At 44.2% G+C, this 288,358-nt stretch overlaps 1 protein-coding gene and 3 long non-coding RNA genes across 11 annotated transcripts; 2 read left to right on the plus strand and 2 right to left on the minus strand.

The window, feature by feature from the left end:
• Positions 1-6,955: 6,955 nt before the first annotated feature.
• Positions 6,956-165,126, minus strand: Mbnl2 (muscleblind like splicing regulator 2). 8 transcript variants are annotated; one of them, XM_034498652.1, is made up of 10 exons: positions 164,879-165,122; positions 116,074-116,679; positions 61,399-61,563; positions 52,724-52,924; positions 48,969-49,232; positions 42,391-42,444; positions 41,550-41,703; positions 34,840-34,875; positions 33,455-33,549; positions 6,956-9,734 (listed from the first exon to the last, which is right to left on the minus strand). In XM_034498652.1, the coding sequence occupies exons 2-10, from the start codon at positions 116,245-116,247 to the stop codon at positions 9,720-9,722; spliced, it is 1,158 nt and encodes a 385-aa protein (XP_034354543.1). In that variant the 5' UTR covers positions 116,248-116,679; positions 164,879-165,122; the 3' UTR covers positions 6,956-9,719. The 8 variants fall into 8 exon arrangements, with proteins under 8 accessions (XP_034354543.1, XP_034354547.1, XP_034354545.1 ...); XM_034498656.1 differs by lacking the exon at positions 42,391-42,444 and having other exon boundaries at positions 164,879-165,115; XM_034498654.1 differs by lacking the exon at positions 34,840-34,875 and having other exon boundaries at positions 164,879-165,115.
• Positions 165,127-176,193: 11,067 nt separating this feature from the next.
• LOC143441651 (uncharacterized) lies at positions 176,194-193,084 on the plus strand. Its single transcript, XR_013109209.1, has 3 exons — positions 176,194-176,702; positions 177,732-177,936; positions 192,273-193,084. It is a non-coding gene; the product is annotated as an uncharacterized LOC143441651 (long non-coding RNA).
• A 33,741-nt stretch (positions 193,085-226,825) lies between these two features.
• On the plus strand, positions 226,826-238,278 carry LOC143441563 (uncharacterized). Its single transcript, XR_013109123.1, has 3 exons — positions 226,826-227,702; positions 228,511-228,587; positions 237,894-238,278. It is a non-coding gene; the product is annotated as an uncharacterized LOC143441563 (long non-coding RNA).
• A 7,780-nt stretch (positions 238,279-246,058) lies between these two features.
• On the minus strand, positions 246,059-250,339 carry LOC143441652 (uncharacterized). The gene is made up of 3 exons (XR_013109210.1): positions 250,245-250,339; positions 250,006-250,166; positions 246,059-249,158 (listed from the first exon to the last, which is right to left on the minus strand). It is a non-coding gene; the product is annotated as an uncharacterized LOC143441652 (long non-coding RNA).
• Positions 250,340-288,358: the final 38,019 nt, after the last annotated feature.

Here is a 288,358-nt window from a genome sequence, read left to right on the forward strand (position 1 = left end):
TCTCTCTCTCTCCTCCCTCCCTCCCTCCCTCCCTCCCTCCCTCCCTCCCTCCACTTGCCTCTCCCTCCTTTTCTTCATTCTTTTGACAGGATCTTATACTGTATCTCTGAATGGCCTGGAACTCATGGTGACTCATCCAACCAAGCCTACTGATTGCTAGGACTACAGGCTTGTGCCACCAAACTCAGAGCTAAGCAAGTGAAAAATCTTCACTTTAAACAAGGAAGATGTGGTGGTAAACTCCATCATGATGTCCCAGGCAACGTGAAAGATAATTATGCATCCACATCAGAAGTGAGAAAAGTCAGAGACTGGTTAGTGCTATGAGGGTAATGCACAGAGACGAGAGGAAGTCACCTAAAAGCCAGGGTAAGGTGACATTGTCTTCAGGAGAAACTGACTTAGCATGATGAGAAAAAGACAACAAAATCTGTGAATTCAAGAGGTAGAAAGGGCTTTATGTGTTTTAAAAGTAGATGCCTGAGGGATTGAACAGCAGTAGTTTGTTTGGAATGGGAACTTTGGTGGTTTGAATAAGAATGGCTCCTATAGACTTATCCTATAGGCATGTTTAGTCTCCAGTTGGTAGCTGTTTGGGAAGGATTAGGAGGTGTGGCTTGGTTGGAGGAGATGTGTCATTGGAGATATTTGGAAAGGATTAGGAGGTGTGTCTTGGTTGAAGGAGGTGTGTCATTGAAAATGTGCTTTGAGATTTCAAAGCCCACACAGGATCATTGTCTCTCTCACTGTCTTCTACCTACATATCAGGATGTAAAGCTCTCAGCTATGGTACTAGCACCATGCCTGCCGCGCTTCTCACCAGAATAAGTGACTAGCCCTCTGAAACTGTAAGCCAGCCCCCAAATGCTTTCTTTTATGAGTCCCTTGGTAATGATGTCTCTTCGCTATAATAGAAAAGTGACTAAAACAGGGGCAAAGACCGGCATGTGGATGTTGAGGCTGCTTATGAAGGAAATGAGTGTAAGGAAACCAGGAGACAGTGAGAGCTTGCTGTTGTCACTTGCTGGCTTGTTTAAAATATAGAATAATGGCAGGCTTACTGTGTTAGATTGTGAATAGCCTAATGTCTAGTTAAGATCTAGTTACGCAAAGTAGAAAGCTTTATCTTCAGGACCTCCTACTTGCTTTCATCCCTTACAGATGTGGGAGGAGTTCATTTGGCTGGGGTGAGGCCAGGGATGCCACATTCCTAGCAAGGCCACAGCAGGCCTGTGGATGGTCTGCAATCATCGCTTGGAAAATTGCAAGTTGGAAAGTCCCAGTTATCCCTAGCCAGGCTGTGTGAGTTTGAATTCTCAAGTTAGGTAGACAAGTGGTTCTCAACTTTCATAATTTAATACAGATCCTCTTGTTGTCGTGACCCTCAACTATAAAATTATTTTGTTGCAACTGCATAACTGTAATTTCTCTAGTGTCATGATAATGCAAATATCTGATATGCAGGATTTCTGATATACAAATCTCAAAGGGTCACTACCTAAGGTTGAGAGCCGCTGATATAGACTTTTGTGATTGTGGCTAAGTTATTTATTATTAAGTTATTTATTATTAAGTTATCTATCGATAAGGATGTTCATAGAGTTTTGTGGTAATTAAATGAGACACACTGAGTTACGAAGTTATCGCAGAATACAGCCAGAAAAAGGTTAATATTTGTTCTTGTTGCAAATGTAAAGACAAGTTCACTTTCTAAGTCAAGGTCCCAGGCAACTTGTAAATGACTCCTGGAATTTATCATGTACATGAAAAGGAATAAAAAGGACTCTTCCTTATGACGTGGGCTAAATCAAGCAGGTTTAGTCAAAGAAGATGTATAAAGAATGAAATGTATTTGCAAATAAAAACTGCCAGGGAAAATGACTGTTGAATCTTTTCGAGAATGTGCTAGACGCTGAGTGATCAGACACTTGCCTGCAGGGGGAGCTCTAGATCACACAAAGGCACACCCACAAGGCCCTCCCAGGACTGTGCCTTTGGTCTTCCTATTTACTGTGTGTAAATTTACTGTGTGTGTGTTTTGTCTCCTTGCAGACAAAAGCCGCAGAAGGCTTTAGCAGTGGCATGCATTGTTACATGATGTCACCATTTCCACATGTGTTGGATTACGCTCATAGCTATTCTGGAACATGAGGCCCGCGGGCACACGAGCCTTTTCACAAAGCCGCACTACTTTGATGATTATGGAAAGCTGCTTTTACTTGAGATCCCTTACTATTTGTTTTGGATCAGAATGTGTTTCCCAAAATTTCACATAGAATTTCCGACCCCGAGGAATATATCCTTATTGAGAAATAGAGTCCCCCGCATATTATCAAGTTGATGCGATGTCATCAAGGTGGGCCTTTGTGGACAAGGCTGGTGACGTGAAGCTGATAACATACCAGACAAAGGCCAGCTGAGGCAGAGACTGCAGTGGTGGCCCTGCAAGCTGAGGATGGCAAGGATTGGTGGTGGCCATCAGAAGCTGAAAGAGTCCAAGAAAGATTCTAGCTAGAGTCTAGAGAGGAGCACAGTCCTGCAGACACCTTCAGAATAGTCAGAGAATAAATGTGTGCCATCATGAACCAGCTTCTCTGCGGGGTCTCATCATGGCTGCCCCAGGGGCAGAGCATGAGTCCTTCCCTCTCTGTGTTATATCTTAGAAGTTTTTTTTTCCTTCTCCTGTTATTTTGTAATTTATTTTTCTTGATACTGTAACCAAGTGCCTTTTAGCGTGAGGGATTTATTTCTGCTTGGCGCTTAAGAGGACGCTGTGAGAGAAGGCGTGTTGACAGAAGTGTGAGGCGCTGGTCGCATCGCATCTGCAGTCAGGAAGCACAAGCTCTCAGGGGGTGGAGCTGGGCTAGAAAACATGGAGGTCTTGTGAGCCATGTCCTCTCTCCAGCCCTCACCTCAGAGCACACTTCTGGCTGAAACACTAAGTGTTTAAACATGAGAGCCTTTGGGGGGATATTCTACGTTTAAACAACTTCCCCATGTATTTGATAAGGGTCAAAATGTATTCTCCCAAAATGCATCTTGAATTCTTCACTCCTGTGACTATGTCTATACTTGAAAATAGCCTTGCAGATGTGACCAAGTTAATATGAGGCCCTTCCCGTGGTCCTTCATTCAGTATGATTGGTGTCCTTGTAAGGTAATCTGAATCTACAGAGGAGAACATCACATGATGCCAGAGGCAGAGGCTGGAACAGTGTGGCTGTGAAGGATGCCAGTGATTGGCAGCCTCTACTAGAAACTGAACCGTCCAGAGGATTTTACCCAGAGCTTCTGGATGGCGGAGACTGGGACTTGGCTTATGCCCCTGTCCTCTGAACTGCTAAGCCACACTTAGTCTAGGCTTAGAGAGTATTTGTTGAATTGAAGTAATTAGAGGATTTCACGTTAAGAATGAGATTCATTATTGTCATTACAAATCTATAATTTGCAGGTTGGCTTCTGGCATTGTCATTGAGGAAATAGAAGAGGCATCATTGTCAATGAATGTTTGAATAGAACAGGAGGTAGGTAATCAGTGTGGGACCCACGTACTCATTTGAATACTGTGTTAGGGAAAGCGACTGTCCAGCCAGTGGTTTTCCGTGTCAAGGCCCGCTGCACAAGGTCAGCCCATAGCCTCGTATTTAGAGCTTGTTACGTCTCGGTGGAACAGACTGAATTGTGACGTTCAAATTATGGATGAAGAAAACCGATGATGCTCAGAACTTGTTTGAACGAAGACGTGAGAGTTAAACTTGGGTAGAAATTCAGCCCTTAGCCACTAAACTATTGTAACATGCAGACGCCAGTCTTTTCTTTCTGTGGATTCAAAATGCTTAACGTTACAGATGATTGATGTTTGGATCATATCCATATAAATGTGTCAGAGTCCTAGATATGCATTTATTATGCGCTTTGCTTGGCACATCTGCATAAACCTAATCAATTTACCTAGACAAAGCGAGCGCTCTGGGGATAGCGTTCTTTAAACTGTCAAGCCACTTTGGATACATTTTCTACCTTTCTAAGTTCATGCATTTCATATTTCAATGCATGGGTTTCCATTTCTCTATTTGAGGGCTCAGTGGAGGCCAGGGAAGGGGAAGCTCTGGCAAGCACAGCACTTGGCTTTTGTGCTTATAAGAGTTTTCCTTTAGTAACAGAAGATTTTTCTAGCAGAAGAGAAGAGCTGACCCCATTTCGATGGTTTTGGTGTGCAGACAAGAATCAATCTGAATGGTTTTTTTTTTTTTTTTTTTTTTTTTTTTTTTTTTTTTTTTTTTTTTTTGCTTACATAAGCAGTAAAGTCAGGACACAAAGGCAAACAAGAGCGATATCCAAGTTTTCAGCCTCCCTGGTTAGAACTGGATTTTAGTGGAATGCCTTCCATGTGTGACCTTTTGTGACCTTTATACAGAAATTTATTCTCTCTGGCTATTTTCCCCAGACTTTCAAATCACATCTTCTCAGGGACTATATATGAGTCTGGCTACTCTGTGACTTCATGAAACATTATTGGGTTAAAGTCAGTGGATTTCATTCTGCTTTATTTTAGCAGAACCATATGGAACTTGACAAAAGCTAAACAAAGCTGGGATACCCTGGAGAGAAGGCACTTCTGGTCTTAATAAAGAATTAAGCTCTGTCCTCAATCTCTAATACTACTTTGTAGTTATAAACTACAAAGTATTTCTTACAGTGTCTTATTATGACAGGGAGAAAAACCTATTCATTTGAAGTAAACTTTAAAAAAAAAAAAGTTAAGATTTCACTTTAAAGCTGCATAAATTCTGTACTTAGAATATGAAAGAACAACACAAAGTAAGTTCATTCCAACATGGCCGGGGAGTTAGGATGAAGCAAAACTTGAAGTTCCAATCCATAAAAGGGTTCCCTAATTTTTATGAGGTTTTACCTTTCCTCTACTGGCAAGTATAAGGGATCCTTTGTAAAGCTAGAAATGGCATAAAATAAACGTGAGTCAAACCAGTCACGGTTCTACCCTAGTCCATGAAAACAGCTCAGTGTGAGGAGTACAGGAAATGACCCTTACTAAAATCAAGCCCATGTGACTGTCCCAGGAAGACACCCTCAGTCCGCAGGCAATCAGTTCTTAAAGGAACTGAAACAAAAGAAGAGATTGAAGCTGTGTGCTGACTGGCCAGGCAAAAGTGCTGGGTGGAGCTGGGATCTCCTTACCTGGAAGGGCAGACCCAGGAAAGAACGGTTGATGCAGAATCACACTGTACCGAACAGGGTGCGTTCACTATGCTCCCAGTTAGGAATTGCTGCAGCAGCTGGAACCGCTTGTCAGTTATTGGCGACTCTCTTCCCCGATGTGGGGTGGATTTGATAGAAATGTACACAGTCTATTTAACATGGAGTTTAAATAGAGCTGGGACCTCCAGCCCTGCCACTAACCTCCCCTGCTTCCTCCACCGAGGAACAGAGGGAAACCATTATCAAGTCATTCTTTGTGAGTCACGTTTATTCCCAATGACTCGGTTATGTTTATGGAGAGGGAAGGCTTCAACAGCAGTAGTTACTGGATTTCTCGGACACTTGGATACTTGAAGTGGGGTGATTATTCTTTAGGGACTCAGCATGTTGAACATTTCTGACCTTTTAAAAACATCAATGTGTTGAATATTATTTCAGTTTGCATGGCTGCCCCTAATTCTATAGTGTTGCAAAAAAAAAAAAAAAAAAAAAAAAACCAACCAAACAAACAAACTACGCTTTGATTAGAGGACAAAGAAAGTGTTACTGGGTCTGAAATACCATTTTTAGGTTATATAGTCCAAAACTGAAGTAATATTTTTGACAGAGAACTATATAAGACAATTGACATTTTATACATAAATAATTTTATGCTAAAGAGATAAAAAGTAGGCTGCTTTCATATCCTCTTTGGTTTGAGATGCAACTCTTTTTAACCTTAATTTTTATTATTTATATGCATGGCTGATCTACCTACATGTATTTTCTGTGCACCATATGTATGCAGTACCTGTGGTGGCCAGAAGAGGGTATCAGATTCCCTAGAACTGAATTAACAGTTGTGAGCTTCTATGTGGGTCCTGAGCCACCATAGAGGTCCTGGGAATTGAACCCTGATCCTTTCAAAGAGCAGCCATTTCTCTTAACTGCTGAGCAGACTCTCCAGCCCTTGAGATGCAGTCTTAAGAGCACACTCTAGCTAGAATGCAGCTTGTGGACAAGAGAGTCACAAATTCCCTTCCAACACCTTCTGTTCTTAGTCTATACAGTCAGGCCTTTTGCATAGGACAGATTCGTTGTTTTGTCTCCCTTGGCAGCTACAACCAATCACTTAAGCTCCTTCTAGAAGTCTGCATCACAGGCTAATGGCCCCTCCCCCCACTTCGTGAAACTCACATTCTCGACACTGGTCCCATTTACTCACTGACTTGCATGTTTCCTCACGATTAGTCAGAATCACAGCAAAAGGACTTGGATGGTGGGATACATTGTTGCTTATTTTAAAGGATGCTGAAATCATTTACCAAATGATCACTTTAAATTATTTTTCTTGTTGTGTAAAGCCAAAGCCCAGGGCTGGAAAGATGACTCAGTGGATACACGTACTTATTGCCAAGACTGATGACATGGGTTCAATCTCTAGGGCCCACATGCGAGGACAGAGTCAACTCAAAAAAACCTCAGAGTCCCTCAAGTCGTACTTCTACCTCCAAATATACGCAGTGGCATGTGCCACCCACAAACAAAAGTGTAAAAGAAAAAGCCAAACCCAAAAGTAAATCAAATCAGTCTATCTAATCAATCTGTCTGTCTGTCTGTCTGTCTTTGCCTCTCTCTGTCCTATTTGATAAGTGCTGTTTGTTGTTTGTTGTCACTGAGTGCTATCTATACCAAGGTAAAAACATTTCTGTCCAGCTAATTATCTGTCTAAACAAGAAGGAAGACCACAACACAATCCTTTTAAATGCTTCTTTTATTTCATTGGTTGTACACTGGGTGAGTGAACTGAATATTACAACCAAAACATAGAATTGATACAAATTAGAGTCCTGTTTACACTGTAAGATAACGAATGAGGGAATTCTTTAAGAAGTGTTACAGAAAGATTTAGTAGAAATGTGACCAGTGGCATATGGCTGAAAGAATATTTCTGTGAAGTGCTGTTATATCCTGAAAACCAAGAGTGAAATGGAGTTCCCGAACAAGTGGAGTTAGTTTCCTAACTACAGTAGCTGTTGAACTGATATCTTCCTGGCTTGGATATTGGTGATTTTGTTTTTGTAATTAAACAAAGCATTTAAGATTTATCCATCATAGTCAGACTTCTGAATATAAACAAACTTTTGGCAAATAATATTTATACAGAAAAATAGTTTTAGATCCTCTCAAATCCCAGAATTATTCTATAAAATTACATTATAAATAAATAAAAAGCAAAATCTGTTGTACATATATCTGTACATCTATGCATTTGCCTTGCCTCCTCCCTATTGTAAATGGCATATTTGACTCTGCATATTATAATCACAATTCTGGAAAATGGATATCATAGTAAAAAATACAGTCATCTATATTTGCTGGGGATACAGGTCATGTTTTGATGCTCAATTATTAAAGGGCTGAAAATAGCTATGTGATAATAATTTTTAAAATAAAAAATCATGAAATGAAAGGAAAAAAGACAGTTACAACAATTAGTCTACAAAAATATTTCAGTGATTCCCATAATTTACCTTTTTAGTCTACTACCTTCTCAATGAGTTTAAATGCGTAAGTAAAGGAAAAAAAAATAAGTATGAGTGTTTTAGGCAAGTTGTAGCGTAACTACATTGTTATAGCTGAGAAAGTTACAAATATCAATAATACATAAAGATGAGAGCTCTCCAGGTGATACAAGTTAGATACAATACCTTCCCACAAATTAAAACAAACACAATACAAGCACTACGCAAGATTACACTCAGAATGTGATTTCTCTTTTTGATACAGTTATCAGATCTATGATGTAAGATAAATAGATAGTAATTAGACTTTGACCAACATGAATTAAATGCAGATTTTTTCTCACTCAAAAAAATGATATGGTTGGATGCCTCTAGTTTTTGGAACAGGCGATGATACCAAAAATTTAAAATATTTTACATTCAATCTCAAAAGTCAAAATACTTCAATCACTAAAATGTTCACAAAGAAAATGGATGTTTTAAACAATTAAACATAATATCCATTTATAACAGCTGTTTCATTTCTTAAACAATAATTTAAAAACTATGTAGGTATTGTGTAGGCTATGTGCAACATATAAAATGTGAAATATGAAATATTTGGTACGATAGTGCTTAAAATAAACTTTAAAACAAACTTTTCTGAACAAAATTTAATTGTATCGCTATTACCTTGAAGATCAACCAAGTATTTAAAAAAAGTAAACAACATTAAAATATGTTTCATCCATATATAGTATATATATGTATGTGTATATATAATATGTATGTACTTGTATTAAAGTTTTTATACTTTTGAGACATAAAATATGCTTTAAGGTGAAAGAATTAAAAGAACTATTTTTTTTCCCATGCTGTAGTTAGTTACAACCCTTTAATCCAACTTTTAAAATGCAAAAAACAGTAATGGATTTTTTAAAAAGTGAAACTATCTACTTCTTTTCTCGTTTGTTTACATGGTAATTTAGATTAAAGTCACAGTTTGCATCTGTAGTGACTAAAGTCAGACGTACTTAAACTGGAATAGTATACAGGCCTCCTCACCTACAGCTTCCCTGTTTGACTAGGTTTTAGTTTAGAAGAGTTATTCAGTAACAGGCAACCGGAGGGCGAGTTTGAAAGACCAATCCCTTAGATTTGACTATTGGCATAAGCCTTTCATTCTTGTCAAGCTGGATGAAGTCTGGCAAAATCTAGGCACTTCTACAAAGTCTCTCTTATAAAACAACTTTAAAAATATACTTGTAAAATAATACCTTCAAGACTTTGTTGGGTTGGGTATGAAGCTCATACCGTGCAAAGTTTTTTTTTTTTTCAATCTATGCAATGTTATTCTAGAATCCCATGATTCAGTGCGGCATCTCCTGGCAAAGTGAACCCCACATTCTGATGTGTCCCCTGGGCAATTGTGCTTGAACTGCCACTCAGACTTTAGACCTGCGAGGCAGGTGCATGTTTTACTTCACTTCTTGTCTCTGCTGCGAGTGTCCATCTCCTCAAGAAGTGAATCTTACCCTTTGATCCGGTCAGGAAATGAAATGGTTGTGACTGGAGTTAGAATCGAACCTGCCCTTGGAATAGGTACTTAAACTAAAGCTAACTGTTTATTGCTAAATTTGAAATATTCTGAGTCGAAATGAGTATATTGGCTGGACTTTCTGCATCAGCTATAGTTATGGAGATAAGACAATATTCCTGGGACAGAAACTATACTCAGAACCCTGTAAAAGAAAACCTCATCCTGTATGTCTTTGAACATCGCAGCTGGTCTCAGGTAGTTAACTATCTTAGGCTGGAATATACTAAGCATACCATATTTAATACTCATATATGACATAGCAGAACTAGCCTTAGGGTTGTGGTCTGTCCAGAAAAACTAAATTTAGCATGCAGTTTGTGGCAATTCTATTGAGGAGGAAACGGGATAGTATGTACAGTAACAATGTTTAGTTATTCTCAATGCAGATTCTTGGCATTCCATTCCATTTCTGTTGATTATTTCAGAATTATCTGTTAAGGAAAAAGACAAGTGCAATTTAGACCTTCTGCAGGGAAAATAGAAAGTTCAAATCTTATTCTTTTGCAGACAGATATTTGAAAGTAGAATGATCTTCAATTTCTCATAATTCTGACCCCCATCATTAACTTTGCAAAACCTGTACCCTTCATGCTGAGGATTTCTGCACTGAGCAATTTCTTCTGTGTGCCGTGGGGTTTTCTACGAGACCACGACAGCATGTATGTGGGCAGGCAGTCTGTTCCGACCTCAACCTCTTTAAGTGACGTTGCTTCATATTTCTTTGGTCTACGCTAGTATCACTATCAAAGTGACCTTTGATCTGCTGATCAGAAAGTCTAATCAGAGAATTTACCTTTGAAAGTTGTTTCTGAACTTAACTATAAATATCTCAGAGTTAATCAAGCAGATAGTTTAACTGTTCACTTACAACTCAAAGATACAGTCTTATCAAACATGACCTTGTTCCCAAGATAGAACAGCAACCAGTTTCAAATACAGGACCTGCTTAAATGTCACAGTGAAAAGGGATGACCTTCTAGGTAAGCAGTTAAAAATACTCGCAATAAACCCAAAAGCTCAGATAAAGATCAAAAAAGGCTCCTGCTAAAGCCAATCGGTGGCTCCTGGGATTAGCCACCAAGGTCCCCTCCCTGCTCTGAGCCGCTGGACTGTGACTCTACCACTGAGCTAAATCCCCAGCGCAATGGTGTCCCTCTCCAATCCAACGTTCTTGAGGTCAAAGGTCTGGGCCTATGTGGTCTAGACCATTAAATATCAAGCTTAAATAAAAGTTTTATCTAAAGTATCTGCTCTTTGCAACACTTTGATTTATCTTTATGTAACCAATGGACACAAGTTCATTTGTTAAGTAGCCAAAAAGGAATAAGAAATAACTGAAGGAACCCCTTATGGTAAACACTAGCAAACACTGGTACACGGCGGGTTTCAATCTCCATTAAAAAAAAAAAAAAAAAAAAAAAGGGTTATTTCTACAAATGTAATTTATTATCAGAGTTTATGCATATAGATATTTTTGTTTGACCACTCCAGTAGTTTGTATGTAATATTTTACTATATTCAAATGATATGTCTATCCTTTACTTCATTGGGCATACAGATGTATATAGAACTGGTCAAAAATGGAGGTGACTTACAGAAATATTTATGTGAAACGAGGCTATCACTTAAGACTGAATTACTCATCTCTACTTTATGATTGCCTGAGTGTCTGGGAGTGAAGGTGCCACACTGGGGGGTTGCCTAGAAGGGACTGTTGGCGTTGTGTTGGAAGTTCTGAGCTGCTCACTTCGGGTGCTGGGAACCAAAGTTTGGTTCTACAGAAGAGGTGGCTAACTTCAGTTAGCCACCGCACGGTTAACTACCGAATGGCTGCCCCACCATTATTCCTTGTTCTTTAAGCATTTTCTTGGAATTTGAAGCTAATCTGGAAAACAGTGACCCTTGTTTCCTATGCTGGTACATATGAATGAGAGCGACATATAATTTTTATATGTGGATTCTGTCACAGGATCGAGTATTTGAATGCATTTGTCATATTGTCTTTGAATGACATCATGACAGCTAGGTAATACTTAGAATCCCCAAATAGTTTATACTTTGTTTTTAGATTTAAGTAGTTGACTATTAAATAGGGCTTTCCTGTATTTCATTCCTACGCTTCTAAGCTATCTACACAATAGAACTATTTTCTAAGACATCAAATCATGATCTATTTTTTCCCCTATTTTCTCTTACTTTAGCAACAGGCCCTGAAAGGTATATGGGAATCCACCAGTTCCTTAGACAAACATAATAATAGTTTTTTTTTTTTTGAATGTACACAATCCTGCTTATTGGATGAAGTTAAAAAGCCAGACAGAGCAAAATTACAAACACCTGATGGGCATCCTACAGAAAACATAGTAATGAAAACAGGGGCGTTTGCGCTACGGAAACTTACAACGATGCTTTGAAACTTGTGTGTGACAGACAGACCACTGGGAAATAGCTGGGCAGAAACCCACCCAGCCTGCCTTTCCCTCTGCCAGTGAACAGAGCCAGTGCATGGAGACAGAAAGGGAGAGTGGGCTCTGGTGTTGAATTTCAAGTCATGATGAATCGAGACCAGAAAACTGGCTGTCAGGTCTGTGCCTTTGTCTACCTGTGACATGCCACCAGTGTGCAGGATAAAAGGATGAGACATACTCATAGCAGCTGTGGACTTCCAGAAGTTCTGGGATTTGACCGTAGGACTGAGTAAAGCATTCAGTTTTTCTCCTTAGAGGTTCTTTCCATTTGTGGGCAGCAATGGTTTCCACGGAAGTACCATTTACTGTTAATTTTCTCCCTGAGAACCCTAACTCACTGGGACTGTCTGGAGTACACTCTAGGGTGAAGTGTCCCTTGGAAACAGAGCATAAGGCCATGAACAGCTGCCGACCAATGCCACCCACTTCAAACTTGTCCCTTTGATCTCTGTTCTCATGTTAGGGGATATGTGACGCTCTGATCTGTAGGGTCCCCAGGGGAGCGCGTGCCAGACCAGCTAAGCAGGAGGGACAAGGGGGAGGCCTCATGTGTGTTCGAGAGAGATGGTGTCAGGAGCTTCTCTTTGGTTTTTGTCCCTCTTTCCTTTAGTCAGACTATATTTTAATTGGTACTAAAGCCATGTCATTTAAAGACAGACAGGAACATTCTGCGTGCTGTCCTACTGGCTTGCCGCAGAGACATTCTTTGTACCAGCTACACACCTCCCTGCACACCCTTTCACCCCTCTGTCTCTACCATTCTTTATGATCGTGTTTACACCCAAACGGATTGAACGCTTCAGAAGGTGCCTTAACATTAAATACTGGCACAAATCGTATTATTAAAGCACTAGTCTTACAGTTGTTATAGGTGATGTGGCAATACACTACAAATCTGAGGTACATTTAAAAATGCTTAATTACAATATCAGACTGAAGAGATGGTGCAGTGGTTACAACTCCTTCAGAGGGCGGTGGTTTACAACCTGCCTGCACCTCCAGCTCCTGGGGACCGGATGCTCTGGCATTAGCCTCTGTTAGTACTTGTTTGTGAACACACACACACACACACACACACACACACACACACACACACACACACACACACACACACACATAGAGAGAGAGAGCGCACAAACATATTTTTAAAAACCCAACTTTGAAAACAGCACATCAAAATAAGTACAATAAGCACAACAAGCTAAATGCCAGGGATTTCTTTTCTGTGTTGCCTTTGGTCCATGCTGAGGTGGCTACCCAGCATCCCTTTCCCAAGGTACTGTAGCCCACACATCCTTAGAGGACATAGTTGAAACCTACGTCACTAGGTCCACAAAGTCTACATGTAAGTTAAACAGAGAGCTAACTTGTCAAGTCTATTTTTGCTTGACTTTCGGTGTCTACCCTCTTAACTCAGTAGGCTCTGAGAGCATCTGTCACACACGAGCCTAGTGCGTGTCACAGTTATAGTCTGCAGACATGAAAGCCCGGGCAGCATTAACTGGCTTGCACTGGTCGGGTACTTATTTGCTCACTTGGCTCCTGATATGAGCATTCTCTCCAGGGAATGAAATTGGTCACTCTTCTCGGACCCATGCCAGGAACTAGGGGAAGCTGAGGTTCCAAAGCCTTTTTGTGTGCCTCTTACCACACTAGCTGAGCAGGATGCCCTTGAACCTATGAATCAGAGAAAGGGATGTTATAGGACCGGACTGAAAGAACCAGTCTGGTGCATGAAGTGGGAGACGGTGTTAGAAGACCTTTTCTATGCTCTGGAGGAGCTAGTGCTGTCCCTCAGTGACCACCCACATTTTGCCCCAGCTGAATCCCAATGAATGCAAGAAACATCAGTCACCCCATCCCTGCAAGAAAGGTCAGCTACAGTCACCCACCCCACCAGAGTGCCACTGCTCCCGTTTCCGAGAAACCTCTTCAAGCTACAATAGGAGATAAATCAAACATAGCAAAGGAGACATATGTCTATGTATCTCCCTGGTGGGTAATTGCCTTAAGTAAGTAGCATTTCCTATGAGAGAAACATGGCTGGAGAATTCTTAAGTACTATTATGGTCTGCCATGTATGGTAAATCAAAACTTTGAACTGAAAATACTGTTTTCAAATTCCTTTCCCACTAAAAGGAGAACACAAAGAAATGAAGACAGCGGATAGCCACAAAGTCTATGCTTCAAGTTAGAAAACACAGACACGCTTGACCTCTGGTCAAGAGCGCCTCCGCCAATCAGCTGTGGTCCCTCTGGTTATAGCAATATGTGTGAACAAAAAAAGTTGGATGGCTGAGATGGAATACACGTATTAATAAGTAAATAAAACTGTATGAATTAATTAAACTATATCCCTTTAATTGCTGTATTTAAGTCTGATGGTTCTCCTCAGTGTGTAGGTACCCTGTGCTATACCCTGTGTGAACATAGTCTGTGAGTGGTCTGATAGTTTTTGAAGACAGAGAATGAATGGCTTGCAAGAGCATCAAATAGGTCTTCCTATCATGCCCTGGGCAGGCACTGACTAATTCTTGTATCCTTACTGAGGTGTGTGGTGATGAGTGGCAAGAGAGATTATGAAGAGGTGTCCTGGGTTAGGCTCTTCTGAGGAAACACTAAGCCTTCCAGGGCCAGGTAGCTGAAAAGTCTGTGACTGATCCACATTTTAAAGAAAATGTTCTGTGTGGCTCGGATCCATCTCCGGGCTGGATTCAGCAACAGATTATTGGTGTGCGTAGGCATCACACTCACTTCCGTGGAGGAGAGACCCAACCACGTCTAGACTGCTGCTTCCCGAGTTGAGCAATAGTTGTAGCAAGTCAGGGCAGACGGTGGCAGGGAAGCTGTGGGACTGGGAGAGAACTTGTACTAGGGACTTAATCCTGCAGCATCCAGACATCTAGTGCTCACTCCTAGGACTAGGGCACTAGACCAGAAGAAGCCAGATGACTGAAAAGGAAATACGGTCATCCTGCCCCCGACACAATCACCGGCTATGAAATATTCATGTTGTCTCCTTAATGATGATGGATTTGGGATGAGCCATCCATCACTAGGAAGAGATCTGACCAGGATGTGAACTGCACTTGGTTGAAATCGAAACAGTTTGTGCAGAAACGGAATCACTGAGTTTGAACTCATCAGCGCCATGAAGTCAACAGCTGACTCAGCCTGTCTTCCTGTGGGAGGGCGCAAAGGATCATGGGATTGCTTTAGTGTTTCAGAGACAAGTACTGATGCCTCTGAGTTTACTCCTTGTGGGTAATCTTTAGGAACTGAATGTATACTCTCAAAAGGGAGAGTTTCTACATGGCTTCTAGAAAAATTTCCACTCCCTACAGAAAACACTCAGTGCCAAGATTCAAAAATGTATCTTCGGAGATGGCAGCTCAAGTAATACAGTCATTAAGAACAGCGTTGCCTAGGTGATGTGGAAGACACCTCAGTGGGGACATTCATGCACCCAAACCCCAAAACAACTTAAGAAGAGCAAGGGAGGTTTCCCTTAAATTTCCCCCATGACTAGCTATCAAATGATGTCCTTATAATGCTGACTTTGGAGAAGTAGATAAAATATACCTTAAAAATCTTTGTGTGGCCTTGCTGAACTATGAAAGAGCCTCAGAGGTTCTTGGTATCACAAACTTCAAGTTTTAGTGGCTATTTCCAGGCAGGTTCATTAACCAAATCCTCAGCAAATTCCACAGGAAGGGATTTCTAACTCATCTTTATGTCCCTGGTGTCTAGGACAAGGGCTGGGCACACAGGAACCACCAGTGTCTGGTTGAATGGATGAATACAGGGGAAGTAACTGAAGACAGTGCTCCATTCACAGATGACCATCAGCTGAATTAGGGGCAACAGGCAATACAGGCTGCAAATGACACTGCAGCCTTTTGTGCTATGTGAAATATCTTGGGAAAATACATTATCGCTCCAAACTGTCTTCACTTCTTGTCATACGTAGATAAAAAGAACAGTTCTCCAGGCTGGGGCCAGGATCACACAGGAAAACATGGTCAGCAAACTGAAACTGCACCAGAGGAAAATGTCTATACGTGGCAGATATGTTAGAAGACCTTCCCCATGGTCACAGGGCTCCGTAGCCATAGAAGGGCATTTCCCTATTTTCTGAAACAAAACTTATTTCCTTTAAAGTATAACAGAGACTTGCCTGTTTACTACCATCCAGTATTCATTTCTTTACTTCTTTTTCTATGATGGGGACGGAACCCATGGTCTTGCACATGCTAAAATGTGCTCTGCTCATGAGCTGCTTCCCAGTCTGTCTCTTCTCCATGTTCTTTTCACTACGCCTGTTCACACCCACCACTGTTCATCTTCTCCTCCTCTTTGCTCTATAGCCACACGTCTTTTTTATATGGCAGCTGTTACTGTCACCAAAAAATGGCATCCATTTCTGATGCTTCCAGAGAGGCAAAACCCACAGAATATCCTGACTGCAGCACATGGAAAGATATGTTGAAAGGTTATCTTAAAATTACTTCTGAGATAGGGCCTCATTCAGTCCGAAGCTGGCCTCAGACTTGCTGTACGGTTAAGTATGACTTTCAAGTTCTGACATCCTGCCTCTAGTGCAGTATAGCTGAAACAGGTATGTGCTGCCACCATAGGCGTGTGCTGGAACCACACGTATGCATTCGAGCAGTCACTCTAGCAATTCCTTTCCACCCCCAGCCTCTGAAGGCAGGTCTTACTTGTTATTTTAAGGGACCACTGTTCCAAGGGAATGCAGGATGCCCCACATTTAACTTACTTTCAAATGGAGATTTATTTATGCAGAACAGGCATAACCTGGGGTCCTAGGAACAAATTGTCAAGTCGACAGTTTCACTCCAAGGAAAGCAAACCGGGGTTGGGTGGTACGTCTCTAATATTTGGTGGTCCCCGAGAGCAGTTTTGTTTCTGCTTTGTGTCACTGCAGAAAGTTAGCACCCACAGATGTAACTTCTCTATCTTTACTGATGCCAACTTTTAGTGGCCCATTTTTGGAAAAACGCTTTCCCCCCATTCTGTTGTTAATAAGTGGAAGACTTTGGGGATATGTTTTAATATAAAAAACCGTCATGTAAAATATTAGCAACTGGGCTCTCTATATGAGAAATATTAATACCATCCTCATTAAAGATTATCGATCAAGGCCCACACTGACAGGTTACCTGGATAAAATCTGCAAGTGAAAGTTCCTGATTTGGGATCAAGCATCCATGTGTCATATTAAAACATATCCTGTGTGGAAACATCTCGACTCCTGGGTGTGTTGCAGGGTGACTTTGATCATGACCGTTGAAATCCAGGGCCCCTGAAGCTTAGCTCTGAAGGGTTCTCACACCAAGGCAGGACTGGCCCTTACATGTGTGCTCTGAAACACTCAAGGATGCCCCAGGGTGACCTCAGAGTGACCGTTTCAGTTAGAAAGTTTTATGCCAAGCCAGGTATCACAAGCTCATCACAAACAACTCCCCCGCTGCTGCTTTCCTAAATGCCATTTAAATAAAATCACTAGATGGCTTTAAAATGGTGTCCATAATTATAATGTGGTTGAAATATAATTAAAATATAATATATTATGTAGGTAAATAAGGGGCTTAAGTACACTTGATATTGCTAACCTATGCAAACCAGACAAAAGTGTCTTCCCCTTACCCATGTGTGCGCTGTCCTTAGAGGAGTGAGCTTTCCTGACATCGTGAACCCCTCTACCAGGAATATAATTCTCTTAACACACCGTTCACGATGGGGGTGCAGGGCTAGCCTATCCATGCACCTGACAGCAAGGCTTCTCTTCCCCAGGCTAGTACCAGCCTCTGTCTTCCACCTTCGTGAGAATCCCAAGGATCATTTCCTCCACTTTACTCTGAGATAGGAGGGTTATCCTCAGCTCATCTTCCACTAACATCTTATACTCCGCTGTAATTGAACAGTGTATGAAACTCTAATGTATGTCTGGCTCTTACCTACATTGAAAAGGAAGGTTCTCCTCCTCCCATTTATTTTCTTGATCTTTTCCCCTGGTGTTATCAAAAGTACTGAAGAGTGCTGTGTGTTTGTTCATAACGAATAGCTATGAGATTATGTTTGAAGCTGTGCACCTTAGACTGGAGGGGTCTAAGAACCAGGAAGAAAGGAAGCAGACAGGGCAAGCCATAACTACTCAGGAACTAGTCTACAAATGTGTGTGTGTGTGTGTGAATGTATGTATATGCATGCATGCATGTGTGAATGCATGTGTGTGTGCATTCATGCATGTGTATGTGTGAATGTGTATGGTGTGAGTACATGCATGTGTGTGTGTGTGCACCCGTATATGTATGCATATGTATGTGTGTGAATGTATGTACGAGTGCGTGCATGCGTGTGTGCGTGTGTGCGTGCGTGCGTGCGTGCGTGCGTGCGTGTGTGTGTGTGTGTGTGTGTGTGTGTGTGTGTAGGTTAGAGGTCCATACAGGCCGGGTGTTTCCTCTATTGCTCATCACCATATTTTGGGGTACAGGGTCTCTCACTGATTTGGCTAGCCTGGCTGGCCTTTGGCTCCATCATCTCTCTGTCTCAGGTTCCCCAGTGCTGGGATCATGAAGCCAGCCCCTATGCTCAGCTTTATTTGTGGCTGTTGCAGACTCAAGCTAATGTCTTCAAACTCACACGATGAGCTGTTTACTGACTGAGCCGTCTCTCCACACCCCCGGCTTGCACCACTGCACCTCCCAGTCCTATTCCACAGGCCCTTTCTTACTGACCATGCCATGAGCTTGAACAAATCTGTAAAGGGCATCCCGAAGGCCTGCTGTGGTTAAGGCTTCTGCAGAAAGCCCTGTGAGGACTGAGCTCACCTACAGAGGCTGTTTGGTCAGAAAGAACACCACAAAGAGCCTGTCTTTGAAAGACCATGTCTCCATCCACAGGAAGCTTCCCTTTCAGAGCACCTCTGGGTTAACACGGAGCCATAACCACCAGGGCCAGTGCTGCTTCTGCAGGAAAACTGAGCACCAAAGCCACGGGCCAAAGAACTTTAAAAATACACTCTCCAAATGCAGACTGTATATGTTACAGAAGGCTACATTTTTCTACTGTACCAAAATATATAACTAGGGCCATATTATTAAAGCAAATATCACAGAATAGTTAGAATATTTACAATGACATGTGTAGGAAGGGAGGCCGAGATTTAACAGACAGCCACTCCTGAGTGGATTCGATGATGCAGACCTCTAGGCACGGATGCCGAATCTGAGAAAAAAATTTACATGTTAAAGCTGATTTAGTTAACATTAAGACTCTCTTTGATGCTAGGCAGTGGTGGCGCACGCCTTTAATCCCAGCGCTTGGGAGGCAGAGGCCGGCGGATTTCTGAGTTCGAGGCCAGCCTGGTCTACAGAGTGAGTTCCAGGACAGCCAGGGCTACACAGAGAAACCCTGTCTCCAAAAAACAAACAAACAAACAAACAAAAAAGGGACTCTTTGTTATATAAATGGACAATAATCAATGTGTCTGTAATTTTTTATAGTTATTTTTGACATCAGGCTTATCTTAAAGCTGTCACATGTTACAAGTTAACAACTCGAGAATAAAACATGAATAAAAAGATATGTCAGTGTCCAAGAGGGAAAAAAAAGGACCTGAAGCAACTATTTTATTTTTTAAATGATTAATTAGTTTGTATGGCAATTGCAAAGAAATTTCAGAAAGACTTGCTCACGCAATATAGGATTCTTCTTTCTTTCTTACAATCATGTGGTTTTCCTCACAGTAATAAATTAAAGATTCATGTCAAGAAGGAAAAAAAATCCACAAAAATGAGCTCCTGCTGTACTTAGCACAAGTCCCCAATTCGGCTTCCTACCCTGCTTCTGTGTTCACTACCCTGTGTTCACTTCTGTGTCAGGCCTGGGATCCCGGGCTCGTCCTGCCTGCAGTATCTGTTTTCACAGGAGGGCGGAATGTGTAACTTAGATCATTAGGAACTGGCCTTTAAAGCACCAATGGCAGAAACACCACCAAAGGCTAAATATTCATCAGGACGAACAGGAGGATGGTGTGAAGTGTTGGATGTGGAGCTGCATCTTCCTGTGTTGGAATCAACTTGAGGGGTGGGGGAGGCGCTCCTGCACGTCAATAGCTTCCGGTCAACAGTGAAGGTCCTGAAACCGCCTTTTAGCTCTTTGCCTGTGGGGAGTGTGCATGTGTGTGTGCCTGTGCACACACATGCTTGTGTGTGTTATGTGTGCGTGTGTCTGAAAGAGAGTTTAATTTAGCCACTTGGTTGTGTATTAACCTCAAGAATAAGGGGGGAAAAAAACCCCAGAGAGTAGACGTGAGATGTGAGAGACTCTGGGGAATCTCATCTGTACCCCCAGCTGTGTTCGTGAGCTGTCTGAGTCTCTGTTCTCACTTCGATTGCTTGTGTCACACTACTACCTCCACAGTGAGGTGGGCATTTAGACGAGGTCACCACCAGCTCTCCCAACAACTCCCCAGGAAGCCCAGAAATGCTCCGCTGTAAAATGTGCCAAGCCGAAGCCAGAGGAGGATGCTTTATCAGGGCCAACAGTCACACACTCTTTATCTCCTCATTACTAAACGTCCCCACCAATGATGGGTCTCTCTGAGGTGATCTGCATCCCAATATTACTTTGAGTACAATTATTTGCACATTCCTTCGTTGCCTATACCCTTTATTATGTAAGGCCCGAGAGAAAACGGGCTGTCTTTCCACGACCTCATTCCCAGGGCCCAGCTGTATAGCTCCTAATATCCTTTGCTGAGAGGAAGTGAGAAGCCATACCACCACTGAATAAATAGTGGGCTTTTTAATAATGCCTGCTGTCCCAGGATAAACTTCACTTAACAGATTCAGTCCATTGAGGAAACCCCCACAGCTGCACATAGTCTCTGTCCTTGTGAAAACAGAACTCTGAAAGGGGGTGGGGGGAACGGGGACAGGAAGAATTTTTATCATGAGAAGAATATCTTACAGTATGAGATTAGCAGCAGCCTAGGCCCTCTGGCATCTTTAATAATCCCCTCCCCCATTTTTTGAGAAGTGTTCAGGTAGACCTGTCCATTTAAAAATGTGCTGAAGTATACATAAAACAAAATCTACTTTAAGCATTGTTGATAGGTAGCTCACTGACACGAAACAGTTTGCTCTGCAACTCTCAACACAGCCCACTTCCAGAACTTTGACTCTTAATTAAAACCTACACCAATTAAACACCACTTCTGAGTTTTCCTTCCTCGACCCGTGTGTTTTCAGTGCTGGGAACTGAACCAGGGATTTGTGCACACATGGCGGGAACACTCGCCAGCCCTGAGCTACACTGCCAGCCCTGGTTTTATTGAGACAGTGTCTGGCTCACACTGGCCTCTGACCTTCTGGGTGTTGTGGTTTCACGCTGTGTCCACAGACTGTGGACTGCCCCTGGCTCTGCAAACCTTATGCGCCTCCCACCTTTCCCTAGCTTTCACTCTTCCTGTTCCTGCCTTTAAAATGGGATCCCTGATTCTGCACCCGAACTGCCCCCATCCGCTCAGCTGACTTTCTGGTTCTGTGCCTTGACTTAGGAATAACTGAAACATTCTCACCCATCGCCTTTCTTAACTAGTGATAATTAGTTTACCTGAGGTTGTGGACAAGAAAGTTCTAAGGACAATGGAGAAAAACTACTTTTAAAAAAATCTTTGAGAGGCCTTCAGGCTGGCTCTGCTACCCGAGGCCTTGGGGCCACCCTTCCCTGCTGACTTACCACTCTGGAATGCTCTTGCCCCACAGCCTGGCTTTTGTCACTGAGCTAAAATCTGAGTTTCTTTGTCAATCTCGAAGACCCACCAGGATTTGCAGACAACTCTAATGTGGAACTTAGAGTTCAAGAAGTCGCCATCTCTGCAAAGACATCTGAAATGGTTGAAATATTTAAAGATGTACTTGGATTTCGTGTTTTCTGTTGTCTGGTACTGAGCACTGCACACATACCCCTCCCCCATGCATGCGGGGCAAAGGCTGACCCACATAACTCTACTCTCCTAAGTGTCACCGGCAGGGTTTCCTAACAGCCAATCCCTACACAGACCACAAGGCCCAGTCCCTTTCGATGTCCCGGGAAACACAGGGCTTGCAGGACTCCATGCCTGGGGCTTAAACATGTCCAGCCGCACGCTTGCTTGAGTTGTGGGCCATTCATTCTCTGTGATTTGTTCTCATCTAGAAAATGTACAAGGTAGATCAGAGAGCAATAGTGAGTGTTGAATAAAATGTCTCGTCTAAGGAGTCTGATGGAGATTTGATGAAAGGTGGGTTTTTTTCCCTAGGGCTATTATTTTAGGATTCATAATCCCTAAATCAAATTTGGTTTCAGTTTCTATTTAGTTATTCAAATAACTCCATTGTTCATTTAAATATAGGTTTGAATGGCACCTCACATGTTGAAAATATGCTTGGTTTTTGGACGAGATTAAGATATTTTAGAATATCAAATGCATTTGCTCCCTTTCTACAACACACGTTGTCACTGAATGAAGCCAGACTGAATTTCTCTGATTTTTTTTTCCATTCAAGTTTTGACTGTCGGCTCATAATAATCATTTTTGCAAACTCAAGCCTTTTATTGTAGTGCAGCGCTTATACCCCAGTGCCGTGTTAACAGTGTCCATGGTGGGCTTAGCAGATGCACACCATGAGGAAGACACGCACCCTCTTTCACTGTTGACACCCCCATCTCTATGATGGAAATCCAGTTATTCCACTCCTGGGACAGTATTACATGGTGACACTAAACTACTTTTGGCAGTAACAGAGGTTGAACCTAGGACCCCAAACATGCGAGACAAGTGTTCTCCCACTGAGCTACAGCCCCAACCTTTGACCCTGTTTTAATTTCCTAGTCAAAGCCACCAAATGTAAATATTTCCACAGGCTACATTGTTTATTAATTGCTTCTAGATTCCTGTGCTGAGAGAAAACGACTACTCATGGACACTTCTCCAGTCTTGTTTAACAAATAAATCTTTGCAGTTCAACTTTGAAGAGTTCACTTCTCATGTAGCTCCTGCATACACTTCAGAAATTAGCAGGGACTTTCCAGCTCATGCTTAACAAACTGACATAAACTTCCAACGAGCAACTCAAACTTCCCCACCCAGGGGCAGGGCACATAGCGGGCTTCTTCTTAGCCTTTACACACTTCTTAGGTCTCCCCTTCTAAACCCCTGCCCCAGTTCATGTTTCAGGGGTCAGAAGAGCTCAGAAAAGAACACGAGCAATTCAAGTAACACCCCTGCCCTGAACCCATGGAACTAAAGTTGTTTTATGGTCCCACCAGTCACAACGGCACACACAGGCAGTGGGACTCATGGAGCAGGCATGACTTAACACCAGAAGAATACGCATAGGAAAACAAAGTTCAACTTCTCTGGTATCTTTGCTTACCCACAAACCCTCCCACCCTCCAAGGAGGAAGCAAAGTTCCACATTTCAAAACAGCTTATAGCAACTTGATGTGAACCATGCTCTGGTGGGGCAGAAGAGGCCTAAGTGCAGCGTTAGAAGGCAAGTTTCTCATCAAGTCAGTCCAGTTCTCTTGGGTCTTAGTATAAAACGGAGATTTAGAAGTTCAGAGAAGTTTCAAATCTGGCTTTGCTTCTTAGCAGTGTAACCTTGGGCATGTTCCTCAGCTTCTCTAACGGTCCCTTCAGGGGCGTTTTTGCTTTCAGAGAGATGATTCACATCAAACGCTGTGCATGATGCTGGCACACGACAAGAGCTTCAAACTGGGTGGTAGCTTGAGTTACATCTGTGCTGTCTGTCTGCTCTATCATCCTTGGGGTCCTTCTGCCATCATTTAAAGCACTTTCTCGGGAAGGCAGCTGGTGAAATGGAGAAAAGACTGACTAATCGGGATCTAGGCTTGGATACTTTGTTAATTTATGGGAGTTGGGCAAGGCTGAGTGATTCCAGCTCCCGTTATAATTTGTAAGGTAACTTGTATCACATGAATACGTTATTCTAGGGCTGGGGAGAGAGGTCAGCGGGAAAAGTGCTTGTCACAGGAGCAAGGGGACTCCAGTTGGGATCTCCAGCCTGAGTGCACTGTGCTTTCATTATAACCCCAGTGCTGTGAGGGGGAGGAGGACTCCTGGGGTTAGGAGGGTGAAGGGGAAGACTCCTGGGGCTGGGATAGGGAGGAGAGGGAAGACTCCTGGGACTTACTGACCAGCCAGTCTAGTTAAAAGAGAGCTCCAGGTTCAATGGCAGGAACGGTATTTAAAAAGGAAGAAGGCAGGGAGTGATTTGGGTAGGCATTTACTGTCAACCTCTGGCCTCAACATGTGTGTGTACCTCTACATACATGCACACACACACATGAACATGCACACATACCACATTTTATTCTACAGGCATGGCATGATTGTGGTAATTTGCTCTTTGGACTTACTTAACACCTGAATGACTTAATTGAAACCGTTCTTCACCTGATGCACCCATGACTGGAGGGCACTGAGTGACATCCTACAGTGATCAATTTAATGATACCACTCTTAGAAACACCCGTGGAGAACAGCCTGTACTTGAAGCTTATCTACATGTGCTCTGTGGGTGTGGGTCTGAGTACTACAGATCAAAGGGTGGGGATAAGGCGAACAGACCGGGAATCACAGAGCATCGGACTTGACACTGAACCATGGCAGAGACCAATGGGTAGAATAGCTTGCAGCTCTTCATAAACTCTTGTCAGAAAACACCAGCCATCCAATCTGATCCAGTACAAATCAAAGTAAAAATGCCAACAGGGAGACGTCGGGAAGGAGGGCTGCAGGGCAGACGGCCTCTCTGGATCTTGTCAGTAATTATTTATCACCGAGCCCAGGGTTTCTTCTTCCCCTCAGTCCTAGTACCTCAGTAGTGGAGAAGCCACTTGATGGTGAGCTCAGGCTCAGTCCCTTGCTGTTCCCACACATTCTCCACGGACACAGCTCCCTGCTTCCTGGGACTCCCATATTCTAATCCTTCTCTATGAGTGATCACAGCATTTTCTGTTCCACGCTCCCAGCCAGTCACCCAACAGGACCAACACAAGTTTTTAAAGCTCTCCTGAGATCAACTGTTACCCTATTTAGATCTGTAACTGTAGTATCTCTTTAACAATATATTCCGTGTGTGTGTATGTGTGTGTATGTATGTGTGTGTGTGTGTGTGTGTGTGTACATGATGTGTTAGGTCTTCAGGCCTGGTCGCAAATGCCTTTACTTGCTGAGCTGCTTGCCAGCCCTGAGATCCTTTCTAAGCTACAGATGCTGCTCAGGATGTGTCTAATGCAAGGGAAATACCGGACTTGCAATGCTGTGGATCCGGCCCAGCTGCTAAAGAACAGCGTCGTCTCCAGCTGCTATTGGGCAACGGTAGGAACCTTCAAGAGGCAAATTGACGCTGGAGAATGGAGCCTCCAAGAGGTGCCCTTGAAGGGGATACTGTGACCCGTTCTCTCCTGGTATCTCTTTAGCTCCCAGGCTGACTCAAGGTGACGAGGCCTCTTAAGCCATGCACTGCCTTCATGATGTGCCATGCTGGTACAGACCCCAAAGCTAACCAACCGTGGACTGAAAGCCACCCGAGCCAAGACAAAAGTTTCTCCCCATGAAGCTGATTATCTTAGGTGTTTTGTCATGTGGCAGGAAGTTGACTGAGACAGGCTTTAAGGTCAAATCCAGCCTTTACTATCCATGACCAAACCTAAGCTTTCATTTCCTCAGACCTGGAAGTGACAAGAGAGTCCATGTTATAGGCTCAAGTGCAAAATCATGTAAAGCAACAGGCTGCTGAATTCCTCTTTAATTTGACCACACTCTTGTTTCTAGCATTTAATTAATTCATATGTATATGGGTTCCCTTGTGAATATGTGTGTGATACATATGTACAGGTGTGTGTGTGTGTGTGTGTGTGTGTGCGTGCATGTGGAAGACAGTGGTCAATGTCAGATGTCCTCAACTGCTTTTCATTGTGTGTATGTGTGTATATATGTGTGTATGTATGTATGTATGTATGTATTTGTGCATATACATGTGTTGTGTGCTATGTGTGTGTTGTATGTATTGTAGTGTGTATGTGTGGTGGGTGTGTGTGTGTTTCTGTGTGTGCACACACTCGCATGTGTGTATATACACATGTGGGGCCCAGACGTTGCTGGACTTCAAAGGTTCTATTAGACCAGACAGTCAGTGAGCTGCAGGATTCCACCTGCCTCTGTCGGGGTTCTAGATCTGTGCTGCCACACCCAGCTTTTTACACAGGTTGCTGGAAATCTAAACCCAGGTTTTAGTATTTGTGTAGCATGCAGTTTCCCGAGAGAACCAGCCTGTCATCCCTTCACCCCATGCTTTGAGACGGTGCCTTGCTAAGTTTGGAGCTTGAGTGTCTGATTAGCATGGCTGACCAGCAAGCCCCTGAGACCGTCCTGCCTCCAGCTTTCCATGGTGGGGATTACAGAGCCTTGCATCTGTCTTTTCTCTGGGCTCTGGCTGCCTGAGCTCAGGTGTTCATGCTTGTACAGCAAGCATCCTGCTGACAAAGTCATCTCCCTCCCTCCCGAGCCCTTGCCTTAACCTTTTGCATATTTTCCAGGTTGATCTGCACCTTACCACCCTCCCAGTCTCCCCCATATCCTGCAGGGATGTGTCCTTGGCTACTTTAGGTATAGAAACATACCTTGGAGCTTATTATATGCAGTGATATTTACCTAGGGGGCTTCATATTCTTAGGATGTGTTCTGATGATTTCCTATCTCCTACTAAGCCACTGACCCCTAATTACCTCCAGCATCTCTCTCAATTGGAATACACTGAAACTTCTGTGATTCTAGAAGTTACTGCCTCTTCCATTTCTGGTAAATGCAGCCAGTTTCTTGGGACCCACCCCACACCCAACACACACACACACACACACACACACACACACACACACACACACACACATGCTGGTTACTTCTCCAGCACTCAGGTAGAAGTACAAGATCGTATCCATATTTGGCTGAAGAAAGGAGTAAACACTTGCTCTGTTTGGAGAAGCTGCTATGGAGAAAAGCCCTACCCATCACTGAGCCCTTGGACACTGGCTGAGTTCATACACCATACACGGCAGCCAGTCTGCCCTTCCTTGAAAACCTCCAGTTGGGAATAACACACAAGATAAACTATGGATCCATGCAGCTCCAAGCCAGCAGCCTGACGTTAGAATGGTGGAACATGGCTTTACTAACACCTGCAAAAGCCAAAATACTCTGGGGAATACAACTTTTCAATTCAAGAACAATCCCCACTCAAAGTCCCATCAAAATGTGAAAGAGTACAGGATTTGAAGCTCTAAGGAGGACAGTGCACCAGGTGCCTCGGGACTCTGCTGACAGGCTAACTGCTTGGAACTAGAGCTGCTGTCTTCAGGTGCTGTGTACAAAAAGTCTGCCCAAGACTCTCACCAGGAGGTGTGAATTATTCGAGAAAAATTAAAACTGGATCACAGTGCTTACATAACTTACTTTCCCTAAAGAATCTGTAGGTACTTTCATTAATCAAGCCACACTGCAGGTGCCCTTGAAGCAGCTGCCGCTGAGGCCAGGAAAGAAAGCCTGTTCTCTTTTGGTTTTCTAAGAGCTCTCATGTATGCGCATGCGAGTGTGTGTGTGTGTGTGTGTGTACATGTGTGCAATGTGTATGTGTGAATGCTAGTGCATGTGTGTCGTGATGCATATGTGGGAGTCAGAGAACTTTTGGGAATCAATTCTCTCCTTCACTGAGTTATGGGACTCAAACTCAGATATTCAGACTTGTGCGGCAAATGCTTTTTACCCGCTGAGCCATCTCACCAGCTGATTTCCTGACTTCTTAAAGATAAAACAAAACAAACACACACAGAAAACAAACAAACCGATCAACCACAACTCCGTCTGTCTACCTTGCTTCTTATCTATCCAAGTTCACCTAAGCCCTGCAGTATACTTCGAAAACATTTCCCCCTACCACTAAATCTAGACACCTCCACTCTGGCAGTTAGATTTAGTCACCAAGCAGCTCAAACTAAGCGTACAAGCAAGATAGTTAAAGTGGCTAAACCAGCCAAAGCTGGAAGGCGGAGGCCTCTCTACCCAGAATGCAGTGCACAAAGGGTGGAGTCTGATGGTTTTCTACCCAGCATGCAGTGTGACAGTTTGTAGTCTTTACTTTTTTGGTGGGGATAACATCGACCTGGGACCCAGTGCTATTTTTGTTGTTTTTTTGTTTTCAGCTCTCAGGCACGGGCAGACTTGTGAGAAAGGAGTGTTTGGCAGCTCGATCCTCTGCACGGGGGGCTGGGGGGGGGGGGCGTCCACTCTGCTGTGTATTCCAGGAGGCAGAACTGACATAAGCCTACCCCTCCCACACTGGGCCCTGCAGAACCAAGATACTTTCTTGTGAGACAAACACAGGCCCTAAAATGGGTCAAGTGATGAATAGTGGAAATGCTGATGGCCTCCTACATTTGTCTGAATATAGTCCCAGCAGATGGCACTGAATAACAGAAATCCTACAAGGCCGATCTGTGATAGCGATGAAGCAGCATCCTTACCTCCGCGGCTTTTGTTATGTCCCAGTGGCCATGAGGGTGAGTAAGGCCAGGTAGGTTTTCCTTAGAAGCAGCTCTGAGAACGGCCAGTTAAAACACAATGGCTGATCCTGGTTACAGGCAATCATACTATTTTTCTGGTAGAATAGTATTGAGGTTGAATGTCAGATGTAAAGCACCTAAAACTTCGTGTCTGAAAAACGAAAATCTCCAGCCTATCAGATATTTCAGTAAAAAGATAGGGGTGGTGAGATGGTTCATCAGGTAAAGGCACCCGGTGCAGAGCCTGATGGTCTGAGTTCAGCCCCTACATCCTAGGTAGTAGAAGGAGAGAACCAACTCCTACAAGTTGTCTTTTGGTCTGTTGAGTGAGCTTAATCTTAGGAGTTACAGCGGTGTGATGAAGTGTGAAGGCCATAACCACGAACTGGCATGTTTTGGAGACGTGATTGTTCACACCACGTTGGAAACATCACGTGACTTTGGTTTTGAAGGTAGCGTGGGCACTCCAGGGAGTCCTGATATTTAGACTGTAATCCTTTTTCTCCTAGGCATCCCACAAACCAGAATGAACTGGTTTATCCTGTTCTACCCACGGAACTATAATGCAGAGCCAGAGACAGTGGGATCTCTTCACAGTTGAGGGGAGTCTGTGCACCCCTGTGGGGTTCTAGGCTGTGGCAGTTTTCCGTAACAACTATGCCGTTAGGCACACTGGATGCACGTGACCAATGAAGCCACCAAGCTACTGCTCTGGGAAGAACTCAGAGCCTAGAAGTTACTTCCTGTGGTAACCTTTCATGCCAGCCCACATCTCTTCCTGCCACCTGACAGCTCTTTGGATAGGTTCTGTCACAGTGTGAAGGTGTTCTGACATCTGTCTTTGGCTGTAAGTTGCTCTCCTATGTAACGTGCAAAGGCGGGGCTAAGGGAACCCTGGCCAGTTGCCACTGTTCTAGTTCAGGACCTTGTTAAAATGTTGAAACAGTCTCTGCAGACTCTCCCACCTCAATCCAACTGTCTGGTCTTCTTAGCTTCTGTTCCCAAGACTATTCTGCCTGAGATCCCTAAAGTGGACAACAAGGGGCAGACAGTAAGGTGAATGCCCACCTGCAGTCAGACATACTTGGGGCCACAAACATACACCGACCAATCCAAACATTGGCTTTATTCCAGCTAAGTTCTGTGTCCCTCCCCTCCACTGTACCTGTGGACTAACGTGTAAAATATGTTTGATTTTGAAAATCCAAACCCCTAAAAACAACTGGAAGCACAGTTCTGTGATCACTTCAGTTGCAGGAGTCTTAACCCACATCTGTCTTTCATTAGACAAAATGTCTATAATGAAAAAAACTAGGTAACCCCCACACTAAGTTGTTTACACTGCATCAACTCCACACATTCCAGTCCTGTGACTAGGCTGCAGCCGAGTCACTTGCACGTTATTTCACTTTTTTACAATTTCTTTTGTTGTTGTTGCCAAGCATTGTGACACTGAAAGATGTCAGTCAACACGTCTACACAGGAGAAGCTCTCACAGCCGGCTCACTGAGCCTAGCTAACTCACTGCTAGCTAACTCTGTTAGATTTATTCTTTACATCACAGATAATGCTCTCCGGTCCTAGCATCACCTAACCCTAGCCCTGGTGAGGTTTACTGTATAATTTCTACACCTGACCTGGCGTTCATCTAAGTAGCTGGCTTCTACGGCCACACTCATCTTCCCAGTTCCGTGTCCTCTTCAGTCGGAGACATCAGCCAGGCCGCTTCCTCCTCCCTAAAGGACTTGAGTTTACAGTGACCCCTGACTGACAGTTACGTTGTGAGACGTGACTTTTGAACATTCATTGTTGTACAGAAGGCAGCAAACTGTGGACAGAAGGAAAACTGTGCAGCCCAACTGCCCGCTGTAAACCCCACCAGGCCATTTATGAGCCGTGTCACTTCGGTTAATGCAGGTAATTGTTTCAGTTTTACCATCTACAAAATGACAAAGATGAACATTTTACCAGTCTCATAAAACCACAGTGAGGATCCAGGGGTATCTATTTTATACACACACACACACACACACACACACACACACACACACAATGTAGGAGTCAAGCTATGTAAAATGAGCGAACATTTAGAATCATATATGCTAGGGAGTAAGTGGTTTATATTATTATTAATATTATATATAATATATTGAGATTAAAAGATACTAAATCAGAAAATGGGTCAATAAATTTGCTTACTTTTTCTTACTATGTATTCTTAGAGCTAAGGATCTATTTCTTAAAAAAAAAAAAAAATAAAGTTCCTGGAATGTATTTATATTCTGTCTTTCTCAAACTGCTAGTCTAAGGTTGAGAAACTTTTTCCAGGCACCTAGGCTGAAGCTATGGTTACTGATTGGTGGTGTGTTTCCCAGGGCTGGTGTAAAATGCTCTGGGTGGAGGCTCCTCCCCCCACACCGCCCCCCAGAGGGTTCCGGTGGGTGTATCCTCTTTCTCCTTCAATCCCTTTCATCTAATTAGGAGTGCCTATGAAGTTTTCAGTATTTGAAATGGCAATCTGAATTAGCCAAAACACGGTTGAAACGCAACTGCATTCTGTGGCAAACACAGATGGCTCTTGAAGGACTAGAGCAGGGTGCCTGTCACTCAGTGGGCTCCGCCCTCCGCAGCCCCGCCCCCACTTCCTCCTCCCTGCAAAGGGCTCACAAATCTCCAGGTTCATGAACTTTTATTGACTTTTGTGGGTCACACGGGCCTGGTTCGACTGGCGTTTACAGAGCGAACTTTAACTGGATGATTATCTGTTATTCCAGTCATCAGCCACCTCCGAGTTTCCCCGCTCTTGGTGCTTGGAGATCTTTGGTAGTTGATTGGCTCTTCAGAGTTCATTGAGCTAACTAACGAATATCTTATCCGAAAGCTTATACTGCAGTGGTCTGCTTTTCTGTGCTTTCTCCCCATGTGTAAGCAGACCTTCACGGGAACTGACACCGCATTTCTCTTCACCATCAGTGTGCTGCACTGGGGCAACGACTGTCTTAACAAACCACAACGCTCAGAAGGAGTCTAGGACTAGGGCAGCCACTCATGTCTCTTCCAGTTTCCCTGCTCCAGGTTAAATCGAAGTTAACCTTGTCATTTCCTTTATCAATCACACCCTGAAGGGGCGTGCTTAGACTTCCCGCTGCCCTGTATCCTTTCTTGCACAACTAGATAAGCCTCTCTATACCTTTCCCACTTTAGTGCTTTCTACAAACAGCACTGAGGAATCCTGGGCCAGGTATCACTTGCAACTGCATGTACAAGTAGATGCAAGCAGGGACTTACCCTTCAGTGCTAAAGCATTTCTTTACCTTGCCTTTACCTCCCCCCACCCCCATCCCTACCCCCACTTTCTTTTAGGAAAGATGTCTGAGGATCAGAGATGCTCAACCCATCATAAATGTGGAATTTTACTGTAGCGGGCACTCCTATAGGATAACAAAAATGTTGTTTCCCTAGGAAGGGGATTTTCTAACAAACTGGATCAACCTCACAGAAACCTGGTTTTGAGAGGCAGGACTTAGCCTCACAAAGTAGGAGTCCAGATTCCCCACACCAAGTGAGTGGAAAGGGCTTTGAACCTACTTAGAAGGGTGCAGAATCTCTCTCCTGTCTCCCATCCCTGTTTAAAACCTTGAAATCAACCAACCAACCAACCAACCAACCAACCAACCAACCAACCAAATAACAAACAGATATCAGGTCTTCTGGGCTCAGGAATTTATTTGCTGCTCTTTGTGATACTGGTCTGGGAGCCAAGCTGGCACTCATGAAGACCAGAGAGGTGGTGACTGTCCTATTGTCTCTGCAGTTCCCTAGCCTTGTGCAGCCTACTTCCCATAAGTCTGCTTTATCCGGACACAGTAGGGGGTAGCGTTTATTCTTGCCCTCCAGGGCAGTCCCCCCTCTCCTTTAGAGCAAGCACAGAGCACTAGGGTCACAGACTCCTGCAGGAGGTGAACCTGTCCTGCCAGCTTGCAGGCTGAAGCTTGGAAACAGCCATCTGCACCCTGGCACAACCTCTCCCAGTGTTTAACTTACCATTTCACCTATTTGCCTGGCCCTCCTCCAAGGGTCTCAGCCTACTTTTTTATTTTTTTTTAAATAGTCCTTTTCACCCTTTCTCAGCATGGTTGAGTTTATTTAAAACAAAACACACACACACAAAAACAACAACAAACCCCAAAAATTATTCTGTGAAGGGAGGGCCTCCGTGTGGAGGTGATTTCCTAGGTGCGATGAGAGGGTAGCCCACCATCTCACACTTGTCCCTTGTGGCCGGCAAGCATGTATGCAAACTGGCTAGGCAGGGTCAGGGACACAGTCAGTTTGTGACCACAGAGCAGGAGATAGCCCACTGGCTCTCCCCAACGAGGGGCATCCCCAGGTCCTAGTGGCACATGCATTAAGCCAACATAATACACTCTCATATTCCGTTAAAGCCAGCTGTGGGGAGCCCAGCACACTGGTAGCACACTGGTCTCTTAGGGTGACGTGGCTCTTAACCAGATCTGAACACATCTTCCATGGCATTCTGAGTCAACACCTGTGACTAAGGTCGGTGTTCATGAGAATAATTCGGACCTCAAATTTGACATTTAGGGTATGGGTGGAGAATTTCCCCTTTTCTCTCACCACCGAATGAGCCGAATCAGAGTGGAGCTGATTTGGGAGCACCCACGGGAGTACGTAGTTCTACATTCCTTACGTGGTAACTCACAAACCACTGGATAAGCAACACTGTACTAAAAGGAACTTAAGCCTGTCAGGTTAATTACACAATATTAGGTACGGAAACAAACAGTGCAACACAAAACATAGCTACATCATTATTTGCAGTAAATGTTAACTCTAAATAAGTGCAACCTGTCCACAAATGCTTGCTATAAACTAATTTAAAAAAAAAAAAACAAAATTTGATGGATAAACATGAAAAAAAAATTCTCACCGAGAATTTTTTTTTTTTAAATATCAGCACTCATTTAGAGTTCGGGATTTGTGAAAGAAAAGCTTTAAAAGGAGCAAACCTGATTGGCTGTGGCTGTTGCTGCGAAGGGGACACTTGTTGCAGGAGTTGTTGCTGCAGAGACAGTGGCGGACGTAGCGCTGTGCATCATGGGTACTTTCAGGAGGGGAACCATGGGAGCAATGAACAGGAGGGTGTAGCATTATGGTAATAGAAGTGGTATTGGCATGGTGAATATCAGAGCAGCAAGCCATCATGGGTTAACCAGCAGATGGCATGCGATCACAGTGCAAAGCAAGGAAGCATGGGAGAGAAATAAAAAGGGAAAATAGCTTATTACAAGTACAATTAAAGGAAGTTTTCAAACATAATCAGTGATTCCCAGAAAGGCCAAAGCACATCGCTTTGATTGATGTATTTATAAACGTTTTGTTTTCAACAACAGAGCCATTCCCAATTCAGAGGACGACATCGTGACCATAGCTATTGCTGTTTCTCAAAGCATGATGGGTAATATCCAATGAACCAAGTGAACTGATTATATAAATTCCAAAACATCACGGGCTCAGCAGGCCTAATTTACTCATCAATTATGATTATTCGCCAATTGTGATTAAACCAAAAAATATTTTTCTCTTAAATTTGGAAGCACATCTGTAACGTGGAATTTCAGTGACCCCATGTTTTACTTCGGTCACTAAACAGTGAGGCAAAAGAAATGGCTTCAGTGTAAATTCTAGAGCAGTTACTATGAAGTAACCAGATTCATTTAGCTAGTGTTTATTTTCTGAACTGGTAAGTGAAATGGGTCAGCTGTCCTGACGACAGACTTGGGTGCCAAGGCCCTGACTTCGAGAAAATGTTCCACTATCAAAATTCCCCATCTAAGGGAATGGGGAGGCACAAAAATAAACAAAGCAAAAACAAATCAAGAAAACCAAAGCCATCACCAATAACTCTACCCTCTATAAAGATAAGTAAGCAGGTAATTCAGACACTTGGTTTCAAAATACATCCATGTATAATTTTTTTTTTCCAAAAATAAATACTTCTGGGAAACTCTGATAACTCTAACACACAGCAAAGAGGAGATAAAGGCACACCACTATGAAACTTTAAAACATTGATGAAATTAGCCTGCCTCTGCTTGCCTCATGCTAAACCAGATAAACTATAAAGAGAAACAACACAAATCATTAAAAGAAAAAGCACACTTGCACTTGTGGAATTTCGATAGTCTCTGTGGTGATCGTTCTAGCATTGAGAGGTCACATTAAAAACCATCACTCTCTTAAATACACAAGCATAGCTTACACGTTAACTCTAAAGCCATTAAGCTTTCAGATCTACTTCCTAAAGCATTTTCTACTGTCTCTGAAATAAACGTCAAACAGTGAAGGCATTGCACATCATATAAAAGACAAATAAAAAAAGGTTGAAACCTACCAATACTGGTAGCGGGTGTCATGCACAAAACTGACCCTGAAGTCATGCAATGGTGGGGAAAAGGTGAATAAAAGGGAAAGAAACAGGTTAGCGGTTTAGAGTTAACATCCAGAGTGAGATCGAAGCACAAGGAGGTTAGTTCACACAGTTTTTAGGGCCGTTCACATCGTCAGTATAGCAGATAGATCCAACTTACTTAGAAGCCAATAAGATTCCAAGCCCCACTCTCTGAGTGCATGAGCACTCTCCCCTTCTACTCTAGGTCAACATGACCCTAGGGAGGATGGCATGTGATGATACAACTGTGTCCTTCTCTGAAGACCTCAAAGGATTCTACACACATGATCAAGTTAACCCTGTCAGGTGGAGAGTAGGTATTTTACAGATGAAAAAATCTGAGGCACAGTAACTCCTCCAAGGTCAAGTGTCAGTGTGAACCACGGGCAAGGCCGGAAGTAGAGTTCCATGCTAAATCCAGGCCAGAGCTGATGCTCTCCAGAGTGAGGTACACTCCGGGGTGCGTGCGCCAGGCGCGCATGATGTTGAGTGATGAGATGTGTGTTGTGTTGATAGCAATGTGAAAAGAAGAATAGTGAGTTGAGATTTCACATCCTCTAAATCAAAGCCCTGGCGGGCAGGGCGGGGAACTCTCGAGCAACACCTTGTGTGCTAGAAATATAGATGGAGTCTTCTGGATGAAATTGCCGCACAGGCCTGGGATATATTCTGGCTGGGAGACTTGCCGTGACCAAGGGGTAGCACATAACAGTGAAGTCTATAAGTACCATACGAGCAAATGGTGGAGGTCTGGGAGCACGGTAGGACCCTGGTGAGGGATTTTGATCATGGCCATTTCAAGGAGGCTCTGAGGGATGGAAGAGTCAGGGAGTGTTGACTGGTGACTGGGCTAGTGTGAGAAGGAGAGTCAACTTCAGTGCTGCTTTGGGAAGAGCTATGTTATCCGTGAATGGTCTTAATGATGTACACGTGTCATGAAATTCTGATGCAAGTCAGGAGGGCAGAGAAGATGTATTGGGAGCTCTGAGGGGTGTCTGCCACTGACTCTGTTCCTCAGAATGTAAACAAAGGCAATATAAGGATTCTTGGAAACTCGGGGTCATGGAGGTGTCAGAGTGGTGTCCTTAAATGAAGGTAGGTGCATCTGCTGAAGGTCTCAGGACTACGAGCTGAGATGTCAGACGTGAATCTGGAAACTCAGTATCTTCATTCACATTCATAAGGACTTCTTGACTGACCTACATTTGACCAGGCTGGCATCACTGATTTAGGAAAAGGCTATCCAAGCAGGCTACTGCTGGCTTCTTTCTTTTATTTATTTGTTTTTTTTTTCTTTAAACCAGAGATGTGGCAGTATATCCAATTTGGCACACACACCGAGACACACACAGATGTGCTCACGTGCAGCTCACACAATCTCCTCCTCCATCCCCCTCTGTATACTTCCAGAAACATATGGAAAGTTCCCTGCATCACACTTTAATTTCCTTGCTCCTGCCTGCCCCTCAGTCCTTCAATCCTCTTCTAGCTGGTTTCATTCTCCATCTGTTATACCTTCATCCACAGTTTCCAGGACATTTTGCACTTGCCTACACCTTGCATACTAAGCAACTTTCTTTCTTTGAATTCTTAGACACACACACACACACTTCTAAAAGCCTGTGCTGAATTCTCTCTATATATATGTGCTGGAGTTTCTAAGAGCCTGTCCTGGGTCCTTTTTATTTAATACTTTTTTCCTGCTCTATAGATCTTCTATGAGTGTCTCAGCTTATCCATTCCAAAGCTCTCAATGATCTCAAGGTTTCCATGTTTTATGTTCTGCCAGACTGAAAGTGTCTCTACCTAACTGTTCTGGCCTCCCCACCTGGGTTCCACGAGGGTCGCCAAGGGAACATGCTAAGCTCTGCTCTTACCCTCCTGGTCTCCTCCACATCTGGAAACACATGACAGATATTGTTACATGTGTGATGCTTCAGCTCAACTGTTATGTGATGCCATTTTTGCCTCATGCTAGTCTCAGGTCCAACTCCCTGCTGAGCCAGCACAATGCTGCTTCTGAGCAGGCAAGGACCTGTCTGCCTAGCCATGAATTCTGCTGCTCTGCAAGGTCCCATCCACTACTAATATCAGCTCTGCAACAGCATCCTGTCCAGCCGTTCTGTTCCTCCCAGCTCCTGGCTCCACTCTGCTGCCACAGTCACTCTACTTCTGGGAAGGCTTTGCTGCTTTGAGGATGGAGACTCTTCTAGCCCAGGCCCTGACTACCTCCCCACTGCAGCCCTCCTCCCTGGTACCAAGGTCCGTCTGGATGGGCCTTCATTGCTTTCAACTGAATACTTCATACTTTTAATCTAATTTTGGGGCCCCCTGCCCCCAATCTAGAATACTCTTTAACCACTTCTTTCTTTCCTCAGGTGTCAAAGTATGAGTCATGTCTTCAGAAAAAATCATCTCATCTTAATTTCCCCATCTCCCCCAATCACCTAAGTCAGTTTCTGTCCACATTTCTATTTAATTATTTGAACTCTTTGCCTTTTCAGTCATACTACTCTAAAATTTAATAACCTATTTATATGAGTGTTTAGCATCTTTCTCATTATGCTGTGGACTCAAAAAGGCAGAGATCTCATTTAACTAGATGCACAGGGCACTTTGGGGTACCCCTGTTTTGGGGTCAATGTTCCAGCCCACTGTAAAAAGCACTTTTGGGGAAGCTTATTCCTGAAAGTTATTAAAGAGTCTAGTTTGTAAAATATTCCACTTTAGAGTTAACCATGCTAGGCTTCAAAGTCACTTCTGAAAAATCCCCCTTTATTATTCCTGTGTTCTGTAGTGAACAGGTTTTCTCAAGGGCTTCCTGGGTTACACTTTGTGAACCTTCAGAAACTGCTCCTGTAGCTCCAGAGAGCAGTGTGTCACTCTGGCTTGTGTTCTGGATGTGGGAAGTGCTTGACCATGCTCCTTCACTGGGCCCCTCTCTCTGCCAGCCAAAAGTGATGTGTACATGGGACACACGGAGCTTAGGACATGTGAATTGCTCTCTTAATGCCAGATTCTGGTTCTGCTCTGCTTTGCAAGCCGTGTCCCACCTTTTACCTAGTTCTACCCTCTTCTCTTCCCACAGATCCTGCGAGTAGTGTATGCTATTACTCCAGGGAACGGTGCTCCATTCTTCAAACCCTCTCTTGTCATACCTGTCCAGTACGTTCTTCCCCTAACAGTGAAATCTTACCTCCCCGCTTAAAGTCATTAGCAAATTCTTCTGCTTTGGAAAATCTCCCTGCTCTGTATTGTTCATGCCTGCATCTGCTGCCTCTCACCCTTCCTCCCTTCAACCCTCTGTCTCGTCCTTCATACTGTAGACTCTGGTTTTTACCCACCTCTGGGCCCCCTTACATTTTCATTGTGTGTCTGCAACTCAGACCATAACACATGCTTAAGGAATGCTTGCTGAACCAAATAGAGTCCATACGTTTTGAATTTAGGCAGGCAGTTTCCACTGAAGGTGAACAAACCTTTTTACAAGTGTGTGAGAAACTTTATGTAACATTTATGGTTTCTCATTACTCAGAAATGTCTGGCCTGGAACCTTCCACACACACTCCCAATGTAATGAAGTATTTTAAGGAAGGGCTCTGCCCTGTCTTTATTCTGACCTGATCAGATACTCAGGATGTATTCATACTCAGGAGCAGATTCACCAGGATGCTGACACTCTGAATAAATTAGCATCTCAAACTCGTGCTTCCTCCCTCTACTGGACAGATACTTCATCTCAAGCCTCTGTGAGTCAAAGCTAGCTGAATAATTCTTAGTTGTGTGCATGCCGCTTTGTAGTGTAAACACAGCCTCAGTCTTTCCATCTGTAAAATGCAAATAACTTCTCGCCACTGACAGAACTGTGTTGTCTTGAAGAACAATCACAGTGTGTTCAAAAATACTTAGAGTAATTCAGAATAAACTTGTCACAGAGATGCCCAGAGCTGCTTATCACATGGCTATTTCTGAGACCATGTGTGATTTTTCCACTTTCCTATCATAGCAAGGGAAATGTATAAACTTCTTGGTTAAAATAAATTCTATAATTTTTTTTTAAAAGAAAGAAACAAAAGAGAAAAATCCCACCCACCGTGGTTGTGGGGAAAAATCCCATATTCTGTATCTTACATCAAAATTTTAAAGCCTAGAGGCAGATTTCCTAAGGTCCAAATTCAAGTCATGTCAGTGGGAGGATTTTAGTACATATTAAAGTTTTGCTATGCATGCCCTTTCACTGTAGGTAACCATCCAAGAAGACACACGCAAAAAATGCTTTCGATCCATATGTATGAAAACTGCTTATGTAAAACATTAACAGAAAGATTAAAAAAAATGTTCATTGAAAATACCGGGTTAACCATCTGCTAAAAATCACCAAACAGTGTCATCATCAGATCAGCAGAGGTTTAAAAACAACCAGGGTAATTAATTATTATCGCTGTCATTTTTGATATAAAGTTGGAAACATGGTTTATAAGAAAGATTCCCTGAAGAAACAAACAAGAAAGCCTACCACAATGGTGGAGACTTTTCTGTGTGTATGATTGGGTAAGAACTGATGCTGAATTTCTTTTAATAAAATTATCTTCTCTTCTATCACTTCAGAGAAGTGTAGTGAATTTCTTGGAAGTTCAAATACCACTCCAGCACACAAAATTCACATGGTTATCCACTGTGATCTTTATAGCATATAGCAAATACGTTATAAACAGCTGTAATTCACAGAACTAACCGGGTTATAGTCCACCTTTAGGCTTCCAAGACTACAGAAAGTTGCCACCACAGTTGAGCTGTTCCCAGGGAATCCACCAGAGGGCGAGCAGACCCAGCCCAGCTAATAGGGACTATTTATCATTATGTATCCACAGTGTTGGGTCACTGCTTAAGCTATGCTAGTCACTCTCCCTTAGTAAATACTTAAGGACGGCTTTACAGAATCTTAGAGTAGGGACAATTTTGATGTATTAGCCAACCAGTCCATACTGGATTGGGGTACTCCACACCCTGTAAAGGGCCTCACTGGTATTCCCAGGAGATGGTAACGTCTGTATTACCCGTTCTTCAGAAACAGACTTGTCTTTCATAGTTTTTCATTCAGCATTTTTTTCTGTCTCTTAAAGTATATAATGGGCACAAGGTCTACAATGGGACGCTTGTAGTAACCATACAGGATGCTCAGGGTGAGCTGCCCTGCTGGTAATTATGTTATTTCAGCTGCGTTAACAATCACAAATATGGCTAAGCTATGACAGCATGGAATGCTATCAATTAAGGTTGCAATGGGGTAAGATATGAAAGTATTTTAATATAGATTCAGAACTCATGTACTTTCTGACAGTGCATTTCTATTAATATAAATAGAGTTTCTCGGTTACTAATTCATTTAAAATACTAATTCATGTAGGTTACCATTCATTTATAGTTTTTATACAAGGACTGTTACTGGAATAACTAGCTACTTCCTAAACTAGCACATCCTAACGCTCATAGGCTATGGACTCTAAGATTAATATATCTAATCACATTGATAGTGGCACTGCGATGGACAAAGAATATGGGCTTGGGAAAACCCGGTGGATGTTCCTTCCAATAAGGTTTTAGTCACAGGGACTAAAAGGTAAAGTTGGTCAAGCAAGGAGGACCATGTTCTTGAGGGTGTGTGTGGGGCGTGTTCGGGGGTGTGTGTGCATGTGGGCTGTGTCTGCCGTCTCTGAACTGGGTAAAATATGGCAGGCAGGAAGGGGAGTCAGAATGGGTAAGTGTTACATTGTTTTTCTTCACCTGATTTGATTTTTCACGCCACTTCAAAAGCAAAACCCCACTTGAATCTGATTTCGGGGAGAAGTCTGTAGACTCCATGTGGGGGCCAATGGCGGTGGTGTAATGTTGTGTAAATGGAACCAGGTACTGGAATACCAGCCTGGCGTTTGTGTCAGCTCTGCCACCTTGGAAAGTCACTTCTCATTATCCTGGGGGCCTCAGTTTTCTCATTTGTAAAACAGTCCACTGGATGAGGAATTCATGAAGACCCTTCTGCCCGTGAGACCCTGTGGTTAACAGACGGTCTCCAGTGAGTGGTAGGCTAAGGGGCTGGAGCCCCTCCTCTTATCACTCATTGGCTTGGAAACGGAGGACAGGCACTCCAGATAGTTGTGAACTTGGTGAGAGTGGAGAAGGATGAAGAGAGAGATAGAATGGATATAAAAACACGAGCAGAAGATTGCTTTCATTCCAGTAGCCTTAGAATTTTTAGTGCTCTGAATAGAAGCAGGGAAAAAATGGTTAGTATTTACTGGAATTTATATTTTTAGGTCATTGAGTGTTAAGGACAAATTTCAATTATCTCCTATAAAAAATCTTGCTTACATAAACTACTTTATGGGCCTTGTGTAAACAGAAGAGACCCAAAGCTTTAACCGGCTCCCTGTCTCTCAAGCTAAATCCCACCAAACACTTGGTTTTAGAATGCTAACTGCCTTCAGTTATCAAAGCAAGGTCGACAGGTCTAGGTAGCCAGGGCTGTGGTGGGCCAGGCTGTATTTGCACCTTCTAAATGCAAACTAGATGCCACCAAACAGCTTAAAGAGATGAGAAGAAAGCACATGACCGGAAGGACACAGGACACAGACATGGACAGTAAGGGCACGTACCTGTGGGAATAAACGCCGTGTGTTGCTGCAACTGTGCACTGGTCAGAGCCTGCTGGTAGTGCAAGACGCTGGGGTTGAAGACCGTGCTGGCTCCGTTGCTTTTTTCAAGTGCTTGTCTCTTTGGTAAAGGATGGAGAGCACCAGGAGGGAAGGCCTGGAAGTGAAGAATTCAATACGATGTGTACAACTTAAAGCAAGCCTGTGTTCCACGTCCACAGAGCTCACCAACTGCAACATTCTTTTTTCTTTCTTTCTTTCTTTCTCTCTTAAAAAAAAAAATGACAGCTAAAGAGATGCCTCTGCCATGCACCTTAATTTAAACAGCGGCAATGTCGAATGAGTGAGAATTTGTTATTGAGAGCGGAAGCATGAATTCTGTAACCCAAAAAGAGTAGCATCTCAACTAAGGAACAGAAAAACTATCAAGCAACAACAATGGAAAAAATGGCTTCAGCTTTTCTTTTTTCTTTTTTTTTTTTTTCAAACAGGTTAAACTACACTAAGGGGGAAAAAGAAGCATTTGCGTTATTATTAATATCTATTCTTTAACTGAATGGCAGTTTCTTAAATTTAAAGGTTATTAAGAATTACAATGAACATCTTTCTGAGTCACATGTTTTAAATTTGCTTCACTCTTTTGGAAAAGGTATTATTAAAATTTTGTTAGATTTAATATTTATTTCCCAGATTACATATGCAAATGAGATGACTAAACACCTTATTGAATTCCTCCATTTTAAAATTAATAATAATGATTGGCTGCAACCAGTATTTTACATACAAATCTCAGCTGGTTCTCTGAAAAGCTACATGCAAAGCGAAAGGTGAAAGGTCAAAGTACCAGGTCTACAGTTGCTTCGAGAGGTCGCTTCAGAGCTTTGGCAGTCGACTGAGTCTTTTAATAACAGGCAGCGAGCACATGATGGCAGTGGGCCAATGGGATTCAAGCGAATTAACATACAGGTAAACAGCAAGCAGAGGTGCATCATGGGAACGGCATTGCATTGTGGATAGGTGAGAAGGAAAAAAATATTCTGAATGCAATATACAACGTACAAAACACTAGGCATGCACAACAACAAAAATGTTCTCTAAAGAAATGAATATTACACCTTAAATTAGTATCGAAGCAAAAATGCATCTACTATACCTTAGTTAAAGGCATATAAGAGAGTAAAATACAGATGTTTGAAATTCAGGAAAGTTAATTAAAACAGCAGCTTGCATACACACCATAAGCACTTTTTTATATTGCTTCGGGGGGGGGGGGAATGCAAAACTTTTAAGGACCGTAGGGCTGGAGAACATCTGATAAGTTAGTTCCAACATAAAATAATGAAGAAATCAAGTACATCCCAATTTTTTTAAAAAAATATTTTTTTTCATTTAGCTATGTTTTGATTCAGATTAACCTAACAAAATGAAGTGGCAAACTGAGACAAAAAAAAATTCAGGCAAAAAATATTCAAACACAAGGTTATTTACGCAAAACGGTTTGGGTTTCGGTTGTTATTTTTTGGCTGAATCACATGGGAGATTGCCTCAGTTCCTGCCTTCATTCTGCTAGGGTGGGTCTCGGCACGTGGGTGAACATCCCAGACCTCGGACAATTTGAATTTAAACAGAAACTTTCCCAGTGTTTCACTTTTACTCTGCTTCATTTCTAAATACTAACTTATCATCCGTTCTGTTTCTACCACATTTGAAATGATAATTTATTTCAAACAACTTACCGGATTATATTAAGAAAATACCCTTTAAGAAGGCATTTCATGTCCTTGGGTATTAAAATGATCTCTCTTTAGTAATACTATCTGTACTTTTAGCTAGATCAGGGGTTAACCAGTTGATGACAAGTGGGACTTTCACTAGAACAAGCAGCTAAAATGGCAGGGAACAGCCTTCAGACAAGCGGGGTGCTGCCTTCAACTTACGACCTATACTTCTAGGAAGATGGCTTCATTTAAACAACCAAGGTAGTATTGGATATGGATTGATTTAGACCTCAATGAAAAAAAATCTCTTCTTTCTGGTTGTTAAAAGGTGGAAAAATAATATGATAGGATTCTGTGAAAGTAAAGAAGTCAGGAAGCAGTTTCAGTGCAAATGGGAACAATGACCATCCCCCTTTGATGGTTACACAATAGGTAAATCCCCAAGGTTTGTCTGACAGAATTCAGTCTGAAGTTCTGTGGGAGAAAGGTAGTGTTTGGAACAAATGGGGACGGTGCTCTGCCCTCAGGACAGGAACAGTTAATGATATTTTCCTTGGCTAATGTAGGGTTGCTCATCATTCCATGATTCAGGATTTTTAAAAAAAAATGTGAGAGGAGATAGCTTAGGAGCTATGGAACTTGGAGAAAGAGACTAGAAATAAAGTATAAAGAGCTGTAGGCACAGAATCCCCAACAGGGAATAGAATGTTTTAGAAGGCAGTTTGGATAAAGGTCATTGAATAATAGGAAACTGATTTTAAAAAAATAGAATATTGAAAGTAAAAACAGCCCAAACTCTTAGATATTTCTTTTTGTTTTGTTTTTGAGACAGTCTCACTTTTTAGCCCAGACTGGCCTTGAACTCACAGCAATTTTCCTGCATCAACCCTCCAGAATGCTAGGATTAGAAGCATGGACCACAATGTTAAGCAACTCCTGAGTATTATTAAATGTAACTTCGGTAAACGTCCATGACTCCATTCTGCTTAGAATCTTTCCTCCCTATACACTTTCACAAGGTTAACTAGTGCAGGGTCTGCTTGATTTCATTCATTTATATAAGTGTGTGCACCTCTACACATATGCAAGACGGCCCATGTGGGGCGGCAGAGGATGATCTGTGGGAGACAGCCATCCTCCCACTGTGTGGGTCCTGGGGACTGACCTCGGGTCATCGGGCAGTAAATGACCACTCACTGGGCCTTCCCGCTGGCCCTCACAGGCTTGTTGTGGTTTGTGAGCCTCAACTAATCTTGGTTCACTGAAGAGGGCTGCATGGTTGCTCTCGAAGATCACTGGGATGCTATCAGCTGGCAGAGCCCAAAATCATTCTTTCCTTAACTTTCAGTCTCAAGTTTCCCACTTTCCCAGCCCTTGGGATTTAGGAAACAAATTTCCTAGTGGGTGGGTCTTTTTTTGACTTGCCTTTTAGAAGAGTCTTCAAAGGCTGGTATAGAGGAACAGAATTTTAATGCAACAGAGAATCCTTTAATGAGTTTTCCAAGCAGAATAAGCACTGTTAGACATTTCTTTTCATGGCAGCCATAAGGATGTTTAATGGTCTGGTTTGTTGTTGTTGTTGTTTTCTTTTAGGTTGTTAAAACCTGAATTTTACACGTTAGAGTAACTTAGGAGCTAGTGTAAAGTAAGACTAGTGGCATTTCTCTCTTTTCTACTGCATAGTATATTTCTTTTATTCAATGCAATTTTCTTCTAAGATACATTGAGATTCATACATATCAAGGCTTTATATAATGCACGTACAGCACACACACAGACTGTTTTTAAACAGCCTGTGTAGATAAATAATGATGTCACCACAGGCTTGCTGGCACACAGATACCGCACCACGTGAGAATGTCTGCACTGAATGTTCACCTGCAATGAGCAACTGACCTGCAGGCTCAGACTTCAGCTCAGGGATGGAGCAGTCCTTTGGGTGGTGGGAGCCTGTTTGGCACCAGTGCAAGAAAAGGCAGTTTAACCAGAACCCTACTGCATGCCAGACACTTGGGCTCTTTTCTTGCTTGTCTCTCTATGGCTGATCCTCTACCGCCCAGGTCTGAACAGATGGACACAGGTGACAGGACTTTATGAGAAGCTGAGATTTCTTTTTCAGAGTCAAGAAACCATCACACTGCAGGTCAAGGTGAGAACAATTGTCCATGCCAGCATTAGAGGTGAGGACCAGAGAGGTCAGGAGAGCCAGGGGAAACAATCAGAAGTGCTGGTTTACTGGTCATAAGATGAAGCAGACAGAAGTGTGGGTTCGGAGTTCCGCTGATGGCAGTTTGTCCTATTACCAGTTCTTCCCATTGCCCTCCATCTTGGTTTATGTGAACAAAGACTACACGTGAAGATCAAATACTCTTTGTGTTAAAACTATCAAAGGGCACCTCCAATGAGCTCACATCGGGTCTGAAAAATTCTTGTGAGTGAGATGCTCATATTTTAAGAGGTATCACGAAAGAATAAGGCTCAAATGGTAAAAAAAAAGCTTTGCATTCTTTCTTAATGCCTGACTATTTAAAATAAGAGGGACGATCCCTGGGCAATAATAAGAACCTACAGCATAGAAGTGTGCCACCTTCGGCTAAGGGAGTCGGCTGAATGGGATGTTAACGTTTTCAGTTGCACCCAGTTCTCCATTTGTCCTCTAAATAAGGAAATAGAATAATAGACTTCCTGCACTGTTCTGGCTAATCTTGCCTGTATGGTTCATCAAACCTAGGCTGGTTTCAAATAAGCCCCTCACATTAACTCGAAAGACATGACAGATTCAGTAATCTTCCCATCACTGTCACAAGGGAGCTGGCATTGTTCTGAAACTACATTGCTTTCGGCCGCCTCTGAAGATGTTTCGAAATCCTGTGACTGCTCAGCACTCCAAATTTGGGCACAGTGTAACAATCCAAGAAACTATGGTAACTGACTCTCACAGCATCTACTGCAGTAACCTTCCTGCATTCTGATGAGCTTACGTGAGAATGTGGAGGAGGGCCCGAGGCAGAGCTCAGCTGTGCCTTCACACTGTGGGGCTTTGGGTAAATGGACACTTCTGCTCATGTCTCTACCACCCTGAGTCACCTACTGCCAACATAGATTCAGTACACTGCCCCTTCAGGACTGAATTTGGTATTGATTGTGTGTATTGGAACTCCTGACTTCTAGGATGATACCACAGCATGATAAAGTCAGGGCTGAGCATGATAGTCACCCTGACTACCGTGTTTTTAATCTCCACAGGTATTTGAATGAGAGGGGCAGATATTTCCAGATTCATCTCCAGCGCTCATCATGTGAAAGACGGCCACTGTGACCCAGGGTAATCGGCTCCTATCACTTTGACCATAGAGATATAGCCACAAAGACAAATGGCAATGATTTTCCCCCTTAATTAGAGCCTCTGTCGAAACATTGTTTCCTCTCTCATCTGTAAGAATGTATCCTTACAGATGGCTGTGTCATGAGGAGAGGCTAACCTCAGAGAGTAGAAGTAGCAAGCCAAGGGGGATGGAAGGGAGAAAGGGAGACAGATCTGATAGCTGCCCCCAGCATTCCCAATCCCCATCTTTCTCTCTTCCTTGAAGGTGTTACATGATGCAGAAAAGTCAACTTGGCCAGTTAAGCAATTGTCTCAATAGCAGAGTCCTGGTTAGGCCCTAGTCCCTAGTGTGGCTTATAAAATGAATGCCCTGCAGGAACATGACATTGCTGGCCAAGAATCAAAACGAAGAGTGGTAAGTTGGGGTTGGTCTAAAGAACTGACTACAGAGAAGACTCTCACCGAGTAAGACACTCACTAAGTAGATGGAAACCGAGTCTTCTACACTCACAGACTTAAAGGACTTATTTTCTCTAAAGATAATTTACTTTCATATAGGTTGAATTATGTGTTTTTAATTTTTGCATCCTTCTCCCTTGTTCTCAAGTATACTGAGGTTTAGGGTTTTACTTCCATTAAGCCCTTAATGGGAACATTTCCCTCTCACGTGGATGCATTTGGTCCCACGTGTACAGGAAAGGGGTGATTCAGTGTACTGTCTGAAAACTTTGAAAGGACACAAGACACTAGAGAGATAAAAGTCACTTGCAGTGCTCTCGGAGACCAGAAGAGGGCGCTGGGTGTCCTAGTACCAGAGTTAGAGATGGTTGTGAACCATGTGGGTGCTTGGGATAGAACTTGGGTCCTCTGGAAGAGCAGCCAGTGCTCTTAACCACTGAGCCATCTCTCAAGCACCTTGACTATGCTTTTAGGTGCCTTTCATCTCTGAAGTCCTATCTATTCTTGCCCAGGGCCCATTGGCCTCTGTGTTCTTCCTTCCCCCACTCAGACCCCCTGGAGCCCACCATGCTTCCCATTTTGTGGCTGACGAGCGCAGGTGCTCACACCCTACATGCCAAGCTCCTTGAGGGCAAAGCAACCAGCCTCATTCATTCACTCCACCCAGCAGGTGCTTGAGGGCTGGCGGGCTCTAAATGGGTTCTAGGAGTGGATGTGATGTGCCCACTGTACATTTAAGACTTCTGATGAGCCAGATGTCTTGCTTTAAAGTAAAGTCATTAGAAATGTCTGCCACCTAGCACCCAGGTTCTCAGCTGTGGGTGTGCACCGGAATTGAGTTGCCCGGGAGATTTAGGGCCTGGGAATGGCACATCCTTCCCAAACCCTTCAATTGATTCCTAAACACACCTAAGTTTGAGGAGTGGTCTGGTCATGTGATTCTCAAATGTCAACACGCATACAAAACACCTGGGAAGCTGTAAATGGTGTGTGTGTGTGTGTGTGTGTGTGTGTGTGTGTGTCTGAGGATGTGTATTTGCTAGGAGTCAGAACCACCCCCCCCCCCAGCTGTTGTGAGCCACCTGCTGTGGGTGCTGGAATCCAACCCCAGTCTTCCCAAAGACTGCCCACACTTAACAACTGAGCTATCTTTCCAGGCCCTAAATGGGAATTTATTTTTTAAAAATTAAACTTCTGATCCTAAGACTCTAGGTGAGACTTAAGATTCTGAAGTCTTCATAGGCTCCCAGGTGATCAAAATGACAATGCTTCCTGGGCCAGGGGGGCGGGGGGCAGCTGGAGGCTGTGAGATTCAGGAGTAATAGCAACATTGGTTCCTGAGGAACAGTGAGGAGAATTAAAGGGCTAGCCTGGGTTATAGGTCTTTCAGTTCGTTTGTTTTAGGGCCAGATAGCTCAATTCCATTTCATCCTTTCCTGAGTTGTTGCTGTGCTTGAAATCTCGGAGTTGTTAGCAGGCAGCACAGCCAAAAGAAAATGAGAGGAGAAGCTGGTGACTGAGAGGGTCACTGATTGCTGGGCATCTTTGAGGGTCACCCTTTTTTTCCCAAACTGACTTCAGCAGTGGGCTGTACCACTTGCTTTGTCTGCTTTCTGAGTTTCTGCTGGTCTCCTGGTTCACTGCAGTGAGGATGGGAGCGGCTGAGAGACCAGATTGCAGAGGGGACGGAGCTCACTGGCCGGGTTCCCTGCACCTTGGGGATTTAGTTATTGTGAAGGGAAGGAAGGGCAAAACAGAACAAAACAAGAAGGGGTGGGGGATGACAACAGAGCTTAGGCAGCGGAGCAGCGGGAATGGCAGCCTTGTCTCCCAGCTGTCCGAGGCACAGCTCCTCCCCACCCGCAAGCACCACCCGCGGCCTGGGAGGCGCAGCGGTGCGGGCGCGGCCCGCGCACTTACCATGACTGTGGCCGCGGCCGCGGCTGCCTGGGCGGCCACCGCGGCCTGGTTGGCTTGGTGCTGCGCAGCTTTGATTTTGGCCTGCAAGTGTGCAGGAGGGTGAAAATATTTGCATTTCTCCCTCATGCAACGCCCCTTTATGTAATCCATACAAACGGTTACGGTGTTGTCATTTGTGTCGATCATGGTGCTGTCTGCCGGGTGTGCAAAGCGGCAGTCTGTCTCTCCCCGGGCACAGTTTCCTCGCTGGAACTCCCTGCATACCTGAGACAAGGGGAAAGAGCAGAGCGCTGCAGAAGAAAGCCTGGTGGCCATCGCGCCAACGGAGGGGGAGGAAGGGGAGGACCAGGAGCAGGGAGAGGGGAAGGAAGAGGAGGAGGAGGAGGAGGAGGAGGAGGAGGAGGAGGAGGAGGAGGAGGAGGAGGAGGAGGAGGAGGAGGAGGAGGAGGAGGGAGGCGATGAGGAAGGAGGATAAGGAGTTCCCTTCATGCTATCTTTAGATTTAGAGGGTAAAACTGTTATGATCTAGAACCCAAGTTACCAGAATTGCTAAAGAATTAATTTGGGTTTTGTTTTGCCCCCTTTTCTAAGGTGAATATTGAAATGGAGGAATTAATCTGAAATCTGTTCTTTACCTAAAACAGCAAAGGAAAAATAATTGAACAATGACACGGCTGTTCCTGCAAAGTACTGCATATTTGTTTCCATTGCTTACTTATGTCTTTGAATGCCTGTGTGGAAACAGTTTTAAACACGTGCATACATCTACCTATCATATAGCACACACATCTGTCTATCAATGAATCAATCAGTCATCTATCGATTGTCTTCCCACCTTCCTTTTTACTGTGCTTATGTGGCCACAGTTATGTAATTCACACACGCACTATCTTTTCATTTTTCATATTTTTTTCTTCTCTCTCCTCCCCTCCTTCCCCCTTTCTTCCCTTCTGGTTCTCTCTAGTCACTCTATCCACCTATGTCTTACAATGCTTGTGTGCTGGTTCGTTCGTTCTCTCTCTCTTGGGTATCCCTACTCTGATAATATCTCTGCAGTGCTATGTACTCCTGGTACAGAGGACGGTTAGGCTGTATACAAGCTACCTCGCTGAGGATGGGGGCAAAAGCTCCTGACTGTGAAGATTCCTGACCTCCCCCATTCTACGAAGGAATCACAGGTAAAAATCACCAATCGCAGGACATCACTTAGCGCTTGCGACATCAAAACTTTCATTTTAAACTCGCTGCAGCATTCTTAATCGCTCCCAAAGAAGAAGAAAGATTAAAAAAAGAGAGAGAAATACAGAAAAATATAGCAAGAGGAAAAAAATGAAAACAAACAGAAGGAACAGAGAAGTTAGAAGCGTGGATCTCAAACAACTGGACCTCTTTATCCTCTGATCCCTGCAGTGAGCCAAGATTTTACTATATAGCTGCATTCTGTAGACATTGAGTACACTTTATTCTAGATGGTCTGAAATAAGAAAAGCCTACATATATTACTTATATAATCTTTATATCATCTCTGATATAAATATCAGCAGGAAAGAGCCCAGAGAATTGTGGAGTTGCTTCGTTTGGGCTCTAGTCCCATAACCAATAAATGTAAGCACTGGTTTGTTTCCTGGTCACCAGTGCTGAAGGGACAGAGATATGAAGGTCAAGTATGTGGCAGTCTGTCATTTCTCAGAAAGTATTTCACTGACCTGTGGCCATGCCAAGGTGACAGGTAAGTAGAGTCTGAATCTCAGACTTGTTCCCAATTTCTTCCTGTTTGGGTACTGGCCAATGTCTCGCCAACAGTTACAAACATTTCTAAACTAAAATCTAGTCAGATATTCACCTAGATTCTGGTTTTGCTCATTCTGTTTTTCAACAGAATCTCATGGAGCCGAGGCTAGCTCTGGAGTCACCATGTAGCAAGCAGAGGCAGGCCTCAAACTTCAAGGCTCTGCCGGGCAGTGGTGGCGCACACCTTTAATCCCAACTCTTGGGAGGCAGAGGCAGGTGGATTTCTGAGTTCGTGGCCAGCCTGGTCTACAGAGTGAGCTCCAGAACAGCCAGGGCTACACAGAGAAACCCTGTCTCAAAAAACAAACAAACAAACAAACAAACAAACAAACAAACTAAAACAACAACAACAAATCCCCAAGCCTCTTCCTCCCAAGTGCTGGATCACCACATCCAGGGTTATCGAAGCTCTGAGTCCTGGCTATCTGGCCCTATCAGGTATAGCTGGAGTTCACAGATGTTCTGTGTGCAGTCAATGTCCTTCCTGTTATGTAATGGACAAAGACTGATCTGTTAAGGTCATCTGCGAGTCGCAGGTGCCTTGTCTACCAATCCTGTAGAAAAGACCTTTAGTTCCCAGCCCTTTTCATTTCATTTGTTTTTTGCTGTCATATCCTGAGCACCTAAGCTTCCTCAGCCCCAGCAGGGGGAGGTCACAACACTTCCACTCTCAGAACAGATCTCAGTTGCCCTAGGCTAGCCTAAAGTTTCCCAAACATTAGTGACTAGTTTATATTCTCTTCCTCTAAAGATCCATATACTCTGGATACACTCAGTGAAAAAAAAATGTAGTTTTTAAAATATTTGTAGTTTGACATCCTGAATTCTAAAACATTTGCCAGGGGCCTAGCAGTAAACATTTCTTGCCCCGAAGATATATCTGGTTAGTTTTTAAATGAGTGCACACTGGAAGAAAATTCTTTAACAGGTCTGTATTCTAAGCATCCAGAAATTACCTAACAATTCTAACCAATAATGGGGTTAAAGGAAGCCTTTCAGAAATCTATCAGAATCTTTACATAACCAGATGAAACGCCCCATTGCCTATCACAGGGATAGTGAGGCTAGACTGATAGGAAAGCCCCTGGCTCCGATTAAAGAAACATTTTACTCAACAAAGTCCGGGATGATTTGCCTGATCCAAGTGTAAAAGTGTAAGAGTGTATGTGTAAAAACACACGCACTTCATCTTTTTGAATATTATAGAACATTCGGATTTAAAGACAACATACCAATAACCAAACTGACTCAGGTTATACTTTCTGCTACTTACCAATAAAGCCATTAAGACACACGACAGCATCCATACCTGATTCATATAACTGTTGGGGGATCAAGTCCTATTTACTTTGTTGAAATGCTCCCATCTCCCTGACCTGTTGGGCTTCTGACCATTTCCAGAACGTTCTGGAGTCCGCTAAAAGCTCGTGCTGCTAAGCACAGCATGTAAGACCAAGAGCTAACTCTATGGTTTACACCCTGATGACATCCATATTCTATTGCTGGATATTTAGAGTTTCGAGACAGGGTCTCGCTCCATAGCCCACAGTGACCAGGAACTTCTCTGTAGCCTGCTGTGGCCTTGAACTTGTGGCAAGCTTCTCACACCAGCTCCCTGTGCTGTGGTTACAGACACAAGCCACCATGTCTAGCTTAATGTGTTATTCTTACACATAAAACCTAAGCATCTGACTTTTTCTTAAGCTGTTCTTTGTCTCTGGGTTAATTTCCTTTATACGAGACATTAAGTTTGCAGCACGGAATTTTGAGTACATGGAACTGCAGCAGTGTGTGCACGCACATGGACTTTCTGCAGGATGAAGTTATTTCACAAGCATCTATCCATTCTCTCTCTCTCTCTCTCTCTCTCTCACACACACACACACACACACACACACACACACACACACACACACACACTTCTATCATCAACGCATCTCCAAACACAAACATAATTGAAATACCTCCAGTTTATCAGTCCTGAGAAGTTTCTGAGTTGCCGTTGAGCCCGGGACAGTGACTGGTGGACTTCCGGGAACAATGACAGGTGTGGTGGGTAGAACCTCTGTTGGGACTAAGCCAACTCCAGGGGTGACAGGCGCTAAGTAAGGAGCAAAACTAATGGCCGCATTCGTCCCTATGGTGGGACCTACAGGAAACGTGGGCTGTCGGAGGAGAGCACAGGAAACATGCTTTTAGTGCAAAACTTACCAGCAAGTGTCATTTGAGCAAGAATTCACAGTCATTAATAAATGCGGAGAGAAATGTATCCACTGCCTAGAGTATCCTTCATGTCAGTGACACAGTTCAGCTCTGACACGCAAATTTCATTAATCACTCCCTCTCCTATTTTTCTTTTGCTCCTCAGAAATGGAGACATTATACATCCACTCTTGACAGAACCATATGAACATATTGAAGAACATCAGAGAAATCCAATGCCGAGGAATGAGTTAAACAGATTCTTCCTGTAAAAATGCTCTCAACAAATGAAAATATTTATTTCTGCCCAAATTACCTATCATTCCAAACTAGTGAGTGTTCTACTCCCAAGGCAGTAGGACCTACAGAACATAGACTGGTCATCTATGCGTTTTCCTATAGGTCTCTACAAGGCACATAAATATAGATGATCACAGCTGATATTCAAGTTGGCCAAATTCACATTTTCAAGCAGTGGAGCTTCCTCGAGATTTATCTTGTTCAGATGTATCAACATGTTTCAGCCTTTCATCACTAACATGTGCATCCCCAACACAGAAGCAGTTTTCATGTGGACCTACTATGTGCTGCTCTGCCCTACTATGTGCCAACATATCCTTTCATTCTTCAAAGGCTGGATGGGAGAGCTTGTGATTTCAACCAACCAGTTTCACACATGACTGTTGAAACTCAGTTTTATTTCCTGGCCACACAATCTGAAAAGCCATGATAAGCACATCCGGTCCCTAATTAAATGTGTTTTTCATCACAACAGTCCTGGCTAAGAATAATCATACCATGGGCTGATACAATAATTATTTTTAAGAGTTTCATCTAATCAATAAATAAGACTGCCTTTCAGAAAAGATACGTGCACTTAGACAACAAACCTTGTTTCACATTTATGTATTTAAACAAAGTCTAATAGACAGTCCAGGATAGATGGTAGCTAGACTATGCAGCTCATGCTGCCCCAAACTCAGAAGGCCTCCTGCCTCAGTCTTTGGAGCACTGAGGTTATGAGTGTGTGTACTCATGCAGACCCTGCATTTTTATGTGTGAAAACCCATTGTTAACACGTTTCCCAAGAATAAACTGTATACTGAGCTGGTCCTAACAGCTCTTTGCTTAATTTTCATTTATGGTTTTTTTTTTTCTCTCTTTTTTTTTTTTTTTTGAAGGCTTGAGCCTAAGGTCTCATACAAGATAGGCAAGGGCTGTTCCCCGAGCTCCATCCCCAGGGTTACAAACAATTGTTAACCTATTTGTTTTCAGGATAAATTTTCAAATACTTCTAGTCACATCTTCTTCACGTGACTCTGTAGCACTGACCTATGCCATTGACACATGTCATAATATTTCTCTATTTTCACACTGCAGGTAATGTTCTTCTTGTCTGTTTAGACTCCAGATGAATTGTTTAACACAGGGGGAAGCTAACAGTCTGCATTAGTAATGCATTGTCCTTTAGGACAACGGAGCAATGACCATGTTGGGAGACAGCAAATCAGAGATTTCTAGAGAGGCTGTGAGATCTTCACAGACGTGGCCGAGAGCTGAAGGAGAGGGATTCCAATGCACTTAGAGGACATCTGGGTCGTTCTCCCACGAGGGCTCTCACATCTTATGGTTCAGAAATGGTGTTTGCTTTGGGAGAAACTGCAGCACGAATGCTGTGCGCTGGAAAGGGACAGTGGTTTGCTACGTTTTCTTCTACAAAATTTTCCACGGATGTGATGGATGAGATCCTTTACCCGCCGGAGTCCTGATTATAGAAGCCCGAGGCCTTTTAGTAACTGTCACTTTGGCAATTCGGTACTATTGACAAAAGTCAAGTAACGTAATAGCATAAGGACCACGTTACTCTAGGATTAAAAATATCAACCGTAAAAGGCCCACACACATCAGTCGCTCAATGGCCCCATTGTACCTGCACTGCCTCGGGTGGGGTGGAGTTTAAAGTGGTAAATTCTGGTGCAATACATGAGTCTCGGCAGGAACCTTGAAAGTCTCATTTAAAAGACTTAGTATGTGAGGAGTGTGTGGCCAAATATGGGGACCACTCTCGTAAATGAGGAATGAAAATGGTGCTGTATTTGTACCCCATGATTTAATTCAGAGAGGAATTAACAAAGCAAGTATTCAGAAAAGATGAACTTCCACGCACAACTTCAATTTGATTTTTTATGGCTGTAAAGATTTCTTATTTTATTTATTTATTTATTTATTTATTTATTTATTTATTTATTTATATACATGTGTGCATGTGCCTATGCCTGTGCCTGTGTGTGCCATGTGTGTTTAAAGGTACCCATGAGGCCAGAGAGGGAATCAGATCCTTGTGGAACACTCCAGTGGCCGAAGCTGCCCAACATGGATGCTAGGAAGCAAGCTTGGGTCCCCTGGGAAACCAGCAAGCACAGCAAACATTTTTAACTGTTGAACCATTTCTCTAGTCCTCCCCCGCCTTAATGCATGCAGATTCCCAATCCTCTCTTGCCACAGATGATCATGGTGTTGTAAGTGCACACTGACCTGCGACCCTCTGTGAGGCCCTCAAGAAGTATTTTTCCAAAGTCACTTTTGGTATCAACAAATTTATTCTGATAAAACACCAAATTGGGCCTTCAAGACTATGTTCATCCCAAGTAAGGTCCCGAACTATATTCAGTGTGCACTATGCGTGACAGCAGTAACATTTCACTAAGACACAGTGCCATTAACAACAACATATAGCTGTCAGATGTCGAGAAAACTATGTTCAAATCCAGTCCATTCCCACTTAGTTTTGTTTCCTGAAGAAGAAATTAACTCCTTTGGGTTTTAAGGTTTCTCAACTGCATCAGACAAGTAAAATCACTTGAAAGATAAGCGAAACAAATGTCTCTTTCTCTTCTGTTCCCCACTGTCCAAACTCAACCAGTAGCCGCTCTCATTAGGAACGTAAGTGTTCATATCATTACAGTCTTTGCCTCGACGTGGTGTTTCTCTAGCATGATATAATCAGCACAGCCACGCACTCAACAAATGTAAAAAAAAAAAAATGGAATTTAACTGCAGCAAATATCTTGTCTTCCGTTTTTAAAATGTGTGTTGGAAAAAGACTTCATGTCGTGGGAAACTCCAATGTTTAGAGTTCATAGGCCTCCTGACGACAGACTCAGTTAGACATTAGACCGTTATTATCGCTTTTTACACAGAGAGTCTTTCACTGAAGTTGTTGAGTGAAAACGCTCTTAAGGTCATTTGCCAAGATGTGTATTCTCTACTGGTAGTGTGACAAACCATAATACTTTACATCTGTGAACGGTTCTTGAACGTTCAAAGCATTGTCACACACATCGTTGTCTCTAGTCTTCCCAAACTAATCACGAGAAGCAGGCCTAACGGGGGTCACAGCTTGCAGGAGAGAGCTGATCAAAGGGTTAGCTCCTGAGAGGCCAAGTCAGAGCAAAGTCAGAGCAAAGGTTCCTGGACTCCTGGCTCGCAGTGTGGGCTGCCAGACACTCTGGTGCGGTTCACAGATCTCGTCAGTAATTTCTTAGAACAGAGGATGGAGGGGAGGCCCAGAATCGACACACCACGTCCACATGTCTTTGGAGCATAGACAGAGAGCACTGTGTGTCCTTCCACTGGCTCGTGTCTTCCTTCTGTGGATAGGATATGTCAGCCTGCCCTGACTAGTTGTATCAGCTCTTGCTGCCTAGGAAGAGCAGCTCTGAGAACCTGGATTAAAACGAAATGCCTAAGTTAGAGTCTATATCGGCCACAGATCGAGGCGTCTGAGATCAGTTTTCCACAGGCAACTGACACAGGAGTATCGAGGTCACTCTGGGGGACTCCGCTCTTAGAGACACACCAGATCCAGTCTTGATGACAAGCTTCTAGTTTTTGCATGGCACTGCTACCAAGAGGTCCAAGACACTGTCCATTTGGTGCCTGTCAGCTCTCAGTGCTAATACACGGCTGAAGAGGCCCAGGGCACGATCCACAGAAAGCCTTCCTGAAGAGAATCTCTTCAGAAGGGCTGGTCTTACTTTCTCCCTCTGACCTCCCTCCACATTCCTGCTTTCCTCCTCTTTATTTTCCTAGCACTCTATATACCAGGAGTTCTGATGTAGACAGAGAGGGTGGGAAGTGGAATTCACAAGACTTTATGGGACAGTAACATGGGGGACATTTAAGGTCCTACCTTAGGTACTGGCGGCCAACAAAAGGGGAAAAACAGAAAAGGGTGGGGCAAAGAAAGGTGATGTAGGGGTAAAGGGTGGAGGGGGAATTAGCCAAAATGAAATGCAAATGGAAATTTTTGCTTCCTAAGCTAAATATAAAACCAAGGAAGTTATAAGATCCTGTTTATGCTTTAAAAGACAACCCCCTCCGATGCTTACACAGGAGACCCTGGAGGACAGCAAGAGGTGAAATCAAGACTTGGATGAAGGTGACGAGAAGCAGAGATGCGGACAACGCTGAAGACAGACAGGGTGGGACCATCGATGACCTGCATGGCAGAGGGGGAGACACTGCTGGGCTCTGCTTGATGCTGTTGGCTGATGGCTCCATGTACTGAGACGGGAATGTAGTGGAATCAGGACTTTAGTCTTGAATATTTTCTTGCAGGAGAATTTGAGGTGAGGTTATACAAAGGCAGTGCTATGAGCCTGGGGAGATGTTTGCACAAGGAACGCGCATTTGGGTTCTTAGCCTGCGAAAAAAACTTATGATTTTTGGAATGGATTAGGTTACTAAAAAGAGGGTAAGATAGAAAGAAATATTCATTCTGGAAACTTGAACACTGAGTTGAGAAGCATGAACTAGACAAAGGAGACGGAGATGAGGTGTCAGAGGCAGGGGAGTGGTCAACAGGAAGAGACCATTCAATGCACTGAGAGCTGCTAAGATGTCCAACATGGTCACACACATGAACTTGGTCTGCCAGAGCACAGGACCATAAACCAGGTGTTTTCTACAGACCTGAAATTAATTTATCATAGGTCTAGAGGCAGGGATATATAAAGTGATGTCACCAGCATATTAAATATATCATGAGGGTTCACCTGCTGGTTCACACTAAATTGTGAGTGTCTGTCTGTCTGTCTGTCTGTACCCCCACCCCCCATGCACACATTATGGAGGATAGAGGACAACATGTGTGATTTAGTTCTCCCATTTCACCATGTGGGTGCTGGGAATCAAAGATCAGAGTCAGGCCCGGCACGGTGGCAAATGCCTTCTCCACTGAGCCATCTGGCTGCTGTTTGCCATTTGGAGGATGGTTAATATCTAGTGCCCTCCATTAGGGCTCTAACAGCCTCTTTGGTGGCTGGCCTTAGTTATCAATTTGACTAAGTGATGTCAATAACTAATGAAACACACCCGAGAGTCTGTAGCATGTTTCCAGAAAAAACTGTTACATAGGGACAGTGACTGGGCACTCGTAAGGTACCTTCAGAGTTGGGTGACACCTCCCACCGGGTGCTCCAGATAGGAGAGAAATCTGAAGCAAAAGCTGAGCAGTTTGGGCCTCTGCAGCCCTCGCCTTTCTGGGGTGCATATCACCATGTTGGAACTCTTCATTTACACCAGACTCTGGTGTCTTCTATCTTTCAACATGAGTTAATGCCCACGGTTTGAGAGCGATCTTCTAGGTGTTCACTGACAGAGAGGACCTGCTCACCCGCCTGGACTTGGTGGCTACATGGTTCCTTGCCTCTTCAGGTTGCTGTCGGAGCAGCTACTTGGGAAGCTAGTCCAATGGGTCCTTCTGTTCCTCTAGAGAGCTTTGCCAAATCAGGTCACCCGGAGTGGGTGGGGTTTCCACACAGGGCACTTGAGTAGTCCAGCATTCAAACTAACCAGAAGGAGGAGTGTCCAATGGTTTGAAAATATAGAAAATACAGTGAAGAAATCTCAGTGGGATGAATTCAGGGATGGGTGGAAGACAGAAAGGAAAAAAAATCATCATCACTGTAAAGAAACTGAGGTTGGCAGGAGGCAAAATGGAGGAATTCTTGCTCCTATGATCATCAATCTACTTGTTGCTGAGTTGATTGGAGCCGCTGAACCACACAACACTGATTTATCCTGTCATAGTTCCAGAGGCTAGAAGTTCAAAGTCAGTTATGCTGGGCTGTGACTAAGGTACTGACGGGACTCTGGAAGCTTTGGGGAGAATCCATTCCTTGTCTGTTCCATCTTCTGGTGGCTACTGAATCTTCTTGTCTTGTGATCACATAGAGTCTGCCTCTGTGGACAGGTGGCCTGTCTGTGCTGACACGCCCTTTGCCCTCTGTCAAACTCTTCTAAGGACACTTAGGACTGCATTTACTCTGAGAGAATCTCGCCATCTGTAGACTCCAATCACAACTGGCAAAGACCCTGTTTGTGCATGTGTGTGTGTGTGTGTGTGTGTGTACACTTGTGTGTGCATGTGTGTGCTTGTGTGCGCATATATACTGATGTATAGGAAGAAGCAAGCATTCTGAGGACCATTATTCAGTCAACTGACTAGGACACAAATTAATTTCTAAACTTTTGAAGAAATTTGTTGGTAGAGCAGTTGAGTACTAGACTCGGCACATTCTGCACGTTAATACATCTTGAGATTTAACAACCATTTTACTTTTGTAATATTTGTAATATTTAATACATGAATGTATTAAATTTGTAAAAATGTATAAAATACATAAAAATCTAATATTTAAATGGGCTGTTCCTTTTTCATAGTAGAATGGTGACTAACATTAACTTCTAACTAGTATTAGAGGCAAAGACATAAACATTACTTTCAAAAATAGTTCAACGAATATTTAATGACAGGAATGGATTGTTCCATGTTAAAATAGACACGACCAAGTATCAGGGTCAATTCTTATTATTTGCAAATAAACAGGAAGTGCCCAACTTAAATGACTGAGATACATAGCACCATGCTGTTATATCGACCTGGCTTATATTAAATTTATTGCCCTAGATGTTATTCAATATGTATAAGTACATTATTTTGACATTTAGGTAATTTAATAAAATAATGTATATGGGCATATCAAAATGAATCATAAATTATGTATGTGTGAAGTTGTAGATAAGGCCTCTGAGATGGCTGGTGTCTGGATTAAACTATACTGTGTTGTCTGTCTGTCCATCTGGATATATTGTGTTGTCTGTCTGGATGGATGGATGGATGGCTTTTTCTGGCCGTGTAATGCCTTCTTTGACACCCAGTTTCCTTCAGGGAACCTTTTCTTGTGTAATATCCTCCTATCTCTGTCTGAGTTATTCAGCCCTGTTCATGTATCTGTCTATCTGAAAAGCCTGTATCTGTCTTACCTTGGAATCATCTGCATCTTTTCCCACTCTGGAAAAAGCTGGATCCTGGAGTCAGGTTCTACCTGGAAGCTACCAGAACTGCTGAAAACTGTCTGGAGTCTCTCAGCCCATCCTCCCTGCCCACCCCATCTCACAGGAACACAACAGAGAAAATGGAACTCACGAGTCTCTACCCCTTTTAATTTAACTGCGCTCACTCACACAGACTTTTATTACAATACAGACTGATTTTTATATAATAGCCTTTTGTGAAAATTCGCCCATTTGGCTTTTTTAAAAAAAAATTAGCTTGTTTTTTGACAAATAATTCACATTGCAAATGAAACCCACCAGAGTCAAATGCACGCCCTTCTCCCCTAGGGCTTCAGTTCTAAAGCAGTTTCTAGACCTTTAAGACGTAGTCTCAAACACTGACATCAGGGAGAAAAGCATTACACAATACATATTCATACACACAACTCCCTGGGGCATCGACTCTCTGACTCTTGCTGCAACAGCTACCACACCCTTTGCAGGCCTGGGAGGGACAGGAGATGAAGCGACTAGGCCATTTCCTGGTGTGCTGCTTGCTTGTGACATCCGTCCTTCCATGGCTGTTGTCTCCTTCCAGCTGGAGCACGCTGTGCAGCGCACTCTGACTAATGATCTAGTCTAAGTTCAACTCATTAGCTACATGATACTGAAGAGCTCATTTGTCTCCACGTTTCTCTTCCCTCATCCTTAAAATGACTCCAGTGAGCTACATAGTATCCACTGCCAAACTTAGGCATCACAACCTCTCTGACACATAAACATTGCAAACTCTAAATAAAATGTGGACCAATCCCCACATGAAGATGGCTTAGGACACAGAGTTTGCTGATAAGAAAGTGTTAGATATTGATCAGAGGTTGTCCTTGTCCCATTGGTACACACGTATCTTTTCATTTAAATTAAGAGAAACACGTAGCCGTGAAAACACGGTTTCCAGCATCCACTGAGCTTCAGAGCTAACTGCTCTAATTGTAACCGAGATGACCAAGTAAGTGGAGGTCATTTTTGGTCACCATGGCTCTGCCCGTACCAACCCTGCCATCATCCAGCCCACCCTTAGAAAAGGCACACTCACCACAGGATGGAGCGGTGTTCCTGGGAACATAAATTGCATCTGCTGGGCAAGCATGGCTGCTGCAGTTTTCTGCTGGATCAAATTGTTCCTCCCATTAATTTCTAGCTGGGTTTTTAAGTGTGTCGGAGGATGAAGATATTTGCAGTTCTCTCTTGAACAGCGACCCTGCAAAACAGACAATCCGGGGTTAGGATTGCACTAGGGAGTCGGCAACTCCATTGCCAACAGTGTCACAGTAATTACCTTCATTCCTTACGTTCCAAGGCAAGGGCAGTGTGTGTGTGTGTTGTGTGTCTATATGTGTGTGTGTGTATGTGTGTGTGTGCATACATGTTTGCATGTGTGTATGTGTGCATATGTGTATGCACGTGTGTGCATGCACATGTGTTTGTGAACATGAACATGCATGTGTGTATACATGTATGTGTATGTGTGCATATGTGTATGCACGTGTGTGCATGCACATGTGTTTGTGAACATGAACATGCATGTGTGTATACATGTGTGTGTGTGTATGTGTGCATATGTGTATGCACGTGTGTGCATGCACATGTGTTTGTGAACATGAACATGCATGTGTGTATACATGTGTGCGTGTGTGTATGTGTGCATATGTGTATGCACGTGTGTGCATGCACATGTGTTTGTGAACATGAACATGCATGTGTGTATACATGTGTGCGTGTGTGTATGTGTGCATATGTGTATGCACGTGTGTGCATGCACATGTGTTTGTGAACATGAACATGCATGTGTGTATACATGTATGCGTGTGTGTATGTGTGCATATGTGTATGCACGTGTGTGCATGCACATGTGTTTGTGAACATGAACATGCATGTGTGTATACATGTGTGTGTGTATGTGTGCATATGTGTATGCACGTGTGTGCATGCACATGTGTTTGTGAACATGAACATGCATGTGTGTATACATGTGTGTGTGTGTATGTGTGCATATGTGTATGCACGTGTGTGCATGCACATGTGTTTGTGAACATGAACATGCATGTGTGTATACATGTGTGCGTGTGTGTATGTGTGCATATGTGTATGCACGTGTGTGCATGCACATGTGTTTGTGAACATGAACATGCATGTGTGTGTACATGTATGCGTGTGTGTATGTGTGCATATATTGGTGTGCACATGTAAGTGTGTGTGTTAACAGAGAATGAATCAACAAATCAAATATTACGTGATTATCCAGGTCCCTCCCCTTATCTTTCCCCTCCCTTCCTTCTGCCTTTCCTTCTTTTAAACCTAGACAACTAACTCATTTGAAAGAGTTGACAGCTATGAGCAAGAAGTAAGGCCTCCACAGTCAGAAGCACATGCCTATCTTGATCCGAGTCTTCCAGCTTGCTGCACACTGCTTTGTACAGGCTTAGAACGAAGATGGAAGGAAGTTTTACGTATGTGACCCAGACTGGCCAAAGACATGAGTTTGCCGCTGTTGAGAGCGAGCAATGGCTACATAACTCCTGGAATTGCTTCCTGATACGCACCCAGGTGGTCATTCCTGTGAGCTGGACAAGCACTTGCACGTTTGGCACGTACACAAAGCTGCCACCCTGTCCCTCACCTGTCCCCAGGACAGGAAACTCTGACTTAAAATCACAGATGACAGAGTAAGGCATGCTCATGACTGTGTTATCCTCCGGACATGGAAATGGGTAAGATGAGAAAAACCATTAGGTGATGAGTGTGTACGAACAGACCTGAAGAGTCACTGCATCGGGAACAGCAGAACCCCAAAGTTTGCAAAGCTACCAGTCATGTGAGCGAGTTAGGCAGCTTCCAGGGAAAGAACAGACAGCAAACTGTGGCAGTCATTTGGAATATCAACATTCCCTAAAGAATTAGTCTATCTGCAACCTGGCAAAAAGGGTTTGCTTATCAGATTAAAAAAAAAAATTAAAGTAAGTGTGGTGGATGGAGCTGGAGGAACGAGTTTGTTTATAGCTTTTCTGATGTATAACATCTGGAGCTCTCTATTTTTCTAATTCCAGCTGCATTGTTGGTATCTCTAGCTTCTCCTCTGGTGAGAATTTCCCCTTGAAGGCATGGTGATGGGCAGACCCGAGTCCCAGGCTCAGTCCTGGTGGTCTGTCCATCAAGCCGTGCCATCCTGAAGCTCAATTCACAGTGGGAGTGACTGCCACACTGTCTTGGAGTGGACAACATGAAAAGGAACTGATTTCTCATGAACCCTTAGCATCTGCAATGCCAGTTTCTCAGTCTCAAGTTCTTGTTGTGGCTTTCTTATTCAGCTTCCTGGATGCAGACATCCTAAGGCTACGCCAACCGCCAACCGTACGGGCATCAGGGTAGCTGGAGATGCTGCTACCCCTGCCCCCTCTGACGTTCTACAAATCCGTGTTTGATTGTTTTTGTCTTCACTTCTGAATCTTAGCTCTCCTTAGTGCTTTGCCACTTCCCAGGGTCCCCTGATTCTTATGGATTTATTTCAGCCATCCTTCACTTTACACCTCTTTTCTTTTCTCTCTTGACAATCCTTTCAGCCTCCTAGTTTGTTAAAATTTAATCTCCAGGAGAGCATTCAGATAGGTGCAGCTCCTTCATCTCAGCATGTGGCCAGCCAGTGAGTCAGCTGCCTTGATGTCAGATGTCCAGATGAATTCTGTCATCTGTGAAGGAAGGCAGTGACAGGATCTGAAACAGAGCTACCTCCCATCAGCCTGGGTGCAGAGGGATTAAACAACAAAAAAAATTTCTTGTATAAAAACTAAGGTAGCTTCTGTGATCTCAAATCACAGTTTCAAATCACCAGCCATATACATTGCACTGGGCACCTGACACCCAAGAAACCGTGAAGACCATACACACGTGAGTCTGTGTACACAGGTGTGGGGGTGGGCTGGATGAGAGGAGGGACAGAATCAGCAAAGTGTCTAAAATGCATCAGGATGGTAGATGGCTTGGGGTATAATTATCAATTTGATCAGTAATCTTCTAATTCGATGCTTTGTTGCTATTCATACAGATTTCAATTGGCTAGAAAATATGGTTTTCTGGTTGATGCTGCTATTTCTTCGTACAACTGAAACCCTTAGAGAACTGTATTAACCACTTTCCTGGTGATAGAAAGTAGTTTATATCATTAGATTCATCATTTATCAATGGACCTCCCTTTTCACAAGAATTAATTCAATTTCCTACTGTCCTGTCTCATACACTCTGAGTGCAGAATATTATTGATCATCAATGTGCCAGGCAATTTATACGTGGTTATCTCATTTTCTCCTTACAACAGCAGTGATAATTCCCTTCTTCAGAGAAGAGTAGATGAGACCTGAGGAATGAGATAACACTTCCCAGACCATCTGTTCTAAGGAGTGGGCTGTACTGTACACCCATGTCTCTCTAGTCAGTTCTACCAGTTCACTGAGATATTAGCAATGGTTAAAATCCAGGACAGAAACAAATCTAGTGCTATCCTTCAGAGAACAACAGGATGCAGAACAAACGTTAAATGTCCTGGTATACACGTGTGTGAGGATGTGGAGCTGAGAGACAACTACTCGTTTGGCCTATGCATGGACGGTGCATAGGGGTCAGAAAACGCACACGCTGGGCTCACAGTTGAGGTCAGCCTTTCCCCACCTGTATAAATCGGACTGAGTGATGATTTTCTTAATTTATGTCCAGGGCTCTATTTGAAAGCTGCACCGTTGCTGGGCAGTGGTGGCACATGCCTTTAATCCCAGCACTTGGGAGGCAGAGGCAGGCAGATTTCTGAGTTCGAGGCCAGCCTGGTCTACAGAGTGAGTTCCAGGACAGGCAGGGCTACACAGAGAGACCCTGTCTTGAAACCCCGCCCCCCCCAAAAGAAAGAAAGAAAGAAAGAAAGAAAGAAAGAAAGAAAGAAAGAAAGAAAGAAAGAAAGAAAGCAAGCTGCACCGTTAAGCGGCTGTTTAAATTAAGACACAGATAAAGTTCACAGAGCTGTTTGGTATACAGGAAGAGAAATATAACGAGTATGAAGAAAAAGCATGTATATATGGTATTTTGTTTGGAGTAAGTGTAAGATCGCAGATTCAATACTAGTCTCAACAGTTCTTTGTTTCTCCCATTGGATAAGCTTTTGCATCAAAGAACAATAAAGACTAATTGTTATTATTCACATATCATGTCTAGAGTTCTTTTCAGTTCAATAGAACGTTTCTGCAACTGTCCCTAGATAAACAGTGTGGACTCTAGATCAGTCTGGCAACAGGGTTTTAAAGAATGATGTCTGTGGACATCTCAGACATTCTAATTCTAGCACTTTGAGACGTCAGAACCAGGATCTTAGTAAGAAATCCTATAGGACTGCAAACTCCTACAGGAAAAGCTACTGTCAAAATATAATGAGCTATCTGACACAGTACACAATTTGTAGAAAAATTCTTGTGAAGATGCAGGATTTCTCAGGACATGCATCCTTGCACAAAACATCTGCAGATTATCAAGCAGGTTGTCATAACTGACTGACGTGACCAGTGTGAAGAAAGCATCTCCATGGATCACCATGAAGCAAACCCAAAGCGTCACAGACAGCATCTCCTGTGGTTAGCGCAAGAAATAGACACAAAAATGTACTGGTAATTTTTCCCTGTGGCTGCTGGGCTTATTTATTCTTTTCCTTCATTTCAATGTCTCTTCTCCTTTGCTTCTTGGTAGAGACATTTCTCAGGAGATGCAGTAATCAAGGCCCTGCCCTGGGAAAGTGGTGCAGGATGGAGTTGGGGGCACACCACTCAGGGCTCTTCGAGGGCCTTATAGTAACTGGAAGCTGGAGCCCAAGCTGAAGCCCATGAGGTAGGCTTATACTGAGGACTAATTTGGAGCCAGCAACTCAAATCTATAAACTTATTTCACCTCTTGTGAGGGGGGCTTGCCAGGTGCAGGGATGGGAGACAGTTGTCGGGTTCCAAGCCAATTCCTGGATCCACTCAACTGATATTTACTGCTAAGTATTATGTCTAGTGCACGCCAAAGGTGAGCACAAAACACCACACACCGTCTTCCTCCATGAAGCCCGTGGGCTGGCGGTGGAGATGATGCTGACCCAAATTTGTGTGTTACACATTTTGAGATGTGTTCTAGAGGGAATGCTGAGGAACCGTTGCAGAGACGGCCAGAAATGATAAGTGTTCTCTGAACTGAAAACGGAAAGGCCAAAGGGCATGTGTTTGATGTGCTGTGTGAACTGTACATGTGTATGTTGACTGTACGGTCGGTGCACATGTTCTATGGTTCTACGTGTTGTGTTTGGCATGCTCTCGTGTATTGAGTATGTGTGTGGTGTGTTGCTGCATGTGTTGGGGGAGGAATAGGATATAAGGACACCAGAGAAAGAGAATATGCCACGGGAGAGAAGTATGACCCATCTGGGGACATGCGTGTGGCTTCCCAAGCTGGAGCCCAGCATGAGTGAGTGAGTGAGTGAGTGGGAGTTGAGAGGTGAGAAAAGATGAGGCAGGAATCAGTGGGTAGAAGGCAGATAGGGAGAACAGCAAGACTGCAGTTAGGGACACGGTCTTCACCATCACGTGAAGAGACTAACATGTCTGCTTCATGTGTGGCAGTCCGATAGGTGCCACCCTCACCTTCCAATGCCACGTTACCAATTTTACTGTTGTCTGTATGACTTGCTCAAAAGTCCTAGAAGAATTCTGAGTGGATCTGTGTGGCTCAGTCTGCATTCCCAAGCAATCTCTACTCCAGGAAGATTTAGATTAGGGATGGTGGTTAGGATGTGGTTTAAATTTTCAAGCAGAACTGAATTTATTAAAATAAGCAACCACGGTGGGTTTCAATGCGGAGAACCCACGCCCATCTGCAACAGGGTGAGTTAAGTCACCGAATGAGTGTACCGTGTCTTCTCAGACCAACAGACTTGAGCTATCAGAACCAAACGGTCACTGAGTCATAAGACAGGGGATGGAAAAACTGTAGCTTTGGCAAAAAGAAAAGACTACAAAATCAGGTTAGGTCAGCCTGATGCTCGGGGCAGGCAGTGCAGAAGGCAGGCAGCCATCAGGGCAGAGGGTCTGTGCTCTCAAAGTGGCCGTTGGAGACATTTTTGCATCTAGAGCTGAGTGGTTCCCAGGGAAGTTGAATGCTCTGGACCCAATCGATGGGCAGGAGCTAGCCAAGGAAGTCTCTCAGATTCCAGGCATTCCACAAGCTTCCTGAAACCTGCAGTCAGGAAGTTTGCCCGACCCAGGGTTGCATTCCTGAGTTCACTATGTGGCCTGGAGAAGTAGTTTAAATTCAGGATTAAGAAACAGACCCAGACAGGGAACCAGACCACTAGGCTTTCCAGTCCAGATCTAATCTTGTTGTTGGAGGCACTTAGAAAGTGTGAAACACTGCTTCCATTAGTCCCGCTGGCAAACTTAGATACTGTTGCTAAACTTCATAGCTTCTCAATAAAAATTCAGAGTTAATTCATACGCAGTGCTTGAATAGCGCCTTGGCGTAAGCACTATCTAAGCTTTATTATGATAATTGCCACCACCATCATCATTAACCCCTTCTTTACTCAATGGGTAATGATACGTATTTTAAAATGGCGCCCTACTTCGTGAGTAGTCTCTCCGCAGCTGTGATTCCGGCTGGGCTGTGCTCCAAGCTCTTTAACCCTTCGTTACTCCTGTTCTCACACCCGGTGCCAACTTTGGATATTTATCTTTTCAAAGGGCCTTAGATCTGTCTCTCTTTAATATCTGTCTCCTCTGCTGAGACTTGTCAGGGCTGGTCCACACAGCGCGAGTCACCCAGAGTTAAAGCAGTTAGTGTTACAGTTGGAAAGTCCTGACTGTAGCTTTCTCCCCAGACGGCCGTGGGAACTTTTACTAGTACCGTATAAGAGGCTATGTCTTGGTTTTCTCATCCATGAAACGAGAGCAATTCTATTCTCCTGTGTCAATGTCTTCTAACAGTTGTTAGAGCCTGGGGGACAGCAGACGTTGTTCCAGAAATATACATAAAAGGCTGAGTACTGATTTTCTAAATCTCTGTTCTCCAATCCTCCCAATCTGGTGAAAACATGGAGTCACATAAACCAACAGTTACAGTAAAAATTGGCTTTGGGGACATCTGCTGGCCATGGTCCAAAAATGTGCGGAGGATTATAAGAAGTCGGTCTAGCCAGGTGTGAGGAGCATCGGCAAAGGGTTGAGTTCAAATTGATTAGCACGAGGAGGGTTTATTAAGTGCTGACAATACACACAGCTCAGAATTGAAGACCCTCATCTGACAGACCACCATCTTAAGCCTAGTACTGCAAGTGGCTCGGCAGAGATTTTCAATGAGGCTCGACTGGCTGGGTGGGCCAGATGTTCTCAGCCTCAATTTCCCAGTAGTTTCAAAATCTGTCAAGGTTTGTGAAGCAGGGGTAGCATGGGGTGGGAAACTGACTGTGCTTTGAAAAGGAAGCTACATTTTTACAAGTTCATTATTCTTAGGGTTCAGAGTCCGGTGGGCTGGACTTAACATTTGACTGGAACTCTTGCAGGTAAAAGTGTGATGAATGGCTTGGTTATTTATATCAGAACTTAATTTATAACATTAACGATGGCCCAGAAACAGCTCTGCTCAAAGCAACTGACACATCAGGCTTTTAGCCTTGTTTTGAATTTAAATAAAGTAACTGAGCCACACGAGTCCTTGTATCATTAGCTCCAACCACACAACCCAGCAGATAAAATACAAACACACAGGGGCTGGGGCCAGAGGATGCTGGAGGTTTGGGAGTAAATGATAACCAGCTCTTCCACTGACAGGGACAATGGTCCACGTTGCTGGCATTGGGCAGACCTGAAGCAGGTCTTTCTGCTCATTACTTGGTTTAATTTATAAGGCCATTCATCTTCTACAGACCTTCTATGCACAAATTTCCGGGTAAATAGCAAAACTGTTATACTTGTTAAAGATATTAAAGTGGAATATTTGCAGGTGTCTCTCTTCCCAGGAGTGTTCCTTTCCCTCTGTCGCTTCTCAGGTGTCGAAGAAATCAGCAGGAAGCTCTGAGGAAGATTCACAACTGAGGCTGATGTGGAACAAAGGAAACCACAAACTCCAGATGTGCCTCTACCAGTGACAGCACAGCTGGAGCTCAGCTGGGACACATAGGTGTGTGCACCTGCTGCCCTTGGGGACACATAAGAGTGTGCACTGTGCTGCCCTTGGGGACACATAGGAGTGTGCACCTGCTGCCCTTGGGGATACATAGGTGTGTGCACATGCTGCCTTTTCTGCCCAGAAAGCCATCCAGGTGTCATTCTCCCACCTATACTAACTGTGGCATACAGCCAGGGTGCTCCATAGGGGTGAAACACTAACCTGGAGAGAGCAGACTGACATGGCTGCTTCTCTGAAGCTGCATTTAGGGCAGATGTCCATATTAGAGGGCTGGGGGAAGTGAAGGCTGCCTGTCCCTGGTGTGCGCTTTAGGCAGGCTGTGGCAGATTCACTGAAAGCCAAGGAACTGCCTGCCTTTTTGGAGACTAGTGGTGTTGGCACATGCCTTTATTTTTGTGACAATTTTAAGTAAATGAACAAAAATAAATGGAGGAGAAAGGTAAGAGTCAGCCCCTTGCGTTTGCTATCTCAAAGCCTATGTGAGCACAAGTTCTTGAAATGAAGTGACTGCCTGGCAGCTTCAATGCCTCATGGTGGGGAAGGGTGTTCACTGTTGTCTTGATGGTTGAGCTTGCTTCTCCTCCCTCCTTCCCCTCCTCTTCCTCCTCCTTCTCCTCATTTTATATGTTAGAACTGGAAACCTGCCAGTCTGGAGAAATCAGTGAAACCAAAAATAACGGCCAAATTCTCTAGAGAGTTAGGGAAACAAATTTCTGGGCAACAATTGCCTCATTTGAAAAATTTTCCAAATCTATTTTTTTTACCACTAAAATATACATGTCTTCCAAGTCACATGGAGTGTTTGTTAGTATAGACCACACTATATATTAACCTAGCAAGAAACCTGCCTAGTAGCCAACTGTCTAGTGGTGACGCGTGGCTTTTTCTGATGCAGTGTTCAAAAATGTGTGCAGTGCCGGGGGTGAAGATGAGGTCCATGAAATATTCACAGCGTGGCTCTGGGGATCTTGCTGTGGAGGAGGGGAGGCCTCTTTTGCTCCTTCATTTGCAGAGCCCACAGCGCTGACCCCAACTGCTCACTCAGTGGCATGCACTGAAGGTCACCAATGGTCTTCCTTCCCACTTTCCACAAGAATGTGCTAACCCTATCATGTGCCACACTCTATGCCATGAAATGATAATTAAGAGTCAGAGTGTTAAAAAGCCAGGCACAATGACACAGACTTGTAATCCCAGTGCCTGGGGACATGGGGACAGATGAGTGGATCCTTGAGGCCCTATGGCTAGCCAGCCTAGACTAGTTGGAAAGTTCCTGACCTATAAGACACGCTATAACAAAATATAAGATAGATGGCAACTGATATCCTCTGGATTCTACACGTACACATACACATGAACACACATGAGCAGTCCTACACACACACACACACACACACCCCACACGCACGAACACACAAAAGGTTCAAAATGGTGAATGTCACAGTGGGTTCAATACCAGGTGCCATTCAAACACACTTCCAGGTGTTTGCCAACCTCAGCAGAAAGGGTTAGGTATGACATCACAGTCTTAATCAGGTTATGTAGTTAAGGGCACAGGGTCCTGATAGGAAGTAAAAAGTGGCTATTCGGAGAATAAATGTTTAGCTACTGCTGGCCACCATTTTATCACCAATTACTACCAACTCCAGAGGCTTGCCAGTCCCCAAGGATGTGCTGTCTATACAGAGATACAGTACGCTACCTTACAGCACAGCCCCTGCTACTGCAGTGGTTTTCAGACTGAACTACTGTCCGGTGAATTACCTGCCTCGGGATGGTGGGAAGGGTATTTCTGGAATTCATACACAGATAGACAGCCTTAAAGGCTGACATTTAGCAAGTATGCACTGGTGTGTCTGTACCATTTATTAAAACAGAAGGAATACGGTTCTAAACAGAAAATAGCCACACTCCTAAGCCTGGTGTTCTCATGTATCTTTGCCACTCTTCTGTCCGCACACACCCATGTTCAAAATGGTACTGACTAGTGCAGGATCTCGGCCATCCAATAGTTAAACTCAACCTAACAGGGAGCCTCCAATACGAGCTTCCTTGCATCCTGATTGGCTGGTGTTTGATAGATAGGTACTTGAGGTTACCTCGACTGAACAGCACAGCTGGTGATGAGCGTTTGTGATGAAGTCACAGGGCACGGCTGTTCCTTGTAGAAGAGATGGAACGCTTTGTGGAAGGGGAAGGGAGAGGCTTGAATGTCATATGGATGGTGCGAAGGGAAAGAGCAGGCTGTTGGGGGTGGGGAGAAAGATGGGAGAGAAGGGAGAAATACTGGAAAATAAGAAAGCAGGGAGATGTTCCAACAGTGCAATCATACTCAATCACAGAAGGAAAAAAACCATTCTTCTCAGGTTGCTTTGGAGCATTCAGTGGTCTGGGAATGACCTACAGATCCAGCTGAAGTAGAGGGAGCCAGTGCTTTGTTCAGAAAGGCCAGGCTAGGTAGGTGCAGGGCAGGCCTGGCTGGCATTGTCTGGAGAAGCTGCATAGCAGTTACAGGGGACATGGGGGGGTGGGGTTAGTGGTGTCTCCATTTCTTTACCCATCCCGCAGATGGTTCCTGAGCATCTGCTCAGTACCAGAAGCCGGTGTGGAACGGCACACAGGACGGGGCGCTGTGGCCTTGCCCTTGACGGAAATAGCAGGGAGTTATGTAATACTGCACCTATCACGTAACACGCAGTTTCTAAGCACTTTCCAAAGATCATTCCTACTTAATCTTTACTACAATCTCTTAAAGAGGTACTGTTAATAGCCCTGTTTTATGGCATGGAACAGAGGCACGGGAGGTGGGGGTAACAGCTTCCCAAGGCCGTGCAGCTCTTAAGCAGCAGACCTGGGCTTCCATCCATCCAGACTGGCCTCAAATCCCTTCTGTCACCCCCTCTGCAGAGCCATTTTTAAAGAGACTCACAATGAAACGATCACATCACACCTTGCAGAACAGTCTTCACACACTGCTACACTATTACACTGTTATTACAGCTTTGCAACACTCCTGGGACTGCTACCCCAACTATAGAGGAAGGAAGGAAGGGTTTCGGAGAGACTTACGGCACTTTCCAAGGTCATGTCAAAGTCAAACAAGGATGTGTTTTGACCCGCCATTACTAAATCATGAACCCTGTCCACTGCCTCTTGGGGACAGTGGAAGAGCTTCCCAAGTAACAGATTTTTGGCTTCACATTTGAAATTTAGTTTAAGAAGAAGAGATGACCTAGTATTATAACAAACTTTTGGGTGGGCATAATACTGGGTGACCAATGTTCTACATTGAACTGTGTTTCCATGAAAAAGATACACTGAAGTCCTAATACCTGCTACCTCTGAAAGCTACAGTGACTTAAATGGAGCTCACCGAGAACTAAATGAACACAAGGTCCTTAGGTGAGATGACCCAGCGTCACTGCCTATGGCCGGAACTCCATATATATATATGCATATATATATATATATATATATATATATATATATATATATATATATATTGCACCTGTGAGAACTGTGCTTGCATATACTAGGCAAGTCTAGTGTTTCAGCATCAAGCTACATCCTCCCAGACCTCCTTACCTGGCTAGCGTTCTCTCTCTCTCTCTCTCTCTCTCTCTCTCTCCACACACACACACACACATCTATATACACATACATACATAAAGCAAGCATGAGAAAAGATATCATCTCACCAAGTTATCTGTCTGCCCTAGCAGGCATTGAATTTGTGATCCTCCTGCCTCAGCATTCAGAGTATCTGGGAGTACAGGCCCATGCCATCCGATCCAGCTATTTACCAAACGGGAGATCTGCACAGAGGGAACATGATGAGGCACAGGAAGGAGATGGCAACTGTAAGGCAGGGAACATCTGAGGTCTCCAGATAGGCGAGACGCAGGAAACTGATTCTTCCTGGAGACGTTAGATGGACCATGGCTTTGCTCCCGTGACTGTGTACTTTCAGAGTGGATTTCCATTGCTCTAAGCCATCCTCTCTCCAATCCTGTTACAGCAGCCCCAGAATCTAGCAACATCTAAGAAACATATACTTTGTTTCTGGGAATGGAGATCCCACCGCTACAGTGTCTGGCTCCGTGGACTCCTTTCTTTAATTAACTTGGGTAACAAGATGACCTTGCTTGTTAGAAATAAATGACCACTGTTTGTAAATCTTTATCAAGCCCAGTGGTTTTCTACCAACGAAAAAACTAGTCTGTCTAAAAGCTACTCAACTTTTCATATGGAAAATCCAATAGGGGAGATTTATTTTAGGAACAGACAGAAATGTTTCACTGAGGAGCTCATTAGCAATTCAGGAAGGCCTACTGAGTCTCTGAAGATCTATTCTCCAAGAGAAATGTTGGAATAATTCTTAAATTCTGATTACAGACAGTGACTTGATAAAAAATGGTCCTTGGTATTAAAATTGCATGGGGTGGGGGAGGGAGCCCTCCAGTAAAAAAAAAAAAAAGGAAGGGAAAGCGAACAGATAAATCTGGGCAACATTCTGCAGTGGTTGGGCTCAGGGAGCCAGGCATTTGTACAATCTCATCCTTGAGGTGAGGCCACCTCCAAGGGTAGTTTGAAACAATAATGGCAGTAGGAGAAACGGGAAGACACTGCTTAGGCACCACCTACTGCTGTGGTCACCTAACTCATCGATTTCTCCTTATCCTGACCAAGATCCAAGTTCCCAGGACAGCATGACCCAGAAGTGACCCTGAATCTCTGTCCTGGATACTTGGTACCCCAGTGTTGAGAACCACAGGGCTACTCTCTAAGCCTCACTATTCTGCCCCCATCAGCCATGTTTACATATTGGAGAGCAGAAAGCTCAGGTCTGAACATTCCTCTTGGCCTCTTCTGTTTTGCTCTCAGGTGTGGGGAGCTTGCTTACTACAGAATGCCTGGCTACATGCTAGGTTTTCTTTCTCAAAGCCCATCGAGACTCCTCTCGCTGTGGCCCATCTGGACACAGCACCTGTGACTGTTTCTCAGACTTCTTGCTCTTCAGTATTTCTCTGAGATGGACAACTGTGTTCACCACCAGCAGCTGACTTATTTTGGTCCAGGTCAGAACTAACTCCTGATGGAATCCAAACAAACACCGAGCAACACATCACTTCCCCTCCCTCTTCAGACTTCTGGGTAAAGTGGAATCAATCTTCCTAGCAACCTCTAAATGTGACCCATCCATTGTTAACAGTTGGATGTTTGATTGAGAACAGTTCAGAAATTGCCTGTCAGATTGATCTATTTGCAAACTGAACTGATCCATTATTAAAGAGAATAATAATGAAAAAGAGCATTGTACATACATTCATACATACATACATACATTCATACATACATACATTCATACATACATACATACATTCATACATGCATACATTCATACATACATATATTCATATACATACATTCATACATCCATCCATACATCCATCCATACATACATACATACATTCATACATTCATACATACATTCATACATACATTCATACATTCATATATTCATACATTCATACATTCATACATACATATATACATACATACATACATACATTCATTCATACATACATACATACATTCATACATCCATTCATACATACATACATTTATACATACATACATTCATACATACATACATTCATACATACATATATTCATATACATACATTCATACATACATACATACATTCATACATACATACATCCATTCATACATACATACATCCATTCATACATACATATATACATACATACATACATTCATTCATTCATACATACATACATACATTCATACATCCATTCATACATACATACATTTATACATACATACATTCATACATACATACATTCATACATACATATATTCATATACATACATTCATACATACATACATACATTCATACATACATACATCCATTCATACATACATACATCCATTCATACATACATACATAAACGTATGTATATAGTAGTGATACTTGATAGTATTTGTTGACTGAATATACACCATTTTGTTATTAATCAGTAAATGGCTCTCTTCAGCTGCAGGCTAGAAATTATGTTAAATGTTTTGCTTAGTAATAAGAGAGATGGAGTCGCCTCCACCAGACAGATGGCAGAACAAAGTCCTGCACAGACTATGGCTCACATCCTTATAAATCCAAGTAGCAAGAGGCGAAGCCAAGATGTGAGCCCAGCACAGTGACCCCGGAGCCCCTGCCCCGAGTTACTGTTCTTCACATGTCCGTATCATCATTAGGAGTCACACAGGGTCAAATCTTGCAACACACCAAGCACAGTGCGGAGTGCTTTACAGAAATGATCTTTGAGGTTCACAAGTAGCCTGCGTGGTGGGGCTTACTTTTCAGTTTCAAGTATAGGAGTCAAGATGTATGGAGGTTAACTTGCCCAAGGTCACACGCTGTAGTGTGTGTAAGGGGAACGTCCCAGATCTGATCCCACTCAGCTCAGCTTGAGCACCTGCTGTGAATATACATCACTGGCTCCTGCCAAGTGTCTGGAACCACGCTAGGCCCAAGGGCAGACAACTATGAAAAACAAGATGCTCCCACCCACGAGGAAGTCTAGATATGCAGACCTGTAATCTCTAGACATGGGGACAGAAAGGACAGTGTAATGATAAGTTATATGTGAGTCTGACATTAGCCAGAAGGGCCCATGTAATATTTCATAAATCATGCATCTTTACAAATTCAATTAAAGTGATGGAGTACATTTTATAAATCTGGTTGGATTTTAATATATCAAACTAATCATCAGAGAGAACGACCCTAACAGGCTGTTTTGTCTTTTTTATTTACTGGAGCTGAAGGTGCTGGTAACAGGCTCTGGCCTGCCCCGTTAGGGCAAAAATGAGGTCCTAGATTGCAGGCATGCAAACCTGGAGAAATTGCCTAAAATACTAGTTATCTTGACACTTGTACTTTTAGACATCCATCAGTGGGTTTTTTTTTTTTTTTAAGTAATAACTAACACCTAGAAGGAGGTGTCTCTCGATGAGTGCAAGGTGACAGTCCCCTCTGTCCTTCCTCCCATTTTGAACTGTCTGCCAAAGTCTAGCTCAGCTGACCTGTTCCATTTGATTGACTCCCCACCCAATCCCTAGGGTTCTTGAGCAGACAACTTGTGTTTCTTTGTACTTCTTACTTTGCATGTCTGGACAGCACTTGACCCGATGGTCAGTGTTGACAAGGGTACCATCAGTGTTGATGCCGGACTCCATCTTGAATGTACGCTCTAAGCTCCTTGCAAGCAGAAACTCACTCAAACTTCCATGAACAGCCAACAGTAAGGAACACACAGCCCCAACAAGTCCTAAATCTGCGTTTGATGAATGGATGAGTCTTGAAAGACAGATTTCCTAAGGCAGGGGCCTTGTAAACGCTGGGGGACGAATGAGACCAACGGATAAATGAAGAGACCATGAACATGACCTGAAAGCTCTGTCTGCACTTGGCAGCCCTTGTACTGTGTATAGGAAGATCTGTCCTACATTAAACCAAAGGTGCTATTGCCAAAAGGTTAGTTTAAAAAAAATAGATTCAATGTATTCCCTCAAGTGAAACTGCCAACAAGGATAGAGGTTCCCACTTGATCAGCCATGTAACCATCTACATATTAACACAATGGCTTTTAAATAGGAGCATGGGTTACACTTCAGTAAAGGCCTCCTCTCTGTCCAGTGTCTTACATAAGCTGCTTCTGTTTCTTACAACAGCCTTGGGACCCTGTTTTCTCATCTCTGTTCTGCATGTGGAGTCAGCCAAAGTTGGGAGGGAAATGGCCTAAGGTGAATAGCTTATTAGTGACCCCAGAGCTGTGAGTGACAGTAAAGACTCTGATTCAGTTCTCTACAAATACAAGGGCAAAAACTTCCTTAGTCTCTGCCTCCACTCTCCACCTCCTCCCTACTGCCCGGAAGCCCCTAGATATTAGAGTTTGAGCCCAGCCGGGATGTTCATGTTGCTAATTGTTTCTATAAAGGAAACTCGACAGCAAGATGATTCCAACAGCAGTGCCCTTGCAGTGACTACGCTACCAGTCCACCAGTTCATCTGTCTGACTATCTATCTATCTATCTATCTATCTATCTATCTATCTATCTATCTATGTATCTATCTATCTATCTATCTATCTATCTATCTATCTATCTATCTATCTATCTATCTATGCATGCATTTATCCATCCATACACCCATCCATTAATCCATCTACCCACTCATTTATTCATCCATATATGCATCTGTCAATCCATTTATCCATCCATCCATCCATCCATCCATCCATCCATCCATCCATCCATCCAATGCTCTCCTACGGTCTCTGCACATAAATGTATGTCCACCTGCACACACATGTGTACACACAGACACACACACACACACACACACAGTGCAAGTACAGCAGCAGAAAGTACTGAGGAGGAAATGCAGTATGAGGGGCCTAAAAGGTGAATGGAGATTGTTTCACTTTAGGAGGCTCTGCCCAAGGAAGCTCTCATGTGAACAGCCTAGGCTGCGTGAGAGGTTCAGGAGGCAGAGCCCCACTGTGCTTGGAATAGCCGCCAGGGTGCATCACTGGGCCGATGTGTGAGGCGTGAGAAGAGTCAGGTGCACAGAAGGTGTGGCTCACCCGTCATCAGGAGGTCTTGGCTTTCACTCTGGTGAGATGCAAAATCAATGGAGGGTTAATGCACTGCACTGAATGACCGAGAGGCTTCCATGTCCCTCACATATTTTTTAAATGTATTAGCAACTTTAATAAATTATGAGGAAGTGCATTATGTCAAACTTGCAATCGCTAAATACTGCTGATCTCATACAGAACTCCATTTAGCACTGCGCTTGTGATGGGAGAGCGGGTCGGAGCTGAGAGAGTCTGGAGGGCTTAGATACAAGGAGCTCAGAGGTAGTGGGCTTCCTGTTTCCAGGATGCGAGCCCTCCAGCCCCTCTATGTCCCCTCCTGGAGAAGAACAGCCTTCCCAGAAACCTCATCTCAGCCTTAAGATATGAGCATCTGGGAAATGACCAGGTCACTGCCACAGCCACCACTGGGAGCTGCACGGTGCGGACTGAACCATCCATTCGTGTGGCAGTCTCAACTTCTCTATAACAGAGCAGAGGAGAGGCCTGGGCACACCACCACCATCCCAGTTTGAAACTCACTCACAGGAGAGTGTAGTCCCCCCCCCCCCCCCCGTGCCCACCACTCAATCTCAACCTTCTGCCGAACCCTCTGTTCTTTTCTTCTCTTTCACTCTGGGTTTCTTGTCTTGAACTTCCTATGCTGCTGAAGATGACCTTGAACTTCTGATCCTCCTGCCTCTACCCCTTTCCCCATGCACGGTTAAACAAGTGTGCAGGCCACACCCTGGTCGAATGTGTCTCTGGGGATGGAAGTTGGGGCTTTGTATGAGCAAGAACCCCAGAACTCCAGAACTGAACAATATCCCCAACCCTTTTCAAGTTCCTTTGTCTTTTCAGTTGCCACGGGGGCCCCATTATCTGATTATCATGTCTGTTTTTTTTTTCCTGCTCTGTCCCCCAGGCAGATACAAATGAGCCCCAAGGCGACAAAAATGGGTAGGGGAGAAAAGCAGGGCCACTGAACACAGCTGCCAAGTACTTAGACCGATAATTTAGCTTCTGTTTTTAAATTTTAAGCTAATACATGGGATGAGCCCTGAGCCGGTCAAGCACAAGGCTGAGAGGGAGCCACCGCCCTTGAAAAGTGGGCAGGACTAAAACGTCTACTTTCAAGTCCAAAGTCCCGAGGCATGGGCCTTTACATCATTTTGCCATGTGTGCATGTGATTTCTCCTGGGAATTTTCTAGAACTTCTTCCTGAGCTTCTGCTTATTCTTCCCACTGAGCACTGCTGCCCCATTGGATGGTGGTTTTCCGCCAGGTCTGCGTGGTCACCCATGCCTGTGTAGACCAGCTGTAAACAAAGAGCTATTTGGAAAGACCCATGTGACAATTTCCAGAGTTATAAATCCTACCGTGAGATACACAGAACACAGACACCAGTGTAATCCTTGTGGTCTGAGTAGGTATGGTCCCTACAGACTCATGGCTTTGAATGCTTAGCTGTAGAGAGTGAAACTATAAGGAGGCGTGGTCTTTTTTATTGGAGAAAGTGTGTCACCATAGGGGTGGGATTTGAGGTCTTCTATGCTCAAGCTACACTACGTGTGGTACACAGTCTTCTTCTGCTGCCTGAAGATCAAGATGGAGAACTTTCAGCTCCTCCAGCACTGGGCTTGCCTGCATGATGCCGTGCTTCCCGCCATGATAAGAATGCACTAAACCTCTGAAACTGTAATCCTGCCCTAATTAAATGTTTTCCTTTATAAGTGTTGCCATGGTCATGGGGTCTCTTCTTCACAGCAATGAAACCCTAACTGAGGCAATCATTAATTGTATGCACAGAGATTTCTAGAAGGGATGTTCCCCTCTAGAGATGGTGAAAGCAGAGGGGAGAACATTTAATGTTTAAAGATATATTTAAAAATTTCAAAAACCAAAAAATAATGTCAAAAATGGAATGTCAGTTGCAAGTTCCCTACTGATATTTGAATTCTAACCTCATGGTCAGAACAAATCACACACCATTCAGACAATGTGACGAGGAGACATTGCAAGGGTCTCCCACAGTGGACTCATTTCTCAGTGGTGTTTCCTATTTTTGCTCAGGTTTGTTGCGATTCAAACAACTCAGAAAGCATTAAAACTGCAGTACAAACAAATCTGTCAGTCTCCAGCCTCCAGTAAAAGATGGCAGAGTGAAAGAAAATAGCAGAACCCTAGACCCAAGGAGCCCGAGAAATCAGCAAAACACTCAGAAGTGCTGAAGGCAGACGAGAAACATCTCTGTTGTGACCATGAGAGAATATTGGATATTTATCAATGTCTTTTTCCTCAGCGGTGGAGGTGACCTGTTCCCCCGTCCTCTTACTGTGTATGTCAGTGATCTGTTTCCATGCGTTTGGAAGGACTCTGCCCACGTCTGGGGCAGTTTTTGACAGGCACACCAGAACTTTCCCTTGTGTGCCATTTCTTTTCAAGCTATTGCCTAGGCTAAGACTTTTCTAGGATGTTCTTCTATGACACAGGGGTTAGAAAATGCAAAAACTTACAGTGTTTCAGCCCAACACTAAGCATGGATAATTGGTCATAACTGTTTGCCATCAATGGGTAGAAGGGATAGAAAGACCTTTTCCTTCCTTAAGAGAAACACGGGCGTGCACAGCACACAAAGGGGAATGGGTAGGTTAGCCTCAAGGAGAAATATTGGTACCTGGAGCTTCCTTTGAAGAGCCTGATGCCAGGTGTTGGGGCTCAGAAACAAGTTAAGGACAGGGACCACTGGACCCTCCACATGCTTGCTTCAACAGCTCCAATGACCTCAGGAACAAACAAGAGGCTACCAGTGTGGTTACCATTCATCGACCTGATTTTGTATTGTAGAAAGACATTTCTGAAAACTCAAAGCTGTTTGAAGAAATTCAATAACAGCACTTTACAGGTAATATAATTTCAGTTTCCTGTTTTTGCCTTTCCCAAATGTTTCTCTTTGTCTTTAATTAAAAACATAACTCTGTAAAGCATTACTTAAATGGAAAGCTTAAATACATGAGCAGGTTCACTTTCTAGAACTGGTTCATTTTCTCACACTTAACTGTAAACATTACAAAAACAGGAGAGTAAGGTAAGTGGGGAGCAGCTCGGCTTGAACAGCACAGTTTTATCACAATTACTGCCGAGATCAGGATGCGTCTGATTCTGCTCATACTTTATACAATGATGATCTTGGTCAACAGACATTTCTACCTCCTGACTGGTGTATGTGTGTGCATGCGTATGTGTGTGCATGCGTGTGTGCGTGTGTGTGTGTGTGTGTGTGCGCGCGCGCGTGTGCATGTGTGTGTGCATGTGTTTGTGTGTGTGTGTGTGCGCGTGTGTGCGTGTGTGCATGTGTGTGTGTATATGTGTGTGTATGTGTGTGTGCGTGTGTATGCCTGTGTGCGTGTGTGCATGTGTGTGTATATGTGTGTGTGCGCGCGCGTGTGCACGTGCGTGCGTGCGCGCGCGCGTGCGTAAGAGCAAAGGCCAGAGGCTGAGGCCAAGAGACTTCCTCTACTGCTGCTTACCATGCCTTTTGAGACAGACTCTTTCTGGCCCTGGAACTCACCAACTGGCCAAGACCAGCTGGCCAGTAAGCTCATACCCCAAAGATTTTTCTGTCAAGGCCTCCCCAGATTTGGATTATATTAGAGCAAGCTCAGCTTCTTGAGTGGGCGCTGGGAATTGAACTAGGAACATCAGGCTTGTGCAGCTGGCACTTTAATAAGCAAGCCATCTCCAACCATACCTCTTCAGACGGTTGTTAACAGGCCTCCACAAACCTAGTTTGTCTCTGTTACTACAACGACTGCCTTGTCTACAATGTCTCCATCACATGAGCTTGAACAAGTGCACAGGAGTTGAGTGACTGTTTTCCCTTTTCGGCTTCTTTCAGTTCTGCACTTTCCCAAACAATTCTGAAACAAACATCTTCACACACACAATTCACCCTGCCTCCTTTTCAAGTTTCCTCCGTGTAAGTAGAATTACTGGATTAGTGTATGGATTTCTGCATGGCTCTTAATGCATTTTGAATTGGTATATTCTTAAGTGTAACCTCATCTGAGCGCTCAGCCTATCTCTCTGTGTTTTCCTCAAGAGCTAATCATATTACGCTGATTTTTATCAGACAATAAGCACATGTTTTTCTTTTTGCCTTAACTGCCAGGAAACGCAGAGCTAAAGTTCAAATCCAATAATGAGTTCATCTCAGGTGACCTGTAATATGTTTCTCTTTTTTCCTTTGGGTCAATTTTCTACTTAGTTGTTAAAAAAAAAAAGATGAATTTTAAAAGTTGCCTTAAATCCCTTTTAGGAGCAGGTGGGCTGACTCTCACTCAGACGCAGAAGCAACACAGGCACACACTGGCTCCATCTACAGCAGAACCCATCTAATGCAGAACCTGTGTAATTAACACTGTCCGTTCTTGGTTCTGAAGCGTAAGATGGTTCACGGCTATGCAATCCTTTATCCATGGAGACACTGAGACACACAACAGTAGACTTGGGGTAATGGAAGTAGCTGGAGTCCAAGAACAAACTGACCGGAACCCAGCCCTTCCCATGTCCGATCCAGAAACATGAACACAACTCGAGTCCCTTGGCATCTCTCCTTGTCCTGACATTGTGTTGTCCAGTCAGGAAGCATCTCTCTATGGCACTTTCCATCTCCTCCCCCTGGATTCCTCCCTGCCACCATTATCAGGCCCACGTGACTCTGTTCTTGTCTACGTCAGCTCATTATACACTGTCACTCTATTAGTGACTCTGAGCTGCCCAAAGGACCACATGCCGAGTGGCTTGATCCGCAGAAATGGATAGACTGACTTTTCTAGGGGTCAAGAAGTCCAAGCCCAGGAAGTGAGTGGGTGTGTTCCGTGAGGGCTCTGAGGGAGAGGCTTCTCTCCTTGGCTTGTAGGCGGCTGTTTTCATCTATGTCCTTTCATATCAGACTCGTCTCTGTCCAAATGTCCCCTTCAGTGAGGACACTAGACATATTAACTTAAGACTCACATCAGTGACCCTCCTGCCCTTCACTGTTGCTGTAAAGATGCTGTAAAGATGTAAAGTTGCTGTAAAGATGCTGTCTCTGCTTCAGTTCTGTAGGATGCTGGAAAGCAGTCCATGCTCCCATAACACCTATCATCCTTGTTTCTGCCAAAAGCATGGAGCTCACTGGGCATCCTCCCCCAAATCACAGAGCAAAGTGCCAGGGAGAGACTCTGAAACTCCTGAACGGGAGCGGGAGAAGAGACAATATTGTAGAATGGATGGATGCTACCAAAATACAGAAAGATATATGTGTGAAGACGTCATAATGAAACCCACCACGATGCATAATTAGATGCATAATTAGCTTATGCTAATAGAGTTGAAAGAAAACAGAAAACAAAAAAACCCTGTCTCCCAGTAAGCCAAACCCTGAGCTACAAGATTTTGCACTTCACCCTCTAATGATCACAAAAGTATTTCAACTTTTTTACTTCCCTCTTCAAAATTTTCCTTGTTGCAAACATATTAATGTCCATATTCAACTCTTTGGCATTCAGGGGCTTTTCCCAACTCTATTTTAAGGTGTGGTCATCATCTCTGTTTTGAACAAGAATTCTTGGAAAGAGGCTGTGTCTGCAAAGACTGAGTGAAAGGGCCTGGGTAGAGCTGCAGTAGATGTGTGTGTGGGTGGGGTGGGAGGGATGTTACAGGTCTAGCATTTAATTATATTTTATCTTAGGCCAGTTTAGTTCCCCCTGAGAAAACATTACTGTGCCCATCTATGTCAGAACTAACATCCTGTGATAAATAGATTTTAAAAAAAAAAACTTTTGTAATCTACTTAAGTAGCTAACCACTAGCTCCCACCGACCCACAGGCTGAGAGCATCTTCAGACAGCGATCCACAAAGGCCCACAGAGGAGAAAACCACACTGGTGGGAACTTCAGAGAGGCAGACACAGCAGCACGGAAGAGTCTCCTCTGTGGGCTTTTGTTGAACCTGCTCCCCACAGGAACCTGGAACCTGGGGTATCCTAGCTCTGTGGTATCTAGCCCAGGCTCTCTAAAATTTGGATCCAGATAAACTTACTTTAAGGTGAGAGATTTTTTTTTCTCTCCATCATCAAATTTCTCCAGCACATTCTTCTCCCCTGCAGTCCTCAGCGGCATTACTCTCAAACGCCAAATACAACGAGCGCTTTTCCTTCCTCACACCAGAGTAGCTTGCTGCCTGCATTACCCTCTTACACACTACCTACCTCCTCAGCCCTACCTCCCATTTGTTCCCAGTCCCAGACTGAGCCAATGTCTTTCCCACCAGCCTTTGTCCAGCTTTCCTCATCGGTAGCTGAAAGCCATGGCCACTGTCTTCAAATCACTTCAGTGTTTCCATTTGCTGGAATCCTAAAGCCCTCGGACCTGCCATGCTTGCGTCCTTCAATGCCCTGCTTTATTAATTCTCCCCCCTCCCACAAGTGATAACCTGTTCCCTTTAGGAACACATAAAAGGGGAGAGAGATATCCCAACGCAGAGGTCGGCAGTAACATTTCAGAGCCATGTGTGGTTATTTCAGTCATGATGGCATCCGGGTTAACAATGCAACAAAACCCAACAAGGGTTAATATAAGGTCTAAGATCCCGATGTGTGGGCTTGGGCAGTGTTCAATGCATGACAGCGTCAGTTTTACTAGAACATTCCCTTTGTCTCTTCCATTCCCCCACCCACCCAAAGAAAATTCCATGAAGCTCATTTCTAAAAGAAAGTAAGTATCCAGACGGCCGGAGGGATGACCTTTCTCTAACAGAGGGGATGGATTTGCTATCCAGCCAAATGTTTGAAATTCTTCCACCAGCATGCATAATTGAGAGAAATGTGTTAATTACCCTTACATGACAGCTGGTAGGACTTCCTGAACCAACTCTGAGCAGAGCATTGATCTTGAACCAGCAGCGTAAGTAACTGTACTGTGTTCACAGGAAGACGAGGCTCCCACGGCTGGTCAGAACCGGTGCAGGGTCCCAGTGAACTTGGGCTGCAGGCTAAAGTTATGGCAGCAGGCCCACACTCTGGCGACAAAAGCACCAGTGTAGTGCTTTGTACGACATGTTAGTGAGAGAGGAGGGAAATCCCAAGGAAATAATCCCTATTATTACACGGGCTCTGTGGCTCCTGGGTGGGGTTTATCACAGTGAAGCCCAATTCCACAGGGCACGGATTTCCCCTTTCCCCTGCCCTCAGCTCTCAGCCTTCAGAGTCACAACAGGGCCTGTTATCTAAGGGGCCTGGCACTGCGTCTGGCTCAGCACTGCGGGCATTTTGAATAGGAAGCAGGAATTATGGTCCTTGCCCTACAGTACTCGCCAGCTCGGCACTGGATAGAAAATAATCTAATTCTCCAAGTTTCCAGACCCGAGATTTTATGATTCCACGATAAAGGGAACTATTTTATCTTTAGACAGAAAAATGTCATGAATATTCTTTTGTTTTAAAAAAGCAATTTATATCCACTGACTAATATAATTTGCTACACTGCTTCTACACAAAATTATTCAGTTTTTTTTTAAATCACGACTCTCTATAGGAGAGCTCTTGAATTTACTCTTTCTTCTCCAATTGCTGACTCCAGATTTTCTCTCTCACCTGGAGCCACACACACACAGGCTCACTTAACTCTGAAATCCAATATATTCGCATTTTAGCTTCCAAAGTAACCACTTGGTTGTCCGTTTATACATTTCTGGAAAAAGAATCTGGTTTTGGTTTAGTCTAGGGAAAATACATTAAATATTTTCCCCTTAAAATGTGTAGAAGAAAAATATACATTTCTTTTAAACAACTGGAATCAATTTATGTCCCTGGCACAGAGGGTGAAAAAAAATCACTGGAAGTTAAATGTTGAAAGACAAAGCATGTTTTTGCAAGGGTCCTTGAACTTGTGTCCACCAGGAGAAACAAGAGAAAGAGCTGAAGGCTCTGACAACCAGGTAGGATGGCAGGGCAGATAATCAGGCAGTGTGTGTGTGTGTGTGTGTGAAAGAGAGAGAGAGAGAGAGAGAGAGAGAGAGAGAGAGAGAGAGAGAGAGAGAGAGACACACACACACAGAGACAGAGGGAGAGAGGGACAGAGAGACACGGAAACAGAGACAAAGATAGAGACAGACAGACAGACACACAGAGAGACAGAGAGATAGAGACAGGGAGACAGACTGTAGGACAAAGCTTGACACTAGGTCTCTTCCTTGATTTCCTTTTTTTTTTTTTTTTTTGAGACAGGGTCTCTAGTTGAACCTGGAGTTTACCAGTTTGGCTGGATTAACTGGCCTGTGCTGGTATTACAGCGCACATTACCACACCTGGCTATTTCAGTGTGGGTGCTGGGGACGGAACTCAGCTTTGTGGCCAGCACTTTACTGATTAAGACATTTTTCCCAGCCCCAAATCAATATGCTTTTGTGGAAGACATATCATGCATCAGATGCTGAGAAACACAATCTATAAGATTATGTTTCTTGCTGTCTTTTAAGAAAGTTATTAGTTGAAGTAGGGAGCTCATAGGAACACGTACAATAATACTAAGGTGCTCTACTGAGGAGAATTGAGGGTCTAAAGAGCATGCAGGGAGACCTCACAAACACTGCGAAATGTAGACAAGGTTGTACCTTCATACGTTCCTGAGAGTCCTGTGGAGATCCATTCCCAGCTAGACAGGAACTTACAGTTACCTGGCAACCAATATCAGGCATTACTGAGTACCAAGGGACCAGTGTCCAAAAGACACGCTTCTTATTTCCTCTCTCCGTTTGCTGAGCTTTGGAACCTTCCCTGTTTCTCTAGAAATGGTTATTTCCCCCTTTCCCCTCGTAAACGGTGCAAGTTAAGGGGAGACTCCCAAGGAGTAACACTGGCACTTGGCGCCAGCATTTACTCTGGCGGCCGAGAACCAGCCTCTCATCTGATCTACAAATCACTGCAATTAAGCACAGGATACCCCACTCCAGTTGCAGAGGTGGCAAGACAAAACTGCCATCAGTTTGTTCCCCAGGTGATACTGGAAGGTTTTAGAATGTCTATCAGGAGAAGAGAAAGCCAGGCTTTAAGACAGAAAGCCCGAGCCCTCCCTCAGTTCTGTTAAATAATGCAGAGAGCTCAAGGAAAACAGAGGACCACACGCAGTAACGATCAAGTCCATATTGGAGATCAGATCAAAGGCAATATCGGTAGAGCTGCGGAGCAGTAGGAAATAAGGTTGAATGGTTCTCTCATCTGAAATTTCCCATTAAATCAGATTCTTCTGGCCAGAGAGACGGGAGAAAAGTGGATTTTAATACTATAGAGAAAAAAAATGTCCATTTTTCAACCTTTCCTGTGAGTGAGTAAAAACAGGGAGAGACACAGGCTAGCCACAGGGGCTGCTCGGTCAGGGATAACCATCGTTCTCCAGAGTCCTTCAGTCTGTGCACACACTCAGGTGTGCGTACACAGGTGTGTGCATGCACACGCATGGACAACAGCATCTCTTCTATTTATTATACATTTTTCTCTGAACCCTTTTCCCCCTTCCCTCCTGTCAGCTCTCATTAGAAATACTTATCTCAAATGCATTGCACTTTTCCTGTGAGAGCCACCAGAAGAATACACAAGAAGTGGAGAACTTGGATCTCCAAGTAATGAGTTCGGCTTTCAAGCAGTCGGTCTAAATTTATGCCAACACAGCATTGGCTGAGCGCTGGGGACCAGTTCACTTGCTGATTTTATATTTATGTACATCTTAGATTCCATTCTCACCCAAGCATTAGGCGGCACTTAGTTAAGGAGGAAATTCTCCTATTACAGGAATTTCTTAATTACACATAAGAATAGAGGAAGAATTTGAGAATAGTAGTAATTCATGCAAAAATACGCTCTAACTATTGGTATTAAATTCAGCTGAAGAATGTAGCCAGGGCTCCTGAAGAATGGAAGCAGGAAGCTAAACAGAATGTTATCTTTCTGACAGTTCTGCCAAGGTCGGAATGAGCATTTCCTTGCTCTCAGAGAAAGGAAATGGTAATTAAAAGAAGGAAGAATATGGGTGGAAAAGCCCAACAAGCACAGAAGAGCGAATTTCCCCTGGCGCCTCAGGTGGGTGATAAACATGCAGGTTACACAGAAGGTATGAAACCCAAACACAGCCAAATTAAGCAGAGTTGACTTCCTTCCAAAGCCCTCTTCCCAAGAGCAGGCCACAGAGCACATTTCTGTAATCCCATACACTGATGCATCATGTTAAGGTAAGATCTATGGGCCAGTGAAGGCACCAGAAGATGCAGGGTAACCCGAGCTCAATCTTGGGACCCATTGAGTCCTGAGAAACAACGAACTCCCACTGGCTGTCCTGTGACCTATATGGCACACAAGCATGTATGTATACATTCATACACATACACACACATGAACACACACATGCATGCACATGCACAAGTGTATATATACACACACACACACTATTTTTTACATAAAATAACTTTAAAAATGTTGAAAAGGTAGGTTTAGGACTCAGAACCAACCATTTAGAAAGCTAATACCAGAGGACACAGGTTGAGTATGACCTAAATGCTTCAGACCAGAATTATTTATTATTTCAGACATTTTTTATACTCTAGATTACACGGACTTAGGACTCAAGTGTAAACATGAACTTCATTGATGTTTTTTATATGTACCTTGTATACATAGCCTGAAGGCAGCTTTAGACTAGAGTGGTAATTTTGAGTATGAAACTAAGTTTCATGGTGTGGGGTTATCCCCTAGTCTCTTCATGGGCTACTTGGAAGACTTTAGGTTGTTTGTTTGTTTGTTTGTTTTAAACTTTGTAGATGTGGGACTTGGGAATTAGGGAAAGTCACCCAAGGCTACAGAATCCTTCACCCTTCTGATCATTATACTTGTAAATGGCTAACAGAGAATTCAGAAAGCATAGAGTGTTAGCAAATATTATTACATGAAAAGTCATCAAAGTAAATAAACTAGCCTACACTGTTGACATAAATGGGTATGTTTTAAATATAAATTTTAACTCAGACAAAGGGGCATCATAGGCCAGAAGGGACAGCTACACTGCTTAGTCCCAGTGAGCGGCTCAATTCCTGAGACGTATAAGAGGATAAGATATATGACAAATCTTTCTCCCCTAAAGCTCTTTCCAATCAAACTAATAAGAGGAATTTGAAAAACACAAATTCTTACGCCAACTATTGCTCAGTCAGTAGAATTCACCAACCCACAGCTCTGGAATCTCACAGAGTGCACCAATCAACAGATCAGAAATCACACAGAGTACACCAACCCACAGCTCTGGAATCTCACAGAGTCCACCAATCAACAGATCAGAAACCTTAAAGAGTACACCAAACAGCTCAGAAATCTCAGAGTGCACCAACCAACAGCGCTGGAATCTCACAGAGTCCAACAATCAACAGATCAGAAATCCCAGTGATTCTTAGAATCTGGGCTTAGCTGTAAGAGACACTATTATACCAGTTGGACAAGGGCCTCAGCTTCCCCTGTCACTTCCTGAGAGAGGGCTTCAAGTTTTGGGAGAGGGCTTTTCAGGTCATAACAGTAGAATTTATTCAATTATGGCATCAAATTATATCCCGGTGACCTGAAGGAGCTGGTGCATATCCAATTATGCCTAATTTGTACCCTGGGATGTGCCGATTCGATCTCCGTGTAAAATCCTGGTAGAACTGCAATTTAACAAGCTTGACAGGATATCAAAATTGCTATGTTGTCTCCAAACCTCATTAAACGGGAGTCTGTGCTTTCCTATCATGTTCAGTGGGAGTATAAACTATTATTATTTCTTCTATTTGTTTATGTAAGGCAAATGTGCAAGTTACACTTTATTAGAAAACAATAACCAGTTAGAAGACGCTGTCGTGAAGCAGGGCACTCTGTAACCGCAGCAGTGATGTCTGGGAGAGTAAATACTTCACTGTCCTTCATGGTCCCAACATTTACCGGAACATAATATATCCCTAATAAGTTTGACATAATCTAAGGCATCATGGCAGCATCCTAAGCAGGCTAGGACGAGCTGGCAGCTGGCCGAGCTTCAGCTCTGAGACTTGTTTATGTGGCCTCTACCTTGAGTGTCTTTGACCTTGACTCCCTCTTAGTTCCCCCATGATGTCATCTGCCCATCCTCCATCATCTTCGATATTTGCTGATATCTGTGGTTTCTTCTGGCCTCTATTTATGGGCACATCTTGATCTGCCCAGCTTCTGGTGCCCTCTACTTGTTGGCCTTGGTCTTGGGAAGCTGGTGCCTGTCTCAGGATGTTTGTCACCCAAATATGCTAAATTTTGTCCATGTATACTTAGAAAATTTCTATACCTCAGTCCCAGCACTCTCAAGCACTCCAGGCTCACCACCCAGCCCAGTTTTCTTGTTCTGGACTCTAAGCTTGAAGCTACATTCAATGCAGTGCAGCAAGGTTACCAAGTTCTCCAGACTCGGGGGACCAAAGGGTCAAACCCCTTCTCAGTCACCTAGGAGCTGTGGTTATTTGCAGTCTGAACCTGTCTGCTCAACTCTAAAAGTAACTTTCATAAATAGGAACCTTTCCATGAAATCGCTGTGCACGTTGAGGGCATGTCACTTACGAGACCCAGCCTGGCCCTTGGTTAATGTCCTCTGAAGCTCAGCCTGTGGCCTTTCCCTGGAGCACCCCCATCCTTCCTCTCAGCTCTGTCCCTGAAGCCAACAGAGTCTGGGCTGGGCAAGTGGACAAAGCCCATGACTGCTCCATGTGAGGACTGCCCCAAGTGTCCGCTTTATCCAACTGTAGTGGGGAACATTAGGTATTTGCCTACACCATATTGGAGATGGAGTTGTGTGAGTCCAGCGGCTCTCTACCTCTCTGGATTTCAGATGTCTAGAAATGGGAATGATCTCAGAGTTGGCTATAAAGATTACGTGAAACAGTGCCTTTCAAGAGCTTGGCATGCTACGGGCCATATGCCAGTACTCCATAAACAGCAGTTAAGAGACTTTCCACCTGAAGCCAGTCTGTGAGTAATGCCACTCACCATACACAGCAAGGCTCTTCTTGTCTCCTGCCACTCTGCTCAACGGCCTCCAAGGAGTTTGCTACCCCACCTCAATCAAATCCTTCAGAGAAAATCGCTTCTGGCATTCAGCTCCTTCACATTACAGAGAGCTTTGAGTATTTTTCTGTAACCCTCCCCCTCGTTTGACTGAACGAAAGAAACTGGAGGGAAAAGTCCTTACAAGACTGAAAAATTGCTCATGGCTTGGGTGGGAACAAACAGCCAACACACCAGGAAACCTTTGGTTCCGGCTTTCCACAGGAGAGGAGTTTCATGGGGAAGAGACGAGGCAGAAGGCTGATGTGCCAGGAAGCAATGATGACCTCTGAGTGTGCGTGAGGGCCTGCGAAAACAGCCCTGGGGAAATCGTGAGGACATGAATGCTAAGCAAAGTGACCTCAGGGAAGATGGAACCCAACCAGAAGAAATCTGAGAGGTTCAGAGTTTGCTGCTGGGAGGTCAGGTAGTTCTGGAAACAGGAAGAGTAAAACTGGGCCAGGGAGCTGGACTGACTTACAGGATTACTTTTCCCTGGGGCTGAGGGAGAACACAGCACCAGGTGCAGCCTGATACAGCACTTCCTGTGGGTAACTCAATCTTCCTGTGCCACAGCACCTCAGACACCAGGATGACCTTATCCTAAAAGTCCTTGGTGACACCCTGCCATGCCTTCTTTTCTGTCCGCTCCATAGTCCGTGGCATCACTGCCGGTTGTCCATGCTGAAAAGCTCCAAGGCACAATGAGGTAACTGGAAACCACACAGCTCCAGAAGTATCTATATCTTTGATCTGGATCCAAATCCTGCTTCTTACTTACTTATGTAATCCTGAATCATTAATCTCAGCCATTTCATCTATTAAAGTTTTAAGTTGTATTCACTTTGACGTTATCCATATGGGTGTTTCACCTGTACGTGTGTCTGTGCACCACGTGCATGCAGTGCCCACAGAGGCCAGAAGAGGGTGTTAGGTCCCCCTGGCACTGGTGTTACAGAGGATTGTAGAGGCGACATGTAGGCGCTGGGACTTGAACCTAGGTCCCCTGGAGGAGCAGCTAGTGCTCTGAACTGCAGAACCATCTCAAGCCCCGTTGCTTAATTTTCTCTATCTGTAAAGTCAGGCTATCAATTCTAGTGATGTTTTGAATTAAGTATTCCTGATACATATTACTTTATGGCTGAACAATTCCAGCCTCGTCTCCTTAAGGAACCCTCAATGAAGCCTTCTTTTCGTCACCATTCTGAAGTCTCACATAGCTTAATAGGTTGAGTCTTGACTTGGGCACATCAACTGACACAGACGTCTTGCATTGGGTAGGTGATAAGTCTAGCTTCTCATTCTGTCTATCACTGTAATGAGTGACTAGTACAGCATGTGGGAGCTAAGAAGTGAACAGAAAGGCTCGGGTAAGAGCAAGAGGTTAGTGGAAACCTGGCTTCTTAGTGGTCATAATCAGGTACTGTTGAACAGCCAGAATTTGGAGCATCTCAGTGGTGATGAACATGGAAGCGTGGAGTAAAAATATTGTAAAGATAAGAGGAAGGGAAAGGCTGTGCTTGCAGAGTCAGCTGGAAGGTCAAATGAGCTGCACAGAGCTGCCGCACTCTGTATCACACAGGAATATAGACAGGTGAGGGCATGGAACTCAGTCATAAACGCTCCTCATCACAAGAAGTGATCTAGAGAAGACAGATAAATCCAAGTTCTCCTTGTTAGCACCTCAGAATACAATCCCCTGTTCCCCTTTATTTTCTCTCTGTGGCTATGGGAGAAGGGAGAACAACTGATTTACCAAGATGTATTCTCTTTTGTTCCTTTGATAATGCAGGTGTGGTTGTCCATGTGGTCATTTTGCTAGAATTTCCAACCTCTACTACAAGGAAGTGTCCTATGGTCTGAAGAGCGTCGGAGCAAGAATGTGGCAGGAACCTGGGTCTTTAGTGGTGTAACGTCAATCATATATCCTGTGATGACAATGGAAAACCTTCTTGCTTGTTCATGTACGTTATATGATTAAAAGCTATATAATTGTTGGATCTCTGCTACTGATGTATATAATGTAACTATAACTAATATATGCAGCTATAGCTACATACTTTTTTGCATTTTAAATACAAACATAATCAACGCAACCTTGTAGCAAACTTTATATTCTTCCTAAATAATATATTGTGGCAGTATTTTTTTCTGGCCATGTAAGTATATGTTTGCTGTAAATGACAGAAAAATACGTAAGTAGATGTGTTGAATCAGAAAAGATGAATTTTGATATACTATTTCTTTATATTGATGAGCCAGCCATATTTCATCTAAATACTCCCTTTGTGGCCTCCTCCACTGACTGGATCTGCTTCTCAGTGTTACAATACTGTAGTTATGAACATACATACGTTGCTTCTCTGTGCACATATAGAAGTATTTCTCTAGAATAAATCTCTAGAAGTGAGATGGATGAGTTGAACAAAAGGAATATTTGATGAAACAATGTGTTTATAGATTGTTCTACTATTGTAAACCAGTTTCTACCTCTATGAAGGTGAAATAAATAAATCTACAATTTCATATAAAACTTGATAATTCCCCTTAACACAGCATATTAAAAATCTTCACATTTTTCAGTCATAGGAAAACAGAGAAAAGATGTTACTAAACAATAAATAAATTAAAAAATAAAACTAGCTAAAAGGTATCACTATAAGGGACCTAAGCTATCCATGTCCGTATTTGGTCAAATCTGGAGTCACTCGAACCATTTGGAAAAGCACACAATTTTTCAACCCCGCCCCATCATTTCTCAGGATGAAAACGTGTGGGACCGTGAAAGGATAACTTGGTCTCTGGTGGAGCACTGGCTAGAGATGGCCGGAGACCCAACAGGTATCCCTGCAAGGGACAGCTTACGTTTTGCCACACTCCCAGACTCCAGGCTCCTGACAGGAGGCCAAAGACCTCCATTGATCTGTGCCTTTCAGTCACATAGGGCAACGCCCCTACCAGCCCCTCCACAGGTCGAGGGTGTGACTACAGGCCACAGAGCCCCAAGAGCTCTCTATATTAATGAGATACCTAAAGGCTAGAGGGCATAGCCAATTAAGCATTCCTTCCCAGACCCTCCTCCTTACAAATGGTATTTAACCAAAAGCCCACCCTGGGAGTATGGGGGCACAAACACATCTATTTTCCACCATGACAATAAACCTTTTAAAACCATCAACTTCCTCGTGTCTTTGGGGCCCCCGCTGTGGGGAACGGTGGAGAAGGCCATAGAGGACTTCTTTACATTCCCACCAAGTAAGCTAGCTGACCCAGCCAAGGGAGGGCCGTAACCAAGAGCCTCTACCCTGTGGGGCGCTCGGAGCTTCTCCTTCTTGCCCCTCTCGGCTGCAGGCCAGTCCAGCCTGTACACGTCTCAGTTCTTCCACATCTCGTCTGGAAGCCCAAGGATAGAGACCACTGGTCTCCCGGTCAGCCGCTTGGGTCCAGAGACCCCCATTCAGGAGCTCTGCCCTCGCGGGACTTCAGGCTGAGACCTCTCTACGCCCAGGCAGAGCCCCACAGCTTCTCAGCCCAGCATCTGTGAGTGAGTGCTTGGAGTGAACTCAGTCAAATTCCCACGCTTCTGCCTCCCTGAGCCATGACAGACACGTGGGAACTGCAACACAGCCCAACAGGACCACGCCCACGCGCGAGCTACAGTCCCACAAAAAAAAAAAAAAAAAAAAAAAAAAAGGTCATTCCCCAAACCATGCAGGTACCTCTAAGTTCTTTACTGTTCCCGTTCAATACTACAAGATCGCAGGGCATCTACACACTGGTTCCTCAGAACGACCTTGGGCAGTCGTGAGGATCAGCTCTCCTGTGCCAGTGAGCTTGACTTTGCACTGTGAAGAATAAGCACTCTCATGTCCTTCCTGCTACAGTGAGGCTATTCAGTCTGTCTGGCCTCCTTCAGCGCACACAGGAAGAGTATCGCATACGTATCCTTCCCCACTGTTACAGGCACGTGGTGAATGGACACACTGCTGTCCTGTGAACAGAACCTTGTCGGCAAGTTACAGAGAGACAAAAGGAATCTGGATATGAGGGTGGCCTGGGAGAGCAGCTGTGGAAAGAAGGGGCCGTTGGTGTTTGGCAGACGGGAAGAGAGCATGGGCTGACTTGTCATCAACTCAGAATCATCCTGGTTCTTGGGCGATTTTGCATCAGGTACTGAATCTTGTTAAACTTTGTCATCTTTTAAGTAAGGCAGTACCATTAAGTACTGATCTTATGGCAGCCCTCACTCCAGGTGCCTACACTTTTGAGAAACTTCTATTTTAGGGGAGCAAGCCTGGGGCAAGACATACTTAGAGATAGATAGATTCATTAATTAACTCAAGAAATTATTACTGAGTTAAAGCTCTGTCTTAGAGTGAAGAGACATCATGACCATGACAGCTCTTACAAAGAAGAAAACATTTAATTCGGGCTGCCTTACTTACAGTTCAGAGGTTTAGTCCACTGTCATCACGACAAGGATCATGCAATACGTAGTCAGACATAGTGCTGGAGGCGCTGAGTGTTCTACATCAGCATGCAGCAGGAAATGAAAGACACCAGGCCTGGCTTGAGATGTGAAACACCAAAGCCCACCCCTAGTGACACACTTCTTCCAACCAGGGCACTTCCTGATAACTAACCGTTCAAACATACAAACCTCTGGGGACCATTGGTATTCAAACTAACACACCCTGCCAATTTCCAACTATTATTCATAAAGCTGAAGTTTGGTTTTTGTTGTTTCCTTGTAGTTTGGTTTGATCTAATACACCATCTTCCAGAACTGTTTTTGAAGAATTACATTCCATATACCAAAAAGACTCCCTCCCCCCCACCCCCCCCACCCCCCCCACCCACCCTTCGCCAGGTCTGGCATCAACTCAGGAAATAGCATCCGTACTAATGGTTCTGTTCATTCCCTGTTTCACCTGTCAATAGCAGCTCTGTTTATCTACCTGCGTGTTGACTTATGTGTTTGACAATTTATTTATTTCCGTGACTCTGTGGCCAGTTTAGCATTTTCTTTTCATGTGGTTCTAAGCTCTACGGCTTCTTGGGAAAAACATAGAGAGAGAGCCACAGTTTCTTGGAAATGGGAAGCAAACCTCAGCGGGGGAATGGATGCTCTGCCTCCTCTGTAAACCACAGCACATCCATTAAGCAGTGCCCCATTTGCACTGCTGCATGATGGTCCAAGGAAGGTCCTCTCATCAGTGTTACTCCTTAAGTGAACAACAAAACAGGGAGACGTGCAAGATACAGGAGACAAAACACGGAATGGCTGAGGGCAACAAGCAACCTCGTAAGATTTCTACGTCGTCCTTGAATTCACTTCTACCTTATTCTCCCAGTCAATCTCAGTGAGACATTTCCCCTGATTTCTCTGACCTCAAGTCAGAGCTCTCCATGCTCATCCATGGGCTTCAACAGCGCACTTTTGATCTCACCGATACCTCTCTCGGTAGCCATCCCCCTCCCAGCTGACAGTTACCCGATACTCGATACTCATCTTGATCTCTTGTCAGACTGTCTGCAACTGTAGTATCCTCACTGCTGTGCCTTTTATCCATAGACAGGACTTCGCACACATCAGGCACCTAATAAATTCCCACTAGATCATGAAGACGCAGGTAAGGACTTGGGAAGTCCACAGGGCAAAGGCCCCGAGATAAGACACAGCAGAAAATGAATCTGTGAAAGATATAAAAAAGCAACCCTGACCTTCAAATAACTCGTATTCAACAGAACAGAGCACAGAGACGAATGGAGCTCAGAATGGGATTCCCTTTCCCATCAGAGAAAATGAAATTGGACCCTTGTCCTCTGAAATCCACTTATCTGTCCCTTCATCCACTCCATGTCCAACCAATTAAATGGACCCACGGTTTAAATGACAGTGAGTTTACTTCATGCCACGGCTCACCCAGTTAACCTTTTCAGCTCTGTGCCTGCATGCACTGCTTCAGACCACAGTTCTAGAGCTTGTTGGTAGAGTTAGCTTTCTTCATTTTCCAGTATGGGGGTGAAGAGTCTCAAATAGACCATCTCCACTAAAAATAGCATGTGTTCCTCTTAACAGAATCCTTTGCAACTACCTGCAAATTTAAATGGGGGGGGGACCCTTTCGATAGCATCACTTCTAACGTCTTACTCAACCATAATTCTATTAATGATGAATCACGGATGGGCCAAGAATAGACATATGCAACCTTCTATAGCAAGTTAATATATTAAGCACCATGCCACTAAGCTCCTAAGGTAAAAATGTCTCCTCTGGGTGGGAGGCGGGACATTTTCATTAGATTCTTTTTATAAAAGGCACCTTGAAAAAAACTTCCTTATATTCAAATACCAATCTTGTTCTGTTGTTCCCTTGTGTATATCTGATTTAAAGGTTAATAAGTAATTAGGAAAAACTCTCATCCCCAAATTACCAATTAATGTGCCATCATTTTCATTCTAAAAAAAATGTGATTAATTATATTGTTGCACCAATATCTTGGACCGGCTAATAAAAAGTTACCTAGAGCAGTTCTAAATCTTTCAGGGAAAGAGAAAAATTACTCAAGAATCATTCACTTTCTAAAACTAAAATCTGTACCTGAGAGATCACACAAAGGAACGGAAATGAGTGTCTCAATTATTTAGTGTGGATAGACTCTGACAGGGTTCCATGGTTATCTTATGTACTGAGTCATTATTACTAAGGAAACCTAATAAGGTATCTTGGCAGATGTTTAAATGTGCAAGTATGGCAAATCGCAGTTCTTTGCTTCTCGTAACACAAAGCAGCTGTTTACAAATGAGATCAAACTCATAAACGGTCCAGATATGGTTTATTGGTTTCCTAGGAAACCGTGAATGGAAAGTTACAACTACAGCACGCTGTGCACTGAAACTCTGTTCTCTATACCTTAAATGCCAGTGTGAGTCACGTATTAAATATTCACAGGATTCCAAAGTTGAGGAGTTCATGATTCAACTTGTACCTCCAATCCAAGAGCTTGTCTAGATAGGACAGCTCTATTCACTCTGTTGCTGCTTCCTCAGCGCTGCCTGCTTGGATCAAACATATTCCTAATGGGTGCTCGGTGGCTAAGCTGATAAACATTAGGACTGTACCAGTCACACCTCAACACCACTTTGATACAGAGCAAGCTCTACTGAGATTTGACAGGATTGAAATGAACCAGTGTGGTGGCAGGAACCACACAACTGAAATAACCATTTTCGGATGCGTGGCAGATGTTTACTAGTTGCTGGGCAACCAAATATTTCGACAGTGACGCCAGAGGAAATATGTACTGCCAAGTTAGGATCGGTTGCTTTAGCAATTAGCTCTGCATGGAACTGTCTCTTAGTGTCCCTGCTGTAGAAAGAAGTACCTTAAAAAGACACGTAATCCAGAAATCAATCCCAGGGGTCTACTTGAGCTGTGTCTGAGGCCACAACATTCAGCCCTTACGAAACGCTTACACACTTCCTTCTCATATTGAGCAAAAATGTATCTTCCTACAGATCTCCCCCCTTTGGCCCGTTCTTCATAGAGACCAAGCCTCCTTCCTCCACTACATGGCGACCATGAACATTTTGAGGGAGCTATTATGTTTTCAGAGTCTTTCTTTCTCTGGAGTAAGCATATGTAGCGTACCCCTTCAATATCACATTTTTTTTTCCTCACGGTGAATGCTCTCCCCTCAGGATGAATGATACAACTGTTATTTCACACTAGTCACAGCTAGGATTGGATGTTGATGCTCATAGTTTCAGCAAGTGGGTTATGGACCATGATTAAAATTGACAGAAGAATAAGAAGTTAAGGGGCTTGGTGCTTGGGCTTTTATTTTTTATGTTAACATGGAAAATGCTGTCCTTTTAAGATAATTATGTTGTGTCTTACATGAACCTTGTAAGACAAGTGGAAACAGCTAACAAGAACACACATAATAGATCTATACCCAATAAAAGCAATATCAGAGTCTGCGATGATAACATGCACTTGCCAAATGGCCATGCATTGAAATCACAGGGACAGGAGGAAAACCACATGTAAACAGAGCCCTAGAATCCATTCCTGAACCTGACCAATAGGCAACTCCAGAGCAATGGCGTTGGGTGGCTATTGACATGGGGTCAGTGAGGTCATGGAGTCAGCATGAAGATCCTCGGCTAAAATCTGCCTAGTCCATAAAGCTTTCTTCAAGGTCAGTCTTTGAGGACGGCTGAAATTAATGTACCTATTTCTTTTCTTGAAAACCTGCTACTAAGGATGTGTATCCAACAGTCCTACAAACAACCACAAACAGTTAACAGGCTTTCTAGCCGATGTAAATCACCAAAGGTCAATGAGTTACATCTCTTCGGGTGCAATCTTTTCATCTGATACAATGTGGCAAGGACTCACCCTGTAGGTCCCCGATAAAAGTGTACAAGTAAGAACATAGGGGTGTCTCAGATTGTTCTGCAGCCTGACATCACAATTACAGCCAGTATAAGACAAATGACCATGTGTTGACTCAGGATCAGTCCCAATTTTAAATGTCAGATTCAAAGAAAGAAAGCTCACATGAGCTAAAAGTCAAAACAGTCAAGTTGGAAATATAAAAATGGAACGAGATACATCAGGAAAGCATGACTTTTTTTTAAGGCAGTAGTTATAATCTCATGTCATGGCAGTGGATAAACTAAAGCAAATACCATGCTTACTTTGATGTAAGGTAGAACCTGAACAACACCGGGGGAACAGGGAAATGGCACGCACAGGATCACATGGTATCTATTACTCCATGAAAAGTTAATGTTAGATAGAAGAAAGCATGCATACAGGAGATAGTAAAATATATTTTAATACTGTAGCTCTCTGGCTGGTCTCACATACAAAGATAAATGCTTGTGAACATAAAGTACTTGAATTATTTAATGACTGACACATTGGCATAGATACATCTTTAGAGCAGGAAACGTACCTTCTCAGCTATCAGCTGTCATGCACAAACACCAATTTTAATCTGCATGGAAACCACTTGAGTGTGTTTCTGAAGTAAAAGGTGTAGACTTCTTATCTTAATGATAAAGTGTTAGAAATTAATAGTGCAACTTCAAAGGAAAAATATCCCAAACGGCTTGCATGTTTTAGAAACACCTGCTTCAGTAATGAGAAAGCCACACAAATGAACATATCACAAATTAGAGAATGTTATTTAGCCAAAGTCTGTGAGGTACGGCCAAAGCTGCTGTATGTAGTAGGTGTGTTTTAAATAATAAAGAGTGGAAAAAACTACTCATTCTATTCAGAATGGGGCAGGGGATAATACAGGAGGAAAAAACAAGAGTAGAATTATTTAAAACAAAAACTTCATAAGAAATAAATTTATCCTATTTAGAACTGATAATTAAGACCAATCACAAAATCTTCAAACAAACAAGCAAATTAAAAAATTACAAACTTATATAAAAAAGGTTTCTGATTTAATTATAAAAGGGAGATTAAAACTATGTCAATTGCCAGGAGTGGACACAGAAGAAATTGTAGTGCTGTAAACTAATGCTGAGATTACTTCATTATAGGTGATCAATGAAGACTGGCAGAGTTTGTAACAACTATTTATGAGAAATTAACAACAAATATCCTTAATATAGAAATTAAGCAAGTGACTTCAGTTTATAAAAAGAGCTAACTGTATTCTCCTGTGTATAGTAAAAAGAACACTAACCAATTCCTGAAGCGCTTACATTTTATACTAATGCAAATAAGTTAGGAATGGCTAGTTATAAGTAAGAAAAATGAAGCAAAGTAATTCAAAGCCCATATGTTTCAGTTTAAAAATCAAAGTTGTATGCAATTCTTATGGTATTATTAGATTTTCCCGAATCTCTTAATATAATTACTGACTCTCAATATGCAGAGAGAGAGAGTTGTTTTGCATATAGGAGCTGCTGAATGTGTTCCTGAATTAACTTTAATTCAGAATTAACTCATCTAGGCTTGCCAGGTCATTAGCACAAGGAAATGAAGAAACTGACTAAACATTAATAGGAACTGTGTTAGAAGCTTCAAATTTTCATGAAAAAAAAAAAAAAAAAAAAACCCACATTAACAGTAAAGGCTTAAAGAAAAAAAAATTTTTTTCCTACCACCTAAAACAAGCCAAGTGAATTATAAGAAAATGTCCTACTTGTTCTTTATGTAACCAAATTCCATCACCAGCTGGAAGTAACCCTGGTCATACCAAAAAAACTGAAATCTGGCAGATAGATGTGGCTCATTTGTAGACTTTGGGGTACTAATGTTCACACACCACTGATACACACCCAGGCCTGGGCACAGGGCTTGAGGGGCTCCAGGGAGCTGATGTCCACAGTGCAACAGTGACTGCCGCTGGTTCTGTCTGTTTGTTTGCTTTCAAGACAGGGTTTCTTTGTGTAGTCAACATCTTGTCCCCAACACCTTCTGCAACTTTCCCAGACAGAGTGGACCTCCGCAAGCTCAATCAAGGCCGACCACCCTGCACTCAAATTCTCGTGTCAAACTGAAAATGTTAACTCCTGCATGATTTCACTCCTTGTCTATGTATCTATCTTGTTCCCAGGTGCTGGCAAATACTTCCATCCTGTGCTGGCCAGCTCCTTTTCTCTGCACCTGTAAAGCCCCTCTTCACAAGGCACCCTCCTTCTCTCCTCTCCCCCTCCTCCCCCTTCTCCCCCTCCCCTTCCTCCTACTGCTCCTCCTTCCCTTCCCCCTCCTCCCCTTCCCCTCCCCTTCCTCCTACTGCTCCTCTCCTTCCCCTCTGTGTCCTTCCCTTCCTCCTCAGCCTCCTCCCCTCCTTCTTCCCCTTCCCCCTTCTCCCTCCCCCTCCTCCTCAAGGTCTCAGCCCTGAAATCGAGGCCTAGAAGGCAGCAGCTCCCCAGACATCACTTGTACATAACACTGTCCCTAACGGTATTATTTCCATTGGAATTCCTTGCTTCTTTTCCGTTGTAACAGAAGGTGGGAAGCAAGAAATATATTTTTGGAAGGGGAAGAAACCTGTATCTGGTTGACTTGCATGTTGCACCCCATCCCCCATCCCCAATAGAATGACAGCACATGAGGTCAACAAACTAATTTCTAATGCCTGGCTCAAGGGCACTCACACTGTGGACACTCAGTGTTTTATGAATGAATAGCGCCTTTGACAAGTTGCTGTTATTTTCTTTTGTTAAAATGTAAACCAAGGGACAATAAAAGCTTAAAGAGTTTATTTGGACAAAGAGCAATAGTCACTGGGAGCTCGGGATTGGCTGCTCTTGGGCTCCCTTCTGTTTTAGTGGAGGCACTTAGAAGGGCTAGGGAGTGCTAAGGTCTGCTTCTGTTTGCAAACCAAACAAAGCCAAGGTCAAAGGGAGGGTGGACAGTGTGTCTGCTCAGCAGCTCTTCTGGCCTGGTGTCTATTTCAACCTGTTCCGATCTTGTGTTGGGCTGGGTTGTCTTGTTTCTCCAGAACAACAGCAAACTACCTGAGAATAAGCCCCCCCCACCTCTCCCCCCCCCTTTTGTTCAGGAACACAATACAGTGTTTGACTCTTCCTGGGACTACATGATTGTTTGCAGAACACTTAAATGAATACAGGTGTCTGACCTTTCTCAAGGAAGTGAAGTTTCTTTGCTCCTGGCTTCGAATTCCAGTTAGAACACACTGGTTTGACTGGAATTCCTCATTAAGAATGCTGTTATCGGCCGGGCGGTGGTGGCGCACGCCTTTAATCCCAGCACTTGGGAGGCAGAGGCAGGTGGATTTCTGAGTTCGAGGCCAGCCTGGTCTACAGACTGAGTTCCAGGACAGCCAGGGCTACACAGAGAAACCCTGTCTTGAAAAACCAAAAAAAAAAAAAAAAAAAAAAAAAAAGAATGCTGTTATCCAGCAGTTTCCAGATGTTGCAGCTTCTGTGAAAAGCTGGGTGCCCAGTGGAAATGAAAACAGGGCTCCGTGAATTAGCAGTCTCCAGTGAAGCCTGCAGATGATTAATTTTAGATTCCAAGCATCTGGGTCAGAGCTGAGTTTCACGGCAGGTGTGGAAACAATCTCTTTGGTATCATTAATGATTTTCCTAAGGGCTCAGAGCGCCTGAAATACGCTTCATATGAGATTTGAGCCTGAGCTGGATGGATATTTAATAACAACTTACATATACTGCATTCACCTCCAGAGAGCTTCCTATTTTTAAAATGATGATAAATGTATCTTTTGGGTGGGGTGGACGGTGCATGTGTGTGCATCTGCCATACAGGCAAAGGCCTGAAGTTAACACAAAGTAACATTTCTCAATCATTCTTTGACCTTAGTCATTAATTTAACTTAATTTATTTGAGATGGGACTTCATAGCCAGTCTATTGAGCACCTGTCTAAAAATAAATAAATATATTAAATATTCCTGTTTCTGCCATCCCAGTGTTAGGCTTGTACATGCTTATCACACCTGACTTTTACTTGGTTGCTGGGAATAACTCAGACCCTCCTCGTTCAGGAAGCACTTCACCCACTGGGCTGTCTTCCCAGCGCTGGGTCATTCGTGTGTCTGAAGTAGCTAATAACCCTTTCAGTCAAAAACCAGATGCACTATTCTGGTTTTTAAAAGAAATGTCCTGGGAAGCTGATAATTCTTTAAAGGGGGTGAAAACAAACAGAAAGCTGACTCTGGCTTAACGAGGTTATGGTCTTGGAAGCATTTTCTCGTCTTTCACCCGCTGGTGATATATTTCATCTGCTATAAGGCCTAATCTCCGTGTGGGTGTTCAGCCTCTGCTTGTGAGAAACTGGTCTTGTCAGTCACAACACTAAAATTCTAGCTGGTGGGGCAGGGTGGCCACCCTAAGTGTGACTACAAAGAAACAGGCCAACACCTCCTCACTCCTGCTTGGGGAACTTGGGAATCTCAGAAAGGTCAGCTCTCAGGGGGCGGAGCTGTCCTCAGAGTGCCCTGTTGTTCTCGATTGTGACAGTGCTGAAAAGGAGTAATGCATCCTGCACTGTAACCTTCGAGCCGGAAGACACTGAATCAATCCAAGTGGAAAGAATATGCTATATAGTATTAGCAGAGTCCGTTCATGGGGAAACTGCAGAACAGGTGAAATTCATTGTTGACGTAGCCCCTGCTGAGCAAGCCTGGTCTCCAGGCTCCAGGACTGTGCCCCTTGGCATGGTATACACCTGGCATTTTCTGACAACTGCCTTAGGTTTCTTGGGCATTTGTTCCAGGATACAGGGGCAAATACACCCCATGTCTCAGGTCTCTGTAGTGAAGGAAGGGGACCAGGGGCCGTCTGCCTCCCATTCTAAAACAGAAATTTACTGGTTTGATGGGTCAAACTGTCCTTATCTACTAACAGAAAACAGCCCGAGAGACTTCTAAAGTCCTCTCACGTGACATGGGGTTTAACAATAATTTTTTTTTTTAAATATCGGAACACTTCCAGCACGTGTGACACACAGAAGAGAGCTAACGGTGTAGACATTTCACGGCAGGCCGAACAGAAAGAAGGACAGGCCCCCGCCTTTGAACTCACGGAACAGTGATCTTTATGAAGAGCTGGGTGTGCCTTCTGCCCCGGCAGGGCACTGAAGAGACAGAGCAACATCATTTAAAGATAATAACTCCATAGAAGAAAAGAGAAGTATGATAATTGGGAAAACAGGAAGAAAAATAATATCTCAGAATTAAAAAAAATAGTAACGTTTGAATTGAATGAATTTAACTTCACATGAAAAACATAAGTCAGTGTTCTAGTTTTAGAATGACTGGTAAAAAAAAAAAAAAAAAAAAAAAAAAAACACGATTAAATGCCAGCCTCAGTCTGTAACAAGTTTGGATAACTGTACAGAAGCCCCACTGTGGCCCAACAAGAACCACTCACTGCCCCCTCCCCACCAGTGTGTGTGTGTGTGTGTGTGTGTGTGTGTGTGTGTCTACGAGTCAAACCTTGAAGTCATGTGTGCTGTATGTACAAGGTCGCCACTACTGAGCCACAAACCCAGCCCACTCCATGCATTTTAGTAGCTTTTAAATGACACTGGAGGCAAGTCTCCATGTATCCTTCCTGTTGGAACAGCTACAACCACTGAACATGACATACAAATGTCTTTTGGGATGTAAACCAAAGAGCCATATTTGTGCAGAGCCCTTAGTGCTCATATTTATAACAGATTATGGGGAAGCTGGGAAGCAGGTAACCAGAAAGGTTGTTTGAATTTTATCAGAACAGTTATAAGTTTAAAACTCCAGGATATTTTCTTTATGTTCTTCTGCATGTAACAGCTGTCAGTTGGAATAGAAGAGTGAGCGCCTACCTCATGGCTTCTCATCCTCATGCAGAGAAACAGGTAACAGACAAACAGGAAGCACCACTTAGGGATAAGTTCTGTGTTCCTGTGGGTAGGTCTGTGATATTCAAGTTAATGTCAGACTAAAGGGAAGAACCAGGCTACAGTTGCCTGGCTGAAGACCATCCCAGGGGAAAAGAAGAGTTGACTTAAAGGTCTTGCAGTGCAAACACACTTGTGTGATTGCAGAGTCAACTGGGCCAGATATACAGCAGAGTCCAGATCACCATGGATTTCAAGGGGCTTCTGACTGCACGACGCAACAGAAAATGATTGGAAACGGGCTGACTTAAGCTTTCGGTAGTAAGTGAGTGTCGGAGGCAAGCCCTCCCATGGCAATCATATAACACATGCTAAGAAGACAAGGAGAACAGGTCTTGCAATGGACTGGACACGGCAGTTTCTGTCTTAGTGTTCTAACGCTGTGAAGAGACTTCAGGACCACGGAAACTCTTATAAAGGAAAGCAAATACCTGGGCTCATTCTCATCATGGCAGGGAGCACAGCAGTACACAGACAGACGTGGTCCTGAAGAGGGAGCGGAGAGTTCTACATCTGGATCTGAAGGCAGCAGGAAGAGAGACACACTGGGCCTAGCCTGGACCCTTGAAATCTCAAAGTCAGTGACATACTTCCTCTAACAGAGCCACGCCCACCCTGACAAGGACACACTTCGTAACAGTGCCACTCCCCGATGACTAAATATTGGAATCTATGTTCCTATGGGGGTCATTCTTAAGAACAGATTCACGTTGGGCTTACATTAAGGTCCTTAATTAATCGACTGAACAGATGACATCAGCTGTTGAGAAGGAGAACAGTTGCTGGGAACAGACACACAATGTGGCTGAGGATCAGCTCAGTGGTAGAGTGTTGGCTTAGTGTGTGTGGGATCCAAGTTCAATGCCCCCCCCCAAAAAAAAAAAAGGAGTACAGGGAATAAGGAGGTTGTAAAGAGACAGCGATACTGAGTCACTCAGACATCTATGTGGAGAGTCAGGTAAACAGTCGACACCCAGAATTAAAGTAGAAATGACAGCTAGATGTGCTCAGCAATATCTCTGGGCATTGTATCGGACGAGGTCATATCAGGAGTCAAGATTTCTGGCAGATGGGTGCACAGGAACAGGGCTTTAAAGGGGAATGCTCATTTGGTAAGTTATGAGAGCAGTTAGCATCTCTGACGGATGTGAGGGAATGCATGGGTGACTCCCCATCCGGAGGTGAGGAGGACTTCAAAGGAGGACAGAGGAGTGACCACTGCAGATGGGAAAACCCGGCTAAGAGAAAAGGAAGGAGGGAATGGCCGAACAGTGCTGAAGTCTCTCATGCATAAGGGCGACTCCCAAGCTGTGCTCGCTGCTCTCTGGACAGAAGGTACCAAGAACAGCATTATCCTATGTTCTGCAGTGCCTAGCTCACACTCAAGGTCAGTTAATTCAGAGGCTAAGCAAGACAGTCTCCTGGTCGAGCACATCCTCTCGGGTCTGTTCTGTCAGGACTCCATGGTCTAAGGCTACTTCACGGATTGCCACGTTTAGCCAAACCTGGTTCTTTCAGTTACCCGGATCACCACAGGCCAGCAACAGTGTCCCTTTCTGGGTGGCAGCTGTCATCTTTAGAGAGACTGTGTTCTGGAGCCAATGTCTGCATTCACCCTTAGCTGCCTGGTCTCTGTAGCACAAAGAGCTGAGGCATTAGTGTGTGTCCTGTTTCTGGTTTCAGTTCAGCTTGCACATCTGGCTAATGTCTGAGAATAAGTGAATGAATGAATGCATAAATGAATGAACCATCCCTCAATGCATGAGGAACAGATTTCAGTACCCCCACTGGATATTAAAATCCCTAGATTCCTGAGCTCCTTATATGAAAGGCATAGCATCTGCATCTGAAGCACCCACATCACTTTTTAATACTGAACCTCTATACTTACATACATATCACTGCCGTCCTCAAAATACCCCATGGAACCAAATGTTAGGCTCACACTTGTGAAACTGTTGTTTAGGAGCTGACAGGATAAAATGGTTTGCATGGGTTCAGTTCAGAAGCATTTTCTGTTTTAAAAAACTCCAACCCGTGGTTACTTGAATGCCCCTGTGGCTATGGCAGGCTACAGCAATTAGAAGTAAATTAGATGACAATGTTTGTTTGTTTTCTGAGACAGCGTATGTAACACAGGCTCGATTTGAACTCATTATATATCCCAGGTTGGCTTTAACTTTGCAACTATCTTCCTACTTCAGGCTCCCAAATGCTGGGAACACGAGGATTTCAAGCAGAAGCCACGATGCCCAGCTGGGCTTTCTATAGCTTTTCCAGTTAAACTATGCTCTCCCAAAGTATGTATCAAAGCCATAATCTCCAGTCTCTCAGAATGTGACATTATTTGGAAAGAGTAATTTCTGATTTAATGTGTTAAGAAGAATCCATGCTGGAGAAAGTAGAGCCCACAGTCTGATATAAGGGAGGGCGAGAGACACTCAGGAAGATACCATCACAAGAAAGTGAGGGAAAGAGCATGTCACAGGCCTGGCAAAGGTCTGGACTTCCATTGGCAGAACTGGAAGAGACAATGAACCACTCCACTCCGATGGGGACTTTTAGAGTCACATAGGAGCCACAGAGGGGGCTGATGAGGTGCTCGCCTGGGGTTCATTGGAAGAGGTGAGAAGTGAACCCCTAGGTGTGGACAACTTCTGATAGCCAATGCCGGAGTCTGAAACAGGAAGCAGCCAAGCCCAAATGCTGGCATGAACCCACAGTCAGGGAGCAATGGGCAGATGAGGTGGCACCAGAAAGAAAAGAAAAGGCAGGAGACTGAGGGCATAGAGTTAGGAGAACAGAGTGGCAGAAGAAAATTCTAGCGTGACCAAGGTTGAGCCTTGGTGACATTAAAGACAATGATGACATTGGGAATGTCAACATTGACACTGAGGTCACCGGTGGACACCCCTCACACAGAGTTCCCTTTGTTAGTGCACGCATCCTCCACCTGCTATTATGGCATTTCTGCTCGGCACCAGACAGAAACCACACCAGGAACTGGGCACAGAGAGGATGAAATATGCCTGACTGTAGTTTGGGAACTTCAGGCTCGTGAAGCACTGACTCTCAGGGTAGAGATTACTAAGGGGCTGTGCACAGGGTAGGTATTATATTATATAGGGTTTATCCACCAACACAGAAGGCAGGTGACAGATGAGTGGACCTTTTATAAAGACATTGAGTGACATCTGGAGTCCCTAAAGCATGATTTGAAGGGAACCCCGCGACAGTAACAGCTTAACCTTATTTTTCTAGAATCATACAGCTTTCATATACAATGCCACCCTGAGACAAAATCATTTTTGTGACAGCAATCTAGTGAGTGCTAACATAGTAAGTATTTGCAATACACAAAGAAATACGACCAGGTGTGATAGCAGACACCTTTAATCCCAGCACCCAGGAGGCAAAGGCAAGATCTCTGTGAGTTCAAGGCCAGCGTGGTCTACAGAGTAAGTTCCAGGTCAGCCAGGGCTGCATAGTCAGACCCTGTATAATAATAATAATAATAATAATAATAATAATAATAATAATAACAATCAAAGATAAACAATGTGTGTAGTTTACCTTTTTTCCTTATGATTCCTCTCGTTTAAAATTTCTAATAAATAAACATGTTTATTCCTGGGGGTAGGCATGTTAAAAATTTTTTTCACATCAATGTACTAAACCCATTAAGTATGAATACTGTTAAGACAGTGTGAATTCTAAGATTAATTACACCAAATTCCACAAGCTGAGGAACAAGTGGATAAATATTAATCTGGGAGTCACCGCTGAGGTCAGGTCCTTTCTCCTTCATTTTTAAGTTTGGTGGTCACAACTGAAATATTCAATTTTTGTATCTATAGCCACAGGCACCACACTGACCTAACATATCTGCCTAGCAGGGCCATTAGAAGGTCTAAAAGGCCTATAGCTGGTGCTTCAGGACTAGAATGATCACTACTGAAAAGTTTAGAATGTCTGAGATGGTATTTGTAACTCAGGTCAAAACTAGGCACACCATTTGCTGAATCTGAAGTAATTACAGCAAACAGGTAGCCTTCACTTAAGATTCTGGCTGCGATTCCATCTCCCAAGCTTCAGGTCAAAGTCAGTCGTATATTTTGATGTGTTTTAGGTGAATTCTCACTTTTTCATTCTGAAATTCTTACCCATGAATTGTAAGCCTGAATTGCATTTGCCATCAGCTAGCTTACGGCTGGTACCCATGGATAAGGAGATTGTTTTTCCTTAGAAAGATAAGAGGGTTAGGACAAGGCCGTGTATCGACAACACATGAAGCCTGAAATGTCAACGGCTTGTTAATGTGCCAATGAGAAGTTGTATGTCCACAGTACACGTCTTCAATTTCCTGCAGAAGGACTCCTGTTCTTAAACCCTATTGTGTTATTAACACCTGGGCCACAAGGCATGGTACAAAGAAAGGCTAAGTACTGTATAGCATTCAGGGGATAATTCACATAGATTATAGTAAGTGCACACCCAAGGTGCAGCACGCCCTGTGCAATCAGTCATGCACTGCGACCATTGTCTGAGGGTCTGGCATGCTTTAGGGGTGAAACATGTGCTAACGGTCAACAGACTGTTATTGGTCATCTCTTACACATAAGACACCATTCTAGGTCTGAGGACGCTGCAGTGATCTCAGCAGACAAGATCCCCAATCCTAACTCAGCTCTGGTTCTCGCAGAATGGAGGAAGCAGACTGGTAAGATGCCGAAAAACAGCAGGCCTGGGGAGGGGTAGTGGATATTGGACACTGGAAATGGCAGAAAGCTTCATGAATAATCCGACATGCTTTCCAGAAGCTGCTAAGGATTGTGGGAGGACAAACTGCTCACAGAATTTGAGGCAAAAGAGCTCTAAGCAGAGCAAAGGTCAAAACCAGCCCAGAAGCAAAGCCTGCTGGGTACGGTGGGAGGTTAGGAGAGCCGGAGAGCAGACCACCATCAAAGGAAGTCAGGTGGCTGGAGGGTGATGACCTCACTCTCTGATGGCAGGCTCACTGGGATGCAGACTCATCGCAGGATGTGTGTGTTATATCTTCTGTTTGATGTGAGAAGCCACTCAGAGATCTGGAGCAGAAGTGTCATCTGACTGAGGTGCCAAAAGTATCACATCTTCTTTCTTAGAACTAGAGCATTCATGCATGTGCTGTGTGGTGTGTGTGTGTGTGTGTGTGTGTGTGTGTGTGTGTGTGTGTCCCTGCGCGCATGTGTGGGCACGCATCGGTGGGATGCCAATATATTCGTGTCTGCACGGAGCTTGCCATTTCAACCAGGTTGGCTGGTGAGCGAGCCCCACCCATCTCTGCCTCTCCAGTGCTGGGGTTATGAGCCACGAGGTCACACTCAGGCTTGGTTTTCATATGGGCGCTGAACTTCATACGGGAATCTGAACTTGAGTCCTTGTGTGATACTCACTCCCCAGCTCATCAACTAATTTTTATTTAGAAAGGTAATATCTAAGTCTCTAAAAATTGTATAAACAAAATTTCCCAAGTACTTTGGGAATATTTTCACCCAAAATTAGCAGCACGATTTTATTAGCTGGTTTCCCACTTAAAAGCTCAATTCAACTGTTTAAGAAAACTGAAACCCTTACTCTCAATAGATATTAAACTTTAATTCATATATTTCTTTCCAGATGTTCCTATTTGCAAAATAGCCCAGATTGATTCCTGACAGTTGCAAGGAAAAGAATCTGAATAGAAAATTCTCAGGCATTGCAGCCCTGGGGGAAAGCAGCTCAAGGATCACCAAGTTAACCCCCAAAGGTGGGTTAACCTGGTCAAGGCCAGAGCCTGGCAGTAGATGAATTCTCTGCCCATAAAATAATTTTGTCCAGCCTGGCTTTTATGGAGTCACCCTAACTGGTGAAACAGTAATCCAGAATAGAAACTTTCAGGAAAGCATCCGTGAGTGCGTGCATTCATTCGACATCGGTTCAGAGCTAATCTGGAGCTTTCAGAAGGAAGCCACAGCTGCTGGTATACTCTCACATGGACAGCAGCCGTACAACACAGAAACACCACTGTCAGATACACCACGACGTGTTTTTCCAACACAACTTTTGTTAGAGCATCTTTTTATAGGTATGGCTTTCCTTCCAAGCACCTCAGCAAACTTTTTTTTCAATGCCCACACATTTGTTTCAGTGCGTACTTACGGAAAGTTTAGCCATATGTGCGAATATAACAACAAGAAATAAAAAGTATGTGGTCCCTTTATTGACACAGCAGCAGAGATTCCTCTCATGGTTACAAACACCCCACGGTGCTTATAAAACACCTTCTAGCAAATGGCACCAAAGTCTCCTCTTATTATTGTTGTTTTTTAATGCTGTGACTGATACATAGCACTAAGGAGCAGCCATCCCTCACCCAGGTGATCCTGATTTTAGACACAATGTCCCTTTGAGCCCATCAACGCTGAGAAGAATTGGGAAACTTCTGGAAGGCAGAGGAACAGCATTGCTAACTTCTGATATGCTCAGCCCTAGGTTAGGGCATAAGGATGTGGAAAATCAATCACGTTACCTCAGGAAGTAGGAATGGCATCAACTCTAAACGAGAGGAAACTGAGTCAAGGAGCTAGAAGAACCTTCCTGAAGAGAAGCATGGGGGCAGGGAGGGGTTGCCCAGAGCTTCTGCCCACCATTTGTGATGGCATCTCTAAACACACTGTTCCGTTTAACACAGATCTTGAATACTCTGTACCCCAAATGCTTCAGTCTACAAGCACACTTTTAAACCCTGATTTTAAATCATTAAAAAACAAAAACAACAACAAAAAAAAAAACACCAAAAAAAAAAAACCAAAACCAAAACAAAAAACACTCTGACTGTACCTCATCCTGTGAAGTCAGACGTAGAATTTTCTACTGATGGAATTATGTCCGAGATTAAAACGTTTCGTACTTTGAAGGTCTAGATAAGGGAGGATCAACCGGTGTCAAAAGAAAGAGAGATAGGAGCTCTGGGGGGATTAGCCTCATCATTTTTTGAGTTACTATTTTCTGCATCTGTAAGCTGTGCGTCCTGTTGTAGGGACTTCTAATCTTAAAAATATGAGCACACCAGCGTGCTGGCGGCAGTGCAGATCTCAGTCATTTTCACCAGCATGTATTCTCACTATTGCTGAGAGCAGAAAGTTATTAAGTCATAAATAACCCAGGGAAGGCATGGAGGGCGGTGGGCAGGAGTTTAGACAGAGGCCCATCTCACACCTGTGTCTGGAGGGCGCCTTTCACATTCTTCACGGTTTGGTGACTCTAACGTATATGACATCACATTCAAATGAAGTCTCCTCCAAGTCCACAGTATCCTGGGATGCTCCCACACTTGAAAGAGGGTGTGCCAGACACTTCTGAAAATGAATCTGAAAGCTTCCTTTCACTAACGCTCAACAGACTCATGGCTTCTTCCTTGAATTTTGTGCTAAACCTAGCGTCCTTCATGATTCTGGACCCCACTGTATTCTGATGAAGCCACAGTAATGCGGTGAATTGTAAGGATTAGGGACCTGGCTGGGAGACTTTACTCAGAGGTAGTCAAGGGACACTACTATACCTTGGTAGTCAGGAATATTTCCCCTACATTTCTCTAACTTTCAGAAACTTACAAAAACAGTGATACTTAATCTATCTGTTCAACTAGAGAAGGCTAAATTAACAAAAGGAGTTAGAGATGACCTTAGCAGTTAAATGCTCATCTCCGACCCATTTCTATAATCCGTTTGCTCCTTCACTGGGTATTTTTAGTAGTAACATTAAAACAAACTAGCACACCTTGACTTAAAACAAGTAAAGAAATGAAAACTAACAAAAACACCAAAAAGATGTCAGGAAGGCAAAACCAACTACATTATCCAAGCCAGAAATGATGTCAGGAGGGCGTAAACAATTATGTCACGTACGTAAAAAGTCACTATAGTTTTCTAGATGCAAAAGCCTAAGGTGGAGCTCTCCTCTGCCACCGGCAAGGTGGATGACCTTGGGTGACTCACTGGTTGGGGTCCTTAGCGATACCTTGAGAGTGACAGGTGTCTTGTGCATTCGTTAGAACCCTTCTGAGCGTGCATTTGATATGACAGGTTTTATATGCACAATGTCATCAGCGGGTATGTGGGTGGTGTCATCTCCCCTGGATAACTGAGTGATATTGTCTCATATCTGAAGCTTTCATGCGGCAGCTTTAAATCCCCACTCCCTTTATAGGAAACACTTCCATTGATGAAGAATGAAAAGATAAGTTCAGGTTGCCTTTTCTTTTTCAATGAATGAAAAAACAAATAAATACAAATACAGAAATGGACTTAAATTACTACAGTTCAAATCAATTATAATTTATCTGTCTAGCTTTAGGTTAGTCTAGTCAGAAAAGCCTTTTCTGATGAAAGGGTCTGAAACAGTGGTAGCTTATATGGAATTCCTGTCTGATTTCTCAAGCTTTTCTTGTCTTGGGATGTAAATAGGTTCTTCTGCTTTTAGTATGAAGACAGAGTTTCCCTTTTCAAGATACATAAATATTAACACTGGTTTGGAAATGTATTTACAAGAGTGATGTTAGAATTATAAGTCTTTTAAGAATTATAAGTCTTTTAATTTGTGTGTTTGTGTGTGTATGTGGTGTGTACTTATGTGTATATAGTGTGTGTATGTGTATGGTATGTGTGTGTGAATGTGTATGCGGTATGTATATGGTGCATGTGTGTGTGTGTATGGTATATGTGTGTGTGGTGTGTGTGTGTGTATGTGTGTGAGTGTGTGTGGTGTGTGTATGTGTGAGTGTGTGTATGTGTGTGTGTGTGTGGTATATGTGTGTGAATGTGTGGTGTGTGTATGTGTGTGTATGGTATATGTGTGTGAGTGTGTGTGTGTGTGTGGTGTGTGTATGGGTGTGTGTGTGTGCGTGTGTGTGCGTGCGTGTGTGTGCTGTGCTATGCATGTGGGTCCAGAGGACAATCTGGAGTGTTGTTCCTTGGATGCAATCCAGCTTCCATCGAAGCAGCAGTCCTCATGGCCTGGAACCTGCTAACGAGCTGTGCTGGCCACAGGCTCCCCCTCTTAGTTTCCAAGCATTGACCAGGATGAGATGTACCTCCTTTCTCTCCCCTCATGTGAGTTCTAGGCATAAACCCACAAGGTCCTCACAAGGCCTTTACAAACTGAGCTATTTCCCTGCTTTGAGACATAATTTTTGACATACAATTTAATCACCTTAAGCACCCAGTCTCTTCAACACCTAAGAATGGGGTCCAGTCACTTCCACAAACTCATAGCACCATGGTTTCTCAGACAGGACACCAAGAGTACCCGTAATATTTTTTAAAACTGGTGAGCATATTGGGGCTTTTCATAGTCAGAAACATCAAGCTGCATGTCTTAGCCATCTCCGTTATCAACAATGTCACTATGCCCTTAAGACGACCCAAGCCGACGGCTTGGAACCCAAAGCAGCAGCGTGATTTGGGGTTACAATAAACCTCAGAGAGCTCTCAGTCAAATCATCCCACTGTTTTTCAAGTGTAGGTTCTCACTGACTTCTCCCATTTCTTCAACCCAAACTCTACCCAACCCAATATACGACTGGGACAGGTCAGCCCACAAGCGTTTCTTGTCAGGTGGAAGCCAGCTCTCTTCTGAGGTCCCCCATAGAAGTGTTCCACGTGGATCCCTGCGCCACAATTACTTGCCACTGTGCCCTACTTTCCCTCCAGACATGAGCTCATCAGGTGGACAACTGAATCACACTGGGTTCTTCCATAATGTGCCTTACAGACAGTAGGTCCTTCAAGAACCAGTTTTGAGTGTGCACGCAGTAATTTCTGCTAGCCCTGAAACATTTTTAAGAGAGAATGAAAACCCTCTCAGGAAGCATTTTAGGAAGGCCCTAGTCAAGAATGGAAGCCACAGAAGAGAAACAGAGATATGAGCCAGAGTGACTGTCACATGAGAATGACAGGGCGAGCGTCTTCACCTTCATGTAACCCGGAGAAGATCGAGTGTTAATAAAACACGTACTGCCATTGTCAATGGCCTGACTTTGATTTGAAACTCTTGGGCACCTGAATGTCAAACCAGACCAGAAGTACACCACCATGTATTTTTAATTTAAACACAGGTACAAGGAAAAAAAAATCCTGTATGCCTGGTATAAATAAGTTTCAGTGAAAACAAAACACAAACTTTCCAGTAGTCATCACAAAGGAGACAGAACCAATTTGAATTGTCAACACTGTACAGCTCAGCACCAAGTGTCCTCTTTGTGAGCCCAACTCGACCAACCTGGAGGTGACGTGTAAAATGATTGTCTTACCTTGAGGGAATCAAAGCAGGCAATTACTCTTCCATTTTCAACCTGGCAACTTTTTGGGGGGTGGGCAAATTTGCACTCTTCATCGGAGCGTGAGCACGTTCCTCTCTGGTACTGTCTGCAGACCTCCAGCGTCAGCCACTTTGTGTCTCTCACGGGGGCAACGTTCAAGGCCATGACGAGAACTGCCTTGGGCTCTGTTCCTCTCGGTTAAAGGATGAAACCAATGCAAGTCTCAATGATCTCAAAAGAACTGCTCTGAAAATGCCAGCATGTAAGTTTGAAGGTAAGTAATGAATTCCTTAATGCAGTCCAATCCAGGAAACCGGGGAGGGAGAATGTATCAGCAAGCAGGAAGTCAGTCACCGATCGATAGGCCCCACTGGAAGACTGTGAGCCTCAAGCAGTGCTTGCTCACTGTCATCTCTGGCTCCCAGGGTTCTAGTCTCTTGACTGTTTTGCAGATACACGCCTCCTTCAATATGATGGCACTCTTTGGGAAAATATTAGCGTTGATGCTCACAGTTTTGGAAGATGTGGGAAGACAACCCTCTTAGATCTCTGTATTTGAGCAGGATGGTGTTTTCCTTCCTTCGTCCTTTTTAAATTCTGAAATTAAATGATTTGTAAAATCAGATCACTTCATTCACTCAAAGGGTCAGGGTAAAGTCCATTCAACAACAACAACAAAAAAAAAGCAAGCAAGCAACCAACCAACCAAACAAACAAACAAAAAATCCCCCAAACCCCAAGAGCTAAACACACAAAGAACTCCCTGAGGGCTGGTGCCAGCAAGAGTGATCTCCAAGGCAATTTTAAACCATAAAACTGCAAAACAATACGACATCGACTTGTGTCCAAGCTCAGAGGAATCAAACACTTGACCTGCCTTCTAAGCTCAGATCTAGAGTTTGTGGAAGTATAGTTTAGACCTCGGAGCTTTCAGTATCACAAGAAAAGTGGTACAAAGGAAAAGAGGAGGAGGAAGAGGAGAAGGAAGAAGAGGAGGAAGAGGAAGAAGAGGAGGAGGAGGAGGAGGAAGAGAAAGGAGCAACTGAAACTCTACGCAGACTGATCTAGGCAACACTCCAAGAGTTCGGAGTGACTCAGACAGATGAGTGTAGCAGACACAGTAATTAGGCCCTTTGAAACAATTCCATCTAATGTGCTTAATCACCAAACAGTGTATTAGAAATGTGGTTCCCAATTAATTTCACATTTAGGTCATTGATTTTATTGTTGGGAAGGCTCTAAACAACTGTAGGGATGTGTCTCTCCTACGAAATGGAGACAATATCATTTTAGATGAAGTATGGGTTCCCTATTCCTTGAGTTCTTTTGAGTTTACAGAGATTTGATGCTGGGGCAGGTAGACTGGGCCTCCTGACATCTGTTGAACTCTGAATACTTCTTTTCTTCTGCTATTTGCTTGGTGCCTGTGTCCCCCGCCACACACTGTTAGGTGAGGACAATTCTTTGAGGTCTCTGTCTCCCAGATGTCTTAGTTCATGGCATCTTTTACGACCCCAAGAAGTGCTTGTTGACCAATAGAACTTAGGCTGGGATAAATGCAAGTTAACTTCAGTCAGGTTCAGTTTAGCTTTAGTTGAGGCTCAACCCAATATTCTCCTCTCTAGGCTGGGAGATGGATCAGTGGGTTACAACATTTACTGCCAAGCTTTACAACCTGAGTTTGATCTCTGGAACCCAGACTGTACAAGGAGAGAACTGAGTCCGGAAGCTGTTCTCTGACCTCCACACACCCTTCACATAGTGAGGCTTAAAAATGCAAGTTTATACTTTAAAAGACTGTTCTCGTGTATTTAGAATGTGAAGGTTAAAAGGCATGCCTATAACAATACTATAAGTTAAAGCTCAGATGTCTAAGATCAGCAGATTTCATCTGTCTTCATTCTTCAAAGATCATGAAATTAGTAAGACCGAAATTGAACATCAAGATAAACACAAATAAAAGTAAATTAACCATTTGCAGACACTGTATGTAACATAAGCCTTGATGTCCTTCTAAAAATGTATAGCTAAGGGTACTCCATGAAGACTGGAAATAGATTAGTCATGCTAAACCTTTAAAAAGGTTTCTACCAATGACAGGGACACATAAAACACCGTCAAAAACTGGACTGGGACTTAAAGGTTCCTGGGGCTGGATGAGGTCTCAGTCACATTCAACTGCCAAGCACAACTTTACAGTGTGATGTGTTTCTCATGGGTTTGCATGATGCTGGTACATACAAGCCCACTACGCTGCTTGTCACATGGATGTACAGCATTAACCCTTGATGGTTAGGAGAGAGTTTGTCACTGGGCTTTCTTTGTATCCACTGCAGCTCAGACCACTTTGGAGTGAAATCTTTGTACACAGTGTGACATGGAAGTTTTATGGCTGGCAGCCTCAAACATTCCGGTCTAACCTGACTCTCGATCGCATCAAGAGGTCACATTAAGTGACTGAACTACGTCATCTGGGCTCTATTGCAAGAGTACCTCTGATGATGCTTGTACAATGAGCCCACCCAAGGATTCATTTATCAGAAAGTTATCCCATCACTTGCTGACACTGACTTGTGCTTCAAACAGCACGCAACCAAGCAAGTTCAGAGGTCAGTAATTCTTAAGTGGTTCACAACTGTTCCCAGAAAAAGTGAGTCCTTTGCATTGGTGAAAATCAGTTAACCCAAGCAGACCAAGCCAAACAGACTTTCATGCAGTTGGGCTTCTCCATCCTGGAGAGAGCTGTTACGTCTCTCACAGGGGAGGGAGGGACCACAATGGTGTCCCATAAGTTTATTTGATCATTTACCTTGATTTAGCAAGATGTCTTCTCCTGGGATGGTGGAAAGTGCTTTTTCACCTGTATCGATCTCCGATTTGTTTGTGAAAGTGCTAGTGTAAGTTACGCGCGCGCGCGCGCGTGTGTGTGTGTGTGTGTGTGTGTGTGTGTGTGTGTGTGTTCATGGAAATGGGCAACGATGAAAGCTACCACTGACTTCAGGTATAAGATACTTGAGGGAGCCAGGCAGGCTCCTGCTTGTCTGTTTGCCAGTGTATGTTCACAGCAACAACATCAAGTAGCTTAGGCTAGCGAGCTTAAGAAGAGGAGTCTAATGAATTAAATCTACTCTGTGTCAGGTTTCACCAACCGGCCCGGACCTGCAGCTCCGTTACCTCCACCCCACCTCCCAACCCGGTACAGAACAAAGAATCGGAGAAGGGAAAGCCAAGAAACGTTTCTGTTCATCAGCGGAGTTGGGGCATCGGTGATAGAGGGGCCTCGGATGGTGTTCTAGACACACTGTTCCTACTCAGAAAAAATCACGCAAAGCCCTCAAGTCAGGCTGGTTTCAGGATGACAGGGATGAGGTACACGCTGTCCTCAAAGGCAGCAGAGCCCCCAACCTTCACCACCCTTCCCCCGGGCTTCATAGGTAGGACCGAAATAGGCAAACCTAGGCATTTCTGCATAGATGACAAGAATAAAGGTTCAATGGTCTTTATTCACAGAACCCACACACGGAGATGCTCTCAGCCCAGAGATAGGACTCCTGATTACGGTTTGATTAAAACACAACCAGAATTTGGGTTTACAGACTGTCGTGACAAACTGACCTCTGGACATACCTATTTTCACTGGCTAATGAAACAGTGTATTTATGGAGCATAACCAATGTATTAAAACAAGTACACACTCCAGATTGTCTACCTCAGGTGGCACTTGATATACGTCTTTGTTTCTCTGGTGAGGACACTTGACCGCCAGCCATTTTCAACTATTTTGAACATTATTCAACATTTTTAACATTATTGAACTTACCACCCTTTATCAAATTTCCCGATGCTCCATTCTAAAGTCCCTGGTTAACATAATGTACTTTTGACTCCTAGAAGTTCTTTTTTTGCAGGGGAGGGGTTAAGATTCCGAATGTAACTTTTTAAAAAGATTCCATATGCAAATATTTAATATAAACTTGCTTCCGAGAAGACAGCAAGCTTTTCGACGACAGTCGCTTTATGTCAAAGAAAAAAAAGGGTGTGCACCCTGTAACAGGAACACACTGCTATTTTAAGTCTGTTGTTGTAAATCTGTGGCTTGCGTTCTTCCAAGTACGCTCTCTGTTCTGTCCTAGAGGTTATGTCTAGTTATGAAAAGCCCAGTCTCCTTGTGGTGTCACAAGTAGATACAAGCAAGCAGCTGTGGGACCCTAGAAGACAAACTGGCCTCTGGACATACCTATTGGTTAGGTTTAGGTGGGGTTGTCATAGCTAATGAGCAATAATGACAAGAGAAGATGAAGAACACCAAGTTTTAACTTGTTATCAAGGACCAGGCTGGCTGTGACCACACAGATCCAATTCAACGCTGGATGTGTGAGGCTGCACATAGTTGGAAGAGCAGATATGTGTTGGGCTGTACCATCCAGGGTGGCAGCCCCTTCCATGCGGCTATGTGACAACATTTAAATCTTTAACCTTCCATTTATGTTCAGTTTCAAATTGACCCTCTCAATATAGCTACTGGAAGATGTTCAAGAATGACTGGGCCAAGTTGAGTATAGGAGCCCCTACCAATCTGTAAACTCTATGAAATCTAAATACACATCACATATGCACAATATAAATTTACCATTCACGCTTTTACACGACATGTAACCAGTATCCCTGACCTTCTTCTATTCCTGGTAAGTCAACTAACTACTTCCTTTATTCAGTTTCTTGTACATTTTCACGGCGGCTACCACAGGATGGGTTATAGAAATACTAAATAGGAAAGCCCCTTGTAAACAGTACAGTGTCCCAATGCAAGGTGATAAAAAACCGTCCTTCCCTGGATCCCACCCATTGATGGAACCCACTCTCAAGTCTCTTCCTTCCCCACAGAAGGAAGCCATGCTTGTGCCTGGATGGGATTTCCTAGGGCCCCAGCGCTGATTTTAGGCGGAAGACACACGCTAGTTGATGATGCATGACTGCACAAGAGACAGGGCTTGTACCTACAAGAGCCCTCAAGCCTGGCCATTTATTTTTAAACAAGTGTCCCTATTTCTTAACTCAGAACTGTGAATACAGATAAGACCACTTATAATATTAACTTATCTACCCAACTCCAGTGAAAACTCTTACGGAAACTGCTTTGTGTGTATAATGGGTCTTGGCTGTTATTTCTGAATCACTTGAATTGAGCACAACACCCGGTCTGTAGAAAACACTCCACAAATGTTTGTCGAGTGAACTCCTGATCCTCCTTCAGTGGACATCTGCATTTTGATACAGAACAAATTCAAAGCTACAGGAGTAAGGTTTTGACAGGGTCACTTGGCTATGAGCTATAGGAACATTCCAGCAGGCACCCTTATTCATTCTGCTGTGGTCAAACAAACTGAGGGTGGGCAGCTGCCCCAGGGATGAACAACTCAATCTCGATGCCTGCTCTCAGCCCAGTGACTGCCAAAGAGGACCTGAGCCAGCAGTGCTGCAGCCCCTTGAAGCCTACGAAGAAATGCAGACTGCTGGGTCCCCCCCAGAGATCTAACACTGGGAGTTCAGGGCAGCCTGCCACCTGTGTTTACTAAACCTCCTGGATGACTAGTGCCAGCCTGACCAGCATTCCTTGCTGCTATGCAATATGCTTTATGCTTCCTTCTATGCTGAAGGAACAAAGATGGCTGCTTCAGGTTACCAGAAGGATCTCTGTGTTCACAGATCCCCACAGAAGCAGCTACAGGAAGGCAGGCAAGAGAGCTGCTCCCTCAGGGGCTTCATGTCAGACCAATCAAAGCAAAGCAAAGCTAGAGGAGCAGAAGCACCCAGGAGCTCTGTTCCAGGTGAGACTTCTGAGGGGATGAGGGTTCAGACCTACATGCTCACCTCAGGGGGTTTGAAAATGTAGGCCTTGGGGGAGGGTGGGGGCTGCTTTGTAAAGGACTTTCATCTAGTGGCACAGTTGTCAAGGAGGAGAAAGGGCTATTTTGTAAAGCACAGGTGCCCACTGCCCATCATTTCTAAGCCCAATACCCAGGCTCCCTATCTTCAAAGGGAAGACTCGCTCGGAAGTTCAAAGATAAATGGCTTTCTATAGTATTTCTTGAAATTCAGAAGGCCTTTCCCATTCAACTCCACACACTAATGTCAACTATTTTTAGGGTCCTTTCCTCACATGGCACTTCCATTTTTCAAAATTTATTTAAAACTCTTCTAGGTGTTAGCTTTTTTGGAGAGCTGCGACTCTGGACTATATAACAGAATTTGCTGCTGAGATTCTATGACAATTGCTAAATTATGCAGCCACTAAGTTTGGAACGCCTGGCCCTTCCCTGTGGGAGAGGAGGAGGTGGGTGGCATCCCAATGTTCCACACCCTCAGACAAGCCCAGGCTGAGGACCCCCCAGGTGTCCCACTTTGTGGATAATTTGCACATTTCTGAAGGCAAAAACATCCATCATGTCCAATCTTGAGGCAGAGATTGATCAAAATTTAAGACCGCCTTAAGGGAAACTGCTCTGCCCACAGCGCAGCCTGCCTGGTTCACTCCTGGTCACCTGGGCTGCCTTTGCTGTCTGCCAGAAAAGGCCTCCTGCGGCACTGATTAAAGGATCCTTGAAAAACAAACCGGTTTCTGAGTCAGACAGTCAAGGACTCATTAGCCATTGAGTAATTCAGAGGATGCCTTTAGTGTTATTTTGCATACACGTGATTACAGTGAAGAGCTCTTGTCCCTTTGACTTTTTAGTTCTTATTTTTACAATCTTTGGGCTTTAACATTTAGAAAAATTAAAATGCACATTCATTTCTTGGTGGGAGAGGGGGTCTCTCTAGTCACTGTGTAGTTCTGACGAGCCTAGAGCTCAAACTGACTTTCCTGCCTCAGCCTCCTCCAGAGGGCTGAGGCATGTGACGTCATGCTGGACTTTTTATGGGTGGTAGTGGAAAGCAGGGATATTAGATAGGGTCTTACTCCATAGCCTTGGCTAGCCCAGCATACACTATATAACCCAAACAGGGTTCAAACTCTGGCAATTCCCCTGCCTCAGTCTGCCAGAACTAGAATTATAGGCTATATCACAGCACATGACTGAAATACATTAAAAGAAGATGATCTTTCCTTCCTGAGAGTAGCTTGATGTCTGAACATCCCCACCTCTGTTTCTACAGACAGCCTTGAATGAGCTCGAAGTAAGCTCTCTCCACTGATGAATGAATTAGCCACATTCCCGGCCTATCAGGTGCAGAAACAGCAAGGATAGGTGGAGAGTCTGGAGGAGCCACCAGCTGAAGTACCAGGGCTGAGAGCCACTTGACTCTGAGGAGTGGGGGTGATACTGTCCAGTAATCACTGCCTTGGAGAGGAGATGTCAAACCAGGCTTCCCTCAGACAGCTCAGTGGAGCCAGAGGCAGAGATGGTCAAAGGAAAGAAATAAAGAGCCCACTGGGCTTTTCACAGAAATCAGTAGAATGGTGCGCGTGGTTGTCTCCAAAACCATTTGTTCCCCTAAACTCCTTGAATTCTGAATTGGGTTTCTTCCTGACTTATTAAAAATTATATATACACCGGTGCTTTGAAAGCTAAGGGATGGAAACCGACTTCGCTAGCCTGGAGTCTAGTCTTCCCTCCAGATAACTGTGAACCTCTTTGAGCTCGTCAATCACGTTGACGATGACACCTAGCCCATAAATATCTCCCGTAGTCCAACATAATTAGTAGTATATTACCAGGTCTCTATGGTAGCTAATCTATATTCATTTAGATTCTTGGAGATATTTGCATTAAAATTTAAGTTTTTAATTTCTAAACTGTCTTAGTATCACTAATATTTTTAAGAATGAGGCAGTTGTATAAACCGGGACAAGGGTTTTTGCTTAGGTTTGTTGGAATGTCACCAGAATGCATTGGGAGCTTTGGAAAACCATATTATTGGGTGTAATTGTGTTAGTCAACACATGTACAGAGACACACAAAGAGAGATGGAGAGCCTGAATCTTTAACAGTCTTGAAAGCCAATGAAATATATATTTAAATAAACATATATATATATATATATATATATATATATGTATGTATACACACACGTGCACACACACATACATATAAGAAGAATTCTCTCTATGATGAGGCATATGAGGCATGGAGTCCCTTCTATAATTGAGCTCCAGAAACCTCTGACAGATCCTCCTCTGAAAGGGAGGCAGTGGGGGCAGAATTGAGTGGGGGCAGAATTCTGACTGTCAATGGTACCTCCGTTTCAGATGCTACTCAGATCTTTTGAACACACTTTCTAATATACTGCTGAAGGAATAAGAGGCAGACAACACACACACACACACACACACACACACCGAGGTTGCGAAATAGGTCACCATTATCTATGACAAGGGCAATAAAGAAAAATACTCTCAGCTAATTTTTTTTCTGCGTAGGGCGTATCTTAAAGTCTAAGTGAAACAGTCATAAAAATCCAGGGTTCATTTTAATATTTGAACATTTCCAACCTACTTTCATAGCCAATTCCAGGAACACACAGAGACAGAAATCTCATCTTTAATTAGAAGAAAGAAAAATTCTAAATATACCCCTAAACCCACAGCCAGAGAGAATATATTCAGCACATATTGTATTCAAATAAAAAAATTATTTTTCCCATTGTGTTTTCTATACAAACACAAGTAAGCTAGGAGACGTTGTGTTTGGAAAGAAAGCAACCGTATTAGATAACGTCCTGCACGGTGTTTGCTTCCCGGTGGCCCACGGCTGCAGCTAGACAGGGTTTGTTCAAAGGCTGGAGCAATGGTTAAAGAGAAAAGGAAAAACCCAGGAGACAACTCCGCTGTGGTGATGGCTGGCAAAGAATGAGGGTGACAGAGAACCACATTTCTCTTTAGAATGCCCCCTTCCCTGACTACACTGTCTGCAGTAAACAAAATGTCTTCTCAGCTTCCCTTTGTCCTTTTCTCTCTGTCCCTCTTGATGCCAGCCCAATGGCCACTCCTTCTGCCTGCTCTTATGGCTTGGCTCTGCATATCCCCTATATATTCCTGTTTTTAATGTTTTTTTCTCATCTGGTGGTGCTCTTTTGAGAAACCGTAGGACTTCTGAATCGGCTCCCAAGGCTCCTGTAATCTGAGAAGACTCTGTCACACATTCCTGCCTCCTTTAACTGTGAGATCCACCATGCTTTTCCCACCAAGATGTATTGGAATGCCTCTGGAACCATGAGCTGACATAACTGTCTCCTTCCTTAAGCTGTTGCTGTCAGGTATTGTAGGTACAGCGAGGCAAGTGAGATAAACACGCCTACACATGCCAGGGCTCCCCTTTGACATACTACATATGGAAGGGATGCCTCATGCAGCCAACAGACATGCATTTAAAAGAATAAATGCATTGCTACAGCTGTAGGTAATCAAGCTATGGCGGCACATATGCATTAGAGTCAAAAGCTCATGACTGCATGGGTTTGGCATATGTGTGATACACATGGAAAGAGGTTGTCACAAGCCTGGCCAGTGGCAGTTTTTCAAAGACTCTTGGATGTCAGATGGGACTTGGCAGCTCTGTGTCTGGAAGCTCAGGGCTGCCCACAGTAATAAAAAGAGGAATTGGGATAGAACCTGAAAGTGTGTGTCCAGCACCTGCCTGAATTAAATCCCCAAGTAGTTAGAGAACACACTTCGGTTTGCACAACTGCTGTCGTCTTTAACAACCCATAATACTAAGACATCCCAGAACTAAAGCTTGGTGTAAACAGATAGAATAGAGTGGAGGTCTCAGCTTCTATCACTGTGATTAGACTTCTGACATTATGAAACTGTCTGTCAGGACACTTAGTGGCTGTGAGTGAAAGACTGTGACCATTCTTTATGGAGTCATGCAAGACGTCAAAGCCTGTTCACTCACATCCGGTTAAGTTCCACAGTGCACCGTGGAGAGGGGTGGTCCTCATGGGGAAGATTGACATGGGTCTCAGGATGTCCAAGCATACTTGGAGACAGTGAGCCAGGATAGTGAGCACCAAGGACCTCAAACGGCACCATAAAACCAATGATGAGACTTTGCCTGGAGAAGACGCCCTAGGGAGGCAACCTCTCAACACTTATTCTGGAAGAGCATGTAAGAACTAGGGAATTGTTCAAGGCTGCGGCAATGGTTGAAGAGGAAAGGAAAAACCCAGGGGGAACTCTGCTGTAGTGACAGCTGGCAAAGAAAGACCACATACAGATCATGGGTGGTTGACAGCAAGCAGGAACCTTGGGGGAGGGGGGTGTCAGTGGGAACAGGAAAGAGATGAGGCAAAGAGAACTTCAAAGCATGTGTTCTGTGTGGGCAGAAGGACCCGATGCTGTGCTCCAGTGAAAAGCATCTATCAAGAAATCGGGGCCATTTGGAAATGGGCTATGGAAGCCATGGCCATGAGTTGGCATCCAAGTTACTCAAAATGGCAGTTCAGGCCATGGGATGGATAAGAGACATGCACACTCCCCCAGTGAGAGCAGGAGCAAATCAGACTTGTGTATGTCTCTGGCAGATGAACGGACAACTTGAACAAGATTGGGCACAGTTCACTTAACTTCTTAGTCGTGACAGAAGAAAAGCAAGGCAGACTACAGAAAAAAGAAAAAAAAAATCAACATAGGCGTCTCTCAACCATCCAGAAGGAAGGGAGGGAGAGGCAGAGGACTAAGAAGCCCGCTGCCTCCATGCCCGCTGAGGCAGGGACAGCAAGGTGCATGCGTGGACAGCTGATTCGCAGTGAAGACATTTTCCTGATCCAGTTGGCGATTTTTGTGTCTGTGGAGTGAAGACAAGAGCAGCCAAAGCACAGACACAACCGTAGACTACTTGTGGGGCACGGGGACAGCAGGACAGACAGACAGACAGACAGCAGGGCTGCAGGGGGAACGCCCATGTTCTGCACCGATGCTGGATGTGCTGGATGGGACCTTGGGCAGCTCTGTTTCTGGAATCTCAGCTCCTCAGAGCAAACAGAGGACAAGGAGTGCACACAGAGCAGGGGGTAGCCTCCCCAACTTTCCTTCCTAGGCTCCCTTCTTTTGCGGTTGGAAGGAAGGAAACAGGAAGGAGCTTGGGAAGAAGGTGGGGGAGCGTGGGAGTTGGTGAGCTAGAGATGACCTGCGTAGGAAGGAGGACAAAAGACGTCGGTTCCTGGGATGGAAAGACAAGCTGCTCAATTCTTCCTCAGGGGTAGAAAGAGGGTGGCTTGAAGCCACACAACTGGAAAATCAACTCCAGGTAGCTCGCTGTCTCGAGGCACTGACACTTCAGTCAGGTCAGCTGTCCACCCACCACACGGGAGGGGTGGGGCTGGGTTCTCGGATGCCACCGGAAGTGAGAACAAGGATTTCGGGTGGTTAAACAAAACGGGAGGAAAGCAGAGGCAGAAGAAATATGAAGTGTGTTAGACAACGGGGCTTCCGTGAGGAGGCAGGACCTGGTCCTGGATGGGACACTGGTCTTGTGTCTTTCTTTACCCGTTCCTGGCTGGTTTAGCGCAACCATATGAGAAGGTCGATGCTGGCTGGCCTAGAGCAATAATGAGAAGAGGGATGCAGGTTAAGGGTTTCGAGATGCAGTGTACACTACCCGGAAGTCCAGAGTCCGAGGGAGATTAGCATGCAGGAGGCAATAGCTGAGGTAGGTGACATGGCCATTCTCTCCCAGTAGAACTGTGTACAGCATCACAAGAGCCCATAAATATCTCCATATGTGCATATGTGCGGCAGCGTACATGCCAAGCCACAGCAGTGAGTGACGTCAGAACCGGGCGTGGCAGCCACACCAGCGAGTGACGTCAGAACTGGGCGTGGCCGACATACCTCACCAAGCATGGTCAGACAAGGGCTCAGCACACCACAATCACACGTGCTCAGAAAACGGAAGAGTCAGCAGCTTCCGTTCTACCCACTACGTGGCTGCTCAAAAAGTGCGATAAAACACACACACACACACACACACACACACACACACACACACACACACACACACAGGTGTCACCTAGAGAGAGCCAAGAGCCGGCCGGCCTGGGACGGAGCACAGCGTAGAACCCACTGACTGATAACAGCTCTCACCCTTGGGTTAGCATATTTAATGGTGAGATAAGACCGTGTAGAGCCTAGAACAAACATTTACCGAGCATCATCTGCGATAAGGCTTTTCAGGTGGAAGGTAACACGGAGGAGAACTATGACAGAGTTCATGCCTGGTGGCCTGTGCTCATTGGAGGAGGGAGCACATGGGACCCGGAAGGGCTGGTACACGAGCACCCTGCAATACCTTCTAGGCCTCTGCTTAAGCGCTCCTCTGTCCAGGTATGCGGCTTTAAACTCGGCAGTTTTTTTTATAGCTTTAGACAGTGGTGTCTCCCAGAGACCCGGTCTCTCCTCCCTCAGACACCCCGCATATAATACACAGGTGAACAACGTGGACGACCCTGCTATAGAGATTCAGGATCTGGCGGCTCTCCATCTTCTGTACTTCTCCATCACTCAAACCACCTTTATTTCTGTGTTTACTCACAGTGTACGCTCTCAAGACATCTATCCATGCTACTTCCCACCTCACCCCTTCTTCCCACCTCACCCCTTCTTCCCACCTCACCCCTACTTCCCACCCTCACCCCTATTTCCCACCTCACCCCTACTTCACCATCACCCCTACTTCCTACTTCATCCCTACTTCCCACCCTCACCCCTACTCCCCATTCTCATCCTTAATTCCCACCTCACCCCTACTACTCCTCATTCTCACTCCTACTTCCCTTCAAACAATTAGCACAAAGGAATCTAGTCAGAAATATAAGCAGATCAGCTCTCTGCCCACCTCCCTACATGTGACAGTGAAGAGTCTTGAATAGTCAACAATGGCCTTCATGGCTGGTGGCATGCTTTCTCTGACCAACAGTCTGTAACAGCCTTTGTGATTGGTCCCACAGTGTCTCTGGTAATCCATCCCTCCCTCCCTCCCTCCCTCCCTCCCTCCCTCCCTTCCTTCCTTCTTTCCTTCCTCCTTTTCTCCTTCCTTCCTTCCTTTCTCCCAGCCATTTCTGGATTTCATCAGGGTGGCCAGCCCATCCTGCCTCCAAGCTTTAACCTCGTGGATCCTTCTGCTGGGAATACTCTCCCAGACAGTCACGCCTTGGAGGTCACCCTACGGGGAAGCCTCTTCTGATGTAATATTGCATCAGTGCTCCGTGCTCGTGCTGGCTCGCAGGATTCAGTGCTCACATACTTATTCTACAGCCAGAACGTGATGACTGAAAGAAAGGAAGGGGTCCTTTTTATGTCCCTTGGCATCTAGAAAAACACCTAACTTCGGGACAAACACTGGACAAATCCCTGCTGAATGAGGAGTGCGCACATGAATGGGGAACACATGGCTGGCCAGGCTCCAGAGCTCAGTCTGCGCCTGCCCCTACAGGTTTCCATCTTCAAGATGGGGCTTGAACAGTCCTCAGCCACTGTTGTCCTTGCTATTGTTTCTGTCCCCAGGAATCCCGTTTCTGGGCTTTAAGAGGGAGGGGGCCTGGCAGTTTCTAAAGCCAGTTCTGTCCTTCAAGTTCTGTGGCTGGGTGAGTGACTGGCGAGGCTGATCTAAGTAGAGATATATTTTTAGGGACTCTTGTGAGAATCTTATCAACTTGACTTCGTTTGACCTAGATTTGTTAGCAGGCCCTTTGAGCCATGGGATCTAATGGGAGCATATGTCACTGGAAGGGGGACATTTGCAGACTGCAGACTTGGGGGAGGCTGGAGGGAGTGCAGGCAGCGGTGCTATCCTCTGGCACTGGTCAGGTAAGAAGGGTGAGGAAGGAAGAGGCCTGAGAGAAGGCGTAAGCCTCATGGCACCTCGATGGCCGAATTATCCTTCCTCCTGTTTTCTCTCCCACCAACCCAGAATACGAGCTGTTGCTGCAAGCCAGGTCTGAGAAGCAGCCACCTCAGACTTCCTTGTGGAAAGGAAGGAGATGTGGAAGACGCAGACTCACTGGAGGGTGGTGGTGCTGGTGCCTTGGGCTGTCTAGGGAACAGGCTGTTGAGCCTGAGAGGCTAGGAAGAAGTCCTTAAAAGATGGTGCTCCAATGGCCTCCCTCTTTGTCTTGTCTTCTTCTAGCAAGTCGAGCAGCAGCTCAGAATAACTCACGCCCCAGTACTGGCACATCCCTGAGGATACCTCAGACAGTGGCCTCCCGTGAGGTGGGGCCAAAAGTGTGCTTTCTAAGGTGAGGGAACATCAAGACACACCATGCTGAGGCTATTCCAGCTCTCGGCCTCTCTCTACTTCTGACCAACTTTGACTACTTGTGCGGGACACGGCAATTCTGGAACAGAACCAGACCTGTCATACAGGGAAGAAAAGTTCCATGCGTTTCTAACCTCTTAGAAAGACAGGACTCTGCTCGCTTGCTTGAACCCTGTAGGTGTCAGCACGGACAGACCTGTGACCTACACATGATGACACTTCACGAATGCTGAGCCAAGCAAGTCTTTCTCACACCCTACCGTTTGAGCACGGAGAGCAGAACCCAGGAGTTCAGGAGCTATTGACGATAGCTCAAAAAAACGATTTTTGTTTTTCAGAGATTTTACTTAAATCTAGAAGAATAAGGGAGTTGTCTGTGGGGAGGGGTGCAATTTTCAACCATATTCCTTTTAATTGCCACTGACACGGAGTAATTCAAGCCACAAGAATGAGTGGCCACATACGCGGGTTTGAGTCAACAATTTGTCTGATCTTAAAGGAAACCAAGCTGTAGGATAGTGAAATCTACATCGAATATTACCGTGTTTTAAAGTCCAAAATCTGAGGAATAAAATCATCCAGGCAATTATGTATAATCTATAATGGAGAAGCCTGGGGAACACGTGGGCACTACGAGATGACATCAGTGTTCACTGTGGAGTGGAGGTAGCGCCGGCAGCGGGCTCCTTGCAGTGGGCACCCCTGTCTCCTTTTCTTGGGCTCAACTCCTTTTGTCACTTCTCCTTGGAGGCTAATCACCACCCAGCTCTGCTCTCCTGCCGCCACCACTTGTCATCATTTCTAAGCAACTTCACCCAGTGCTGTGTCACCATGGTAACCATGGGCCAACAGTTTGCCACTGAGAACCAGGAAGAAAGGAAGCAGCTGCGGGCTGTTCTGGCCCCAGTCACCAGTCACATCTGGGTGCCGAACAGGCTTCTTCCCATTTTATGGAAGGGGAAACTGAGGAACAGGTCTGGGGTCTCCTAAATCTTGTCCATGGAGGATGAAAAAGCCAGGGCTGAGGAGTGTGCCCTCCAATGTGTGTCTGTTATTCACATTTACTTCCACTGCAGCAAATATCTAGTTCTGAGCATTAGGGTTATGTCTGGGAACCAGGAACCCTGTAGACCCCACACTACTGCTCTTGGCACAACTGTCTGCACTCTCCATTTTCCAATACACACTTGGTACCCAGGGGCGAGCATTTTGGTTTCCCAGGCCTACTGGCCAGTGGACTCTGTTTGGCCTTGGTAGGCCCTCCACCCAGGAGGCTGCATTTCTTTTTAAAAACATATCCATTTCGTTTAAGTTTTTTTTTTTTTTTTTTTTTTTTTTTTTTTTTAAAGAGACACACTGCTGAGCTGGGAAATTAATAACCCGGCATAACCTGTGATACCACCCTCAAGACAAACTCTCAAGTCACTTGTTCATTATCTTCTGAACTGATTTTATCATCCATGTTCCCATGTGCTCTTCAATTGCTCCTCTAAGCCTGCTTGCTACTCAAACTGGTCTGACCTCTTTCTCAAGAGAACCAATGGCTTAGAATCAAACCAACCCTGACAGAGGGCGGGAAGGGGGTAAGGAGGGGAGAGAGAGGAGGAGAGAGAATATGAACCTGAATAATACTTTTCTTTGATATCCAGATTATTATATAGTTACTTAGTGAGGTGTTGAATATATGTCTGGCATATTCCAAAAACCAGCATGGGATACTTCTGTCCTGTCTTGGTCATTGGCACATGTATGAAGGGTAACTTAAGCACGCATTATTCTACTGTTTTTAAAGTGTGACTTTGCTGATACTATTTTTAACTAGCTGCAGAATGTGAAGCAATGGTTATGATTACAATGCGGCTCCGGGGTGTGTGTGTGTGTGTGTGTGTGTGTGTCTGCGTGTGAGTGCATGTGTGAGTGTGTGCATGTGTGTGTGCAAGTATGTGTGTGTGAGTGTGTACCTGTGTGTTTTCACATGTGTGAGTGTGTGTGTATACACACGCGCACGCACGTGCATGTGCACATAATGGCATTTCACTTACTGAAAAGTATCTTCTTGGTGGGGATCAAAATATCTCCGTCACACTTTACAGGAGGATGCCTCTGATAGGAAAGTCACTGCTTAATTGAGTCCAGAACGCTGAGCACCAGAGACACAACCAGGAGCCTAGGACATGACATCTACCTTGATACTTCACTAGCTGAGACCTGAACATTACACTAGCCCATGAAGTATCTGGAAGACTTACAGAACACCAGGACACTGTATTGCTGCATCTGGAGCCGTGGCAGGGAGCCTGCAACACCATTGATGAAATGTTAGTTTAGGTCACTGACCAGCCCTGGAGCAGCAGGCAGGAGTGGAAGTCTGCCGGTTTCCACTTTTCCAGTAAGAATGACTCATCAGTTACAAATACCCTTTAAGCCTATCTACCAGCTCGCCGGCTGCCAGCTGCTGTCACTCGGCCTCCCAAGTCAGCCAGCAAGCATTCCAAACTTTTGCAAATTATAGTTCTTTTTGTTTTTAAATCAATCAGATAAAGCACATCTTATGATCCCAGGCTAGCCCACTGTAAGGATTCACTGCTCTCAGTCATAAACGGATGGCTTAGTTCTCCCTTCCCTACCTTCCAAACAAGGAGAGTCCTCGGAATGTGTGTCTGTGGCTGGTGAGCACTGACTCAGCCGCCTCTTCCTCCACCCCAAGCACAGCTCATTAGGTACAAGGCTCACTGGGTTCCAGGGAGGAAAGGCGGCCGGCCTTTCTTCCTCCAGAGTGCAGAAAGGAAAGGCCCTTCCTTGCTTACAAATCGCCCCCTCTGGGAGCAGTTTGTCTGTTTTGCAGAAAATGGACAGAGGTGAGAATTCAAAGAATGGAATTTTAACTTCTGTACATTACATGCCAACGAAAAGATCTGGAGCAAGTCACAATTGCCTTTTCAGCCTCAGTTTACCCCCCCCCCCACACACACACACACACACGTGATCAGTCTAGACAAAGCAGCAGCTGTCAGGCCCAGATCAAGCAGCTACAGAACCAAATGTGAACACTGTAGCCCTCAGGAGTTCTTGGTAGCCCAAGAGAAAGTGAACTACTTCAGTGGCGAGTGACTTAAAATGTATCTTAGAGTAACTTAAGATGTATCGCTGATAACTCCACAGACAGCGGTGTAACAGAAAATAAGACCTAACAGCCTCTGAAAATAAACAAGGATGCTTGTTAACCCCTCCAGCCCTGAAGAGCCCAGAGCCTCTCCCTGCTGCTGCTATGTGGATCCTGCTAGAGGAGACTTGAGAAATACTGATCAGGAAGCTACATCAGGCTCCTTCTACCTGCGACACGCTAGCAACTGTGTTTCTTGCCTCTTAGAGAGGGGTGGATCTCCAGGGAAATGCCTGTGACCCATGGGGAATCTGCTTTTCTAACCCTGGAGCAGAAGCCAGGGTTCATTATAGCTAATAATCCGTCTGACTCTCTAGCCCTCCTCGGAGGAGGTAATGACGCTGCTTCTGAGCCAGAGCCTACAAAGCACAGGAGAACACTCTGACATCACTGCCACCACCTTGGCTGGGAAACCCATGCACTAATTTATTTACTGAAAAATAAGGAAATCGTCTGTGGCTTCCACAGCAGAGCAGTGTGCTGTAGCTTTCAGTTGTAATTGCCCATCTCAGAAAGAGGCATGATTGCTTCCAAAACACCCGTCACATATTTATCTCTCTTTAAAACTTACACTGTCTGAACACAATACAGTAAATTAAAAGGAGATTGAGAATTGTACAGGACCATGTAATCCTACAGTCTTTTTTTTTTTTTTCTTTTGAGACAGGGTTTCTCTGTGTAGTCCTGGCTGTCCTGGAATTCACTCTGTAGACCAGGCTAGCCTGGAACTCAGAAATCCGCCTGCCTCTGCCTCCCAAGTGCTGGGATTAAAGGCGTGTACCACCACCGCCCGGCCAATCCTACAGTCTTAAGAGTCAAAAATAAAGCAGAGGGCACAGGGATAGAAAAATGTCAAAAGGGAAGTTCAAATTAAATGTTTAGATTTTTTTTTTAAAAGAAAGTGTTCTGGAAACACGTTTCAAAGCTATAGTAACTAGAACTGATTTTGTTTCACTGAAAATTTTCAAGCAAAATCTTTTTGGTCTAACTTCAGAATGTTGTTAAACACTTTCCTTCCTTCCAGTCGTTATAACTAAATCCTTCCCAGTTTCTTTTCACAAAGAAAAATCGTAATTATTATCAAATTTGGAAATAATTTGTTCTAGTTCGCTTCTCTATTGCTGTAATAAACATCACAGCCATACACAATTCAGAGAAGGAAGTATGGATTAGACTTACACGTTACAGTCCAGCATCGAGGGAATCCAGGCGGGAGTTCCGGGCAGGAGCCTGGAAGCAGGAACTGAAGCCCCGAAGAAGCCGTGGAGGAATGCTGCTTACTGGCTTGCTTTCTTATAGATCCCAGGCCCACCCACCTAGGGATGGTACCGCCCACAGTGGGCTGGGTCAAAAAAAAAAAAAAAAAAAAAAAAAAGGCTCACAGACGTGTCCACAGGCCAAGTTGCTGAAAATTGAGACCCTTGCTTCCCAGATAAGTATATATCTGTGTTAAGCTGACAAAGCTGACCAGCACATGGCTAAGTTTTAAAAAGGTAAAATATCTAAATGCTTATTAGCAGCGTTAAATAATTAAAGTTGGACATGTCTAGAAAAGGCTAACTGAAAATCCCCAAGAAAAATCTAACACATTTTCTAAAATGTAAGTTTCCAGAAAATATCATCCAATCATTTCTATGAACCAATATACATGTTAACGCCATCTCTAAAGAGAATGTTGTATGTCACTATTCGATAAGGTAAAGGGTTTTTGTAAGACAATTATTAAACTTGAAACTTGCTTAAGTTCTAATTATACAAATAATGCCAAGCTTTCTTCAAATAAGACACTTTGAGGTCCCAGGAAGCCAGGCCTCCAAGAAGTGAATGGCAGCTATGAATGAAAATACTTGAATTTTCTGTCATTGGTGTCTGTCTCTAACATATTACTATTAAGGGGAACCATAAGAGTTTCAGGAGAATGTATGATTTTGCTTGGAAATTCAAGACAAAAAAATTTGCAAGGCCAACTACACATCCCTAACAAGGGTAGACTAAGAAGATGTAGGATGTAAGACGGATGAGTGAACAGACAGAAGGACAGACCAATGAATGGATGGATGGATGGATGGATGGATAGAGAAATGAATCACAGCAAGAAAGGGTTATTCATCTTTAGTTTGCATGTATATCACAATCAAATTTTCTTTAAAACACAGAGTTTACATGTACCCGATCTTAAGTGTACTAGAAACTTCATTTATAACATTAAAAAAAAACTAATAAATATGTAGTGTTTAAGTAGATTCAAGATAAAAAAAAAATGTTGGTCTCTATGGTTAATTAAAAGTCTCTTGGGGACACTTGTAGCCACTATACAATGTATAAAATACAAGCTGCTCACAAATTTCCAAAAGCCAAGAACTGAGGCATTACTATGTAACAGGGATGTATGACACAGTCACTGGACAAAAGGGGCAAGTTGTCATCTGAACATGATCTGATTATAGACCCAGAAAACCCAAGAGAATTTAATTTAATCCTCTCGTGGAAAGAGTGGGCTCAGTCAGATGGCTGGAAACGAGATTACTGAATGAAGCTCACAGGCAACAGGGGCTTCTCCCAGTGATCAGGCAGAATATACAATAAAATATTCAATTTATGTAGCTTTAGAAAGATAAAAGGGCTGGGAATAATTCTAGCTGAAGAACATACTGGGCAAGCATAAGCATGAGCGAGTTCACTTCAGGATGTGACGTGACATTTGAATAACTTCCACTCAGGTATCCGTTAGCTCGCTCTCTCCTGTCTGCTCTGTTTCCACCTCCCCTTGTAGCTGAGGGACTCAAATCCAAAGCTAATAATGGGCTTGTTGACTTTTAATGTCTCTGTGCTAGGGACCGAACAGAGGGGCTCCCATTTACAAGGCAAATTCTTTTTCCCTCACCTTTCTCCAACTTTGTCATTTTTCTTTAAAATGGAGAAATGGCTCACCAGTTAAGGGAATTTGCTTCTCTAGCTGAGGATCTGATTTGGGCTCTCAGCACCTAATCTGGGAGCCTCACAACTCCAGTTCCAGGGTATCCAAGGCCCTTTTTTTGGCCTCTGCTGGTATTCAAACACGTGGGTAGCATACACTTACACACACATACTAGCATACACATAAAAAAATAATTAAAAATTTAGTTATTAATCCAAATTGTAGACTCAATGCAATTTTATTAAAATCTCAGGTTGTTTTAGTGTTGGGAAAGGTTGGTGTCAGCTTATTTTGGTATTTCTCTGAAAGAAGAAACAGAATTGAACAGAGATTTTTTTTTTTTTCTTGAAACAGTGATCACAGTACCTGGGAGAAGTCTTAGAACATGGGGATGTTGTTTAAGACAACGAAAACCACACTTGATTACTGCTGAAGGAACAGACATATAAATCAACGGAATCAATTAGAAATTTCTTAAATTTTTAAAATGTATTATGTGTGAACACGGGTGTACTGTGTGCACATGGGGTCACAGCACAGCTCGGGGTAATGCATTCCTGCTTTCACTGTGCGTCCAGGGACTGAACTCGGGCCATTAGGCTAGCACGCAAACCCTTTAGCCACTGCGCCCTCTCACCCCAACCCTCAAATAGAAGTTTCCTGAACAAGACCTTAGTGTCTCTAAGAACTAAGAATACAAGATAACAGAGCTCTGTGTGGAGAAACAATGTTTGATTCAACAAGTATTCCTCTGAAAATTGGAAAACACAAAGAGTGAGTTAACTTATGAAGTAAATGTATACTCTGCCCCAATAAGTCACCACCTGATTTGACTACAAATACAATCAAAAGAGTGGGGAATAGGACTCTCTTGTTGAAAATGGGCACACATGTCCCACTGGGATTCAAAATTATTGCAAGCGAATAAAAATGATACAAAAGCCAATGTTTACCACTGACACTCAAGACTTCCAATCACAGCTGAAGTCTGCTTGAATGCTAAGTAGACGGAGCTTGCCCCCACAGAGTCTCCAGTTCGGGAATAGCACAAGTCTTGAAGTCTCTGTGCTTCTACTGGTCACAATGGGGCAAACCCTTCAAGCTTTGTCCAGTTGCAAAGGCAAATCAAGAGCTGACAGCCTAAGAGCAACCCCTCCAAGTGGAAGAGGCAACAGGAAGGCGCCTTGTGGTAGGTGTGCTGGTAAAGTTACCCCTGACAATATCAAACTCAGTAAGGACAAGATATCTGCCTGCTGGAGACACCCGCCGGGCCACAGCGCTGTCTGAGGCTGCTGCATCACTGATCTGAATCAAATCACATCAGGGGATCACTTAATGCTTATGGGGAGATGTAAGAGGTGGTGCCCTGGCTTCAGTCCAGGGGAGGCAGGCCTGGGCAGCTCTCTTTTCATTCAGAGTGAGTGGATAAACAGAAACAAACAACTAGGAAGCTCGGGAAGGACAGGAAAGGAGGATTGAGAGGGTCCCACGGGGTCTGTTGTTGCAAAAGTAAAACTTAAGAAACAATCAGGTTGCTACATAGTTTTCATTTCAATGAGGATCAAGAAAGCTGAACTGGGGCGTCGGGGGATAAAAGGAGGAAAATAGGGGCTGCAAAGGAAACGAAGGGCAGAGCAAGCATGGAGGTCATAAGAAGGGAGAGCCACTGACATTTTGACTGGAGAATTAAACTTGATAAAATGCACTATCAATGTTGGAAGTGGAATCCATGAGATGGAGATACATAAATTTATGGACTACAGAGGGAGTTAAAAGAGAAAGAGATCAAAGTAATCCAAGAGCTACCAACTGATGTGGAAGTCCGAAGACAAAGACCCCATCAGGAACTATTAAATGGATGTTCATGGATGGAAATTAATGGAATAAAAGCACAAATTAAATCCAAGCAATGATTTGAGGAGAATCAAAGAATGTGGATACCAAGATGTAGAGAAGTGCACACGTCCTGGCAACTCCCACGCACAGTTCAGGGGGCCTGCGCTCAGCAATCATGAGGAAGGACAGTGGAAGATCTGTACATTATTGAACCCCTCTGTCCTCAAATTAACCGCAAACGAACAGTTTCCAGTTTCTCTCTGATGACACATAACAGTAGAAGCCAACAACAAAATGTCTAAGATTCAGGAGAGAAATTTAATAGCCATTACTAAATAGTCAATCACATCATAGTTCTAATGTGTAAACAAAAGTATTCCAAGATATGTCAAAGATTAAAAATAGAACATTTCCTCAAATCCCACTCTGAAGGAAAAAGCCAGAAATTAGCAATTAAAAAATTAAAATGTATATGTTCAAATTATAATCATAGCATAATATATAGAAATAAACAATTTAAACTGAATGAATATTAAGTCATAAAAACTGTTGAAACAAATGTGGTCTCAATATCTTCGAATTATAAGAACAGTATTATTAATCCCAGCACTTGGGAGGCAGAGGCAGGTGGATTTCTGAGTTCGAGGCCAGCCTGGTCTACAGAGTGAGTTCCAGGACAGCCAAGGCTACACAGAGAAACCCTGTCTCGAAAAACAAAATAAAACAAAACAAAACAAAAAAAAGAGAACATTATTATTAAAAATTTTAAAGAGGATTTTCTAACCATGTAGAATGGCAGGTCCAAATACTTACTAGATGAGTTTAAATACGTTTTTCTTACGGAAAAAAGGTTTTACTCTAAGAAAATAAACTGAAATATAAAGAATCTAAGCTTTAAAAAAATCATAAAAATTCCCCTCTGGCCTTTAAGCTTACAAACATGTTATTTTCTCATTTTAAAGTGAACAGTAGGTCAAATGTTACTAGGATCAGGGGATGATCATTTTCGAATGTGGATACACCTTCCAGAACTTTAGAACATTCTCAAATATAAGAAGGTGGAGAAATAGCGAAAACATGCTCTCACTAAGCCTGGGTACAGTTCTGTTGTTAAGAGCCATGTTCTCTTAGACATCACAAGAGGCATATTAAATATCATGGTCTGTTGTTCAAACTGTGTATCAGAAATTATGTGTTACTGAAGAAAAAAGTCATGAGGTAAAATACAGTTTAGTATTTAAACAACACGATGATAATTTGGACAATTCAGATTCACACAGTAAGTGGGTTGTGGTGGGGGTGGCCAGTGTTTAAGAGATCAAATAAAAGAAGCCAATGGCTTGCAAATTGTAGCTTTCTAATAATAGTGAAATTTGCATAACACTTTTCATAGGCTTGGCATAAAAACGTTAAATTATAACTGCTTATTATTGTTTCTAATAATAAAACATAACTAATACAAAATTAACCACTAAGACACCGTAAGTGGCAGTCGGAACATTCCATGAAGGGTCCTGCCCTGCAAGCCTGTGACTCCCCTTGATCTTGCAAGATTCCAGAAAGGAAAGAAGGACTCCAAGAAGGGTCTTATTTTGATTCTGTTATTCTCACAGCAATGACTAACATACAACTCCTGATCTTTCATGGTTTTACACAGAGATACTGTGCTGTGGTGTGGGTTTTAGGGACCAGTAACCCATGGTTTAAAGATGGGTGGTCAAGACATGTGGCAAATGCTGAACCTGGGCTGTCAGGGACCTGTACCCACTGTTTGGTGCTTCAGCCAAGTACAAGAGCCTCAATCGCAACTACAAAATATTATGAAGAATAAATTGTTAGGGGGAAAATAAATAATTACATGCTAAGTTGGGGAGTCATAAATACCAGAAGTTGCTGCCAAGAGATATTATTTCCCATGGCACATAGACAAGAACAAGGCTGTCCCATGGCAAAGACAGGAGGTTACAGCATGTGGTGAAAAAGTTGCCAAAAATATTGTTGTTTTAAATTTTGACTCAATATTTTCTAGATTTAGGTAAACTTACTTGGGAGGATAAAATTTACAGGAAGATCAATCCTACTAGCCTAGAGATTCAAATATTAGCTATCTTATGAAAGGTAAAAAAAAAATGTTCATAAACCAAAATGTGGTTTAAAATGTGGAATAAGTGGAATAAGTGGTTAATCAATTCACTCTGTCTGTCGTCTGTCTTTTTTAGTAAAGCTGTTTAATAAATGAACTAAATAAAGCATCTACACTCCCAAGCTGCCTTAAAAGCAACAGTAGCATGTCCTAACCATGACCCTTTACATCGGGACACATGTACTAATGCTTCTGCTATATCGGTACCTTCAATCAATACACAGGAGAGCAGAGTATAGAGATGGTACCATCCCTTAAAACCCCAGCAGCGCCGGCCTGCAGTGTCCATCCCTGACAGCACAGCAGGGTCAAATGACAATACAGAATTTTCACAATCGAAGTAGCGTACCCTTGAAAGGGAACAGATATTTTTCAGGGGACAGACATCTTTCAGAGGACAGACATCTTTCAGATGTCCACATATTTTTTTCCATGTAATTATTACCATGGATATCATCAGCTGATGTTTGTTTACACAGGGTTTTACCCAGCGAATAAGGAAGCTTCTAGCATGCCTATCTGCTTAAACTCCACAAGCAGACAATAGGCATTCAACAGATGGGTTGTGACACAGTCGCAAAGAATCCCAACTGCAAGCTTAATCCCTGAGGTGCAACAACACTTTCTCCCCAAGATTACCAGCACTGGTGGGTCCCACTGTGACCCTATAAGTGATTCAGATTTATGATCCACCCACCCCCGTGCTATTTTTGGAACAGCACTAAGTGTATTAGGACAATCTCCTGGCTCTGTGCTAAAAACAGACTGTTAGCAGCTCATAAAGCCAAGGTCTGTGTCCTTCAGCAGGAAGGACAACGACATTTGGAGGCCTGTCTTCAAGTGTCTGCACAGTGGGTCTTCCTCTGCACAGGGTCAAAAATTCAGCAAGAGAAATTAATAAAAAGGAGGGAGGCAGGGAGAAAGGCAGAGAGTGAAAGAGAGGGAAGGAGGGAGGGAGAGAGAGACAGAGAGAGAGGGAGAGAGAAAGAGAAAGAGAGAGATTGAGAGAGAGAGAGATTGAGAGAGAGAGAGAGAGAGAGAGAGATCACACTGCTGAACTCCCTAGTTCTTGCTACTCAATGCAGTAAATGTTCCTGCAAGAGTCCTGTTGATGGGACAGATGACATCTACTTAAATCCAAGACTTCCATTAGATTGGTTCTAATGTCAGTTCCCAGTGGGTGAACAGTCAGGCTTTAGAAACGTTTTCCTGGTCCATACACTGAGACAATAATATTGCTCTCTTGGGCCGCTGTTAGCATTATACTTTTTTTAAAAAAATGTTTTTGAATGTAAACATTGAAGTCCTAGACCATAGCAGACGATTTAAGGATACTCCCCTAGTTTTCGGTTTTACATGTTATCATTTACCTACCATTTAGCTTCAAGATGGATGAAGGTGGTGGTACTCCATGGGCTTAGTCTGATCTCCAAGTCTATTTCAGTGGAGGGAAATAAGTGCTTTCTCAATTTACCTCAAAAACTAAAATAATAATTACACTTGAATCTACTGTGAAACACTAAAACACAATGTCACAGGACACGTCTCAGGGTAACAGTCCTCTTTTACCTTAAAAACAAACAAACAAAAAGCAAGGAACAAAAACACATTCAAAAGAGTTACAAAATAATTGTGTTCCTAAAAGGAAGTAAAAATAGAAATGTATTCTATGTAGCTAAACTCAACTCAAATGTTCTTCTCCAAGGAAGACGTAAATTAAGATACTTAAATAGCTAACATTGCTGTAGAAAAAAAATAGCTATCTGTTGGGTCTTGAAGACACCCAGAAACGGTGTCAACAGTAACACATAAGTTATTACAATTTTGTAGGTAATGGAGATGATCCCGAGAGCGACTTGGATGAGACTCTGCCAAGGTTAGCAAATGAACACCACCTGGTCCTCCCATCCCCCTTCCCCTTCCCGGCAGGCATCACTAAGTGATCCCAGGTTATTTTTCCCTTCGAACTTAGACTTGGCATTCAAAGAATATCTCACAACGAATTTCCAGGCAGACAGCCACCAGAAAGTGATCAGAGTTCCCCTGTGAGTTGAAACTGCCCCCAGACTCGGCCAAAGTTTACCTCTGAACACTTACGAAATTAAAACGTATAAGGAGCTTGCCTGATGAATAAATCAAGTCTTAAATAGACATAATTTGATGTGAATATTTACCCTACTTCCAAGACCAAACTTCTCACCCATTTCATTAACATTCATTTAGATATAAATATCTTAACACCACTTATAAATCAGTCTTATCTCTTCATTAATAAGAGCTTCTTAAAGCTCATTCTTAGATAAGATACCCTTGGCTGGCTCAAATTGCTGTATGTCACCATAATTAATAAAACTGTACATCTTTATGAATAGTATATAATTCAGGTGCTTCAGTAATTAGATTAAATAAAGTTTTATCATAGTTTCCTTCCCTCTACATACATAATCCTCCTCCAGTCTATATGGCACGGATTGCCCGATTTGCCTCTATTTTTATGAGCAGTGTGAAGATGTACCCAGAACTGATTTCTTCAAAACAAGCACCATGAAACAAATGTCTAATTCTTTGGCCAACGTGCAACCAATCTCCAAACAAACAGGCCATTATACGAGGGGCAGAGAGAATTGAGATTACAAAGCCAATGAGAAACAAGGCACATTATCAGTTGGTCTCCACTGCAGAACAAAAGTCACAAAAGCACCCTGGATACATGAAAAAATCAAAGTCCCAAGTTTCATGCAACCTTCAGTGGCTTAGGGCGGTCACCCCAAATACACCTTTCTCTCAGGTTCTCTCATTTGATCTACTCAACTACCTTACTAGGCTCTGGTCTACTTCTGTCTCCTGTCCTTTCTTTTGTTGTTCTCTGGCTTACTGTAGCAGCTACGAAAGCCACGGTGTCTGAAATGCAAGAAAACACGAACTGCAAGGACTTTATGAGTCGGCTTTTAAACTTTTTGACGTCCAGTACTATGTGAATAAACTAAATATAAAAATCACATTGGAATTTTCCAGGCAGCTCTATGACCTCACCCTGTAAATTAGACTCAACCAGGAGGAGTTTTGAAACCATCATTATTCAATGTCATGTGAGACTTTTTTGCTGTTGTTGTTGTTGTTTTTGTCTCAGGCATTTCTAGCTCGAGGGGAGAGTAGAATCCTGTCCGAGGCATGGCCATGAGGGAGGATGGGCCCCCCTGCGCAAGTTTTTGCCCTGCTATGGAAGACGCAGTGTATGCCGAACAGGCAAGGATCCAGGCCCCAGCTCCCTGCGTTCTTTTCCCCACAGTCTTGCTGAACAGTGATGGGAGCAGAGATGTGGGCCAGAAGGTAAACAGCCACTCCCAGCCCTGTCCGCACTGCACAGAGCAGCCTTGTCTCTCGGACATCACCTTACCGTATCTGCTGGCAAATTTAACTCTTAATTCATGTGGTTTTCCCCTGAAAGAAGGAAGCAAGCAAGCAGGAGAAAGCAAAGCTTAATGCTCAATTGTCTATTAGTTTTAGTTTAGAGATGAGACTTGCTATGTCCCAGAAGCAAGTAATTAGAAAGAATTTGTTAATTAGAGGGACCGTAATATTGTGATACCCTTCTCCCCTTTCCTTTGATGGCTGTCCTTCAACACAGTCGCCAAGCCCCTCTTCTGAAAGAGCAACCTACTGTTTGATCTGCTGCCCAGAAGAACCACGGCCACCCACCCTGAGCCCTGTCCCTTCTAACCTCGCTCTCATCTCCTTGAGGTTAACTGTTCCGCTCTGTGTTTACGACTGGAAGATTCACCAATGGACCTCGAGGCCAGGCAGGGGCAACTCTGTGGCCCAGCACCCTGAACAGCATCTAGCCAGGCTGTCTGTTCACCTCAGGATTGTTCACTGAGAACCATCAAACGGAATTTTATAAGCAAATAAGGCCCAGGATTGTTTTACCCTCCAGGGCAAACTGAAAAATCACTGACTTCAACTGCACCGAAACTTGGTACATTCAAGAAATACTGACTGAATCAATTTTTCACCCCTACACACAGTGTCCGTGGATTTCATGGGCCACAGCTGTAGACAGTCCCTTGGGGAACTCAGGGGAGGGGACCTGACTGGGTCAGTAACACTGAGCTTCTGCCAAGCCTGGAGGTGAGGTGGAGTCAACAGGCAAAATGGCAGGTTCTCCACAGAAGGAGCTCGGCCTCCTTCTTCCTCCTCTGCTTTCATTTTCCCTCTCAGGAGCTTTCAGAGGATGATGTCAGTGGAAAATGACTCTACCATGCACGCCAGTTATAGTAGCATCCCCACAGATCTGAGCTTAACTGTACTCAAACTGTCAATCAGGCAACATAAAGGAGGAAAAAAAATAATAAGTCCTGCTCAATCCAAGCTCTTTAAAAACTATTAGGTGTCTCCAAGCCCTACCCTAAGGGCTCCAGAGACCGAGGTAATTCATGAACTGTGTTAACTGGAACATACAATTCCAAACCTCTGTTATACCTCTAGGACTGAAAACGGCTGTCTCTGTGGTTCCGGACAATGCCAGGCTTCACACTGTGCCCTATAAAATCAAATGCTCACAGTGAACTCGGCATTGCTACAGATGTCAGGTAGCAGGAGTGCTGAGACCTGAAAGTGAAGCCTCCCCGAGCCAATCGCAGGGCCTCATGTCTGGTGGTCTGACCCTCAAGAGAGAGCTCAGGCTCCTGCACAGAGGCGCTCCTGGAAGGCGAAACCACATGGAACCGGCTGAGGGACCCTAGGCAATGTGCAACGTCTAAGAGAGCAGGCTACTGCATCCAAGTACCCACTCTTCACGCAAACAGCCTAGGGAACAACAAAGGAAAAACCTTAGTAATTGTGCCTGGTGGTTCCAAGATCCAGTCTATAACTGCCGTTCTAGAAGTCTGGGAATGTGGGTGGATTTGCTAAAAACCCCACCCATTTCCTTGCAACTAAGCCCAGGCTGAGGGAGACACCATCTCTGGTCCGTGCATACCGGCCTGGCCTTTCCTTGGCAGCTCTGGAAGGCATCGGAAGCATGCGGAACCAGGCAATTTCCTTTCTGAGGAACTCCCTGTGTGTACACAATAGGAGCTCACTTCCTCCTATTGGCTTTTGTTCGAGCAGTTTCCTTTGGTATAGGATGTATTCGACCCTCCCGAACTGCTCTCTCTTCCACGTATACTACTCAACTCAAGCAGGGCCTACTCCTCCTGCAGCCAGACCCAACTCGCCTCAGGTTGGCCTCCGCTTTTCTATTCTACGTGAAGCATCACCTACCCAGGATCAACACAGACAGAGTGAGTCAGTTTCTCCATTTTTGGCACACATGCATGCACATGTACATATGTGTGCATGTGTGCACGCATGCGTTTGTGGGCTGATCTGGAGGCGTCACTTCTGACTTCCTGGTTGGCTGCGGATCATTCTGTAATGCTTCCTTTCCATAGTAACGGGACAGGAAACAAACAGATTTTAATCCATACTCTCCAAAGGGAGGGACTGGGCTTTGTGAAAATGATTCAGAATGTATTTGAAGAGCTTTCTGTTGTGTTTTGACTGGGACATTTTTTGAAAACCTTCCTCAAGTAAAAGCTGAAAAGTCTTTAGAACCCAGGCTATTACACGCTTCCGTTTTCACTCCCTTCTCTGTGTTTGAGTTTCTTTTCCAGTATTCTGTTTCGGTTTCCCCTGTTGATCAAATGGATTCTAAGCATACTTCGTTCTTTGTTTATGCATGATCCAAATAGTGTGACCCAGAGCTCCTGCAGACACCTAACTTTCCAGAGTCTCTGCTATTGAGGGGTTCTCAGTTGGTGGCAGCAGGGACTTCTTCTAGCACAGTCAACTGGGTCACCACATTCAGGAAGGAAGTGGGGTCTGGTTCTAGGACGCACCCTGGCTTATTCTTTCTCCGGGCAACAAAGCTGTTGACCTTCCTGGAGGACCGGAGTGCCAGAATAACTGACAGATGCCACAGAAGTGGTTCTTAGCCCCAGAGCAAGTGCCTCACTCATTCATTCATTTCCAAAGTGTAAATTCAGGAGTCCGGTCCTAACATGGTCCAGTTACCATCTGCTTGAACAACCTAAAAACAGGCTGAGTGGAGACAGAATTAATTTTATCTGTGCCAAAACAGCTCAAGGCACGGCCTACTATGGAGACTGTTCAAGTGCTCCATTTTCACACATGTGCTATGAGAAACCCTTCAGATATAGGCCCTCCTGTTTCCAAAAGCAACTGCCTTTCAACTATGCTAGAAATACAATGATCCCTTTAGTCTGAGATAACATGTTCCAGGGTCTCACCATTTCTACCAAATGTAAACATACCCCAAAGCCCAGCCTAAAATTCTTTTTGCAGCATGTAAGGCCTTCTGCTTTCTACAGAAAGAACAATGAGGTCTTTGTGAGGGAAAACGAGAGTTGAATTTGCAAAAATGCTTGAGCTGAAATCTCTGATCTTTCTAGAACTGCTTAGAGGGTTGTAGGTGTATACCCACCCCAGAAAACATATCTTAACTATTAAGCACGTAATTTTAAAATCTGGGTATGTCTTTTAGGTAGGTGAGCGCATTTAACCGTACTCATCAGAGAAGCAGGTAACACGCCCTATTTGAAAGATGGGGAAACTGAAGTTCAAACAGATCAGCAAAGTTGCCTGAGTTGTGCATCTGGTCTGCAACAAGGCCAGTGTTTGAACGTGGAGCTTGAATGGCTTCTCAGAACGAGAGCTGGGAGGTCTGTGAAGAATGTGTCTAAATCACTGGATTCTTCCAATAAATGCAGATTCCTGGGCCCCACCCCAGAGATCTCAAGTCAGTGTCTTGGGGCATAGGCTAAAGAACTCTCCTTTTGATTTTTTGTTTTAAATTCAAGGTTCCAAAGAATTTAAGCTGCCAACAAAACCAAGTTTGAGAGCAGTGTGATCAGATTTTTTGAAATGGGGTTGGCAAAAGTCGTGTTTTTCTTCTCCTGGGATCACTGTTGGGTAAAGTAGGTGTGTTATAGATACTTGGCCTTATCAAATCGCTTCAAACCTCACTCTGGCCTTGACCGTGATGTGCTTTTCTTTTATTTGGTTTTCAAGTGGCTAGGCTCTCAAGGGGGGGAGAAACTGGCCAATCCATTTTGTGAGTCTTGGCCATCCTCTGCAGACAAACGCATCCAAAAGTGCCACCCCTGTGGCGATTCAGCAACTAGAACGTGCTTAAAAAAAAGAAAGACAACTCCCAGTTCAGCGTCTCAGCTCCAGCCTTTCTCTGACCATTTCCCTTATCTGCCAACACTCCTCTGTCAAGTCTGAATAGATAAATAATAAATGAATAATAATAAAGACCCCTGGTTGAAGATACTAGGGTGGAGCTGGCCTCCCTTCAGTACTATAAAGCCCTGCTCCACAGAACTGTGTGCACTCCCAGGGTGACAATGTATTCAGTTTACACCACAATGGAAAGTTCTGCCTGTGTCTGCGTGGACAACGAGGCATGGATTTGTGTGAGTCTGACTCACAGCTAAGCCTCATCTAAAGAAATGATGCCTTGATAATAAAGTACTCCATTCACTCCATCTTATTCTGAAGATGTTTGTTGGGGTTGTACCAGTTGCCAGACAACAGCTTATGCAGACCATACAGGATTACTGCAAGACACACTAAAGTCCACATACACATCTCTCACGATAGTTTATATTAAGTAAGGGAACAAATCTCGGCCCCAGAGTCGTCCTTTGCTAAAGGCCAGGGAGTGAGCGAAACTCGGGGGAAAGTAACACAAGAAAGACAACTGTCACGCTGCACCGCGGTTTTGACAGCAGCCGAGTTTCTGGGTCCTGGCTAAGCCTGTGATACAAAGCTCATCTCCAATTAGAAACGGGGATCAGAGCAGCCTGCTGGCCTCTCCTCAATACACACATTCTGAGGAGCACAACTCACTTCCGACAAAACCCTGGACGACTCCTGGAGAAGCATTTAGATCTCGATTTACCACCAGCCATCAGATTTACCTGATTCCTTTTACCATCCCCACCAGGGAAGATTCAAACCTATTCCTGTAACTGCTCTCAAAACCCTTCCTTCCCTGTGGCTTCAGGCACTCCATTCATTCCCAGAAGCTGCTTCTGGCTCAAAGGTCATCAGCGTCCTCTGTCAGCCTAGCATACCTCCCCACAAGCCCCACCAAACATCTTAACCCTGTTGCCTCTCCCCTGCCCACTGCATCTCTTTTGATCCCCATAAACATCACACACTTTTCAACAGTTATACATTCCATACCTGCAGGAACTTGTAGTCCAGGGTTCCACTCAAAATTCTTCCTGATATGTTCCCAAAGGCCAGGCTTGTCTTTTTAACCCCCGCACGCCAGGACTACATGCCCGGCTCCCACGTATCTCAGACTTCAGAATCTGCCATTATTTCTCACAACCCCTTGGTTACATAAACCCTTAATGCAGGGCAAAATGTATAACATCATCTATTATACAGATTCCAAGGCACTGAGAGATGTCACAAGGCCCACACACCTGTGCCGAGGTACACTTTTTGAAATGCCATCCACCGTGTACGTGTGTGTCCCCAAAGAGCCTAGGCTAGCCTCCCTAAATATGCATTCTCTGAGGCTGTGCCATCAACTTTTTTACTACTTTTAGGTTACTTGTGTCCTTAACAAACTCCTGTTTTCATCTCAAATATCAGCCTTCTGCACATAAGTACCAAATTCACACCATGGTCTACACCCTACACAGCCTACATCCACACTTCTCAGAATACCTGGAACCCCAGGCTCTCCAGACACCGTCTCCCCATCCACATCACCGGGTGTTTCTGGTATCTCGTGTCTCCAGGTCCTCTCTGTGCTCTTTCCTTTACCCTCAAGTAAGTCCCACCCAAGCCCCTGGCGCCTGACTCTGCACCAGGTACATCACTTCCTGGTTCTTCTACATTCCAGCTCTGGAAGCCTTCAGGGCTCACCCGAGTACCCATCATCTGGGTCTAAATCAGCCTTAAGCTATGGCTGATCCTATCTCACATCTGTTCCTAAACACCTGGTGGCTGCTGCACTCTGATGAAGTCTGAGGCCCAAGCTGGAGCATTCAGAGACACCTGCAACTCAGTTCATGCCAAGTGCTCCCTGGCAGGCAGGCTGTGGTCCAGAGAGGGATGCCATGGGACTTCTCCGACACCACTGAAGATGTTGTCTCCTTCAGGAGGCTTTCCCTGCCTTGTTTGGATGGCTGAAATCTTCTCACAGGGGGCTTTGTAACATAGGTTACACACGTAACCTTTACCACAGTGGCTTTAAGACGGTGCCTTAGCCACTCACTCACCTTCCCTCTCACACACTGTAAATACCGTAAGGGAAAGGAAAAGGGAATATTCGAGAAACACCTTTCTTCTTATGCCTTTCCTGTAGTATATTGTTTCCGTAGAGCTTTTCACAGTTGACAGAAACTTCGAGAAGTAAAAAGCAATGATACTGCAATCCAAGGTTCAGTGGCAACGTCATCAGCCCCAGCCACGCATCAAGGGCTCCCACTGTGGGTCCTCCCATTCTGACTTTAAAAAATCTTCCGTGTGTGTACGAGGGGGCGGAGGTGAGTGAGTGTGTGGGGGTATGCTCGTGTATGTATTTGTGTGTGTGTGAAAGAGAGTATATGCATCTGAGTGTGTATATGAGTGGATGTGTGTGTTTGTGTATAACTATGCATGTGTATGTATATGTGTGAAAGAGTGTGTGAGTGTGTGGATGTGAGTGGACGTGGGTATGGGTGTGTGTGTGTACATGTGTATGCATGTGCATGTGAGTGTGTGTGCTTATGTGAGTAGATAAGGGTATTGGTGTATGTGAGTGTATTTGTGTGTGTGTATGTACGCTCATGTATATGTATGTGTTCATGTGTATGTGCTTTGTTGTGTGTGATATTATATGTGAACACACACACACAAAGACTGGCAATCAACCTTAGGCATTGCCCACTATTTTATTGAGACAGGGTCTCCCACTGACCTGGCACTCACTAAATAGGCTAGAATGGCTGGCTGGTGTGTATGGCCCAGGGATCTGCCTATCTCTGCTTCCCTAGTGCTGGGATTGCAAGCACACATTATCTTGGCATGTTGTGTTTTATGTGGGTCCTGAGGATCAAATGAAGCTGCACTCTTACTGACTCTGCCATCTTGCCAGTCATATTCAGTTTAATCTCATTTCTAAGATACACACTCCTCTACCTAAATAAAGTAACAGGAACTAAAAGCCACTGTCGAGAATAAAAGACAAAGGGCGTGATCTGAGGGACCCTCTCTTTTTTCTTTTTACTGATCTTAAATCCAGATAGAAAAAAAAATCCTAAAAACTAAACTTTCACATATTTGAATAAAACAAGAATGGAGAAAAGGAGATGTTTTGTGTAAAATGAAAGGGGGCAGCAGTAATAATTACTGCAGTCCTTATCATGACTGAAGGTTTCTTTCCTTTTCAAGTTTGAAATATTCATTTCCTCAGGGCTCAGGGGCACAGGTCCCGTTCTGGTTTCTGGTGAGATCAGTGGTGTTTTGAGAATGTGAACCGCCCACTAGCAGAATTCCAAGGCATAAGAAAAGACATAGATGAGGCAGGAGAAGAGGCCTGAGTGGGAGCAGAGGAAGCCAGGAGCCGTCTGCATGGGCTTTCTCAGTATTTTATAAAAGCCAGCAAGTAGAAGCCAGCTACACAATCTTTTTATTAAAGACAGAAATGACCACAAACCCTAAGTGTTTAGCCTACCCGATCTCCACAAAGGCAACATGTACCAAGACTAAGAAATCAGACACAGGCAGAGTTCCAGGGAGTGCCTCATTGTCTCCTTGGTCCTATCATTCCGAGAGGGTGACCACGTTCCTCCCGGTGAGGCTGGCTTGCTACATTTCAGGCTCTATCCTCTCCCTCCAGAAGCCTGCTCTGGCAGCAATTGCCTCTTCAAAGCAGGAGGGGGAAAATGTGTGTGAGGGAGTAATTTTGTGTGTAGGAGAAAAGTGTTTCTAATTTTCAGTCCTGTGAACGTGAGGGGAAGATGGAAAAACGTGAGGGAGGGAAAGGACTCAGTCAAAGCCTTCCTGGCTCCACTTCCCTGGCAGAGGCTGGAAGGAGTCCAGAGCCAGGCCATTTTGAGGACTGGATGCTGTGGTCCTTCCACGTGTCTGGATAAGTGAACTGGGATCAGTCAACAGCAGCATGTTCCCCAGGAACCTGTTATTGTACTGAACAGAAGGTTCATCCCCTTCGCCTTCGGGAAGTTACCAACCTAACTCCAGGATTTTCTGAGTTCTGCCAAACTGTAAGAGGAAGCTCACTTCTCATCTCAACACCTTTGGAAGTCAGGGAGGAGGAGACCAAGAGGGCCACTGGATATAGTATACTCAGGCCCTCAGAATAGCTCCACTGTGTTGTCCTGACAACATATGCAGGCCACACTGCTTTTTCATGCCTTTTAATTCCTCAAAACAGGAGCTGCAGACAAGAATAGCAGGCACAGTTCTACAGCCACAGACATTAACTTGAACATGTGCACACACCTGGGGAGGAAACTACGGCCAGGTATCAATCTGCAGGGTGTTGAACGGTGACATTTTCCTAGTCTGCACACTGAGTTCTCCCAGCCCCTCAATGGCTTTTTCTCATCAGTGATTTCATCTGGTCTGGGTTATGCAACACACCTTTTAGCCTGACATGGGGCGTGGGGGAGCGGTCAGTGAGAAGACTGGCAGTTTTCATTGAAAAGACAAAATTCCACTATGGTGGAATGTGGGTGGGGTCTGTTGTGTGTCCATAAAACCAGCAGTGGGAGGGGGGAGTGGGAGAGGAAGTGAGGGAGGGAAGAAGAGAAAGAGGGGGGAGCACACTGACAGAGGGGAGGGAAGGAGACATGAGATAACAGGGAGGGAGAGAGGAAAAGAGGCAGAGAGGGAGAGGAAAGGGGAGGTGGGGGGGCAGAGGCTGGAAGAGAAGGGAAGGATGAGGGAAAGAGGGAAGAGGGAGAGGGAGGGGAAGGGAGGAGAAGGAAGTGGGAGGGAGCAGGGGGGAGGGGAAGAGGTCGGAGGAGGGAGGGGAGAGAAGAGGAGGGAGCAGGGGGGAGGGGAAGGAGGAAATGGAGAAGCAGGCTCAGTATGTACTAGAATAGATGATCTTTAGGTTAAAATCAACCTAAGGGTTTTCCTTATGAGAGTCTGCCTCGGAGTTAGTCTAAGGGCTTGCAGCACGCCATGGTTTTCTTCACATTAACACCTGGTCTAGGGCAGGGAGCCTGCTGGGCACTCTCCTCTCTCCCTCACTCTGAGGGAGAGAACCAGAAACCCTTCTTGTTCCTCCTTCAGGACTGGAGGGAAGGTGGGCACAACTGCTGCCGACGGGAGCTGCAAGGAACTAGTTCCTTCAGTAACCTTGGCACCTATGGGTGGTGCAGGGGTCTCTGGGTGTCTGAGGAAGAGGGTCACAGAGGAGGATGGAAATCATCACCATGTGTGTTGCGGGGAGTGGGAAATGCAAAAAGACAAAGGCAACCAGAAACCCGCAACTCAGTGTTCTCCCCACCAGTGTGACAGACAGCGTGTCTTCTGTGTACACAGCTGCATCTGCTGCTTCCTCTATCATTTTTAAGCCAATGTCCAGCGAGCGTGCTAGCAGATGTCTCCAGGGGGAACAGCAGTACACTACTGGGGTAGAAGTTGATAGTTTTGCGGTACTGTTGAGTATCCATCTGCTTTTCCCATTGCGTTTAGACCTGAGCAGACTTGAGGAAACTGCTCATCCCTTTCTCTGCCTTTGCTGGCTCAGGAATCCCTAGGATCCCAGGTTACATAAGTGTAAGTACCATATCCTGAATAAGGGAGGCACCAAACTGACCCTATCAGAAACTTCCAACCTCTACTGTACAAAGGACTGGCCTTCCTTGGAGACAGGTATCACTGGGAGTGCTGGGAGCCTCACTTCCATTTCAACACAAGGGCAGTTGTCTACTCGAACACTGTAGCTTATGTGCATCCGGCTTGTTAGGGTCTACTCACTGGCTGCAGCCAATAGAGACTGCTTGTCAGAGCCTAGGGAGAAGGTAGATATGACCTCTACCAGATCAGGAACTTTTCCTCTTGGGGTCTCCTCTGATTGCTGTCTGCATGGCAGACAAAGCGCTTCCCCATTTGAGTGTGTCTCCCCAAAGCCCTTTCTCCTCTTCCAGTGCATGAGAGCTCAGAACAAGCTGGCAGCAGCCGGAGTACAAGTTCTGGGAAGTAAAGAGTTAAAAAAAAAAAAAAAAAAAAAAGACCAAAGCTGTCCTTTGGCCCTGGCAGCTCCAGAGGCAGCAGGCCCCTTTGATCCTGCCTCTTAATTGCAGCCTAGGAGCACTGAGAACTTTAAAGAAAAGGAACAGAGAGACTTAAGAGATAGGGCTTGTTTTGTTTCCGGAGGGGATGGTCTTCCTGGTGGCTGCCAGGAAGCTGGTACTCCAGGGCTCAAGTGATGGGTTTCCTAGGTAAGACTGCATCCTGTCTCTCAGGCAGGCATCTGATCTGAAGAGATCTCCAGGAATACCATACTATTGAGGCCACTTGGTAGGGATGCTGGGGCAGACAGGAGAAAGATGGCCGTGGCTTAGCATAGCAGCAGACTAAGCAGACTGCACACATCTCTGAACAGCTACAAAGGAGCAGTGAACACTCCCTTGGAGGAGGGTAGAACTTCCGGCAGGAAACACACTGCACAGGGTAGGGAAGCTGGAGATGAAGTCTTCCTAGCCAGGCCCAGTGGCAGAGGCCTGTGTTTGTAAATACTAGGAAGACTGAGGCAGAAATAGGACGAACGCAAGACCTCCATGGGCTACAGAGTTTGACACCAGACTGGCTATTTTAGCAAGACCTTGCCTCAAAACTTAAAGTAGAGAAAGAACAAAAAATAGCTCGATGAGTTTGTCTCTGGTGAGAGAGGCCCTGCATTCCATCTCCAACAATTCCACAATGTATTCATATGTGTTTCTAGGAAAGTCTCTCAGGTAGCAACATCAAAAGCATCGCAAAACTCCTCAGACATGAGCGGGCCTCTCTGTCTGTCTCTCCTTCCTCCCCCCCTCTGTCCCTCTGTCTCTCTCTGTCCCCATCTCTCTCTATGTCTCTGTCTCTCTCTCTGTGTCTCTCTGTCTCTCTCCCTCTCTGTCCCTGTCTCTCTCTGTCCCTCTGTCTCTCTGTGTGTCTCTCTGTCTCTCTCTGTGTCTCTCTGTCTCTATGTACGTCTCTCTCTGTCTCTCTGACAGACAGACACACACACACAAAGACGCGAACACACACACCATACACAAGTAACAAAAAGGCCAACTAATTCTCAACAAACAATGAAGGTGATCCCCTGACCATGGTCTGGTGCTACACCAAGTTCCTTGTGAAAAAACGTAGTCCCTATGTGCAGAGCGCACCAGTGGCCACTCCTGTCTGCTCTAACTCCTCGGGGAATACTGTGGCACGGCATTCTTCTAAGCAAGGCCCTTATGCAGTCCCCACGGAGACACTCTTGACAGAGGCACCACACTCAATCCTACCAAGGTGCGTCTGCCCTTGGTTTTGCTTCTGATTCGCCTGTGACCTTGGGAGATCACTCTCCCTATGCTTCACTTTCTTCATAAAACACTTTAGTGGAACTGATGAACACAGCTCTCAACAGAAGGCTGGCTGTAGAGCAGGCACTCGATAAACTCGATAAACATTTGCTGTTTCACTCTTAAAAGGTTATTGGTCAATTAAAAAGCATGTCCACCCCACCCCACTCATCTCTGTGTGGACTAACAAGCATCAGGCAGGAAAGACTTCCCCAAATCACTTCAGCTCCATTCCTGGCTCCAGGAGAGATCCAGAGAAAGGGAGCCTCATTGGTGACAGAAAAAGAGGAAACATCCCAGAGGAGAGAGGAAGGTTTAAGATCTCTCCCCTCCAGGAAGCCGGACTTCTCTCAGTCCTCCTGGTGATGTCTTTGTTTATGGACTGTAACTTATGGTTATGAAACCAATGCCATGCTGAGGGCATGGAACACATTCCCATGCCATGCTAAAGGCACATAACACATCCTGCTTACTCCTCATGCCCTTTCAAGAGAATGAGGAAAGCTGTTGTCTGCATCTTAAGAAATGACTGTGGCTGACAGAGTCCCCCAAAACTCATTCATTGGGTGTTTAAAATCTAAGGTGGACACATTAGGCTTCTGGCCTTTAAATCTACCCAGAACCTAGCAAATAAGTAAGCAAGTAAGTGACTAAATAAATAAATAAATAAATAAAGCAAGCAAGCAAGCAGAGGGGTATTCAAAGCTGAGTTTTAAAACATATGTTTCTTAGGAAAGAAAGGAAAATCTCTAAAGCTGATACATACACACAGAGGCCTTACTTGGGGGTGGGTATCAAACTTCTTTTGCAAGTTGTGAGTCTGTGTCCATGACAACCACAGACATCTTAGGTATAGGAGATGTCCACTGTTGGGCTTGCTGCCAACCCTGCCAGCACCTAGCCGTGATCCTGTAGACTGGAAGTTGACATTAGCATAATCTGACCTCTAAGCAAGAGTGGTATCCTGCAGAAGCTGCCTGGGCCAGTGGGAGCCAGCCTCCAAAGCTACATGGGCTCTTTGGGTGAGCTACTGCAGACCCATCACCCAGTAGCACTCACATTTCTGCAAAGCTGCCCCGGTGTTCCAGATCCTCCCCGTTGAACAGGATGAGTGGTACCATCATCTTCATCCTCTGGGAACTTGTTAGGAAAGCAGACTATTACCCCACCCCGACCTACTGAATCAGAATCTACACCCTTAATAAGATCCCCAGGTAACTTGCAGGTACATGCACGTTGGAGCAGCGCTGTTCTGGTTTAGTCCTTGGAGGCGTCAGCAGGAGCACAGCAACTACCTCCAACCACACCAAGGACTTTCTCATCCTGAGAATTGCTTTCAAGCAGTCCTTGTGGCTGGGTTCATGAGAATCTGATAGACCCTAAAAAAACAAGACACCCAGGGGCTGGTGACATTTCATTCTGGAATTACCACTCCAACCAGTCCTGCGAATAGGCATCTTAAAAGGCAGATGCAAAAGTCTTGATAATTTCGCTTTTAAGTGTTCTACCTCTGAAAAACCTACTTTGAAGTCACCTGTAGTATGAAAGACACAGCTATGACTGTTCCCTTATCCGCCCACTATTCTGTGCCTTCAAACATGACTATGAACAAATGTTGCCTCCAACAGGATCGTTGCCAGAGACTGGTGCTAAGGAGGGTGAAATACGTGTAGGAGGCTGTGATCGTTAATTTTGATTGTCAACTAGATGGGATTTAGGGTTACCACGGCAACAAACCTCTGGGCATGGCTGCCAGGAAGTTTTAAGACTGGATGAACCGAGACAAGAAGGAAGACCCACCCTAAGTGTGAACAGCAAGCTCTGAGGAGGAAGGGGTCCTGGGTGAGTAAAAGAAAGGCACTGGGCCCCAGCGTTTCTTTCCCGTTCCTCACTGTAGATGTAAACCAGTCAACTACCTCAAGCCCTGCTACCGTGAGGGACCGTGCCCTCAAACCGTGAGCCAAAGTAAGCCTTACAAAGTTAGGTGCTTTCCTTCGGTATTTTGCCCAGCTACAGGACAAGTAAACAGAAGATTCTTACGGATTTACCCAAACTGGGATGTGGTCCTCAACAGTTTGGCTTACTTATTTTTTTTTTTCAAAACACTATCTTCTTCTTTCATGTATATTTAGTTTCCTGACTCTTTGCGACCTCCTGATTTTTTCAGGGCCGCTGACTAGCTCTTTTTTTTTTTTTTTTTTTTTTTTTTTTTTTCCAAAGCTCTCCATTGGTCAACTGCCTGTTTCTCTTTACGCTAGCTTTTTCCGTGTGGTGGCAAGTGTGCATGACATCAACTGTTGTTCCAAGACAGCTGCCTCGGGCTTAGAAATTGGTAACCTGGGAACTAGGCTGGCTGCTGGCTGCTGCCCCCTCCTCTCTGTGTCAAGTATAGACCTCTATAGGTATAAGATAACTCCACAGATATATCCTACTGTTATCTAATGTTCAGTGCTGGAAGCTCATGGCTCATCGTCTTCCCCCTCCTCCAAACTGCTTCTCACCAGCTGGTCTCCCTTTCCTCCTATGCCCTCTCCAGTCATAGCACCATCAGGATTATCTCTTGTGATAGGATGCTTCGTGTATTTCTGGCACTTCTGAGCTCTTGCAGCTTCTCCTAGTCTTCCAGTGTCTTTTGGATCCCTTTCTTCTCCTCTCCCACCTTTTCCCTACACTATGCCTGGATTATTGTAATTTTTTTCTGTCCAGTGGGACATTTATTATCACTCATAATAAATGGTCTAATCTCTAACCCTATCTCAGAGATCCCAATATGTGTATTGTAGGTTATAAAATTAAACCCTGCTGCACGGCTCTCCGGCTCTACCCTGCCTTATTGATCCCAACTGTCCCATGTAGCTTGATTCCTCACTGTCCCCTAACTCTGGCTCCATGCTCTGCAGTCAACCCTCCTTGTGGTCCCTTTACTCACTGTCCCTGTTCCCTGACCCCTGGGCTCTCCATGCTTTTTGACCATACGCTCCTATTATAAAATATTCGGTAAATCAGAAACAACCACCATAATAATAACTCCTCGTTTACATGCGGTATTCTTGTACAGCAATGCCAATATGAGCTACACATCGTCAAATACACATGACAATTGACAGTTCAAAGGGATGCACTAAATAATATATAAGTTGAGCTCTCTCCTTACTAATAAATAATTTTATCCTTGGCCTGGGGTATTGACTTTTCACATTAGAAAGACCGATTTAGACAAAATGTTTGCATGTAGAGCCAGAAAAGGTAACCCTTCCTCCCTGAAGTCCTCTCTACCATCGGACCCCAACACAGCTTTTCCTTCCCAAATGCTCAGAACTTTAAAGCCATAAGCGCTAAATCATCTATAGCACATAAACTTCCCCAATGCTTTTAGTTTGATTAATTGAAGCTTGCATTCAGGATGCCAGAAATATATATATATATTCAATCTCTTAATTAAAAAACATTTCTATCCTCCCTAAATTGCCAGGGTTGAGCTCTGCTCAACTGTGCACCATACATTATATGGAAGCTTCAAGTTAGACCTTGGTGTGATTCACTTAGCTCAGTAAGTATCACATGGAACACTGTCTGTTGGTTTGGGAAGTAACTTCTCCACTTTGGGGTTGCTAAAACGTGTAGCATATTAGTTAACCTCACTCAAACCCTGCTGTCATTTGATTTGTTAAACAGGAAGTGGGGGTTCTGACCTCGAGAGAAACAATAAACAGGAAACTTAAAATAGCATATGTATTTAAGATGTCACTGTGACTATTATACTCACGAGTTTAATAGAATGACGACTACATATATCTGAAATTTCTAACACAATTGCTGTTTCTACCTTGAAACTTAAGTTTTTTCTATAAGTTACCTTCATCCCTCTTATTTATTCAGTTCAAAGCCTACAATGCTGGCTGCCTGTAGGACTTAAGGTCTCAGAGGCCAGAGTTTACGTGGTAGCCAGGCCGGCTTTTACCAAGTCTTCAGAGACTTATCTTCTACCAGCAAACCGAGAGTGCTGTTGATTGGGTGGGGCTCTCGGGACCTTCTAAAGTTCCAATTGCACAAAGTATGTGTAAAGCAGTTAGCTTGTAAGAAATGCCCCTAACATAGCCATGTCCAGTCTTCACATCCATCTTTCTACCAGTTTCAGAGAGTCAGTAAGATGGTCTCAGGAGAGCAGAAGTCGGTGGATGTTGCTGTCTTTGACTTGGTTATTCTCTGGCCTACAGGATATTATGAGGTGTTCATGAAACACCTCACGGTCATGTGGCTGGGTTGGGGTATAGGGTCAACTTTAGCTTTTCCTTGAAGCTTACCCAAGGAATCCAAGCTGAGAATCAATCTCTCTGAGGGCTTTACCTTTGTGTCACCCAAGTCTAAATGGAATACTGTCTTAAAAAGTACTTAGGCGGTGACATTACTCTTAGGTCCTCGAGTCTAGTACCTGTGACATTTACAAAGGTTTTTTTTTTTTGTTTGTTTGTTTGTTTGTTTTACTTTCAAAATCCGTGTCATTTAACCAAGGGGGTGGGAAAAATGCACGTGCGCAAGCCCAGGTTGGTCTAGAACTCACTTTGTTACAAAGCACGACTCTGAACTTCTGGTCCTCCTGCCTACAGTTCTTGAGTGCTAGCGTTACAGATGTGCTCCACAACGCCTGGTTTTACGTGGTAGGAGATAAGAATTGACAGGGGGCCTCAGGCATCTCAGGCCTATCATTCTACCAACTGGGGTATCCCCCAGTCTCCTAACAAACAAAACTTTTAAAGTCTAATAACTCATCTCTTGGAGTTTTAGCCAGACTGCCTTAAAGGAGACCCCCACTCCCCACCTCCCCGCTTAGGCTGTTAATGGAGACGGCACCAGCAAAAGCCCTTGTCAAGGGCAAGGAGCCCCACATCTGTTCATTACTCTTCTGGAGACAAGTTATGCTTTGCTCTTGTCAGTAAGGACCTTCTCTCCTGGCTTTTGTGCATTGCAGACAGCTCAGAAGAGCCTTGCTGGGTTCCAGGGCATTTCCTACTCGCTCCGGTTTCTATAAAGGTGACTTACAACCTATAGTTCTTTAACAGCCAGCTTGCCATGGATGCTTCTAACCGAGGCCCAGCTCCTTTGTCGATGGAGACACACACAGGGCCGATTTAAAAAAATAATAAAAAATAAAAAAATAAAGCTTTAAAAAGAGAGACTGCATTTCCAGCCTGCTATCTCAGGTCTGCCCTAACTGCATCCTTTGGCCTCCAGTTTGTGTTTGTTCAGAGAAGGAATGTTCCAGCAAGGGCAAAATCCCCCAAATCACCACCATCAAAACAACTTAAAGTTTAGAAGGGAAATCAAGTAAAACAAAACAAACCCCCCTGCATTTATGAAAGAATGTGGGGAAGTGTAATCCCCCAGAGGCAGCATCAGGTTTCCTCATAATTGCATCATGGGCTGTTGTGGGGCAGGCTGAAGCTCAGAAGTGTGAGCAGGTCTAAGATTTCCCTTTGTTCACCGGCTGGCATTTAGGGCTTTATAAATGATGTGCCACAGCCTTACCACTTCAGGCTGGAGCTGCCTCGGTGGCTGAGACTCTGAGCACTCCCGAAAGGCATCTAGTCTGCATGTTTCAAGCACTCTGACACACCACAGCTCACCTCTCCTTATGTTAATTAAACAACGAGAGCCTAGTGGTACGAAATATAGTAGGGGTGAAGAAACGATACATGTCTAAAAATCTAAAGATCTTTTTTTAAAAAAAATGTGTTTCATTCAGTCTTTAAACTCCAGAATCACATCTAGATTAAAATCAATATCTGATGGTTACAGTGCTAGCTTATCATCAGCCATAACGATGTCTTAAAGCCTTTGAAATTTAGGCTCTTACAAAAGGTGTGTTTGTACTCACACACGAAGGCAGGTAGTAGGGAGCCTGAAGTCCTAACCAAGCCAAAGACCCTGCCCAAAGAGCAGCCTAACAAACACTTGTTGATTGCTGTTGGACAGCCGACCCAAGAGACCTTAAACAATGCATGCTTTGTCAAAACACTAAAGCATGTTGTGGGTCCAAGACCTTTTTTTTTTTTTTTTGTCATATTGAGGGGGTGTAAGGGAAGGGCAGCTGAAAACTGCCCACCATCACAGAGCTAACAAAGCTGAGGCCTGACTGAACATACCTGTTTTGGCTCAGAGCTGCAGTGGAGGCCAGCCTAGAGCTGACAGACCCAGCCCTTGGAGGGCCCCTGCCTGGAGCAAACACTGACTCCTCACCGAGGTATTACTCTTGCTGCAAGGGACACTTTGTACACATTTTCAAGAAGGAAAACAAAACAACAACAACAACAACAACAACAAAAAAAACTGGACTGAATGACAGGAGAAAGACAAAATAAACAAACGCAAACAAAAAACAGCAGCAAAACTGATCCTCCAAGGCCGGATAAGACCCACTTCATCTCTAAAGAGGGAAATACCAAATTCCGAGCTCCACAAAGCAGCGTGTATCTCTCTCTAATTGAGTGGTTCTCTCCAGAAAGGAAGCTTGGGCCCCTGACTATTTATTGTTAGTATTATTTTCTGCAGTCTCTTTCCTTCGTGCCTCACGGGGCTTCAGGCTGAGCCTCTGCAGCTTTTGTGAAAAGGAAGAAGTGTCCTGTTCTCTGTGGGGTCGTGACCTTGGAGTCCTCGTGAGCTCACCTGATGGACTTTTGACCCGCTGATCTGTCATGACTCAGGCTCCTGCTTGCTTCCCTTTCTCTGACACACCTTGCTCCAACTGCCCACCTGCTTCCTCTTTGCCAGATCTTTTGCCTGACAGGCCAGCTGTTAACCTCCCAAGGGCCTCTCAGGGGTAGCTCTCTGTGGAGGTGCTGGAGGCACCCAGACTGTTTTCTACAACTACCCCCTCTCTTCCCTGTACCATCTCTTCATGAACTAAAACTCTTCACCCACTGCAGTGCCCCCTACTTGCTTCTGCACTGCTACCATCTCGTTATTTTGGAAAACATAAATGAGTCAGCCGGCCTCTCTTCCCACATTTGTTTTTCTTGCTGATAAGAGAATGCAAGAAGAAAGGAAGAGATAAATGTGTGTCAGGCTGACCCAACTCCTTCTCCAGGAGGAATCTGCTTGAGCTCAGGATCTAAGTCCCCTTCTCCCCATTCCTGCTGGAAATCCCGAGTACCTGCTCTTGGATCTCTATGGTGCTCCCAGAGCTTGGGACTGGCTGGGAGCCATGTGATATTGATTTGTTTTCACCATGGCAACAGCAAATTAAAACACCGAGCAGAGGGAAGGAAGGCGGTTGATCAGTAAAGCTGCATGGCCAGTATATTTCACAAGCATCTTGTCCTCCCGCCGGGTTCTCGCTCTCCTTCCCTCCGCTCTCAAAGATTTCATACAAGAGGCAAAGTAAGACCAGCACTGAGAACTCTGCCCATCACAGCTCTACCAAGCCACTGCCTACCGGTAGAAGCAGGCTTGCCCAGCCGCTTCTAGAGCATCAGGGGAGCCGGATGGAGGAAACGCTAACAACCATGCCTTGACTTCCTTGGAAATCTCATTTGTTGGCTCAGGCATCTTTAGAAAACTTATAAGAACCTGACAGAGACGAGAGGGTTTTGTATTTTGTAGCCTTGTATCTAAACACCCTGAAACACTGCCCACAGTGTCTCCACACAGAGGCCCCCTCCCTTTGTACTTCACAGTGCATTGTCCCAGGAGACAAACAACTTTTGTTATTGTTGTTTGTAACAAAACAGGTCCCTAGAATTCTAGGATAGAATGTGTAATAAGTGTTTACTGAAGAGAGAGAAACTGAGGTAGGCACTTGTTCAGGGCCACACTAAGTAAGTGGTGTGGGAGGCCAGCTGGTAATAGGGACTCTGGCGACCTGCAGTGTGCTCTAACCCAAATTCTTTCTTTAAAAGGAACCTCAATAAACACTAACCTTCCTCTCGATCTGTACAATCAAGGGTGTTACGAGAGTGCCACCTGTGACACAGGGTTAACAGCGGGCACTATTGTATTTTACTTCCTTTGAGCCATCTGCCTTAGGACACGGTGCCATATCTATGAAAGCAGCTGTCACCCACCCCACCATCCAATCAACCTTGAACTTGGTAGCATAACCTGGGCCTTAGATAATGGTTTCAGGGGAGCTGAGAATGGGCTCCCCTTGGGATAGCCACCCCCCTTGGGATGGGACCCCCTGGGATGGGACCCCCTGGATGGGACCCCCTAGGATGGGCCACACAGGTAGCCTTACTGAGCTGCCAAGGAGTTAGGACAGAAAAAAAGTGAAATTCGGCTCCCCGAGGCTAACCATGGCTTTCACTAGACAAGCCAGAAGCCTGCAGAAAACCTGAGCACACAGGCAGGTAGGAGAAGTTGCCCTATTTGGCCTGTGAAGGGGGATGGATGGGCTGTGGGTTTAAATGGGAAGACATAACTCAAGTCCTGCCAACCGGGAGTTCGAATGTTCTGGCCTGGACATAGAGAAATATTCCTCTCCACAAGCTGAATAAAAGAACACCCAGCAGAAATAGTTGGGGGATGACGTCAGGAGTTCTGGGCTAGTGTCCTGCACTTCTCCTTGAAAGTAAAAACCGTGGGTCTAGAAGAATCTACGTGGCATTGCCCTTATTTAAGTGAGCACTGCTGTCCCTCAGAATGGAGCAAAAGAGAGGAGGAAGAAACTTCCTCTTACATCGATGGTAAAAATGTCTCTTGTTTAATTTTTGTTCCTCGTTGCTGCCTAACATACATATATATGTCCTAATAGACATTTTCCTACTTAATCCTTGTCTTTTAAAGAGACAGTAAGGCTTTTTGAAGAACGTTGGAACATTCACGGAGGTGGCAGTTGGGCAAGTTTTTTTTTTTTTTTCCTTCGCTTCAGTGCTTGCTAACTATTCTAAAAATGTTACACATTTATTGTAAACACATGCTTCCAAGGCCTAGCAAAAAAGCACGGTTTCCTCATGCCTGGCAGAAATTTAAAACGGAAAAGGGCAGAAAGAATTCTTTACCACAGAGAGAGCCTTTCCTTCTCCCGGGCCAACTGTGTTAAAAATAAATCTGCTTCAACCTTTCTAGCCGCTGCTTCTCGGCAAGAAAGTTGATCTGGCTGGGCATAGTGAGAGCCCAGCTTTAAAAGCTAGCCTGCTCTCGTTAAATTACACTGCTGGCTGTGTGTTCTCATTAAAAATGCATACAGATCAGATAATTGCAGTAAGCATTATTAACCCAGCTTTACTTTTGAATATAATGGTTCCACTTTTAAGCTGGAAACAAAGACAGAGGCTGCCAGGAAAAGCAATGTAAACATTAAACTACAGTGTCTAAGACTAGCCAGGAAGCTACCTCTTCTGCCGTGGTGCTTAAAATGTGCTTTTGAAACTCAATTAAAGCCATTGCCCTGTAGCACCAGGGTGGCCCCCCCCAATTTCCAAGAAACAGACATATTTTGGTCCCAAACATCCAACCGAAGATTATTCACCATGATTTTTTTTAAAAAATTCTTAATTTCAAGTATGTTTTCAAAGAACAGGAAACACGTAAACTTTATTCTGTAGCCCAGTCTGGCAGTAAAAACCTCTATTATCTTAAGAAAATACTGGCCCGGATCTTTCAGATAATTAAAAATAAAAATAATAAACGAATCTGTCCTTTAAATAAATCAATAAAAAGCTCGGTTTTTATGCCTCACCCCAAATGGGCGGCGTAGATTCCGGCTTTGCCATTTCTTGTTCTCAAATCCGAATGTTACGTAAAACTCCAGGGTTTCCTGCGAGTATTCCGTTCGAATTAGTGGAATCGGTCTCCCTGGCTTCCCTAAGCACACACATGGAATGCAGCATACTGCAGCAAACTCTTTAAACATTAAAAAAAAAAAATGGGGGGGGAGGTTGTTTCTCCTACCTTGTTTAGCTCTGCTCGTCTTCCTCATGTACAGTAACCCGAAAAACATCTGGCAGGAGCGAGTGGCCGCGGCTTCTCCACCGCATCATGAGGAAGGGGGGTCCATGCAAATAGTTCTCAGTCCCTGTTTATTGTACTCTGCGAGCCGCCGGCCGTGGCTGGAAAATTTTACCTTCAGATGATGAAGCAAAGACAGTCTAAACTCTGTTGCTGTGAGCTGCAGCCCTTCCTTCCCACAGGCCCCGCCCAGGCGCGGCCGGCCAATCCCCGGCCAGCTCGTCAGCCCTCCTCGTCTGAAACTGGTCCTCATAGGTTGACTGACACAGCAACACGGCGCTGGCAGGCTCTGAAAACAGTGCGTCCATACTGATGGAAGAGGGATCTCCCTCTCCGAGGAAAGCAGTCATAGCTCCGAGACAAAGTGGCACATAATTGGCAGAGCACAGAGAGGGGTAGCTCAGACAAATACGCTTCGAGACACCCAGCCCGGAGCTGGGAGTTGCATCATAAACACTCCGGGAATCACGAAACTCTTAAGATGGCTAAGAAATCCAATTGGATCCCAAACTAAAAGTCTTATGGCGTTTGAGAAAGCATACGGATATAGATGTACATATACATATTTGAGACAGTAATTGAGTGTTTGTCATGGAAATTGTTACCTTAGGAAACATTTGCGTGCGATCTCCATGATCAAGGGAGGCTTTAACCAAGTTGGAGTACACACTGAAGACCAGACGGTGCTTGAAGCCCCAGCATACAGCTTTTTTGGAGAACTGTCATTGCAGTGGCTACTTACTGGAACCCATATATTTCCCATCTAAGTTTACAGAGCTCTAGAGACTTCAATTAGGGTATGCCGAACGACAGAATTGATATCTCTACATTAAGTCTTGAAGCTCTTGGCTGGCACCCACTGGGGGATTAACTGTGTCTTAACCTTCTCAGATGCCATTTGATAAATGCTCATACATTGGCCATCCTGTCCTTAGTGCCGCAATGACTGCAGGAGGGCGTTTACTGCTGAATACACATGGCGCAGACCTAAGGGACATCCTCCATTTTCAATCTGCAAAGGTTGGCCCTCAGAGGCCAGAGGTTCCCCCAAGATAAAGAAAGGAAAAAAGAACAGGAAGAGCTATTTTTTTTCCTCCCTAGTCAACAGCATTTCTGCATGCTTTGAAAACAAAAACATATGGCATTTAGGAAACACAATAAGCACACATTTTCCTTCCACAAAACACAACATTTTGGATCTTAAAAATTAAGTATGTTGGTCCCGTGACTAACTCCAGGCAAGAACAAAGATTCTATTCATCTGAAAGATTGAGCCTAACTCTCATTTTTTTTTTTTTTATGAGCAACTGTTTAATGAACACATCTGGAATGGAGCAACGAGGCAGAATGTAATGATTTTGGTGTTTTTAAATTTTGCGATATGCGTTCTTAAAACACAGCACTTCTTGTGACTTGTGGACTAATTTTCTTCAATAGAATATCTTGTTTTATTCCTCTTGATTTTAATCCTTAATGATTATTTTCATTTCCAGTCAATATTATCATTTGTAGGCTTTGGTTGAGTCTGGTTTTTTTTTTTGTTTTGTTTTGTTTTTTTCTGAAAAAATTACGTTAGCTACAGTCAAACAGGTGGAAATCCTTTTAGATAGCAGTACACTCTACGCACACGAACCTGAGTGACCTCAAACCGAGTTGTCTTCTTCCCCATCTCCTCCTGCTTTTGACACAGAATCCCTGTTTTTTACAAACTCATTACTTAAACTTTAGTTCTAGTCAAGCCCCATTCACGCCCAAAGACATTAAGCCTCCTAGATTTTTTTTCCTCCAAGCTAGGCCAGAGCCCTGACCTATTCCCTGTACGATACAAAAGCTAATTGACAGCCTTTGGGATTCATAGCTCTTCGGCTCTGGTCTTCCCTGTTGCCAGACAGGTTTTTCTGGAGTCATGTAAAGTCATGTTCCTTTTACACTCAAATCTGTCCCTCCATAAAATCCAAATTACAGACTTTCAAGGTCCTGCTAAATGTGGCCTCTACCTTTGTAGTGCACTTTATGCCTGCCGTTTTCCTAAAGGAAGCTCCCTGCTCTCCACCCCATGTTTACTTCCTCATGCACTGTTTAGACCTCAGATCACCTGCCATTTCTTCAGCTCTGCCGGCCTCACCCACATCAGCTTCTCTGATGTTCAAAAGGCTTCTGTACTGGTCGTTGTACCAGACTATTTTAAGCCCCTAACAATGCAGCCTTGTGTAGCTAGCTTGCCTGAGCTGATCTTGCCATTTTAGAAGGCTAGGTCTGTGTCCTACATTAATTAAGAGAATGTGCATGAAGCGTCTCTACAAAGGCTGGCGTGACAGGCGCACTAGAGGAGGTGTAACGTTAGAGCAATTTCTGTGTTGAACAAGAGGCAGCACACAAACACGCTGGTTATTTGGTATCACAAGAAATGACATCATACTCATTTGCAAAAGCCACAAAAACTGACATTTTTCTTCACTTCCCTCCCCAACCATAACTTGAAATCCATTGTCAAAGTCTGTTGAGTTTTAACACCTGAATATTTAGAACATTTTCCTTTGTCTCTTCTCTGTCAATGTCCCTTTGGACACCCTCTGCCTTGACACTTGAAATAGTAGCTGCTCCCCTGGGGGTTGTGTCTTGTCTTTTCCTTTTCTTTCTACTGCTTCCATTTTGTTTCCTCTTTTCCTCCCAGTCCTCCATTCCTCCTCCTCCTCCTCCTCCTCCTCCTCCTCCTCCTCCTCCTCCTCCTCCTCCTCCTCCTCCTCCTCCTCCTCCTCCTTCTCTCTCTCTCTCTCTCTCTCTGAACCTATGATGTCCTACACATGTAGAACCTTGCATATAGTGTGGGAATTCTCCAGCGCTGAGCTTTGTGTAGCCCAGTCTTCTGTTGCCTTATTAAAAACTTTTGACAAATGATGTTACTAAGTTTCCAGGCTGCGGGCACTACACTCTGTGGTCCAATCAGGCCTCCAGTCGGTGCTCCTTCACCCTCAGCCTCCAAGTTAGCTGGATTCCAGGTCTGTGTCCTCAGTCCTGGGTTCCAGGTCTGTGTCCTCAGTCCTGGGTTCCAGGTCTGTGTCCTCAGTCCTGGGTTCCAGGTCTGTGTCCTCAGTCCTGGGTTCCAGGTCTGTGTCCTCAGTCCTGGATTCCAGGTCTATGTCCTCAGTCCTGGCTGTGACTCTGTCCTTCACTCCCTTCAGGACTTTCGAAATACTTCTTACAGAGTAATAACATTTTTTTAAAAAATCTTATTTTTCATATTTCTTAACTTAAAACTTTATTAGGGACTAAAGTGTTCACACTCCCTCCCCAAGCTTTAGATGCTGAAGAGCTAGCCTTGCAGGCTGATATTTAGAGATGGGCACTTGGGTAGTTAGGTTCCTGAACACATTTCTGCTTTTAGAAGAAGATAACAGAGAAAGGGTTTTTTCTTTCCTTCTAACTTGGGAGGTCACAGTGAGAAGATTTTCCTCTTCAAGCCAGGAGGAGAGTCCTCACCAGATGCAAACCATGCTTGGACCCTCCCCCTCAGAGCTTCATTGTTTAGTTATGAGAATATAGATTTCCTTTATATAACCATGTCATTTTATGGGATTTTGCTATGGCAGCAGTCCTAAGTTCAGATACCCAGAGCCTACATAAAAGCCAGCTGTGGAACTGTACATCTACAAACCTAGACTAGTTGGCAAGAAAGGACAAGAGAATCTTCCAAACCTAGTGGGTCAGCTAGCTAGTTAGGTCTATATACACAGCAGTAAACACCAAGAAACCCTGTCTCCAACAATGGGAGAAAACTGACATGCGAAGTTGTCCTCAGCTCTCCACATGCATATTACCACATTCACATACTATACTCACACGCTTCCACAAATTCACATGCCTGCTTCGTACACACACACTATATATATACATGCACACACACACATCATACATACACATACACACATATACTACACACATACACACACATATACCCACCTCTCTTTCACATACTCCATCACCACCACCACCACACATACATACCAACACTTCCCCACACACACATATCACACACACACCACATGCACACACACACACACACCACACACAAACCATACATACATATATATATCCCTCCTCTATCTCTGTCTCTCTTTCTCATACATAATGTAAACACATATCTATATCTTTAAGATATATACGTATATATATACATATACATATGTATATATATACATATATATGTATATATATGTATATATATGTGTGTGTATGTGTGTATATATATCTTTGAATATATATATGTATGTATATATACATATATATGTATATATACGTATATATATGTGTGTGTATATATATATATATCTTTGAATTGCTCTTAAGAAAAATGTGTAAGTCTCCCTATGCCTTCAAGGACTCCATGGAGCCTCTGCCTTTCTAGTCTAATCAAAGGTCATCTTTGCAGGGGAGCATTCCTTGACCCACAGGCTGAACTTAGGACCACCTGTTGTTTTCTCTCCCAGCCTGAGAACTAGCGAGCCGAGCTGTGCCTCTCAAAATTCTATGGTGCATGCTCTTCCTCAAGGGATCTTGTTAAAATGCAGATCCAGTCTCAGGAGTTCCTGGGTGGATACTGAGACTCTTCTAACGAGCTCCCAGGTGAGCATGCTGCTGCCTGTCCACGACTTCTCTTCAAACAGCAAGATTTTACGGACGCTTCTCGCACTGTCGCTCTTACTATGGAGTGTGGTTATACATTAATTCAGTTAATTATTTATCTCAGGTTTACCTTCCCCATCAGCTTGCGAGCACCAGAAGGAAGCCAGTTTTCTCATGCATCTGATCTTTTTGTGCCTGGCACATGGGAGGAGGGCATCAAGGAGGAAGCATGTTAACGGGACAAGCTGACTACTGCAACTACAGTGGAACCCAGATGGACTTCCCCGTCTTCTGTTTCCTTCTTAACCTTTCCACCGCTTCTTTCACTTTATTCCTTCCTTTTTATAACTCAGTGTCAGTTTCTTGAAAGCGTGTAAAGAAAGTGAATTGATATGTAAAAAATTGTAGTCTTTATTGATGTGACATATTAAGGAGAAAGGAGAATAGGCAAGAAAAGAAACACAAGACAGATCTAGACGATATCAGTCCCTGGCACATGCCTATAATCTAAGCATTACGAAGGCAGTTGCAGGATATTATCAGTTCAAGGCCAGCCTGGACTAACTTTAGAATTCAAGGACAGCCTAGGCTACATAGCAAGATTCTATCACAAAATAGAAAAACAAGGGCTGATTATATATCTCATCAGTAGAGAGCTTGGCTCACATACGTCAGGTTTCCTGTCCAACTCTAAGGAAGAAGATTGTGTCCAAATTAAGAAACGAACAAAACAACTAAAATAAAATCTACCTTTGGTTTGTCCAATAGCAACTCTCAGCAGCTATGAGTTATAGGTCAGCATGCCCATGTCAAATAAGAGAATGATCAAGAAACCAAACATAGAATGAATATGAAGATGATTATTGGATACAGTGACACCTATCTGCGGTCTCTTGACACCTAGACCCCACCCCTACTTACATGTCCCAGAGGTCTCCTGTCTTCACCTTGTCCCTCCCTACAATTATTTTGATAACGTGTTTGTTAAATTAGTTTTCCTTTTATTGAAAGAAGTTTCTCTAATGCATTTCATTTCTCTGAGAGAGTGTGAGGGGTGAGTGATACATGTGTGTGAACTCTTGGCTCCTCAGTTGATGGCACTGTTTGGGGAGGTTAAGGAACATTCAGGAAGTGGAGCAGTGCAGGAAATGTACCTCACACTGGAACAGGCTTTCAGGGTTTATAGCCTGACCATACTTCTTGTCCCGCCCCTCTGTTTCCTGTTTGTGGATGAACAGCTTCCTGTTCCTGCTTCCGTGTCTTCCTGGCCACCATGGACTTTACCCCTTAGAACCGCAAGCGAAAATAACCCCTTTCTCCTCTAAATCGCTTTTTGTTTGTTTGTTTTGTTTGTTGCTTTTTGCTTTTTGTCTTTGGGTTTGTTGTTGTTCTGGGGTTTTTTGTTTGTTTGTTTTTGTTTTTCGAGATTGGATTTCTCTGTGTAGCCCTGGCTGTGCTGGAACTCACTCTGTAGACCAGGCTGGCCTTGAACTCAAAAATCCACCTGCCTCTGCCTCCCAAGTGCTGGGATTAAGGTGTTTTTATCCCAGCTGCAGAAAAGTAATGAATACAAGAAATGAGCGTGACTTTCTTGTCGGTGGCTTATCCCTGTACTGACAGTGTGCAGTTGTTGAACAAGCACTAGTGAGAAAACAAAAGATTGATGTAGATGCCACAGAGGTGATGGCTCTAATGCATCATATATGTGTGTATAGACAGACAGACAGACAGACAGACAGACAGTATAGGTTTCCTTTGAGTATCAATGCATTATATAAAGTACTATATCCATAAATTACTTATGGTACATATATATGGTACAAGATTTATCTTATGCACTTATTATAAATGAAATATATATGTATATATACAAACATATACATATAACACATGTATATATCTGTATGTGTACATATATACCTACTGTGTATATTTTATAGTTTGGGTAGAGGAAGGAAAGCAGACGCGGTAATGAAGCTAAGAGGCATCGTGCACGGTGAATTCACCTCCTCGGATGGTCAAAACAAAGTCAAGCAAGTTTTCAAGCAAGGAGAACATGAATTTTTAATGATGTTTTGAATGGTGGTGACTTCCAGAGTGTCCTGGTTAGTCTTTTGTCAGCTTGACACAAGATAGAGTCATCTTCTCTGATTCAAAATCTCAATTGAAAAAAAAAATTGAGGAACATAAGTCCATAAGATGGGCTTGCAGGCAAAGCTGTAGACAAGTTTTCTTGATTAATGATTGAATGCAGGAGAGGCAGGTCCATTGTGGGTGGTGACATCTCTGGGCAGGTGGTCCTGGGCTGTATGAAAGAATGCAGACTAAGCAAGCCAGTAACCACCATTCCTCCATGGTGCTGGCTTCAGTTCCTCCCTCCAGGTTGCTGTGCTAGCTTCTACCCATGTTAAGCTGTGATGAGGCGTGTAAGCCTGTAGGCCCTTTGTTCCTCCCCCGGGTTGCTTTTGGACATGATATTTTATCACAGCAGCAGAAACCCTGACTAAGAGAAAACAATCAAGGTTGTCTGTGAGAGCAAAATGTCAGGCATTTGAAGACGTATGAAAATATTTGTTTGCCATACCAGAAGAGAAGCCAGGAAAGAAGTTATGATCACTGTCTTAGTTGGGGTTTTACTGCTGTGAAGAGACACCATGACCAAGGCAACTCTTATAAAGACATTTAATTGGGGCTGGCTTACAGGTTCAGAGGTTCAGCTCATTATCATCAAGGTAGAAGGAATATGGTGGCATCCAGGCAGGCATGGTGCAGGAGAAGGTTCTTTATCTGAAAGTTGCTAGCAGAATGCTGACTTCCAGGCAGCTAGAATGGGGATCTTAAAGCCCACACCCACAGTGACACACCTATTCCAAGAAGGCCACACCTACTCAAACAGGGCCACACCTTCTAACAGTGTCACTCCCCAGGTTGAGCAAATACAAACCATCACAGTAATTCCCAGCAATCATAAGACAGGAAGACTCATGTGGAGTATGGCTGCTCTGTGACTATTCAGGATGAGGGTCTTCTTCTTCTAATGTGACACTTCTAGCCTGTCCCTTTTCATTTAATCTTTTATCATTTGCTTTTTGATTTACTTATCTTTGCTTGTATAAAATACGCTGTAAGCCCACTGAGAGAAAAGAACATACATTAATAACTTGTGTTCTTTACAGTGTGTAGTATGGGCATATCACTGAATATTTTGGTTGCTAAATTTCTCTTTAAAAATACGAAGAAAATTTACATTATATAGATGGTGCTGTGCTTTTTTTTTTCTTTTCTTTTTTCAATGTGTGTATCTTTGGATGTGAGTGTGAGTGCACACAGACACACAGACACACACACTTCATGAAAAAAATCAAAATCAGAGACCATAATATACAAGCAAAATATAAAAACTAAACAGTAATACCAGACAAAGTATCCCCCAAAATACCCTCGAGTGCTTTTTGTGTTGACCATCTCCTGCTGGGCACAGATTCTGCCTCTAAGGGTGATTTGTATACCCAGTGGGACTCCTTTAAGAAACTAATTTTTCCCTTTCAAGCAGTTGTTAATGGGAGAACAATTTCTTATTGGGGAAAGGAGTTTGTGTTCACTCCACATCTCAGAGCTGGAATCCTGTCTGCCTTGGGCCCATGAGGTCCTGAGCATAGTTTCTGTGAGTTCAAACACACTCAATCCTGTTGTGTCTGGAAGACTCTCCTTCTTTGGTGTCTTCCACCCCCTTTGGCTCTTACCAACTTTCTGTCTCCTCTTCTGCATAGTTCCTTGATACCTGAAAGGAAGGGTTTGATGAGAACATTCTCTTTAGGACTGAGTAGTCCAAGGTCTCTCGCTCTCTGCACATTGTCTAGCCGTGGGTCTCTGTACAAGGTCCCTTCTTCTGCAGGAGGAAGCGTCTCCGGTTATGGCTGACTGAGACATGATCTGTAGGTATAGCAGGATGCCATTAGGAATCATTTTACCTTCCCTTTAGTAGAACGACAGTACTTGGGTTTTCCCCAGGTCTATGACCTATTCAGTCTCATACTCTCTCCATCTGAGCAGTGTCAGGCTTGAGCTTTGTCTCATGGAGCGGACCCTCCATCCATTCAGAATGTGGTTGTCATTCCTACAGCTTTTGTGCTATTTTGTATCATGCAGATAAGTCGCCATTGTATACCGAAAGATTGCTGTTTACCTTTCTTCTCTGGTAGCGTGCATAGATAGCACCTTCAAGTATTATGGACACTAGGCAGTATGCATGAAGGCTCTCGATGGGTACATTTGCTAAACAGTTACAGCCTATACTTTATGTTTTAACAGTTAGAAAATTAATGCAAAATATCTGAAAGAAATAATTATTTAACCACAATTAGTTATTACTGGATTATGCTTTTCTTTTTTTTATAATTAATTAATTAACTTTACATCCTATCTGTAGCTTTCCCTCCCTTCTGGTCCTTCTCCACCTTCTTTCTCCCTGCATCCATTCCTCGTCCCTTTCTCTTCAGAAAAGGGGAGACCTCTTATGGATATCAACCTGCCTTGGCATATCGAGTTGCAGTAAAAGTAGTCCTATCTCCTGTTGAGGCTAAAAGGAGCAGTTTGTAGTGGGAAAGGGCTCCAAAGGTGAGCAACAGAGTCAGAGACCCTACCTGCTCACACTGTTAGGAGTCCCGTAAGGACCAAGCTACACAACTATTACATATGCAGAGGACCTAGGTCCCTTGTAGGATCCCTTGTTGTCAGTTCTGTCTCTGTGAGCCCTTATGGGCTCAGGTTAGTTGATTCTGTGTTGTTGATTGCTGTGTCTTTACCACTCTGGCTTCTTCAGTCCTTCCTCCACAGGATTCCCCAAGATCCACTTAATGTTTGGCTGTGGAGGCTCTGCATCCGTTTCTGTCAGTTGCTAGGTGAAGCCTCTCTGATGATGCTTATGCTAGGCTCCTATCTGCAAGTACAGAAGATCATCAACATGTCAGGGGTGGGCTCCCGTTTATGGCATAGGTTTCAAGCTGGGCCAGTCATTGGTTGGCCGCTCCTGCAATCTCTGCTCCATCTTTACCCCTGTATGGATTGTGGTTTTTCTATTGGGCATATGCTGCATCTAATTCTCAAAACTTGAGATCTGACTGAAACCAGTACTCCTACTTCTGTTCCATGCTAGCTTTTTATATTTGTCATATTAGATGCTTGCTCTTCATCTTAGCAGCTGTTGACAATCCCACTTTGCAAAGATAAAGTATCATCAGACGTAAGGTGGTATGATTCTAATACAGAAATTGCAAATCACCACGGCCTAGCAGTTGGTAGTCCTCAACATAGGTCAAGTCCTAGCTTGACCTTGAAAACAGAAAGCAGTCCACAGATTCCTATGAACCCCCAGGGTACCTGGCACCACAGCCTGGGAAACAGCAGTCAGACAAGAGCTCTAACAAGACCAGTCAATGCCAAATTGTCCCACTAGGTTTTTTGGTTTCTTGTTTTGTTTTTTTTGTTTGTTTGTTTTTTGAGGCATGGTTGCATCAGGTCTTTTAACCCCATCCCAAAGACATGTGAAGTTTCAGAGAAAAGGTCAGACCAGAGGTTATTGAACATGTCCAGCCCTGGACCTGAGATCATTGAGATTTCACAAGTTTTGAGATATGTGTGAAACTATGGTTTTCTAAAATCGCAGATGCTTGTGACCCAAAGGGAGTAGTAGACAAGAAAAAGACAGCTGGGTCCTGCCAGCTCCTATGGCTGGGGAAGCTTGTAATAACTCCACCTTCCTGCCTGGAAAGTTGTGATGGTAATCACACAGAAGCAGCAGCAGAGAGAACACTCCCGACTGACTGGCTGTTCTCTGTAGAGGGACCTTGCCCATCTTGTGGCTAGTTAGGGAGCACAAGCATCCTTCACTTACATTGGGGTGACCCTTGATTTACAATATGAATTGAAGGCTCCTTACCCCTAGCTCTCCCTTCATGTTTCTGATGAGTCATCCAATTCTGAAAACTTTGTTTCAACAGCATGGTTTCTCATCTAATTCTGAATACTATGTTTCAGCAGCATGGTTTTTCATCCTCGGGGAGGGACTGACTGGAATCATGTCTTCATCTATACCCTTTTGCTCCTTCCTAAGTGAGCCGCCAGGGTGAGCATGTGTGGACAGTACATTCACCAGGGTGAGCATGTGTGGACAGTACACTCACCAGGGTGAGCATGTGTGGACAGTACACTCACCTGTTGGAGGAAGCATTTCCTCCCTTGCTCTTCCGTGGCACTCATCGCCCTTTGCCACAACCTATAATCCGTTTGGTATTTATTGGTAACTGTCTATCTGCTTCTGGGGAAGGTCAGTACCTGACAGTCAGGGTCTTCATGCATTCTTTGTTGACATACCGTAGTACCTGACACCCGGGGTAGGCAATACAATTTGTTAAATAAGCTAACAAAATTTGAGAAACTAAAATGCAGCGTACGACTGATAAGCAACTGTGTTTGATGTACAAGCCTAGCATCAAAGCTGGACAGACACTTCCAAAGGTGACTTGGAGAGTGACTAGAGCCAAGTGTTTGAAACCAGGGTCGGGGCAGAGTCACAAGGTCAAACTCCAGGACAGTCGGTGCCGCTGGAGAATCGGGTCTTCACATAGCTCTGATATTGGTTGGATGAACAGTCCAAGTCCCTAGAACGTATCTTTCATTCAGTGAGAATAACCCATTTTCAAAAGGGTTGGAATTAAGCGGCTTTGAAAAGGGAGATGTTTGTGTGATTATGGCTGATCTCCTAGGGCACGAGGCCGTGGAGGCGTGGCCTGGATGTGGTCGATAAAGTATTGCATCCCTGTCCTCATGGCTTTGACAATCAAATTACACTTTAAAAGGCAACTTATATTGATTTAGTCTAATACAATACCCCTTCTGAAAGACTCCAGGATGTGTTTCTTCCTATCTCCAGCTCTTCTCTTTCTACCAGAATCACTACTTGGTCTTCCAGATGCCTAGGTTCTGTGACCTATTCATAATGCATGAACTCCATCTGAGACCACAGATAAAAGATGCACGCCACAGAGACAGACCCCGAGAGCCTCAAGCATTTCACAGTGGTCCCTGAGGTGAAATGGATGGATGGGCACGTGTCTCCAAACGTTCTTGCCGGGCGGGATCTATGGTAAGTTGAAGAGTTTGAAGTGATTGGTTTTATGAAACTTTTTGGAGCTTTGATTTTGGGAAAGTGCTTTGTAAATCTCCAGGAATGTGTAGGGCATTCTGACTGAGGATTTATTTCACCACAGATTCTGTTGTTCAAAATACATCTAATTACTATTGTCAAGCTGACACATTTGGGGCCCTTTTTTTTTGCACTGTCTGTAGATGCTTTCTTCAACTCTCCTGCTTGGTTCTCAGTGTGATCAATGACTTGCAAAGTATACAATATCTCAGGGGTGCATTGTCCCCATTTGGGGAACCACAATTAATCTGGAGGCTCTGTGACTCCAGCCTACTTTGTCCACCAGTCTTCTTGGTGCTGAGGGCCAATTTGGAGATTAGTTGCCCAGATTTTCTGACTAGCAAAGCGCCCCCTGGTGTACAGATAGTCAACTACACACCTAGTTGCCTTTGCAAATCATAATTTTATCTAAAATTTAGTCTTCTAATGAAAACTCCAACTTCTGAAAAACATGCCACACGCCTGTTTTCTCTGCTCAGTATGGCACATGCTGACCTCCTCTGGGGCGCTCCTACAGAGTGGACACAGGGATAGGTCGCCTATTAAATATTTACAGACCAGTTATTATGTGTCTGGCACAGCACCATCAAACACATGACCCTATTTTGTCCTTACTTTATGCACTAGAAAAATCAATCCAAGAAATTAGAAATTCCCAGTAACGTGTCACCAGCGAAAAGAGGAACCTGCTTGCTCTGGCAGACGGCGATTGAGTCGGTGCAGTCGACTAAGAATCAAGCAGTACAATATGAAAATTATGTGGCACGTTAGAAAGGACGGTGCTGAGAGAAATGGGGAAGTGGGACACAGTAAGCAAGACTGGGCATCAGAGGCGGGGTTGGGAGGAAGAGTTGCTGTGTACCTGGTGAAAGAGCCTGTTTCTGAGTAATTCTGTGTCACTTTGACCATGACACTCAACAGAAACATCTTAAAACAGGGAGTATTTATTTATTTGGTTCATGGTTTCAGTCCCTCACAGGACAGCTTTGTTTTCAGCGAGGGAACACACCATTGAGGATGTTGGTATCAGTGCAGAAGGGACAGAAAGCAAGGCAGGGAAGCAGACAGCGATAATATCTCCCCAAGACCCACCACAGTGCACCATTTCCTCCGGTTAGCCTCAACCTCTCACGGTTACCAGAACCTCCCCTAATCGGGCCACCAAGTCTTCACGGTAAGAACCTGTGGGGGACATTTCTGATCCAAATCATGGCATAGCCCTTTAATCAAAAGACTGTGAAGATGAAGATCCGTGACTCTGGGCTCTCCGAGACAGAACCCAGAGCAGCTCTGAGAGGTATCGGGGAGGGGAGGAGGGGTGTGGGGGGGGTGCGGTTATCGCTGTTCTTACTCAGGTGACAAAAATACCTGACCAGTAGCAATCGAAGGAGGGAAGAGTCTATTTTTTCTTTCCGTCCTGGTTAGGGAGGGAGACATGATGGCAGAGCGGGAGGTGAGGCACCTCACCCATTATCCCTTCAGCCAGGAAGGAGAGAGAAGGAACAAAAAGAGAGGCCTCTCTCCAGAAGCCCAAGGCGTGTCCTCAGCGGCCCACTGTCTCCGACCAGGGTCTACCTACCACTTAAAAGTTTTAGAGCCTTCACAACTAGTGTCACCAACTGCACCAAGGGTTCGAACACATCCTAGGGAGAACAGTCACATCCCAATGACTTCTGTGTTGAGTTGCTCCGGCCTCCAGTTCACCTCTAAATCCTCTTTGTGTTTTAATCTATCTGTTGGGCGTCACTGCAGTGCACGTAGAACCCTTGCAGAATCTCCGTGTGAGGGCTCCTTTTCCTTCATCGCCGATGTCCCTTGCTGTCTTTTCTGTCAATGACCATGAATTCTCGGTGTCCAGTAAAGAGTCTTATCTTGGCAGCTATTTGTGTGCGTGGCGTGTGTGTGTGACACACACACACACACACTGTTTGACTTTTCTCATTTGCTAGGATTTTTTTGTTGGTTAATTTTTCCTTTTACAAGATGTTGCCTCACTGTGTAACCAAAGCTGGTCTTGAATTTAAGCTTCTTTTTTGGGGGGGTCTTCATCCTGAGAATGCTGGAATTATAGGCATATACCACTATGCCCAGTTTGATAAATGTTTTTGAAGAATATAAAATCTTAAATTGACATGAAGTGTTCTAACAATTTTCTCTAGGTCTCTTGCTATATTTTATAATAAAAATTTTATCTTTATTTTAATAATAATTTGTGCAGTGAGACAATATCTGGCTTTGTTTTATTTGCTGCTCAAAGGAGATCATGCCATGGATATGTTCTTTACCAGGAACAGGCAATTATTCCAGTGAGAGCAGAGAGAAAAACAGGTTCACCCTAGCAACGGCATCCAGTGTGCACAGACGCGGTTACTTTGTGTCATTCTGGTCCTGTGAATCTGCGTCCCTCCTCCAAGATCTCAAACCACAGCTTCAGAGACCTCTCTGCCTTTAAGCCTTAAGGAGAAAGGAGGCTTCAGTGCATTGGGCCATTCCTGAGTCATGCTCTTTATGAGTGGGTCTTCTGGGCAGCAAAACACATGAGACATGTTCTTATGATACTTCTTGTGCTTTGTGCAGGGGTTTGCCTGCCTGTATCATGTCTCTTTCAAGCTGGTATCCAGACACTCCTGTGGTTGCCAGCCCCACCAACAAACCCAACCGTTTGCTAATGAGATAATTTTATTGTGCAAAGTAGTCCAGTCCTGAGACATGTGGAGATTATAGGCGGGTGGCAGATTATTCTCTCTGTGGGGTTTCCAGTCCTTATTTTTGAGGGCTGAGAAACAGCAACATATTCTTTGGATTACCTTTAAAGAAGAAATTTTGACTGCCTGAATGTTTGTGGTTATTTAAAACCTCCGTGTGGAATCTCATAGTGTGTCACATCACATATCCAATGTCATAGTCTCCTCAGTCCGAGCCCACTTCCTCTTCTTTCCTCTTGTCCTCCATAACAGAAAACTCTTGTTACCCAAATGATTGAATCTTAACATCCAAACATCTGTCATGTCCCAGGAACATGATGTCCTCTGTGAGTCCTCTCTGTAGAAATTCCAGGACTGGCTTTAATCTCAGAATAAGTAGTATAGTTAAAACCCACATTTGTTATATATTTCTACTCATTGGCATGTTTCTATCTACAGGAAAATATTTGTGGTCAACAAACAGACAACTATTCTCATGAGTGTTGCACTGTGGGAAAATCAGACTGAGCCTTTAGAAGTTGATGCTGGCTGAAGCAACAGGGTTCTACCTGTGTTGGGCACGCATTAATGTCAGGCTCTCAAAGGAATTCACAAAGTTCTTACTTTGCTGGGTTCCTGACTGAGAAACACAGATGATATTTTTCATCTATTTAAATCTTAAGAGTTATTTTTAACACAATTAAGCATTTATAACTCCACTTTAAAGATACACACTTTTGAGTTATGTAACTCACCGAACTATTATTTTGGACTGCACTTCAGAAAATTCTCTCACCTTAAGATTTCACACTTAGATATAATGAGAACATTTTCTCTTGGTTAGAAACCAATGTCTTTCCTTTAAAGGACTTTGAAATCTCTTATTTTACATCCATTTAGTTACTTATTTTCTGTGTGTAGGTGGGGTAGATGCTTGCTCTCACAACCTGTGCTTATGGGGGTCACAGGTTGTGAGAATTGGTTCTCTCCTTTATCACGTGAATTCTTGGGGTTGAACTGAGGTCGTAGGGTTTGGCAGCAAGAGCCTTTAACCACCGACTACTTCTTTAACCCTTAAAGGAAATTTTGAAATTGAAAACAACTACACAGAGGGTTATTAAACTTGTAGGAAAGTGTGCAATTTTACCAAGTGGGTGATGAGCACACATTTTTTATCCTGAACCAACTAATAAGTGCTTATTGCTTTAATTGGTTGATCTGACGCCCCAATAAGGAACATGTCACCACTTTCAAAGGGACAAAAGTGCTAGCTGATTTATCTTCAGATCTGCAATCCTGGGAAGATTACTAAGCAAGCATTCATTACACACTCAGATGCACTTTACAGTAATTTATTGCTTCCTAGCGGATCTGGGAAGTGACTTCTTTTAGGTGTGGAAAGGGAGGCATAGCTGACTGCAGATAAATCCCAGGTGTCCATCCAGGGGAGTGTGGACACTAAGGCAGCCCCTTCGCAAACTTCAGCTAATCCTCAGGTACAAGCTAGCTCCACAACTTAAACAAAGATTCGAGCCCCGCCCCTCACCAGTTTGATGATGCTGGGCTGGGATTTGGCAAGTGAAATTATGTTGCATTATGTTGTTTATATAGAGGAAAACAAGGGTCAGATTACCCGTGGAAACAGAGAAATGGAGAACTTATCAGAATATTCTGAAATTTAACTAAAATACAGTTGATTGTTCCAAATTGTATCTTCGTGGGAATGTTGATCATTGCTGTATCTTGTTAGCTGGTGATGCAGTAAGCGTGTGTATTTGATCCTACCTTTAAGAAAATGTTTAATGGGAAGCATAGGTATCATGCAGCCAAAAGAGTACTTTGTAGGAATTAACTCTTGATCTATTTGGTTGCTGGATGAATATCCAAGTTCGTTCTTGTAACCATGCGTTATATACTCTTGTAACCATGGGTACACACTCTTGTAACCATGGGTTACGTACTCTTGTGACCATGGGTAGCACACTCTTGTAACCATACACAGTCTTGTAACCATGGGTAACACAGTCTTGTAACCATGGGTACACACTCATGTAACTATGGGCAACACACTCTTGTAACCATGGTTACAAACTCATGTAACTATGGGTAATACACTCATATAACTATGGATAACACAGTCTTGTAACCATGGGTAACACAGTCTTGTAACCATGGGGCACACTTTTGTAACTATGGGGTAACACACTCTTGTAACCATGGAGTACATGCTCTTATAGCCATGATATCACATACTTAATCTCCAGAACATTATTCATGTATCAGTTATCCCTCCAAGATCAACATTCTTGAAGTATGTGCACACTTAGAGTTGGATAACATACAACATGTACAACCTATACACCTACCCGTCAACAGCATTAGATGAAGTTTAAACCTGGTGGATTCTCTTAGGGGCTGACTATCTTTGCATCTACAGCTGCCGGCATGTGGGAGTGGGGACAGAGGAGAGTGAGATAAAGGGAGGAAACAGTGAGGGAAGGAAGGGAGACAGAGGAGACCCAGGGCACCCAGTTTGGAGTTTCAGTGTAAACTCGCGTTGCTGACCCCAGGTCCCACTCTTTTCCCAAGTTCATTTCTGCTTTGGTACTCGTCGGGATATTACATCGTTATTAACATTGTCAAAGGAAATCAATGAGGCACTGAGAATAGTAGGTGAATACAGGCACCAATCAGCCCCATTCACCAGCCCAGGCTCATCTGGCCTAGTGTTAGTTAGGCTGAAATTCCTGGACCCTAGGAGGCCTCATTGCTGTGAGAGAAAAGGGCGCTTCAAAGGACTCATAAGTGCTTAGGAAATAATAAATACTCAATAAACACGGCCTGTTATTTTCAGCATGGGTCATAGCCTAGTTCTAATATTGTACAAGTTTTAGAGACCGGGCTTGATTTTCACTGTCAGTAGCAAAAGGTAGAATTACACTTGTCTTCCCACTTCCATCAGCTGAATGAAAGCTGAGAGATCAGAATATGTGAAAATGGACCACAGGCTCCTGGAGTAGCCTCGGTGCCATCCCCAGCAGTCGTGTGGTGAATGAGGTAGACAAAGCCAGCATAAAGGTAGAAAACACCCCTGCTTCCTTCTTTTCTCTCCAAGGCTCAGCAGCAAATGCCTCACAGGTAGGTTTTGCCGGGTCAGGTGATTTCTTGCTGAGTCATGACTACGGATACAACCCGAGAGAGACAAAGGGATGTTTGCCCAGAGCCAACGCCGCCTCTACCTACTTACTTGCTTTCTATTGATTTCATAGCTTTGATCTCTGATCTCAGAAATAGCCGTGTGTGTTACATAAGAGTAAAGCCGCTCGCTGTTCCCGATGAGGCAGAATGCACACCTGGGTTAGAAAGCAAACACAGGTAAAGAGTCGGACTCACCAGACGTACCAGTATTTTCCCCCTAGCTCTCTGGGTTTTTGTCTTCACATATTTATTTAAAATTAAAAATGTAACATCGGTTGCGCGTTTAACATACGGATCCATTTTGATGACACGTCGCGACGTAGCGGGTTGAACTCTGTGTTCTATCTGGGTCAGCTGAGTAAATCAACAGCATTAATGAGCTTTATTAAATCATCTTAGTGAAAGCCCCGCTGTCTTGACTGTTTACTTAACTCTACATCCAACAAAAACAGCTGCCACCCCCTGACAGATCCTGTTTGGAACGGGAATTCTTACGAGGGAAGATAGGAGAGGGGCTGTAATCCAAAGGCAAGCTACTGAGAGTCCATTAAAGGACGCTCTGTGACAAAGTGCCCTCCAGATAGACCCCAACTTCCCATTAAGAAAGAATGTGATGCAAGGAGTGCGGTCAAGGGAGACAGTTTGCTCTTGTCTTTTACGTTATTCTATTTACTCTGTGTGTGTGTGTGTGTGTGTGTGTGTGTGTACACTCACGCTTGAGTCCTGTGCACACTGAGGGACCTGCACACACATGTGGGGGCCAGAAGAGGAGGAGGTCAGACATTTTCCTTGATCAGTTGCTGCCTCATTCCCTCGACACGAGTTCTCTCACTTGCAGCCCACATCTGGCTTTTATGTGGATGCTGAGGCTTTGGACTCGGATCCCATGTTTGCAGAGCAAGCACTCTCAACTGCTGAGCCGAAGACAAGCCTCTTGTTTTCTCTGACTTTGCATGGCTTTGGCTCCTGGGACAGGATGAGCTTACGGTGGTTCTCCATCTTTGGAGTGTATCACCACCCCTGACGTCTGCCTTTTGTTTTATATGTAGAACTCAGCAAAGGGCACTCAGTTCCTCTGCAGCCGAATTGACTCAGAAACCAATGTCTGCAGAGATTTGGAGCCATGCTGGTGCAAGGTGGGCAACGCCCCTTCCTACCCCTTAAGAAGAGTGTCCACAAATAAGCCCACCAATCATTTAAATAGTTTTAAACTTATGTGTGTATGCACATTTATGCACACTTATGTGTGCATCTGTGTACACGTGTCAGCACCTGAGTGCAGTCCCAGCTGTGACCAAAAGAGGGCACTGGATCCCTGGTAGCTGCAGTTACAGATGGTTGTGAGCCACTCAGCATGATGGGAACTCACCTCTGCTCTTCTGTGAAAGCAGTGACACCTCCTAACCACTGAGCCATTTCTCCAAGCCCCTCTGTCTGTCATTTAATTGTTCTACTATTAACAGAATTTTTCAATGCTCTTAAGATAGTGTCTCTTCCCCACCCCCCCAAAACTGTAAATTTAACCAGCAGATGGAAGTAAAATCCCTAATTAAAACAACTGAATTCTGTTTAAGGCACAAAGGTAGAATTCTTCAGTTTAGTTGCATGTTGCTAACAGCTTGATTACATGCCCCTGGCTGGCTAAAACCATCTTCTGTTGAATAGATGTTGGAAATGTTTGAAGTGGAGAGATGCTCTCGGATGCATTAACGAGCCTCGCAAGACCTGTGTGGTGTTCTGTGGAAAAGTGGAACCTGCTCCACAGAGAAGATCTTACACGTGGCCTGCAGGAGAAGATCACATGGCTGCTGTCTCCCACAAAGAAGACATGTCTCTGTGGCCAGTGTTTCAGATTGACACTTAGCCTCCAGAGACAGATACAGGCGGTCAGCAGAGGGAGCCCACCTTAGCTACTTCAATTCCTATGACAATATATGTACATGTATGTATGTATGTATGTATGTATGTATGTATGTATGCTGCGTGTGTGCAGCCAGGCATTGCAAGGTCACCAGCTTTGTCACCTCTGCTTAGATTGGTTTCTATTTATGTGAGGATTGTCATCAGACTTTTATGGGGACGTACTATGTAAACCACTTTGAGTAATATGGATGTTTTAACATTCACTCTTCCGATTCATGAGCAAGATATACCTTTTCATTTTCGGGTGTCATTGTGAATATCTTCCTTGAGAGTCTTATAATTCTCATTGTAGATATCTTTTATCTGTTTGGTGAATTTATTCATAGCTCCTCTGGTAGAACTGGAAATAGGATTGCTCTCTTGATTTCCTTTTTAGCTGGTGGACTGTTGGTTCACAGCGACGTCGAGGGCTTTTGCATGTTGATTTTGTGTTCTGCAACTTCTGGATTTGCCGGGTCAGACGGGCTTTCTTGGTAGAGAACCCAGGCTTTCCTGTGTATAAGATTGTGTTGTCTGCAATCAGGGCTAATCTGTCTTCCTCCTTTCCAATGTTGATATTATTTATTGCTCTCTCTTGCCTAATTGCTCTGGCTAGGACTTCTAGTATGTTGAACAAACGTGACAAAACAAGAAATCCTTTCTCTGGTTCCAGATTTTAGAGAAAATGAGTTCAGTGTGATGTTGTCTGTGGCTGTGAAGCACACTGTGTCATTGTGTGGACGTTCATGCTGCACATACTTTATTGAGCATTTTATCATGAGAGGAGGGGAATACAGTGAGCAAATGAACAGACTACTACATATAGTTCCACATTTTACATTTCCTACTTATTTTCCTTGTGGGCTTCCTTTGCTCATTCACTGTCTGTTCAGGTAAATATATATATATATATATATATATATATATATATATATATATATATATGCTGTCTGTTTTAGATTCTGAGGATTTACTGAAGAACAAAGACTAGAGAGATGGATGGCTCAGTGGTCAAGAGCTTTGGCTGCTTGTGCAGAGGATTTGAATTCACTTCCCTGGACCCACATGCTGGATCATAACCAGTTATCACTGCCATTGCAGGGGATCCGATGTTCTCTTCTGGTTTCTACAGGCATTGCTGTTAGATGGTGCACATACATCCATGCAGGCAAAATACATACATGCATACGATAAAATAATAAAAAATTTAAAAGTATAAAGCATACACAGGTACATACCTTTGTAGAGAAAAGAAAGATTGTTAGTTACTAAGTGAAACACCATGTGTCAGCATAGTACATGTGATGCACATGGTGTTTCCTTAGTAACCAGAGAGGAAGGGGTCCAGAAGTCAGGGTCAGGCGGGTGGCCCTAACGTCAGTTAGCTGTTGGAGGCAACCTCATCAAGAAACTTGAATTTGTGGGCAGTGGTGGCGCACGCCTTTAATCCCAGCACTTGGGAGGCAGAGGCAGGTGGATTTCTGAGTTCAAGGCCAGCTTGGTCTACAGAGTGAGTTCCAGGACAGCCAGGGCTATACAGGGAAGCCCTGTCTTGAAAAAAAACCAAACCAAACCAAACCAAACCAAACCAAACCAAACCAACCAACCAACCAACCAAACAAAAACCCTTGAATTTGGTTAAACACTAAGAGGAGGAAGGTGAGCACGCCATGTTGACACCCAAGAAGAGGGTGTTTCTGAACTGAAGGAAACATGCAGACCTCCAGGTGAACCTAAGCTCTCCTGGAGCACAGAGAGGCAGCCAGCAATGGAAGTGCTCAGAGATGAGGGCAGGTCGAGGGCAGGTCAGCAGGAAAAGGAGGGTGGCCAAGGTGCTCTTCCCAGGAGGCTGGGATAGTGTTCTGAAGGTTTGGGCCTCTTCTTAGGGTTGTTTATCCATTAAATTCTCCAAATTCTGTACATGAATTACAATGCCAGGGTTTGTTTGCATATCCACCCATACACTAAAATGAGCTTTGGCAAAATCCCGATGCTCTCCCTCAACTCAATGCTTAAACTTCTTTTGTAAAGCGATCCACCTTGATGTATATTGAGAGTAAAGTTCTCAAAGGTGAATTCAAACGAGAGAGATACTTTGTTATAATTTTGCTGTCTCTGGCACAGCACCTGGAGACCTGTGCATCTGTACAGCTGGGGGTCTTCATTGCTCTAACAACATCATTTTTCTTAGAGGAAGGACAAGAGGATTAGAATAAAAAGAGAAACACAGACCGGGAAGAGAAGACAAGGGTCCAATGTTGGGGACATTGTCAATATCTTCCTTGAATGTCTTATAATTTTCATTGTAGATATCTTTTATCTGCTTGGTGAATTTATTCATAGCTCCTCTGGTAGAACTGGAAATGGGATTGCTCTCTCGGCGATTTCTTTGGCAAAGAACAAATCTTCCAGTTGTGGTGTTGTCCACAACAGTGAAGAGAGTCGTGTCACAGATGGGGGTGGGGCTCTGCACTGTTTTGATCTGGATAGGAGTTTGTCTTCATAATGAGGATCATGTCCTGTCTCCATTTCTTTCCTTCCTACAGCACAGCCTGCTCACATCACTGCCGCAAGGTGTGTGAGATCCTCCGTAAGCAGCACTCCTAGCTCAGAGCCTGCAGAGGTCATTGGCTGTTTGCCTGACTCTTACTCCACAGTGCGGCAGATGAGGAGATCAGCTGAGGTTGCTACACAGAAAAGGGCTTCTCCCAAATAACGATGGTGACGGCAGTGACATGTGTGTTAGGTGACATTGAGTGATCACAAATGCACTTGGGATATCTGAAGATGCTTTGCAGAGTCCTCATGTAAGCTTCACATGCCTTTTCTACTTGGAGAGCTAGGCTCTGGCCAGTCTACAATTGCAACTTTGCTCACTTTGACCCTAGGGCCCCTTCTCATCAGCTCTGTGCTCCAGAACTGTGGTTGGTTGGTCAGTCTGTCTGTCTATCTATCTATCTATCTATCTATCTATCTATCTATCTATCTATCTACTTACCTATCTATTTTCTAAGTTTTACTCATGAAAACCCCAGAACAGGAACTGAAGCAGTGGGATGAACATAACGAGCTCTCAAGAATGTGTCGCCCGACCTCAGTAATTACCACAGACAGCCAGTCCTGTTCATTTATTTCTCTTATCCAGCAAAATATTATTTTGAATTAAATCCAAGACACCAGAGCAGTTCATGTGTAAATATCCCAGCATGTGTTTCTAAATGAGAACTTTAAAAACATTAATGTATATGATCACTATACCATTATCACATCTAAAAATATTCATGGGAAGTCTCTCATTTCAAAGTTCTCCTTGCAATCTGTGGTTTAACTATAGGGCCGTGATCTAGGAGGCATTGTTCGATATTATACAGGAGAAAAATGCAAATCTACCACTCCAATCACAACATCTGTACTTAGGCAGTGAATATCAATAATATTTGATCAAATGAGACCATTTTATGTGCAAGTTGCTTGTGCAGTGTATTCGTCTATGTGGCGATAGCAATGTGACTTAGAAAGTCAATATTAAAATTTTTAGTTCCTGCATGCCTTACACAAACACTCCTGCAACCCCTATTGTCTGCATGCAACTGATACATAATGTAAAATATATACATAAATATATAATATGTAATATTTAATTTGTAATATACATATATGGGAGAAAGAGTAGAATGGGAAAGGAAGATTGAAGTCTCATAAGCAGTTTCAAAGGAAGTGGGGAGATGGAGAGGTAGGTCTGTAGGTAAGCACGAGGATCTGAGTTCGATTCCTCAGCACCCACATAAAAAGGCAAGCTGGACCGTTCTTGTCTCTATAACTCAAGCATGGGGGTGGAGGTAGGTAGACAATCAGATCCTGAGATAGCTAATGAAAGATCCTGGTTCAGTGAGAGATTCTGGCAAGGTAGTAGTTGGCACAGCAAGTCTAGCATCTGTGTGCACATACATACATATACCACATGTATAATATATGTAGCACATGTATGTGATCCATATTCCACAGTGCACACACACAAATACACACACACACACACACACACACACACACACACACAAGGCTGTACTGTAGCAGGAACTCCAATGAAAGGTCATGGAGCCCAGTTTCCTGAGGAACCATCTCATCCTCCTCTCCAATGCCAGGAGAATTTGTTCCAGGCATGAAGGGTGCAGCAGTGAGATTCCTCGCAGTTCACCAGTAGTCTACTTTGGTTTACTTGGTTTAAAAGAACCATAGTGACTCTGTTCATCTCTCAGGATGGGGTGTGTAGATGCTGGGATATTACATTAAATACTCAAATGGAAGGCATACTTGAGACACAGAACACCATATATATATATATATATATATATATATATATATATATATATATTTACACAGATGCATCTAAAATTTCTTTTAAGAGGCTGGATAAATGGCTCAGAGAGCAAGGGTACTTGCTGCCCTTTCAGATAACCTGGGTTTGACTTCAAGCACCAACATGTCAGTTTACAAACATTTATAACTCCAGTTCCAAGGAATCCCGTGTCCTCTTTTGGCCTTTGTGGTCACTAGGCATGCATGTGGTCCACAGACATACTTCACGCAAGAAGACACTCACACACACAAGATAAAATAAATACATCTTCCAAAAATGTTTGTAAGCCAGGTGGCGTGACATTTGCACTTAATCCTAACATTCAGAAAGTAGGGACAGGCAGATATCTGTGAGTTGGAGGATAGCCTAGTCATATTAGTTCTAGGACAGCCAGAAAAACACAGTTGGTTGGTTTTTTTTTTAAATGTTTATAGTCAGTTCATGACAAATGTAATTTGTAAAGAATGTAACCCAGGGTTTTTTGTTCAATGTGGATTAATATTCCATAGAGTCAGATGAATTATACAATATAAATATTATGAGTAGATATTCTACAAACTGGTGAGTCAGTTTAGCTAAGTGAGGGTGGGGTTCTACTTTTCCTCAGATTCCTTTCCATGTAAGGTTCTGGGTTAGTTCGGGCCCTAAGAGACAAATGACATTTGAAGCTGAGTCAACTGGGAGCCATCTTTTTTAGGCTAGCTGGATTGGATTTCACATCTCGAAATCTGACCTCACTGTGTCTCCAGTTCCCAGAAGATCAGCTCCTTAGACTTTACCAAGACCTGGAGACTGTGAGACTGCACTGAAAGCAGTGCATGTCTCCAGCAGGTCCCACAGACCTCAGAGCCAGAGGTCATGAGACACAGCTGTAGCCTCCAAACATTCCCAGATGACCTTTTGGAACTCTGGTTCATCAAGGTCAGGCCTTATTTGTCCTTCTCTTGGTCACACCCAGATTTCATCTGTACTTATTGGTCTAACAGACCCAATGGTTTCCACAGTTCAGGCTCCAAGGTATGTCCCAAGCTTAAAGTCTGCATCTCCAATCGCCTTCATCTTCAGCTTCCACAGAGACATAAAGACTAAGCACCTCCTCTACGTTGTATTGGAAAGTGACCCTGCTTCTTGACCAATCCTTGACAGACACAACCATCGGCAGAGGTAGGGAAACCATATAAAACTGCAATTTTATATGGTTTCATTGAGAGCAGGAGGGGGAAATCCTCTCAAATCTATGTAAGAAGCTCCCAAATTGGCAAAGTATTTAAAAACCAAGTCTAGAAGTTTACCTGACTTTTCCCTCAATGCATAATTATTAATATTATGTCCATTAAGACTAACATCTTAGAAGTTAAAGAATCCAGAGTTCCTCAATTTATTTTACTTAATTTTTGCTAATAAGAAGACGCATTCATCACTATCACCGAGCTAGACTTTTGAGCCTCGTCGTTTAATTTTACTTTGCCAGCTACACATACATTCTTGACACTGAAAACCACCATTGAGAGCAAATATACATTAAGGGCTTAGCAAACAACCGCTTCCAGACACGCACGTCAACCTTCATGTTTCTACGATGTCCCCCAGGATATCACTCCTGCTTCCAGATGTCTGTCAGGTATATTCCAAGTGATAATTCCTCCGGAATCGAAACCCCAAACTCAACTTTTCAAAGTCTCAGAAGTTCCTAGTCAATACTCTTTCACCCTGGCTTTATAATTCTATGAGCAGCAGAAAATGTTACTTGTGTGGTCTCCGAGAATACCAGAACTGTCCTTTTTCCATGTGTGGGGGAATTGTCCTCATCCTGGGTCTCAGCTGAGGAAGATGTTTTTGCTAGCCTTGTTCACAGGTCTAGTATGATTTGATGTTGGATGTGCCTCCACTTAGAGGATAACCCTAGACTCTAGTGGATATTGCTTAGAATCGCAAAAGTAGGGTTTGGATGCTTTCCGCTTTTCAGGAAGTAAAGGTAGAGGAGGTGCTGGTTTCTAGGGTCCGCCCACCCGGCACATATGTGTGAACTGTGTGTGCTCTCCATGGCAACATCAGAGTCTGCAGCTTGCTCTGTGCACTGTTCTACCGAAACAGCCTTCAAACATGTCCTTGTGTATTCTGAAGACCTTATGCATTTAGTTGGTAAGATTAGCAGCCCTGTGCAGTTAGGGCAGGCATTCTTAATTGTAATTAAAGACACCAACTGATGGAGGGAATCAAAACACAAACGCTAGAGTTTTCTTTTGTTCTGGCTGCAAGATCCGAGTCTAGAGGCTTCTGTTATAGAAGTGTTCTAAGAATGTGTTCTTGCCTACCCCAGTGTTTCTACCTTAGCTCCAGACGTTCTGAAAATAGTCAAGAAGTAGTGTTCCAATCTCAGAATAGCACAGCCTTTTTTTGAACTTGATTTGTATTTATTTATTATTTTTTTAGTTTTTGATATTATAGTATCATTTCTCCTCTCCAATCTCCCTTCTGAGCCCTACAAAATACTTCTTGCTTTCTTTCAAGTTCACGCCCTCTTTTTAATTAACTGATGCCATATATTTAGAAATACATAAATACAACAATTTCAGTCTGTGTAATATTATTTGTACACATATATTTTCAGGACTGACCATTTAGTATTGAATAACCAATCGGCGTGGTCTGCCCCAGGAAGACCATTTCTCTGATTCTCATCTTATTTGCCTGTACCTCTTTTTGTAGGGTTGAAGATTCCTGAGTTCCGCACCCCCTCAACCCACCCCACCCCTGTCCATACTAGGTCTAGTGTGCCTTTCTTTGTTCAGTTCATATTTAGACAGTCATATTGGCGAGACTTTATGAGTATTGTTTTTTGATATTCCTAGGGGACACAATATCACAGTAAAATCTCTGTTTCTCTGGCCCTTACATTCTCTCCAGCCCTTCTGTAATGATCCCTGAACCTTAGGTACAGGAATTGTAGTGCGGATGTATCCACTGGGACTGGGCTTCCAATTATGCTGATTTAGTAAAGTGGTAGTCATAGGTTGTCGTTGATAGATGTCGGAGCTGGGTGGGACTGTTAATTGCCTCCTTCCTTTGGAAGCTTGCTTTTGGTATCATGAAAACTAACCCTCATGGAAAAGGCGTTGTTCAAGTTGCTTCTGAGGCCTCTGGGCCCTACGTCCAATGTTTCCAGTGTCTTCGGTAGTACTAAGTATTAGTGTTAGATGTCTTAAGCTTTGTATCTACAGCAGCATGTTGAATCTTTATAACAGAAAGCAGAGGAGAGGCACCTTGCCAGACTATTGCAAGGCTGAAGTTAGATGCCAGACTTGTCTTGTAAATCTCCATGTTACAATATAGCGATATGCTCACATGTCTTTCTCCTCTTTCACACAGACTGACAGCAGTGTATGCCCATCCTGTCATCCTTACTGATTCCATACCCACTCAATGCCCTCTATGGCAGGCTGGCACTTTTGGATGAAGATCCTACTGGTTGCAAGAGGCCACGGAGTCCTGAGTCTGAGGATGTCTCTCAGCTGGGATACCATTATTCTTTGTTCATCTAAAACCAGCTTACTATGCTCCAAGTTTTCCTGTCTGCCAGACTCTAGCCGGACATATCACAGGTTAACCTTAGGAAATGGGCATTTCTGTGCACAGTTACAGAAAATGGAGTGTCTAGCCTAAGGGCTCTCACCTTGCAAGTAAAGCGGCAAGGTCAGGCCCAGGACATGACTCCAGGACTGCCTAATGACTGTCACTGTGCAGTGAGCTTCCTGTTATGTTTGTATCACTTCTCATTATATTCTACAAGGAGAACTGTTCACAGAAGATTAGAGCTTCCTTCTTAGGCCCTGCTAATTAAGGTCAAAGGCTACCGTTGTCTGGATCGCCTTCCCAGATCTGCACAAATCTTCGGAACTCCTTTTATCAGTGGGGCTTTTCCTTCTCTGACCTTGTCTGGGGAGCTTGAAACCCCCATGTCAAGTAGCCTTGGTGAGATTACAGGTTCAGTTTCCTCTCCAGATAAGAAACCTGTTCAGCAAGTACCTGAGATTCCGATGCTTCTCCATGCTAATGAGGCATCTCACCTTAGCCTCCAGCCTTTGCACCAACCTTTGCTCACCCTGCATATTCCTACCTGCTTCTCCAAAACTGTACATCCCTTAATTCCCCAGGAGAAAATAAAGTTGATAAGTTGATCTGTCTCACCAAAGATCTGGAGTATCGTTATTTCCTTTCATATTCACAGGCCTCCCAAAAACCCTGTTCATAGACTCTGCTCCCTTCATCCTCGTGGCCAGTGGGAAGAAGGGAGAAACACACTTTCTGGAGGGATGAATCCCATGTCCACAACATGGTGTTCACAAATGTACAATACAAATGTACAATTATTCCTTTTTTTAAAAACTCAATGGTCAGCAGCACATGTTTGTTAATCCAGCCAACAGACATTTCTGAAGTCCTCGTTCTGTTCTAAGCAAGATCTCGATGCTAGGGAACCAACAGGAAACACATCCCACACTGACTTTTTACCATCATGGAGTTTATATTCCAGTGCAGGAGACAGGAGGTCAGAATGGACCTGTTCTGTGTGAGTAGTGATCACTGCAATGGAGAACTGAAGGCAGGTGAAACGGCAGTATGAAGAGAGGGCTGCTGTTTCCCAAAGGACGGCTAGGCTTTCTGACAGAGGGGTACTGGCATGCAAACATGAGAGAAATATGAGAGCCAGTATCTGGTCTCTGGAGGATAAGAACCCAGGAAAACAACAGAGTGTTTGTGCAAAGACCTGAGGCAGAAGGGGCTGGTACCACAGGAGGTAGCAAGAAGACCAACATGATGGGCAAATGTGCTTGCGAAGGGCCAGGGGTAGAAGAGGACAGAGAAGCCGCTGGGGCAAGTCATGCTGGATCTGCTCTGAGCAGTCTGAAAGGTCTATTGCCATTGTTAAGGTCTGGCAGGACCCTTTGGAGGTTGCTAAGTAGAAGGGCAGCTAATCTGATCTGTCTTTCAATAGACAATTGGAAGCATACTGGTCAATGGAGAGGCAGTTGACAACTGTAGAAGACGCAGGACAATGGTGGCTTGTGTCAGAGAAGGAGCAGAGGAGGTGACAAACAGGGAGTGTCTGCTTACATTTTGGAGACAGATCCAATAGGGTTCCCTGAAGAATAGTTGAGGCAAGTACTAGGTAAGTAGCTGCCAAAGATGACTATACAAATGTTGTCCCAAGAACCCGAAAGGGTGGAATTGCCATTTATTGAAATCAGAGAGACTACTAGAGAAGATTGACAGATGGAAAAAATTGATTAAAAGTGTGTGAAATCTGAAGTGATGTATTGGTCAGAATTTTCCAGAGAGTCGGAACAAAATAGGAAAATTACCTCCAGTTCAGGGATATGGTTTTTTTTTTTTTCTATTTAGCCTGTCAACTGCACAGACAAGGCTCACTAACTTAACGAGAATAGTCTATTTGCTCAAACCATTGATTTAAATGTCAACCAAAAAGAAAAAAGAAAGAAAGAGAGAGAGAGAGAGAGAGAGAGAGGAGAAGAAGAAGAAGAAGAAGAAGAAGAAGAAGAAGAAGAAGAAGAAGAAGAAGAAGAAGAAGAAGAAGAAGAAGAAGAAGAAGAAAGAAGGATCCACATAGAAACAGCCCAAATTGTGTTGACCCAAATATCTGGGTAGTTCACATCCCAGTCAAGTTGACACATAACGTTAAACACCACAGATGCCTCCTGAGTGAGCAAAGGAGAATGTCAGAATGAGAACCTGAAGTGTGGAACTCACAACTGTACTAACATCTCCCCGATAACAGGATCTGACCTTGCTACATGTTTATATCTGACAAAGTGGCAGAAGTGCGGAACACCATGGAGGTGGAGAGAAAACAAGGATAACTAGACAAATATTTAAGAAGTTAATAACCTTAACTAGTCTAATTAGATCCCGATACAATCTAAACACCCAATAACACTACTCCCTAGAGAAACTATGCAGCTAAAATCAAAATTAGGAGAATTAGAAATATCTCAGATAAAGTAGTAGTGTATTTGCAGATCAAAGAACACAGAGACCGTGTTTCTGTGATTTATATTAAGAGATTTAAACATCAGAAAGAAAGCAGAGCAAGTGAGCATGCAAAACTGACTGGGAAAAAAAAAAGAGTAGCTCATCAGAAAATGTCTGAGCAAATGAAAAACTGTCTCTGCAAAACAATGAAAAGAAACCCACTCGTAGCAGAAACTCACGAGAGATTATCAATAAGGTTCCAGGGAAAGAATAAACGTGAAGTGGATCGTGACACACGGATGGATGGACACAGACATTCAAGAGCCAGGCATCAGAAACCGTGTCTGAGCTGGATACAGGATGGGAATGCCACTTCAAAATGTCCATCCAGTGTGGAGATTATGGATTTACACTTCAGTGTGTTCTGATTTAGTGAAGAGAGTAGGCTAAACGGCAGGATAATTATACACGTACAGAGCAATAATTTTCTAAGTAAAAGCAGAAGCGTGATATCAAGACAATTTGTCTACTCCCAAAACAAAGGGTATTTTTTTTTTTTACTCAAACTGGAGGAAAATGTTCAGACGAGTTTACAGATAGGAGAGCTAACGTGGGAGGCATCTGACCTCACTCTTGAAGCAGCAGGCTGGATAATCAATGTCTTGGAGGTTCTGTGACTCTGCTTTTTAATTTGCAGTATCACTGAAAGCAATTTCCTGGCATTCCACAATCTAGCTCTGGGGCCAAAGTAATTGGTGACCCTTGGTCTTTGTAAACAATCTGAATAACAAAGACCATAGAAGGGGCTTTAGAGAGACCTTCAGTTTAAATTGCATCTTTCTAGGCTGCTGGTTCTCAAAGATGAATCTGCAGAACACGTGACAGCAAACAACATCTTGGAAATGGGAAAGGTTCTGGAGAAAGTGTGTGCGTAAGGGGTATTGCAGAATAACTAGTTACTGTCCATTTGTGTCTCCCTCATCTACCTGGCCAGAGATTGATTGTCTGTGAACTAAATCCAAGAAGTACTATCTACCCTGGTTCTGCGCCTCATTTCTGGAAGTCACTTGGAAGCTCAATAACTCCAGTGGCTGCTATGGTTTCTCCTTTTGGCTCCTTTCCCCTCCCCTTTTATCTAGGGGGATAGTGCCTTCTCCTTGTTAGTAATCTCTGGGTGTCTCAGTATCTCTTATAGGCGCCTTTCCCAAGACAATCCATCTATAAATATAGATCGTTGCTTAAAATCTTCCAAACCACTTAACGTAGATTTTGCGTCCTTGACTATCACAGGAACGCTAAGCAATTTTGAAGATGGAAAGAAATATTGAAGTGTAATCTTATAATCTACAAAGTAGCTATCATACTTCAAATTTTGTGCAACCTTAGTATTCATGTACAGAAACTATTATAGGCTATATGTAAACCTATATGTATATAGGTTTTTGTTTATTTTATCATTTAGATCCATCTTGCTCTTAGAACGGTGGTTTCTATTTTGTTGTTTTGTTCATGTCCAATAATAACAATGGGTCCTTCATCATTTCAGAACACATGCCAAGAAGATTGAGTTACAGTATTCAGTCTTCACTTAATCTGACCATCTTGTACAGCCGTGAGTCTGAATTCACTGCCATTCGTTGCAAAAGAAGCCTCTCTAGTGAAGACTAAGAATAACATTAATCTATGGATATACACATAAGTATTTAGAAAGTGCCCTGACTCTGTGTCAATTTGGATAAACAACAGTAGTAGGCTCCCCACCTGTCTTACTTAGGGTTTTACTGCTGTGGACAGACACCATGACCAAGGCAAGTCTTACAAAGGACAACATTTAACTGAGGCTGGCTTACAGGTTCAGAGGTTCAGTCCATTATTATCAAGGCAGGAGCATGGCAGAATCTAGACAGGCACGGTGCAGGAGGAGTTAAGAATTCTACATCTTCATCTGAAGGCTGCTAGTGGAAGACTGACTTTCAGGCAGCTAGGATGACGGTCTTATGCCCACACTCACAGAGACACACCCCCTAATAGTGCCACTCCCTGGGCCAAGCATATACAAACCATTATACCCCCTGGCTCCACCCCAGGGCCTAAAATCTCAGACATGTGGTTTTTAACCAGGTTTTAAGCTACAGACATAAATCCCTTCTTGTGGAATGGGCCTCAAATCCAATCAGAAAGTACTTGGTTACACACGCAACAATTGTGCCACTATTACACTAGTAGGCGTGTCTTAAATGTAGTTTGGAGTTGTAGTATGTAGCGCTCTCAGCTGTGTAAGAAACTGATGACTTCCATCCTCCGGGGCCTAAACTGTACCTTCCAGGAGTGTGAAACCTGGCCAACAGGAAGCTTCCACCTCAGTTCTGTCTTAATTTCTTAGTTATCTTGCAGCCAAGGAGTGTGTGTTTTTAATAATAGGGTCTTATCAACAAGTTCGTCATCTGTAGCAGCACAGATGGCCCTGGGTAAAGTCCCTGGGTCATAAAATGAGAAGAGATGAATGTGAAATAGGGATTTTAGGAAAGAAGAGGATAAAGTGGAGGGAGGGAGACACAGGAGGGTGCAGGAGACGGCAATAAGAATGCAATATATATGTATGGAGTTGTTGAAGCAAAGTTTACCAAAATATTTAAAAATTAACATTCTCCAGTCTAAAAAGGAATGACGTCATCTGTACATGTTTGTCTTCCCAAGATTCTGGGAGTCCTTGGAGATTATCTTCCAGTTACAGTTTCCTGGTGTTGTCCAGGGTACTTAATGTATAGAGCTACACTTACGATGCCCTTAGAGAAAAAACAACAGTCTGCAGAAATGAGGCTTTCACAAGTGAAATGGATCGCCACCAAGTTACACATCAATCGACAATATTAAAATGTTCAAGATTAGCAAGAATCAATCATTAGTGAAGATGCATCTAAACCCTTTTAAAGTCACCTGTCACATCTACTTATCTGATACCAGCTATAATTACACTGTTATGGATATTTTTAGTATCTCAGCTTACATCATGCTAATTCACTCCGTGTGCCATATTGAATTTCTAGCCTAAAATTATCAACGTATTGACTGTATCAAAACTAAAAACAAGAAGCCTGAAATAGTTACTCCAAGAACCCTGCTGAGAAACACATGCCCATTCATTCATTCATTCATTCATTCATTAAAATTTGATACATTTTCCTGAGAACCACTTATTGATAAGGTCATTAGTTCTGATGATACAGTAATAAATAATATGTCCTTGTGACTGGCATAACACAAAGGAGAAGATGGTGTCAGAAAGATGAGACACTTGAACCATGTTTCATGAGGGTATTTGATGGCTGGCACCCTGGGTAGGGTGCGGGAATTATAGAACCCTAAAACCAGACAACCCCCAGATGAAATACCATCTAAGTTCTCAAGGAGGATAAAGCACAGATAGGACATCCAGGAAGTGGTACCCCCAAAGAGGATTTTTATGGAGAAAATCTGTGGGATTGATATGGCTGTGGTACAGGACTGTACAAACATGTTCAGAGAATGGGGTGAGACAGGTGGGCACAGTGTGTGTGCTAAGGAGTCAGAGCCATGCTAGGCAGCCTCAGGACATCTCTGAAGTGTTACCAAGTTTAATTCTTTTGGCTGCTTAACTTGAAGAGCCTACTTGACCAGGTACAGCAGAGGGTTCAGGCTACGAGTGAACCAGAAGGAACCTTTGATCTTAATGAAGGGACAGTCAGGGTGGACACTGAGAGTAAAGCGAGTCTAACGTATTGGATAAATAAGTATAGGTTCTTGTTAATGACGTGGAGAAAGGCAGTGTTGGCACTGAGCATTGTAAGCCATGGCCAGGGAGTTAGGAGTGGATGCTACTTTATGAGAAGTAACTTCCACTGAAACAGTTGAAGGCTGAGAGTGGTACACCCATACACAGATGGGTGGAGAACCTTCCATGTAGAAGGATGTTCAAGTGAGCGTCTGCCATGAATGGAGAGGGGCCTGATTGGTTTCAGCAGTAGAAAGACCCTGGAGTTAGAGCATTTAACTTGAGGGAGGGAAAAGATACCAGGTGGCGTTGGAGAGTTCATGGGAAAGTCTGATCAAGGCAGGCTGCCATGAGCTACACAGAAGGTCTTAAGGCTCATTGAAGGAACTCCAGGAAGATCTTTAAACACAGTAAGAGTGTGTGACCCAGGCTGCTACGTAGAGACTGGATTCCATCCAGTCAGGAACGGAAGCAGGAGAGAAGGAAGACTACCCCAGCGCATGGTGGCCACAGAGACGGTGAGCAGTGGGCATACTCCCTGGGAGCATCACTGATCTGTCCTCTGAAACTTTGAAGTGGCTTGTTGGCGGGGGGGGGGGGGGGGGGAAGGGGAAGCGTATCATTAGCCAGTTCTGAGTATTTTTGACACGGATGGCTTTGTCAATGGTAAAACCACTCAGATGCAGTCATCCAGGAGCGGTGGCAAGACAGGAAGTATATAATAAACCAACACTTTAGGCATCAAAGCTTGCTTGGGATTTAATAGATTTACTAAGCTCTGGGGAGTGTGAGAACCATGGAGAGACAGAGAGACTTCCAGACAGGGGAGTTTCCATACTGAAGCTAATGAGGCCATCATAACTGATGCACTAGAGAGCAGGCTCTGATAGAGGAAAGCACAGTGAGAAATAAGGAGCCTGAAGCGACAATACAAGGCATATTGACAAAGTCTGATTTGCTAACAAGGAGAAAACAGGTGAACCTGTGGGGTGGGTAAGAAGGAGGGAGAGAGAAGTAGGCAGTAGGAAGTATGTGATCCCTGAGCGTGCCAGAGAGCCCTCTGTGAAACATGAAGCCTGCTTGCACATGCCTACAGGTTTGGTGAAATTCTACAGAACCGCTTAAAAACATTTTAAGGCATAGGGCGGTGAAGCAGACAGAGACAGAGAAAAGGACAGACTAGAGATGAGAGACAAGCCTCTCGAGCAGCCTCATTTGAAAATGAAGTTGGCTGAAGTGAGAAAATGCAGGCTGATCCCAGCGTGTCACATGCTGAGGGGACAAGTCAATAGTCTGAGAGCTCTTGAGAAGGAGGGTGATTAATAAAGACCGGATTGAGAGAGCAAAGAAGAAACTCCTTAATGTAGCAGATCTATCCCAGCTAGCATCTACCTAATAATTGCCAGCCGCTGTACTTATTACGTTTAATCCCCACAAAGTCCCAAGGGGTGGGCACTACGATTGCTTACATGCTACTGACAAAGCATTTGAGATTCAAGTATTTTTGCCTGTGGTTATTCAAGACAGACAGTGAGAACACGGGTCAAATCCAGCTACAGGGCCTGCTCTCTTCACCCCTGAGTGGAACTTTATCCCACTTGCTCAGCATTGGATTTTTGAGACAGTGTCTCATGTAGCTCAGGCTGGCCTCAGATTCAATACATAGCCCAGAATGACCCTGCACTTGATTTTCCCGTTTCTGCAGGCTGAGAGCAGTGATTGTAGGCGTGCACTATTATACGTGTTTTATGCAATGCTGGGAATCATAGTCAGAACTTCCGTGTGCTAGGCAGCTATGTGTCTCCAGCCCCACTGGCTCAGCTTTAATCCCTGTAGAGCCCGACAAGTCTTTTTATGTTTCCCTACCAACCTGATGTCCAGCAACCGTACCTTTCAGAGTCTGGCCTTCCTGTAGCCACACATGCTCTCCAGTCCTCTTAGTGCCACAGAACCCAGACGACATCCAGAGAGTTCTCTACCCTAAGGAAAGCAGAGCCTGGGGAGAAGGCATTTCAGAAAAAGCCTCAGTCCCAGGGAAGCAATGTTGTTCTGGCTTCCTTACCTTACCCTGCTGGACTTTCCCCCCTCTTTTCCTCCTGATAATCGATGTCCAGTCTGATCCTGCTTGCTATTCCTCGATTGCTACCTTCTCTGAAAACAACCCCTGTTCTCTGTGCAATTGTTTTTCCACGAGTGGCCCTCCTTCCACATGTGGCCCATCTTCCACATGTGACCTACCTTCCACATGTGACCTACCTTCTATATGTGGCCCATCTGTCACATATGACCTACCTTTCACATGTGACCCACCTTCCACATGTGACCTACCTTCCACATGTGACCTACCTTCTATATGTGGCCCATCTGTCACATATGACCTACCTTTCACATGTGACCCACCTTCCACATGTGGCCTACCTTCCACATGTGACTACCTTCTATACATGGCCCATCTGTCACATATGACCTACCTTCCACATGTAACCCACTTCCATGTGGGGCCTATCTTCCACATGTGACCTACCTTCTACATGTGGCCCACCATTTGCTAAGCTTAGCACCAAGTAATGGAATCAGAATCTTTACAGGTGAATTCCATTTTAAAATTACCTTTGTTTCTTTGTGGTAACCTAATATATGTATCTGACGTATTACGATAATACTCACTTCCTGCCTCCCTCTCTCATCTCTCTCTCTGGCCACTTTCTTTCTAATAAGTATGCTCCTACATTCATAATTTCCCCCTTAAAATGACTCACTGACTGTAACTGTGGTTGCCTGGGTAAGCACAGATGTGGGTTAATTACCAGAGCACAAGCAACTTATCAGTGGCTACACCACTAAATAAATGAATCTTCTTCCCCCAGAAGCTACTTCCAGCCAACAGCTCCTCACTTAGGGGTGAGGCCTCATGAGCCCCTCCTCCATCCATGCTAGGATGTTGACAGGCACCATCTTGCACATGTGACCTACCTTCCACATATAACCCACATTCCACATGTGGCCTACCTTCTACATGTGACCTACCTTCCACACATGGCTGTGTGTTTATGAACGCTACAGCCAAGTCACATTTGAAATACAATACTGTCCCCAAACTTTCACAGTGACTTCGAGGGCTCTCAGTACCTTTGTGTCTTAGGGTTAGGTTACTATTGCTGTGATGAAACACCATGACCAAAGCAAGCCAAGGAGGAAAGGGTTTACACGTCCACATCACTGAAGCAAGTCAGGACAGGAACTCAAACAGGGCAGGATCCTGGAGGCAGGAGTTGGTGTAGAAGCCATGGAGGGATGCTGTCTACTTGTTTGTGCCTATGTCCTGCTCAGCATGCTTTTTTTTTTTTTTTTATAGAACCATGACCACCAGCCCTGAGATAACACCCATCAATCGCTAATTTAAAAAGACAATGCCCCACAGGCTGCCTACAGCCTGATCTTATGGAGGCATTTTCTTAATTGAGGTTCCCTCCTCTCAGATGACTTTAATTTATATCAAGTTGACATAAAAATGCCCAGCACAGTGTGCATGATAAAAGCTGTTCTGTTTATAGATGAATCTATTCTCACCTATTCTTGGTGATTAGAGCAACTAGGAGTCTCTGTATTAACTGCCGCCCACTCACCAAAGTTGAGAGTAGCGCTAATATTTGGCTATAAACGTAAATATTTAGAAGGTAGTTTAATATCATGTTTATTTAGCAAAGCATACATTACAGGCTTTTGACTAGGTTTATAGTATTAGGCATTAATAATTAATAATTAATGTGAAGTGGGCCTCAGCTCCAACCCTCAAGCAGTTGGTTACCCCTATAACATTCATACCACGATGGCACTCATGGGCACATGTTGCTTGGTAGTTCAGTATTGTATCCTGTAGGCTTCACTGCTGTGTGAGATGCTTGGTGACTTTTCTTCCCCAGGATGGCACCTTCTGCTACTGTGAAAGTAAGCTAACAGAGAGGGAGTTTTCAGGTCAGATCCAGCTTGATTTCTCTGTGTGCTGCAAATGAAATGAGTCTGTCTTTCCATCTACCTATGATGGGCAGCTAGGAGCAACAATAGCCTGTGATACTCTGGGGGCCTTTGCATACTCTCTGAACGGTGGCTCACAGAGAGATATCCCACAGGCTGATGACTTCTTGAGCAACTCTAACTGTTGGTATACAGTCTCAAAGCTCTGCCCAGTGCTTTCCTAGATCTGTGGCAGTGTAGGGCAGCTCCCTTGGTCACCTCCAAGGCTGCCTGAGTCTCAGGGCTCTCAGAATCCTCTATGTGCTCAGGCTGCCCAGTTTTCTCCTTATTCTGACTGGCATCATCCTTGGGATAATCACTATTTTTCTCAGCTCTGGTGTTAGCTCAGCCTTCATTTTCAAATTATAAAGTCTCATTTCAGCCTCTGATTGTTGACTTTTGATACCAGCCAGGCGGCCTCTGTCTGCTTGTGTCTCCTCCAGCAAAGGATCAGTTCTCACCCAAACACGTCTCCATCCTGGTAGTAGTAAATATGTTGTGAAAATTAGTGATTGCATTAGATTGGAGGTAAGTAAAATACCTGCTACGTGTTTCGGGTGAAGGAGTGAACAATGAATATTTTTCTTTCTCTTTTTATCTTCTATTTTTTATTGAGTAAATGTTCTTTAAAATCGGTTATGCTTCAATTTCTAAAGATAACATTTTCTGCCACCATTTTCTTCCAGTTGAGGATTTGAACGGTAACCTATAATGACCAGCCAAGCTGCCATAGTAACAGGACTGACCATCCTGGGGTCAGGTTATCAAAAACACAGAAGTAGTGTTTTAGATCTTACAGCTAACAAGCGTCTGTGTCTATAACAAGGAATAAAGGTTAGAAAATGCAACAGAGGCACTCCCTAACCCAGAAACACCGAAACTGCGAGCGTGCTATATATAGAAATGTTCTGCTCTGGGCCCCAGTGTGTGCCTGAAACATGCTTTTCTTCTTTGAGAGGCTGTGGCAGATGCAGGGTGGGTGATCCCTTCTGGCCCTGTGCCAGATGCTTGGTGCAGCTGCAGGGGGAATCTCCTTTCCTGGGCCTCTTTTTATTGGCAGGGTGACACCATTCCTTGCTGTTGTGAAAATGGCAATGTCACTGTGGTTCACTGTGGCATCTTTTGTCACCATTTACAAACATGTCTGCCCATAGAGATAGTGAGTAAACAACCTGGCCTGGTGCAGACTTTTCTCTAAGTCAAAGTGCAGGAGAACCAGTGTTCCTGTATTCTATCTGTGCTGTGGTGCTATCCTCATGAGGCTGGCAAGACCTGGATAAACTGGCATTTAAACGTCAAGCAAACCACTTAGAAGGGAGCATTTGGAACATGATGTGCTGTGTGTTGAAAGCTGCTTTGACATGGGTAGGGCTCTGGTGGTAACCCTTGTCAGAACTAATCCTGCTCTGTTACATACACAAGAGTATAATGGTAACAGGGAAATTATGTGTCTGTGTGTGTATGTGCGTGGATGCACACGTGTGTGTGTGTGTGTGTGTGTGTGTGGGTGCACGTGTGTGTATATGTATGTGCGTGTGCATGTGTGTATATATGTGTGGGTGCACATATATGTGTGCATGTTTGTGGGTGCACATGTGTATGTGCGTGTGTGTGCATGTGTGTGAGTGCTTGTGTGTATGTATGTGGGTGGGTGCATATATGTGTCTATGTGTGTGGGTGGACATGTGTGTGTGTGGGTGTATGTGGGTGCCGACCCGCTTGTAAAAGTCAGAGGTTGACATCAGGTGTCTTTCTCAGTCACTATCCACCTTATTCAAAGTATTTTAACATTTTTATTTATTATTATTATTTACTTGTGTTTAGGGTTAGGTAGGTAGGGGTGTGTGCATGTGTGAGGGTGCACAGATAACACAGAGTTTGTGGAAAACACCTTTATCTCCAGAGCCATCATGCTGGCCTGGCCCTCACGGTTATTTCTGAGGCAATGTCTCTCACTAAACCCAGAGCTCACTAACTGGCTGGCCAGTGAGTCTTAGGGAACTGCCAGTCTCACCTTTCCCATGTTGCCTGGCGTTTATATTTGTGTGTGGATTTAAGTTCCTAGGCTTGTGCACATGCACTTTACCGACTATGCCATCCCGCCAAGCATTCATCTCTGAGATGGAAACTTACAGTTTCTTCAGAAAGTCAGGTGTGTCAGATGGTGATTCTCGAAGGCAGACACGGAAAGGAACGTCTCGCTGGGGCGGACACAGGTGAAAAGATGGTTTGCTAAAGCAAACATGTAAAAGAACCCATGATGCCAAAAGGACCCGGCAGACCATAGTTGACGCTGGATGGTGTTGGCACACCTTGCCATTCCTTAATGGTCATCATTTGTCATGACTTCATAAAAGAAAAAACAAAAACAAAAACAAAACAACACGACACTAAAAAACTTGTGGTGATGTTCTGGATCCTTCTTGCTGCTTCCATGGCCTTGGCTGATTGTCAGAGTGATGTCAGCTGATACAGACTCACATGGAGTTTTGCTAAAACAGACCCATGTTGTTTAGAGGAATAATAAGACAGACCCAATGGACAGCGATGGCGGGCTTACAAAACTAGCTTCACAACGCTTCGCTTCCCTCATCCGTCATCTTCATCTTCACTGATCTTCACTTCCATAAGAGAGACATGGCAGAGAACTTCTCCTGGTATCCCTCCCTGCTGGTCTTGGTCACTCCTACTGACTCGCACCAATTTGGCAGAAACCCGGCTGTTTCTGCTGGGTCGTGCCACCACCGCTGATTCGTGTTTGTTATCCTGACACTTCTGAACATATGATATCCTGACAATGCAGATTAAAATTGCCTTCAATAACTGTTTTTAAACAGGTCCATGTACCCTTTATCCTAATAACCTTTCTTTTCCACTACTTCTGATGGCTGGAGGGCTAGGAGGGAGGGTAAAACATTTAAGAATCCTTATTAAAACTAGGTTTTCTAGAGTGGTTGCACCAGCTTGCAATCCCACCAACAATGGAGGAGTGTTCCTCTTTCCCCACATCCTTGCCAGCATCTGCTGTCACCTGAGTTTTTGATCTTGGCCATTCTGACTGGTGTGAGGTGGAATCTCAGGGTTGTTTTGATTTGCATTTCCCTGATGACTAAGGATATTGAACATTTTTTTAGGTGCTTCTCAGCCATTCGAGTTTCCTCCTGATATACCTGTCTCCTTAGAGGTCTGCCAGAGCCTGACATATACAGAGGTGGTTGCTCACAGCTAACCATTGAGCTGATCATAGAGTTCCCAATGGAGGTGTGAGAGAAAAGACTGAAGGAGCTGAAAGAGTTTGTGGCCCCATGGGGAGAGCAACAGTACCAACCAATCAGAGCTCCCAAGGTCTAAACCACCAGCCTGGGAGCACATATGGAGGGACCCATGGCCCCAGCTGTATATGTAGGGGAGGATAACATTGTCAGGCGTAGGTGGGTGAGGAAGTCTTTGCTCCAGTGAAGGCTGGACGCCCCAGTGTGGGGGAAATTGTGGGTGGGGAGGTGGGACTGGGAGGGTGGGTGGGGAGGTGGGACTGGGAGGGTGGGTGGGGACATATCCACATAGAAGCTGGAGGAGGGGGGATGGGGTAGGGGGCTCCTGGGTGGGGGGGGAATGGGAAAGGGAATTACAACTGAAATGTAAACAAATATCCAATTTAAAACAAGAAACTAGGTTTTAAAAAATCAAAGCCTACACATTTCTTCTTAAAACTCTAATTTAAAGTGATTGTTGCACAAGACTGCTTTACCTGAGGTCCATTCCCTGAACCACACAGATGGAGGCAGAGGAGTAATTACAGAGTTGTTTTCAGACATCCACATGCATGGGTGCCTCTCTATGAACCTCAAGCATACACACACACAAACACACACACACACACGCACACACACACATACACACATGCACACACACACACACATGCACACACACACACACACTCACACACACACATGCACACACACACACACACACACACACACACACTCATACTTCCACATGCATTCCCTGCATGGTTGCCTCTCCATGAACCTCACATACACACTTACACACAAACCTACACACACACACACACACACACACACACACACACACACACACACACACACACACACACACACTCACAGCACATTCTGCAACAGAACTTTGTGTTATTCGTGTCTGCATTCAAGACTACAGGGGACTGTGCTAGTCAATAGGTAATAAATTACAACAAAGGAGAAATTCTCCCCTCAGAGCACTTGTATTCTGCCCATATGTTACATCTCCATTCTTTACAAATGTGTAGCCTGCTCTTTGCATAGAATTTTAGGAGCTGATTCTAGATATGGTGAGGCCAGCTTGAACCTGTCCAGCTGGCCCTGGTAAGATGTCACAGTGGGTGGTGAGGAACATGCAGTGGTCCTCCCTTACAGGGACTGTAATTACCTCATGTTTGTCTCTCTTCACAGGACAGCATCTTCCCAGTGAAAATGGTAGATGTTTCCATTTTAACAATGAGCGTGTCAGGTCCAGATGAAGTAAAGGAATGACCTCAGGTCTCAGAGCTATATGTGCACAAACTTAGGATTGTTTCTCCCCCCCCCCCAGGTCTGTCGTTTTTGTATGAGACCACACCTCTGTTTTAAAATAAAACTCTGATCTAAAATCAACTTGACCCATCACATTCTATAGTGGATAATTCTGGGAAATTAACTTTACTGCCCTGATCTCATTTTACTTCTTATGAAAACAAACACAGAATCACCTGGTCTCTCTTCTTTCACTGTAAGAGGGGGTCAAGGCGATGCTACAAGCAAAGCCCTGGGCAACCTGTGAAGTGCCAGCCAATGAGAGGAAGTGGATCAATGCTGGCCTTCCCCGAGTGCTTTGTATCAGAATGACTGCTATCTCTTTGTATATACTTATTTATGTGGGGAAAAAAGATCTGAAAATGTTATTCAGAACCTTATCAGTGTCATTAAGGACATGGGTCCTTTCAGGAAGGGCTGAATGCTAGCTTTTGTCACCTACTGTGGCCAGTTGGAGTTTGTTTCCTGCCATGCTAACAGGACACGTGGACACTGAGCCAAGGACCTGCTGTGGCAGGTGGCCAGAGCCGCATGCATCTCATGCACAGCTGACACTCATGGTTTGAACATCTTTGCCCAACTCACACTGAGAATCATATCAGTATTTACTGTGTGGCTTCTGTAGCTGGCCTGAAAGATGGGCCAGGAAGGCTAAGAATTTGTGTTAGTACGCTTTTGTAAATATAAATGCATACGTACACACATACATTTGAATGCAGACATAAAATATGCAGAATGCATATATACCCATATGCATATTTGTGTATATGTATACAAGTACATATATGTATACAAGTAATGTAGGTACACACATAATTGTGATATGTTTTCATGCACATATACATATAAACATAATACACATATACAATTTTCTCCATAGAGACAAGAAGTTATTTTGGTTCCTCTATTAGTTTTGACTTTAGCAAAGCTAAAAGCGTTAGTTCCATCTTTAGTTTCCACATCCCCTACCCAACTTCTTAACATCTTTTCTCCACTTCGTCCTCTTCCTTTCTTCTTTGCCACAGGCATCTGCTGTTTCCCACTGCACACAGGTCCCTAAAGAACAAAGTGGAAGTCCTCTCTCCTAATTAGTGAACACTAACGAGGCAAGACAGCTAAAGCGACCACTGGAACTGGAACAGAGCAGATTTGTGTTCTGATGGCTTAATGTAAGTAGCTTGGAGAACGGAGCCCACTTTAGGCTAGGTTAAGGTATGTGTGACTTGTTTAACCGATATGCTGCTGTTGTGGAGAGAGGGGAGAGAGAGAGGAGAGAGAGAAAGACAGAGACAGAGAGACAGAGACAGAGAGACAGAGACAGAGAGACAGAAGCAGACAGAGACATAGAGACAGATAGAGACACAGAGACACAAAGATAGAGACGCAGACAGACACACACAGAGATAGAGACAGAGAGAGACAAAGAGAGACAGAAACAGAGAGACACAGAGAGATGCTGTAAGGGTGAAAGTCAGAGGGGATGAAGGAGGAGCAAGCTGTGAGAGAGAGAGACAGCCATGGGATGGTGAGGGATGGGATAAAGGAAACCAACAGGACTGAAGAATGGAGAAGACTAGATTTAAGGAGATTAGATTTGCTGCTTGAGGAAGCATTGGCCTTTTGCCAGAAGGAAATCAGTGTGGGTTTAGAGAAATATAAGCTCCTAAGATAGGCCTTCTCCTCGATGGCTCTGCTTTCTGTTTGGCTTGGTGTGCATGTGTCTGGTTTTCTGGGAAAAATTATTCACGCATTAGTTGCAGGCAGATGTTTGGTTCAATCTGCCAGCTTATTCAGGAAATTGTAAGATGCAAGAGGTCAGGTTATGGTCATTTCAGTAAGTGTGGCAGATGTGGGTTCTGTGATCTGAACAATGACGCAAGGCAGAGGGGAGTGTGAATGTGTGTTTGTGTATGTATGTGTGTGTGCCTGAGTGTGCATGTATGTGAGTGTGTGTGTTTGTGTGCATCTATTGAGTGTACATGTATGTTTGTGAGCATGTGTATGTGTGTGTGCCTGCATGTGTGCATGTGTGTGTTTGTGTGTGTATGTGTGTGTATGTGTGTGTGTGCATGTATGTGTTTGTATATGTGCCTGCATGTGTGCATGTGTGTGTTTGTATGTATATGTGTATATGTATGTATATGTGAGTGTGCATGTATGTGAGTGTTTGTGTGTGTGCCTGCATGTGTGTGTGGGCATGCATGTGCATGTGTGTTTTGGTGTATTTGTGCGCGCTTGCGTGAGCACCCAGCAGCTCTCAGCATTCTCAGATGACTGTGTGATCAGGCTGTAGGAAAGGTGATATTTTCTGATGTCTCTGAGTGACAGCACTCCCCTGGGAGTATCCTTATCTCCACTAGTGTGCTATCACTCACACCTGTGAGGTGTTCTGCCCACAGCTTACCAGTGCCACTGCACAGAGAGGGGAGTCAAGCTTTGATGAGGGGTTAGAAGCTTTCTGACATCGACTGTAGATGAGCTATTCGTCACCCTACGCACTTCCTAAGAAACATTCACCATTTTTAGCTTCATCCAAAGGACAATTACTCTATGAGTGAATTTAGGGAAATCATTTCCTCTGGAACCCAAACCAGAGCATGAATGTGTCAGCAAAGCCAGGGAGAAACACAGTGTCCCCTGACAGAGTCCTCCAGTAAATCAAGTGCTCGGTCGGTTCCCTGTGGGTTGAGGTATAATATCTCAGCCCCTGGTGCATTGTGGGTGAGATGGTGAGCTACTTCTATTTTTTTTTTCCTGTTGCATGGTTTGAAGTTCCCCGTGGCAGAGGGAATAGATAGGCTTGGCTTCCTAATGACATTAGGGAGTATTATGTGTGGCTCTGGGCTCTGATTCCTTCTGCTTGCTGCCATGGCACAGTCAGGAGATTGCTTTTCCTATTTTTGAACCTTTTAGCTTCTCTGGTTCATTTCTTCCCCCTCGGAAACAGACAAAAACCTCGAGTTACTTGTTAACTAGATATAAATATGAAGCTATGAGCCAAATGCAAACATCGGCACATGCCAGCGGTAGGTTTGTTATAGGGCGGTGGTTTATTCGATGGCTCCATTTTTATTATATAAAAAAAATAGAATTTTTTTTTTTATAATGAGAGGTAGAGTTTTTAAAAAGTCCAAATGTCTGTGAGCTCATTCTAGTATGTGGAGGTCAGTGGATGACCATGGGTGTCCATCCCTGAATTCTGTCTTGTTTGAGACAGGCTTTCTTTGGTTTTCTACTGAGTATCCCAGACTAGCTGACCAGAGCTTCTAGAAACCCCTTGTTTCTGCCTCCTGTCTTCTCACAGAAGCACTGTGAATCTTTGCATCTGGCTTGTACATGACTTCTAGAGATTTGAACTCAGGGCCTCCTGCTTGCCCAGAAGTATTTTAGTCACCATGCCATCTCCCAACTCCTGAGAAACTGACTTTTTATGAGCAGGAGACCTGGATGACTAGAACTCATTTGGAAGAAGAGAAGTTCCATCCTCTCATCTATACTACAAAAGACCATGTTTTGTACATTTTTGTGTCGCCTGCCCTTTTGAACATTGTAGGATGCCATCAAAACTCAGGAAGAAACTGGGAGAGAGTACTCGCCTAGATGACAAAGACGCAGTGTGCGGGAAAGCCTTGGGAGAGGAAATTCTCTTTACTGTAGTTGAGGGAGGAAAGGCTTCAGTAGAGTCCCTAAAACAAAGGGGCCATTGAGTCATTACTTGGGGACCCACGGTATATTGACTTATTGTAGAAGTACTTTTTAGGCACGGGAGGTGACAAGAGTGAAAATTTTCTTCTCTGGAATAGATTATAATGTCAATGAAGTGTTCATTTTTTAATGTACATCAGAGTAACACGAGGAGAGGAATAACGTCTTCCTGCAGTGTTCTGCTGATCTCCACAAGTGGAGATAGAAAAACGCCCAGGCCCTTGATGGCTCAGGCAACGTTCCAGTTAAGAACAGTATGTCTAACATATGTCACACAACATTTAGGTCCCATAGGTTAGGAGCACTGTTCAAGACTATGACTTTTTTTTTGTAATTTCCTATGTACTCTCTATTTATTGTTTTCCTTATTTAAAGCAGGATATTACTATGTAGCCTAGGCTGGCCTAGAATTTACCATGCAGCCCAGGCTGGCCTTGAATGAATCATCCTCATTACAGATGTGCACCTCCTTCCACTGGCGGAAGAGTTAATTCCATTTTCACTAATTGATGAGTACTTTTAATATTATATTTATTCTCATATAAAACTATATGTAATTTTTAACAATACCCAATAGCTTAATTCTAGTAAAAAACGATAGCAAAAAGTCTACTTTAATCAGAAACATAGATAGTCCAAAGTAAACAAGTGGACGTCTTTCTGTATTGGAGCCTGGGAGTGGAAGATGGAAGACTCTAAATTAATTTGGTTTGTGGTAGAAGCAACCCGCTTGTTAATAGCCAGAGCTGGAGTTACAGAGGAAGGGAAAGGTTTGTGAGAATCATTAGTTCTGTTTTAAACATGTCTTTAAGCATATATAGAAAGAGATAGGTGGATGTACCCACTATAAAACTGGACACATGATTCTAGATCCCGGAAGGTGTTGATGTCATGATACATGTGTATGGTTCATGGACCTAGAAACCTTTGTGTAATACCCTTTGGATAAATGTTGAGCTCAGAGAGCTATTGATTACTGGCTGGGAGTCTGTCAAAGTAAAACAGCAGTGTTTGTCAAGACTGTGAGTCTATGCTAAAGGCTACCTGGTTCCAGTAATCTAAATCAAAAGTAGCCTGGCATAGAGGAGACTCTGGGAGGAGTATTACACAATGAAGTGCGGCGGCAGAACCAAAGGGGAGGTTTTTCAGTGAGGTCCCACAGAAGTATGCGGCCTCGGAAGCGAAGCCATGGCAGTGGACGGCCTCTTGAACCTTTTGCTTAAGTGGGGAGGAGGCCTGGGTTTCATGTGGCTGTCGGAGCAAACCTCCAGGGACTTAGTGGCTCAGTGCACATGGATGTGTTGTTACACAACCTCTGGGGTGGGTGCTGGCAGCCTGCATTCACTTTCCAGGCTCCAGTGGAAAACCCTTTTCCTTGTCTTTTTTGCAGCTTCTAGAGGCAGTCTGTGCTCCTTGGCTGATGGCCTCTGTCTTGCAGTCACACCCAATCTCAGTTTTCACAGTCATATCCCCATCCAGGATCTTCCCTCCCCTTAAAAGGATGTGTTCGAGTCTCCCGAGTGTAGTGTGGATCATTTAAGGCAATCTCTCTATCTCATGCCTCCAACCTCTCTGTTGAGCTTCTTTTGCCTTGTAAAGGAGCGTAGTTGTGGGCTGCATGTATTAGGATATGGGCTCGAGGCTTATTCAGACTCCGGAGCGGACTTAGAGGAACCCGAACAACTAGATTCCCATTCAGAGTTATTCCAGTTTTGAGAAGTTGGGTGCTCCTTCATTTACGATGGGAACGTGTCCTGTTAAATTCACAGTAACTTGAAAATAATGTAAGTTGACAGTAGACATCTTGGCTTACTGCTCACTGTTGTGGGAGCGCCTGGGAACATCAGGTCACTGCCGTTCCATATCATGAGAGTATTGTGCTATATATTGATAACTTGGGAAACGATCCAAATACAAATGAGAAGTATGGGTTCTACTGATGGATGTCATCTTTGCACCATCATGAAGTCAAATGAAATCACACTACAAGTTGGGCACCAACTGCATGTCTAATATTTATATTTATTCAGAAACTGAAATAAAGATGCTAGGGTTAGTTTCAGACCACTGTATTTTGAATTTAACTCCTATTTTGAGGATCTTCTTAGAGTAAAAAAGATTTTGGGGAATCATTATTTAAACTTTGAATATGCTCAGTCTAAACATTTTAAAAGGAATCCAGGAAGACAACATGCCCAATAAATGATAGGGCGTATGGGTCTATATTCTGCTAGAGTGTAGTATTGTAATAAATTATGCATACTTTATGGATCTAGAAACAATTGTCTAATGTCTTTTAGATACAACATTTGGGTTTTTTTTCTGGCTACCATGTGTCATTGTGAATGAACGTATAACAGTGCTATTGAATGTGATGCAACAATTGAATGAAAGAATCATAGGAGCCTCAAATAACTGCTGTCCCTTATGGAAAACGTGGCAACAGATCCAGAGGAAGTATGTCCAACTGACGGTTGTTATCTCATTAAAAATATGTAGGTATATGTATGCCATGATTTGATTCTATCCTCTATTTCTGAAGAGGAATCCTGTGATTTTAAAGGCACCTGGTCACCAGTGATTGGTGGGAATTATTTTGGGGTTGAGATGGGGTACAGGTGAGGATGAAGACAAAGTGCAGACCATGGGGCAGTAGCTGGGGTCAGAGGATGAAGACAAAGTGAAGACCATGGGGCAGCAGCTGGGGTCAGAGGATGAAGACAAAGTGAAGACCATGGGGCAGCAGCTGGGGTCAGAGGATGAAGACATGGTGTAGACAATGGGGCAGCAGCTGGGGTCAGAGGATGAAGACATGGTGTAGACAATGGGGCAGCAGCTGGGGTCAGAGGATGAAGACATGATATAGACAATGGGGCAGCAGCTGGGAATCTCTGCTACCCAGGGAAATGACTACTGAACATCACTGAAGTCTACCAAAGGGAGTATCACTGAGGCTTGATGATTTGTTTTTTTTTTTTTTTTTCCTTTCTAAAGAAGTTTGGAGTGTGTGTGTGTGTGTGTGTGTGTGTGTGTGTGTGCGTGCTCGCCTGTATGTGCATATGTGGATGGATGTGCTATGGCATGGTCCATGAGTGGAAGTCACAGGACAGCTTGAAGGAATCAGTTCTCTCCTATCACGTGAGTCCTGGGGAAGGAACACCGGTTGTCCATGATGTCCATGCAGAAGGAACATCGGTTGTCCATGATGTCCATGCAGACGTCGGTCTCACTAGCCCTTATGATGTCCATGCAGACGTCGGTCTCACTAGCCCTTACTTTCGTTTTCATTGTTGTTTAGAAGAAAAATCACCATTAATTCTTCTCAAGAACTTTAGACAAATCTTTGTAACGAGAACACTCAGCATTGGAAACACACATCTGCTTTTTCTAAGGCGACACTTTGTATCTTCTAAGAAGCCTTGCCTGGCAGCGGTGAAGATGCGACCAATCCTCTCTAGTGAGCTGTGGGATAGACACTTCTGTCTGATGAGCCTTGGTTTTCTCATTTTTAAAAACGGGCATTGGGATCAGATGGCTTCTAATGGTTATGTAAGCTGCGATATTTTATATCCTTCTATGAAACTTCCAGCTCCATTTAAAAAACACAGTTTCATGCTCTCATTGGAGTGATTTGGCCAAAGCGGAATAGAAAAGAGACGAGGGATTTGGTTTCATTGTCAAATGTGTCATTCCTGTGCAAACTGGAAAATCTGCCTGCTTGCCTGCAAGCATGCTCATGCAAGTCATTTAACCTCCAAAAATTGGTAAAAAAAACCAAAATATGGCAATGACAGAAGAGTTGAGTGATAATTCTCTCTTACTGATTTGGGAGGGCAGATAAGCACACGTTATCCACTCATGGAAAGGAAATTGCCAGGAAGGAGAAAAATAGATAAAGGGGAATTGAAAGCACAATGTAAGATGTCCATCTTATCCTCTGGTCAGAACTGGCCAATGTCCGCTCTGAGGTGGGCCCGACTGTGAGACTGTGAGTGTGAAGTTAGTGAACAGCAAAAGAGCAGGTGTGCTTAGAGGCCACACAATGGCAATGCGGGCAAGGGAGGAGTCTGCGGTCTACAGGGCATTTGCCAAGGTGGATTGGAGGGTGGAGGAGGAACAGAGAAGAGCCACCAGTGAGATGGATGGAGAGAAGGTGTTTGCCAATCTGCTTCTCCCAAATGGAGACCCAAACCTTAGGCAGAAAGGAAAGGAAAGAAATGTAAAGCACAAAGCCAGCAATCTTCTCTCTGTAATGAAGTGAGGTTAAAAGAAAAAAAATTCTGGGAGACATAGTGGCTGCATTTTGAATAATTATGAGAGGTGAACTTTCCTACAGTCTTCATTATCTCTCCTGTGGAAGGAATGAGAGGCTGAGACAAAGCTCAGCTGACCCAGACAATGAAAGTGGAGCAAGGGTCAAAATTGGGGAAATGCATCCATAGTGAACTTTCTTCAGTTTCTTACTGAATGAAACAGGTTGATAACGGAGCCAGGATCTGCAACATTTGATTTTTGTACTGCATTCATGCCTGATGACACTGTATAGCGATTTCTCGGTAAACTATATATACTTTCAGTCTGTAACAGTGAATCGGGTATTTTTATCGACAGTATAAAAGCCTTGTGCTTAACTTTCTTCTAAATATAGCAACAAACATGTCTTTACTTGCTGTAACTTACAAATTATACTTGTTTGTCATCTTTTCCTTTCCTTCCTTTCTTCCTTTCTTCCTTTTTTCCTTTCTTCTTTCCTTCCTGTCTTTCTTTCTTTCTTTCTTTCTTTCTTTCTTTCTTTCTTTCTTTCTTTCTTATTTTTCTTCTCTTTTTCATTACTGGCTTCTGGCCTGTGTTCTCCTTTCCAAGATCAACCCAGATCCCTTGCCAAGACCAATACATAACAGAGGGGACTTATTCCCAGGAACGACTTCATGGTTTGCTGGGAAGGTTGGCAGCAGCAGCAGCTACAGAAAGCTAGCTGATCCATAGAGCCCTGTTCTTGATTACCCTATGGCATTTTGAGCCCTGCCTTGACAGACCAAACAGCATCCCCAATAGACTAACCTAAGTCTTCTGATACATCTGTGAACTAACCTGCAAAAGGAAACCATCTCAAAATGATGTTCAAGTCATCTGTCTCTAAACCATTGTCTTCTGGGTGATGCCACTCCTCCCTCTGTGCTATTGTCAGCTCTCACAGGTAGACTTCCTCCTGTGAGCTAACCCTGGTATTCACTGTGAAAGACCATGGAGGGAGAGAGAGAGAGAAAGAAAGGAAGCCACATGACACATTTGATCCATACCTGGCAACAGAGGATGGTGAGTGGCAGCTGTGTGCATGGTCACTATGACTGTCAGCTGGCTGCGTGCATGATCACTGTGACTGGCCAACAGGTGCAGGCTAAGAATCTGTGACTTCCCCCTGCCACCCTTATTCTGATTTCCCTTTGATGAGATCTTTACTGGGCAGTTCAAGTTGCATGAGTCACCCATTGGCCAGGGTAAGGCCTGGACCTATCCTTGCATTATCCTTCCAAATTGGTGTGGCAGCAGCTTTTTATGCCTCAGAGTCAAGATTAACCACACCAGTTGAGACAGTAATTCTGTTTTGCTGTCTTTTCTGGCTTCCAAAGGGCTTGAGCTAACCAGATTCTGAAAAAGTATTACTCCATCAAAGTTATTCTGTGTCTCCCAATGCAGTCTAAGACCACAGAGCCCTAAGCTGTCTCAGCCAGCAGATATAAGGGTCACAGAGGCAGGAGATGAAACTTCTACAAACAACTTATTGGATGTAACCATGATGCACAGGAATACTAGAAAGTCCATTGTTTCCCTGGACTCATGCTACTTCCTGATCCTTCTGAGACTTTTTGGTCACACTAGGAGAAAAGAACATCTCATTAAAAATATCTCATTTCGTTTAAAAAGTCACCCAATTAACAAACATCAACAAACATCTACACTTATGTGTGCACACAATAATAGTTCCCTCAGAGACACTCGCAGTCTAACCGGGAAAGCTGTCGCTACATTGCCTTACACAGCAAGAGGACCCTGCAGATACGGCTAAATGAAGGCCCTGAGGCAAACAGCATATCTTCCGTTGTCTAGGCAGAATATACGAAACCACAATGATGCTTATATAAAGAAAACACTAGAGTGGTGGACCACGGAAGGAAGGAATGGGAGAAGAGAAATGTATGTATGTATGCATGTATGTATGTATGTATGTATGTGTGTATGTATATATGTATGTATGCACGCATGTGTATGTGTGTGTATATGTATGTGTGTATATTTATGTGTATATGTATGTGTATATGTATGTATGTACATTTATGTATTACAAACATATACATATGTAGAGAAAATATACATATATATGTACATACACATATACACATACACAGAGAAAGAGAGAGAGAGAGAGAGAGAGAGAGGGAGAGAGAGAGAGAGAGAGGCAATGCATTACATATGCTAAACTGTACTGCCTTGCTGGCTGTGAAGATGAAGGAGGGATCCAGGAGCCCCTGAAGGCACAAGGCAGGCGCTCTCTAGAAGCTGGTGAAGGTCACATCCTCCAGACAAAGTGCATCCATGCCAACCAAGGCTTTGATTCTGGCTAAGGGAACCTTTCTTTGGACTTCTAACCCATAGAGCTAAAAGATAGCAGACCTGTTCTTAGCGCCACTAATGTATTTTGGCAATGAAGAGGCTGTTCCACGAGGGACTCCATCAGTTTTGGTTAAAAACTCAGACTACAGTCAAAAATTGCATATCCAGCTGTCTTCTTAGGAACCATCACTATGATGTCTCAAACATGCCTCATGCTCAAAAGTGGGTGACCTCTCCCCCACATGAGGTACTATCCACTGTCCACCCTTTCTTTGAGTGGGACCATCTCCTTCACAGTTATTCAAGCTGGAATCCTAGGTCATCATTTCAGCTTCTCTCACCAGCCCAAGGCAAACTGTTGTGAGCCCTGTTGATTTTTTTTTATCCTCACCTGTCTGAGAAGTGAGGACCAGACAGAGAAATGACCAAGAGGCATAGAGATTTAGGACACAGTTTAAGGTACCTGGTGACCTAAGTGAGAGCAGGTGGGAAGCAAGAAATCTGGAATCCAGGTCCAAGGAAGCAGAGAGAAGACAGCTGGCTAGGGTCAATTCAAGCACACTGTCCAGAAGCTGTCCTGGGTTAGGGAAATACAATGGAAAGGCCCTCTCATGCTACCTAGGAAAGCGGCACCCTCAGTCTAACAGGGCACTCCCTGATCGCGTGTGGAGAGATGGGAAGTGGTCAGAGCGGAAGGAAATAGAAAAATAAAGTGATAGTTGAGCCAAAAAGAAGACAACTAAACAGTGTAAAATCAGAAAAGAGAGATCACTGGGTCAAAGAAAGCGACCACTCACAGTAATGGTAGTTCAGCCAGCGGGGATTGATTAGCACAGACTGTAAGTAGCCAGTGCTGATGACAAGAGTCTATAAAAGGAACAGTAGTTTGAGGAAGCCAACTTTTGAAGGCAATGTTCTTCTCTTCAGATGGGCGTGACCAGAGTGCTTAGCCTGTGAGTTATTGCTTGAGCTCCCCTCCGAGGCTGCAATCAGGTCTTTGTTCTAGTTTCATTTCTGTTGCTGCAATAACATTTTCTGACCTAAAGCAACTTAGGAAAGAGGCTTATTTTAATTCTAAGTTCCAGGCGACCGTTCCTAGGGCATAGAAGTCAAGGGAGGAACTCAAGGGTAGGAACTTAAAGGCAAGGTTTGTTGCTCTTCCACACAGCATTACCTGTGACCAAAGAACTCACTTCACAACCCAGAAGGAAGTGAGACAGAAACTGCGGAAGACACTACATGCTGCCTGGCACATAAATTTATGCTGGGATTACTTACTATAAATCTGCTTAGGGAATGGAGCCACCCACAGAACTCTGCTTGTTTTTTTTTTTTTTTTCTTCTTCTTGTCAGTCTTTCATCCAGGCCCTTGGAAGGTGCTATTCATATTTAGGATAGGCCTTGTCTGCTCTGTTCTTCTTTTCTGGAAACACCCTCATAGACATACCTAGAGGTATGTGTGTCTATGATTATAATCCAGTTAATTTGACCATGAAGATAAACCATTACATTGGCCTTAGTGTAATGAACCTTCCATGCCTCTGTACTTAGATATAAGTATAGTTCTGCAGCTCAGTTTGGTCCAAGGTCTGCTCCTTGACTATGTCCATCCTTCAGTAACAGCAAGAGGACCTCTGGCTTTCAGGAGCAGCCTTTTGTTATGTGTTTGTTGCTCTGGGCTTCTCAGCATCCCCCTGCAGTGTGTCAGTACAAATTAGCATTCCCTGGCCAACTCCACAGTCAGGGTGGGCATTGTTCTCTTAGCTTGTAAATGCCTGATTATCTGGGATCATTATACAAGCGCAGGGTATTCACATTCCTGGTTCCTGGGACATTTGGTCACCCACCCATGAACCCGGCAGTGCTCTGGCCTTTGCATCAGCCAGCAAGTACCCATACTCAGGCTCCATCCTGAGAAGGATCTGGGGTGGGGGAGGAGTCCTTGTTATTCAGGCTCCAAACCTCATGTTGGTACCTCTTTCCTCTGAAGACTCTTTAAACCACTGTGTTGGTTCAGATCCTCTAAGAAAAAGACCCAGTGTCCAGAGTGACAGAGTAGTCAGTGGTGATGGTAATAAGGAGTACAGGGAGGGGAGAGCCTTCAGACTGAACTGCAGGCCTGGTTCCTGTGACTGGACAGGGAGAAGAGGAATCAAGTACAGGGACCCAAAATCGTGGAGAAATTTGTTTTGGAAATGTTTTGACCAGACTGTTGGGGAGGTCCCGTTGGAAGAGCCTCCTGTTAGGCCCAGATCTCTGAGGGATTCAGTCATCAGTTGAAAACTGTGTGCTCAGAACGACTAGTTCTTCTACAGATATTCTCCTAAAGGAATCCGAAGCCACACGCTCACGTTCATGGCTGTTGCTAGAGAGATGTTGTTAAACAGAAGTGGTGGTGGTGGTTGGGAGGGGGTTGTAGTCCTGTGGTCAAGGGCTTGCCTATCATGCACAAGGACAAAGACCCCACCTCCAGAATTACCAAAAGGACATGGGTCTGGATGCTAGAAATCTGTGAGCTGAGCGGAAGAAGGATCAAAGGAATGCCATGGCCAGTGTGTGCCTTTCCTTGGATGGCCTTGTTCCCAGGTCAGTGACTCAGCACCTCTGTCTCACGGACACAGTCTTTCTCAGGCTGGAGGCTATTTGCTGAGGCTCTGTAGAAGTGAAGCCTTCTGATTCTGGCTCATTGGCTGGGGTTGAGAAGTGAGATCTAACGGCTGACCCTTCTATAGCTCATCTTGCTTCTATTCCCCCACTCCAAGCCTTCCTTCCACGGCACCCATGCCTCCAGCCCTTGTGCTTCTGTTGGGATACACAGCACGAATCAATTTGTTTGTTGTTAGCAGTGCTGTGTGCAGACACAGAGCTTGCTGCTCTTCCTTCAGCTAACTCAACAGTCATGTATCCATCCTGTTCGACATCCTAAATGGTGACCAATTCTCTTCCGCTGTAGACTTTTCCTGGTCGCTTTGCCCTTCACATTAGGTTTGGGGAAGGGAGTGGGGCAGCCTTAGTGAGAAGGACCGGCCCTGTGTGTGGTCAGGAGAGCGGAGGGGAGAACTGAGCACAGACGCTGCCACACATGTGTCTGCAGAGTGGGAAGCTGAGGCTCTTCCCTCCCAAGGGTTCTTGCATTTTACCTTTGTTAGCATGTCTTCTATCCCACCCACTGCCATCATTAAAGATGATCCTACTAATGTGTGACATTATTTTACTGGAAAAATTCCCCCATCTTTATGATTCTCTTAGATTAAGAAAGTAAAGCTTTCAAAAAGTGTAGTTTATGAATCAAGCATGCACATGAATTCCTGTAATCCCAGAACTCCAAAGGCTGGAGGGGCAGGAAGGACAACATGAGCCATGGAGCTACACAGTGAGTCCTAGTCCAGCTTGGGCTACAGAGGGTGAGACCTGTCTTTCTCTCTCACATACATTGGTAGGTAGTGACAGGCAATGTGTTGTATTTGATTCTGGCCTTTAAGGAGTCCATAACCCACTGGTAAAGACTGCTTAAACATAGTATGGTAAACATTTACACAAACTGAGGGACTTCCATGGAAGCACAGAGGAGGGCAACAGGATCTACTTGGGAATACAGCAAGATTCCTGGAAGAACTGCAATCCCAGCTGAGTGCTTCAGGAAGTCAGCCGGGTGAAAACAGGAGGGGGAGATGGTACATAAAGTGCGTGCAGAGTAACTGGGCTCTGGGAGTGAGAAACTCTGCTGCCTCTGGGAACACTGGGGCTCAGGGGCAGGGGCGGGGGAGGGTGGGATGGTAGGAGGCTGTGAGCCATTCTGAGTGTGGCAGAAAGGGTGAGGGGCAAGAGGTGGACCCTGAGATCCTTTACTAACATTTCAAGGAATTCAAGGCCTGACATATTGGATGCTGATATCAGAAGCTTCTCTCAGGCTATTGGCTTTGCAGAGAGTACAAGGCACACTAACAAGTAACAGTGGGGTATCTTCACCGAGAGGGTGATCTCAGGAGTTGAGTAGGACCACTGACATCTAAAGCCTATGCTGGGACCACTGTGTCAGCCATCTGTGGCTTCATCATTCAACACCTTTCTAATACACTGAACACCACGATCCCTGTCCTTTCCTAGTTCTATGTATCAGGAAGGGCGGTCACCTACTCAGTTGTCCCCAGCACCTCCCAGGGTACAGAGCTGTGGTTTCATTTCTTCTTGCTCCTAAGAACTTGAAGCTCTCCCCATGTCTTACCTTTGGTCATTGTTTTGAGAGCACTGGAATGATAATCCAGGTGTGGGTCCTCTTCCTTTAGACCCAGGTGTGCTAGTCACATACCTGTCATTACACTGCTTCCATAGATGCTACAAACACACACCTGCTCCCTTCACCTGTCGATTACACCTGCCTGTTCCTTGATGTTCTCTACCTCTCTCAAGTACTGTGACAGAAACCCGAAATAAATCAGGTGCTAAGAAAATCTTACAATCATGAAAGCTAATAGGTCTGTAAGTATTTTTTGTGATATGCACACATTTGAACAAAGTGAAAAATATTAAAGAAAAAAAGTTCTCTGTCCTGCCCTGGAGAGATGGAGGAGATGATTCGAGGCACACACCGAGCTTCTCACTCATTTGGAAAACTCATGATGGTGGCCTTTAAGTGCTAGTGATCAGCATGTGTGTCAGCTATGCCTTTATTATTGCCAAGCTGTAGTGCGGTGGTTTAAGTTTTCATTTCTGGAGTTCTACGTTCAGACTAATTGACAACAAACTCTCATTGACCAGTTGTGTCTTGAGATATTTAAACTCTTTGATACCAGCTGTCTGAGACACTGTTCTATTGCTGTGAAGAGACACTATGACCAGGTGAACTGGGGGCTTGCTTACAGTTTCAGAAGTCAGTCTGTTATCATCATGGTGGGGAACATAGTGGCACACCTGGCAATGGAGCAGTAGCTGAGAGATTTACATGTTGATCTTCAAGCAGGCAGGCAGGCAGACATACATACATGCACTCCCCAAAACATTCTCCCATATATATATATATATATATATATATATATATATATATATATATAGAGAGAGAGAGAGAGAGAGAGAGTCTAAGCCTGGTGTGGTCTTCAAACAATTCCACTCCCTGGTGACTAAGCATTCAAATACAGGAGCCTGTGGAGGTCATTCTTATTCAAACCACAACACCAGAAGATCGTGAGTTCTAGAGCCAAATCTAACAGAGGAATTGGAGGCTGAGGATGTAGCTTGGTGGTAGACTGTACACACACATAAAAGACCCTGGTTCTGTCCCTGCACAGAAAAGGAGAAAAGGGAGAGAGAAAAACAAGCAAGAAGGTAAGTATCTTTTCCAGGACAGATGCAGATCTGAGAATCCATCTTCCTATAGTGGGACAAAACTTGTCACAATAGCTTGGATTTATGAGTGATCTTCTGCAGCAGAAATCATCTCACCTTTTAGGTGACCTTTACAGAATCATAAAATCAATCAATTTTATTCGACATCCCAATCAGTGTTCTGCCATGAATAAATGCTAGCACTTTACCTGGAGAACAAAACTGAAAAGACAGGAAGATCCCTGGGGCTAGGTGGAAGGGGACTCTGGAACAAAAGTGAAACTCATTAAGAGGTCATCAACTTGATTCAGCATCAGGAAGCACCCTGGGTTCTCTGTCTCTTGGGTCACTCCTCCTGTGTCCACTGATCCTGGTTGCTCCCTTAACAGTACATTCTGTGCTCACATCCTGCGGTGGGCTGTTGAAAATAAAATGGTGGATCTAAAATGCACTGCAGAACATAGACTCATTCTCCTTTATGTCGTGATTGGTTGGCATCCATAGGAACCAATGCTAGGTAAGGCATACACTGGGGCCAGTTCTAGCGAGGAGGGATATATTTGATTTTGTGAGTTTCAAAAGCTAAGTGATTCCGGAAGTAAATTATCTTTATTCTGGGTACTTGTTTTGAGACACGGTCTTCCTATCTTGTTCAGGTTTGATTTAAACTTAGCAGTCTCCTATGTCAACCTCCTGATCACTAGAATTCCAGGTGTGTACCAGTACACTCGCCACTCAGTTCTTATGGATGGAGATACCAAGAAAAGTGTGAAGTGTGTGTGTGTGTTATTCATGTACATGATTATAAGTAGTTTCAAAGAAACATTTTCTAGCTATAATGTCTTGACAAAGTTGCCTTCAAAGATCCTTGATAAGCCAAGGAACCGGTGTACTGATATAATGATTTTCAGCCGACTTCAACACAAAAGTATTTGATTCCAGATTTTAATTCCATGACCTACAAAGTGGCTGATTTTGAGCAAGATCCTTAACCACTTTTTGTGCCTCAATTTTCTCTGTTCTACCAATGTTTATTTCTAAGTCTTAAGCAATGCTACGGGCTGCAGTGCCTCACTCAGGGTGACTGCTCCATGATAAATATTATTAACGAGAGGAATGAGATGTCAGATGTACATTAGAAACCTCTATCAGGCCACGGGCTGGAAGGGGTTAATTACTGTGATTAACTGAACATGGTTTAACTCTGGAGAAAGTTGTAAGCTTCTTGTCTTTGGAGCTCTGGGGGAGAGAGTGGGGTTGCTGGGGCATGGCTGCGGCCCCAGTGAAATCACATCAGCTCCTTCTCCCTGGGGACCGGATTTCTTTTGCAAAACGCATCAAACTGAGGCTGTCTCATTCGGATTGAAGTCATGAAACTAGCCTACTGTTGTGGGCTCCGTACTGTCTTTGCCTGAATGTCCCCTTGAATTTTACAACACTCCATCTCTTTTGTGTGATGCGAAGAGATGTGGACTTTGGGGGACGGATTCAGCCAAGAGCAAGGGCCCCGTTCTAGTGCAAGATGAGATCAATCACATGGCAGAGAAAAAGAGTTTAGATTTTAAAAAAAATTATTAGTTTTTGCCTCCTTACCTCCTGGCATGTGAAGATGCCACCTAAGAAGGGACAGCAATGGATGCTTATTTGCTTACCCCTTCAACATGGACTTTCTAGCCTCCGGAGCCGGGACATGAAGTTGTGTTCTTTGTGGGTTACTTGGTCTCACAGACATTATTATAGCTACACAAATGTCCTGAGATGTGGGTCGACGTGAGCTGGGGGGTGTAGCTGAGTGCACAAAGCTCTTGGTTCAATTGCCAAAACCACAAAAACTAAAAGGAGACACACACACACACACACACACACACAGAGAGAGAGAGAGAGAGAGAGAGAGAGAGACAGCAGTCGAGAAGAAGAAGAAGGGCAGTTAGACTTCAGGAATCCTGTGCACTTCCCAACCTGACCTTCTCCCAAATGCAACCACAAACCATGAGAAAGATGAAATATTTAAGTGTGAAAGTAAATTACACTATCATTTTGAGTTCATGCCATTTAGGGACATAAAAAGCTTTCAAAAGAATAACAAATTTGGCTGTGGCTTGTTTGAATTTTTTCACAAAGCTATGGGTGTAGAGAAATCTTACTCTCTCTTTTTGTTTTTGTTTTTTTGGGTTGTTTTGGTTTTGTTTTAAATTTCTAATTTACCTCTGAAACTGGGCGGTGGTGGCGCACGCCTTTAATCCCAGCACTTGGGAGGCAGAGGCAGGTGGATTTCTGAGTTCGAGGCCAGCCTGGTCTACAGAGTGAGTTCCAGGACAGCCAGGGCTACACAGAGAAACCCTGTCTCGAAAAACCAAAAAAAAAATTTACCTCTGGTTGGAGACATTTGGAGAAGAGTCCAAAGACTGGCAGGAAGAAGTCAAACAGTGTGAAGCCCACAGGCATGGCAGTGTGGAAGGGGGTAAAGGCTACAAGATGAAAATCTACAAGAACAGCAGGCCACTAAGGAGTGCTGGGAGCAGGAGAGGTAGTCTTCTTCAAGGAAGAGCCTGCCCACTGGCCAGCTCTGGAAACATGCACACAAGTAACAGTATGCAGACTGGGCAAGTTATATTTACAAATATATATGTGTATAGAAATATCTATTTCAAAAAAGAGATCAAGGAATATATATGAGTGGGTTTGGAGGCAAAAAGGGAAAGGGAGAAATGTAATTATATTACAATCTCAAAAATTAAAAACTATTAAAAAGTTAAAAAAATTGGATGGATTAATTAGACTTAGAAAATAATAATAATTAAAAAAACTATTTAATCAAAAAGAAAATCAGGCATGGAATTGTGGGCTTGTTACCCAGTGCTACACAAATGGAGGCGGGGTGGGGGGGTGGAGGGGGGATCCCTGACCAGCCAGCTTAGCCTGAGTTTTGAGCTCAAAGACAGTGAGATACTATGTCTGAAAAAAAAGAAAAGAAAAGTAGGAGGAGGAGGAGAAGGAGGAGGAGAAGAAGGAGGAGGAGGGGGAAGAGGAAGAGGAGGAGGAGGAGGGGAAAGAGGAGGAGGAGGAAAAAGAGGAGGAGGAGGAAGAGGAGGAGGAGGAGGAGGAGGAGGAAAAGTGGAGGAAATTTTGGTGTATTTGAGGAAATACACCAAAGGTTGATACCTGACTTTTATATAAAGAAAGAAAGAAACAAAGAAAGAGAGATGTGGGTGGGATGGGGAGAGAAAGAGAGTGAGGGAGGGAAGAAGAACATGGACTCAGGGCCAGTTATTTGTCTACAGATAAATTTTTAAAAGTCTTTACTATGTTTATTTGTTTCAACAAATACAAAGTGCCTACTGTGTGCCACCTGCTGCTAAAAACTTTCACACCAGAAAACTGTCTTCCTTAAGTTTATTTTTAGTCCTGCTCGGCTTAACCGTCCGCTTCTGTACAACCTGGGTTGCTGGCCCGTGGGCCTGTCTGTGGAGGATGGTCTTGATCAGTAACTGATACAAGCACCATCCTTAGGCAGGTCGGGCTCTATGAGAAAGAGAAAGCAGGAACTTGCAAAGAAAGACGCCAGCAACAACATTCCTCCAGGGTTTCTTCCTCAAGGTCCTAATTAAATTCTTAGTTAAGTTCCTGTGGGGACTTCCTTTAGTAAGGGACCATGACCGGGAAGTGTAAGCCAATTAAGTCCTTTTGTTTTCTGAGCTGCTTTTGACCAAAATGGTTATCACAGCAATAGAGGTCAAACTAGAGCACAGGGGACCAGGAGGATAAGCACCAATCAAAGTGAAGTGAAGTTGGAAAGGAAAGAAATGATAGGCTAGAATTACAGTCCCTCCCCCCTCATTGTGTTTTATCTGCTGTGTCTTCATTGCTTGCTCTCTCTCTCTCTCTCTCTCTCTCTCTCTCTCTCTCTCTCTCTCTCTCTCTCCTTCCTCCCTTACTCCTCTCTCTCTCTCTCTCTCTCTCTCTCTCTCTCTTTCTCTCTCTCTCTCTCTCTCTCTCTCTCTTTCTCCCTATCTCTCTCCAAATCTAGAGAGCCACAAGGGAAATGGAAGTTAATTTTGGGATTAATTGGGTTTGATGAGTTTTGAAGCTGTTCTTCTTAAACTTCTGGACCACTTTAAAAAAAAAAAAAACAACAAAAATGAAACTCAAACATATTCCAGCAAAAATCTTTAGAGAATCATTTTCTTTCTTCATTCATAGTATTGTTAATTTTGTAAGAAACTAATCCAATATAAAATTGATAAAGACAGATTCAGGAACAAATTGTCCAGACCTGTTCTGAGACATCATGAAATCCACTTATTTCTCTGACCTCGTTTTTCTTTCTCAAAGTGTTCCCTATCATCAGGAACACGTGGCGCTCCGAAGAAGAGGCAAACACATGGTTGTCCTTAGACCATGCCTGTGATCCCTCCAGAATGATGTCCTTTAAAAAACATTCAGGTGCGTGGCTAAATAAAAATTCATCTAATATGTCCAAATAAAAATAATATGTCCAAATGTGTTGAGCAGACTGATCTTTTTGAAGAAGAAAATATACTTTTGGAAATATTTCTTTTTGGAAAAAAATGTAAAATGTAGATTTGTGGCATAACAGAAAATATTCTCTCTCTCTCTCTCTCTCTCTCTCTCTCTCTCTCTCTCTCTCTCTCTCTCTCCCTTTCTCTCCTCTCTCTCATCCCCTCCCCACTTGGTGCCTCCTTATATTTTAAATTCTCTTGAAAAAATAGTTTCTTGTTTGAAAGATGTACATGGTATGTCTCCATGTGTAGCCTTGTGTACATGAGTGCAGGTGCCTGTGGATGCCAAAGAAAGCATATAATCCCCTGGAGTTTTGTGAGTCGCCTACTATTGTGTTTTATATAAAAAAAAATTAGGAGAGAAGAAATGTGTTTGGTGGATGTGTAGTCAGGTATGGGGGAAGGGGCACCTCCACGGGGCCCATGCTGAGGCATCCCTCCCTCCTGAGGGACCAGCCACATGACAGTATAGTATAGAATAGTTTATTCAGGGCATGGGGAGTGGAGTTGAGAGGATAGTAGAGACAGAGAAAGGGAGAGAGAGAGAGAGAGAGAGAGAGAGAGAGAGAGAGAGAGAGAGAGAGAGACAGAGACAGAGAAGAGTAGAGGCTGGTGGGGGGAGGGGAATGGGAGAGATGGGGGAAGGGACGGGAGGAGAGAGTGAGAGCAAGAAGACAAGGGCAAGATAAGGCAGAGGGGGCAAGCAGCCCCTTTTATAGTGAGTGGGGCACACCTGGCTGTTGCCAGGTACTGTGGGGTGGGGCTTAGACAAAATGCTAACACCTAAGGTGCTGGGTACCAGACTGAAGTTCTCAGTAACAACAGCAAGCATTCTTTTGGGGGGGGGGTGTAGGGTGGTTGGGGAGTTTCAAGACACAGTTTCTTTGTGTACCAGCCCTGGCTGTCCTGGAACTCCCTCTGTATACCAGGCCGGCCTTGAACTCTGTGAGTGCAATCTTCCAGTGCAGGGATTAAAGGGGAGCATCACCTCTCCCAGTGTGCAGCAAGCATTCTTAACCACTAAGCCATCTCTCTAGCCCCTCTTTTGGTTTTCCTATAAGAATTTCAACTTTGTGATTTCCATTTAAATCTACTTTTTCAAAAATAACTAATGTATCTTCCAGGGTTGTGCAATGGCAGTGCTAACGGGGGATCGTGTGTAACCTGTGGTCAAGTGGTTCAAGCAGACTCATCTCTAGAGGTAAAGGCACTCTCCTGCAGTCATACTTATTAACTTTGTTACTTTAGTTACCTGGGTTTCATTCCTGAGATTTTCAATAAAAATACCATTATTTCGAATTCTTAATGCAGCTAGGTGGTTGCCTGATGTCTTAACATCCATTCATTCCCACTTACTGAACATTCATTCACGGTGGATAATACTCAAGACATTTCTCTTGTTTAGGTTTTGTTATGGAAGCAGAGCTTTGTGAGGGAGAACTACCTTGAGTTAAGAGTTAAAAGAGTTTCAAAGGTGTTTGACCTTCTAGTTGTGGCTTTTCCATCAATACTTTATATATTCAGACTCACCCAGGACAGAAAAACCTGTCACCTCGTTGACTGGGCATCTGAGCCTGGTGAGCGGCTCTCATCCGCACCTGATCCTAAGGATAAAGATGAAAGTCAAGTCGAGGGCGCGAATGGCCTACTCTAAGTACATGATAACATTAAGAGAGTCGTGTTTAACTTAAGAGGAAACATTCAAAATGACACCCCACTGAAGTTTAACAGTAAAAATGGTGTCTGTTCCTACCTTTGACTAACCTGGAAAGCCACATTGATATTCTCAAGAGACATCAGCACTGTTTTTCCTTGGCTGCTAGACTTGCTAATGAACAGGGTGACTGCTGTTTCATGTTTGCATAGCAACCAGTCCCTGGGATTGGAAGCACTGCAGCTCGCTTGTCTGAAGACATTAGTAAATAGTAGTCTGAGATGAGGCAAGCACCATTCCAACATCTGTGCATGACAGGTACAGCTCCCAGCTTGGGGATTGACTTCCCCAGAGGTGGACTAACCTGCTGTTTTCAGTATGAACTGTGTACACAGAAAGTAGGATTGAACAGGGTTGGGTATTTTTCAAAGCACATGCTTGGTTTCAATAATATGCTGCTCTGTTTTTAAACTCAAGACTCAGATAAGCAGCGTCCTTCCTGGGGTCATCCTGCTTACTGGATGCCAGGGGGTTGCTGATACTATGCCTGCCATTTCTGTGTCCCCGTTGGTGAGTACTTGCTGTCCATATTCCCTTGTTGTCTTGAGACAGTCTAGCTATGTGCATCTGAGTAATGTAGTACTTTCTAAGTAACCCAGGCTGGCTTTTAACTCCAAAGGATTCTTCTTCCTCAGCCTGTTCGGTGGTAGGAAGATGGGATATACCAGCATGCTCAGCTTTCTCTGGGTAATTTGTATTATTAGAACATTAATTTAGAATTATTTTCTTGGAATAAATCTGTGCTGCAATGTTAAATGTGCTTGTCAAACTACACATGCCCCAAATCTACCAACTGAAAAATCTTTACTCACCCTCCCTTCTTCTGAATAAGTAATTCAGAACCAAGGACTCACAAAAGGCACAGGGAAATGATGTCAGGAAGGTTTGTTTTTTTTTTTTTTTTTTTCCTTGAGAAAAAGTAGCTCATCTTGGGTCAGTGCTTTAGATAATAGAGTTTAACTGTGTCACAGATAGAGAAGAAATATAATAGCAAAGTCCCAATTAAATTAAGGTGACATTTCCCCTTTGAAGGAATTATTATGAAAACACTCATTTCTCCTTGTTTGCCCCAGGCTGTATTTTGCACAACCTTTTTAAAAGTTTGTTTTGTAGATAGAGCTTGTTTTCCTTTTGTCCACATGGACACATGTGTCAGGATACTTTGCTCCCCCCCCCCCCAGGAGGCTCTGACTAGATCTATTTATATGGTCAAGTAGACTAGGTCATGGGCAGGCACCAGATTAGGGTTAAATGAGAACTGGATTTCCCAAGAACAAGAAGCATTTATTTTCTTCCTAGTATTACTAGTATTATTTAGGAATAAAGGAAATAAACTAAAAGCTCTTAAATACTAAAAATATGTCTAAATTTGGTTTTACCTAGACAGAAAAAATTAATGCAATCAGTATATTTTAAAAACTCCTAGCAAACTATAATTTAGTAAAAGGGTCTCTTCACTGCGCTCCCTCCAAGCCATGGCTGCTGCTGCATCCAAGCATATGGAAACTTTGTTTTTGCTTGTATCTTCTTAGTTGTCCATCATCCATCCATCCACCCACCCATTCATCCATCTGTTCATTCTCTTTATTGTGCACCACTGTGTCTGAAACACTGTGCTAGGACTTACTAGTTTATACAATGGAGTAGATATACTCATAACACTGACAAGTTGGTATCACCAATGAAAGTCAACGGAGCCTGTCAAACAGCGTTGAGAATGGTGACTATACTGTTTGAATAGAACCTTCCTAAACGTCATGATCTTGGGGCTTAAGTAATAGCAACTCAGTATCACCGTCAGAACAAATCAAAAATCAAAGCATCAGCAGGGTCTTGTCCCTTCCCTCTGCTCTATCTGTCAGAGTGGATACTTTGTTGACTGATGTAACTTTTAATAGCCCCAGGCATTGCTGGATTGCAGGTAAATCACTCAGATTACTAACTTGGTTTTCATATGAGTTCCACTTTATTTCACCCCTGTGTCCAAATTTTCCTCTTCATGTAATAACGAAGATATAAGTCACTTGGATTAAGGGACCACCTTCTTCCATATTAACATCACCAGGCAATCTATGTATGTATGTATGTATGTATGTATGTATGTATGTATGAATGATCCATCCACCCATTCATCCACCCATCCATTCACTCATCCACCTGTCTGTCATCCATCCATCCATCCACCTACCTACATCTCTATTTATCCATCCATCTATATTTATTTTTGTGTGTTTAAGTATGTGAATTGTGTCTGGGCATGTGTGTGTGTGTGTGTGTGTGTGTGTGTGTGTGTGTGTCTGCGTGTATGTATGTCATCAAGAGGCTGTTATCAGATGCCATTCCTCAGTTGCTTCCCCAATTTATTTATGCCTTACAATTTATTTATATTTGACACAGGTTCTGTTACTGAACCAGAATCCTGTCAATTTAGCCATACAGCTCTATAGTGGTCCTGTCTCTGTCTCCCCAGCCTTGGGGTTATAGGTGCATGTTGACACACCGTGATTGAATACGTGCGATCTGAGAATTGAAGTCGGGTTTTTATGCCTTGTGGCAAGTGTTTTACAACTGGCTCTCCTCTCCCTTCCTTCATTTGACGTTAACTGAGAGCATTTGCCATTGCTTCACTTACAGATAATGTCACTTCTGAGGTATCGAAGTTAGCATATCATCACTGACTTGACTTCCTTTACCTATCTACTTACCTATCCCTGGAGAGATTGAAGATGGTCACGGATAACAGTACTGAATCCCATGGGATGAGTAAGAACTGCAAGGCAAATGACAGATGTATGTGAGAATGTGCACATACGTGAGTGTGCATACATGCACAGTGGTAGAGGTGCAAGTGACATGTATTCCAGGCGATGGCAGTGCTATCGACAAAATGTTACTGGTGTTGACAGTGGCACACTGTGAGATTATATACATACCTAAACGGGGGAGTAAGTCCATAGAACTGTGGTTCTTGCTTTAATGTCATTGCTGGCATTAAATGGTGACAGCATTCTCTCCCCAAGTCTTGGAAGCTGTTGTTGGCTTGTGTGGTGACCAGCTGAGCAAATAGAACTACCATGGAGGGATTCAGAAGCTAAAGTGGCCCACTAGGCCACGGGGCCAGGTGTACATGTGGGAGGGTTTGCCTCAGTCAGTGTTCAAGGCACTTAGGCCTGTGTAAAGTGGCTCTACCCAAGGATCTTCTCTCTAGAGTTGGACACTACAACCTGCACAGGTTGCGGGGGCTGGGAAACTGACTTAACAACAGAAACTTCTTTATCCATCTCCTGAGGTAGAAAAGGGTAGAAAAGTTCAGAGCTGGAAAGATGGAGTGCAGATCCAGGCACCTGCTTGTGTTGTCACCATACATGATATGTTCAAAGGTCAAACCTTCCTCCTGCCACCACAGAGTACTCCTGTACCTGAACTAGCTTCTACTTGCCTACACCCAACAACTGAGTGCCACCTCCCTCGCAGGCTTCTGCGTGGCAAGCTTATTTCAGGAAGATGGGGCTCTTTTTAATTTGTACGGCAAACATATAATATCTGGACCCCCATTTGTTCTTTTAGACCAGCCCAGGAATATAAAGCCTGGAAAAGAAACAGGGAAGACAGGACCAGATTATGAAAAAAGACTATACTCCAGCAACCGCTGCCTGGAACTTGTTCCTTGGATACCAGTGTCTGCTCTGGTTTAATTTCCTTCAGATCTTGCAGCACACTGTGTGTTCTTTGTTGTTGTTTGTGGGTGGTCTACAAATCTGACCTGAAATTGTGCGCATGCACTGGCTAACAAAGGTTGTCCTCGTGTCTCGTCAGCCTCTTCCCCCCTGATCATCAGAACATGGAAGCAGACAATTTGCAAGACCTTTGTTTTTCCCCATCAAAGGCCTTGAGTCTCCTGCCCTCAAACACCAACCTGAGGTCTTCTCTGGCCACCCAGGTCTCATCCAGGTGTGGAAACGAACCTGAGTTGTGCTAGATCTTTAAAACTGACTAGTAATAAATTTCTTTGTAACAGTTTATTCTCCCATGAGCAGTGCACAAGCTGACTATATCAGTTGCATATAGACTACTGAGGTGGAGAGAGGCCAAGCCATGCTATCTCCTTTTCCTTCCTTCATGATCATCCTGATGTCTTCTAGTCTCTGCACCTGTTCTTCATAGTTTTGTGATTTCCTTCAGGCACGGGCAGCGGGGGACTGTCATCACAAGAGAAAGAAGCCTACATGTTAAAGGAACAGGTGTCAAATAGAAAAACCACTTGCCTGCCTATCCAGGAGTGCTCTCTCTGCAGAAGCCAGATGTGTGAGCCCCTGACAGTATCTCTTCCTTCCCACTTTGACAAGGCTGGAACCTGGCAAGCCCCCCTGATTCCCATTCTCCCACCATGCTTTTTGTGGTTAGGATCAGTCAGGTGGGTGGGGACCTCAGTTGGATGTACTCTTCTGTCTCTATACCCTACATTAAAACAGAGTCTTTGTGTCTTTAAATCTCCATCTTTCTCTAGTAGAAAGCAAATCCAAAACTTGATGCAGGTGTATCTTTACCTCCGCCCACTAGTCACACAGCTTGGATCAGCTGAGGGCTTGAACAAGCTCTTGTTTGTCACCTGTTCTTATCTGGGATGCACACGTTCTAATTGGGTAATGAAAGGCATTCATGACCATTCAGAGCATGCTGTTCTGTGATAAATACATCCTTTACACACTTCCAAGGTGATGCTTAAACTTGTTCATTCATAGAAATCTTCCAGTTATAGTAATTATAACAAAACAGCTCAGTTTCTGCTCACAGGTTTCCCCCCCTTCTCCTGGAGCCAATGAAAATTTAAGATGTTGTTACTTCAGGGGCAAGTGTAAGAGTTGTAACATGACACTTGAAACACAGTAAGGATGTGCCTCAGCGTCCAGAGTGAGGTGCAATTTAGGAACAAGAGAATGTAGGCAATGGTTTTGATGGGAGATCAATGAGAATAGAGCATGCATCTAGATGTGTAAGGGCAGCATCCAGAGAGGATGCTGGGTTCTTAGCACTCAGGAATCAGAAATAATATTTATTTCTCTGCTGGAGGATGGAACTCGGTGGTAAAGTACTTGACCAATGCAGACAAGGTGCTGGATTCAATGGTGGGTAGCAGAAACATTTTTTTTTCAGTGTTAAATGCAGTTAGGAACCAGCTTGCATCAGTGAAAGCAAGCATCCAAAAACATGCTTCTTCTCAGAGTCACCTACTTGTGAGAGTCACCTACCTGTGAGAGTCACCTACCTGTGTGGATTACCTACCTGTGAGAGTCACCTACATGTGAGAGTCATTTTGTTTAAAAGACAGTTCCCAGGTGATCCTCATGCCTTTGCCTATAGTTTATAGTCTAAGTAGCAACAAACATCTTCAACCAAGCTTGGGAAAAAAAAATTTAAACCTTCGGTCTTAGAACTCTGTGTAATATTGCCCCATTACAGCTGAGAAAGTTTGAATTAACTTTCCTGTCATTAATATTTTCTAAATTATGGAATCAGAAAAAAATGTAAAGAAATGAAAGAAGTTTCTAATTTGCAGGCTGCCAAGCATCCATGGTGACAGAAGCCAAAAATCTTGGCCATTATTCCAAGAAGCTGGTCCTGAGGAACGAAAAGCAGTGGTCATAGACTGGTTAGTTGAGCTCTATCCAGCAGGACAGCCACCCAGGTGACATAAACTCAGAATGCTATAGTCAGAGGCATGTGGCCAGCCAAGTCTGCCCATGGTGTCAACACCTGTTTGAAGCATGTCCTCAGATCGAGGAGGACAGCACACCCTCACTTAGCGAATCAGTGGGGCCTGGTGGTAGGCTTAACTGTCTGTTAGGACCACATAAGTTACATTGCGTAAACACAGTGGTCAGGAGTCTATCTCAGTGAGCCACCTGTAAACCCAGTGGAGGTCAGGGCCATCATGCAAGGTAGATTTTATGGATGGCATGTTGTTAAATTTTAAAAGATGTCTTTATGCCTTTAAAAGACAACTACACACAGTTTAAGTAAATTCATGGGCTTACCTGCCTCAGTGTGTGTGTGTCTGTGTGTGTGTGTGTCTGTATCTGTGTGTATGTGTATGTTTGGTTGCATCTCAACTGACTACTTGAGTTTGTGCTACTTCTTCACTGAGCTTTCAATAGGGTTAGTGCAACCTAAATGTAGTTAGACAGGAACAAAGAGATTAGGCACAAGCAGCCCATCATTTCTAGTAAGCAGGGGGCATCCTGCTCTGGTGGCTATGGAGCAGGGGGTATCCTGCTCTGGTGGCTATGGAGCAGGGGGCATCCTGCTCTGGTGGTTACTACATAGCTTTCCTCATTCTGAAGCAATGCCTCCTTTCCATGAAGGCATCTTGCTATTTATTAGTGGGGCTGCTTCTTCCTTGGACAGTGAGTATGGATGTGGCCAGTGCAGCAAAGGAAGCCAGATTCAGCCTGCATTCTTCTTACAATGGCATAAATCACACAACTGGCTTGAAATGCAGCCATGTAGCTCCAGAAGATGCATTTTCCCTGGAGGTCTTTCCCCTACAGAGAACTTGTCTGTTAGACATAAGAAAATAACTGTATACTCAGTAAATACAATGACCTTACAATGACATGTGGATGAAAGAGAGTGGGAAAAGATTGCCTCTGGGACAGAAAAATTATTTAAAATGTGGCTCAAATATACATATTAACTATCAGTAAAGAGAACAACCTGTAATGAGAAAATGGAAAATATGTTTTAACTCAAATAAGAATAGCTAAAAGAATTCCCAAAGTCCATGTGTATAATTAGACCCTTGGCCCCTTGAAATCTAAACCAAGGAAACAAAAAAGCCCTAACCCGAGCCTCTTGAAAACACGGCCCCAGGAGCTGGACTCTACTTGAGATTGTATATGTGCAGCTGGACTCCATTTGAAATTGTATGCAGCTGAAGTGGCTGGATTGCTCTATGCTGCCTTTCTGCAAGTCAAAGAATCACCAAGCTGTCTAAAACATTTATTTCTGGATAATAAAAAAGCCCTCTATTCTTATAACCTGTTCAACATTGTTTATATGGTCTCACATGGTAGTCTGCACAATGTTGGAACTGCTTCCTTTGTTCAAGGAGAAATAAGTAGTTGAAATAGCTTGTCGATTCCCATACTTACACATGCATGTACCCATCATTCATACATCCATGCACCCATCCATATGCCCATACATGCACCCATCCATGCATCCATGCACTCAACCCATGCACCCACCCATGCATCCATTCATATACCCATCCATGAACCCATCCATGCATTCATTCATGTACCCACCCATGCATCCATCCATGCACCCATCCATGCATTCATTCATGTACCCACCCATGCATCCATCCATCCATGCACCCATCCATGCATCCTTGTATTCACCCATGCATGCATGCATCATCCATGTACCCATCTATGCACCCATGCATTCACCCATGCATGCATGCATGCATCCATCCATCCACCAATGCATCTGTATGTCCATTCTTATACTAATCCATTCATTCAGTATTTATACAGCACCTACCTTGTGCTGGGTCCCTGCTAGACATGTGGGATAGAAGCAGGGCATGGCATAATTCTATGTTGCCTTTCAAGTTATATTGGCAGATTTAGTCACTTTCTGCTCTTCATGGCTGATGATAATCACTATTTAAAAAAAAAACAATGTGGTAAAATATCACTAGGGCTAAAATCTTGTGAGAGCTAAAAACAAACAAACAAAAAAACCTTTTCCAATATTCCTATAAAAATTAGAAAGTCGGAGTATCTCCAGTGCTCTTCTTAAGCATCCATCTCCATTTCTGATGCTGAGGGGGAAGGACACTTTCCTGTTTCAGTCAGTGAATTTCTGTAATTTCCAGACCCATTGCACACACATCAACTCAACACTGGACAGCGTGAAAGCCAATACTTAGTACATGAAACTCAACTCACAGAGTTGATGTCTGTACTGGTTGGTTTTGTGTGCCAACGTGACACAAGCTGGAGTCATCACAGAGAAAGGAGACTCCCTTGAGGAAATGCCTCCATGAGATCCAGCTATAAGGCATTTTCTCAATTAGTGATCAAGGGTGGGTGGACCCATTGTGGGTGGTGCCATCCCTTGGCTGGTAGTCCTAGGTTCTATAAGAAAGCAAGCTGAGCAAGCCAGGGGAAGCAAGCCAGTAAGTAACATCCCTCCATGACCTCTGCATTAGCTCCTGCTTCCTGACCTGCTTGAGTTCAAGTCAGTTCTGACTTCCTTTGGTGATGAACAGCAATGTGGAAGTGTAAGCTGAATAAGCCCTTTCCACTCCAACTTACTTCTTGGTCATGATGTTTGTGCAGGAATAGAAACCCTGACTAAGACAATGTCTGAGGAAAGAAATAGACCTACAGGTTGATCATTAGATTGGTGTTTGGACATTTTCTTTGTTATAGAGGTAACTGAAGGGCAGTGGTGGGACATGGGAACAATGTGCAAGCATAACTTACCTGGCAGCTGGCACATTGATACAGCTTAGGAAAGTGCTTGGTGAAGCAAGCATGGCGAAGTTGTGGAGTCTGTTCCCTTCTCTGTGAATGAGCACTGGATTTTAGGGTTGGTGGAATATTGATGGTTTGCTCCTGGTGGGGGTATACACCACCATTTACTCCATTTATTTAAGGATATGTCCAAGCACACATAGATCATTGGCATCTTGTGTCTTAGTCTATTTTGTTATTCTGCAAAAGGCTTTCTGAGTCTGGAAAATTTACAAAGAGCAAAAAATGTTTCTTCCGGTTCTAGTGGTTCTGAAATCCAAACCTGAGGCAGCATCTCAGGTGAGGGCCTGCAGCTGCATCGTCCGTGACTGAAGACAGGAAGGCAGGAGCACATACAGATCTGCACACCAAGAGAGAGGAAAGAGAAGGAAGGGAGTCCGACCCATCCATCTGCTCATTAGGAACCCAGTCCTGCTATTTTGAACGCACTCTTGGGAAGAACACTCCTACGTGTATGAGAACCTACCTCTCGGTGCCACTGCCTCGAAATTAGGTTTTCAACATATGAACTATGGAGGATACATTTAAACTACAGAGCCTTACTTCCTGGGGATTTTTTTCTTCAAAATATAATGTGTATCTTCATTATTATCTACTTTCAAATTAAAATGATACGTATTCATGGCTTAGCTAAGTGTCTTAACTGTTTCTCTGATGCCAACTTATAACTAGTTTGTACTCTGTTATTCTGTCAGTTTGCTGTTTCTCTTTCTAAGTTTCAGTTTTCAATGGCAGATGAGTGGTTAAGGCTCCTACCCTTCCTAGAACACAGAGAGGCACAGAACAACGCACACAGAGAAAGAGAGAGAGAGAGAGAGAGAGAGAGAGAGAGAGAGAGAGAGAGAGAGAAGCACACACACCCACCCTCACAGAGACATACACCCATGCAATACACACATGTACATATATGTGCACACACAGAGATACAGACAGACACACACACACATATATAGTTGCAAACACATGCATACACACATAGAAACAGATAGAAAGACACATATACTCAGACAAGCACACACCCACACAGACACATACACATGCAAAATACACATGCTCATCATATATGTGCACACACAGACACAGATACACACACACATATATATAGACACAAACATATGCATACACACAGACACACACAGAGAGGCAAACAAGCACACATGCTCCCCCCACAGAGGCATACACATGCAATACACACATGCACATATATGTGCACACACAGAAAGACACAGACACATACATAGACACAAACGCATAGACATAGACACACACGCACACAGACAAGCACATATGGCCCCTATATGCAGACACACATGCACACATATGTGCATACACAGAGAGATATGTACATAAATACAAACACATGCACACACATGTAATACACACATACACATATATGTGCACACACAGAGTGACATAGACACAAACATATGCATACACACAGACACAGACACACAGACACATACACACTATCCCCGCAGACACACACATGCAATACACACACATGCACGCATATGTGCATACATAGAAAGACACAGACAAATACATATAAACACACACACACACACACACACACACACACACACACACACACACACACAGAGTCCTTTTCCTCCATGTTCCATCCTGGAGTCGATGCTGCATCTATTTAGTGCTGAGATGTTCTGGACCCCTCTTCAGCGTCTCTGAGACTTTCCTTGCCTGTTCCTTGTGTGTGATTACTTATTTCCTGGATATATTAACTTAAAACAATCAGTAAATCCCTTTGTTCTCGAGGCTCCTTTTCCTGACAGCTTCCTGAGAAAAGGTACAGAGAAAGTAGTGAACCCTGAATGTCTGACACCTTCTTGTTAGGCTCCCACATGAGTGACCCTGAGGCTTCCTGTAGGAAACTAAGTGGGAACTAGATCCTGTTCAGAATTCGATGGTTTGTATCGATCATTTATCGTCACTTGCCAGCAAGGTATTGAGAGCTTTTCTAGTTCCCTGAATATTGATCATCTGTTTTACATTCAAAGCTTCATGAGCTTTTTTTGTTGCTAGTATTCTGAAATGTAAGAGGAGCGGGTGTGTGTGGGCAGGGGCCTTTTCTGTACTTTGTGTTTTTACTTGGAAGTATTTTTAGTGTAGAAAGAAACTCATGTATTTCAGTTTTATAAATTGTATTTATGGCATTTCTCAGATATTTTTCCCCTTTCTGTTTGTTTGTTTTTTTTTTCTCTAACTTGAGTTCATATCACTTAAGTTCGAAAAATAAGTTAGTAGCCTGGCTTTATTTTGTTTTATTTTGAGGCCAGGTCTGAAGTAGCTGAAGCTGGCGTTGTTGTATTAGAATCACAGCTCACATCCGGACAGACTACACCAGGCCAATACAGTTCCACGTGAGGTTTATTGCCGGGGGGGGGGGGTGGGCAAAGGTAATGACAAAGATGAAAGGGGAACAGAGAGAGAGGAGTCAGAGGGGTCTGCCTTAAATTTGGATTGTGATGTAGCCGCTCGCAGGTGAGGGTGGGAGGTGAGCCAAATGGATTCTGGGAATGTATGACTGTTGCCATGGCAACAGATGCGCAGGTCCCTGTTGCCTATGTGTGATGTCACTGGGTTCGGAGACGATCTGCTACACAGGCTCCTGATACCAGCAGGTATTGAGCTCATTATGTAGCCAAGGATAACTTTGAACTCAGATATTTCAGTCACCTTCGTGTATACTACATTAGTGGATCTGTGCCACCATGCCTGGCTTATGCGTTTCAGTGAATGGAACTCAGGGTGGTGTGTGTTAGAAATGGGCTCTGCTGACTGAGTTACACACCAAGGCTCTCGAAATACTTCTTCCCCTCACGACTTGTCTGTCCGTGTTTTTTCCATTCCTTCTAGAATGTTTCCATCTTCCAATTCATATATTGAAAACTTTCTTTTTCTGGTCTTGTTTTATTTGAGTTGTCTGAGGTTACTTTCTGTTGAGTGGGCTTGTTTTTGGAAACAATTCCAAGTAGAGTATCAGTTTCTCATGACTACAAATATTTCCAGGTTCACTATCTTGGCAGATTGTCCAGGGTACAACTCTCTGCTCTGCTTCCTGGAAGGTTGTTATTATCATTACTAGAATATAAGCATCAAATAGAGAAAGGGGATTAAAAACAAAGCGTTTCTCACACTTCAGAATGTCGACTTTTACATGGCCCTTCAGCCGTTGTGGTCCCTTTCCTCACAGGTTCTGTGTATGACAGCCCAGCTCCGTATACATATGCCCTGTGTAGTGCTACGCATGGTTTTTCTGGGGATAGGAGAGCAGACATGTCTTCATCACACATAGAGCACCAAACATGTCTTCTTCACACATAGAGCACCAAAGCCAGACGAAACCCAGGCTGCTGAACCAAAGAGTTTATTAAGTTACTTGAACAGAAATGTAGCCTAGATGAGTTGAATAGATATGCATACAGGTGACACGATGTGGATGTAAGTATAGATATACACAATCTAGTGTTAGTGTTGCTCTTACGTGCCTATAGATGGAGATAATCATTCCTATCAGCTGAACATTAAATATCATCAATGCACCCTTGGAACATGGTGCCACGTTTCTCTCTGCTCAAACAAGGTTTTTCTTACCCATGCCAATAAATTATAAACTTTTAGCCTTCCCTTACTGTGAGAAGAAACGAATGTGATCATGGAATTTTATACAAAGGAGACATGTGGGGCTTAAGGACTCTTAAAGAGATATTAAACAAAGATGATGTGTTTAGTCCTCTCTCTCGATACGGTCTTCGAAAGTGCTCAGCGCTGCCACAGCTGGGACCCTGCTTGCCATCATCGGTTGTTGACCAAGTGACTGACAACGTGTCTAGCCAATCGCTAACTTTGCGGCTTGGCTCTGTTCTTCTTTGTTAAGGGCTAATAGTTTTGTAGTCTTTTGAGAGAGAAGGAATGGGAACAGAGGCTCAATTCACCTTGGACCCAAAAATCCAACTGAATAAAGGATTGATATTCTCATATTACTTTAAGGGTAAAAAGTGTTTCAAGCTGTCTAGACAAAGGAAAACAAAACCCAGATCTCCATTTTGAACCAACCCAGAAACCACTGCAAAGGCCTAGTGCACCCTCACAGCCAACATTAAACACAGCCTTTCCTGGACCACCACAGCAACATGTACCTGTACCAAGCCACATCATGATGATCCATGGTAGGGCAGGTGAGGCAGGGAAGAGTAGGCCTGGAGCAAAAGTAAGGTCAAGGCGTGTCCAAACCCCCCAAATCTCATCTTGAAAATTGCATATCCGAGGGCACCTAGCCCCATGACCTTCATGACCCCCACCTCTGTCTTTTGTAGCCTCTTGGCTCCAATGTTTAAGCACATGGCATGCCTCTTCATGCAAATAAAGCATTCCCAGAACCTGAGCCCCAGCCAATAACATACATTCTCCTTGAAAAACCCCTACCTATTCCCCAAGGTTTATATAGTCCTTGTTGCCTCTAATATAGAGGGCTGCTCTTTCACAGAAAGGTGTCTAGAAGAACTGTTTCACATTCCCCCATAAAGAAGAACTGTAACACTGAAAATTTACCTCAGAGAAGGCCTCCTTCCCCAGCACTCATTCGGTCAGCTGGACCTAGATCCTGAGAACTAACTGGCCCTGCTGAGACAAACTTAGTTCCTTTCTTTCCAGCCCAGCTTGCAATGGATACCTGAACACCCCAAAGGGAAGAAACCGGGCCCACATACCACCACCATGTGCCATGTAACCGTGGCTCACAAAGTTCATGGCTTGGCCACCTACTACAAACCTGGTCATTCTGTCACTCCTGATGATTCACTGGTCTTTGTAAAATATGTATAATTTTCTCTTGGAAAATTTCCCAACTCTTAAGGCAACCCGAGGAGGTTGCCGGGATTTGAGCCATTGCCTGGAGCTTTCTAGATTGGTTAGAATGCATCTGGCAATTGAGAAATAGCTAATCTTGTTCCAGCTTCACGAAGCCTCAGAGTTCACACCATGCATGCTGTTAAATTTAGGTTTGCGGCTCCAAAAGGTAAGGAGGCATCACAGCATGAATAACTGCAAAGAGCAAATGGTATTTCTGGGTAAATCACTTAACATGAATGTATGCTGGGCAAGTCAAACACCTCGCCAGTTCCTTTTATTCCGTGTCCCGTGGACCCAGTGTGGTGGGGTGGGAGATGGCTGGGTGCATAGTCTGGATTGGAAAAGTTCTATATATTTGGTTATGAGGTTGCCAACCATCTCTCTCTCTCTCTCTCTCTCTCTCTCTCTCTCTCTCTCTCTCTCACACACACACACACACACACACAGACAGACAGACAGAGAGAGAGAGAAAGAAAGACAGAAAGAGAGAGAGAGAAAGAGAGAGAAAGAGAAAGAGAGAGAGAGAGAGAGAGAGAGAGACAGACAGACAGACAGACAGACAGACAGACAGACACTTACACTTCTGTCACACTAGGCATCAACATGGCTGTAAGCTACCCGGAGAAAAACACTCAATCAACTATTGGCCCAGACTCTCACATGTCTTTGTGTTTGGTGGGCTGGGAAATGACTCAGTAGAATACTTCAGGCCCATGACTTTGCCAGATTTTTCTAATTTCACTTCTGGGAGAACAACTCCCCTGCAGAGACAGGAGATGGGGAGAAGAAGAAGAAAATGAAGAAGAAGAAAATGAAGAAGAAGAAGAAGAAGAAGAAGAAGAAGAAGAAGAAGAAGAAGAAGAAGAAGAAGAAGAAGAAGGAGAAGAAGGAGGAGGAGGAGAAGAAGAAGAGGAAGCAGCAGCAGCAGCAGCAGCAGCAGCAGCAGCAGCAGCAGCTATCCTCTTAGAATGAAGCCAGGAAGATGAATGACATTATTAGGAACAAAGCTTTGCTTTACAGGAGAAACATGTGAGTTGTCTGTCCATGATATTGGGAATAAGGTATGCATAGTTAAGGCTTAGCCTCCACCACACCTGTTCCTATGGTTTGTCTGTGGACTGCTGACCTTCTCTAAGCTTATCATCTGGGAAATGGAAGTACCAAGACAGAATCTAGGAAAGGTGCTATAAGGACAAAGGAGACGCTGATCTTTGTCCTTTTGCTGGCTCATTGGCCTTTAGGTGTTAACTGTAGCCATGGATGGCATGCCCAGCTGCAGAGAGCTCGAGAGGCACATCAATGGAGCAGCAGATGACGCAGCCACACAGGGGGCTGTGTCTCCTTTCTGGAGAGGTATGAGAGCTGCCACCTGAGATGCGGAGAGTGACTTGGCGAGCCCAAGGAGGATGCAGTGTTGACATTAAATATTTACTAAGCATACATGGCATACAAGAAGGCAGATGGATTCATCTCCAGGAATGCTTCACTTATGGTAAGGCACTAGCCGTCCATCCAAGCACGAGCAGATCCTCATCCAATCACTAATGAGATGGTGCCTTAGGAAACAGTGTTGTCTCCTCGGTGCCTGCCAGGCTGGAATGCTATCCCGTCACTCTCTCCCCCCTCGCTTCGCACCCACAGAGTTCACTGGCAAAGCACTGTATCTTCAAGATAAACAGTCACAGTGACAGTGGATCTTGGCTCCGTATCAGTATGTCTCATCAAATCCACACACATCCACCAAGCATATTGTGTGGAAAGTCCCCAAGCCCACAGTTGTGCTGGAGGCTCTGCTCTTGTCTAGGCATTTTTAATTTAAAACAAGAATGTTCTCTCTCTTCTCTTTGTCTCTGTCTCTGTCTGTCTGTCTCTGTGTATTCAAAGTATATGTTAATGCATATTCGTCTACACCTGTACCAAGTAAGGAACTAATAAACCCATTTCCTTTTTGCTTTCAACAATACTAATCACTACTAGCAAATACCATTTTGGATCGCATCACCTCCTCTGATCAATACTCGATAACTCTGAAACCGATAGGCATATATATCTTAGCACACAAGTTTTTTGAAATTTGTACCAAAGTGGGCAATATCAATCCAACTGTTACATGAGGCCATGTCATAGTCTCTAGGACCATGGGCTGTTAGCCTTTGTCTTAAAGAAAAATTTCAGAACACTTTTAGGATCCTTGCAAAACTGAGCAGAAGGTGCTGAGACTTCCCTCAGGCTTCTGTATGCAGGTACTCCCTCCAGCACCAGACGGGTGCACTTGTTATGCCGGCCAGACCTGGCCCATCAGGACTACAGACCTAAGCTTTATGTTCTCTGTGGGTTTGGTTCAAGCTGTAATGAAAATTAGCAGTGGACCATGGGCCGTTCCGTAGTTTTTAAGTTTTTCTGATTTGGAGCCACAGGCCACTAATACAGTGCTGTTTCTCTCCAGGTTACAGAGGCAGAACTTCCTCTACGAAGGACACAGGGTTCCCTCTCTGTCTGGGAATTCTCAAGTCCTGTATTTGGGCTCAATTCTATTTTGAAATCTTCTTTCCAGAATCTCAACCTAACACTTATCTGTCAGAGTTGAACTTGCTTTGTCATTCCTTGACTCTTGGGAAGCCAATGACTCCAGGTCTCCTTTCTCGACAAGTTCTTAGCCCTGTGGACTCCTGTGCTTCCCAAGGTCAAGTCTGGACATTGGCAGTTCAACTTAAACAGACCGAGACCTAGGGCAGACTTTGTTGCAATTTCTTGTCTTCTCTCTTCGTGGTCTAGAGACAGGGGTGCTTAGCCTTCCCTGTCCCTCCTGCCTGCAGGAGGTGTTGGTCTTACATTACTGATTCTTAATGCCCCAACTCATCCACTTTTACCCTTTATCATACCCCAAGCATCTTTCTTGTTTCCAACTCATGAGTTTTTCCTATCTCCATCAGAAGCATGCTGCAGAGACACTGGGTAAACCAAGATTGGTGTCATTTCTGTTCCACTGTGCTAGCTCAATGCCATCCTTGCTTGCTTCCTAAATGGATGTTGGTTGTAAGGCTATACATATCTATCCTGAACACCAAGAGTAAAGAAAGCTAGTCCTCATAGATTCCGTGATCGGTTTTTTTTTCAGTGCCAAGCATCTTCTGGCTTCTAAATAACCTGAGAAATAACCGGAACATGGACTATTTCATTTGTAAACTGAAGAATCAGGTAAATGTGAACGTTTCTTTATTTAGCCAGTGGGGGTGGAAATCATCCCATATTGTAGAAGTGGAGCCATTCGCTAGCTGCTGCTTGGCTGGTACTTTACGCTCACCCACAGTTACAGTGCTGGGTGGGGAGAAACGGTTATGAAAATAGAGTTAGGGACAACTGCCAAGAGAACACGCCTTCTATAAGCCAGCTCAAATTGTCTCCATACATTTCGAATTTAGAAATCTCACCAATCCACATATGGAAAACATTTCTTCTCTGTATCGGAGGCTGGGGTAGTGTAAAGTAGCGAAGAGGGCCCATGCACCGCACCTTGAGCACTGCGCATGCTCCCCGCATCTTGCCCGCTTCCCCAGACACCAACAGAAGCGTGGACTATAGTAGATAATCCCCAGATGCAGCTCTTGTCTCTGCTCCTATTCGGATAAGCGCATCTCATTCACTTCCTAAAGCAGTCTGATTCCCATCACTTTTCTGAGTGTTTCTTGTTCTTGGTTGGAGGAGATACAGTCTTATAGCCCAGGTTGCCCGGCTACTTATTGCCTGCTAGTCTACATTGATCCCAAGCTGGTGGTGGTCCTCTAGCCTTCAGGTTCTGGGATTACAGGAATTCATCACCACATCTGGCCGGTGTGACATTTTGTTCTTACCCACCTCAACCACCAGTGTCAACCACGCCTTGATCATTGGGTGACTGGCCATTGTGCCTCAGAAAAGCCACATTCGGAACATTCTGGGCAGCTACTGTTGCTGATTAGAAGGCAAGGCTAGCTAGCCTTCCCTGTTCTGCAGATGCTAGAACAGAGCTTTGGAGTCTGAACAGGAAAATGTCCTCCTACAAAGTCTATACCTCTGTCACCATCATCCTCACGGGTATAAAAACACTTCTTTCTAGAATTTTCTCGACAGCTCTTTCACTCCCCAGTAACCAGCGTGAAAGCCCACCAGTCAGATGACCGGTCAGGTAAGAGCGTTTCTGTGTCTGATTTTTATGTGTAAGTCACATTTATGAACTGTCACGCTGATGCATGCTGAGTCAGCATTTCACACTCAGTGCCGAGACGGAGTACCAGAGGAACGGGTGCCATTCTGCTCACAGTGGACAGGCATTGTCATCAGAAGCCGTTTTGCCTTTTTAAGTGGGACCTAGACAGCTTTGGTTACCATAACACAATACTGAAGACAATGAACTTAAAAGAAAGAAAGGTTTATTCTGGTTCGTGATCGCTATGCTTTGGGCCTGTGGAAGCACAGGACATGAAGGCAGGAGCAGGGGGAGATTGAAGCCTCACCAGAAGGCGAAGAGTAAAAGATGTTGGGGCTGGAATTTTTCTCTTTAAGGGTGTGTCTACTAGCACAAGGCTTTCTTACACCAGGCTCTGCCTCCTCCTGGTAAAGCCATGGATTGGAAACCAACCTTTCAATCAGCAACTTTTGGAGGATGATAGTCAAGTTCCAGATACTTTTCTTTTTCCAAGTTAAATAGTATGTGGGAGCTCAATAAGCTCAATAAGCTCCATAAGCTCAATAAGCTCGTCTGTAAACGAGGAGAAGAGCAATAGGACCCCAGTCTAATGATCCCTCTCAAGCTTCCTTCATGGAAGGATACAGTCCTGGTCAGCGCTGTTTCCCAGCAGTGGGTGTGAACCCCAGTCTGCCTGGGGCTCGCTTGATTAACACTCTCTTTTCCCCAACCATACATGGCTCCCTGCTAATAATCGATCACACCCTCTTCCTGCCCACCGAGCCATCACTAGCCCTCTTATAACCATGTCAGGTTAAAACCATTCCCATCAGAGAGAGGATAAACAAGACTAAAGCATTGAAGGAGTTACTCAATGTAAACCATGATTAGAATGATCCTAGCAAATAGATATGTTGTAAAATTATTTTTAAAAAATTTGTTAGGGTAATGGCAAATCTTAGCAGTACCATATTATCTGCAAGACACAGAACGCCAATGTCATTTATTTGAATATGATTATTATTGACTTCTCCAGTACCAGTGACTAGTAAACCCAAAGCCATGTGTATCTTTGCATGGCTTTCCTCCTTGCTTCAAGTCATTGGCTCATGGGCAGGAAGGAGCCCTGTAGGTGTTGATGACAGGAAAGACCCTTGACAGAGTCTGTCATGTGACTTGCAGTGGAGAGACAGCACCACTTTTAGACTGTTACATACTAACACTGCATTGCAAGATTCACGGACAGCATGAACTTAGGCCAGGTGAATAGCTAAAAGGGAAGAACCCTTGGTCCTGATGTAACTGGCACTTCTTTGGAAACCAGAAAGACCAAAAGACAAAATCAGCTACTTCGTCATCACTTTCTCAGAACAGCTGTAACTCTTCTCAAAGAAAACCAGAAAGATCTCTACAATAAAGAAACAAAACTGTGGTTGATAAAGCTTCATGCCAGTCCTGTCGCTTGGACCGTGACACACACCTTTGATTTCTCCTCAGGTCAGCCGGTGACATTTCTCTGAGGTATGTTCCTTCTGGTTGTTGACTTGAGATGAGGACAGGAAGCAGAAGTGTTCAGGCTTGGAAGGAATGATCAGGAAAATGGAAAGCACAGAGGAAATACAGATGATACGTGTGTGAGCCATGCTAAGCTGGCTCTGCTGTTTAAATATTGCAAGGGGACTCTGGAATGAAGGTGGGCTGTCTAGATGGGAGAACTGGTGTGTGTGGTCAGTCTAGCTTTGTCAAATCTAGGTTTCCAAGAACATATAACAGGTGAAAACATTTACACTAAGCTCCACACCCAGAAAGCATCAGGGTGAGGGCATCATCTAAGAGAAGCCATGTTCCACTATTTGTAGAAATGATGCAATATGTATTTATTAGTGAAAACTAAGTAACATCATTATCCCATTGTTCACTAAACTTTCCTATTAAAGCAGCCACTTTCTCCTGTTTTATATACCATTAGCAATAATTACATGTGGCTATAATATGCACACATTTTCATTAAATAAGAAAGCTAGTATCCCTTGGGGCTTTGTTTTGCTATTCTTCCTACTCTCTCTCTCTCTCTCTCTCTCTCTCTCTCTCTCTCTCTCTCTCTCTCTCTCTCTCTGGTTTACAGTCAATGTTGTAGATAAAATTGCTAGCCTTTCCTTTTCTGTTTAATAAGAACAAACTCCTGCCCTAGAAAACATTCGCAGTGCCCTGTTTTCAGAGACTTGACACTCTGAGGATGTAAATCTCAAAGAGAAAAGGTGAGCACACTCCAGCCAGCCTGGTCTCAGCCAGCTCATTCTGCTTCAGTCTCCATCTGTCTCCAGGACAAACAGCTCTGCAGGCCATAGTAATGGAGGACTTCAGCTTTCCACAGGCGTGACTCAGATCACCAAGAACGTGAGTGGGTCCTTGTGTCATCTCGGAAGTCTTTCCCTGGCCTGGAGCTGGAAGTACGTTGAACCACCTAAAAGGATCCTATAGAGTAAGAGATGCTTATGGCGGGGTCTGTGCAAGCATTTCTGGTGCTGGTCGCAGATGCTCCCCACCAAACCACAGCCATGGTGTATTTCAAGACAAGAGGCAAAAATATGGATGCTACTTTTAAATGAAAGATGCTTGGAATAGCGTGGATAGAAAGAATTCTAACATTCTCTCTTCTAAGTAAGTGCAGCTTCCTGAAAAGGAACCACCACAGTTGGTTTGGGGGGCCATTTCTCTACTGGCATGAGGATAGTTTCAGATGGATTTGCATTTCAGATGCTCCTGCCTTGTTAAATTACTGAACACACATCATGTGCTGGAGCATCTTATTAAATGCCATTCCCCAAGCATGCTCAAGGGACTGCAGCTGAGGCTGTTATTGAAATATCAGAGGTTGGACAGGTACAAAGGACAATTCTGAGACCAGCTCTGGATCCAGTGATTTTTCCTTTGGTTATTCTCATGCAATTGTCTCTTTGCAGAGAACCTATAGCTTTTCTATTTCTATTTGCCGAGAACAAAATGTGTTGTTGTTTTTGCAAGAGAAAGAACTCAAGTTTTTATTTTCTGAAGATGGTAAAGTTTAGCCTCTCATTATTCATATAGAAAACAATAAATGTGTGTTTGTAATGAAAGACAATGTAGTAGACTTTTGACACATTATTTTTTTTGTTGGAATGAGAGAGAGAAGAGAGAGGAGAGAGGAGAGAGGAGAGAGAGAGAGAGAGAGAGAGAGAGAGAGAGAGAGAGAGAGAGATTTCTCAGAAGCCAAACCAACAAGAAAAATCTTAAGAGAGATAAACATTCTGTCATGTTTCTGAACCTTCCTGATTACACTTACGGGCAGACCATCTGTCCCCAAAGAGGATCTGGATGGATGAGACCAGAAGAATGTAACTCTTTGTAACATTTCTGAAACATTGAATTTGTTTCCAGTAGTCCAACTTCAGAGCAAATCTGCTACCCAGATGTAAATTCAGAAGCATCAGAGTTCTTGGCTCCCTGAAGGAAAAAAATTTTCAATTTAGAAGAAGCATTATAGACTCTAACAAGAGAAGAATGGCTTGAAATCTAAATTACCCCAAACAAACCAGAATGGCACGTAAGGGAAGGAAACGAAGAAATCAGTAACAGGAGAAGGTGAACTTGAGCTGGTGCTGCTGCTGCCTCTGGGGAGGGAACCCGGAGACACACACAAAAACAAGACGCCAGCAAGATGCAATCAGTGCACCCGCCTGCTCTTAAGTGTCACTTAGAGCACAAACAGATTCACATGTCGTGATGTTCATCAAAGGGGCATGGAGTGTGCACGTGTGTGCTGTGTGCATATGTGTGCATGATTCATCTGTATGTATGTCACCAGTCTGCTACAAAGAGACAGATGGTTTTGGGGGGAGGGTTGTCAAACAGAGAAGCGAAGTAATAAATCACGATAAAAACCCTTCAGTGCAATGAAAGCAGACCAAGGGATGAGGGAGCCCTATGAGAGTCTATCCGGAAGAACTGGAGAAAGGCCGAAAGGTGCTGGCAGGAGATCCCATGTGGCTGGGGGAGAGGAAAGACAGCGACTCTAGCCTCAGCCTAAGAGAGGCAAGAGGAGCAGCAGCAGGCAAAGCCAGGGCCCCGACTTGCTTATAATCCTAGCACTGGGAGGGCAGAGGCAAGTGGGTTATCATGAGTTCCAAGCCTGGTCCACCTGATGGGCTCCAGGCTGTCCAGGCCAACATAGTGAGACACTATCTCACAAACAAAAACCAATAACAAAACCAACTTCTCCTCCACAAAACCCAAAGGTAGGAGGAACAGAGGAGAGCAGAGGGCACACAGAGGGGCAGAGGGGACATAGCACTGGCTCAGCCTGCTGTTTCTCCTGTCCACAGGGGATAAATATCAGTCACCAAATGTGCTGGACAAGTAACCATTTCAGCCCAGGGAATCTCTGGCTGTTGGATCTCCCCAAAGTCCCAGATTGTCCCCTCGGGAGGTTTGGAGAGACTCCACGCAAGTAGTTTCTTTCTGTTCACTTACACCAGCCTCCGAATGTGCTTGAACATAGAGCTTTGGTAATCAAAAGGACTGACCAAAGCGAGTCTGACATATTCACAATAGGCCTAATAGCCATTGTACATGTGGCAATTATCCCTAAATAGGGCTTATAAATCACTACATTGCGTTTACACTGCCGAACTAAACTTGTAATTTTCCATTTCATTAGGCTTATCATTGTCATGATAGGATAGCAAGCGCCATATACCCATCGCCTGGAATTTTAAATGGTTAATACTTTGACACAGGTACTTTATTATTTTCTATGTTAGTATTTAAAGCAGGCTTCAGAAATCATGACAAAATTTTCCCCAAGGGGATTAGCAATATCTGTAAAACTAGCCTTTTCCTACATTCTCAATATGCCCTCTTGGCACACACAACAAGTCAACAGTAACATCCCCCGTATCACAGAGTCTGGTATGTTCTGATTTCTACAGTTGTGACCTGAATGTCTTATTCTCATGCACTGAAAGAACCTTCTAATCAATGTTCTTTTTTGTTTACTTCTTTATTATTTGGGAGGTGTGTGTGTGTGTGTGTGTGTGTGTGTGTGTGTGTGTGTGTGTGCGCGCACGTGCATGCACACACATGCTAGAGATTGATCCTAGGGCCTTACATATGCTAAGTCCATGCTTGACTGAGATATATATCCACACCTTCTCTTCCAATCTTGAGTTGTCCCTCTCACCCCAGTAGAAGAATCTAATGAGTCCTGAGGAAGAGGTGCACTGCCTTCTGGGTTTGTCTACTTGTTTGCTCACAGAAACGTTGAACTTGGGTCTCTAACCCTCATGTTTCCCATAAACAAAAAAAGTTAGATAAGATTTAGTTTTTATTTTGGGGGAAACTACTCAGTTGCTGCTTCTCTGCATCATGGCAAAGGCATCAGGATCCACCAAGCGGTGCCCTGAAGAGAAGAGATTGGCCCAGTGGGTTTCTGGGCTGCACAGCCATTGTGGCAACAGACTGAAAGAACAACCTGCCTTCTGTTCTGCTGTTCTGTGCTCACAGCAGAAGTATGGCTGGAGCCAGGTGCTCCCTCAACACACATTACTTCCAGCCCCTGCCCTGCCTCTGTAGGTTTGTCTCCACTGCCTTAAACTAAAGTGCCATTACTCTGGGTCCTGTGTGTGCCATGTTAGTACCTCACATGCCTGAACAGAATAAACTAAGTAGATTAATAAACTAACTAGGATAATAAACTAGATTATTGAAAACAATTGATTTGATGATTGGGTAGGTGCTAGTCTCTGAACATCTGTCTTTGCAAGGTTCATGTGTTGAAATGTGGCCCCCATTAGGATGGGGGCTGGAGGAAAGGCTTTGAGAGAGGTGACTAGGTCATGAGACCTGAAGTAAATACCTTTATAAAAGACCCAGAGTGCTTTGCTTTCTTTGTTCTTACAGCCCAGGAGAACTCACAGATTGTGTTTTAGGGTTTCATTGCTGTGCAGAGACACCAGGACCATGGCGACTCTTATAAAGGAAACATTTAACTGGGGCTGGCTTACAGTTTCAAAGGTTCCGTCCATTTTCATCATAGAGGGAAGCATGGCAGTGTGCAGGCAGTCTTGGTGCTGGAGGAGTAGCAGAGGGCTGCACATCTTGCCCAGCAGGCAGCAGAGGAGGACTGTGTGATTGGGTGTAGCTTGAGCATATATATAACCTCAAAGGCTGCCTCCAGTGACAGACTTCCTCCAACTTGGCCACACCTCGTCCAACAAGGCCACACCCACTCCAACAAGACCACACCCACTCCAAGAAGGCCACACCCCAATTAGTGCCACTATTTGTGGCCCAAACAATCAAACACGAGTCTATGGGGACAGAAGCTATTTAAGCCACTACAGATACAAATCATGAAATGATCCCTGGATGGACACCAACTCTGCTGGTACCTTGTCCTTTGACCTTCTGACTTCCAGAATGACAGACTCTTTGTAATGGTTTTCTTTTAGGTGCCCATGTGGATGAAGATAGAGGGCAGTAGGCAGGAAGAGAGTGAAAATGTCCAGTCCATGGAGAGCTGGAGAGAGAGACTAAATTGGTGTTTTTAGAGAACTTCTGTAGATGCAAAGTATCATGGAAAGTCTGAGAGTATCGCGTCTGAGAGTGGACGCTCCAGGATCAGGGTGTAACATTCATGTCCTGGCTGAGTAACAAGGCCCTGATGTGGTTTCTTGGTAAACTACCGTGAACGTGCTTAGCACAGAGCCAGGGTCTTGGGAAAAGGGCAATGCGTACAGGTGGCTCCTTGCTTTCTTCCATTAAATGCTCACAGGAGCCTTTCTTTCTTCTCTTCTCCTCCCTCTCTCCCTCTTTCCTTCCTCCCTCCCTCCCTTGCTCCCTCCTCTCTTTCCTCTCTTCTTCCCTCTTCCCTCCCTTCCTTCCTCCCTCTCTCCCTTCCTTCTTTCCTTCCTCTGTCTTTCTTTCCTCCCTTCCTTTCTCCCTCTTTCCTTCCTTTCTTTTTTCTTTTCTTCTTTTCTTCCTTCCTCCCTCTCCCCTTTCTTTCTTTGTTTCTTTGTTTCTTTCTTTCTTGCTTGCTTTCTTTCTTGCCTACCTGCCTGCCTGCCTGCTTGCCTGCCTGCTTGCCTACCTGCCTGCTTGCCTGCCTGCTTGCCTGCTTGCCTGCCTGCCTGCCTGCCTGCCTGCCTGCCTGCCTGCCTGCCTGCCTGCCTGCCTGCTTGCCTGCTTGCCTGCTTGCCTGCTTGCCTGCTTGCCTGCTTGCCTGCTTGCCTGCTTGCCTGCTTGCCTGCTTGCCTGCTTGCTTGCCTGCTTGCCTGCTTGCCTGCTTGCCTGCTTGCCTGCTTGCCTGCTTGCCTGCTTGCCTGCTTGCCTGCTTGCTTTAGGCTCTTGTGTAGCTGCTCCTGGCCTCCAACGTTAGCCTCCTACCTCTGCCAAAGTGCTAGGGCAGAGCTCTGGAACATCATGCTTCATTTCACAGAAGACTTCTTTGTTTAAAAACGAACAATCATGAGGTGGAGAAAGCCATCAGGAGTAACTGCATGGGAGCCATGAGCACTGGTCAAATGCTTCCCAGTGGACCCAGTCTGAGGATGAGCAGAGAGAGCATCCAAACTGGAAAATGTCAGGCTCCTCAAGGGCATGGAGATGGGGGTCTTCCCTCATGCAGAATTGGCCTGTTGTTCTCCTCTGACATTTAGATTCCAAGGGCTTTGAAGTCTTTCTCCACCTCTCAGCTGCTTGCAGGCACTTCCTGGATTCCTAGAGTTAGGCTCACATGGTTTAATGGGAGACTCCGGGATATCAGTGGCACCAGTGATCAATCCAGAAGGCACTGGGACAGCACAGGAATGAACAGAGAGGACAAGGCACAAAGAACGTTTATCATGGAGCACTGAGTGGCTTCAGCCCTGGTGGGTGCTCGTCCTCTGAATCTCTTTTCTCTGCAACCATGAGACCGCTTGCCCAGTGAGCACCTTTGACAGGAGAAACTTTTACCTCTGGGGCTTTCATAACAGAGTTTCCTGTCAAAACTCGAGGCACACTGTCTTCTGCAAAAAGAAAGACCATTGAATTCTGCCACTGACAATTTTACTCCAAATTAATGTAGAGTGTTTTATTGAGCCACCCACAAAAGAGAACAGAGAAAGCACTCCAAACTCTTGCTTCAGCTTTCAGATAATTTTCTGAAATTCCATTTTTAACTTTAATGCAGAAGATCCTTGTTAGAACGGCTGACCTCCTTACACTAGATCGGGTTCTGTAACATTAGGGACTAACTAGAAAAGACTGGGGCCTTGTCCCGATCTTAGTGTCCTGGGCTTACATCCCACGTATAAATAACAGGGTCTCACACAGTTGTGCCATGGGCAAGCTAAAAAAGACTGGCTCAGCCCTGCATTTAGTGTCCAAGCTTAGATGTCAATGATAAATCAGTTTCTCACTCTGTAGCCAGGTTGGCCTTTAGATGCACTACGGTCGGCCTTTCCTGGCTTTCCAAGTGCTGGTATTATAGGCATGAGGCACCACATGTGCTTCTGGGGATTTTAGAAGGCATCTGAATCACAGACCTTTCCCAGGCTCCAAGAAGCATGCAGAGAGGGACAAGGAGAAGGTGCCTCCCACCTTTAGTAGATTGGAATGGAAGACAACCATCTTCATCACCTAACAAATTCCAACAGGCACTGTTTGGTCCTTGGTCCTTCAGAAGCAGCCCTGCCTCTGTCATCTGCTCGCAGGGTTGCATGGAACAGGAGGGTGCAGTGGGAGACACTGGGAGTCACACTGTGTGCCGCTCTCACTATCAGTAGATTCTAGTCAGCGTTTAAGAGCAATGTCGGTTTATTTTTGTCAGATCACCCAGTCTGCTGACTCCAGGAAGCTTTGGTGGCTGTGACATCATCATTTGATACCTGGATTTTCCATAGTACAGCAAATGTGGGCTTGTGCAAAGGAATCAAGTCTTGTTGGATTGAACAGGTACGGTCATCAGCGTGCAATGAAAGATTCTGTATCTCTCATTACCTGAGTATTTCCTTTGTGCCACGTACACACAAAAGCACAAAACTTCTTTACACGTGTAATTTCACATATTTTTTACATAGTTTCTACAGATGTTCTCTCAATAGCAATATGAGGCCATCATTCTCATTTAAGCCCAAGAAAAACGGACATCACCATCTTCCCTCAAGTAGAAAGCAGAGGTTCCAAGATTTAAATACAAGATCATCAACCCCAAGACTCAGTTGTTAGACATCAGCAAAAGAAAAAGGAGAAAGGAAGGGAGAGAAAAAGAGAAAAAAGGAAGGGGTAGTGATAAATGTTAATGTTATCTTTAAGAGATTTATAATTTCATCAGAGAAACAAAACATACCCTCATTTTAAAACAACTGTAGAGGCATGTAACACAGAGCATGATACAGTGTCTAAAGTGGGAGCTCCAGTTCAGAGCTGAAACAGATAGTTGGCTTGCCCAGGTAGGGCCAGGGAGGCAGAGAGAGAGTCAGGGGACTTCTGAAGCAACTGTGCTTTCTGTGGTTGATATTATAAATTGGGGAAGGGGACAGGCAGCGTGTGGTGGAGGACGGAAGGGTATGGTACAGAAAGGTGGCAACTGGTCCCATGTGGGCCCAGAACACTTGGCTGAGGAGCAGCCAGGGTAAGGGACATGGGTGGGCTACAGCTGGGCACAGCTTAGCATGTCAAGTGGGACATGCAGGTTTGTGTATAAAGGCCCTGTATTTATCTCTGAAGTAGCATGATGAACAGGGGGGCTCTTAAGATAACAGTGGGCAGGACCATCTCCAGGCGGGGAGAGAAAGCCTTCCATTCTCTGGAGGAACTGAAGGAAGAGAGACTATTTTCCACATGTAGGTATCCCTTGTGTGTTGGAGAGCTCCTCGGAGAACATACAGACATTTGCCAAGGCCAAGGTCAGAGTTAGACGTGGGTAAATATTTGCTTTGCCTCAGCTGGAGGAGATGGATTTCTAATAAAGAGGCAGCATGACTCATGTCACAGAGTGTACCAACAATTCAGGAAAAAAAATCTACTCTGGAAATTACCAGAATGTCAGGCAATGTCACTTGATGAACTCCCAACACACGCACACATATACACACATTTTCCGTCATGTATACTCACACTGTACAGACACACTGATGTATCTATAGACACATATACTCACATACACAGACATACAGATCTTTCAAGAACATGCACGTGTGTGTCCTTTGGTGTGTCCATGTGTCACTGTTTGCTAGATTAGGTTTCCTGTGTGCACCTGGGTCAACACGCAGAGTTGACCCAGAGCCCTTGCAGACCCAGCTTTTCTACATACAGGGGAGAGTGCAGGGTTGTGATTAGAAGTGGTCGAGGACCGACTGAACTATGTTCATGATTTCACAGCGAGATCCACAGAGCCATCTGCGGAGGGCATGTATGATCTTCCCCCTGGTGTTGAGCCCTGTGCGATGCCTCCTCTCAAGGATGGGTGGGAACTGGAGTTGCTTTTAGTGGGCAGGATGCATCATAGCTGCTGCGACACCATTTCTACAATCCTGTCCAGACACTGTATACACATGCTCACTAGCTCACAGGTAGGAACACTCTTTGATGCTTTTGAAGAATTCATGTGCCGTGCTGCGGACGTGAGGGGACTCGTAAGGGGATGGGTTGCGCTGACCATGAGGGGTCTCCAGTTTCTGAGAGTGTTTTCCCACTGACAGCTAGCAAGGAAAATGGCCCCTTGGGTCTAAGACCATGAGTAAATGGGTTCTGCCACTGTGTACGTGAGCTTCTAGATGTGAGCTTGGCATAGTGAGAAAGTGCCTTGATTCAGCCCATGGGTCTCAGAACCACTGACCCAACTAAATTGCACAGAGAGAACGCAGGACTTAGAGAACCTGTGAGATCACACACACACACACACACACACACACACACACACACACATGCACACTCAGCATCTTAAGCTTCTAAGTTGGGGTCAGCTTGCTATGTGGTGACTGATGACCAGCCGCATTTGTATGGCAACCTTCCACAAGACATTCTCCAGAGCTCTGGCGACGTGCAGGGGTGCAGAGAGTCTCCCAAACACCGTGGGAAGGTAGAGAGGGTGAAGTGGTAACCTGAGTAGGTGAAGTCACACATGAGCAGGTGAAGATGTTTGTATCTTCTGGGGCCCAGTTCATCCTTCTTCAATTCGACACAATTGGCGAAGACTGTTTCTGAGTTCTCTTCCAATCTTAATAATGATTTCTGATTTACACAATTAATATGTCAATAGATGCAATATTTGGAGTATTTATTAATGGGACATGTTGAATATTATCAGATTTCGTCTCACACTGCAAAGCTGATCATGCTCACTTTTTTTTTTTTTTTTTTTTTTTTTAATAGAGCTGCTTTTAAGGATAAGAAAATCGAGGATTAGCCCACATGGCTGGAAAGTTAGGGAGCAGAGAATCTTTTCTGCTCTTTTTACTGTGCTATGCAAGACCAGAGCCCAGGGGAAGTCTATTCAATTCTTTAACTAGAAGCAATCAGAAACACAGAGATAGAGGCCTTAGAAGGGAGCTCGGAGTTGCCATAATCAAGTGGAGAGCCACATAAGTGGCAATTCAATCCGACAGCCAAGACCAAATAGATTCCCAGTGACAGCTCTGACAGAGTTAAATTGTCAGGCAAGTTCATCAGATGCCATTTCAGAGTGGAGAGAGAGAGAAAGAAATAAGGGACCTGGGACTCTTTTCCACCATATTTGAAACACAGAGGCTCAAAATTGCTTTTTTTGGGGGGGTGGTCCAAGTTTGCCTCCTTAGCTTCAGATATCTTTCTGCAGCCTTCTTGGTGGTCCTGATTTCCAAATCAACACATCTCCAGGCTGAACTCGCTGTCTGCCCCCAAAGGTGCCTTCCTGCTAGGTTCCGTGTCCTTGATAAATGACATCCACTTACAGGGTTTTAATGACAAGCAACCCTTTCTGTTTATCAATATATGGAAACACCTGGATTTGTTAATTTCATTTTGAAATGCTATGTCAGGGTTTGGCTCCTCAGTCAAACTTGTCTCTCTCTCATGCCTCTATTGGGATCTTTCAGCAGATGTCTAACTAACCTGGCCACTTTCTGGCTCGTCCTTCAACGGCCTGCCACACTTGCTAACTCTAAAGTGACTTTCAAAAATACAAAATCAAAAACACATACCAAGCCTTTTAAAGATACTCAAGTCACCAGTGAGGTGCATCTGAAATTCTTGCCTGTGGCTGGGGAGTCTCTTCTTGCTGGGCTTTGGAATCCTTCTGGGCCTCTGTCTCCTCTGCCTTCTCTTGTTTGTGAATTACAGTATCACTCATTCAAGTCTCTACCATCACACCTGCCTTGCTTACTCCTGCAAAGCCCTTCTTTCTGTCTACTTCTGTTTCACATTATGCCCACTCAAACGACACATCCTTCAAGAAGCCCTTTAGTGATCCTTTTCCAAGGCAGCCATGTTGCACACACCAAGAATAGAATTCAAATTGTCTCCTAAGAGCTGTTGGTCACAAAGAAAACCATGCACTTGACCCCTTTGCTTGGGTGGAATGGAGTGATAACAGAGCCTTTTTAATCAGCTTGATCTTTCTCCCAGTTTAGCTACATTACATCTACAGACATTACTGTAGAACGTCTTTGTTTGATTACAAGAGGTCCGCATGTGTCACTCACCTTTGAATTCTTAGCCTCCTATACAGTACATATTGCCAGTTAGAAGTTAATCTTTGCTGGGCATCTGATAGAATGAAGAATTGGGTGACATTGTCGGTGGCCTGTGTGTGAAAGGACAAGACCATAGAGTAGATGATACATCTAGAATCCAGAGCGAATGGGCTTCTTGGGACAACTTGGGCCATTTTAGATACACAAACACACACCCAAGTAAACAATGCACCCAGCTGTCTGCAATGCCATTTGCTGACAATAGTAGCACAGAAAAATACAGCCAGTTTCTCCCGACGGCTTTTGGTATACATGCAAGGTATTTTTACTCTTGATAAAAATTTCAGTGGGCTTGAATCCAGCCTCATGGAATGGATTTTTTTTTTGTTTCTTTTTTGTTTTGATTTTGATTTTGTTTTTGTCAACTGAGGAGAAACTTGGCTACTTCAGCACAATCTAAAACATGTCTAGAAGATAAATCGGTGTCTTGGTAGTTTTCTGGGAAACTGTAGGCAAAGAGCTTAGTGGAGGCTAAAATATCCAAATCTAGGTCGGTAGGAAAGTTTATGTATTAGGACGCTTCCTAGTTAGTGATGTGTTTTCAGCTGAGCGACTGAGCACATAGTTTCAGAGAACAGACATTCGAGACTCTCTGGGAAGTTCCTGTTCAGACACATACCAAGAAGCACAAGAAGCTGTAGTGTTTCTGGCCTTTCTTGTTATCTCTGAGCCACTTTGGGGTATGTATGGAAGTGCCTCTCTCTCTCTCTCTCTCTCTCTCTCTCTCTCTCTCTCTGTGTGTGTGTGTGTGTGTGTGTGTGTGTGTGTGTAGTTATGTGAGTGTGGAGAATGTTTGTCCCAGCTCCAGTACAATCTACTTGTGGGAAGGCCGACCTCAGATGTGCAGAGCCTGTACAGATCCTTTACTTCTGAACCATAGGTGCTTCTTCAGGATGTCACGGCCAGAGGTGTTACTACCAGAAAAGGGATTCACCACATGACTCTTGTTTGGAGCCTGGGGAATCAAAGGACTAGACACAGGTCTCCTTGAAGCTCTTTTCTTAGAATTCTGATGACATGTTTCACCCACTGTTTTTAGAGTGGGTATGTGAGATTCTGGAGAAAGCCCAGGATCAAGGGATGACTGCTCACTTGCAGACATCCCCAACGTCCTTTATATTCTTGTGCAGATGTTGCCAAAGCTGTTCTCTTTGAGCCTATGGATCATGCTGACAGAACTGGGGACCAACATACTTGTACTCTTTGGAAAAGATTCCAGCAAGTACATCTGAAATTCAGCTTACATATATGGTCAGTGGCTTTGGGTATACAGAGAAGCTTGCATGTTGAAATATGGTGTTGATCGAACTTCTAAATATCATCATACTTCTTCTGGGACAAATTAAACCTGAGAGGTGCTATCATCCAGGTGAAGTTGACGGTTTGGGGCATATGTAGGGAGATAACATTGAATACAGAGCATATCCCAGCCTTATATAACGGCATCATCCCAAACAGGCCAGGCAATTTCCCACAGAAGTAATGAAGTCTCTGTACTCGGAGGTTATAATGGTGAATGCTCGCTGTGTTACCTACAAATAGCACCACGTTGGTAAATTCCTGTCATTTAACCACAGGTTTAAAAAAAGGCATAGCTCATAAATCCCTACATGTTCTACAGTCACCAGTATTCTCCCCATATTGGAGGTGCTTGGGACTGGAAACATTGCGAGCTTAACCTGGTGCACATTAGCTAACAGAATTTAAAGAAATCATTCAGACTCTCTGGGCCTTGTGTTTTCTTACCCAAGCACAAGAGTTTGTGTGCAGATATTCTCCAGGTTCCCTCTTCGTCTACACATTGATCTTCTCCCCCATGTACTCTAGTTCTGCGCCCATGGTCGTTTACGTCATGGGAGAGCAGTATGACATAGTTTATCCATGTTTAAGACAAGTTCTATGAGAGTGACTGTGTATTCTGAATGCCCAACATGTGTTTGAGAAGTTGGAAGAAATTAGCACATGGGAGAATAATTTCTAGTTAGATTGTTGGCTGAGACATATTCTTGCCCAGCTATTTCCTAGGTCCTCTGACAAAAGGATTGGGGCCATGAGACAAGTATTTTCCAACTGAATACGAACTGAAGGGACATGCGTGCATCTCGTGATGTGTGGAAGTTCCTTCTTGACCTTGCTGAGAAGGATGTGCTGACTGAGGCAGAGTTCTTGGGTCCACGGATGTCTGTGTGGAGCAGATTCCACTTTGTGTTTGCATCAAATTTTGAAGAATGAAAAGTGAAATTCTATGACATGAAACCATGGGTTTGATTGTCGTGGAAGTTGCTTTCTTTAATGAGTATGTGGAGAATGAATGAGGACTAAAAGCCAAAGCATGACAATGGTGCCAGAGAAGGCTGGGGACAGTTCTGTGGACAACTCAAGCCTGGCCAAAGCCAAGTTCACTGTCTGACACTGATATCTAAGAGAAGTAACCAGAACTTGATGGGCTTTGGAAAAATTAAATGTATTGTTAACGGTTGCATACAAACATAAAACACCACAGATCAGTGAGATACTCACAATGTTTTGAGGCCTGCATATAATTTATTGCATAATGTTAAAATCAAGTTGAAATGTCATTCTAAACATTTATCACTTCATCATGAAAGCCATTCAAAACCTTCCTTGCTTTTTGCTTTTTTTTTTTTTTTTTTTAATGAGCTACATAGCTGCTGTCTCCAGCCACCCTACTGGGTAATAGCACATTAATGATGGCCTTGTCATGTGGAAAACACAACCCAGGATTTTGATGCTCAGACTCATAATCTCTGCCTTAGCGACAAGAAAACTGCAGTTGAGAAAAACTAGATATTTTTTCTCTCTAGAAACAAAATGAATCAGTAGCGTTGCTCGAATTTGAACTGTGTGTAGCTACAAACCTTGTGCTGGTCTTCCCCACACTGCCATGCCTGGCTTCACGCTCATTGCAATGTAGTAGAATGAGAATCCTTTCTCCAGCCCCCCCTCCTCCCCCCGGGGAAACACCCTCACACTGGAGCACAATGACACTTGGAGGAGACCTCTTTGCTCTCTGGGTCAGAGCAGACTTCCTGCCTCCAGGGCTCAAGTCTCACAGATTTCTCTGCTGGCCTCAAATCCAGCAGGACTCAGTGCCAAAGACACACCCTCAGCACCCCAGGCCTAGTGGGGCCTTGAACACAGAACTTTGAGTGACAGTCCAGACCTTCCTAATCAATTGAGAGCAGGTTGGTCACTTTTTTCCTGTTTCCTCAGAAAGGCCAGGGCAGGTGGAAAGGGAGGTAGAGGCCCTTCTGGGAGAATCATAGACTGGTGGGGGTCTTTCTTGTGGGGCAGAGGCTTGGAGCCCTTCCTGTAAGTGACAGTTACATAATGGCTTTAAGGTGGGTGTGAGTCACCCTCATCAGGAGCAGAGGAACACACACCTAAATATAATTTACAAGTGGTTCCTGTTGTATCTTATAAGAAAGAAAGAGAAAACAGGGATCTGTTTGGTGGAAGTGCAGTACAGTGTGAGGAAGGGGGAGCCTCTGAGGGCCCATGCTGAGGCATCCCTTCCCCCTGAGGGAGCAGCCATAAGTGTAGTATAGAATAGAGTTTATTCAGGGCATGGGGAGGGGAGTTGAGAGAAAGGCAGAGAGAGAGAGAGAGAGAGAGAGAGAGAGAGAGAGAGAGAGAGAGAGAGAGAGAGAGAGAAAAGAGAGAAAGTAGAGGCTGGGCATGAGCACATGGAGAGAGATGGGGAGGGCAATGGGGAGAGAGGGTAAGGAGCTGGAGCAAGAGGAAGAGAGAAAGAGAGAGGGGAGGGGGCAAGCAACTCCTTTTATAGAGTCAGACACACCTGCCTGTTGCCAGGTAACTGTGGGGCGGAGCCTAAACTAAGGCCAACAGTTCCTCTCAATGGTACTGCACAACGTAGTTAGCTCCTTAAAAAGAAAGAAAGAAAAAGAAAAAGAAAGAAAGAAAGAGGAAGAGAAAGAAAGAAAAAAAAAAAAAACTAGAACACCCACTTAGCCCACAAGCCCTGTTCATGTTACCAAACATACACGTTTGCTCTGGGCGGCAGAGCCAGCTGAGATGAAACGGACAGAATTTGAATTTAGTTCTGTCAGAACTGGTCTTGTCCTCTGCCTCAGATGACAGCCAGAATGCAAGTCCGGATCCAGTCTCATACTTCAGAAGCCTTCCCGTCATCGCTGGATGTGAGAGTACTAGATACCCTGAATTTCTACCCTCCGCCCACAACACAGGGCCTCAAAGGGGGGTGGGTAGAGCTGGCAAAAGCTTACATCTGGAGGGAAGAGATCCAGTGAGATTTCAGAATGATAGATTTCTCCCGGGATTCGCAGATTCCGAGAAAGGAGGGCTGTGGCCATCAAGGGCAGAGACGTTTCAAACACCTAGAGCTGGCAGCTCGGGCTGGGCTCCACAGGCTCCTGGAGTGCTACCCCGCTGAGTTTATTTTGGTAGTCTGTTTTGAATTTACAGCGCTGCCTCTTTAGGAGGGTATTTTGTGATGCCCCGGCAAGCCGCAAGGGCTCCAAGCAGCTTTTGTTTCTGTGCTGAACTAATTGAGAGGGTGACCCAAATTTGTGAGTATCACAAAGTGTCACACTTGGCCTGGATTCCTGTAGCTTTCGATTGCGTCTGTATGCTCCACCATTTAGGAGTCTTTTCTGGAGTCCTTTTGAAAACATCCCCAGGCCCACAGAATCAGCAAATAAGTGGTATGTTCCCCTGTTGAATAGTCCAGGAAGAGGTTCAGGCACGAAAAGTCTTCTAGAAGCTACGGGTTTTGTTCATACAAACACAATTCGGCAAAACAATGACTGTTTTCTTCCTTTGTTGTATAACAAGGCAGTTCAGCCTTGCTCCGACGTTTTCCTTCAATTGAAATAATTTGAATGTCCTAGGGTTGATCTACCCCAAGGTTATGAGGGAAGAGATTTGCTTCACAACCTTGAAACGTTTTCTGTTTTTAACTCCTCCAAGGATTTGTTTGCTAGCCAAGGGCACTCCCAGTCCTCTTCAGACTATGGAAGAAACAGGGGAAAATTCCTTTTCCCTACCCACTGCCTCTCTAATGCCCGCACTAATACAAAGAACAGGGAGGAGGCCTTTAAAGTGATAGGCGGGGGCTCAGATGCTACCCGGGCCTGTGACTGGTCAACTCACTTCAGACGAGCGTTTTCCACCTGCTTTCCAGGTCTCCTCTCTCGTTTTTTTTTCCCTATTTTCAGCTTTCAGTCTTCTTTATGATGAATGGATCCGACAGAAAGCCTTTTATTCTCTCTTTGGGAATTCTGTTTATCATAAAGAAAAGAAAACCAAGTCGCTGAGCTCCGTGAAAGTTAGGCTCAGAAGAATGTGGAAGGAAAGCGGGAAGGGATGTGGGCAGCCTGCTTGGGAGGGGCGCAGAGGGGAGCAGGGATGGAAGGCTTCTGAGGGCGCCTCGCTTGTTTGCCTCCCGCTAGAAGCTCCCTGTACTGTACTGACTGCCTGGGGTCCTCTCTAGGTTAGCTCAGCTGCCGCCGACGGCATCCAAAGGTGTCACCCAGGTTCTCTGTGGTTTTTTTCTTGGGAATAACTGAAGTGGGGGAGGGGAGTTTAAGATGTTATTGCAAATGGATTGAGAGACTACGGTCAGAACGAAAGGGCAAATTGGAGAGGAACATGAGATGAAGAAGAAAAGGAGGAAGAGAGAAAAGGGAGGAAAGGAAGGAAGGAGGGAGGGAGGGAGGGAGGGAGGGAGGGAGGGAGAGAGAGAGAGAGAGAGAGAGAGAGAGAGAGAGAGAGAGAGAGAGAGAGAACTTTCTAGAACTCACTACTTAAAGAGAAGAACACCCCCCCACCCCCCACCCCCGCAACAGCATTGGCATCTGCTAGAAGCAAGCGCACAGGACAAGACAGTGGTTCTGATGTAGGTTGTTACCTCGGACGCTTAACAGTTCACTATTTCCTACCCATAGTGCTCCTGGGCTATGCGGGTCTGGGAGAGGGGGAGCCTCAGCGTTGCTGTGATCACTGCAGGCATGCAGAACCCTGAGGAGCACATGAATGAGTCTTCCTCCCTTTCCCTTCGCTCCTCTCCTCCTCTTCATGTCTCTCCCCTCAGCACTTTCCTCTCTCAGTTTCCATTTAGTGCTTACCTTAGTCTCTCTCCCCCAGAAAAACTACCACAGGGCACCATCTTAGGGCTCCTATCTGAATTTTGTCTAAGGAAAAAAATGTGGCATTTGCTCCAACAGCACCAGCCTCCCGGGGACTCGTTCACCACAGGCTCTTGGGCCCCACTTAGGTCTAAGAAAGGGAAGCTCAGGAGCCAGATGCCAGCGACCATGTTCTAGTAAGCTCTCCAGCTGTTGGCCAAGCTTGAGAACCACTGCAATCGAAGGATCCAAAACAAGAAAATAAGTGGCAAACACATTCTGTTCTTCCTCAGAGCTTCTAGAACCTCTATAAATAGTCATGCATGCAAAACACAGTCCAGACTTTGCAAACGGCATTCTGGGCTCTGCATGAACTTCTCTGGCAAGCCTTTCTAAACATATCATGTGCTGTTAAAAATTATTAGATTATTGGCCTGATTGGCTCAGAAGCAACACGGATGGGAAAGAGCTAGAGGTAAAATTTTAAGTCTTTAAAAACGCCATTATACTGGACTGTGTAATAACATTTGTATGCAAATATGTAATGTCCTTTGGGAATCCGCTAAGCCATCCCTTCTTTGAAACCCTCCTCATCCCACTTGTTACCCCTCTACAGTACACCTCTAGTTTTACTTCATGTCACCGACACAATATGAGTTTATATACCTATAAAGTCTAGAACTTGTAAGAGAGAAAAATATCTAGTCTTGTCTTTTTGAGACTGACTTACTATGGCTGTCTCCAGTTGTGTTTGTTTGTCTGAGAATGAGGTAACACCACTCTTCCTGGCTGACAAAAGTCTTCACTGTGTGTATCAAATGGACTTTCCTTGGTCACCCCCCTGTTGCTGGCCCCTGGGCTGGTTTCAGAGCTTAGCTATAAAACAACGGTGCTTGAAGATCAAGGGCAAGTGCCTCTGATATGCTGAGACTTGGAATCTTTCAGGTAAACTCTCGGGAGGAGCACAGCTGGGCCAATAGTGGGCCTGCTTTTAATTTGACGAGCTTGTTTTTTAAAAATTAAAAATGTATACGTGTTTGGGGGGATGGGGGGGGGTCTCAATATGTAATCCTGGCTGGCCTGAGACTTGCTACTAGATTAGACTGGCCTGAAATTCATAGAAATTCTCCGGCCTCTGCCTCCTAGATATTGAGATTAAAGACGTGTGGCACTACATGTAGTTTTTAAAAAAGAGAAATAGAACCATTTTCTCTTTTACCCTTTGGCTCCCCCACTCATGTCCTCCTTCTTACATTAGCAGATCTGTTTTTAAAATTATACACATATATATATTTCAATAATAATATGTAAAAACAATAACAAGTCTCTCTATACACACACACACACACACACACACACACACATATCTCACAGGTATATAAACATAGCCTGCTGAGTCTGTTATATTTGTGTACATAAGGTATACATAAGTCATAAGGGCTGACTATTCTGTATTAGATAACCAGTGGGGGGTCCTTTCTTCCTTTTGAAAATAGAGGCAATTTAAAAGTATTTCAGGCAATGACTTAGATCAGTAGTTTTTATAGTTTCCTGAACAGATTCATTTTCAAACAGGTCTAAGGAGGGACCTGAGATGACCCCATTTCAGTAAACTCCTCAAAAGATGTCACTTGGAGTATCAGGTCTCTGGGCTCCCTCCAGCTAGAACATGTCCAAAGCTGTGACTTTAGTGGAATTCATTGCCTCCATGAATGTGTGTGTGTGTGTGTGTGCATGTGTGTGTGTGTGTGCATGTGTGTGTGCATGTGTGTGTGCGCGTGCATGTGTGTGTGTGCATGTGTGTGTGTGTGCATGTGTGTGTGCATGTGTGTGTGTGTGCGTGTGTGTGTGTGTGTGCATGTGTGTGTGTGTGTGCGTGTGTGTGTGTGCATGTGTGTGTGTGTGCGTGCATGTGTGCGTGTGTGTGCATGCATATGTGTGCATGCGTGTGCGTGCACGTGTGTGCATGTGTGTGTGTGTGCATGTGTGCGTGTGTGTGTGCATGTGCGTGTGTGCATGTGCGTGTGTGTGCATGTGCGTGTGTGTGCATGTGTGTGTGCATGTGTGTGTGTGCGCGCGTGCATGTGTGCGTGCGTGTGTGTGTGTGTGTGTGTGTGTGTGTGTGTGTGTGTTAATCTTTGCTTGCCAGTCTCTCTTCCCACTCCAGAGCCTGCTCTTTCTTCCAGGCCAGGTATGACACCACCTCCTCCATTCTCTGCTCTCCCCAGCTGGAACAGGCCTTTGTTTCCATTATTTCCTCAGTTGCTTCCTCTCTGAATTCACTTTCCTGGTGTCTGACCAGCATTAGGCCACTGTTTGGGCTCCTAGTCGTGCTTGCTAATCTTTGAGATAGAGTAAGTATCCCCTTCTTTCTTAGTCACCCCTGCCCCCTCACATCTAGCACAACCTTGGGTACTCAGAAGTAGAACATAAATATTGATTACATCGAGTTGAATGGGATTGAGAGCCCTCAGGGAGATCTGGAAGGCGGGATGAGTCACGTCTGCTTTCCAAGTACAGAAAGCAGCAACAGCACCGCCAGCCTGACACGGGAGCACGGGCACCACAGGCAGGACATGCTGACTGCTTCAATGAGTTGACGACAAAATAAGTCGAAGTCACACATCCAGCTGGGATCCATAAAGAGAAACGATGTTAAATTTTTGACTGTCTGGCACCTACTGGTCCTGCCATAATTATTTGCAGGTTGAATGAATGTTGGTTAAAAAACAAAACAAACACACACACACACACAAAGAACAAACCAAAACATTTCCAGGTAGGTCTAAAGAGTCTTCTTTCCGAGAAGTGTACTTTCTGAAGAATCTGTGTTGAACTTTAACTTAGCTTGTCAGTTTTCTGCAGCCACTGTAAACTTTATTTCATAGTCCCCTTGACTGTAGGAAGCAGGTGTTCTTATTTCTCCCTTCCTGGTTAAGTGTGGTCTCTGTCAGGCTGAACAATGTATGTAAGGGACTGTGCTAGATGAGAGGCAAGCAAAGACGCCACACCCAGACCGTGCCAAGTCTTGAACCTACACTCATTATCATAGGAAAGAACACATATAATAAATAGTTCAATGATGTAAAGAGGCCTATACTTCTGTGTGGGGCTATATGTATTTCTCTTTTATTAGGGATGTACCATTACTTAGTTACCGCTATGTAAGGACAGAACATCTATATAATGATTAACAATGTAACCTTTTAAAGTGGAGTTGAAAGTGAAGAAGGCTGAGGAGGCAGAAGAGAAGAGGGAGGAGGAGGAAGAGGAGAGTGAGAGGGAGAATGAGGATGAGGGGAAGGAGGAGGGAAGGAGGAAGAGGAAGAAGAGGAGGAGGAAGAGGAGGAGGAGGAGAAGGATGTGAAAGGAGCAAAGTCTGTTCTCAGTGGTACTTTTTGTGTTTGCCATTCCTCTGCACTTGGTGACACTGCTCAGACGCAGGTTCCAGTTGCCGAGAGCGAAGGATCATGGGTGTACGAGGTCACACACAGATGCTTCAGTTAATGAGTGGAGAAATCTGTCAACCTGTGGTTCTCCCTCTCTTCCTCCTTGACCATCAGCATCCTTATCCTCACTCGTCCTGATTTCCTCAGGCTCTGGACCTTTCTGTCCCTGGAACATTTCACTAGAGAATCTATGTCCTTTTTGCCCCTCTATCTCCACATTTGAATATGACCCCTGTCTCCATCCCTCGACCTCTGTTTGTGACTGTCAATTTGTCACTCTGGCAGACGGTCATTTTACATTAATGAGTGAGTACCTACTTGATACTCTCATCAGAAAAATGTGCCTGGAAAAAAATGATGATTAAATAAGGTCTCAACTGTAGAATTATTTCAAAAGATGGCCCGTATGTGTATACATGAAAGGAGAGTTGAATTTCTTTCCTTCTTAGGTAGTCCTTGGTTTTCCAGCCAAGAAAATTAATGACCATTGCTTCTGTAAGACAGGAGGCTCTTAATCTGGCCCAGTACTTCATTATAGCAGTGGACTTAAAACTATGGGTTTGGTTCTGGCTCTCCTAATGGTAAAACTAAAAATGAAAATTGAGCTCAGAGAGGCTGGGATCAAAGTCAACATACTATAAGAACAAAGAAGCTGGGAACATAACCAGAAATGCTTAGCTCTAACATGGAGAGCAGAACTTGGTGCCACAGAGGAGAGCCGAAGAGGAGTGATGGAGGCAACAGTACCACGCAAGGGAGTTGTCATGGAAACACTCATCGGAGAGCTGGCAATTGGATTTTGGAAGCTGATTAAAGCAAGTGTTGATGGTGAGAAGGAAGTTAAAAAAGAAGAAGAAAAATACAAAGTCAGACACCGAAGACCGAGTGGAGTTACATGGTCACAGATTGGCGAGAGAACACGCCATTATCACAAGACAGAACATGACAGGTTTCAGAGGCCGATCTGTCCAGCAAGGATGCCGAAGAGCGAGTGTACTAGAATCTCCCTTTTGTGGCGTTTCAGCGCTCATGACTCAGCCTGCAGAACAATGGGATAGGTGGGTGGACTCTCTTAAAAGATATTTCCAAGAAGAATAGGTAGTGTGTCTGTATCTTGCTTTTAGCAGAAATTATTTCCACTTAAATATGAAGAGGAGAGGCCAGTAGAAAGCAGCTGCTGTTCTATTTCAGTGTGATTTCTGTGGTCCATTTTGAATGTGGACATGAGGGCTGTCAGGCTTCATAATGACTGATTTCCCTGCCTTCTGCCTGAAACAGATCCTGGCATTAAACGATTGCATGGACTTCTAACATTGGCACGAATCATACACATGGATTGGTTTTCCATAAATTACCTCTTAAAGAAGGGTCTGTAGTCCTAGATGTACACATGTGGTTATGAAATTTTTCCAGAGAGGAAAAGCAGAGAGGGAGCCAGAGAAAAGAAAGAACTCTTTTAGAACCACGGAGGAGCTCTGAGGGGACATGAGGCAGAGCAAAGGTGTGAGAGAGAGGCCAGTTCCCCCAAAATACAGAACGAGAACTTCAGCGGGGCAGTAAATAAACCCTTTAAAATACTGCGAGCGAGGAGAAGGGTAAACAAATGACCACAATGTGGCACGACACAGAAAAGGGCAGGTAGTGAGAGGAATCTGAGGGTCTGCCATCGATTGCTTTAGACTAGCTCACGCTTCTGTGTTTAGTAGCGCAGCACGTAAGCCTGTGACCCCAGTGTCACGTGGAGCCGGCTACAAGGACCTGGGGTGAAATAATAGAAAAGACAAGAGCCTGGAGGAGTTGAAATGGTATTTATTGGTTTAATGCTCTAACCATGGTAAGCTTGGCTCAAAGGGGGCTCCACAAAGCAGGAAAGATGTTAGGAGCCATGAGGCAATGGGCAGGACCCAGGATGTGGGAGCCAATTTAAAGCACACGCCACCTGAAAATATGGGACATACATTTACTGATGAACATTGATTGAAACCAAAAGTAAGCAAAAAACTAGAAGTTTCCAGGGAGTAGTGGGTCCCAGCTTTGGGTAGCCCTTTGCTATTGGACAGAGAGTCTGTCCTATTCATAGCACAACGTCATGAGGCAGAGGGATCAAAGGCTGAGAGTTGACAAGCTTAAAACTTAAGAAAGGCACCTGTGTCTCTGCCAAGTGGGCTGAGATCCACCACTAGGATTTAATTCTTGCAAAAGAGTCAAAAGCTAATTCAGGAACAGAAGCAGAGAGGTAATCCTACAGCTCTATAGGGCTCCAGACGGGAAAACAGGCTCGGCCCTTGGAAACCTGGGCTTGACTTGAACCCCTTTCCTAGTGCCGTGTACCTGACTTGGTAAAATAGAAAGGAATGTACCAGCAGTAATACTGCATGCGAGGAGTTCAACGCTTGCAGATCTTTAATGTGTACACTAATTACGTCGCACTGCTGACCGTACACCTGACAGAAAGTCCTCGAGGGAAGATGGGCTCATGGTTATCGAGGGTTTTTAGCCCATCATGACATGGGTAGTGCAGGAGAGCAGTTCAGATCATGGTGGTCAAAGCTGCTGATAATGCAGACCAGCATGCAGTGGTCAGGACCCTGAGCTGGGGGAATGGTCAAAGGCCCACTCCTAGTGACCAATGAGAGTTCTACAGACCCTCAGAACAGCACCCCCTGCTGGGAAAGAAGAATTCAAAACATGAGCCTGTGTGTGTGTGGGGGGGGGGGGAGCATTTCAGATGGAAACTAGAACAGAAGGTCCAGAAAAGAGAAGTCAGTCAGTGAGAGCTGTGTTTTTAATTTAGGACAGCTTACAAATATGACTTGTCCGTTTATAAGATGTAGACTAATTTTTAAAAAAATGCTTTAGGAAACCAGACAGGGAATTGCAGGACAGCAATGATCTCCGTACTTTGCTGCAGCCTTGTAGGCAGTGGTCTGCTGGGGTCCTGGCAGCTATCTGCAGCAGCCTGTCCCCTGCAGCTAGAGGAACAATGCACTGTCTGTCTCCTCCTCTACCTCCAACTCTCCCTTGAGGCTTTTCATTGGCAGAATCTAAGCAGGAATTTCTGGGAAATTTAGTTTCCAGATGTTGCAGCCCTTGTGAGTCAGAGAGGACACAGAAGGGGAAAGAGCTACCATGGCCACAGGGCCTAAGTGAAAGACATCAATTATTATCGGGTGATGTCAGGGAAAGTGGGTCAGAGTGGAAATGGAGCTCGGTGAGGCCTAGTCTGGGTGGGAAGATTGTGGGGAAGCAATGTCTGAGGGGTCTGTAGCTGCGCTGCGGCAGATGTAGCAGCGACACCCCTGCAGACACAGGGACTGTGAGACACGCTAGGCCGAGTGACAAGGCGGTTGAAATGTCACAGCCCTCAAGAGTGACAGGATGCTCTTTGTTTTAAAACTCTCAGTAGGGTGTATATAGAACATAAAAGTACCATTGATGGCACAAAGACAACCAGAATAAAGAGACTGTAACAGCCCATCCCCGCTTTTGCTGATAGTTTGAAAGCATTCTGTGAAACAAACGGTCTTCCAAACTTAGGCAAAAATGAAAATTGTTAGAATTTGGACAGTTGGAACTGAACATTAAAAGGTAGAAATGTGGAACGGAGTTAGACAAGAAGTCAGTGGGACCTGACAAGTGAGCAGCAGGTGGAAGGCAGGAGCAACCAGGACTCCACAAAACGTAGCACGCGTAGCCTTGCGAACGGGCATATTGAGACATGGTCATAAAAAAGATGGAGCGTGAGCAGTTCTGTTTTGGATGCGTTCTGTGTTAAGATGTGTAACTACAGACATCAGTGATTAAGATGGATGTGGTAGATACCCCCCCCCATTCCTGCTGAACCTACACAAAGTCTTTACGTGCAAAGGGAAGTAATGACTCTCTACACATGTGAGTCTGGAACCACAAACAGACCAATATCTATCAAAGACGTTTCCCTGTCTTAGTCCCCAATGGAGTTTGATGCCTGAAATCCAAGACTTGGTATTTCAAATCTCTAGCTTTAAGTTAAGGCCCCTTAAACATCTGTGCTGCCCGGCTACTTGCGGGGTGGAGTACTGGGACTTGCTTTGTCACACTTACCTTGAAGACAATCAAGGCATTTACACACACCAGTGCTACTGTATAGCCAGAGCTCCCAGCATGCCTGTCACATGACTTTTCCAGCAGAAATGACAACAAACACCACCTCAGACAGGGCACCAGTGTCAAGTCACATAAATTATTCTACTGTATTCCAGCTTGAGAAACCAAGGACTTTGTTGGGGTTACATACAGAAATGCGGCAAGTAGCTGCTTCAAAGAACTGAGTGGCTTAAAATCAGCCATACCCCCCCCCATTGACTCACCAGAGCTGCACCCCTGGGACTCCCTGCCTAACTCAAAGATAACCCACTAAAGGGTCTCATCTTGAGCAGCAGTTGCTTATTGCTTATGGAGAGGGGCCTGTCCCTATTAACTTCCATTGTTAACCTGACATAGCCTAGAGTCATCTCAGGGAGACTCCATTAGGGAATCAGATAGATCAGATTGGCCTGTGGCCATGTCTGTGAGGAAGTGTCTTAATTGTGGATTATTGTCAGAGGGCACAGTCCCCTGTGGGTAGTGCCACTCCTTGGCAGATGGCCCTGAGCTGTAAAACAAAGCTGGCTGAGAGTGTGGGACAGAGTAAGCCATGCAGTGTTCTTCCTCCAAGGAACTGAGCTCTAGATACCTGCTTGAGTTCCTGCCTCGAGTTCCTGGCTGAGTTCCTGCCTCGGCTTCCCTCAGAGATGAATTTCTACCTGGAAGTATACATTGAAACAAACGTTTCCCTCCCCAAGTTGTTTTTAGTCGTGCTATGCATCAGAAGAACATAAAACCAGAGAAAGGTATATTCCTACTAAGTCTTGCTGAGCTTCCTGCTAAGTTTCATGGATCTGCAGGTTTTGGTAGCTACCCAAGTCTTATGAGCCCCTGTTCTCTCTTAGCCCTCCAGGAGGACATGCTTCCGTTCGGAGGCAATAGCTTCACAATAGGACCCATGAGGAATCAGAGCTAGAAGAATCGCTGGGTCCTACAGAAAGGCCTGACCGTCAGAGAGACACAAAGTCTTCATGAGTCTGGAGAAACTTGCTGTGACTTAGTCCTCTGCCTCCACAGGCTTCCCGCCTGCTCTCATTTTTTCTTTTATTTCTTTAACAACTTCATTGTTGAAACCCCAGGAACTTCTAGGCCTATTTCTTCCATCAAAATGAAAGGAACTTATTGATGAAATCATGAGTCCATTAAGATAGAGTGGTACATCTCCATTAGGCCATGATTTGCATCATAAAACAGATTAAAATGAAAGATGGAAGCACTCTTCTTGGAGAGGAAATGTACAAAAGAATCTTTTAGGGCTCTCTGAATTAAGACACAATAATACTCTACCAGGCACAGAGAGAAAACAAGGGAGCGGGGAAGGTATTGACAGAGGGCAAAGCAAGACCGAAGACCTGCAGCCACATAAGTGGTGTGACTCATAGCTTAGTTGTGGGTAGACAGGCGAAGCCAGGGAACAGTCAGAGCTGAAAGAAACACTTGTATTAAGCATCCTGTTGGGGCCAGGGTTCCTACAGCAGTGTTGCAGAGCCCTGCACTGAAGTATGCCTGGGCCATTATTGCTACATTAATGGAGTTGCTGAGAACAACCCTTTCTCCTGGCTAAAAGCCTGTGGTTCTGAGTGGATGAGAAAGTTGCTCTTCTCAGCCCTCCTCAAAATATTGAGAAAAGAGTTCTGTGACAAGAGCTTTGCCATGTGGCTCCCAGGAATCTAGAGTGTTCTGGATGATCAAAGAATAATGAAATAAGCCCTAAATTAGTAGAGCACAGAGTTCCGGGAGTGTAGTGGTGGTGGTGGTGTGTGTGTGTGTGTGTGTGTGTGTGACATCATCTCCTGCCGATCAAGCTGGTGTTGTTTGTACGTGCATTGCTAACTTAGACAAGCATCAAGACCTTTAACTAAAAAGAGAGACCAGCCTAGATGAGTGGAACACCTGGGAGATTGTTTGATAGAAACAGGTCAGAGAAACGAGCAAGAGACTGGGCAGTCCTAGTCCTTCAGAGGGGTCTCTTCGCTCGTGTGCAAGAGGCAGTTTGTACCAGCTCACAGGCATTAAGTAGCGTTTCTTCCTAATTTCCCTACTCAATGACTTCAGAGGAGGTTGGAACTAGCCAGGATAAAAAAATCTTTACACTGCCAAAATTGGCAGATGTCACAAACCAGGTGTTTCTTTTTTTTTTTTTTCCCTGTGGTTGCCTTGTTTTCTCCCCTAGAAAGTATATCATTAAATATTTATCAGTATTCTCCTGGAATTTGATTGAAAGATAATTTGGCCATCAAAGCAGCCATAGCCTTCTGAAACTGGCTGATAGCTTTCTGAGCACAGTAAGGGTCAAATAAGTGCCTGGGTGGAACTCTACAGAATTTGGAAGAAGGGAAAGGATTCTTGGAAAACACAACTGTATGACATAGTCACTGATGAATGGTCACCTGAGTGTCAATATTCATAGGGTGAAATGGTTGGCACCTCTCACAAGTTGTATAGAGACCTTTAGGAATATGGCCACAAGACAGACACTACGTAGACATGATTGTGGACTTCTTTCTCATTAGACCAGAGACTTCAGATAAAGGATAAGATCCAGAAAGCTGGGCCTCAGAGGGATGAATTTATAGGGCATTTTGACAATTAACCAATTAACCATACTACCTGTAGAGCTCAGACAAAAGACAGCTGGGCTCCGGGATGCATTCTGGGAGCACTGCCGAGTGCAGGTCTCTGAGCTGTGGGTCGGGCAGCAATGATGTGGCAGAAGTTCTTTCTCGGATGGGCCGAGTGGACACCTGTCCCACCTGGGATGTCTGAGGCTGTGTCTGAGAAACGCAAAGGTCTCTTCTGCCTCCCTTCCTGGGTTCTAGGATCTTCTGAAAAGTTACATCATCAACCCTAATGTGACTGCTAACGGAAAGGTAGGAGAGTAAAAGTGGAGACACAGATTATGGAGTACACATGGGTTTAGCCACAGTGGATATCAGGAGGGAGGCTCCTTACTAAGAAAGAACCAGTGTATGGCTAACTCACCATGTCTAGGTTGTTTGCGTAGGGGACTGTAAGTCAACATACCACACACGTATTTGCACATCTACGTATACATCTGCGAGTTCAGAATATTGTTGCCAAGTTATGGAAGCGAAAGAAGCACCCATCAACAAATGACAGGATTACAAATATGGTGTATGTATGTCTGTAGTGAAGCTTTAGTCAGCCATAAGGAAGAACAGAATCGGGCTGTTTGTTGGAAAGTGGGTGTGACAGGAACTAACCGTATGAAATAAGTTAAGTAAGAAAGACAAATGTCACACGTTTTCAGTCCTTTGCACATCCTTGGGTACACATAAACACAAAACTCCATATATGTGAAAGCAAAGGAGTCGGAAAAGGAAGGAAGTGAGTAGAGTGGAAACGGAGAGTAAAGAGAGGTGTTGGGAGGGAATGTGGGCTCAGTACTTGATATACATGACAGAAATGATCTTTATGAAACAATCACTGTATATAATGAATACACACACACACACACACACACACACACACACACACACACGGAAAAAAACTGGCTTGGAAGGACAACAGAAGGCAATGAAAGGAAACATGTTTGTTCCACTTTGAGGAAGAAGTTGACTCGTCTGAAGGAGTCTGGGGACAACCCTGTCTTCATCTGATAAGACCTTTCTGCAAGCCCCTCTCAGCCATATGTGTTTAAGATGTGGAGGATCAGCTCAGGGGATCAGCTCACAGCTCTGGGAGCGTTAGCGTGCTCTTCCCACTCTAAGCAGCTGTCTGGCAAAGGTCTGTCATTGTCATGGGGCAGCCAAGCACGAGAGTGCTTTGACAGTGCGAGTCTGTCTCAATCCTTCTACCCAGACTCAAAGGAACATCTTCCCAAAGGCCGAATGCAGCCGTTCTTTGCAGAGGCAGCGAGCTCGGCTGATGGCTTAATCTGGAAGCCAATTGGCTTCTGAGGAGACGTGACTCACTCCATATTTAGAGAAACATTTTTGAGTCTATTGGGACTGCTTCAAGAGGGGATTTTGAAACTTTGAAAAGGAACCTGATATGAACACTCACTGACCCGAGCACTTCTGTCATTCACAAATGGGCACGTACCTGGCAACTGTTGCTGGTCTAGCCTCAACTCCTAGATCCTGGATCATGAAAGCCTTGGCAGGTCCGACAGTTGGTTCCAGAGTCAACAAGAAGCCACCACCAACCTAGAAATACTGTCATGGTTTAACAGCAAGATGAATGATGCCTGAGGTCCTGATGTGGAACCTGGACCTTACTGAACCACATGGAACAAAGGAGAGAGGCAGGTCCTGCTGCAGGGTCTGTCTGTGTTTGTATAGTTGGTGGGCAAGATGCTGTCCTCAGACCCTGCATCTAAAGAGCCGGGTCTGAGATTTATACTTCTCTAATACACGTTAAGTAACAAACAGGTTGTATAACGTCTTCTCTCTTTTTATCCTTTCCGTTTTTTTTTAAAAGCACCCTTTGATGTCACCCGGATGACGTCCGCCACGTTCCCCACACCTGCTATGACATGGCTGCCTTCAGTCAGAAGCCTGATTCACAGCACACTCTGTGTTTAGCAGCTCTCCGAGAAGGATTCCAGTCTGCCTTTAGCCCTAAATAGCTACAAATACCGGAGTAGCAGCAGCAGCCCTTCAAAGGCCTTTTTAGGAAGTGTCATCATGCCAGGGATGGGATGACACAGAGGAGCCGCAGGTAAGAGAACTCTGGGCAAACGGGAGGCAGGGGGGAGTGGATGAGAGGCACAGAGTGTGTTGCTGTTCACCAGCCTTCCCTCTTCCTGGAGACAGTTGTACAGAAACATTTCAACATGTTTATCTGTCTGCCCAACCCTATTTAGTGAAAAATGATTGCTCTTTGCTTCTTGTTACCATGCTCGAATGGTACTATGGCAACAAGGCTGCATAAGAGGGGAGGGGGGGGCAGGTGCTGCTTAGCAACTTGAAGATTTTTAAAAGGCAAGTACTCATTTTAACAGTAACAGTTTTAAAAAGATGCCAGTTTTGAGGAGTTTAAAAAATATATTAGAGACAGTAAATGGGACTAGAGTAGAGGGATTAAGTGGGCGAGGGGGCGTGTCTTTCAGAGCTGTTATGAACATCACCACAAGGACCGTGGGGGCACAGCGGGGTCTCTGTTTTGGGGTAAGGAAATTGAAGTTCACACAGGTGAATACTACCACCAGGCCTGGCCAGACAGTGCGGGCAAGGCTGGGCTAGCAGGTAGGCAACTCGATTTCAAATGGAATTCTTTTTATGGCATCTCATAAAGAAGCAAAATGTCACCTGGAAATGGGAGGGAAAAAGGAAGAAATGAACCAGTGTCAACTACCAGGAAGGTGACAAAGTTGACCATCTGTTCCTCAGGTAGAAACTTAGGGAAAGAAGATATCTTTGTATGTATTTCCAGGATAAAGTTCAATTACTCTCTATAGAATTCCTTCATTCATTCACTCATTCATTCATTCATTCATTCATTCACTCATTCATTCATTCACTCACTCATTCATTCATTCACTCATTCATTCATTCATTTACTCAATCATTCATTTATTCATTTTCATTCATTCATTCAATCATTCATTTATTCACTCACTCATTTGTTCATTTATTTATTAATTCATTCACCCATTTATTCATTCACTCACTCATTCATTTGGAACAAACAACAGATGACAAACAGAGCAGCCAGGATGGAGTCCAGTGTCTCCCATGCTGGAGGTGCCTGGTTTTGAAATTTGGAGGCATTCCTGAGCAGTGAGAAAACCAGATATGGGAAGCGGGTGTGTAGCTGAGGACCGACGCCCCGGCCAGGCCCTAACATGGATAGAAGCTGAGTCAGAAAATACATTTCCCAAGATAGATGAGTATGTCAATTCAACCAAGACCATGTGAGGCCAAGATGGCTAACACCCGTCTTCTCCACTCCTCACTGGCTGCTGCTGCTTTCCCGGGCTGCTCTGCCATCCGAGGCATCTACTGCCAGGAACAGAGTGATCCATGGCATAGAGGCTGCGCAAACCTGCTGAGCGTTACCGGATGTTCAATAGCAGGCCAACGTCACACTATGAAAACATACTGTCAGAGTAAAGAACATTCTCTGAGGCAGACTTGACACAATGGGTTCTTGTCTTTCCTGCACTTTCCATAATTAATACCACTTAAGAGATGCCACTCAAGACAGACCCAAGGTTAGACTAGACTCAAGGATCTGAGCTCTTGTCTACTTGAGACTGCAGGGGAGGCAGAGGGAGATGAAAACGGAGGAGACAAGGCCAGTCGGCTGAGTTTGCAGCTCCTCCTGTGGCTTCAACCCACCACACCTCAGAGAGCCTGCTAGGTCCACTGGGCGTCCCATGCTGGTCTCTCTGATGTCCTGCACAGGGAAGCTCCCAGGGAGCACAGGGCCCCAGGCTTCTGGTGCTGGCGTCTGCCTCCCAAGGGAGGACACTCCCGCCTTCCTGGTTAATAACATGGTGTTGAAAAGACAAGTGCTCTTCGAGGTCCAGTGGTCACATTCATGTTGTGATCTTCTCTGGGGCCGTCTCATTGTTTCCACTCACAGCTAATTGTACCCACGTGACAAGAAATGGTAAACACCCTGCCCTCCCCAGTGAGCTCAGCTTGACTGCCCGCGCTCAGACTCGGCTTGACTGGAAGGGTCTAGGATTTTCCTAAAACTCTCAACAGCAGAATCGACCCAGCATTGGCGCTAAAAAGCCAGTATTTTTAAGGGTCTGGGTAGGGGAGTCTCTGTTCTTACTGCCCTCCTGATGGATAAGAAACGAGGGGTTCTCTGGGTCCTCGTGTGAATTTTGCTCTCTCCTCGGTTTGTCTGTCACACCCATCCTTGCACTGTGCTCTAACACCACGGAGTCTCTCAGGACCTTCGGATCACTGCCCACCTCCATCCACACTGCCTTTAAACTGTGATGACGCTTACCACTGTGGCAAACCACATCACTCCGGACCTCTGCCGTTGTTTATATCTATGAGTAAGATTTGTAGAATCCTAACAATTTACAGTGTACAGGCACACACGTGCACACGCACACACAAACTCGGTGAGGGGGTTCACAACCCAGTGGGTTTTTAAAAACCACATTCCTATCTTACAAATAATAAGAATTGGAGGGAAGAGGTACTTAGCTGAGACATGACAGTTTGAATTTGGTAACTAGTATAAGCCAGTAGGTTTGAGATAAGGTCCCAACCCACAATTCCCTGTTCTGTACAAGAAGTGAAGACCCCTCCCCTCCCCTCCCCTCCCCTCCCCTCCCCTCCCCTCCCCTCCCCTCCCCTCCCCTCCCCTCCCCTCCCCCTCCCCTCCCCTCCCCTCCCCTCCCCTCCCCTCCCCTCCCCTCCCCTCCCCTCCCCTCCCCTCCCCTCCCCTCCCCTCCCCTCCCCTCCAGGATCATATACATTGAAGTTATGTCTGCCCTTCTGAACAAGGCCAAACAAATACACTCAAGTTTGTTTGTGGTTTTTTTTTTTTTCTTTCGAATATTGGCCCTCCAAAATTTTGAAGGCAAACTGCGAGCTCTCCCAGGCTGTATCCGAGACTTCCAAGCACACCGAAATTGTCTGGGGAGCTGCAGAACTGCCGGCTGGGACCCAGCGGTTCTGGGGTGAAGACCATACACACCCCACCTGTGCCTGGGTCAATTGCTCAAAGGAAAAGCTGAATCGCATATTATCTTTCAGATCAAAAAATCTTCCAATATCATTTCAGTTTCCTGTCCTCCAGCACGTATAAAGGCGCTGGACCTACATCAGGCATTTGCTAAATCATGTCCAATGCATCTGGACAGAAGACTGTGAAAAAACAGAAGAAAAAGAAACCATACATCCTTTCCTTCTTCACCCCAGCTCCAGTCTCAGCCCTGTTTTGAAATCTTCTTTCAGTTACTTATAGCACGGCCATCATCTGGAAATTAGAGACAATGCCTAGAAGACGATGAAGGGAAGCTATAACGAAGTACAAGGTGTCTGGTGTGAGCTGATATGACCAGGAACGTAATTAATGCCTCTTTAAAAGTGAACAAAAGCAGGGCAAAAAAGTGAAAAGAAAAAAAAAAAGCGATTACGCATCAGTTGCCTAAACTCTATGTCCTAGCTTAAAGGAGGCTGGAATGCTTGAGGACTCCAGCCTTTTCCCGAGGGGTTGTAATGGCTCCAGCCTCGCAGACAGGCTGCACAGCGGCGCCGGCGAGCTCTGCTGCCCCCTACTGGACGGAACGCCGGACTCGCGCCAGCCAGTCTGCGAGGCGAGCGCTGGCTCCCTGGGGACCCAGCACTCATCCCGCAGGTTATGCAACACTAGGCTGCTACCAACTCGTTTCAGGAAAGGAAACCATCCACTTCATGGAGCTCCCACTGAATCAGTGTTAAGAGGAAGGCGGAGACTAGAAAATAGCACGTACAAGTTCAGCCTTGGAGGCACTGGGAAAGTCTGTGCAGAACCCTAAAAGTAGGAGGAGCCTTCCTGTTTTCCGGTTAAGAGATGAAGAGATGCAGGGCAGAGAGAGAGAGAGAGAGAGAGAGAGAGAGAGAGAGAGAGAGAGAGAGAGAGAGAGAGAGAGAGAGAGAGAGAGAGAGAGAGAGAGAGAGAGAGAGAGGAGAGAGAGGAGAGAGAGGAGAGAGAGGAGAGAGAGGAGAGAGAGGAGAGAGAGGAGAGAGAGGAGAGAGAGGAGAGAGAGGAGAGAGAGGAGAGAGAGGAGAGAGAGGAGAGAGAGGAGAGAGAGGAGAGAGAGGAGAGAGAGGAGAGAGAGGAGAGAGAGAGGAGAGAGAGAGAGAGAGAGAGAGGAGAGAGAGGAGAGAGAGAGAGGAGAGAGAGAGAGAGAGAGAGAGAGAGAGAGAGAGAGAGAGAGAAATGGACTGAGGAAGTGGTGTGGAGAGGGGCTGCAGGCAGTGGTCTTACAGTGGCGCCACACCTCCTCAAGCCTGGCTGCTGACTTGGTGGGGGGCAGTGCCTCATTTCCAGCGTGCAGCCCTGGCTTCCAACTCCTTCAAGATCACAGGTCTTCTAGCTGTGTACTCTGATTTGACCTTCAAGGTTTCAAACTCTGACTGTTGGTGAAATGTATCCAGTGGGTTGGTCTTTTCTAACAAGACATACAGTGAGAGGTTCCTGAGAGGGGTATTAAGATGAAGCAGGGTTATCCCTTCTTTTTAGGACCCAGAAACAAGAAACGTTTTGATATTTCCAGTGTTAGTCCAGATCACCAGACCTTTAGAGAAATTTTCCTTCAATTTGGACCAACCCTTTGGAGTTTTATTTTTTGGGTGCCGCCTGGTGTGAAGGAAGGGGGGAGGGGCAGTTCACTCTTGTCTAATCTGGATGAGGATTGATGGTAATTTTCAGCCCATAAGATATTTTAAAATTTTGATTTCAAATGGGGTTATGAAGCATCTCTGCCGTTCTGACAGTTCAACTGGAACTTTCAAAATTAAAAATGGCAGGAACTGAAAGTCACCGTAGAGACTCCAAGGCACCACCATTCTCTTATTTTATAGGTGATGTTTTGGGCTTTTCAATCAAATAAGAATAGATCTCCGGAGACGACAAGATGACCACCACAATCTTTCCCCAGATTTTGGATGCTACCTTTCACATCCTGGCAGGGAGAAAGCTAAGTCAGCACCACAGAGGCTGAACCTGCCGATCATATTCAGTAGCTACTGCCAAGCATACATTAGCACCTCTTCCAGAACTCTGCTCTGTCTGCACAGGGCACCTGGAAACTCTGCTCATGAGAACACAATGCCCCACATGAATCAAGAAAATCCAAAGATGTCCACCCTGACCTGGTGATAGATATCATCAAACCTCCTTAATCCACACAGCCAACATGCAGACAGAGACGGTATCTAGCAGATTCTGGATGCACAGCCCTTGCCAGTCATAACTGAATGAATGTATGGTAAGCTATGGTGGAACTCTGCCAGTCTGCAGTGCTGTTAGGACAAGAAGTCACAGGATTTCCGGGAAGAACTGTGGGGAGCGGGCACTGAATGCCTTACATGTTGTCATCTCAGCGTGGAGAAAACTCTTCCTCCTACACCCTTAAAACAAAACAAGAAGAAACAAAAATAACAAAACTAATAACAGAATAACAAAATAGTAACCCCACCCCATAAAGCTACACCTTCACTTACTTTTCTGGTCTTACCTGCCTCTTTCCTTAGGATACAGTTTCAATGGAAAATATTCTAAACAAGTTCATGTGTTTGAACTCTTTTGGGCTTGCAGTTGGTGACGCTCTTTGGGGGATTATGAAACTGTGACTGGCTGAAGAAAAGGGGTGACGGGGAGTCAGGTTTTTGGTTTGGGGTCACAGCTCTGCCCTACTTCTGACCCCAGTCTCTGTGTGTCATCTATCAAGACGTAGCAAGTGTCCCCTACACCCCCGCTGCTCTGGTTCTCCTTCACGGTGACCCCCACTCTTAAACCAGGAGCTAAAATTCCTTTCTCCCTCAATGTGCTTCTTGCCGGGCATTTGGTTGCAGCAATTACAAAAACTAATTAATCTACCTCACTAGTATGAACTTCAGTGGTTTCTGTTTTATTTTACACCAGGTAGGGCAATGGAGAAAGCAAGACTCAGGATTGCTCAACACGCAGCCAGGCACACCCGGTGCTCAACACACAGCCAGGCACACCCGGTGCTCAACACACAGCCAGGCACACCTGATGCTCAACACACAGCCAGGCACACCCGGTGCTCAACACACAGCCAGGCACCCCCGGTGCTCAACACACAGCCAGGCACACCTGATGCTCAACACACAGCCAGGCACACCCGGTGTTCAACACGCAGCCAGGCACACCCGGTGCTCAACACACAGCCAGGCACACCTGATGCTCAACACACAGCTAGGCACACCCGGTGCTCAACACACAGCCAGGCACACCCAGTGCTCAACACACAGCCAGGCACACCCGGTGCTAGAAAGGTGCAGCCCAGCTGCTTGTAAGTGAAGGGTAGGTGGGGATGTCAGAACATCCTGGGATGAACCGAGGCTGTGTTCTAGGCACATATTTATAACCCATAGTTTGTGTGTTCTCGGAAGAGCCAGAAATACCATCAAATAGTAAATAGGAATGCATAGACTCTGCCTATGACATAAATGATCTCCTCACACGAGCTGAGAAAACCCAAAGATGTCCACCTTAAACTGCCGATAAAACGTCATCAGACCTCCTTAGTTAGACATAGCCAACACACATTCAGAGACCTTATCTGGCAGACTTTCCAGGAGTACTGAAAGTGGGTTGAGTTCAAGATAAACTGAACAGTGGGGCTCAGGGAGTGGGTAATGGATTAGTGGGTAGGAAAAGCACTGGACATGTGTGTGTGTGTGGCCTTGGTGACCTGACCTACCACGTAAAAACCAGACGGTGGGTGTCTCTCTGGGTTAGGATCATCAGATAAGTGTCTGCTATAACTCATAATAAGTCCTTTCCACATCAGTAAAGTTATCTTAACGAGCAGCTTGGTGCTCCCCTTACCCATAGGTTTAGGATGGGGCTGTGCTGCTAAGTGTGCCAACATGGTGTTTGGAGGGCTGTGACTTGCAGCCTAACCTCCTGGAGCTGAGTGGAGCTGAGGACCGAGTGGAGCAACAATGGACAATGACTTAGTAAGCTGATCCGTGCCATAGTCTGTACAAAATCCTCAATGGGGAGAGTTGCTTACCCCCAGAAGTCACAGGTTCTGTGCCTTCCACCCCTAACTCCCATGTCCCTCGAACTTGGTTGTTCCTTGGTTGTATCTTTTGAAGTGAACTGCTGAGCCCCCCCCCAAAAGTACACCTCTTGGCATTTTATTTATGTTTTTTAATTTTGTGTGTGTGTGTGAGCGCACGCGCGCGCGTGCGTGCCGTTCTGACAATTTGTAGATCATGAGGCAGAGCTATGAGACTCTGACTTTAAAGCTTGTTGGTCATGAGTACAGGTGGCCTGGTCTTTCGGTTGGTGTCTGAGGTGGACAAGACAGTCTTGTGTGACTTGAGTCCTTTACCCCTGGGGCTTGTGCTGACTCCATGTAGTTAGTGTCAGAATTGAACTGAATTGTAGGGCACCAGATGGTATCTGGAGACTTGGAGAGTTGATTGGTGTGAAGAAAGAGCCCACACATTTGGTGTCAGAAATGTTGTAAGTGAAAACATTTTGGAGGTGGGAACTCAAATCTCTATTCTGTGACATTCCAGCCCAGAAAAGCCAGGCCATCACCCACCAGACTTGGCCTGCTCTCCCTGTCTCAGAGGTGAGACCCAGCTCTCCACTTCCTCTGTAACTGCTGGCTTGGTGGAAGATGGGATTCTTATCACAGATGATGCCCTCTGTTGTTGGCAGTGTAAGACTTTGTGAATAAACACACGGCAGCTGGGAGTTATTGATGTCAGCTGCTTTTGTCCCCAGCTGAACCATACAGCTGGGACTCTGCCTCCTAGTTCTTGCTTGGCCTAGTAGACATGGGTAAGAAGGGTATCTACTGTCCATGCTGGCCACAAACCCTGGCACATACAAGACACACAGGCAGGGCTGACTGGTTTCCATTTTTGATTTCTGAACTGAATCATGATCTTAATGGGTTTATCAGAGAGAAAGAGAGAGAGAGAAAGAGAGAGAAAGAGAGAGAGAGAGAGGGAGAGAGAGAGAGGTGAGAGGGGGAGAAAGAGGAGGAGAGACAGATAGACAGACAGACAGACAGATAGATAATGGCAGATCTGTATAGCACAGGTCAGTACTGGGGCAAGAATCCACAAAGGTGTGAACATTCCTATTTATCTGTAATGTTTTTTAAAATTATTATTATTGTTATTATTATTATTTGATTTTTCAAGACAGGGTTTCTCTGTGTAGCCCTGGCTGTCCTAGAACTCACTCTGTAGACCAGGCTGGTCTCGAACTCAGAAATCCGCCTGCCTCTGTCTCCCAAGTGCCAGGATTAAAAGCGTGCGCTGCCACCACTGCCTGGCCTGTCATGATTTTGATCTCAAGAGCACAGTAAAAAGCTGGTGGTTATGAGGAAAATACCCCACATCACATGACTGGCTGTACAAAACCCTCATTTTCACTGGTTTGTCAAAAAGTTGAAAAAAAGGATTTGTATAAAATGATGATGAGATAAATAAAACATCTTTATAAAATAAAATATCACTTGGCTGTAACATTATGGAAGCTGCTTTGAGCTTCTTCATGATGAAGCTTGAAAATGCGTTAAGTAAAAGAAGCCAGATGTAAGCACTACTTACTGTCCTGCTTGTAAAGTGTCCAGAACAATCACATCTACAGAGACTTCAAGTGGATTAGTGGTTGCCTAGGGAACCTCCCTTCAACCCTGTGTGTGTGTGTGTGTGTGTGTGTGTGTGGTGTGTGTGTGTGTGGTGTGTGGTGTGTGTGGTGTGTGTGGTGTGTGTGGTGTGTGTGGTGTGTGTGGTGTGTGTGGTGTGTGTGTGTGGTGTGTGTGGTGTGTGTGGTGTGTGTGTGTGGTGTGTGGTGTGTGTGGTGTGTGTGTGTACATGTGTATGTATGTGAACACGTGAACCTCCCTTCAACCCTGTGTGTGTGTGTGGTGTGTATGGTGTGTGTGGTGTGGTGTGTGTGTGGTGTGTGTGTGTGGTGTGTGTGTGTGTGTGGTGTGTGTGTGTGTGTGGTGTGTGTGTGTGTGTACATGTGTATGTATGTGAACATGTGTGTGTGTGTGAACACACATATTTTAATGACAGTAAATAACTATAGTTGACCTGTGATGTTCAGAGCTACTTCAGTCCCACTTTCTTTGGTGTTGGCAGACACTGACTCCCTTGGAAACTTGGATGACGTTGTTTTATCCCTAGAAGTGTGAAAAGAAGACAGAGAGAGGAAAGAGATGAGACTATGACAAGAGGATCTAACCTCCTTATTTGCACTGTCATTCCATTTTAAAGTTTAGTTTCTTTGTTTTTAGGAAACCATAGTGTTAAGAAGATAGGAAAATATTGGGGTATATTTCAACACACAGTAGACAAAGACAGGAAGACTGTTACAGGGGTCCATAAAGAGAAGAGTATGCCAAAGGAAAAAAGAGAAATCCAGGCTGAAAGAGTGAGGAGAAAAATGTTTATTATTAAAATTGGCACTAGAAGAAGCAAAAAAATACCCAAATAATTCAATTATCTTACAAGTTATTAAACATATTATCAAGGCATTATAATTAGTCCTGGAATAAATAGTCTGGGGTGAATTATACCAAATAATTATTTCAAGATTTTAAGTATATAATTCACTATCTTTCACAAATATTTTTACAACATAGAAAAAAATGTAGATCAATTCAAGCTGACCTAATTCCCTATAAACAGAACAGTGCTGTTAGTGACTCTGGATTATCACCATCTGGTTTCCAATTCTGGCTCCCCGTTTTCTTTCTTTCCTTCCTTCTCTCTCTCCCCCCCCCCCCATTCATTCTTTCTTCTCTCATACACAGAGACATACTGACAGGCATGAGCTGATAGCTCAGGATTTCTTTAAACATCTGTGGTGGTTTGAATGAAAATTGGTGGTCCCATAGGCCAATAGGGAGTGGCACTATTGGTGGGTGTGGTCTTGTTGGAGGAGAGGTGCCACTGGGCCGGGCTTTGAGGTTTCAAACGCTCAGGCAAGCCCAGTGTCTTTCTCTTCCTGTTGCCTGCAGATCCTGACATCGAACTCTCTTCAACCTGTCCAGTACCGTGTCTGCCTGCATGCCACCATGCTTTCCACCATGAGGATAATATCTGAAATGTTGTCCTTTATAAGAGTTGCTGTGGTCATGATGTCTATTCACAGGTATAGAACAGTAACTAAGACAGAGTCCCATCAAATACTAGAAAGCAACTTATTTATTTTTATTTTGGGATAGGGTTGTTCTGTGTAATAGCCCTGGCTGTCCTGGACTTACTTTGTAGACCAGGCTGTCCTCAAACTCACAGAGATCTGCCTGCCTCAGTCTCCCAAGTACTGGGATTCAAGACATGAGCTACTACGACAGGCCAGAAAGCAACATCTTTCAACAGTTTTTAAATGACCTTTACTGTAACCTACAACACCATTTAATACCTGAAAACCTGATTACATATTATGTTATGAATCATAAAATAAAATGTACTTATGAGCATGAAAATGTTTTTGATAAAACTTAAAAACCATTATCTTTTATAAAAAAGAGAATGGAAAGATATTTTTCAAGGGCACACAGAACATTCCTC

Source organism: Arvicanthis niloticus, chromosome 3 (assembly GCF_011762505.2).
Source record: "Arvicanthis niloticus isolate mArvNil1 chromosome 3, mArvNil1.pat.X, whole genome shotgun sequence".
Classification (NCBI taxonomy): domain Eukaryota; kingdom Metazoa; phylum Chordata; class Mammalia; order Rodentia; family Muridae; genus Arvicanthis; species Arvicanthis niloticus.

What these genes read in the sequence shown, in the direction of transcription:
- Mbnl2 (XM_034498650.2), bottom strand. Translation starts at nt 116,247, where the DNA reads ATGGCCTTGAACGTTGCCCCCGTGAGAGACACAAAGTGGCTGACGCTG. An exon ending in CCTGCTTTGATTCCCTCAAG is followed by an intron (nt 61,564 to 116,073) that starts GTAAGACAATCA and finishes TCTGTTTTGCAG; the next exon opens with GGTCGCTGTTCAAGAGAGAA. An exon ending in GAACACCGCTCCATCCTGTG is followed by an intron (nt 52,925 to 61,398) that starts GTGAGTGTGCCT and finishes CTCCTCCGACAG; the next exon opens with CCCACGTTTCCTGTAGGTCC.